The sequence below is a fragment of the Heptranchias perlo genome, chromosome 8 (genome assembly GCF_035084215.1).
Source record: "Heptranchias perlo isolate sHepPer1 chromosome 8, sHepPer1.hap1, whole genome shotgun sequence".
Taxonomy (NCBI): domain Eukaryota; kingdom Metazoa; phylum Chordata; class Chondrichthyes; order Hexanchiformes; family Hexanchidae; genus Heptranchias; species Heptranchias perlo.
This window is the reverse complement of record NC_090332.1, coordinates 62,018,736-62,246,213: the sequence shown is the minus strand read 5'-3', so window position 1 is coordinate 62,246,213 and position 227,478 is coordinate 62,018,736. Positions and strand designations below refer to the sequence as shown.

Here is a 227,478-nt window from a genome sequence, read left to right as displayed (position 1 = left end):
AACAGCATGACATGAAATGGTTTATGTGGCCCAGGAGAGTGAGAAAACCTTTTAAGCAACCTACTGACACATGTTCCATAGAGAAACCAACGAATATTGAAACAATCAGGATAGAGTTGAACACTGGTGCCTATCAGAGGGATTGAAATTAAAATGAGGACATAGAAATTTGGATTTTCAAAATTCAGAGTTAGGTTCCTTTAAGTTGGACAACTGAGGAAAAATATCCACAAGGTGGATATCAGTAAAAGGAGAGCTGGAGAATTTTTTAAGTCCATGATTTCTTGATAATATGGTACACTGTAGTTTTCTGTACAGTGTATTAAAAGAAAGAAAGACTTGCATTTACATAGCACTTTTCATGACCTCAATCTGTATTGAGCACAGTCTGTAACCTCATGGCCCGGCATATTCCTCACTCTACCATTACCAACAAGCCAGGGAATCAACCCTGGTTCAATGAGGAGTGCAGAACAGCATGCCAGGAGCAGCACCAGGCGTACCTAAAAATGAGGTGCCAACCTGGTGAGCTACAACTCAGGACTACATGCATGCTAAACAGCGGAAGCAACATGCTATAGACAGAGCTAAGCGATTCCACAACCAACGGATCAGATCAAAGCTCTGCAGTCCTGCCACATCCAGTCGTGAATGGTGGTGGACAATTAAACAACTAATGGGAGGAGGAGGCTCTGCAAACATCCCCATCCTCAATGATGGCAGAGTCCAGCACGTGAGTGCAAAAGACAAGTCTGAAGCGTTTGCAACCATCTTCAGACAGAAGTGCCGAGTGGATGATCCATCTCGGCCTCCACCGTTATTCCCACCATCACAGAAGCCAGTCTTCAGCCAATTCGATTCACTCCACGTGATATCAAGAAACTGCTGAGTGCACTGGATACAGCAAAGGCTATGGGCCCCAACAACATCCCAGTTGTAGTGCTGAAGACTTGTACTCCAGAACTAGCTGCGCCTCTAGCCAAGCTGTTCCAGTACAGCTACAACACTGGCATCTACCCGACAATGTGGAAAATTGCCCTGGTAAGTCCTGTCCACAAAAAGCAGGACAAATCCAATCCGGCCAATTACCGCCCCATCAGTCTACTCTCAATCATCAGCAAAGTGATGGAAGGTGTCGTCAACAGTGCCATCAAGAGGCACTTACTCACCAATAACCTGCTCACTGATGCTCAGTTTGGGTTCCGCCAGGACCACTCGGCTCCAGACCTCATTACAGCTTTGGTCCAAACATGGACAGAAGAGCTGAATTCCAGAGGTGAGGTGAGAGTGACTGCCCTTGACACTGAGTGTGGCAGCAAGGAGCCCAAGTAAAATTGAAGTCAATGGGAATCAGGGGGAAAACTCTCCATGGCTGGAGTCATACCTAGCACAAAGGAAGATGGTAGTGGTTGTTGGAGGCCAATCATCTCAGCCCCAGGACATTGCTGCAGGAGGCCCAACCATCTTCAGCTGCTTCATCAATGACCTACCCTCCATCACAAGGTCAGAAATGGGGATGTTCGCTGATGATTGCACAGTGTTCAGTTCCATTCGCAACCCGTCAAATAATTAAGCAATCCGAGCCCGCATGCAGCAAGACCTGGACAACATCCAGGCTTGGGCTCATAAGTGGCAAGTAACATTCGCGCCAGATAAGTGCCAGGCAATGACCATCTCCAACAAGAGAGAATCTAACCACCTTCCCTTGACATTCAACGGCATTACCATCACCGAAACCCCCACCATCAACATCCTGGGGGTCACCATTGAGCAGAAACTTAACTGGACCAGCCATATAAATACTGTGGCTACGAGAGCAGGTCAGAGGCTTGCTATTCTGCTGCTAGTGACTCACCTCCTGACTCCCCAAAGCCTTTCCACCATCGACAAGGCACAAGTCAGGAGTGTGATGGAATACTCTCCACTTGCCTGGATGAGTGCAGCTCCAACAACACAAGAAGCTCGACACCATCCAAGATAAAGCAGCCCGCTTGATTGGCACCCCGTCCACCACCCTAAACATTCACTCCCTTCACCACCAGCACACAGTGGCTGCAGTGTGTACCATCCACAGGATGCACTGCAGCAACTCGCCAAGGCTTCTTCGACAGCACCTCCCAAACACGCGACCTGTACCACCTAGAAGGACTAGAGCAGCAGGCACATGGGAACAACACGACCTGCACATTCCCCTCCAAGTCACACACCATCCTGACTTGGAAACATATCGCCGTTCCTTCATCGTCGCTGGGTCAAAATCCTGGAACTCCCTTCCCATCAGCACTATGGGAGAACCGTCACCACACAGACTGCAGCGGTTCAAGAAGGCGGCTCACCGCCACCTTCTCAAGGGCAATTAGGGATGGGCAATAAATGCCGGCCTCGCCAGCGACGCCCACATCCCATGAACGAATTTTAAAAAAGGATGTCCCAAAGCACTTTACAGCCAATGAAGTACTTTTGAAGTGTAGTCACTGTTGTAATGTAGGAAACTCAGCAGCCAATTTGCTCACAGTAATGTCCCACAAACAGGTAAGTGATAATGACCAATCTGTTTTTAATGATGTTGGTTGAGGAATAAATCTTGGCCTGGACACCGGGGATAACTTCCCTGCTCTTCTTCGAAATAGTGCCGTGGGATCTTTTCCGTCCATCTGAGAAGGCAGATGAGGCCTCGGTTTAACGTCTCATCCAAAAGACATCACCTCCAACGCAGTGCTCTCTCAGTACTGCACTGGGGTATCAGCATAGATTTTATGCTCAAGTCTCTGGAGTGGGATTTGAATCCACACCCTCCTGACTCGGAGGTAAGCGCACTACCATTGAGCCACAGCTGACACAATGATTTTTTTTCACCATATCATGATGTGTAATATTAACCAAATGTGCATTTCTATGTGTGTTTATGTAATAAAATGTAACTCAAGGTGATCTTAGACAAGACTGGGAAGAAAGTTACAGGGCAAGGTGAAAATTGACCCAGAGTAGTTTCAAAGGGAGGGAGATGTAAAAATATAGTTTAAACTGAGCAGAGTCAAGTTTCCCATCTCACACAGTATCGAGGTATTTAGCAAAAGGGCGGTGCTGGGGGAGACAAAGTTGCGGTCTCTGTGAACAAAAGCAGCTTCTAAGTCAGGAGATAAAGGATGAGGTACTCATGCTATGTGGTAGGCATCATCTGAAGTTGGTTAACACAGAGTCAGCTTGAATCATAGAAAAGACATAGCACAGAAGGGGGCCCTTCGGCCCATCGTGTCCGCGCCGGCTCGAAGAACAATCAGGTGCCCATTCTAATCCCACCTTCCAGCACCCAGTCCATAGCCCTGCAGCTAACAGCACTTTAGGTGCAGGTCCAGGTACTTTTAAAAAGAGTTGAGGGTCCCTGCCTCTACCACCAATTCGGGCAGAAAATTCCATACACCCACCACCCTCTGGGTAAAAAAGTTTTTCCTCATGTCCTCTCTTATGCTTCCACCAATCAGCTTAAATCTATGTCCTCTTGTTCTTGAACTCTCCGCTAGGGAAAACAGGTACTTCCGTTCTACACAGTGTGCTGCTGAGAGTTTGGTAAGTGTGGGAGTTTAAGGGTTAATCTCTTTAAATCTCGTGCACATTGCTTCAACTGTTTAAGTTCAATTTAAAAGTTTAAATTTTTAAGTTTCTATCAGGCTTCAGCAGAGAGAGCTGCTGTAGTAAGTTAATTGTTTAGCTAGATTAAACTGGTACCTGAAGGTGGGGCAGGCTTGACTCATCTGAGTCACAAACTGTAGAAATACAGGGGACTGTCAGTGCGAACTGCACGGTGTGCGGACAACACAGTGTGAACTGCTGAGAGTTTGGTAAGTGTGGGAGGTGGGGGAAGGAGGTGCTGCTTTGCCTTGCTTTTCCAAACTTTTCCCGCAGAGCGGTAGTGGACCCGAGAGTAGGAGACTGAGATTGGGTATTAAAAGCAGCAGCAGACCTGCAACAAGAGACAACTACTGTGCGACATCACAGGTGAGGCAGGAGAGTCCGAGAAGTGAGCAGAGTATAAAAGGGGAGACCGAGAGTGGGAGGAGAGTCTAAGAGTCTAAGGCAAGTCATGGCAGCACAGCTCGCACCCGTGATATGCTCCTCCTGCACTATGTGGGAAGTCATGGACACTACCAGTGTCCCTGGCGACCATGTGTGCAGGAAGTGTGTCCAGCTGCAGCAACTGGCTAACCGTATTTCGGAGCTGGAGCTGCGGGTGGATTCACTGTGGAGCATCCGCGATGCTGAGACTATCGTGGATAGCACGTTCAGTGAGGTGGTCACACCGCAGGTAAAGAATACGCAGGCAGAAAGGAAATGGGTGACCGCCAGGCAGAGTAAAAGGACTAGGCAGGTAGGGCAGGAGTCCCCTGGGGCCATCTCCCTCTCAAACAGATATTCTGCTTTGGATACTGTTGGGGGAGATGGCTTATCAGGGGAAAGCAGCAAGAGCCAGGTTCGGGGCATCACGGGTGGCTCTGCTGCACAGGAGGGGAGGAAGAAGAGTGGCAGGGCTATAGTGATAGGGGATTCAATTGTAAGGGGAACAGATAGGCGTTTCTGCGGCCGGAAACGTGACTCCAGGATGGTATGTTGCCTCCCTGGTGCTAGGGTCAAGGATGTCACGGAGCGGCTACAGGGCATTCTGGAGGGGGAGGGTGAACAGCCAGTAGTCGTGGTCCATATTGGTACCAACGACATAGGTAAAACAAAGGGATGAGGTCCTGCAAGGTGAATTTAAGGAGTTAGGAGATAAGTTAAAAAGCAGGACTTCAAAGGTAGTGATCTCAGGATTACTACCGGTGCCACGTGCTAGTGAGTATAGGAACAGGAGAATAGACAGGATGAATGCGTGGCTGCAGGGATGGTGTAGGAGAGAGGGATTTAGATTCCTGGGACATTGGGACCGGTTCTGGGGAAGGTGGGACCTGTACAAGCGTGACGGGTTACACCCGAGCAGGACCGGGACAAATGTCCTCGCGGGGGTGTTTGCTAGTGCTGTTGGGGAAGGTTTAAACTAGAGTGGCAGGGGGATGGGAACCTGAGCGGGGAGTCAGAAGGGAATAAAGTTGAGAGCAGCAAGAGAGGGGAAGACCCAGGGGAAATCTACAATACAAATAGTACAAACAGTTGTTCAAGAACAAGTGAAAAGGAAAAGCATAGATCAGCGGAAAGAAAGTGTACTTTAGGCACTTTAGGTACGACAGATAAAATGAAAACTAGAAGGCGTAAGGCGATTAACCCAGCATCAAAGCTGTGGCAGGGGGTTGGGAACCTGAGCAGGGAGACAGAGGAAAGCGGGTCAGGAAGGGACAGAAGGTATGGAGTAAAAGGTAAAGTGTTAAAAAAGGAAAAAGCAGGAACTAAGTGTCACAAAACATATTTGAAAGTTCTTTATCTGAATGCATGTAGCATTCGTAACAAAATGGACGAGTTAACGGCACAAATGACTACGTATGGGTATGATCTTGTGGCCATTACAGAAACATGGCTGCAGGGTGACAACGACTGGGAATTAAATATGCCAGGTTATTTAACAATCAGGAAGGACAGGCAGGAAGGAAGGGGAGGTGGGGTGGCTATGTTAATAAGGGAAGGAATCACTGTAATACAGAGAGAAGATATTGGGACAAAGGATCAGGATAATGAAACAGTTTGGGTAGAGATAAGGAATAATAAGGGGAAAAAACACTCGTGGGCGTAGTATAAAGGCCTCCTAATAGTTGCAACTCTGCTGGAAGAAGTATTAATCAGGAAATAGTCGGGGCATGTAATAAGGTAACAGCTATAATTATGGGGGATTTTAACTATCATATTAACTGGACAAATCAAATTGGGCAGGGTAGCCTTGAGGAAGAGTTTATTGAGTGTATTGGGGATGGATTTCTTGAGCAGTATGTAACTGAACCCACAAGGGGGCAAGCAACCTTGGACCTGGTCCTGTGTAATGAGCCAGGATTAATTAACAATGTCCTAGTTAAGGATCCACTTGCAATGAGTGACCATAACATGGTTACATTCCATATCCAATTAGAGGGTGAGAAGGTTGGTTCTCAAACAAGCGTACTGAGCTTGAATAAAGGACACTATGATGGTATGAGAGCGGAATTGATTAAAGTGGACTGGGAAAATAGATTAAAGGGTAAGACAGTACATGAACAGTGGTGTTCATTCCAGGAGTTATTTTACAACTTTCAAAAAATATATATTCCACTGAGGAAAAAAGGGTGTAAAAGAAATGACAGCCATCCGTGGCTAAGTAAAGAAATTAAGGACAATATCCGACTAAAAACAAGGACATATAAGATAGCCAAACTTAGTGGGAAGATAGAAGATTGGGAAGTCTTCAAAAGACAGCAAAAAGTAACTTAAGGATTGATTAAGAAAGGGAAGATAGATAATGAAAATAAATTAGCAAAAAATATAAAAACAGATAGCAAGAGTTTCTACAGTTATATAAAAAGAAAAAGGGTGGCTAAGGCAAACGTAGGTCCTTTAGAGGATGAGACCGGGAAATTAATGGTGGGAAACATGGAGATGGCAAAAATGCTGAACAAATATTTTGTTTCAGTCTTTACGGTAGAGGACACTAAGAATATCCCAACACTGGACAAACAGGTGGCTCGAGGAGGGGAGGAGCTAAATACGATTAAAATCACTAAGGAATTGGTACTCAGTAAATTAATGGGACTCAAGGCGGATAAATCCCCCGGACCTGATGGCTTACATCCTAGGGTCTTGAGGGAAGTGGCAGTAGGGATTGTGGATGCTTTGGTAATAATTTTCCAAAATTCTCTGGACTCGGCAAAGGTCCCGGCAGATTGGAAAACTGCTAATGTAACACCCTTATTTAAAAAGGGTAATAGGCAGAAGGCTGGAAATTATAGACCAGTTAGCCTAACATCTGTGGTGGGTAAAATTTTGGAGTCTATTATTAAGGAGACAGTAGCGGAACATTTGGATAAACATAATTTAATAGGACAAAGTCAGCATGGCTTTACGAAGGGGAAGTCATGTGTGACAAATTTGCTTGAGTTCTTTGAGGATATAACGTACAGGGTGGACAAAGGGGAACCAGTGGACGTAGTGTATTTGGACTTCCAGAAGGCATTCGACAAGGTGCCACATAAAAGATTATTGCTCAAGATAAAGAATCACTGGATTGGAGGTAATATTCTAGTATGGGTGGAGGATTGGTTATCTAACAGGAAGCAGAGAGTTGGGATAAATGGTACATTCTCGGACTGGCAACCTGTAGCCAGTGGTGTTCCGCAGGGGTCGGTGCTGGGTCCCCAACTCTTTACAATCTATATTAACGATTTGGAGGAGGGGACCGAGTGGAACATATCAAAGTTTGCAGATGATACAAAGATGGGAGGGAAAGTAGAGAGTGAGGAGGACATAAAAAACCTACAAGGGGATATGGACAGGCTGGGTGAGTGGGCAGAGATTTGGCAGATGCGATACAATATTGGAAAATGTGAGGTTATGCACTTTGGCAGGAAAAATCGGAGAGCAAGTTATTATCTGAAAGGCGAGAAACTGGAAAGTACTGCAGTACAAAGGGATCTGGGGGTCCTGGCGCAAGAAAATCAAAAAGTTAGTTTGCAGGTGCAGCAGGTGATCAAGAAGGCCAACGGAATGTTGGCTTTTATTGCTAGGGGGATAGAATATAAAAACAGGGAGGTATTGCTGCAGTTATATAAGGTATTGGTGAGACCGCACCTGGAATACTGCATACAGTTTTGGTGCCCATACTTAAGAAAAGACATACTTGCTCTCGAGGCAGTACAAAGAAGGTTCACTCGGTTAATCCCGGGGATGAGGGGGTGGACATATGAGGAGAGGTTGAGTCGACTGGGACTCTACTCATTGGAGTTCAGAAGAATGAGAGGCGATCTTATTGAAACATATAAGATTGTGAAGGGGCTTGATCGGGTGGATGCAGTAAGGATGTTCCCAAGGATGGGTGAAACTAGAACTAGGGGGCATAATCTTAGAATAAGGGGCTGCTCTTTCAAAACTGAGATGAGGAGAAACTTCTTCACTCAGAGGGTAGTAGGTCTGTGGAATTTGCTGCCCCAGGAAGCTGTGGAAGCTACATCATTAAATAAATTTAAAACAGAAATAGACAGTTTCCTAGAAGTAAAGGGAATTGGGGGTTACGGGGAGCGGGCAGGAAATTGGACATGAATTTAGATTTGAGGTTAGGATCAGATCAGCCATGATCTTATTGAATGGCGGAGCAGGCTCGAGGGGCCGATTGGCCTACTCCTGCTCCTATTTCTTATGTTCTTATGTTCTTACTCTATCTGGGCCCCTCATAATTTTGTACACCTCAATCAAGTCTCCCCTCATCCTCCTCTGCTCCAATGAAAACTACCCCAGCCTATCCAATCTCTCCTTGTAGCTGCAATTTTTGCATCCTCTCTCGAGGAATTACGTCCTTTCTGTAATGTGGTGACCAGAACTGCGCACAATACTCCAGCTGTGGCCTTACCAGCGTTTTATACAGTTCCATCATTACATCCCTGCTTTTGTATTCTATACCTCAGCTAATAACGGAGAGCATTCTGTATGTCTTCTTCACAACCTTATCTACCTTCAGGGACCTGTGCACATGCATTCCAAGGTCTCTCACTTCCTCTACCTCTCTCAATATATTCCCGTTTACTGCGTATTCCCTTTTGCTGTTTGCTCTCCCTCAATGCATTACCTCACACTTCTCTGGGTTGAACTCCATTTGCCACTTTTCCACCCACTCCACCAACCCATTGATATCTTCTTGGAGTCTACAGCTATCCTCTTCACTATCAACTACATGGCCAATTTTGTGTCGTCTGCAAATTTGCCAATCATGCCCTCTACATTCAAGTCTAAATCATTCATATATACCACAAACAGCAAGGGATCCAACACTGAGCCCTGTGGCACACCGCTGGAATTGGATTTCCATTCGCAAAGACATCCATTGACTTTTAACCCTTTGTTTCCTGTTACTGAGCCAATTCGCCACATTTCCCTGTATCCCATGGGCTTTTACCTTTCTGACCAGTCTGCCATGTGCGACCTTGTCTTACTAAAATCCATGTAGACAACATCCACTGCACTACTCTCATCAATCCTCCTTGTCACTTCCTCAAAGAATTCAATCAGATTTGTAAGGCATGACCTTCCCTGAACAAATCCATGCTGACTATCCCTGATTAAACCATGCCTTTCCAAGTGACAGTTTATCCTATCTCTCAGTATTGATTCTAATAGTTTGCCCACCACCCGAGATAAGACTGACCGGCCTATAATTGTTCGGCCTTTCCCTCGTACCCTTTTTAAACAATGGTACTACGTTTGCAGTCTTACAGTTTTCCGCTACCTCCCCTGTATCTAGTGAGGATTGGAAAATGATCCTCAGAGCATCCGTTATTTCCTTCAATAGCCTGGGAAACAATCCATCCGGCCCTGGTGACTTATCAACTTTCAAGGATTCCAGTCCCTCTACTACTTCCTCTCTCGTTATGTTTACCTTATCCAATATTTCACATCTGTCCTCTTTAACTACTACGTCCGGCTCATCCCTTTCCTTTGTGAATATGGAGATAAAATATTCATTTAAAACCTTACCCACATCCTCTGCTTCTACACACAAGTTACCCTCATCATCCCTGATCGGTCCCACCTTTTCCTTAGCTATCCTCTTGTTCTTAATATACTGATAAAACATCTTTGGGTTCTTAAAACTTACTAGCTAATATTTTTTCATGCCTTCTCTTTGCTCTCCTTATTTCCTTTTTTACGTCATCCTAGTACTTTCTACACTCCTTGGTACACTTTCTGCGGTCTGCGGTATTTAGTTTTCTGTGACAGTCATAAGCTTTCTTTTTTTTTGCTTTATCTTCCCCCATGTACTTCTAGACAATCACGGGGCTTTAAATTTGGCAGTGCCACCCTTTTTCTTTGAGGGGACGTGTCTGCATTGAACCCACAGAATTTCACTTTTTAGTGCCTCCCACTGGATTGGAACTGATTTCTCCTTCAGTAGTTGTGTCCAGTCCACTTCTGCCTGTCGAAACTTAACACTATACCAATGCACTAACACACTCAGACCAGTATCACAAAGGGAAAAGTTTTACTTTAATTGACTTGTATACAAGGGAAGTGTGCCCTCAAGCCATGATTGAAGGCATAACTTCATCGAGTCATTGAGACAGCTTAGGTTTATACAGTTAATTGTGTATGCTCACCTGTGTAGAATATGGGCGTACACGTACATTCTTTATTGATTCAGGTAGTTGGTCAATCAAGCAGTGAGCCTGCCCCCTCTGGACGTCCATAGCTCATTCCTATTTTGGCATGTAGCCCTCGTAGGCCTGAGCACACTATCCTCCCCACATTCCGGAGCTGGTTATCAGTGGGGCTGAAGTCAGTCTCAAGGCCACATGGCCTCTCAAGAAACTGTATTCTCATTATATTTTATAGTCAGCAATACCCTTATCTGCTAGGGGGGGCCAGACGGAACGAAGCACCTGTTCAGCCAACTTAATTGTCAACATACCAAGGCTTAAACGTAATTACACAATTGTGTCTTTCTGTGTGTGTGTGCTGTAGCTACCCCATTATGTGAGCCAAAGAGTTAACATGGTCAAATATCCATCATGCATTTCTACATTAATATGGTCAAGTAACTGTTCATGCATTTCTACATTAATATGGTCAAGTAACTCTTTATGCATTTCTACATGCCAAATCACCTCTTAGTTCTGTAAAATTTGCCTTCCCCCAATTTAAAACGTTTAACTCCTGATTTAACTCTGTCCTTTTCCAAGATAATGTGAAATCTATCTGATTTGTGGTCACTATCCCAAATATGGTCACCCATTGTCACTTCACCCACTTGCCCATCTTCATTTCCCAGGACTAAATCTAGAATTGCATCCCCTCTTGTTGGGCTTGTCACGTACTGGCTCAAAAAGTTCGCCTGGACACCAATCAAGAATTTTGCGCCCTCTGTGCCCCTCACTGTTTGAATCCCAGTTGATGTTAGGGTAGTTGAAGTCCCCTACTATTATTGCCCTCTTATTTTTGCACTCAGAAATTCCCCAACATATTTGTTCTTCTATCTCCCTTTCACTATTCGGGGGTCTATAGTACACTCCTAGTAGTGTGATGCCTCTTTTTTTTCTTAGCTCAACCCATATGGCCTCGATTGATGATCCATTTAGCATATCATCCCTTCTCACAACTGTAATTGATTCTTTAACCAATAATGCTACCCCTCCTCTTTTAATCACCCACACTATCCTGCTTGAAAACTCTATATCCAGGGATACTGAGCTGCCAATTATCCCCTTCTTTAAGCCAGGTTTCTGTTATAGCAATGATATCATGCTGCCATGTGTCTATCTGTGCCCTTAGCTCATCTGCTTTGTTTGTAATACTCCTTGCATTGAAATATATACCCTTTAACCCCATCAAATTTCTGTGCTGAACACTATTTAACATTTGCTTTTTCTGCCTTTCTGAGTCGCTAACCACGTCACTAACTGCTTTTCTGCTTCCCGTTTCCTGGTCTGAATTTGTCCTATTTGTACCCCGCCCTTTGGTTCCCATCCCCCCGCCATACTAGTTTAAACCCTCCCCAACAGAACTCGAAAATGCCCCCGTGAGGATGTTGGTCCCAGTTCTGCTTGGGTGCAACCCGTCCAGCTTGCACAGGTCCCGCCGTTCCCAGAATCACTCCCAATGCCTCAGGAATTTAAACCCCTCCCTCCTACACCATCTCTCAAGCCACAAATTCATCTGGTCTATTCTCCTATTTCTGCTCTCGCGAGCACGTGGCACTGGGAATAATCCTGAGATTACTACCTTAGAGGTCCTGCTTTTTAATTTATTTCCTAACTCCCTATATTCTGCTTGCAGGACCACATCCCTTTTATAACCGATGCCGTTGGTACCGATATGGACCATGACCTCTGGCTGTTCATCCTCCCCCTTCAGAATGTCCTGCAGCCACTGTGACATCCTTGAACCAGGGAGGCAACATACCATCCTGGAGTCACATCTGTGGGAGTGGGATAATTTATGACTAGGAGATAAGGCCAGAGATGCATATGTGCAACTGCAACAGCCGAATAGTATAACACTCTGCACCCAATAGTTAGAGCTCTTGGGACAGTTGGAAGTCCACAGCCCACTTAGACCAGAAGAGTAAATGGCTCAGATAGGAATATGATGCTGACAAGATGAGAATGTTAGATAAGGTCATGTGGTTGTTGGAGATTACAATTGGAAGACTGAAATGAAACAATGCAATGTTGACATTCAAAAGGGGACATTTGCCCTTTTGAATCATGAATGATGGGAAACAGTGTATAATGTCGGGCGGAATCCATGGGTAAGATTACTCTCATATGGCTTCGTCCAGGGGATCATGTTAATCATTTTAAGCATACTACTACTATATATGAAGCGGATCCTGAAAAAAGTCAACCATAGACAGCAGACCTTAGAAACCACAGCTTTGCTCAGAGGAAAATAGGATCGGTGTGAGGACTCAAGAGCTAGACTCTCTCAACCTCAAGGTGGGGACTGTAAAGGTATATAGTTTTCACAAATGTATGAGGAATTCAAAGGGTTAGACTTAACGGGGTTATGGATGAGAAACAATAGGAAACAGCCTTAGTGCAGTAATACTCATGGTAAAAAACACACTACTATGCTATCTGAGGCAAAAACAGTGAAACAAAGGATGTGTCCGTATGTCCGAACATGTCATTAAGCAACTACATTCCAGAATCAAGGAAGAATAATTGATGGGCCCCTAAAAGTGCTGATAAGTGGCTTGAATTTGCTGCAGTGAAAGGGGGGGCCAGGGATTAACTCAGTGTATGAGTAGCCAGTCCCTACTCAGACTCAGGGAAGAGGACCAGAAAAGAAAGTACCAGGCGGGTAAACGAGAACAAGAGTACGTGAATAAAGGAACGGGGAATGAGGTCGCGGCTTCTACCCAAAGGACAACGGGGTAATAGAATTCTGAATTGTGCTTTGTAAACTACTGCTTAAATACTGTATTGTATTGATTCATGCTTGTGCTAAATAAAGTCATATGGCTATTAACCATTATGGTATCAGTCTCGAACAATTGAACAGAGAGTCAAATTGACTACACATCATCATCTAGACCGACATTCCAGTGCCGTACCGAGGGAGTGCTACATTGCCAAAGTGTTGCCTTCAAATGAGGCATTAAACCGAGGGCTTGTCTGCCTGTCCTGGTGGTTCAGGTGAATAATAAAGATCCCACGACGCTACTCAAAGAGGACTAGGGAAAGTTAAATCTAAGATAAGATAACAAGCAAACTGGAGTTTAGTCCTCCATCCCTTCCTCTAGGTGGCTAGAAGTATCAAATTTGGTACAATCAGTACCTTAAACATTACAATGTCACCCCACATTGTCTGTACATTGCCATGTGTGAGGAATTGAAAAATTGACCGTAATTTATGAACTTTCCCTTTACTGAGGCACTGACCGTCTGTCTCCCTTTCAAACCTGCCATCATCATCTCCCTCCTCAAAAATCCCATCTGCGACCTATCTGTCCTTTCCAACTAACACCCCATCTTTAACCTTCCGTCGTTGCCTTCCAGCTCCATACACATTTATCCCAAAGCTCTCTAATCGGATCCCCTCAGTCCAGCATTGAAACATTTCTGGTCAATGTCAAGAATGACGTTCTTTGTGACCGTGACCGTGGTGCGTTATCCCTCTCTGACATCTCCACAACGATTGATAGAGTCAAGCACGCCATTCTCCTTTCATCTCCTCTCCTCCATATCATGGAACTGCCCTCATGTGATTCCAATCCTACCTGTCTCAACGCAGCCATCACATCTTCAGCAATGGCATCCCTTCCCTCACAGTCACTTCCAGAGAAGGATCTATCCTTGGCCCCCTCCTCTTCTACTTCTTCATCTACATGCTGTACCCTCAGCAGCATCATCCACCGGCATGGGATCAGCTTTCATATGTGTGCTGATGACACCCAGCTCTACCTCTCCACCATTTCCCTCAAGCTCCCCCACCATAACTCCTTGCCACTGACTCCATTCCCCTCTCTGCCACTCAATCAGACAGTATGAAAGCTCAGCGTCCTGTTTGACCCAAAGTTGAGCCTCAAACCCCACATCCTATCCATCACCAAGATCATTTACCCCTACCTCCAACACTGTCCCCTTCCACCCTGCCACTGCCATTGATATCCTTAGCCACACTTCTGTCATGTTTAGCCTTGATTTCTCCAAAACTCTGCATTCCTCCTCCCTCAGTAAACACCAATTTGTTCAGTTCCGTGTCATCTGTCTCACACTAAATCCTTCTCACTCATCACCCCACTCTTCCCCCCACCCATCCTCACTGACCATCACTGGCTCCCTGACCCCCAACACATTGATCTCTTAGAACACACTCAGACGCGAGCATACAGGATGGACGTGTAATTGGCAAAGAAATTTCTATATAGATAAATGTGAGGTGGTGCATTTTGGTTGGAAGAGTAAGGAGGCCACATACTGCTTGGATAAGAGTCTAAGTGGGTTGTGGACCAAAGGGATCTCGGGGTACAGATACACATAGCGCTAAAAGTAGTGACACAGGTTAAGAATGCCGTAGGAAAGAAAAGCAAGCACTAGGGTTCATTTCTAGAGGGATAGAATTGAAAAGCAGAGAAATTATGTTAACCTTGTATAGAACCTTGGTTAGACCACACTTGGAGGACTGTGCACTGTGATCTCCATATTATAAAAAGGATATAGTGGCACTGGAGAAGGTGCAAAAAAGATTCACAAAGATGATACCAGAACTGAGAGGATATACTTATCAGGAAAGGCTGAACAGGCTGGGGCTCTTTTCTCTAGAAAAGAGAAGGCTGAAGGGTGACCTGATAGAGGTCTTTAAGATAATGAAAGGGTTTGATTGGGTAGACGTAGAGAAAATGTTTCCACTTGTGGGGGAGTCCAAAACTAGAGGTCATAAATATAAAATAGTCACTAATAAATCCAATAGGGAATTCAGGAGAAACTTCTTTAGCAAAGAGTGATAAGAATGTGGAACGTGCTACCACAAGGAGTAGTTGAGGCAAATATCATAGATGCATTTAAAGGGAAGCTAGAGAAACACACAAAGGAGAAAGAAGTAGAGGGATATGCTGATAGGGTTAGATGAAGTAAGGAGGGAGGAGACTCTTGTGGAGCTCGTGCTGTAGACTAGATATAATTCAATGCAGCTGCAGTTTAACATCATTAGATGTTTCTAAGATTACAGCTATTGCAATTTTTTTTGTCTTTGCATGGCGATATTTTCTATAGGTTTGGTTAGGAATGCTATAGAATAATAAATGTTTACAGCACAAAAGAGGCTGATTGGTTCATCATAACATTGTCAGCTCTCTGAACCAGATATCCTGTCCTCCTGCCTTTTTCCATACCCTTTTAAATTTTCCTTTTTCAAATATTTATTCTCTTCTTTTTAAAGGCTATTATGGACTGCATTAGTCAGGCCTGGACTAATACTCCAGAGAATGTGAGCTCAAATCCCACCATGGCAGTTTAAGAATTGAATTTTGTTTTTTAAAAATTGAGACCAAGCAAAAGAAGGAAACATTAGGTCAAGTGACCAAATGCTTGGTCAAGGAGGTAGGTTTAAAGCAGCAGCTTAAAAGAGGAGAGAGAAGTGGAGAGACGAAGAAGTTAGGGAAGGAATTCCAGAGCTTAGGGCCTAGATGGCTGAAGGTATGGCCAGCAATGGTGGGGCGAAGGAAGTGGGGGTAGATTAAGTGGCCAGATTTGGAGTGTTGTAGGGCTGGAGGAGATTACAGAGATAGGGACAGGAGAGGCCATAGAGGGATTTGAACATGAGCAGTGGATTGAGGTGTTGCTGGACCAGGACCATGTGAACTCCTGGGAGAGGCAAAAAAAGTTAAAAATCCAAGGCCAATTAGGGGGGAAAAAAATCTGGAAAATTCCTCTCCGAACCCCTTGGGTGGGCAAAAATTAGTCCAGGAGACCACATTGACCACGTTTACATTGCCTGATATTTCACTTACCTAAGACATGACCTCAGCCCCCGGCCAAGAACTGGTCCAGTTCTGTTTTGAAGTATGCAGGGAGTGAGCTCACGCCGCATGAGCTGATGACTTGTTCCATTGGTCCACTATCCTCTGGGAAAAGAAGAACTGCCTAACATCTAACCCAGCCCTATCCTTGTGTAACTTATACACATGGTCCCTGGTCTACCCCAATCTATCAAATTGAAATAATCTATCAATAGAAACACAATCTATCCCTTTTATTATTTTATACACCCCTCTCAAATCACCCCAAAATCCAAGCATTGCTAAAGTGAATAGACTCAGCCTTTTTAAAGCCTATCTGAGCAACTAAGGTGTTTTAAGCTGGAAATTCTTGTGCCCTCTTCTGAACCTTTTCCATATCACCCATCATATGAGGGGACCAAAAACGGGTGCAGTATTCTAAACGTGGTCTAACCAAGGTCTTATGCAAGGACATGATGTGGAGATGCCAGTGATGGACTGGGGTGGACAAATGTAAGGAGTCTTACAACACCAGGTTATAGTCCAACAGCTTTATTTAAAATCACAAGCTTTCGGAGGCTTCCTCCTTTGTCACTCACCTGACCATGAGCTTCCTCAAAGAATAACAGCAGCATTTGATCAAAAAATTGAAAAATGTTTTGTTGATCAAATCACTGAAGTTAAATTGCACAAATAATTTAAGGATTAATTTGCTAATTATGTTATGTGCTAACACAGCCCATCAAGCAGACTATTATCAAAGTGACAAACAATAATGTCTATGGTGCAGTATAAAATTGGACCTAATTAAGCTTTTATTAAATGAAATATAGACAGGATGTCACTTTGACTCCATTACTGTAGGTACTGTATATACCAGTACAATTGTGCAGATTTAAGGGAATCAAGGGATAAGGGGATAGGGCGGGAAAGTGGAGTTGAGCTGGGAGATCAGCCATGATCTTAATGAATGGCAGAGCAAGCTCGAGGGGCCGTATGGCCTTTTCCAGCTCCTATTTCTTATGTTCTTATGTTCTAATCCCATGCTACTTTTAGAAGTGTTCTCCTGGTGTCCTATTTCTTCCTCAACCAACACCACCAAATACAGATCATTTGGTCATTATCTTCATTGGCTGTGAAGCACTTTGAGACATCCTGAGGTCGTGAAAGGTGCTATAGAATGCAAGTTCTTTCTTTAGTGCCTGGCCGCCCAGTGTCCTTTGCTGCAATGGTGGTTCGGCCACTTATCACTTTATCTTCTTGCTCTGCTACGACTTCACCATCTTGTTCTTTGGCCTGCAGGGTCATTGGAGCACACAGAGACAACAATTTCTGAAAAGTTGCTTTAAGATCCCAGCGACATGTTCGATTCTAGTTGTAACATGGGCCTGGTCGTACCTTCTGTCTGTGACTGAAAGGGTGTCACGGCTGAATCTTGGTCATCCAGGAGCCATCCTTGCATCTTTCCATTCCCTTCTATTAACGATGGTATAGACTTTTGCCTTAAAACAAAAGGATTATGAGAGCTTTCAGGGTGCAGGAGTTACTCCATGTGGGTGGTCACATACCAGATGGGCAATGAGAGAACAAAACATTTTCAATTTCACAAGGGATACAGCATTTCGCACAGGCACCAAGTTGTAACTTTAAAAAAACTGTTCTCAAGATGTGGGTAACGCCGGCAAGGCTGCATTTATTGCCCATTTCTAGTTGCCCTGAGAAGGTGGTAGTGGACCTTCTCCTTCTCCTGCAGCCCTTCTGGTGATGGTGCTCACATGATGGTTTTACTTAGGGAATTTGATCCAGTACTGATGAAGGAATATGTGTCCAAGTCAGGATGGTGTGTGATTTGGAGGGGAAATTTGGAGGTGATGGTGTTCCCATGACCTGACTGCTTTTGTCCTTCTCAGGAGTGGAGATCACAGAGGTGGGAGTTCTTGAAGTAAACTTGGTAAGTTGCTGCAGTGCATTCTGTGGACTGTATCTAGTGTAACCACTAGGCATTCTGCCAACACAATGTACTTGTGGGCTGTATGTTTATGGCATGTGACACTGGTCCTATATTTCCTTGTGACTTCTAGCTATTTTGAGGGAATTGGGAAGAATGTCCGGGAAAACAGGCAGGAACTCAGACACACCATGTCCCGATAACTCTGGAAATTCCCACCAGGCCTTGTAAAGGGCCAATGATGTCAGAGCTGGAACTGGGGGGTGCGGAGGGCAGAGACTCCCGACACAGAGTTCCTGCTTCTCTTGGCTCAAGAGGGACCCAGTATAAGATTGGAAGCTGATACGCTGAGAGAGATGAGAAGTACCAGCCTCCAGAAGGGCGCAAGTGGGTCACACTTGAAGGAGTGGTTTAGATCAGGGGAGTACCCGAGACTCTAGCTGAATTTTTTTATTTTACACATGGGGCCACGGGGGAATTATATGGGGTCTCTGTGCAGGTTTGGTGGGGTGGGGGGGGGGTGGGTGGTGAGGGTACCCCAGGCACCCATCACCCAATGACAGCCGGGTTTTCCAGCAGCATGGGGCAGGTGGGCGCTGGACATGAATCCCTAATAAGGTGCCCTCCCATTGATGGAGGGCACTGGTGGGCGGGATCCTGGTGTCATCACTGGGATAGTGGCCCACGGACTTATGGGGCCGTTGTCTCTGTTTTTCCAAATTCCAACACAGGTATATTTCATATCTGCTTACAGGAAAAAGCCTCACGTAACAGGCTGGAGTAAATGGCAGCCTGAGGGTGATTTGTCAATTTTCACCCACTGGCCCTCTTTGAGGAATGCAAAGACTCTTACAACACCAGGTTATAGTCCAACAAATTTATTTTAAAATCACAAGCTTTCGGAGATTATCCCCATCGTCAGGTGAATGAGTGAAAGGTTCTCAAATCGCATATCTTATATTAGGCTGGGACACCATCACACCAATCAAAAGGTGTTGTTGGTGTTCAGACAGATTAGCCATGGAGAACAGTACGTCCCAGTACACTGAATATACATTGTGTCAAATTACACAGACAGAGAGAAAGAGACCCAAATGGCAGAGGGAGAGAGAGAGAGAGAGAGAATATTAAAAACAGATAACTTTATTTTCCCCTTGCTGGTGGGGTTACGTGTAGCGTGACATGAACCTAAGATTCCGGTTGAGGCCGTCCTCATGGGTGCGGAACTTGGCTATCAATTTCTGCTCGACGATTTTGCGTTGTCGTGTGTCTCGAAGGCCGCCTTGGAGAACGCTTACCCGAAGATCAATGGCTGAATGTCCTTGACTGCTAACGTGTTCCCCGACTGGGAGGGAACCCTCCTTTCTGGCGATTGTTGCGCGGTGTCCGTTCATCCGTTGTCGCAGTGTCTGCATGGTCTCGCCAATGTACCATGCTCCGGGGCATCCTTTCCTGCAACGTATGAGGTAGACAACGTTGGCTGAGTCACAGGAGTATGAACCATGTACCTGGTGGGTGGTGTCCTCTCGTGTGATGGTGGTATCCGTGTCGATGATCTGGCATGTCTTGCAGAGGTTGCCGTGGCAGGGTTGTGTGGTGTCGTGGACGCTGTTCTCCTGAAAGCAGGGTAATTTGCTGCGAACGATGGTCTGTTTGAGGTTGGGTGGCTGTTTGAAGGCGAGTAGTGGAGGCGTGGGGATGGCCTTAGCGAGGTGTTCGTCGTCATCAATGACATGTTGAAGGCTGCGGAGAACATGGCATAGTTTCTCCACTCCGGGGAAGGACTGGATGACGAAGGGTACTCTTGGTTGCGTCCCGTGTTTGTCTTCTGAGGAGGTGCATGCGATTCTTCGCTGTGGCCCGTCAGAACTGTCGATCGACAAGTCGAGCGTCATATCCCGTTCTTACGAGGGCGTCTTTCAGCGTCTGTAGGTGTCCATCGCGTTCCTCCTCGTCTGAGCACATCCTGTGTATTCGTAGGGCCTGTCCATAGGGGATGGCTTCTTTGACGTGGTTGGGGTGGAAGCTGGAAAAGTGGAGCATCGTGAGGTTGTCCGTGGGCTTGCGGTAGAGTGAGGTGCTGAGGCGCCAGTCTTTGATGGAGATTTGTGTCCAAGAAAGAAACCGATTCTGAGGAGTAGTCCATGGTGAGTTTGATGGTGGGATGGAACTTGTTGATGTTATCGTGTAGTCTCTTCAGTGATTCTTCGCCGTGGGTCCATAGAAAGAAAATGTCGTCGATGTATCTGGTGTATAGCGTTGGTTGGAGGTCCTGTGCAGTGAAGGAGTCGTGCTCGAACTTGTGCATGAAAATGTTGGCGTATTGGGGTGCGAATTTGGTCCCCATGGCTGTTCCGTGTGTTTGGGTAAAGAACTGGTTATCGAAGGTGAAGACATTGTGACCCAGGATGAAGCGGATGAGTTGTAGGATGGCATCTGGAGATTGGCTGTTGTTGGTGTTGAGTATTGATGCTGTCGCAGCAATGCCGTCATCGTGGGGGATACTGGTGTAGAGTGCCGAGACGTCCATCGTGGTGAGAAGTGTTCCTGGTTCAACTGGTCCGTGGGTGCTGAGTTTTTGTAGGAAGTCTGTAGTGTCGCGACAGAAGCTGGGGGTTCCCTGAACGATGGGTTTCAGGATGCCCTCGACGTATCCAGAGAGGTTCTCACACAGGGTTCCGTTGCCTGATACGATAGGACGTCCGGGTGTGTTGGCTTTGTGTATCTTTGGGAGACAGTAGAAGTCTCCCACGCGGGGAGTTACTGGGATGAGAGCACGTAGGATGCTTTGAAGGTCTGGATCGAAGGTCTTGATCAGTTTGTTGAGCTGGTGGGTGTGTTCTTTGGTCGGATCTGCGGGTAACCGTCTGTAGTGTTCCTGGTTGTCCAGTTGTCGGTATGCTTCTTTGCAATAGTCCGTTCTGTTCTGTATGACAATGGCTCCTCCTTTGTCCGCTGGTTTGATGATGATGTTGCGGTTGGTCTTGAGAGCGTTGATGGCGTTGCGTTGTGCTCGGGTAACATTCTGGACTGTCTTCTGAGTGCGCCTGATGAATCTGGCAGCTTGAGCATACATGTCAAGCTTAGGGCAGCGACCCTCCGGAGGAGTCCAGTTTGACTCTTTCTTCTTCGGTTGCTGTACCGCGGATCCCTCTGTCTGCTGTTCCGGATCGTTGATTGTCTCATTGGGTTCGCTGCTGAAATCTTGGGATTTGTGGAAGAATTCCCGGAGTCTCATTCTCCTGATGAATTCCTCTGTGTCCGCCGCGAGACCGATGGGGTCCATTTCGGTGGTGGGGCAGAAATTGAGCCCTCGGCTGAGAACTTCGATTTCGTCTGGTTGAAGGGTGTGGTCGGACAAATTGACGATAGACTTCCCTGTGGTTGTAACCGTGGTACCGGGGGAGGCTTGGTTGATGCTGGTGGTGATGCAGAGTTTCTCAAGCTTCCTGCTCTTGGTTTTCATGTAGGCAGTGTAGTTCCGTTGCCCCGTCTGTTTGGTGATGTCTCGTAGCTGGTCTGCTGTGTCCTGAGTACAGGTTGAGAGTATGGACTCTATCTTGGTTTCGAGGTTGCGGCGTCTGCTGTAGAGTTGGTGTACGAGATGGTTGCGGAGTGTGCGAGAGGTACGACGGCAGAGCCTCTCAGCGTAATCCGAGTTGTATGTCGACTTGTGTGGGTTCGTGATCTGCAGTCCTTTCGGGATCTGTCTGAACACCAACGACACCTTTTGATTGGTGTGATGGTGTCCCAGCCTAATATAAGATATGCGATTTGAGAACCTTTCACTCATTCACCTGACGATGGGGATAATCTCCGAAAGCTTGTGATTTTAAAATAAATTTGTTGGACTATAACCTGGTGTTGTAAGATTCCTTACATTTGTCCACCCCAGTCCATCACCGGCATCTCCACATCATGGCTACTATCGACACCACAAACTGCCGGCTCACAGTGGAAAGGATCTCCACGAAGATCGCGCATATCGACACAGACATCGAGTTTTTAACAGAGCTGCAAGAAAGCAGACAAGATCCCGAAAGGACGACAGATCACGAACCCACTCAAGTCCACATACAACTCGGATTACGCTGAGAGACTCTGCCGTCGTACCTCTCGCACACTCCGCAACCATCTCGTACACCAACTCCACAGCAGACGCCGCAACCTCGAAACTAAGATAGAGTCCATACTCTCAACCTGTACTCAGGACACAGCAGACCAGCTACGAGACACCGCCAAACAGACGAGGCAACGGAACTACACTGCCTACATGAAAACCAAGAGCAGGAAGCTTGAGAAACTCGGCATCACCACCAGCATCAACCAAGCCTCCCCCGGTACCACGGTTACAACCTCAGGGAAGTCTATCGTCAATTTGTCCGACCACACCCTTCAACCAGACGAAATCGAAGTTCTCAGCCGAGGGCTCAATTTCTGCTCCACCACCAAAATGGACCCCATCGGTCTCGCGGCGGACACAGAGGAATTCATCAGGAGAATGAGGCTCCGGGAATTCTTCCACAAATCCCAAGATTTCAGCAGCAAACCCAATGAGACAATCAACGATCCGGAACAGCAGACAGAGGGATCCGCGGCACAGCAACCGAAGAAGAGCCAAACTGGACTCCTCCGGAGGGTCGCTGCCCTAAGCTTGACATGTATGCTCAAGCTGTCAGGAGATGCGTCAATGCCAGATTCATCAGCCGCACTCACAAGACAGTCCAGAATGTTACCCGAGCACAACGCAACACCATCAACGCTCTCAAGACCAACCGCAACATCATCATCAAACCAGCGGACAAAGGAGGAGCCATTGTCATACAGAACAGAACGGACTATTGCAAAGAAGCATACCGACAACTGGACAACCAGGAACACTACAGACAGTTACCCGCAGATCCGACCAAAGAACACACCCACCAGCTCAACAAACTGATCAAGTCCTTCGATCCAGACCTTCAAAGCATCCTACGTGCTCTCATCCCACGTACTCCCCGCGTGGGAGACTTCTACTGCCTCCCAAAGATACACAAAGCCAACACACCCGGACGTCCTATCGTATCAGGCAACGGAACCCTGTGTGAGAACCTCTCTGGATACGTCGAGGGCATCCTGAAACCCATCGTACAGGGAACCCCCAGCTTCTGTCGCGACACTACAGACTTCCTACAAAAACTCAGCACCCACGGACCAGTTGAACCAGGAACACTTCTCACCACGATGGACGTCTCGGCACTATACACCAGTATCCTCCACGATGACAGCATCGCTGCAACAGCCTCAGTACTCAACACCAACAACAGCCAATCTCCAGACGCCATCCTACAACTCATCCGCTTCATCTTGGGTCACAATGTCTTCACCTTCGATAACCAGTTCTTTACCCAAACACACGGAACAGCCATGGGGACCAAATTCGCACCCCAATACGCCAACATTTTCATGCACAGGTTCAAGCACGACTTCTTCACTGCACAGGACCTCCAACCAACGCTATACACCAGATACATCGACGACATTTTCTTCCTATGGACCCATGGCGAAGAATCACTGAAGAGACTACACGATAATATCAACAAGTTCCATCCCACCATCAAACTCACCATGGACTACTCCTCAGAATTGGTTTCTTTCTTGGACACACAAATCTCCATCAAAGACGGGCACCTCGGCACCTCACTCTACAGCAAGCCCACGGACAACCTCACGATGCTCCACTTTTCCAGCTTCCACCCCAACCACGTCAAAGAAGCCATCCCCTATGGACAGGCCATACGAATACATAGGATCTGCTCAGACGAGGAGGAACGCGATGGACACCTACAGACGCTGAAAGACGCCCTCGTAAGAACGGGATATGACGCTCGACTTGTCGATCGACAGTTCCGACGGGCCACAGCGAAGAATCGCATCGACCTCCTCAGAAGACAAACACGGGACGCAACCAACAGAGTACCCTTCGTCGTCCAGTACTTCCCCGGAGCGGAGAAACTACGACATGTTCTCCGCAGCCTCTAACATGTCATCGATGACGACGAACACCTCGCTAAGGCCATCCCCACGCCTCCACTACTCGCCTTCAAACAGCCACCCAACCTCAAACAGACCATCGTTCGCAGCAAATTACCCTGCTTTCAGGAGAACAGCGTCCACGACACCACACAACCCTGCCACGGCAACATCTGCAAGACATGCCAGATCATCGACACAGATACCACCATCACACGAGAGGACACCACCCACCAGGTACATGGTTCATACTCCTGTGACTCGGCCAACGTTGTCTACCTCATACGTTGCAGGAAAGGATGCCCCGGAGCATGGTACATTGGCGAGACCATGCAGACACTGCGACAATGGATGAACGGACACCGCGCAACAATTGCCAGACAGGAGGGTTCCCTCCCAGTCGGGGAACACTTTAGCAGTCAAGGACAATCAGCCATTGATCTTCGGGTAAGCGTTCTCCAAGGCGGCCTTCGAGACACACGACAACGCAAAATCGTCGAGCAGAAATTGATTGCCAAGTTCTGCATCCATGAGGACGGCCTCAACCGGGATCTTGGGTTCATGTCACGCTACACGTAACCCCACCAGCAAGGGGAAAATAAAGTTATCTGTTTTTAATATTCTCTCTCTCTCTGCCATTTGGGTCTCTTTCTCTCTGTCTGTGTAATTTGACACAATGTATATTCAGTGTACTGGGACGTACTGTTCTCCGTGGCTAATCTGTCTGAACACCAACGACACCTTTTGATTGGTGTGATGGTGTCCCAGCCTAATATAAGATATGCGATTTGAGAACCTTTCACTCATTCACCTGACGAAGGGGATAATCTCCGAAAGCTTGTGATTTTAAAATAAATTTGTTGGACTATAACCTGGTGTTGTAAGATTCCTTACATTTGTCCACCCCAGTCCATCACCGGCATCTCCACATCATGGCCTCTTTGAGGAGAGAGCCCTCCAGATTCTGGGGCCAGAAGCCATTGAGGGAGAACTCATGGTTTGTACCATTCGACTCACTCGCTCAGTCACTGCACCACAGCAGTACAACACACAATAGGGGAGAAATCAATTCTGGTCTCCGTATTACAAAAAGGAGATAGAAGCACTGGAGAAAACGCAAGAAAGATTTACAAGGACGATACCAGAACTGAGAGGATACAACTGTCAGGAAAGACTGAACAAGCTGGAGCTCTTTTCTCGAGAAAAGAGAAGACTGAGGGGAGACCTAATAGAGGTCTTTAAAATTATGAAGGGGTTCAATAGGGTAAACCGCTGCACTTCTTAAAGCTCTCAATTAAAGCAAGTTGGCGTCCAGAAGACCACAAAAAGTTTGTGGGTGAGTTTGTTACTTAGCAGCGGCGGGCAGCATCCATTTGCTGCTCAGCACAATTTCCGGCCCATTATAATTATCAGGAAAGATTGATCAGGCTGGGGCTCCTTTCTCTGGAAAAGAGAAGGCTGAGGGGTGACCTGATAGAGATCTTCGATAGGATAGACGTAGAGAAGATGTTTCCACTTGTGGGGGTGTTCGAAACTAGGGGCCATAAAGATAAGATAGTCATCAATAAATCCAATAGGGAATCAAGGAGAAACTTCTTTACTCCAAGAGTGGTTAGAATGTGGAACTCACTACCACATGCAGTGGTTGAGGTGAATAACATAGATGCACTTAAAGGGAAGCTAGATAAGTACATGAGGAAGAAAGAAATAGAAGGATATGTTGATAGGGTGAGATGAAGTAAATATCGTAGGACGAGGCTCCTGTGAAGCATAAACACCAGAATAGCCAGAATGGCCTGTTTCTGTGCTGTAAATTCTATATAAAATTCCACTGGAACTTTCACCTGCTGCTTTCACCTGACCCTGACCCTGGGCCCAGGGTTATTTAGATATTTGTGGGGGGGGTGGAGGGATGTACAACCTCAGAGATATTGCTGAAATCAGTGTGGACGAGGTTCAATCGGAAAAGGGACTGAATACTAACAAATCCCCAGGCCAGTATATATCTGAGGCTGCTGATGGGGAATAGGGAGGTAATCCATGGGCATCAGCAGTAACCTTGACAGGGTTATTGGGACTGTTGAGATTGGAAGCAAACAAACATAATACCCACATTTAGAAATAAGGACACATCCGGTGCAGGCAACTGCGGCCTATAATAGAAACCAATCAGAGGAGCAAGCTGGGGAGTACCAGAATTGCACTAATTTAATTAGAAACAGCCAGCAATGATTAAGCAGTAAAAGAGCCTTCTAGGTTCCTTCTATAACTGTTATAAATAATGTCATTAGAGGAACTCCCTGTTTCAGTTCATTGGAACTTTCAGAAAGCTTTTGACAAGCTTCCACATGAGAGATTTCCAACTAAACAAGGGAATCCAGGATAGAAATGGATAAGAAGTACATATTGGAACTAGAGAATATCCATGAGAAAATGGGGGAGGAAAAGAGTGAGAATTCTACTCGACAGCAGCAGAGACTGTCAGACAATTCAGGCGGTACTGCATACCACTGCCTCATCGCCCGGGCCAGGATATCCCTCCCCCTACTGACATCGCTGCTGGCCACTCCTTCCCCACCTTTCACATACAAGAGACAACGGTGTTGGGGTCGGATCTCTGGCAGATTTCACTCCCTTCCGCCTCAGTTACCGCCTCTTCCCAGGGTCACCATATGGAAGGTGGTGGCAGGCCAAAGGAAGCAGTGTTAAAGACCCAGTGGAGGGAGAGAAGCATTGTAACAGGCTCCGTCTCCTTCCAGTTTGCCCCAGACCCCTGCCGACTGAAGATCTTGGTCTTGGCCGTAGTCTTCATTGCAAACCTTCCTTCTGAACTCATTCTTGTTTTCAAATCCCTCCATGGCCTCGCCCCTCCCTATCTTTGATACCTCCTCCATCTCTACAATACTCCAAGTTTTCTGTGCTCCTCCAATTCTGGCCTCTTGCGCATCCCGATTTTCATCACTCCACAATTGGTGGCCGTGCCTTCAGCTGTCTAGGCCCTAAGCTCTGGAATTCCCTTCCCAAACCTCTCTGCCTCTCTATTCTCCTTTAAGACACTCCTTAAAACCTCTCTCTTTGACCAAGCTTTTAGTCACCTGTTCTAACATCTCTTTATGTGGCTCGGTGTCAAATTTTGTCTGATTACACTCCTGTGAAGTGCCTTGGAATGATTTACTACATTAAAGGCACTATATAAATGCAAGTTGCTGTTAATATTGTTGATTTTCAACGTGCTTCTGCCCCTTTGAGGTCCCTCGTTGCCTCCTCTTGTCCCGCAGGGTGTGTTCCCCCCCCACCCCATCCTCCATTCCTTTGCTGGAATTTCCACGGCACGCACTGCCAGGCTCCTCCTTGATGGCGGGCATGCCCATGAGATGAGTTCTGAACCAGGGAAATCAGTGGGGCTGGGTTAGATATGGAAAGGCAGCTGGGAGTCCTGTCCCACCGGAACTCGAATCCCAGAAAGTTAACATGCAGGTACAGGAAGCAATTAGGAAGGCAATTGGTGCGTTAGCCTTTATTGCAAGGGAGTTGGAGTATAAAAGAGTAGGGAGGTCTGGCTGCAATTATATAGGGCTCTGGTGAGACCACACCTGAAGTACTGTGTACAGTTTTGGAATTCTCTACCCCAGAGGGCTGTGGATGCTCAGTCCTTGAGTATATTCAAGGCTAAGATCAATAGATTTTTGGACAACAAGGGAATCAAGGGATGTTGGGATTGGGCGGGAAAGTGGAGTTGAGGTAGAAGATCAGCTTGATCTCATTGAATGGCGGAGCAGGCACAAGGGGCCATATAGCCTACTCCTGCTCCTATTTCTTATGTTCTTAACTCCAGCCTGACAAAGAGAATTTCCCTCCCTCCCCCCTCAATGTCAGATTGGAGGGAGGTGCTGAGTATCAACAAGGGTCAGTTCTTGGCTCCCTGTTGTTTCGTGTCCACATGAAAGACATGGTTGCTCAAACCAATTGTGAAATTGCTAGATTTGCAGACGTCACTAAAATAGGAGGGACCAGGAATGGAATTACCCATTCGTGGAAGGGTCTGAATCAATTGCCTGGACTGACTAATGGCAAATTAAATCCCGATTGCAACACATACAAAGAATTGCATTTTGGGGGAAAGAACGAGCAGCAATGAGGGGAGGGGCATAGTAACGGGAGACTCAGAAAAGGCCCTGGGAGTGATAGCCTTGCACTTCTGATAGTAAGCACCTTTCTTGTGGAACCAATAGCTGAGAGAAGTTACAGGGGTGCTGACGAACGGTGTTTTGGAGCATGGGCAAAGAATAACTTGTATTCACAGCCAAATAGGATGAAATAACTTGATAGTTTTGTTCCTTTGAGACTCTTAACATTTCCCTTTCTATTCCTATTAGTCATACACACTTAAAGCACTTGTATGTTACTGTTCCAGTGTTCCACCTTACCTCAACGATTCAGATGTTTGCATGGGTCATGGAGTTTCTTTCAATAAATCCACGGCACTCTGCAGCAGCTTTCTCCTGCATTCTATTTGCATATCACACTGAACACAATATAATACATTCATATTTATGGAGCATGTTCTCAGGCCTTAAAAGTCTTTACAGGCTTCTGTCTGTAACTAGCATTTTACCACTGCTCAGCATTCTAAATATTTCTGGGAGGCAGTCCAGCTTCAACATAAATACCCCAATTAGTTCACAAAAGGGTGAAGGAAAAAGAGAGTAAACAAGAAAGAAAGGCCAATCTGTGCACAGCAAGGTCCCACAAAGAGCAATGTGATAATGACCAGTTAATCTGTTTTAGTGATGTTGGTTAAGGGATAAATGCTGGCTAGGACACTGGGGAGAACTCCCTTGCTCATCTTCAAAATAGTGCCACGGGATCGTATATTTCTACCTGAGAGGAGAGACAGGGCATGGGTGCAACATCTCATCGAAGAAGTAACAAAGAGTAGAGAAGGGTATTGTAGTAGATGTAATATACTTGGATTTTCAAGAAGCCTTTAATAAGGTACCGCATAGTCGACTCATGACTAAGATCAGAGCATGTGGAGTGGGAACATGTAGCTGAATGGATAGCAAGCTGGCTACAAAACAAAGAGAGTAGGGGTTAAGGATAGTTATTCACACTGACTGAAGGTGGGAAGTGGTGTTCCACAGGGATCGGTGCTGGGACCACTGCTGTCAACCATTTACAAAACGATTTTGACTTGGGAATCGGAAGTACAATTTCAAAATTTGCAGATTACATTAAATTGACGGTATAGTTAATATTGAGGATGACTGCAACAAAACGTTGCAGAATGGACGTGTAAATGGCAAATTAATTTCAATGTAGGTAACTCCCATGCTCTTCTTCAAAATGGTGCCACAGGATCTTTCACGTCCACCTGAGAGGGCAGATGAGGCCTTGGTTTAACGTCTCATCCAAAAGATGGCACCTCTGACAGTGCAGCGCTCCCTCAGGATTGCACTGAAGTGTCAGCCTAGATTTTGTGCTTGAGTCTCTAGAGTGGGACTTGAACCTACAACCTTCCAACTCAGAGGCAGGAGTGCTACCAACTGAGCCATAGCTGACACTTGTGTATGTGGCAAGCCTTTAACAAAGTACCTTACAGGAGACTATTAGAGAAAATTAAGTGGTATTGATTTAGGGGAGAGTAGCAAATTTGGTTTAAAAACTGGTTAGAAGGGAGGAAGCAGAGAGTAGGAGTTAAAAGCAGTTTCTCAGAGCGGTTGGAAATAGGTAGCAGTGTCCCACAGCCTTCTGTTCTGGGACCACTTCTGTTCACTGTGTACATCAATGGATACAGGGCTAGAAGGAGTGGTGTCCAAATTTTCAGATAATGGCCCAAAACTTACTTACCTTGGAGGTTGCTCCGTAATGGCGTCCATCCCAAACACCATTGAATCCATCATTCACGAATGTGCACATGCAGATTAAAATCCGGAAATCGCAAACTTGCTGATTGGTTCAACGGCGTTTTGACAGTCCTGAATTAAAGGGCCAACTACACCACAATCAATACAATCACCAAACAATCATAAACTTACCCATCTGCCCAGCTGGAATGAAGATACTTACACCACGAGAAGGTACGCTTGAAAATAACTTCCTTGCTTTTGTACTCTATGCCTCTATTTATAAAGTCAAGGATCCCGTATGCCTTTTTAACAGCCTTCTCAACTTGTTTTGCCACCTTCAAAGATTTGTGTACGTATAGCCCCAGACTCTCTGTTCCTGCATAGAGTACAAAAACAAGGAAGTTATGCTAAAGTTTTATAAAACACTGGGTAGGCCACAGTTGGAGTATTGTGGCCAATTCTGGGCACCACACTTTAGGAAGGATGTCAAGGCCTTAGAAAGGGTGAAGAGATTTACTAGAATGGTAATAGGGACGAAAGACTTCAGTTACATGGAGAGACTGGAGATACTGGGGATGTTCTCCTTAAAGCAGAGAAGGATAAGGGGAGATTTGATTGAGGAGTAAATAAGGAGAAGCTATTTCCAGTGGCAGAAGGGTTGGTAACCAGAGGACACAGACTTAAAGTAATTGGCCAAAGAACCAGAGGCAATAGGAGGGAAAAAAATTACACGGCGAGTTGTTATGATTCAGTAATAACTTTCAAAAAGGAATTGGATAAATACTTGAAGGGGATAAACATGCAGGGCTATGGGGAAAGAGCAGGGGAGTGGGACCAATTGGATAGCTCTTTCAAAGAGCTGGCACAGGCTCGATGGGGCGAATGGCCTCCTTCTGTGCTGTATCATTTTATGATTCGATAATACTTAGCAATGTCTTGCGTCTTATCCTCCTCAGACCACTCGTTGGTTGTCTTTTCCTCTATTGGTTTGGCCGCGGTGCCTTTGGCCTGGAATAGGCCTATGCCATCCTCCATCTGTAACAGCCCCAGAGCTCTCCAAAGCTTACAAATTGGGATAAAATACTGGCAGCTTCCAATTGCTTCCACTCCGGCTGCAATTTTGATCTGACATCCTTTTGCTCCTAGTTACTGAGGTCCACTCACTTACAGTGATGCTGCTGAGTGCCATCTGGTTCTCAATTTAAAGTTAATTCTAATACAAAGTTATGTGTCAGTCAAATAACCTACCAGTTTTCAACTCATTTAATAAATAGATTAAAACTCAATGCAGTTAGAATCAGGATGTGAAACACTAATTCCATTTAAGGTCAATCAACCAGAAGCTGGGTGGTGGAAGATGCCGATATTTACCTCAGCCAATAAGAGCTTTGTATAGGGTCAGGCTCCAGGGAGGGGCGGTCGGTCGTGGGCTTCACTGGCAGTCTGGTACAATCAGGATCAATGTGATCTTGCACAATTGGCAAATAATGTTGCAAGTAAAATTGAAGGAAGTTTTGGTTGGAGGCTGCAGATCTTGGCATTCAAGGGGCTAGCATGGGAAAAGAGGTTTGGGAAACAAGGAGCACAACCCCCTCCCAGGAAGGCAGGGTCATTGTCAGGCAGTGTTACAGCAAGAGTTTTAGTTTAGATTCATACCAATCCCTTCCAAATTCTTTCAAAGAGTCTGCTGAGATCTAAACACTTCCAACAATGTACAAAATTCCATTACAAAGTTTGATGTCCTTAACCTTTATTCTACTTATTCATCTCAAAAGCTGGATATTTATGGAAAGAAAACATTCTTACATTAGAAGAACGAATGCTTCTTACGCACACAAGCATTTCTGCTCTTAAATACAATCCAAAAGTCAAGATCAGGATTAGCATGAACTTTCAATGCTCCTGTGTGGAAGTGACGTCTTTTCTTTTCATTGGTCCTGTTGAATACTTGAACATACTGGATGAATCTCTTTAAAATGCTACAGCTTGTATTCATTCCACTAAAAAATAGGCAACGTAGAAGTTCAATAGATACACATTAGGGTAGAGTTCTCACTTTGGGCACAATCGGGAAATTGAAATTATGCTGGTCAGATTACAGTCCAAGCTTCCGCTAAAATTTATTTGCATAATCACAAATGTAAAATCTTCAATGAACCAGAGCAATCGGACAGTGTAATAGAACATAATTTTTTTTCCATTAAAAAGTATTCCTTGATGTGGTAACCTGGTGCAGTTTTATTAATACAGCTGAAAATGGGTTTATCACCAAAAATAATCATTTCTAATAAGGGTGTCCAGTCCTTCACCTGATTTAAAATCACTGAAAATGATTTAAATAAACTACTAAACCATTTACTAATTTCATTGGTGTACACTAGTCAGTTTGTTAGTAAATTAAATATTTTTTGATATGAAAAAACTTTAAAAACGTGCCTACTAGTGCCTGTGAGCCAAAGAAAATGAGCACAATTTGAAGATCCTTCCTGAACCAGTGCAATCGGTGGAATCTCACACTTTCGACCTGGGGGCGTGGTCAGTTTTGTGGGCTGGGCCTGATTCGAGCCAATTGAATCTTGAACTTGTGTAAAATATCGTGGAAAACACGAGCGTAAGTGGTTTTGTGCATAATTCGCTTATGTTTAAAATTCCCCGATCTTTTGCACTGGTTCAGCCGATTCCGCCCACATTGCGCTGTTATAACGAGCAGAAACAAGTGGAAACTCGATCCCATTTAGTTCAATATATAAACAAGGGAAGCTCCAACAATCCAAACTATTCATTTCAACCTTGAAATTATATCTAGTATTTTAAAGAGACACTCTGGCCCAAATGAGGGTGACTGTGAGCAGTAGTCTAGATCCCCACTCACTCTATCCCACTGATGAGCAATGACATTCACACTGCAGGGTTAATGGTGTAAAAACTGCAATTTTAAAGTTATCTTCATTGGTTACCAGAAACACTGCGATCAGTATACATTAAAACAATGTTTAAAAAAAAGAACACTACTTGAATTTATAGTCAAAAATAATCCAGTAATACTGCACTTTGTATGCCATGCAGCATTTTGAAACAATAAAGGGAAACACCATGCTGTAAATTTACTACCCCCATGTACTGTGACATATTCTGTGCCTTGAGGGCAGGGAACAAGTTGCACAATTGCCTCACCCCCATTTTACCACTAGACATAAAAAGCACACAAAAGACACATTACTGTATGAACACTGACTGCAGTACCTCATGAAAGACAACAACAACTTCCATTTTTATAGTTCCTTCAACATAGAAAAATGTCCCAAGGAGCTTCAGAGGCATAATCAGAAAAAAATGGATGCCAAGACAAAAGACATATTAGGTGCAGTAACCAAAAGCTTGAAGGAGCTGAGTTTTAAGGAGCCTTGAAGGAGGAGAGGGAGGTGGATAGGCGGAGGGGTTTAGAAAGGGAATTCCAGCACCTACGCCCGAGGCAGCTGAAGGCACGGCTGCTAGTGGAGGTTTGAAGGTACACAAGAGACCAGAATCTGAGGAATTAAGTATTCGGGAATGGGGGTAGTGGGTTGTAGGACTGGAGGTTACAGAGGCACAAAGCCATGAAGGGATTTATACACTAGGATGAGAATTTTAAATTTGAAACACTGGGGACCCCAGGAGTCAATGCAAGGTCAGGGATGATGGAAGAACAGGAGAGGGCAGCACAGTCTTGGATGAGCTGAAGTTTACAGAAGTTGGAGGATGGAAGGGCGGCCAGGAGAACATTGCAATAGTCAAGTCTAAAGATGACAAAGAGATGGATGAGGGTTTCAGCAGATGAGCTGAGGTAGGTGAAGTTGTACGATGTGGAAGTAGGTGGTCTTTGTGATGGAGAAGATATGAGATCAGAAGCTCAGTTCGGGATGGAATAAGACTCCAAGGTTGCCAACAGTCTTGCTCAGCCTAAGACAGTGGCTGGGGAGGGGGATGGAATCAGTAACAAAGATTTTGCAGTGCGGCCAAAGAAAATGGCTTTGGTCTTGCCGATTTTTAACTGGAGGAAATTACAGCTCATCCAAAACTGGATGTCAGACATGCGGTTGAAAGATGTGGAGGAGGTCGAGCTGGGTGATGCCAGTGTACATGTGGAAGCTGACTCCATGTCTGTGGATGATGTCTGCAAGGGCAGCATGTAGATGAAGAACAGGAGGGGGTCAAGGACAGATCCTTGGGGGACTTCGGTGGTAACGGTGTGGGGGATGGGAAGTAATTGGTGGAGATGCTCTGGCTCCAATTGTATATTAAGAGTGGAACCAAGCAAGGGAAATCCCACTGAGCTGGACAATGGAGAGGAGGGTGGTGTAGTGGACTGTGTCAAAGGCTACAGAGAAGTTGAGGACAAGAATAGTGCACCACTGTCAGTCAGAGGATGTCATCTGTGACTGTATAAACAGTATTGTGTAAACACTGAATGTAACACCTTGTAAACCAGGCAGTCACTACCATAATAAAAGCACCAGCACCTTGGAAAGGGTTTGTGAATTATATCTTTTAGTTTTATGTATCTTGCTTTTGAAATAAATTAAAGTGGAGCAAGTACTGCACTTCACCCTTACCTGAGAAGAGTGGCAGCACTAAGTACTAGCAGTAATTAATCATAGTTATGAAATATGTTCACGGGACAATCATAGTTCCGTGAGGTTCCAGCAGTAATCCCAACTCTCAGTTTGGCCAGTAGACAAACAGCAGGAGCTTCTTTAATGCTTTTAAATCCACAGGAGTTATTTGGGTCACTGGTTACATTTGAGGCTGGTGAACAGTTTCTTCCTGATGCAGCCATTGAACCATAACCGATGTTACTACATGAGCTCACACTGATCCAGTTTTAAAAAATAGGTGATCTATTTGTGTAAATGCCTGGAGTTGCAGTGCAGCTGAAATCTGCTCAGACCATTCGAGTGGGCTTCCATCTACACGCCCCTATCTATGATGTATTTCAAATCTAAATCCAGTGCTACCATGGTTACAGACTAGCCACATTCTTTGTGTGTGTCAAAAAGACTGGGTTTGATCAGCTTATTGTTTTGAAATTGTCTACACACCAATCTCTGACTGGGCAGGTCAGATTATAAAACAATACACAACTTCAGTTTTTGCTTAACTCAGTCTTCCAAAGCATTAGACCTAATGTTCAAACCAACTACAGATAAAGTCACTGGATCATCTGGGCTCCACAACACAATGATGCAATCTCCTTTATTGGTGTAGTGTAGTACAACACGCACATGTTCAGAAATGAAATCAGCATTTTCATTAAAATAAAATTGATCTTCACAGTCACAACACATGAGTTTCACTAAAAACATTCTTCAGTATTCCATACACATAATTAAATGTTTCTGCGGTATATACACAGCATGGCTCTATTGCACTCCAGCTCCTAAAATAGAGGCTCTCTCAGGGAAATGGGTATCAGTACTCTTCACTTCCATGTGGATACAGACGCAACCTCTTTCTGCACCTGTAATATACAGAACAAGACCATTTAGAAAAATATACTTTAAAGCAAACAGAGGCCACAAATGTATCCAGAGCACAGGGACGTTTTCAGCTTTCTTTCTCACTATTCCAGTCCCTATTAATAAAGTCATGGCCTAGAGCACAAAACCACACAACATCGGGCACTAAATTGGCAATCTGAGACCAAACAATGGTTGCCATGAGAAATTGTAGTGATTCTCTGAGGTTGGGGTTAAAGGCAGAATGTTAGGGACACATTAAACAAAGCTTTACTATGTAAGTGGCTCATGCCGTACCTGGTGTCAGAGCTTCAGTACTGGCACGGGGCTGAAATGGAAAAATGTTCTATTCGTCAACATCCCCCATCATGATAAGCACCAACATTTCAGGAAATGTCTTTCCTCGCTCCACTTCCACTCATTTTCCAAACCTTATCCACTCCTTTGTTGATGAGTTCGCTCCACATTCATCAACTTCTTTCAGATCACAATCCCTTAATGCAGTCAACCTCCATTGCACTCAGTTCAGTGGCTGAATTACTCCATCTGGACATCTTCCATGACCTTCGATGAGCAATCAGAATCTCACTTTCAATTCTTCAGCTTCTTTGTGTCTCTTGCAAGTCTAGCCAACAGCTACTACCTCTCACATTTGATGACTCCATCCTTGGTCACAAAGAGAAGCAAGGATGAGGGCGGCCATTTGGCCCATTATCGCATCATTCCCATGGACCCCCCCCCCCCAACACAGTATCTAACTGCCTCTTGGATGACTCCAGGTTTTGTCTCCACCGTCCTACCTGGAATCCTTCCAAATATTGATTGCTCTTTGTGTGAAGAATTGCTTCCCAACAGCTTACATTTACCTGCATTCAATTTCATTTGACATAGTTATGTCTATGTAGAAATTTTGACCAGATCCATCCTCAGCTGGTAGGAAGGACTCTACTTTTCTCCTCCCTCCTTCCCTTCCACTCTCCTTCCCCTTCCCCTTCCCCCCCACCCCGGTATCTGTGAATTTGACTCAACAACTTGCATTTATATATTGCCATTAATGTAGTAAAATGTCCCAAGGCACTTCACAGGAGCATTGTCAGACAAAATCTGACAGTGAGCCACATAGAGATATTAGGGTAGGTGACCAAAAGCTTGATTGAAGAGGTAGGTTTTAAGAAGCGACTTAAAGGAAAGAGGTAGAGAGGCAGAAATATTTAGGGAGGGAATTCCAGAGCTTAGGTCCGAGGCGGCAGAAGGGATGGCCACCAATTGTGGAGCAAAGGAAATAAGGGCTGCGCATGAGGCAAGAATTGGAGGAGTGCAGAGCTCTCGGAGGGTTGTAAGGCCGGAGTTGGACACGGAGATAGGGAGCGACAAGGCCATGGAGGAATTTGAACACAAAAATGAGAATTTTAAAATTGAGGCGTTGCCGGATGTAGGGCAATGAGCACAGGGGTGATGAGTGAACGGGACTTAGTGCAAGTTGGATACAGGCAGCAGGGTTTTGGATGAGCTCAAGTTTAGAGGGTGGAAATTGGGAGGCCAGCCAGGAGAGCATTGGAACAGTCGAGTCTGGAAGTAACAATGGCATGGATGGGGGGTTCAGCAGCCGGTGGGCTATGGCAGGTGCACAAAGACAGGCAATATTTCAGTAATAATACAGGCAATATTAATGTGCATTGCTTTTCTGAATCGATCTTGTTGATATAGATTAGAAACGGTCAGGGTCGCAACACCAATCCTTGAAGTACTCCACTCAGCCTGATATCACTCCCCAAATTAATGCCCTCAACGTCATCTTTTAGAGAATTCAGTAACTATCTTCAAATTTACCTTGGATACTCACTGCCTTAAACTTGTGCAGCCTTTGATACAGAACTTTTATCCAGGATTCTGGAAATCTAGGTACACTACATAATAGAACTTTATGACATCCACTTGGGCTGCCATTTCCACAAAAAAGTCAAGAGGGGTTAGTCAGGCAGGATCTCCCCCCTCTTCAAACCACACTGGGTGCCCATCACCAAGTTATTTTCATAGAGGTCTCCCAGGTTTGTTCCAACAATTCCATTATTTTGCCGTTAATTATTCATTCATTCCACTCCTGATAATTGACATTCTTTATGCTGAAAAACCCTGAATTATCCAACAATTTGAATTAAGCAATGTAAATAACAGCAAAGTGGGAATTTTGTGCTGAAAACTTTTGAAATATCAGAATTTGAATTAAGCAGCTTTGAATTAAGAGTAGCTCGTATCAACATTCTGGCTTCTTTATCAAAACTGACATTAAATTCACACCTCTCCATCACTGAAGATGCCTCCAAGAAACTGCATTTCCTCCTTGGTGTCACTTTTCCCCTCATTGACTCGATAAAACCCAAGTCCGCCAAGACATTAATACTGTTCCCACATCCGAGGAGGTTCTTCTATCGTTTTTCTTGCCGCCCAGGGCAGGACGAAAGAAAATGTTTGCCCTTCGTTATGCAATCTCTCTCACCTCTCGCTTCCAACAAATCTTGGTCCAACACAAACTTTCTCTATTTTATTGATCCTACTCTGAACACTGCTCCTCTGAACTTTCCTACAATTTTCCCATGTTAATCACTCTTCCATCTCTCTGCATCCTCACTGGTTTCAAATAAAGATTCATTACAGTCTCCTGCTTGAATTTATTCTTTCCCAGGAACTCAAAATTGTGGAGCTCCTTATCTCCGTCAAGGTTTCCCTTCCTCTTACATTCTTCAGGCTTCTGAACTCTAAGCTAGGCATCACTTGATCACAAACATCCTGATTTACGTCACCTCCTTTCAACCACAGAGGTGTCCTGCACTGTGGGCTTTGGGCGCAGCCTTAGTTTCCCAATTGAAAGCTTGAAAATTATTGCCCTCCCTGGTCTAGGCCAATGTTTAATCAGCAGGTATAAGGTGAGAGAGAGAGACAGACAGAGTAGGGCAATTCTAGCCTGTACGTTTTCTGTGGGGACCACTAGTCTCAACAGAGCACCTTTCCATTAAGGCCCAAGCTACACAGGAAATTTATCTGAGAAGAATCATGCTTAATATTCAGTTTTCATTCTGTAATCTTCTTTTGATTCAGATTAACTTTACAGGTAAAGCACATTATCCAGTGATAACAAAAACACCTGCCAAAATATACTGTGAATCCACCTTGAAGGAACAAAAAAAACAACAGCAGAGTGTGGGACAGAGTGACAGGGAAGGGGTAGTATGTGATGACAGCGACACACTGTGGACAATGAAGACAGGAGTACATGAGCACATGGAATAAGAGAATAATGAGCATCAGTAAAGAGTGACACAATCTGCAACACAAAGACGACAAACAGGTGCAGATAGACAATGTATCCAAGGTCTTATCTCGGGCAATGACACAAGAAATCCACTAGGGAGGAGGGGGGGGAAGGGAGGAGGGGGAAGGGAGAAAGGGAGAAGGGGAGAAGGGGAGAAAGGGAGAAAGGGAGAAGGGGGGGAACAAACCAAAGCTACACACAAGGACAGGGATTAGCTTTGGTTATTTACAACTACGGGTGAATGAATCATGAGTGAAGCCACCCGTGAAAATAAAATCATTTTGCACCAGCAAAATTAGGTGTGCCCATCCCCGCTCTTACCTTACTGAGTTCAGGAAACAGTTCCTGTAGTACTATGTCCAGCAGTACATAAGTCAGCTGAAATAAAAGTAAAATAAGTAAGTGCTCTGTCCAGGTGGAATCTAAATTATTTACCAATTCAGAAATATACAATGATTTTTTAAAACTATTACTGTGCTTCATTGGGAACCAGTTGCAACGGTTAATGAGCTTCACCTCTGGTAACTAGTCTGTGGCTTCAGATTATTTAAGCTTGTCCTGTGTGTGCTCTCCTAGCAATGGCTTTGCTCAGTGAAACTAACCTGAACTGACATTATCAGTTGTTAAATACATCACCATACACAATCTCCTAAACAGCAATCAGAAGTGTGCTCAGTCTGCAATGAATATCATGAAGGGTAAATTTCTTGACCTACTTAGTGAGTTAATGAATCAGCCTCACTCTAAAACCTCACATCTGCAACCCTGAGTGAAATTCCTCTCACCAAGAAAGAGAAATGCCCATTTTTCTCTGTCGTTAACTATCATTCTCCAAAATTGCACATTTCAAAGCTGCCTGCTTCCATGATTTTGTTAACTAAAAGGTTCATTTTCCCAATTTTCCTTAAAATAGGAACTTTTCATGGAATATGACAAAAAAAAGTCAGCTTCCACATGTATGCTGACGACACCCAGCTCTGCCTCTGTACCATCTGCCCTGACCCTTCCACTGCCTGTGTTGTCAGACTGCTTGTGCAACATCCAGTCTTGGATGAACCTCAATTTCCTCCAGTTAAAGGCTGGGAAAATCAAAATTTTGGCTCCCACCACAAACTTCATAACCTTACCACCGATTCTATGCCTCTCCCTGGCCATTATCTCTGCCTGAACTTTGCTGTTGCGACCTTGGTGATCTATTTGACCCCGAGCCAAGTTTCCAACTCCATATCCTCTCCATGACAGGACTGCCTACTTCCACCTCCATAATGTACGTCTCTGCCATACCTCAGCACATCTGTTGCTGAAACCCTCATCCATGCCTTTGTCACCTCCAGAATCTATTATGCCAGCCTCCCACCCTCCACAAACTTCAGCTCATCCAAAACTTTGCTGTTTGTATCCGATACTGCACCGTCTCGCTCAGCCATCACCTGTCCTCACTGACCAATATTGACTTCTGGTCCCCAAGTGCCTATAGGACATAAGAACATAGGAACAGGAGTAGGCCATTCAGCCCCTCGTGCCTGCTCCGCCATTTGATAAGATCATGGCTGATCTGTGATCTAACTCCATATACCTGCCTTTGGCCCATATCCCTTAATACCTTTAGTTGCCAAAAAGCTATCTATCTCACATTTAAATTTAGCAATTGAGCTAGTATCAATTGCCGTTTGCGGAAGAGAGTTCCAAACTTCTACCACCCTTTGTGTGTAGAAATGTTTTCTAATCTCGCTCCTGAAAGGTCTGGCTCTAATTTTTAGAATGTGCCCCCTACTCCTCGAATCCCCAACCAGCAGAAATAGTTTCTCTCTTCCCACTCTATCTGTTCCCCTTAATATCTTATAAACTTCGATCAGATCACCCCTTAACCTTTGAAACTCGAGAGAATACAACCCCAATTTGTATAATCTCTCCTCATAACTTAACCCTTGAAGTCTGGGTATCATTCTGGTAAACCTACGCTGCACTCCCTTCCAAGGCCAATATGTCCTTCCGAAGGTGCGGTGCCCAGAACTGCTCACACTGCTCCAGGTGCGGTCTAACCAGGGTTTTGTATAGCTGCAGCATAACTTCTGCCCCCTTGTACTCTAGTCCTCGAGATATAAAGGCCAGCATTCTATTTGCCTTCTTGATTATTTTCTGCACCTGTTCATGACACTTCAATGATCTATGTACCTGAACCCCTGGGTCCCTTTGGACATCTACCGTTTTTAACATCATTTAGAAAGTACTCTGTTCAATTCTTCTTTGATCCAAAGTGGATGACCTCACATTTGTCTACATTGAATTCCATTTGCCACAGTTTTGTCCATTCACCTAATCTATCAATATCCCTTTGTAATATTATGTTTTCATCTACACTGCTTACAATGCCACCAATCTTTGTGTCATCGGCAAACTTAGATATGAGACTTTCTATGCCTCCAATTAAAAATTCTCATCCTCGTGTTTAAATCCTTTCGTGACGTTGCCCCTTCCATTCTCTTTAACCGCCTCCAGTCCTACAACCCCCTGAACACTCCTCTTCCTCTGACTGTCCATTTGTGCATCTCGCCCCCACTGCCCCACACCCCCCGCCCCCCCCCCTCACCACCATTAGTGGCTGTGCCTTCAGCTGCCTAGGCCTCACGTTCTGAAATTCCCTCCCTAAACTCCGCCACTCCCTTCTTCTCCTTAAAATCCACCAAGCTTGTGGTCACCCAGCCTAATAGCTCCTTCTCAGGCTCGGTATCCATTCTTTCCTTACTCCTCTGCGAAACGTCTTGGGACTTTTTCTCTGTTAAAGGCACTATATAAATACAAGGTGTTGTTGAAGTGGTAAAATTTAGCTTCCAAGTGACACCATGCCTCAATCTGCATTTGGACTAACAAGCCCACGAACAATAAGAGACAATGTTCTCTTCCCATATTGGAAAGAGAACACGTAATAGACAGCAGAGAGACAGGATAAAGAACTAGAGAGAGAGACTGATCTGAAATTTCCAAATGCTGAAGTGGAGATATTGTTACCCATTTGTTTCACACAGTGTCGGTACGTGAAAACTCAAAGGATTTACCAGAGTGGACACAGTTTGATAAGGAGGCCTGGTTTGGCAAACACCAGCCAATACTTGCTTAATCTACATTTTTGGTCTCGACGTCACTTCCAAATACAAAATTCTTTCTTGCCCCACCCACCTCATGCCGGTATTTGAGGCCATGTACATTAACATTTCTTCTACAGTATGTAATATGCTTCTAAGCTACTGGAGCTCAATGAAGATCTAACAAAATAGCACTGTTGAGTCAAAATTTTGACAAAGTAACATGCAGAGCTATTTGTTGGTCCCCTTTTTGTACCAAAGTGGATGGGGTTACAATAGGAGTAAAGCTCCATGATTCACTGTGGGATAGCACTTCAACCCAACAAGTGAGGAACATTACATAATTCACAAATGAAAACCAACTTGCTTATGAACTGGGTTAAAAACATAACTAAAAGCTAGTCGATCATGGTGGCACTGCACACAGGGAGTCAAGGCCAAGTGTAGTCTTCAGATGAAGCCGGGGAATAACCGAATCAATCCCACGTGGGGGATAGTTAGTCATAATTCAGTCCCATTTTTAAAATCATACTACTTGTCCTTATTGCTCATATTATTTAGAGTTAAATGGCAATTTGGGAAGCAGAGACATGTAATTGGTTGCAACATAGGAGTTTCTCTGCAGTACTGGCTGAGGAGCTGGGAGATGATAAGCTGAGGTGCCACAGTGTCAATGGTGCAAAGAATGTAATTAAAGCGTGGCAAGTTTAGTAATGCAATTTCCATTGGAAACGTAGACAGAGGAATGTGAGAAAAGTTGACACAAAGGAATGACAAAAACATAACAGGCAGTACGGTTTTGTAGACAGAAAGTGTTCACACGTGCAAGATTTTTTTTATATAGATGAGAAGTTCTTTGGACTGAATTTACTGGGGAATATTTTATACTTATACAGGTATTTTATTCAGAAGCACTTAGTTGCCATGTACACGAGCACATCAGAGAGAAAAGTTTTACTCTTCACGGAGCTACTGAAAATGTTTAGATTTGGATCTGAATACTAGACTGACTGATAGACAGACAGACATGCACTTATTTGGCGTCTTCATCATAATGTTCTTTACACAATTCACAGTGCAGTCACTGTTTTGCAGTCAAACACTCCAGCATTCCCACAAATAGCAATAAAATAAATGACCAGGTAATCTGATTTGGTGATGTTGGTTGACAGGAGGATTTCAGCCCAAATATCAGGAAAACTCTCTGCACCTCTTCAAATATTGCCATGGGATATGTTACGTGCAAGGGAAAAGTCAGGCAAATCTCGCTTTGAGTGTCTTACTGAAGAACGGCACCTCTGATAACGCAGCTCTCCCTCAAAACGTTATTATTTTTTTTTAAATGTTGCATTCCTGAAAATTCCCAATGTGTGAATGAAGAATGAAACTCATAGAATCAGCTTTGGCCCACAGTTTGATATAAAGTTTCCCTCATCTCACCTGTGAATAGATTCTGCACTCCACAGGCTCCATCCTCTGTTCTATAAAGTTAAAACCACAAAACGAGATCGAGAGAAAAAGCATCGCCATTACATGTGGGGAGGGTGAACTGTGAAACAGCAGTATGCCACTTCTGTTGCAATGTCATGTATTAGTTACAGTGAAAGTTGTGCCATCTCATTAACATTTGGCAAATATAATACGTATGGCGTGCAAATACCACATTAATAAGAGCAGTGCCTGTTTGGCACAGTGGCAGAACAGCATGATGGGAGTGCCAACATGTGACACTATGAAGTCCTGGAGCACAGGCTCGCTCCACTGAGTGTTGATCTCAGCTACTGCAGGGAAGTAGACAAGTAACAGGCAAATCAGTTGGGAAAATCATCACCGGAGCATTTTTACACATGTGCCTTTTGTCCAGCAGTTAGGCAATGACTGGGAGAACAAAAAAGGATAAAAGGTCAAGGATATTAGAGAGCATACATATTTAACGGATGTTTTCCTCTCTAGAATTGCAATAAATGCAAAACCTGGTTTTGGCACATTCTCTGGCTTTCTGTAAATTAGTTGTCATCGAGCAAATATCTGAAGGAGCTGAATTTCTGGGGAGAACTGGAAGTGCAGTGAAAACAACACAGTGAGTCACTGGGACCTGGATTCAGATCCAGTTTATGAAGTGATCTCCAACATCTGTACGGATTCTTCGTAGAACAAGTTTGGACAGATCAGCTCAGTGTCTACTGAAGGCTTGTCCACAGCATGAAACTGCCCCTAATTCAGTACAAACCAGCCTTAAATCTACAGTCTTTCTCAGAAGAACCCTAAGCATAGCAGCTTTGCAAATGGCGACATTGATTCAGCTGGGTGCTATTGTAAAACACTGTCAAAGCAGAGTGGAGGGAACTTTACTGTGGAACTGACCACGCTATACTTGACAAGGGAGGTAATTTGATGCTGACACTGGGTATCCAAAAGGCAAATTCAGCATTGATAATTTCTCACGATTCAGCACAAAAAATACATAAACTGAAGAAACATTTTGCATGTTTAGCTCTAGTGCTCTCCTTATGTTGTTCGACGGCCAATTGGATAATCAGAATCACATGTTCAATGCATGAAGTAACTTGAGACATTACCCTAAAGCAGTGGACAGACCTGTTTGTTCAGCACTGGCTGCTGCAGCCCTTCAAACAGCAGTCTAATCCCCTCGTACTTCGCTTCTTCCCCAATGCACTTCACGATAAAATCTGCCAAGTAAAGAAGTAGGTCATCACTGCTGTGGGAATAGGTTTAAAAAACTAGCAATATTATGATACATTCAACATGTTTACCACCACCAGAATAATATACTGTCTGCATGGGACACATTGCTTTTATTTGCATCAGTCCTGAGATTCAATCAGTCGTTGATATGGTTTTCTGAAAGGTGGTCCTTTAACTAATTCCCTTTTCCTAACTTGAGCCACTTGGGTGTACTGCAGTATTTTGTGAAATGGAGTGGGTTCATGCCCAGCAATCACCACATGCTGGGTTGGTAATCTCAGCTGTGCATAAGGCATAAGGCAGTTTCTGGAGAGGGTCATACCCACTGCAGGCAGCCCCCAGCAGTCAGACATTGTCCGATTTTTGGACGACCGTCAAATCCCACCTTCAGGCGCTGCACGGGACAGACAGCTGACTTGTTTATTATTTTACAAAACAGAACAGGGCATATCACATCTCCTGATTGAAACCACCCAGGCTTCATGTTCACAGCTCAGGACTTCAATTCACTCCTTTGCATGGTTACTGCTTTCTAACATATATGTATCACGAGCAATGGAAATACAAGGAGTTTCACAAATGGGAAGACTGTATAACAAGAATTATCCATGGATTTTCAGAAGTGAAATACACTCTACTCCTGGTAATTCAGTCATTTTTGTGCTAAAAAATTCAACAACTCAAATTACGCAACGAGTTACGTGGCAAAATGGGAATTAAGTGCAAAAAAATGAAGCAGATAATTTGAATTAAGAATAGACTGCAAAATTCAGGATTCAAATCCCAACTGTACCCATTTAATTAGTACGGTTCTCGCCACTTAAAACATCTAACATTTAAAACAGACAGTTGCTTAGATTGGCCAAAAAGCGATAATCATTAGCCATTTGCATTAACGTCAATTTCAAAGTTGCCAGTTACAGGGTCATAAGTGCTCCATTTATTTTGGGCAGAAACTGCTGTTTAAGGGTCGCAATTTAATGAATTGTTATCTTCCTTTTCCACCCTGATCATTAACTATATTTCAATTAAACTCAAAAGGAGGTGGTGTCACTGAGCATCAAATGGTTCCAAACATCTGTAATAGGATCGCGCCAGCGGACCTAGTCACCGGCCATCCCATAACTGCAGCCCTTGTACTGCAGGTCGCAGACAAACTGTGTGTGTACGCACGCACGTGCATGATGGTTAGTCTGAGCAGTCGTTGGCCAATGAACAGATGTGGTTATTACCTTTGAGAAAGCATAAAAGTCTCTGAATATTGTTCCAAATGACTTTTCGAATATTGTAAACGGAATTGATAAAACTAATCTTTGATTCATTCAGATTGGTCACTCAGCAAAAACAGAATTACAGTGCTACCTCATTATACCGACAATCGCGGATAGCGGGTAAATCGTGGGCGCAAGAACACGCCCGCTATAAGAGGTGGGGACTGTACATGTAAAACTTAAAAAATCATTTAACAGTTGCAAAATACTGGCAAATAATGACCTGACAATGCACAACACTGGAGTTTGATGCACACAAATAGTAATAATGATAATATTTAATATCAAAGTTCTGATGAAGGGCAAATGTGCAAAATGTTAACTTTTCTTTTATCAGATGCTGACTGAACTGCTGTGCATTTCCACCATTTTTGTTTGATTTTTCAGCATTTGCTTTTTTTTCCCCAAGACATAATTTTTGTTTAACTTTCCCAATACTGAGAGGGTTTAACTACCTCACATTGGCCTCCGTGCAGAGGTCATCAGGACTAGGTTCCTCGGCAAAATGGCTGCGAGACAGGGAAAGACCTCGCCTCACAAATTCACCATGTCAAAATTTCATAAAAATCAAGTTACGGTCAAATGCCTTAAAGGAAAAAGTTTCCATTGGCAAAGAAAGGACTTGCATTTATATAGTGCCTTTCACAACCTCAGGAAGTCCCGAAGCACTTTACAGCCAATTAAGTACTTTTGCAGTGTAGTCACTGTTGTAATGTAGGAAACACGGCAGCCAATTTGCACACAGCATGCATCCACAAACAGTAATATGATAAGGACCACATAATCTGTTTTTAGTTATGTTATGATGTGGAGATGCCGGTGATGGACTGGGGTGGACAAATGTAAGGAATCTTACAACACCAGGTTATAGTCCAACAGTTTTATTTGAAAATCACAAGCTTTCGGAGGCACACTCACCTGACGAAGGAGGAAGCCTCCGAAAGCTTGTGATTTTCAAATAAAACTGTTGGACTATAACCTGGTGTTGTAAGATTCCTTACATTTAGTTATGTTGGCTGCGGTTAATTGATACATATTAGCCAGGACATAGGGAAGAAACCCCCTGCTCTTGTTTGAAATAGTGCCATTGGATCTTCTACCTCCACCTGAGAGGGCAGACAGGGCCTCGGTTTAACGTCTCATCCGAAAGATGGCAACTCCGACAGTGCAGCACTCCCTCAGTACTGTACTGGAGTGTTGGCCTAAATTATGCACTCAAGTCTCTGGAGCGGAACTTGAACAAAGTATTTATTTGGGTAAGGAGACACAGTGCTGAAGAAGTGAAGATGGAAACACTAGTACGTGAAACGGTTTGTATGTGTGAAGGGCTTACTGATGGCAAGCATTGTATTAAACTGCATTGTTTTCCGATTCAACTTCTATTACAGCAAAGTATGGATTTGGAGGTGTACCGGAAAGGATAGGTTTCATTATGAGGGAATCAATGTCAACACAAAACGTGGGGGGAAAGAAAAAAAAGATACACAATATCCACTGTGACTTTAGAACGATCACCTGCCTTTTAGGAGACACGTCGCTGCTTGATCGATGACAAAGACAGAAAAGTCACAAAAGGAAAAGCGGTAAAGAAAAAAGTGATCAAGAGGAGACTGCACAGAGAGAAAAATGAAAAGAAACTACAGCAACCTGTATTTCGTCTAAACGTCTTTCAAATGAGACGTTAAACCGAGGCCCCATCAACCCTCTCAGGTGGACGCTGAGATCCCGTGGCACTATTTCGAAGAGGCGCAGGGGAGTTCTCCCCAGTGTCCTGGCCAATATTTATCACTCAACCAACTCGACTAAAACAGATTATTTGGTCATTATCTCATTGCTGTTTATGGGACCTTGCTTTGTGCAAATTGGCTGTGCGTTTCCATTACATCAGTGACTAAACTTTTAAAAAGTACCTCGTTGGCTGTAAAGCGCTTTGGGGCATCCTGACTGTGAAAGGCGCTCTATAAATGCAAGTCTTTCTTTCTTATTCATATGGTGCCTTTGACGTAGAAAAACATCGCAAGGCGCTTCACAGAATTGCAATGAGATAAAAATGGACGTCAAGCCAAAAGAGATTTTAGGAGGGATGATTAAAAGCTTGGTCAAAGAGATAGGTATTAAGGAGGATCTTAAAGGTGGAGGGGTGGAGGGCCTTTGGGACGGAATTCCAGAGCATAGGGCTTAGACAGCTGAAGGCATAGCCGCCAACGGCTTTCATATTGTATTTGTTGTTGTGTTTTCATCAAAAACTGGGGCCAAACGCAGGGAAAATACATTGTTTTCTGCAGGAAAAAAATTATAAAGCCAAACATATAAGTAGAAGGGGACTATTAATTTAATAGTTTTTTTTTAAGTATCAATGGAATGAAGGGTAGGAATGCAGATTTTTAAAAGTTTTTTTTCAAAGAAAGAAATCAGTCCTGTGGTGAAAACTGGTCATATTATACATCAGATAATGAAAATCCTGCTTAACGCGAAAAAATGCATTTAAACTATTCGGATTTTTGCTCACTTTGATTAATCCCCTAAAAGTGACAGTTCATGGTTGCCAACATATGACATTAGATTGCTGACCCTCAGGACCAACCACTTCCTTTATATTGTTTTAAAAATTTGCAATGAAAAATGCTTTCTTTAGGGATGCAGAAGTTTTTAAGGAGCAAGAAGTAAGCTCAGCACATGATAAATGTGTGGGAGTAAAACTGATGCACAGAAACTGTCCTGTGTATATGTGTGGCTCCAGTTTAATATTGGTTGTTTTTTCCCCATGACAAGACTTCAGTGGATAAGACAATTGAAAAATCTTTTGAATAACTGCAGGGAAACGGAATTAAAAAGGACGTAGGCAAAACATGAACCCAAATGCTGAAGTTTTCTTGCATTACATTTGATGTTTAAAAATGTAAATTAACCAAGATATTTAGAGGAGTGTGTTTGGTCTGGTACAGCGTGAGGCTCAGAATGTTTCTACAGAGGCGCTTCAACATGTCGAAGTCTGAGAAGGTGGTGAAAGGCTCACATATGCCAAGACATTAAGACAATAGAAAGAAAAAGACTTGCATTTATCGACCTCAGGACGTCCCAAAGTGCTTTACAGCCAATTAAGTACTTTTGAAGTGTAGTCACTGTTGTAATGAAGGAAAGCTGGCAGCCATTTTGCACACAGCAAAGTCCCACAAACAGCAATGTGATAATAACCATAATCTCTATTTTTTTTTAAGAAAAGGTGTTGGTTGAGGGATAAATATTGGCCAGGGGCAGAACTCCCCCTCCCCTGCTAGGATTTCCTGGCCCAAACCCATTCTTTAATCAGTCTCCTGCTGTCCCAGGCTGCTACAAGTACCTTTGCTTTAAATGGTGCCCCACCCCCATCTCCAGGCTTAACGAACCTCCCAAACCCATACCAAAAAAGCTGTCTCAGCTCCCGGCGCACTTTGCTCCATGTAAGCAAAGTCATGCCACAAAGCCGAAATGCATCAATGCATTCCTCTTGCCCTATTGTCAGGGTATGCAACGAGTTCATGAAATGTGTGAATATGCACCCGTCAGCTAAAAAATACTGGACCCACTGATATAAACTCTGTATTAACTCCCATATTTCTCAACAGCAACAGCCTGCCTCACTCTTCTCCCAGTCAGGATAGAATAGCCAGCTCGAGACTGAGAATCCAACAATCAGTGCTAATCTTATTTACATCACTGGGTTCACCTGTTTGAATTTGATGGACTTAGTGGCATAGGAAACATCAGGGGCATGATTTTAAAAGTGAAAACGGGTGGGTTGGGGATGGGCGGGGGGGCATTCAAAATTGCAACCATTTCAGACCCACCCCCAACCTGCCTATTTCTGGTTTTCACCGGGGCGGGCGACCAATCCCCTCCCAGGAGGCGGGTCGGGCCTTAAAACCTATTAAGGAAGCGTCAGCCCTCCATTTTCTCACAGTTTCCAATTTCAATCCCAGGGGGCTGGGATCCCCGGACCTTCTCCTTCACAACACGTGAATGGAGGAGAGACTAACAGGTAGGTGCCTTTCTGGCACAGCTTGTGGGCCCGGAGGAGCAGGAGTGCTTCCCCCAGGTCCAGCAACCCCACCCGACAATCGCGGACCACCAACCCCCCTCCCAAACGATTGCAGACCCCCGCAATAACCCCCGATCCCGACCCTCCCACCCCTCTCCCCATGACTGACTCTCCCCGTAATCCCCAAGCCAACCCATGCCCCCCCCACCCCCAATCCATACAAAGACTTACCTGATGATTTACCTGAACACGTCCTCTCCCTGGCTGGTCTCCCGTCCAACTGAGACCAGCCTGTCAATCGGCTGGTCAGTCGGACAGCAAACCAACAAAAAAAAGACGGCCTTACGTCAAAATTGTAAGGACATCCAGGAAACCTGTACTTCTGGGTTTCCTGTCTGCAATTTGACCCCCCCCCCCCCCACCCCCCCGGACCCTTCCCTGCTCAGAGTCAAAATTATGCCCCAGGTCTCTGTGTCACTCTCTCACTGGTGGGTAAAGGCTTCCTGTGAAACTCAGCCTGCCACATTCAAACAAGTTGCATAGATAAGAAAGTAGCGCTGGCTGATTCAGCTCCAACTCGCAATGTTCCAATCAAGAGGTTGCAATTTGAATGATGTAACTACTTTCTGCCTCCTTTTGCATGAGTTTTTCCACTTCAGGCACAGCTTTGGTTAACTGAAATGCAGAACTCCTGCCACACTTCATACTATGGGCGTTGGACAAATACTTGCTTCAATACTGAATTTTTTTGACTCTTCTCCAACTCTTCAACCCTGGTAGCATCCTGTGGTATGGCCTCTTGTTTCTCACCTTGGTTTCTAAGCAAAAGAATTTCTGGCATTTTTCATCATTAGTTTACTGGTACAGAGCTGCTATAACTTCTTACCTGGAATGTAGTTCATCATTTCATCAAAAGTTTGTTTTGCTCGCTTTTGTTTGTCTTCAATGGAGCAAGGATCAGCATTCTCACAAAAGACTGCATCTGTAACAAGAACAACCACATTTCAAGGATAGGCCTTACTTCCATAAGCAAGACAGTGCCAACAAAAGGCAATAGTTATTAATACAAATGTTTCAAGGCCCATAGCCTACCAGGACTGGCTAGCAGTCAGGTACCACAACAGGTACCACAACATTCAAGAAGCATTTGGATGAGCACTTGAAATGCCATAGCATACAAGGCTACGGACCAAATGCTGGAATATGGGATTAGAGTAGACAGGGCTGATGGCCGGCGCGGACACGATGGGCCGAAGGGCCTCTATCCGTGCTGTATAACTCTATGACCATAAGGAAGTGCAGTTTCATGTAGTCATTGGGTCCACTGCCAGTCCATTCTGGCACTGGATGGATAACATGATCCTTGCCAAGTTCATAAGCAAAGTGGGTCGGACAAAGTCCCACATAAGCTTGGCACAGCTCAAATCTGGGAGGGATGTCACCCGTGCTAATCACCTGTCGTCCTGCATCTCTCAGAACTTGATGGATACCATTTTAGTCCTGAAGTGCTTTCCTACAATTACTCTACTTCTGCCGTGTGCTATTTTTAAACTTGCTAGGAACGAGTGTGCAGGCACACTACTGCTGTATGTAAGATGTGAGGTGAGCAAAAAGATCATGTGCTCAATAAATTTCCAGTGTTGGATTCGCTGCACTGTGCCCTCTCTGCAGAAGTTCAGACAGTCCCTCAAAGTTACATCACGCAGGAAGACATCATAGCTGACACGACCTGGAAAATCCCACAACAGCAGTGCCGTTTTGAAGTGCGGTGAGAACATGGGTGAAAGATAACCGAAAATAAAGACTCTGGTGCCACAGGTACAATTATGCTGACAGGCACCATCAAACCAAGTGGAAGGTAAGCATCAGGAAAGAGCCTGGAGATATTAAAAAGGAATATAAATGGAGGCAGAAGACAGTCAGTTGTGTCGATGTGTGAACATTTACACTTCCTGTGATGAAGTGCAGAGAGGGAGGTGTGTAAGAAAGCACACATGATTGCACACAAATTCTTTGTAACTTCATCTCGGCAACAATTAGTGGGGATCTGGAGCATTGCAATATTGGCATTCTAACCGAGAAACGTCCGTTTACTCTCGCTCTCTGCTTTCTAGCTGAGAAATGTCAGTTTGCAGCTTAATAATTTATGTAGCTAGTACGATCTGACAAAACCCATCTAAATTGTATTCATTAAAAATTCCAATTATTTCGCAAAAAATAGATGTTCATAAGCCTGGGTTAAGAACAAATAATTGATTACGAACAGAGTTTACTTGCAATTCAATCTGAACATCTGTGTTCATGCTAATATAAATGGAATCTAAATAGGTAGACAATAAATAAAAGTCCTTAAATGTACTGGACTTTAAACTGAGCTGAATGCCCCAATACCTCTGCATACTCCCAAGCCAGTTTGAATTACTAAATCATAAATATAAATACAGGATTTCAAGATTAACATGTAAAAAGCTACCAGGAGGTGTAATGACTGCTATCCCATGGATGGAAGGGGGCGGGCCAACTTGCCAGATGGAGACTGAGTTGTGAAGTGTTCCACTTCTACAGAAAATATGTTCATAAGTGAATGGGTTCACACCGCTGCTTTTTAAATAATTTCTGACCCTAAGATCCCTTGTTCTTTTCTCCCTTCGACCAGTGGGCTATCATAGCCCTTCCTCTAACCCAACTCAGTTCTAATGGCCAACAGTGCTCACTCCTACATCAGGAATAGTTCAAAGAACCTGAATGTAATAAACTTAGCGCTCACTGGCCTGCTTCCTTCTTGGTGATTCGTGTAGGTTTTCCTATATACAACTTCAATGGTTCCAGCTGAATCAACAACTGGTTGCTACCAAAATTATTAATACGAGGGAGGTAAACAAAAATTATTAGTAACAATGGAGAAAAAATTACGTTGACAGACAAGTATTTCTCAAACAAAAATATTACTCCCTGGTCAAAGGTTAAATTGATGTTGAATTACGGGCAGTTTTACGCTCTGCACTCATTTCTGCAGGTGACCTAATTGATCGAGTTTGAAGAGTTATGAAAGAGATTCTCTTTGTCTAATCAGGTCCAAACTCAGGAGGTGGAGATAGGATATCTTTCTGCACTTTGTAGCCTGATCTACTTTATGCTCTGTTAACACTGTGGCATTTGTGATGAAGAAAATCTAACCATTAAAACTACCTTCCTTTAGCACTTATATAAAAAAGTTAAGATGTTCAAATCTACAAATAACTATTTTCACTTCAAATTTCACAAAGTTCAAATTGTATGAGGGTAATGTACTATTCAGTTCATTTAGACCTTTAAGTATTGTTAATTGGAAATTACTATACAAATCAACCCACCTACCCCAAATTTAATGCCAGCAATTTGCATTTTATAGTCATGGGAATCTTGATGCCATTCCATGGTTGTACATGTTTCCTTTCTGATGTACTCGATATCTATTGCTTACTTTTTTAAAAAAAGACCAAGTCATGGAGGAGGACAGTAGCCTATCAGAGGGATATTGCAACATGAGCAATTGAAAGAAAAAACGGGGCTGATAGTCAGGTCTGAAGGGACAAGAGGGAAAAGGGCTGCAGCCAGGAAGAAAGAAATGAAAGAAAGGACTTGTATTTACATAGGGACGTCCTGTGGTCACGAAAGATGCTAAGTGCTTTTTAACCAATGAAGTAGTCGTCACTGTTGCAATGTAGGAAATGCAGTAGCCAATTTGTCCACAGCAAGCTCCCACAAACAGCAATGAGATAATGACCAGATAATATGTTATTTTGGTGTTGTTAGTTTAGGGATAAATATTGGCCAGGACAACAGGGTGAACACCCGTGCTCTTCTTCGAATAGTGCCGTGGCAACTTTAATGTCACCCGAGAGCACAGACTGGCACCTCCGACAGTGCATCACTCCCTCAGTACCGCACTGAAGTGTCACCCTAGATTTTATGCTCAAGTCTCTGGATTGGGTCTTGAACCCACAACCTTCCGACTCGGAGGTGAGAGTGCTACCCCTGAGCCACGGCTGACACTTAACTGGAAATGGATTGGTGTGGGAGGGAGTGACCAGAGAAGTTCACATCTTTGGAGAGTGTGGAAGAAGGGCTGAACCTGAATAATCTGGAAGATTGTGTGGGTGCACTCAGATCTGGGAACACTGGGATAGTGATCTCTCTTTCTCCATTGCTGATTTCTCTTCTCCCCTCATTCACAGACTGTGTGCGTCTTCCCTTCCTCCTCCATTTCTCGCCCTTTTTTTTTCCTTCTTTATCCCTTCATCTCTTTCACGCTCCTTCATTTCCCTCTCCCCTTTCATGTCCAATGGGCCGGGAAGCATGTGGGTTGGCAGGCAGACAGGAAAGCACTTAGGCTGCATAACTGAGTGAACAGATGGGGCCGGGAGGGACTCTGGACAGGTGAGCAGGACTTGGGATGAGAGGACGAACAGAGAATCACTTGGGCTGGGTGGGAGGGCCGGCAAGCATGTGGGCCGGGGAAGTACTTGGGCTGGGCAGGCAACCAGGAAAGACTAGGGATGAAGTGGGCTAGCGGATGGGCCGAAAAGCTCTTGGAACAGACAGATACACAAGGGGGAAATGCTTGGGGTGTGCCGGCAGCTTTTAAGCATTCGGGGTGAGTGACCGAGAGTGACTGTGGTCTGGGAAGTGCCTGGGGACAGATGAGCCAGGAGGCATTCGGGCTGGGCAGGCGAACAAACACATGCGCTGAGTAAATGAGCCAGGGACGACTCAGGCTGAGCAGGTGGGTTGAGAAGCACCTTCTCAGTCCAGCCAAGCCTATGAGAGTCCTTTCCTCAAGTGCCATTTTCTCCTCCAGTATTGCTACATTCAGCTCTCCAACTGTTAACTTTTAATAGGAATCTCTGTATTCCAACATGTTGCCTCCATACATAGACCTCTGTCATTTACCCACCTCGCAGCAGAGTTATAAGGGAGACCACTCGATGCTCCTGGAGCAACTGGCCCAGCTTATACTGAAGGTAACAGTCTGAATATGCCTCAAGTGTGTTCTTAAAGAGAATTCGTCCGCCCATGAACAAATGATGAAGCCAGTCTGGTATGTGAAAAACAACACGGCCTGCAAATCAAAAAAAAAAGTTAGCAAAATAAATTCACTTGCTATCCAGAGTGTACAGCTTTGAGAAGGGTGGCTCCTACCCACCCTTGTAATTTAATATTTGTTGTTTTTTGGTGAACTTGGTAGTATTCAAGGAAACTGGCAGTTTGTACAGCACATGGCTCGTATTCTCTGGCTGGCATTCTCCTATGGGAGAACTGGCAACTCCCACACCATCACAGGGCTCTAATGAAGTGTTCCATATACAAGGTTCAAATAAAGTGTTCCATATACAAGGTTCAAATCCACAGGCCCCTTCCAATTCCACTCTTTAAAAAAAAACCTATGACCTGTGTTCAAGATGAGGTCCACATTACAAAATGTCTATCGAACAAAATGTTGGCTGGTGTCCAAAGATGCATTTTCCATCCGTTCTCTCTCATTCCTACCAGCTGCTTCCCATTCCTCTTGTACACTCATGTTTAAATGGCCAGTCACGCTCCTGACTTCAGTCCTGTCTGGGCTGTTCACAGTTTTAAATCAACAACTGAAGTCTGAGCTGAAGATGGGAGGAGAGTTGCAACTTCAATATCGCAGCACTGGAGGAGTGGAGAAATCTTGTAAATTATAGTATAAATATCAATACCAGTGTATCACAAATGGCTTGAAGCACCTCACACGGTGAATTACTTTCGGAGTGCAGCAATTGCAGCCTGGCAAACACAGCAGCCATTCTGCACCAACAACTTCCCACAAACAGCCAGGAGGTAAATGACCACTTATCCGCTTTCTTGGTAGTATTGTTTGAGGCAGGAATGTTAGCAAAGGGACCCGGAAGAACTCCCTGCTCTTTGAATAGTGTGACTGAATAGTTCACCTGGGCTAACAGACAGGGTTTTGCTTTAGCATCTCCTGAAAGATTGCACCTCTAACAATGTAGCACTCCATCAGTATTGCACTGGAGTGTCAGCCTAGATCAAACTCAGCAATAACAACTTGCATTCATAAAGCGCCTTTAATATAGTAAAACATCCGAAGGCTCTTCACAGGAGTGTTACCAAACAAAATTTGACACTGAGCCACGTAAGGAGATATTAGGACAGGTGACCAAAAGCTTGGTCAAAGAGGTAGGTTTTAATGAGTGTCTTAAAGGAGCAGAGAGGCAGGAAATTCCAGAGCTTACGGCTTAGGCAGGTGAAGGCAAGACCGCCAATGGTGGAGCGATTAAAATTGGGGATGCGCAAGAGGCAAGAATTGGAGGAGCACAGAGATCTCGGAGGGTTGTAGGGCTAGAGAAGGTTACAGAGATAGGGAGAGGCGAGGCCATGTCGGGATTTGAAAACAAGGATGAGCATTTTAAAATCGAGGCGTTCCTGGACTGGGAGCCGATGTAGGTCAGCGAGCACAGGGCTGATGGGAAAACAGAACTTAGTGCAAGTTAGGATATGGGCAGTAGAGTTTTGGATGAGCTCAAGTTCATGGAGGGTGGAAGATGGGAGGCCAGCATTGGAATAGTCGAGTCTAGAGGTAACAAAGATGAGGGTTTCAATGGCAGCTGAACTAAGGCAGGGCGGAAACGGACGATGTTATGCAAGTGGAAGTAGGTGGTCTTGGAGATGGAGCATATGCTCTCACTCTTCTGAACCAGAGTTAGAAAACAGAAGCAAATGAGCCAAGCTGATATTAATTATTCATACCATGGCGGCAAATGGGCAAATGCCTATAGTGACTTACTCGGCCAACAGCTATATTGGTAAAAGTAGTTTTGCAGGCATTCCAGGCAGCCGCCTAAAAGAAGCATTAGGCCCCTTCCCTGTGTAAATAAGGGGCCAAACGCCAGTTTTAGGCCCCTTTGCTGAAATGAGTTGGCAATCAATGGAACAGGTGCCGGGCCGACCCACTTAGGATTCTTCAGCAGCCCCCATAGCCACCAATGAAATGCAGGTAGAGTTTTTAAAAATCTATCAGTAATCCTTACTGTGAATTCAGGAAGAGCAGGAACACTCCTCCGATTTCACAGCATTTGTGATCGGCCCCCCACTCGCTGCTTCACCCTGTCCCCCCAACACGGTCAACCTTCAAACGGCCCGATATTTATTTCTTCAAATGGGAGAGCTTCCTGTGGAGGCGTGACAGGCACCAGCAGTTCAACTAAGATATTGAAATGAGGCCCGAGGCTCAATTTCAGGCCCGCTTTGGGCCTCTCAGTTGGGGAACGCTGCCGACTCTGGGCCCAAAAACGGTGACAGTGGCAGAAGTTACAGTCCCAACCTAGTAAAGAGGCTGGTGCTCTTTGGCCACCACCGCAGGGTGTTGAGGTACTGTAACTTTTAGAATGGTGGAGAATATGCAGAGACCAACATCCAATATTGAATCATAAACTCTTGACACAAGTGCATTTCACATTTGATTTGTTCAGTGATTTCAGTTGTCTGTGCTGTTTTCCTACTTTTTGGAGGTCGTGGTAAGATATCGCGGCCTAGCTCATAAGCTTCAAGTTTTAGTTTGCTCCACAGGCCTTCACGTTCAGCATTTCTACGGTGTGCTTGTGAACAAAGAAGATTCTTTTAAAAATGTACTGATTTATATTCTAGACTTTGTCTGTATTGTTTACTTCTGCACAATCAATTCCTTATTTTTGTTGGATTCATTTCCCTGATAGGCTTAAGGGGGCTTAAAAGGTCAAATTACGAGAACAGTTCAGTTTCGATAGGGTAGATATGGAGACAGTTTCTCATCTGATGGGGCAATTCAGAACAAGGGACACAATCTTAAAATTAGAGCTGGATCATTCAGGAGTGAAATCAGGAAGTACTTTTTCCACACAAAGGGCAGTGGAAATATGGAACTCTTTCCCCCAAAAGGCGGTGGATGTTGGAGCAATAGAAATTTTCAAGACCGAGATTGATCAATTTTTGTTAGTTAAGAGACATAGAACAAAGGCAGGTCGGTGGAGTTGAGGTACAGATGATCTGATTGAATGGCGGAACAGGCTCGAGGGGCTGAATGGCCTACTCCTGTTCCTACAATAATCACCAACAGATAGCCTTCAAGTAGCAGTACAACAGGATCCCCAGTGTCAGAATGAAATGGAAGGCCGCATTCAATTTGTAAAATAGCAACAACCGTAAGGACCAGGATTATTCACCATTTATCCCCAAGTTATTACATCAAGGCTTGATGATGTTAAAAAAGCACCTCCCCAACAAGCCAACTGTGATTCCAGAACAGATTTGTTCTCTTCTGACATTTAACTCTGCTGTGTCTGCATCCACTAGAAACATGGAAGTCATAGGAAGCTGGGGCAACTATATTATCACTGTGCAACAAAATATCACGTTAAAGGAGCCACAATTCTGAAGGATGCAGTCTTCCACAGATATACTTGCTAGCTTGAATTCTTTAGCCTAGTCTAAATGTTCACTTACCCACGTACATCAGGTAATCATAAATGCCATCCAATGTCATCATTTCCATGAAGTAGTTCTGGTTGTACTTCTTCTCTGTGCTTTCAGAGCGATTGGCATTATTTTTATACAAGTCATTAAAGAGCTGAAAGAAAGGGAGCCATTAGAATTACTAATAATTCAATGTCTTTCCTTCAACAGCATTTAAACACAGTGCTTCACGTTAGTTCACTTACTATCCAAACAAAATACGTGATTCCAAACAAAAACAAATCCCAACTGACAGACTTCCCATGATATTGCTCTCAGTGAGCCAGAGGACCAAGTGAGACGTCTAAAGCACGACACAAAATAAGTGCAACACTTACTGGAAGTGTGCACTACACACGAGACTTCTAACATATTACGGGTTAATCTCCCCTGATGTTGCACACAGCAAGTTGGAGGAAATTGTATGCTGTGACTAGCACCAGGGATTGAGCATTTCCTCTTTGAAAAACACACATTCGCTGGACGGAAATCTTGTCGCACATGTGCATTGCAGGTCACCGGAGGCCGATGGCAGAGCACAAAAATACAGCCGGTGCAGGTAGCCATAAAGTACGGTGGGGGGCGGGGAAAAGGGCGGGGGCGGGGAAAAGGGCGGGGGCGGGGAAAAGGGCGGGGGCGGGGAAAAGGGCGGGGGCGGGGAAAAGAGCAACGGCGGGGAAAAGAGCAACGCTGGGGGGGGGGGGTGGGGAAAAGAGCAACGCTGGGGGGGGGGTGGGGAACAGAGCAACGCTGGGGGGGGGTGGGGAAATGAGCAACGGTGGGGGGGGTGGGGAAAAGAGCAACGCTGGGGGGGGGTGGGGAAAAGAGCAACGCTGGGGGGGGGTGGGGAAAAGAGCAACGGTGGGGGGGGGTGGGGAAAAGAGCAACGGTGGGGGGGGGGGGGGAAAAGAGCAACGGTGGGGGGGGGGGGGGAAAAGAGCAACGGTGGGGGGGGGGTGGGGAAAAGAGCAATGGTGGGGGGTGGGTGGGGGAGTGGGGAAAAGAGCAACGGTGGGGGGGGGGGTGGGGAAAAGAGCAACGGTGGGGGGGGGGTGGGGAAAAGAGCAACGGTGGGGGGGGGGTGGGGAAAAGAGCAACGGTGGGGGGGGGTGGGGAAAAGAGCAACGGTGGGGGGGGGTGGGGAAAAGAGCAACGGTGGGGGGGGGGTGGGGGAGTGGGGAAAAGAGCAACGGTGGGGGGGGGGGGGGGGGGGGAGTGGGGAAAAGAGCAACGGTGGGGGGGGGGGGGGGGGGAGTGGGGAAAAGAGCAACGGTGGGAGGGGGGGTGGGGAAAAGAGCAACGGTGGGGGGTGGGGGAGTGGGGAAAAGAGCAACGGTGGGGGGGGGGGGGGGGAGTGGGGAAAAGAGCAACGGTGGGGGGGGGGGGAGTGGGGAAAAGAGCAACGGTGGGGGGGGGGGGGGGAGTGGGGAAAAGAACAACGGTGGGGGGGGGGGGGGAGTGGGGAGTGGGGAAAAGAGCAACGGTGGGGGGGGGGGGGGAGTGGGGAAAAGAGCAACGGTGGGAGGGGGGGGGGGGAGTGGAGGAAAGAGCAACGGTGGGGGAGGGAGTGGGGAAAAGAGCAACGGTGGGGGGAGGGGTGGGGAAAAGAGCAACGGTGGGGGGAGGGGTGGGGAAAAGAGCAACGGTGGGGGGAGGGGTGGGGAAAAGAGCAACGGTGGGGGGAGGGGTGGGGAAAAGAACAACGGTGGGGGGAGGGGTGGGGAAAAGAGCAACGGTGGGGGGAGGGGTGGGGAAAAGAGCAACGGTGGGGGGGGGCGGGGAAGAGAGCAACGGTGGGGGGAGGGGTGGGGAAAAGAGCAACGGTGGGGGGGGGGGGGGGAGCGGGGAAAAGAGCAACAGTGGGGGGGGGGGGCGGGGAAGAGAGCAATGGGGGAAGCAGGAAGCAGTAGCAGCAGAGGAAACTCTCCCCGCAGATTGACCTGGATCACACACTTGAGCATCAACGACAATGAGTTGATTTCTCGGTAAGCTCGGCACATGGGCGGCAAGTGACGTCATCAGACGCAGTGCCACCATTCACTTTGTAATGTAAAGGTAACCACCACCCCCACGCCCCCCACCCCCATTTTCTACCCAATAAACCTGAAAACAATCCATGACCCATACACAATGCCCTATCAGTCACCGCAGCTCTCTCCCAGCTTGTTTCGTTTGACAGAGTGATTAGCAACAGTGTGGGTACTTCCAGTTTTCGGTCAACGTCCTCACCACCCGATGATGTCACTCAGCACATGCTAAAATGCTACGGCTCTGCTAGTAATGTCACTTCCAATTATGTCAAATGATGTTAAATAGTCAATGCTGTGGATGTGTCAAATTCAGCCTCAGATAAAGGGTTACAGCATGCGCATAATCTTGCAGTATCCATTCATAGGGCCATGTATTTGAAGGGGCCCGCAAGTCAATTGTTGGGTTGGCCTGGTGCGGAGTGTCTGAAAAATAATGTGGAAGTCTCACTCCTCCAGCAGACAGTGAAGTTTTTACAGATCATGCTCAGTGTGCCATGCAGCCTCCATCGAGTGGGGCCTGGCTTGCCAATTGAAATAATTAATCTTTCACTATTTACCCACAGTAAGGTCCCCAGGTTTCACTCACCCCTTTACCAGCTACTCCTCTCTCGGCATCAATCCCACTCATCATGTTCTTGCTGCTGCTCCCGACTCTGCCCGACTTATCCCACACCGTTCATCTCTCCCCACCCGCATTCCCCAGTCCCCCTCTTATCAGGTCGCATCTAAGTCTATGCTGCTCTAGAGTAAATAGACTCAGCCCGAGCAACTTTTTTTTTTATTCGTTCATGGGATGTGGGTGTCGCTGGCGAGGCCAGCATTTATTGCCCATCCCTAATTGCCCTTGAGGTGGTGGTGAGCCACCTTCTTGAACCGCTGCATTCTGTGTGGTGACGGTTCTCCCACAGTGCTGTTAGGAAGGGAGTTCCAGGATTTTGAACCAGCGACGACGAAGGAATGGCACTGACTCCGGACCCCATGAAATCTCATGGCATCAGGTCAAACATGGGCAAGGAAACCTCCTGCTGATTACTACGTAACGCCCTCCCTCAGCTGATGAATCAGTCCTCCTCCATGTTGAACACCACTTGAAGGAAGCACTGAGGGTCGCAAGGGCACAGAATGTACTCTGGGTGGGGGACTTCAATGTCCATCACCAAGAGTGGTTCGGTAGCACCACCACTGACCGAGCTGGCCGAGTCCTGAAGGACATAGCTGCCAGACTGGGCCTGCGGCAGGTGGTGAGTGAACCAACACGAGGGAAAAACTTACATGACCTCATCCTCACCAATCTACCTGTCGCAAATGCATCTGTCCACGACAGTATTGTTAGGAGTGACCACCACACAGTCCTCGTGGAGACGAAGTCCCGTCTTCGCACTGAGGATACCATCCAATGTGTTGTGTGGCACTACCACAGTGCTAAATGGGATAGATTCAGAACAGATCTAACAGCTCAAAACTGGGCATCCATGAGGTGCTGTGGGCCATCAGCAGTAGCAGAATTGTATTCCAGCACAATCTGTGACCTCATGGCCTGGCATATTCCTCACCCTACCATTACCAACAAACCAGGGGATCAACCCTGGTTCAATGAGGAGTGTAGAAGAGCATGCCAGGAGCAGCACCAGGCATACCTAAAAATGAGGTGCCAACCTGGTGAAGCTACAACTCAGGACTACACGCATGCTAAACAGCGGAAGCAACTTGCAACAGACAAAGCTAAGCAATTCCACAACCAACGGATCAGACTAAAGCTCTGCAGTCCTGCCACATCCAGTCGTGAATGGTGGTGGACAATTGAACAACTAACGGGAGGAGGAGGCTCTGTAAACATCCCCATCCTCAATGATGGCAGAGTCCAGCACGTGAATGCAAAAGAGAAGGCTGAAACGTTTGCAACCATCTTCAGCCAGAAGTGCCGAGTGGATGATCCATCTTGGCCTCCTCCCGAAATCCCCACCATCACAGAAGCCAGTCTTCAGCCTACACGTGATATCAAGAAACGGCTGAGTGCACTGGATACAGCAAAGGCTATGGGCCCCGACAACATCCCAGCTGTAGTGCTGAAGACTTGTGCTCCAGAACTAGCCGCGCCTCTAGCCAAGCTGCTCCAGTACAGCTACAACACTGGCATCTACCCGACAATGTGGAAAATTGCCCAGGTATGTCCTGTCCACAAAAGCAGGATAAACCCAACCTGGCCAATTACCGCCCCATCAGCCTACTCTCAATCATCAGCAAAGTGATGGAAGATGTCGTCAAAAGTGCTATCAAGCAGCACTTACTCACCAATGCCAAAAGAGCTGAATTCCAGAGGTGAGGTGAGAGTGACTGCCCTTGACATCAAGGCAGCATTTGACCAAGTGTGGCACCAAGGAGCCCGAGTAAAATTGAAGTCAATGGGAATCAGGGGGAAAACTCTCCAGTGGCTGGAGTCATACTTAGCACAAAGGAAGATGATAGTGGTTGTTGGAGGCCAATCATCTCAGCCCTAGGAAATTGCTTCAGGAGTTCCTCAGGGCAGTGTCCTAGGCCCAACCATCTTCAGCTGCTTCATCAATGACCTTCCCTCCATCATAAAGTCAGAAATGGGGATGTTCGCTGATGATTGCACAGTGTTCAGTTCCATTCGCAACCCCTCAGATAATGAAGCAGTCCAAGCCCGCATGCAGCACGACCTGGACAACATCCAGGCTTGGGCTGATAAGTGGCAAGTAACATTTGCGCCAGACAAGTGCCAGGCAATGATCATCTCCAACAAGAGAGTCTAACCACCTCCCCTTGACATTCAACGGCATTACTCTTGCCGAATCCCCAACCATCAACATCCTGGGGGTCACCATTGACTAGAAACTTAACTGGAACAGCCATATAAATACAAGAGCAGGTCAGAGGCTGGGTATTCTGCAGCGAGTGACTCGCCTCCTGACTCCCCAAAGCCGTTCCACCATCTACAAGGCACAAGTCAGGAGTGTGATGGAATACTCTCCACTTGCCTGGATGAGTGCAGCTCCAACAACACTCAAGCTCGACACCATCCAGGACAAAGCAGCCCGCTTGATTGGCACCCCATCCACCACCCTAAACATTCACTCCCTTCACCACTGGCGCACTGTGGCTGCAGTGTGTACCATCCACAGGATGCACTGCAGCAACTCACCAAGGCTTCTTCGACAGCACCTCCCAAACCTGCGACCTCTACCACCTAGAAGGACAAGAGCAGCAGGCACATGGGAACAACGCTACCTGCACGTTGACTTCCAAGTCTCACACCATCTCGACTTGGAAATATATTGCCGTTCCTTCATTGTCGCTGGGTCAAAATCCTGGAACTCCCTTCCTAACAGCACTGTGGGAGAACCTTCACCACACGGACTGCAACGGATCAAGAAGGCGGCTCACCACCACCTTCTCAAGGGCAGCTGGTTGTGGAATCGCTTAGCTCTGTCTATAGCATGTTGCTTCCGCTGTTTAGCATGCGTGTAGTCCTGAGTTGTAGCTTCACCATGCCAGTATATTACCCCACGGTGTTTGGGGTAATATACTGGCATGGATAGAGGATTGGCTAACTAACAGAAAACAGAGTCAAGATAAAAGGGTCATTTTCAAAATGGCAATCTGTAACTAGTGGGGTGCCGCAGGGATCAGTGCTGGGGCCTCAACTATTTACAATATATATCAATGACTTGGATGAAGGAACAGAGTGTCTTGTGGCCAAATTTGCTGATGATACAAAGATAGATGGAAAAGCAAGTTGCGAGGAGGACACAAAGGGATATTGACAAGTTAAGCGAATGGGGAAAAATTTGGCAGATGGAATATAATGTGGGAAAATGCTACATCATCCATTTTGGGAGGAAAAATAAAAAAAGCAAAATATTATTTGAATGGAGAAATACTACAAAATGCTGCGGTACAGAGGGATCTGGGTGTCCTTGTGCATGTAACACAAAAAGTCAACACACAGGTTCTGCAGATAATCCGGAAGGCAAATGGAATATTGGCCTTTATTTCTAGGGGGATGGAGTATAAAAGCAGGGAGGTCGTGCTACAATTGTACAGGATGCTGGTGAGACCACAGATGGACTACTGCGCACAGTTCTGGTGCTCTTATTTAAGGAAGGACATACTTGCATTGGAGGCTGTTCATAGAAAGTTCACAAGGTTGATTCCAGGTGTGAAAGGGTTTGTCTTATGAGGAAAGATTGAACAGGTTGGGTCCATACTCATTGGAGTTTTGATGAGAGGAGATCTTATTGAAACGTATAAGATTCTGAGGGGACTCGATAGGGTAGATGCTGAGAGGATGTTACCCCTCATGGGGGAATCTAAAACTAGGGGGCAGAGTCTCAGAATAAGGGGTCGCCAGTTTAAGATGGAAACGAGGAGGAATTTCTTCTCCCAGAAGGTTGTGAATCTTTGGAATTCTTTACCCCAAAAAGCTGTGAAGGCTGAGTCATTGAATACATTCAAGGCTGAGTTAGATAAATTTTTGATCAGCAAGGGAGTCAAAGGTTACGGGGAATTGGTGGGAAAGTGGAGTTGAGGTAAAAATCAGATCAGCCATGATCTCATTAAATGGTGCAGCAGGCCTACTCCTATCTCATAGTCTTATGGTCTATCCACAGTCCTCCGGGGTAGAGAATTCCAAAGATTAACAATACTCAGTGAAGAAATTCCTCATGTCAGTCTTAAATGGCCGACCCTTATCCTGAGACTATGCCCCCTAGTTCTAGACACTCTAGGCAGGGGAAGCAACCTCTGAACTTCTACCCTGTCAAGTCCCCTCAATCTTATGTTTCAATGAGATCACCTCTCATTCTTCTAAACTCCAGAGACTATAGGTCCATTCTACTGAATCGCTCCTCATAGGACAACCCTCTCGTTCCAGGAATCAATGTCAGCGCTGTGCGTTCCCTGAACTTGGTAATGTCAATGCTGTGTTTTCTCTGAACTGGGTAGTGTTAGCACTGTGCCTTGTTTGAACTCTGTAGCCTGCCTGACAATGAATGGATCAAATTATACACTGCAGAGAACTTGAATTACTCTGCAGCAGACTGGATCAAATTACACAGTCCAGACAAAGGGTTGGGTGAGTATTGTCCTTCCACTTCCTGTCAGTGACAATAGCAAATTATGTTAGCTCCACTACAGTGGTGATAATAGACTTGACCGAAATTGTATGTCTTTTAGCTGTCTTTGTTGGGCAGACTTGGATGACCCCCGCCACCAGTGGTGGGCGTACTGTGCAATGAACAGCAGGCTTACCTATTAAATGTTTCAGAGGCACGCTATTACACTTGAAGCATGACATCAATGTCACAAAAACATTACTAAATCATGACAGCAGGAAATGCGTGGCAAATAAGAAGTGCTGCTATATATAAATTTTAGCCTTTGTTACATACATTGTATTAATTCTGAAAATGACTGGACCTGTCATAAAGGGTTCATGATGGCCATTTTGTAGAAGGACAATATGAAAGCACTTACTTTACAAGTTTTACATCCGCAAACTTTATTTATTTATTAATAATTTGCAGGGGAATGGGATTAATTGGATCGCTCTTTCAATGAGCTGGCACAAACACAATGGGCCGAATGGCCTCCTTCTGTGCTGTATCATTCCATTACTCCTAATGATTCTGGCCAGTTTTAAATTGAACTTTTCAAACAGCCGCAGTACCACTAAACCCAGACATATATGTGCAATCAGAGATTAGTGGACCAGTATCACCACCTGCAGAAGTTTATTTGATAGTCAAGCCCCAGCATAAGTATAGGAGTTCAAAACTGTTAAAGTCATTAAAATTACCATTTTTTTCCTACCAAATTAACAAATTTATGGGCACATAAAAATTTGGGAGTCTGCACTATTCACTGATCGTTATATTACACTATCACTGCAGCCCAGTTCATGAATAATTCATTTGTGACTGATCACACCTAGTTGGCCCAATAGGGTCTATTAGGAAGAAAAATAAGGGTGGTAATTTATCATTGATTGGTTCCCCCCACAAAGCACCTGCCAAATACTTTCAACTCACCTTCTTATTGTTTTCTGAAGTAGGGCTGAGAATGGTGAGCTCCGGCCTGCTGGGTTTCGGTTTGGGAGCCTCACAGGAGTTGATGAATGCTGTGAGGAATGACTCCAGATGCTGGCCTTTCTACATACAGCAACAGGGGAATAATACATCTGCATAAATTATACAGCAAGTGTAACATGTAGAAAATAAGAGAAAGGTACAATGAGGACTGTGCAGTAGAACAGAAAAAGCAAAAAAGAATTTAAAGTGGGGACAACATTTTTTTTAAAATCCTGTTATTTGGAATTCTTATTAAGAGCTACATTTTTGAACCTCCCAGACACTGAGCTGGTAAAATTCGTACTCGCTGAAAGGTCACAGGTTCAATACCCAGTCTCTAGGGAGAGTTACCAGATCTCTGCCAGGGTGGCAGTAACCGTTCAACAAATTGACCTCCACTCCCCTGGGGTAAGGAGGGGAAAGTCATACACGCCCCTGCTCCTGATAACTATCCAGTGACTCCTGCTGAAAAGTGCATGCGTTCCAGACCTTGGGTGAGGACTGCACAGTTTATGCCCTACCCCAACAGGTACGATGCCTCCACAGTTAAACAGCCGGCCTGCACGCACATACAAAACATCAAGAACGGCCATGTGGGTAGCAGAATGTAATAGCACCTGTGGAACCACACCTCAGTCGGGAGTCATGCTTTCAGGAGAAGCGGAGAAAAGAACTTGTGATTCACCTACCCTACTGCATGAAAAAATACTGGACAGTAATATATCTCTGTCCCAGATCTAGACAAAACCTAATTATTAAAGTAAATTATGTCATTTTATTTCTAAGTGTTATTTTTTGGTCACGAGATTTGACGACCAATTGAATGAACTGACTTGCAGGGTCCGGCCTGACCATGTGACAAGAGTTTTCCCAGTTAAAACGATAAGACTGCTGACAGGCTCTGGGTATCGTCAGACTCAGTGAACTGATCCAAACCAGATGCTGCTAACATGGTTGGGGAAGTCAGGCTTTAAACAGAAGCATGTATACAAAAAATATATAAAGAATGGGCTGGATTGCCAAAGCACCGGGGGACAGTGCTGAGTTAGCTGCAACCACTTTGCAACATCAAAGGACAGGATTGGGCTCAGCTAAGTGCACAAAGAGACTGCCAGCCAATAACTAACGGACCTTCCTCCCCCAGCACCAGATAAAGATGAAGCTAAAATAAAAACAGAAAATTCTTGAAAGGCTCAGCAAGTCAGGCAGCATCTGTAGAGAGAAACAGAGGCGTGAACATTTCGATATGAACCCTTTGTCAAAAGGTTTGACCCGCTGAGTGTTTCCAGCCCTTGTTTCAGATTTCCACCAATGGCAGGTTTTTGCTTTGTATTTAAACATGAAGTCAAGTTGGGACTCCTCTAGCACTGTGAAGGAATTAGCTGATCCATTAGGTCCATGGAGGTGGACAAAGAGACTAACTTGAGTGACTTTCCTTCCAATTTTTATCAATGAGATTTGTCCCAATATTAGGTCTCTATTTCTCAAGGTCACACATGATGCAGCATTCACTAAAACTGCATAAGGATACATACCAATCACATGGTGGTAGGAGTGGGGGAAAGAGGATGAATAGGGAGGGGGTGGGGAAAATCAACAGACAAATTAGTATGGGTTACTCTCCTGCATTCCCTAGCAGTTCATAATAGGTGGAGACCTGGGAACAGGTTATCTGCTCACCCTCAGCTGATGGTGATGTGCAAGAGAACCAGTGTATAAAAATGATTTGTAAAAGATGTTTGTAACTTACCTCCTTTATCAGCTTTCCAGGGACAGACTTGATAATCTTCCCTACAACAGATGACACAATATTATATTTGATGGGGTCTAATTCACTCAGTTAATAACAACCTCCCCTGTTCAATATATAAGTGGTTTATATTCCAGCTCTATTACAACAATCTCATGTACAATTTAACAGTGCTCATGTTATTTCCATAAAGGAGTTACAGCCTAATTAATTTTTATTCTTTCAGCCTCAGTTATCAGTTCATGTTGTCTTTCCATTCCATCCTGGCTGAAGTTAGGATTTTAGCCGTACAGAGGAAAATACAGTATTCCACAAAATGGTCATACCAGATCTGGCAGTGGACAGCAAAGTCAATCAGATTCCGAGGCCTTCAGACTTGTGGGTACAAAGAAAAAGAAAGACTTGCACATATATTCAGTGCCTTTCATGACCTCAGGACATCCCAAAGCACTTTACAGCCAATTGAGTACTTTTGAAATGTAGTCAGTGTTGTAATGTAGGAAACGCAGGAGCCACTTTTGCACACAGTAAGCTCCCACAAACAGGTCATCTGTTTTTAGTGATGTTGGTTGAGGGATAAATTTTGACCAGGACACAGTGAAGTATTGTTGTGGGGGGGGGGGCGGGATTCTCCTGCTCATCTTCAAAATAGTGCCATGGGATCTTTTACATCCACCCAAGAGGGCAGACAGGACCTCGGTTTAACGTCTCATCTGAAAGACGGCACCTCTGACAGTGCAGCACTCCCTGACTACTGCGCTGGAGCATCAGCTTGGATTATGTACTCAAGTCTCGAGTGCGATTTGAATCTACAGTCTCCTGACTCAGAGGCAAGTGTGTTACCAACAGAGCCACGGCTGACACTCTGTACTGGAAGTACATAACAGGGACTGAAGATGGGGTTGAGTGGGCAGAGAAGTCTCGAGGAGCTCAAGGAAAATTAAGGTGGAGGCTGAAATCACGGAGGATGAGGAGTTGCTCAGTGAAGAGAAGGGAGGAAAGAAGAGAGGAGATGTCAGCGAGGAAATCACCACGGGGCTAGGGGCAGTGAGTGATAGGAAAAACGGATTTCAAAAGGGGTGGGAGGACACACAAACAAGCCCCACTTTAACTCGGGGCAGGTGGGAGGGAAATCCCCATGAATTCCTTGGCGTGAGGCCCGGACCATTTTTACTCCCAAGCCTCATTAGAATGGTTCAGGAATGACGGCAAGGCTGGCGGGCAGGAGCCGGACGATGCCAGGACCTGAAGGAATGGTCCCCAGCATAAAGTAAGTGCTGGAGGAGGCGGTTGCAAGGCCGACAGTGGTTGGGGGATGAAGAGGGGAGCCGTAGCAAGGGAGGCCCAAGGAATCCTCGTAGGGCCCTGAGAGCACTCCTGGCTCCTTCAGGCCCCCAAGGAATTCTTCCAAAGATTAAAAAAATTAAATCTACCTAGGCATCTCCTGGCCACGCTCCAGTCTGGCGGGTTTGCCATTGTGCGAGCCTCCTGCCATTTGAAGTTCAAATCTCATTGCAGTGCAGATGATGTCATCGGGTCGCGACTTTCACACCTTAAACGTCCCTGGTTAAAATGCCGGTGGGTGGGAACGCATCTCAAAACTCCTGATTGCTATTTTAACTATCCGTTGTGGGCTGGGTTAAAATCGGGGCTAGTGTTCGAGCCAAGCAGAATGGCGGCAGTGACGGTGCCAAGAGCTCCAGAGCCAATGTGTGTCGGAGTACTGTCTCTGCACTACACAACTGGATCCTTTTTTTTACATTTCCCACAAATATTATAACACATTCTTGTTCACAGCAATATGGTTTTTGTACCAATGCTGTACACAAACCCAATGTGAAATGATACTTAAATGACCTGTTAGTCACACGTACTCCATTATTTTAAGTGCTGCTGCAGATTTTGACAGATACTGGCTTTTTGTCAAAAAAAAATGATCGCTTTTCTATCTTGAAGAAAAAACTGCAAAATCTTGTGGCCTTCAGCTCGGGAGGCAGATTTTTCTGCCAACTTTAAGCACCGACACCCATTGTAGTGCAATATAAGGATGTTGCTAAACAATCTTTTGTTTCAACCTTGTCAGTGCCCTTTTATTTCCATGACTATATAAAAAAACAGAATATCCTTGATTTCTTTTGAACTTTTAAAACTTTATCAAGACCCACATTGCTCACAGTCATGTCACTCAGAGCAAAAAATTACCTTTTTTTTTTGAAAAAGAAAAATAACTGCAGACAGAGGACATTGTACTCACCCAGATTTACATCCGGAAGAATTTTCTCAAGAAACTGTGATTCACAGCCATCGGGGGAGAGAAAATCTGCCAGAAGTTGGCTGTTGCTTAGCTCTGGGTGTTTCAGCAAATTCTATAATGAAAATTCAAGACAAATAAAATTAACTCCATGGCTTTAATACAGCATTTAGACATTGCTGGCTCGATTTTCTAATTTTTTTTTATTCGTTCATGGGATGCAGGCGTCACTGGCAAGGCCAGCATTTAGTGCCCATCCCTAATTGCCCTCGAGCGGTGGTAAGCCACCTTCTTGAACCGCTGCAGTCCATGTTCTCCCACAGAGCTATTAGGTAGGAAGTTCCAGGATTTTGACCCAGCGACAATGAAGGAACGCCGATATATTTCCAAGTCGGGAATGTGTGAGACTTATAGGGGAACTTGCAGGTGGTGTTGTTCCCATGCACCTGCTGCTCTTGTCCTTCTAGGTGGTAGAGGTGACAGGTTTGAGAGGTGCTGTCGAAGAAGCCTTGGCAAGTTTGTGCAGTGCATCTTATAGATGGTACACACTGCAGCCACGGTGCACTGATGGTGAAGGGAGTGAATGTTTAGGGTGGTGGATGGGGTGCCAATCAAGCCGGCTGCTTTGTCCTGGATGGTGTCAAGCTTCTCGAGTGTTGTTGGAGCTGCACTCATCCAGGCAAGTGGAGCGTATTCCATCACACTCCTGACTTGTGCCTTGTAGATGGTGGAAAGGCTTTGAGGAGTCAGGTGGTGAGTCACTCGCCGCAGAATACCCAGCCTCTGACCCACTCCTGTAACCACAGTATTTATGTGGTTGGTCCAGTTAAGTTTCTGGTCAATGGTGACCCCCAGGATGTTGATGGTGGGGGATTTGGTGATGGTAATGCTGTTGAATGTCAAGGGGAGGTGGCTAGATTCTCTCTCGTTGGAGATGGTCATTGCCTTGCACTTGTCTGGCACGAATGTTACTTGCTACTTATCAGCCCAAGCCTGGATGTTGACACGGGCACGGACTGCATAATTATCTGAGGAGTTGCGAATGGAACTGAGCACTGCAATCATCAGCGAACATCCCCATTTCTGACCTTATGAAGCAGCAGAAGATGGTTGGGCCTAGGACACTGCCCTGAGGAACGTTATTTTAACCTACTTAAAACAAACAAGTTAACGCTGGATTTAGAATGTGCAGGCTAATTCGTTATCGGAATACTGTGGAATGAAACATTCAAGGGTAAGCGGAGGCCATTCATTCACAATCAATTTTTGCATTTCGTTCAAGTTTGTTTCTATATGACCACCTTCAGTGGGATACACCCATTCACAAAATGGCTGCAAGATGGCACGAACAGTTGTTTTAAGCTGAATCATCGCATTTCTAGGGAAAGAGATCCAGAAAGGCCAGGTATACTTTGACAAGGATATCAGTGGCACTTTGATATAAATCAAGCTTATCACAATGCATGTTTATGAACACTGTTGAAAAGCCAACTTTCCAACTATGATGATTCCTCCTTTACTTGACGACTATTTCCTGCAACCAGTAAAGTTTTGAAACTAACATTCAATAAACAGAAATATAGCAAGCAAATATCCTGTAAAGTTCTTCGGTTACTGCCGAAGCAAGAGAATTTAATGAATTTTCCATGTTTAAATTAATGTTAAAGGAGAATGATCCATTTCAAATGATTTAAAAGAATGGTCCCTTGACCAAACAAAAAAGTAGGATCCTAACTCAGATGGCTGTGGGTGGGGTAATATGCAGCTTCAACCTCATGAGTCTGCATAATACCTCACCCACATTGGCTCAGAGAACCAATAAGCAAGTGGCAAAGCAGTTACAAAACGCTGTCCAATTGGAAGGTGACTCCCCGAACTAGGTGACCAGCCAACACTGTCAGCTGGAGACTGCACAGCCCAGTAAACCACAAAAGTGCCAAGTCTAGGGGCTTTAAATATTATAAATGCAGCAAGTTTGGAATAAAGCAGGTCACTGATGGTCCAATAACGAGTCTAGGTTCCAGCCTGGAGACTGAGTGTGGCTGCAAGACAGGAGATTGTGGGAGTTGTGTGGCAACACTGAGCTCACAGAACATGGCCCAGTACTTACACCCGATCACTATGTATGAACAGTTAACAGGAGCCTGTCTGGTGCATGGGATAGTCTGACACTGGACTGCAAAGCACGTGGTGAAGCGCAATCAATTTCTGGAGGAAAGGAGTGCTCACATTCACAATGTTTTATGGGAAGAAAGATTTACCCATAGGTGTAGTATGGGTTAGATTACCCATTTTGGATGGGTGAAGAAGGGAGTTTCAATATCATTTACATATGATACACTTTTAAGAAATGATCTGAATGTTAAACTACTGATGCAATGTCAGCTATTAGGAACCAAACCGGGGCTGGGAAACAAAACCGAACCAATACATTCTCTGCTTAGCCTGACTGTGTTGGACGCTGGCATTCACCAGAATGAGGCTAAAAGGGTTAAATTATGAGGATAGTTTCAAGTTCAAGCCCTAATCTGTGCTGAGTTTGCTGATCTCAACCAGAGTAGCAACAGAAGCACTACAATTGGCTTCAGTGCCCTTGTGACAATTACCATGTAGATTCACCACAAGCAGAGACACTGGAAGAATAGCCACTTGTGCGAAGTGTCAGAGAGAAGCCAACAGTTATGGAACTGTAACCCAAGAGTCAGCTCCTCAAGGTGGGGAACAACAAAAATTGGAGGAAGGGAAAAGCAATTCTCAAATAAACACCATTTTGGAGACTTGAGCATAGGCTTGTAATTTTGGACATTCTCAAGCTCAAATGCTTGCTTTGGAATGAACTCTCAGTAGTGCAGTCAGCCACGTTAACCCAATTTAAGACAATGAAATTGAACTGATTGATTTTAGTCATGCTCAGTACACTGAAAGCACTTTAGAATGCATGGACAAGTTAAACCGGATGTACCTGCAGATATTCCTGAAACTCCTCTCGCTTAGACTTTAGAAACTCGTAGTTCTTGGGTCCGATGAGTCTCTTTGAAGGAAGCTGCGCATCTGGGAAAGATCCTAAAAAAACAAACCAGCAAATGAATTGCTGATGCATATGCATCCTTATAGTTTTCCACCTACTGAGCTAAACCATTAGCAAAACGCAAGAACTTGGGTGTTGTCCATTCGCATCTTAGATACATTTTATAGTGATTAGCTTTGAAGTGTTTTCCATTTCTGAATTAAGCCAATTCATAAGAACAAAGGGCCAAAAAAGGTCATTCAGCCCATCCAAGCTTGCTTTATCATCCAGGTCCTGTTTCTGGACTTCATCCAACCAGTTTTCCTACCCCAAACACAATATTGCTCTACTCCCTACTTAATCAGGATCTGACCAAAATTCAATTTTGAAGGATACAATCGAGTCAGTATATAGTATATTAGAGCAACATTAAGCACAAATAAGTTATTCCTTAAATTTACCTTATGGCTACTTTAGATAGTTCTCATATACTCTGATTGTGAATAATATTGCACAAATTGCTGCTCTGTGCCGATCACAAAAATCTGCCGACATCTACCCTTCCCTTTGTTATATATGAACCAATTATGTTTCCTCCTCCGCCCTCCCCCAATCTTTTACCAATGAGAACATATTTATCTTCCTTAGCCTCTTCATTACTCTACAATCTCAGATCTAGAACTGCACTCTGAATCTTTTCACCGGCTATGTCTTTGAAACATGAAGTTCTACCTGTGGTTTAACTAATGATGGTCAGTATTGCTTCCTTGAACTTGCATTCTTCAGATACAGTTACATAACCCAAATATTTTGTTTGCTTGTGGCAATACTTCCAGTGTTTGCTCAATTACAACTAGACATTTTCCTGACATTCAACAAAAAATATTCCCAATTTCGTTACTTTCCAGTTCCTATCTGTGATTCACCTGCTCAGTTGCTAAGTTTCTACAAAGTCAATCTTTCAATTTTATCCATTTTCTCCAAATTTTGCTTTCACAGATAACTTTCTACCAGCTTCAGTTCAGATATTACATTGGAAATCTTCATCAAGATCAGTTATACTGGAGAGGTGCCAGGAACCATTACTGTTCTCCATCTCAGAATTTCCCAAGTTAAGGTCAGTTCTAACCAAAATCTACCATAAGTAAGTGAAGCTACATAAGCAGTACGGTGCCCTTGTGTGCAGTGCCCTCGTGCGCAGTAGCCCTCACCATGCTGAGGAGCAGTGCAGCGCCCTCGTGCGCAGTAGCCCTCACCATGCTGAGGAGCAGTGCAGCGCCCTCGTGCACAGTAGCCCTCACCATGCTGAGCAGTACAATGCCCTTGTGTGCAGCAGCACTCACCAAGCTGAGGAGCAGTGCAGCGCCCTCACCATGCTGAGGAGCAGTGCAGTGCCCTCATGCGCAGTAGCCCTCACCATGCTGAGCAGTACAATGCCCTTGTGTGCAGTAGCTCTCACCATGCTGAGGAGCAGTGTAGTGCCCTCGTGTGCAGTAGCCCTCACCATGCTGAGCAGTACAATGCCCTTGTGTGCAGCAGCACTCACCATGCTGAGGAGCAGTGCAGCGCCCTCGTGCGCAGTAGCCCTCACCATGCTGAGGAGCAGTGCAGCGCCCTCGTGCGCAGTAGCCCTCACCATGCTGAGCAGTACAATGCCCTTGTGTGCAGCAGCACTCACCATGCTGAGCAGTACAATGCCCTTGTGTGCAGCAGCACTCACCATGCTGAGGAGCAGTGCAGCGCCCTCATGCGCAGTAGCCCTCACCATGCTGAGGAGCAGTGCAGTGCCCTCGTGCGCAGTAGCCCTCACCATGCTGAGCAGTACAATGCCCTTGTGTGCAGCAGCACTCACCATGCTGAGCAGTACAGCGCGCTCGCGTGCAGTAGTCCTCACCATGCTGAGGGGCGGCGCAGTGCCCTTGCGTGCAGTATCCTTCACCATACTGAGGAGCAACGCAGTGCCCTTGTGTAGTAGCCCTCACCATGCTGAGGATCAGTGAGGGGATTCCTATTCCCCTTACAGTAAAAAAGAGGAGGTAGTTGAGATACCGGACGGGCAAAAAATACTAGAAAGGCTGGCTGTACTTAAAGTAGATAAGTCACCCAGTCCGGATGGGATGCATCCTAGGTTGCTGAAGGAAGGGTGGAAATTGCGGAGGTACTGGCCATAATCTTCCAATCATCCTTAGATACGGGGGTGCTGCCAAAGGATTGGAGAATTGCAAATGTTACACCCTTGTTCAAAAAAGGGTGCAAGGATAAACCTGGCAACTACAGGCCAGTCAGTTTAACCTTAGTGGTGGGGAAACTTTTAGAAACGATAATTCCGGACGAAATTAACACTCACTTGGACAAGTGTGGATTAATTAAGGAAAGCCAGCACGGCTTTGTTAAAAGGCAAATCACGTTAACTAACTTGAGGTTACAGTGAGGGTTGATGAGGGCAATGCAGTTGATGTGGTGTATATGAACTTCCAAAAGGTGTTTGATAAAGTGCCACATAATATGCTTGACAGCAAAATTGAAGCCCATGGAATAAATGGGGCTTGTGGCAGCACGTTCATGAAATTGGCTAAGTGACAGAAAACAGTAGTGGTGAACGGTTGTTTTTTGGATTGGAGGAAGGTATATAGTAGTGTTCCCCAAGGGTCTGTACTCGGACCACTGCTTTTCTTAATATATGTTAATGACTTGGACTTGGGTATGCAGGGCACAATTTCAAAATCTGTAGATGACACAAAACTGGTCAGTGTGGTGAACAGTGAGGAGGATAGTGATCGACTTCAAGAGGACATAGACAGGCTGGTGGAATGGGTGGACACTTGGCAGATGAAATTTAACACAGAAAAATGCGACATGATACATTTTGGTAGGAAGAACGAGGAGGGGCAATATAAACGGAAGGGCGCAATTCCAAAGTGGATGCAGGAACAGAGAGAACTGGGGGGATATGTGCACAGGTGGCAGGGCAGATTGAGAAAGCGGTTAAGAAAGCATACGGGATCCTGGGCTTTATAAATAGAGGCATAGAGTACAAAAGCAAGGAGGTTATGATGAACCTTTATAAAACACTGGTTTGGCCGCAACTGGAGTATTGTGTCCAATTCTGGGCACCACACTTTAGGAAGGGTGTGAAGGCCTTAGAAAGGATGCAGAAAGATTTACTGGAATGGTTCCAGGGATGAGGGACTTCAGTTACGTGGATAGACGGAGAAGCTGGGGTTAGAGCAGAGACGGTTGAGAGGAAATTTGTTAGAAGTGTTTAAAATCATGAGGGGTCGAGATAGAGTAAATAGAGAGAAACTGTTCTCATTGGTGGAAGGGTCGAGAACCAGAGGGGACAGATTTAAGGTGATTGGCAAAAGAACCAAAGGCGTCACGAGGAAAAACTTTTTTACGCAGTAAGTGGTTACGATCTGGAATGCACTGCCTGAAAGGGGGTGGAGGCAGATTCAATCGTGGTTTTCAAAAGGGAACTGGATAAGTGCTTGCAGGGAAAAAATTTGCAGGGCTACAGGGAAAGAACAGGGGAAATGGAACTAATTGGATTGCTCTTATAAAGAGCTGGCATGGGGTCGATAGGCCAAATTACCTCCTTCTGTGCTGTAACTATTCTATGATTCCTAGTCCCCTTTCCTCCTCCTCCCATGTATCCATAACTTAACCTTAATGCAGAAATGTGCTGCTGCAGTGAAACATTTTCATAACTGGACTCTCAGCACTCCATACTAGGCCAAGTAGAAAACCTCCAGTTCAGCAGTAGACCACTGAAGCATTAACACTAGTTGGCTGTGGGAAAAAATGTACTGAGAAATGAAACTGCTGTATTAGAGACGAATGAACATGAAAGTCATTGCAGATGTTAAATTTGATCGTGGGTCTTCTGGTCAGAAGTTCCAATGATCCAGCACTGTATCTCGCGATTAATAAATGTATTGTTAACACTATTTCCAAATAAGGTCATTTATCACATCATATTTCAATTTCCAAAAGAAAAATCCAAAGAGGATGAAGAATATTAGCTCTAGCATGGATCCCAGCCTTACGAATAGGAGACTCCTCAAGCACTAAGTTTGAAATTAGCATAGTTGTTTTCCCTCTTATTCTTGAAGGTTTCCCTTTGTACCAAGTTCCACAACAAATGTTTTATTAATTATCCTACAAAACATGTTATGATCATAACATGGTCTTGGCTGTAAATTCAAGACTAGAAGGCAAAGTGTATCGATTTCACAAGAATATCATAGAATCATAGAAAGGTTACAGCACGAAAGGAGGCCATTCGGCCCATCGAGTCCATGCCGGTTTTATGCAAGAGCAATCCAGCTAGTCCCCCCTCCCCCGACCTATCCCCATAGCCCTGCAAATTTTTCCTTTCAAATACTTATCCAGTTCCCTTTTGAAAGCCACGATTGAATCTGCCTCCACCACCCCCTCAGGCAGTGCATTCCAGATCCTAACTACTCACTGCGTTAAAAAAAGTTTTTCCTCATATCACCTTTGGTTCTTTTGTCAATCACCTTAAATCTACGTCCTCTGGTTCTCGAACCTTCCGCCAATGGGAACAGTTTCTCTCCATTTACTCTGTCTAGACCCTTCATGACTTTAAATACCTCTATCAAATCTCCTCTCAACCTTCTCTGTACCAAGGAGAATAACCCCAGCTTCTCCAGTCTATCCATGTAACTAAAGTCCCTCATCCGTGGAATCATTCTAGTAAATCTTTTCTGCACCTCACATCTTTCCTAAAGTGTGGTGCTCAGAACTGACTCCAATTGTGGCCGAACCAGTGTTTTCAAGGTTTATCATGACTTCTTTGCTTTTGTACTCTATGCCTCTATTTATAAAGCCTGGGATCCCCTATGTTTTAACCGCTTTCTCAACCTGCCCTGCCACTTTCAACAATTTGTGCATATATACCCCCAGATCTCTCTGTTCCTGTACCCCCTTTTAAAATTGTGTCCTCTAGTTTATATTGCCTCTCCTCATTCTTCCTACCAAAATATATAACTTTGCATTTTTCTGCGTTAAATTTCATCTGCCACGTGTCCGCCCATTCCACCAACCTGTCTATATCCACTTGAAGTCAATCACTAGCCTCCTCACTGTTCACTACCCATCCAAGTTTTATGTCATCTGTAAATTTGGAAACTGCCCTGTACACTCAAGTCCAAGTCATTAATATATATCAAGAAAAGCAGTGGTCCCAGCATTGACCCCTGGGGAACACCACTGTACACCGCCCTCCAATCTGAAAAACAACTGTTCACCATTACTTTCTGCTTCCTGTTACCGCCCCCTTTGTTCCATGGGCTTCAATCTTGATGACAAGCCTATTATGCTTTATCAAATGCCTTTTGAAAGTCTATATACACTACATCAATTGCATTGCCCTCATCAACCCTCTCTGTTACCTCATCAAAAAACCCAAGTTAGTTAAACACGATTTGCCTTTAACAAATTCGTGTCGGCTTTCCCTGACTGATTAAACTGACTGGCCTGCAGTTGCTGGATTTATCCTTACGCCCTTTTTTGAACAAGGGTGTAACTTTTGCAATTCTCCAGTCCCCTGGCACCACCCCCGTATCTAAGGATATTTGGAAGATTATGGCCGGTACTGCCGCAATTTCCCCCCTTACTTCCCTCAGCACCCGAGGATGCATCCCATTCGGACCAGGTGACTTATCTACTTTAAGTACAGCTAGCCTTTCTAGTACCTCCTTTTTTATCAATTATTAGTCCATCCAGTATCTCAACTACATCTTCCTTTACTGAGACTCTGGCAGCATCATCTTCCTTAGTAAAGACAGTATTCATTTAGTACCACAGCCACGCCCTCTGCCTCCATGCATAGGTCTCCATTTTGGTCCCTGATCGGCCCCACCACTCCTCTTACTACCCGTTTACTGTTTATATGCCTTCCTTATTTCCCCTCTGAACTTTCTATATTCTGCCTGGTTCTCACTTGTGTTATCAGCCTGACATTTGTCATACACCCCTTTTTTCTGCTTCATCCTACTCTCTATCTCTTTTGTCATCCAGTGAGCTCTGGCTTTAATTGCCTAACCTTTTTCCCTCGTGGGACTGTACCCGAATCATCTCCTCCTTAAATGCCACCCATTGTTCAAATACAGTTTTGCCTGCCAATCTTTGATTCCAATTTACCCGGGCCAGATCAGTTCTCATCCCACTGAAATTGGCCCCCCTCCAATTGAGTATTTTTACTTTAGAGTGGTCCATATCCTTTTCCATAGCTATTCTAAACCTTATGATACTATGATCATTGTTCCCTAAATGTTCCCCCACTTGGCCCGCTTCATTCCCCAGAACCAATGCCTCCTTCCTCATTAGGCCGGAAACGTACTGATCAAGAAAGTTATCCTGAACACTTCAAAAATTCCTCCCTCTCTTTTCCCCTTATATTATTACTATCCTAGTCTATACTAGGATAGATGAAATACCCCGTTTTCACTACTCCATGGTTCTTGCACCTCTCTGTAATTTCCCTGCAAATTTGCTCCTCTATATCCTTCCCACTAGTTGGTGGCCTATAGAATACACCCAGTAGTGTAATGGCACCTCTACTGTTTCTTAACTCTAACCAAATAGATTCTGTCCTTGATCCCTCCAGAACATTCTCTCCAGCACTGCAATATTCTCCTTAATCAATACTGCCACCACCTTCTTTCTTTCTTTCCCTGTCTTTCCTGATCACCTTGTATCCAGGAATATTTAGTACTCAATCCTGCCACGCATTCATCTGCTTTATCCTCCTATTTCTATACTCGCTAGCGCATGGCACCGGGAGTAATCCGGAGATTACTACCTTTGAGGTTCTGCTTCTTAATCTCTTTCCTAACTCCTTAAAATCTGCCTGCAGGACCTAATCTCTTTTTATACCTATGCCGGTGGTACCGACCTGGACCACAAAGCTGTTCACCCTCCCCCTCCTGAATGTTCTGCAGCCACTCAGTGGCATCCTTGACCCTGGTATCAGGGGGGCAACATACCATCCTGAAATCACGTCTGCGGCCGTAGAAACGCCCGTCTACTCCCATGACTGTTGAATCCCCTATCACTATCTTGATCTTTCTCCTCCCCCCCCCCCCCCATACAGCTGAGCCACCCATGGTGCTATGGTCTTGGCTCTGGCTGTACTCCCCAGGGGAACCCTCTCCCTCACCAGTATTGACAGAACTGTTAGAGAGTGAGATGCCCTCAGGGGACTCCTGCACTTCCTGTCAGGTCCTCCTTGTCTGTCTGGCGCTCACCCAGTCCCTCTGCCTGCACTTTCTTAAACTGTGGGGTGACCACCTCCTGAAACGTGCTATCCACATAGTTTTCAGTCTCTTGGGTGCACTGTAGTGACGCCAGCTGCTGCTCAAGCTCCAAAACTTGGAGCTCGAGCTCCTCCAGCTGGCGACACTTCCTGCACCTGTGGCCGTCCAGGACACAGGAAGCGTCCTTGAGTTCCCACATGGCACAAAATGTGCATTCCACGGAAGTGAGATGCCCTGCCATGCCTCGGGATTTATTATATTAACTAATCTTAATTGAATATAAACTAAAGAATAAGAATCGCACCATCTCAAAAAGTGGAAATAAATAGGAAACAGATTTCATAATTGGACACAAATTGGTCTGTAGTTCAAAAATACACCAGCAGTGAACCACTGCTGCGGTGCTGTTTTAAATTCATGAGTGGAGCTAATTCTCTAGGCATATTACATTTTCTTCAACACTTTACCGTGAAACTCTGTAAGCTTTGACTCCAGAACGTAGAATTCAAAATATCTTCTGTAAACAGAGCAGTGTTCACTTTCATGTCCCTCTGAAAAGCAGAATAGAATTAACTGAAGAGCTGCATCTAAAATTGAATACATGAAAATGTACAATTAGAACCTGAATAATACCTGCAGTTATAATTAAACATGCTTCAAAGAGCAGCTACTGTTCCATGGTCAGACATGTTTAAGGCCAAGAAAAAAATCAGGAACAACCTGTGCTGTTATAAAGAAGCAGATAGTGTCTAAAAAAAAACTTAATCAATGATGTATAATGAGTGAAAAAAAAATGTTCACTAAATAATTAAAATGAAGTGTCAGTTTGGCTGAGGTAGAAGGTTGAGAGTTCAAGCCCCACACTAGGATCTGAGCACATAATCTGGCTAATACTTCAGTGCACTGCTGAGGGAGAGCTGCATTGTTTGAAACGCATCTTTTGGATGAAATGTTAAACCATCTGTCTGTCTATTCAGGTGGGTGTAAAAGATCCCATGGCACTATTTGAACAGGAGCAGGGGAGTTACTTCAGTGTTGTGGGCAATATTATCCCTCATCCAACAAATTACCTGGTTATCTCATTATCTCATTTGCTGTTTATTCAACTTTGCTGTGTGTAAATTGGCTGCTGCATTTGCCTGCATAACAATAGTGACCACTTCAAATGTAATTTATTGGCTATGAAATGCTTTGGGGCTTCCTGAGGATATATAAAATGAAAGACTCTTATACGATAATAAAGTTAAATCAATTAGTGATAAACTAGCTTCACACAAAGCAATCAATAAAAATGTGTACACCTACAGCAAACAAAGTTTTATTAACTTTAGTTCTGCTGATTTCGTGTGAACAGACTGTATGCTGTCTGTTGATGGAGGACAAATATTGTCCACAGCATCGGGGGCTTCGAATAGTGCCATAGGATCTTTTGAAAAATGGCTTAATGTGGCAATACTACTTCAAAAGTCTAAGAGGAGGGGGGGCGGGGGGGGGGAGGTCAGGAAGAGGGGAACATAGGAACAGGAGTAGGCCATTTAGCCCCTTGAGCTTGTTCCATTTAATTAGATCATGGCTGATCTCAACCTTTGCTCCATATCCCTTGATACCCTTACCTAACAAAAATCTATTGATCTCAGTCTTGAAAGCTTTAATTGACCCAGCATTAACAGCTTTTTAGGGGGAGTGTTCCAGATTTCTACAAGCCTTTGTGTGAAGAAATGCTTCCAGATTTCACTGCTTAATGGCCTGGCTCTAATTTTAAGGTTCTGCCCCCTTTTTCTGGATTTCCCCACCAGAGGAAATAGATTCTATCTACCCCCATTGAGGGGAAGGGGGAAGATATATAAACAAACATATATCATCTGCACAAAATGATGATCAGCTGTATCTCGAATTGTAAAAAAAAATCTAGTTGATCCCCCATTGCTGTTTTATGGTTGAGTATGGTATGGCAGAAAGATGGTTATAATAGCAATAGTGTCCTCAGCAAAGTGATTTTCACTTGGGATTCCTCAGCAGCTCCTCTTTGATCCTATTTAATTCCAATTTTTGTAAAGGTTTTACTATTTAATATTGAATGTCAGTTATTTTCCACCGCAATCACAAGGCTGCCTCAAGTTTGCTCTGCCGCTGGCTTCAAATTACAATGTAACAAAGTTATTCTGGTCATCTTCAAATTGCAATCCATAATAAGTGACAATATGCAACAAGTGATGGCAACTGAGCTGAATCAGATATAGCTCCCACTACCAAAGGATTAAACTGTGCTACGGAAAGCTCGCCACCTCCTTTAAAATAACACAACAGGGGAATTTAACTTGGTTGCATATTCTATGCACTCAATGACCTAGAGTTTGCCTCAGAATGACTAATGTATCACTCAATAATGATTTCATGAAGTATATTTCAGGTACTTCACTGCTGAATTTGACACTGGGGTCAGAATTGGTGAAATGTCCCTAGTAATCACAGCCTCCTCTGCAGCATTAGTGACTGGAGTCTTGGCGGCATTTCCTAGCGCTGAACTGCTTCCTGCAGTCAGAAAGTGGGGGAAATCCCACTGCATTTTGACTTGCAACGGATTAACGGGCAGAAAATGTACAATAAAGCAGTCAGAAATGCAACTGGAGATATCTTAAAGCCCAGATTTTCTAATACTAAACAATAAAACACACCATCATCTGTAAGGTTTGGGTCATTGCAGTTTGCTTCACACAAGTAGTAATTTTGTTTGTAGGCTTAGCAGTGCTATTCAGAGCCTTCAGCTTCTGGTGAGTTACAAGATCTGCCAAGTGTTGTTCGTAACAACTGACTAGCACTCATTTTGGTTTAACATAGTCTATTTTGATGTAGGTCACTCAAAAATAAATACAGCTTGATAATAAAAATGGCTGTGCAATCTGTGACACACAATTTATTCTATTTTAAGATTAAACTCCTGATCAAATGGTGCCATTTCCTTGAAATTAAGAGCAGAATATGAAGGAAATGCTTGTTCTTCATAAGGTTTGTGTGTGACTCAAATCATGAAACTATGCAGGTTTCCTTGAAGCAACCCAGTTCTTTTCCCAACAGCCCTGTAATCAATATGATTCCGGGTGGGTGGGAAATGGAAAGCTGTTTGATGGGTTGCCAGTTTAGACCTCACAAAGTAAATTGGAATTTTGTCTGTCCAAACTCATCCTTTAGTGGCTGCACCAATCATAATTAGCTCATGCCTGCCCCTATCCAGTCTTGTATTTTCCCTCTCAAGGCAAGAACAAAGGAAATCCCATCAGAAACAGCAGCAATGACTCCAATTTAAAAATTCAAGGACTATCCATCCACCTAGCTACTGCTTCATATAAAAAATACAATTTCAAAATGTTTTATAACAAGACACAGGAGAAAGCTGAGGCCCGTTACACCTTTCTGCCCCCTGAAAAACTAGATAGGTAGGTAGCTAGATAGAATAATTGCAAGCTATTTTTCGTGAAATTTCCAGTCCCAACTAGGGTATGATTCTTCTGGAAGATTGCACAATGCAACATTTTTTTTCAACTGTCATCACTTGAGATTAGTTGTTAACATTGGCCTTGGCCAGAAGCATACAGAACTGTTGTCTTGGAAGTGTACCTTCTTGCCTCATGTGGTATGGGAACAGGGCTTTACTTTGTCCATATAGTCATTCCCTAATCACTGCATGTCCAGAACTTAAACTAACCCTGGAGGTTGAATTCCCACTATTTTATATCATGATCTGAAACAATTTATTTTATTGTACGGATAGAAATCACTGTTATATGTCTGAAATCCCTTAGAACTCGGGTTTCCCTAAAGGTTGATCAGCTTTCCCCATTCCATGGGCCACATTGCTGCTTAAATAACATCAGGAGTTTGCAAAATGAAGACGGACTCCTGGGCATTTCAAAGCTGACCTTGGTTATGTGAAGAAAGAAGTGCATTCCTTTCCACACTTGTCGATGCCCCAGCCATGCTGTGCCTCCTCAGTACTGTACTTCTTTTATCTCAGAGACAGGTCCTCTGTCATAATCAGAAGCAGAAATTTGGCCAGTCTTCGCCTCCCTAACTATCAGGCCAATTGTAGCTCCCCAACACCACCCCAGCTGAGGTCAACTAACTCGGTACAGACTGGGGATCAAACTTGGGATCTTCGTGTGAAGGTGATGGTGTGATGTGGCCTTAGTGCTACTGGCCTTAGGGAGGGAGAGGAAGAAAGCGAAAAAAACAACCGAGGTCCCTGTTCCTGATTGGTAAGAGTGCACAAAAACATAAGGCTCAACTGTACTATTTGTACACAGACTAAAACTCACCATGGAGGTGACAGATAAAGAATGGCCGTTTGGGTGAGCTATGGATGTGCTCCCACACTCCTGGAACTGTACCCCAACAAGAATTCGAAAAGGGGGATGAGGTGGGGGAAAGAAGAGTGAAAAAACACACCCATCCTACCTGACCTTTCGTCATTTCGTTCCACCTCAATACAGAAGACTGGGATTCTCTCTTTTTTACTGTCAAAGAAGAAATCCACATATGGAATGCTTATTTTCCATGCAGAGAGGTTACGGTGAGCATTGGGAGTGATTGCTAATTCTTCAAGTAAATCATCCTCAGAAACCATCGTTGCTTCTTCAACCTGCAACAGGCAAGGATTAACATGAAGTGCCAGTTCTTCACTGAGGTGATATAGTTAAACACTAGGATGACCAGTCATTACCAAATATCAATTTCCATGTTATATGTGCAACATTATAGAAAAATAAAACTCATGAAAAGGTTAGGGATACAAAGGGAAGAAAAGCTGTTCAGGTAAAATAACCACATTCATGTATATGAAAATAAAATTCTCCGATAGAAACATATGGAGGCTTCCCCATTGGCCGAGTGAATAAAGTTACGACATGTTGTAGAACAGTTCTTTCCAGACAAGAAGGGAGGAGTAGCAGTGCTACAATTGACTTCAGCACTCCTTGACTTGGGTGGGGGGGCGGTTGGGGGAGGAAAGAGAGAAAGAAAAAAAAAGCCAGAGTTCCTGCTCCTGATCGCTATCCAGGGTACTTCTGCTGGAAAGTGCTCGGTAAGAATATGGTCAGGCTTCATTGTGAAGCCTTCCACTGTTGAATTTCAAGCCAATGCTCTTCCCCCTAAGGACAGCCAGGGAAAGTGGCCAATTGGGGAAGGTACAGAGGGCTGCTAGTGCCCATTCAGGAGTCAGCACCTTCAGGACAGGGAAGACAAATGCAAAAGAAAATAAAGTACAAACACATGGCTGTTTATAAATCCCGATTGCACAATTAGATTACTTTGTTAATCACAAATAGCAATTTCAGGGGGAGCTGCACTTGCCTACAGCATTTTTATGCAAAGAATGCTTGTACTGGAGAGCCTTCGAGAGGAGATATAAACTTGACAGTTTACAGCTATTTTACGGACTCTAGAGAACACCGGGATTTGCACTTATACTCCATTTAAAAATAGTAAACAGTTAAGAATACTGAAACCATTTAACTTGCACATAAATATAATTATGTACTAATATTTCACCTTGCATTGCTATAAACTTCCATATGGAGGCTTCCATTAAAATATGGATTCGAACGGCATGAAAATAAATGGATGGGGAACCTGGGTGAGACTGTCAGACTGAGCTCCAGTGAGCCATCTCTCATGGTACAGATTGTGAATCAGGGAACTAAGGACCACAGGGCTGCTTGTGTCATATAACGGTCTTTACTTTGGTGTTAAAACAGACTCATTTGATAATCACAGAACATGCTGGAAATACTCAGCAAGTCAGGCAGCATCTGTGGAGAAAGAAAGAGTTAATGTTTCAGGTCGGTGACCTTTCGTCAGAACTGGAAGAAGTTGAAGATTAAATAGTTTTTAAGCAAGTACAGAGTCAGGGGAAGGGGGAGGGGGAGGGAAGGGATGATGGTGCAAGGCAAGGAGGGTGGTAATGGGACAAGTAAAGAAACAAAAGATGGATCTCGAGGAACTGTAAATGGCAACAGCAGAACCATTACCAGCACCTGGTGTCTGAAAAAATGGGAGCAGTGGTTATGATCTGAAATTATTGAAATCAATGTTGAGTCCAGAGGCTTGTAAAGTGCCTAATCGAAAGATGAGGTGCTGTTCTTCGAGCTTCTGTTGAGCTTGATTGGAACATTGAGAGAGACCGGGGACAGAGAGGTCAGAGTGGGAGAGGGAGTGGGATGGGAAATTAAAATGGCAAGCAACCGGCAGGTCAGGATCATGCTTGTGGACTGAGCAGAGGTGTTCAGCAAAGCGATCACCCGATCTGCGTTTGATCTCCCCAATGTAGAGGAAACCACATTGTGAGCAGCAGATACAGTATACTAAATTGAAAGAAGTACAAGTAAATTGTTATTTCACCTGGAAGGAGTGTTTGGGGCCCTGGACGGTGGGAAGGGAGGAGATGAAAGGGCAGGTGTTGCATCTCCTGCACTCGCACGGGAAGGTGCCGTGGGGAGGAGAGCGGGTGTTGAGGGTGATGGAAATGTAAATCAGGGTGTTGCAGAGCTCCTCCAGACCCATCTTTTGTTTCTTTACTTGTCCCATTACCACCATTTTCACCCTCCTTGCCTTGCACCATCATCCCTTTTGTCATTTAATCACTCCTGCCCTCCATCCCATCAGAGGCCTTCCCTTTTGTTCTTTCCTCCTCTCCCCTCCACCCTTTCCCTGATCTGTACTTGCTTTAATCTTCAAGTTTAATCTTCAACTTCTTCCAGTCCTGACGAAGGGTCACCAACCTGAAACATTAACTCTGTTTCTTTCTCCACAAATGCTGCCTGACTTGCTGAGTATTTCTAGCATTTTCAGTTTTTACTTCAGATTTCCAGCATCTGTAGTACTTTGCTTTTCATTTGATAATCAAATATTTTTTCCACAATAGTCAGGCAATTAAGATACGAGTTTCTAACACTTAAGCAGATAAGGTGTGAGCAATAGTTTCCTGGCCATCTGATGGTTCACTTGCTTTTGACACCCAACTCCTTCAAGAACAAAGTTCTTTGATGATACAACCATTTAGCATAATGAATTCCACCTACTGTCTTCAGTCCGATTGGCATGGTTTGGAATCTATAAATAAAACTCATTTCTAATCAATTTATTCTTCCATTGAAGGACAATGAGAAAAAAGCTTCTGCTTCCTGGCTAATCTGTAGATCAAAGAGCCTGCCTGCAACTTGTAGCCAGCCGGGCTCCAGTCTTCATTTCAAAGTTTAATCGGTTTTATCTTAACTCTATTTCTAAATCACCTTGCACATCTATTGTTATATAAAAATATGTAATACAGAAGTTTCCTAAATTGTCGCAGCGTTTTAATATTATTGCAATGCTGCTCACTTCCAATGATAGGTCTCGCGCAGTCGATAACGTTGCAGAATTTTAACTTACCAGGCTATTCTCAGCCAATGGTAGAGAAGGCCCAATTAGTGCTGAGTCTCCAAATGTGCCGTTAGTATTGCTGCCTCCTAAGTTGCCCCCATCAATGCGTTAAAGATCACATCATCAGCGTTCCGATGTCATTAACATAAAATCACGTCATACTAAAATCACACAAGATTGGGCTGGTTCGGTGCCTTTTAGCTAGCTCTTTCATTTTTTCTTTTAAAAAAAGTTTAAAATAATTCTGCCTCAGGTAGGCCCTCTGGGGGAGGCTGATCAAAATAACAGTGAGCCCAGGGTTCCAAACATACAACATGTCCAACGAAGAGCAGAGACTCAGGGATAGCGTCACTTGCTCAAAACCAAATGCAAAAATAAAAGTGATTGAAAAAACAAAGCTTCAGTCCTCTGGTGTCAAAGAAATGGTTTTGTCCTCGGAATCCTGACGAACATTTTTATTATGCAGTGACTTTCACTGAAGTAGTTTTGTTCAGGTTTAGCTCATTTATTTGTCATGGCAGACTCATGTAACTCGTGTGCTGCACACCACGAATACAGGATGAAGTTCACACACAAGGAACAACAATTCTGACCTCATTGCTACAAATTTAAGAAAGTTCAGCAGCTGATCGCCAAAAAATACAATCAGTTTAGATCGCTGAAGGAGATAAGACAGAAACAAAGTTTACAGAATATTCCAATGAAGGAAACTTTAGAAGTGAGAAAATTTTGCTTTAAGGACCAGCTCTATTCAACAACAACTTGCATTTATATAGCGCCTTTAACATAGTAAAACATCCCTATATTCACAGGAGCATTATCAAACAAAATTTGACACCAAGCCACATATGGAGATAGTGGGACAGGCTTGGTCAAAGAGGTGGATTTTAAGGAGTGTCTTAAAGAAGGAGAGTGAGTTAGAGGCGCAGAGAGATTTAGGGAAGTAATTCCAGAACTTACAGTCTAGGCAGCTGAAGGCACAGCCGCCAATGGTGGAGCAGTGAAAATCAGGGATGCGCAAGAGGCCAAAACTGGAGGAGCACAGAGATCTGAGGGTTGTAGGGCTGGAGGGGGTTGCAGAGATAGGGAGGGGCGAGGCCACGAAGTGATTTGAAAACTAGGATGAGAATTTAAAATCGAGGCTTCACTGGACCGGAAGCCAATGTAGGTCAGCGAGCACAGGGGTAATGGATAAATGGGACTTGGTGCAAATGAGGATACGGGCAGCAGAGTTTTGGATGAGCTCAAGTTTACAGGTGCAAGGTGGGAGGCCAGCCAGGAGAGCATTGGAATAGTTGAGTCTAGAGGTAAAGGCACGGATAAGGGTTTAAGCAGATGAGCTGAGGCAGGGCAGAGATGGGCGATGTTGCGGAGGTGGAAGTAGGCGGACTTGGTGATTGAGAGGATATGGGGGGCGGAAGCTCAGCTCAGGGTCAAATAGAACGGCAAGGTTGTGAACGATGTGGTTCAGCCTCAGACCGTGGCCAGCGAGAGGGATGTAGTCTTTGGCTAGGGAACGGAGTTTGTGGTTGGGACCAAAGACGATGGCTTTGCCCTTACCAATATTTGATTCGAGGAAATTTCTGCTCATCCACTACTGTATGTCAGACAAGCAGCTCGACAAATCAGAGGCAGTGGAGGGGTTGAGATAGATGGCGGTGAGGTAGAGGTAAGTGAGGTTAGCATACATGTCGAACCTAACATGGTGTTTTCAGATGATGTCGCCGAGGGGCAGCATGTAGATGAAAAATAGGAGGGGGCCAAGGATGGATCCTTGGGGGACTCCAGAGGTAACGTTGTGGGAACGGGAAGAGAAGTCATTGCAGGTGATTCTCCGGCTAGGACTGGATGGATAAGAATGGAACCAGGCGAGGGCGATTCCATCCAGCTGGACAACGGAGGAGAGGCGTTGGAGGAGGATGGTATGGTCAACCGTGTCAAAGGCTGCAGACAGGACGAGAAGGACAAGGAAGGATAGTCAAGAGAACAAAAGTAACCTTTTGTGATGGATCCAACAGTTTAAAAAGACGTTGCCCTCTGGCCACCCAGGCCAGGTTGCCAACTCAACACTTATCGTCAACCAAGAATCTCATAACTTAAATTACTGTGACTACAGATTGGCCCTGGATTTCATCTCTGACCTAAAATCTGAGATGAACACAACACTGTATCTCGGAGCCACCAAGTTCCAGCACAGATACCAATGGGCACTTAATCAAATTCTCATTTTGTAACTGAGCACAGAATTGAAAAGCCTGAAAGAAAGCTACCATCTTGCTAAACCATGCTGATTATATGAGACATGGTTACACAGTGTGAATAGCCCAGTGTTACTCACAGAATCATCTCCTTCTCGTAATCCATAGTTAGGCAACATAGTCCCTTCCATCGTTGTACTTTTAAAGACTCCTTTAATCTTGCTGCCTATTCGACTTATTCCAAAAGACTCTCCACGTTTATTGGAGCCCCTGAACGACAGCAGACAAATGGATCAGTAAATACTTTAAGCACAAAACATTACATCAATTGAGTAAATGTGGAACGTGCAGTGAAATGAATTTTAGCTCATATGGTGGTCTGAGGTAAGAGTAGCTATAATTGGTCTTAGATTTGCCTATTTGCAATGGTTATCAATAGTTGTTTAAAGGCAATAATCAGGGCTACAATTTACCAGCCTGGTCAATTTGGAAACACTTTTTTTGGTGCGTTTTATTACAGATCTAGTACTATAAAAAAATCACCAAGTGAAACTGTGAAAACAGGAAATAAGATATGCTGAATTATCAATCAATCCTACTCATTACAAAAATGACAAGTCAATTCTCATTGGTAAGAGTAGAAACTGAACACTTTTGGAAGCAAATATAGAACCCGAATGTTTTGGAGAGCTTCAGCTGAAATAGTCCAACTCCGCCGATACAACTTTGGCATCCATCAGAACTAGAAGTGGTGTTTGCACCAGTCAACCATGGTTACAGTTATTCTATTGGTGGAAACCTTTGTAGCCACCATTTAAAAAAATACAATGGTGTACATAATCTACATTCCAGAGGTACCATGAAGACCCATGGGGTTATAGCTTTTTTCCCATAAGTGGGCTGACCTGATTACTCATGAGTACACAGGTTATGCTCAATCCCATGAGCAGGTGTAATTCATGTCCTATGATTCTTCCTAATATGTATCCTGTTTATACTACAAATTTACTTAACATTTGTCAGAATTATTTAAAAGGACTGGGGAAAAGGATGGGTTTAATGATGCACTATATTCCCTCTTGGAATTGGTTCCAGTGTAGCTGGAGAGGGGACAAGCTCTAATAATCCCAATGTTACATTGTAAGATTCAAGAATGTTTTTTTTATTTCATTTATTTTCTTCAAATGGATATTTGAAAGAATTGTTGTAATAATTAGAACCAAGAAATCTGAAAATTACATGGAAATGCAATATATGGTCTATTAGGATGAAGTCAAGGTGTATATCAGTGCACACAGAATACATTGTTTAACCCCTTCAAAAAAATGACATGCTAATTTATATTATTCCATAGGTTTACAAGCAAAATACTGGCTTCTATAGGAGACAGTATTCAGATACATGCTATTTGTAATCTGACATCAGAAGAGACACCTATAAATGATGACATCAAATTTGTAACTTTCCATTTATATTACACACCTTCAGAAGATGGCTACGATATATACAGTATCCAGCTACACATCGCAGATCAAAGCCAAATAGTCAAAACCAAATCCCCTGCGAAGAGCTATTCTTCTACCCATCATATTACCCAGCCCTTTTAAAGGCACTTTAATTACCAATAACTGGTTCAATTATTTAAGTAACATTTTGAGGAGGTAACTAACGTGGTAGATAAGGCAGTGTCTATGGATGTTATTTATATGGACGTCCAGAAGGCTTTTGATAAAGTTCCACAGAAGAGACTATTAACAAAAATGAGAGTTCCTAGAATTGGAGGCAACCTATTGGCTTGGTTAGTAAATTGGTTAGGAGGTAGGAAACAGAAAGTAGGGAGAATGGGTATGTACTCAAATTGGCCGGATGTGACTATTGGTGTCACCCAGGGATCTGTATTGGGGCCTCAGCTTTTCACTGTATTTATAAATGATTTGGATGAAGGAATAGAGCGCCGTATATCTAAGTTTGCTGATGACACCAAGTTAGGTGGCACACTAAATAGTGTAGATGGGAGCAGAAAGTTGCAAAGATACACTGATATATTAAGTGAGTGGGCAAAACTTTGGCAGATGGAGTTCAATATGGGAAAGTGTGAGGTCATCCATGTTGGACCTAAGATATATCACAGTATTTTCCAAATGGTAAGAAACGAGGAACTGTGGATGAGCAGAGAGATTTAAGGGTCCAAGTGCAAAAATCACTAAAAGCTAGTGGGCAGGAGCAAAAAATAATTAAAAAGCTAATGGAATGTTGACCCTTATCTCAAGGGGGCTGGAATACAGAGGGGTGGAAGTTATGTTACAGCTGTACATCCTTTGGTTAGACCCTATCTGGAGTACTGCATTCAGGACTGGGCACCGGATCTTAGGAAGGATGTACTGGCCATCAATGGGGTGCAGTACAGATTCACCAGAATGATACCAGGGTTAAAAAACGAGGACAGGTCGCATAGACTAGACTTGTATTCCCTTGAATGTAGATTATGGGGTGATCTAATTGAGGCATTTAAGATGATTAAAAGATTTGATAGGGTAGATAGAGAGAAATTAGTTCCTGTGGTGGGAGAGTCCTGAACAAGGGGGCATAACCTTAAAATTAGAGCTAGGCTGTTCAGGGGTGATGTCAGAAAGCACTTCTTTACACAAGGGGAAATGGAAATCTGGAAATCTCTCCCCCAAAAAGCTGTGGAGGATGGGTCAATTGAAAATTTCAAAACTCAGATTTATAGATTTTTGTTAGGCAAGGGTATTAAGGGTTATGGAACCAAGGAGGGTAAATGGAATTAAAATACAGATCAGCTATGATCTAACTGAATGGTGGAACAGGCTTGTGGGGCTGAATGGCCTACTCCTGTTCCTATGTGCACAGCATACAAGGAAAAGCTTGTCATCTAGCAGGTAATCTTTGTCCTTCTCTACCTAACCTCTATTGTCACTTTTATCACTACTACTAGGGTCAGTGCTACTCTGAACTGTCCTATCATTCGTCCTAAGCTCCAAATACACCATTTCCTTCCAAACATCCTCTGTATTGAAATCAAGAATCGGAGTCTCCTATTCTTTCTTAGGATCTCAAAAGTGTGGAACTGCTTACCTCCCTCAGTTACGCATTTAACAACACCACCATACGTTTCTGGAGGTTATAACACCAACTTGCATATATGTAGCACCTTTAATGTAGTAAAACGTCCCAAGGCACTTCACAAGGAGCGATTATCAAGCAAACTTTGACATCGATAACATACAAAGACAACACTGAGCGCTTTACAGGGCAATGGACGATGAGTCGTCATGAGGTGGGGGAGGAGAGAATATGGAGAGGGCAAATGCGATCAATGAAGAGGTTTTTGAAGGCAGGAAGAGAAGTAGCAAGGCAGCAATGTTAAAGGACAGGGCTCCAAAGGGTTAAGACAAGGTGTCTGAAGGTGCAGCTAATGACGGTGGACTGGAAAGAGCATGAAACGAGAAGTGGGCCAGTACTGGAGTCCATAGGGTCACATGCGATCACGGAAGGTGGAAGCGACGAGGCTGTAGAGGGATTTGAGGGGCGAGGACAAGAATCTCATCAAGTTGATTCTCTCAGACACAGGTTTTAAAAAGGTAAATTTTGGCATCACCTAATCACTGCATCCAAATTTACCTCATCTCAGATTTAATATCCCCCATCTGTCCTAGAAATGCTACGGCCAAGTGCAACATTCCCCCCTCGCCCAACACCCACGTTAGAAATCAGTAAGTTCAGCCTAGACCAGCGATTGACCCTGGAACCTTCCTGAGCTGCAGGACTAGGTGTCACTACACACAGCTGTTCCAAGCCAAACTTTCAATAAAAATGGTAAGTTATGGGAAATTTAAAATGCTATAAAGGGCCCACTGTAAATTTAGTTTCAAAATTAATCTAAAAATGACCACATTTATTTTTCTGTTTGTCCCTTTCTCCTTATGAACAACTTACAAGCCCAAAACCAAACACTGCTCATGAGGTTTAGTAACAGTACACTGGTGCGTAGATGAGCTTCCTCAAAGAATAACAGCAGCATTTGATCAAAAAATTGAAAAATGTTTTGTTGATCAAATCACTGAAGTTAAGTTGCACAAATAATTTAAGGATTAATTTGCTAATTATGTTATGTGCTAACACAGCCCATCAAGCAGACTATTATCAAAGTGACAAAAAATGTCTATGGTGCAGTATAAAATTGGACCTAATTAAACTTTTATTAAATGAAATATAGATAGGATGTCACTTTGACTCCATTACTGTAGGTACTGTATATACCAGTACAATTGTGCAGATTTATTGCAGCAAAGGCTTCTGTTATTACATGCCCACTAAAATCAGATTTATGTTAACACAATCTACTCAAAGGGGAAATTGGAATATATTAACAGGTCATAGGCCTCTGGGAGAAGGGTGGGAACATTCCATTTCAAGGGTGATGTGCGAATATACATCAATAAAACATTTTCACAGAAAAGGAACTGTATTTATTAAGGGATGCGTGCAATAATGGAGAAAATACTGCAGTCATCAACAATCCCATCCATGACGTGGAGCATGGCATATATTTCATGATCCCTAGGGAAAACCGGACTCTTAAAACAATGCAATTTAAAGCATTTCGGATCAGACAAAACAACAGGAAAAATGTCTACTTCATGCCTGTAGAAAAAACAATTGTGCTGAGCGGCGAACGCATGTTGTCCGCCGCTCAGAAGTAACTAACTCACCCAGTAACTTTTCACGGTTTTCTGGGCGCCAACTTAGAATCATAGAAAGGTTACAGCACGGAAGGAGGCCATTTGGCCCATCAAGTCCATGCCGGTTCTTTGCAAGTGCAATCCAGCTATTCCCACTCTCCCGCCCTATCCCCGTAGACCTGCAAATTTTTTTCTTTCAAGTACTTATCCAGTTCCCTTTTGAACTGAATTGAAACTTGCTTTAATTGAGAGCTGCGAGATGTGCAGCAGTCATTCCTGGATTTCTGAGTGGTGAGAGGAGGAAAGGATCGCTGTGTCCCCTCCACCAATCAGCTTGAAGCAAGCCATGCTGTGAGAACCAGGAAGTGAAGCTCATTCACAATCCATGCAGTGTATGAATCAGGAAGTATCAGCTAAGATTAGTAAATGTACTATAAAATCAGAGCGAGAAAGCAAAATATAGGGAAGGTAAGATTAAAAGACTGAGGTAAAAGAGACAGAAAGAAAATGTAAAAAGAAAAATTTAAATTTTCTTTAAAAATTCAAAACCTATTAAAATTGGGAGCAATGAAGCTCCACATTTTTAAGTTAATTTTCAGTGCCAGAGCATTTGTTTGGCAGTCATTAATACTTACGACGCCACTAAAAATTAGTTTAGATCTGATATAACTCAGCGTACCTGTTTTGTGACAAGATTAGTTAAGTTTCCAGCTGGCCAGGAGAGCAAGTTCACGCTGGTCCATTGATTCCTGCCTACAATATCTCTTCAATGCGAAGCTGTCAGATCTGCAGGGAATCAGGAAAAGCAAGTTCCAGATTTCCACGTTTGACCACGCACGTGCGGTCGCTGGAACTTGCTTTTCAATTTGTCCATTAATAACAGTGAGCGCTATTAGGCTCAACGTTATTTTACAAGCAGTTTCCGGCCCATTAACTTTTAGTCAGTTTATAAAAGTATCACCAGTGCATTTAAAAACAAAATCACAAATTGAAAATTATGCGGGGTAGAGTTTCTGCTAGATTGCACTGGTTCTATCAGCATAATTCGCCAGAACCAGCGTAAAAGATCGTGGAAAATCGAGTGAAATCAAGTGCAATTTACATCAAGCACAAATCGAGAATCCGTGATCTTTTGTGCTGATTCAAAAATCATCGTGCCTGAAGCCAGCTCCACCCACAAAATTGGTCATACCCCCAGATCAAAATAACAAGGATGGCGCGTTTCCGCCGATTGCGCCGTTCGAGGGTCTTCAAATTAAGCTAGTTTTCTTAGGCGCACAGACACTGGTTGGCACGTTTTAAGCGTTTTTACATATTAAATAATATATAATTTACTAAGAAACTGACTAGTGTACACCAATGAAAGTAGTAAATGGTTCAGTATAGTTTTTTTTTAAAAAGTCATTTTCAGTGACTTAAAAAGTTTATTCACAGGTGGAGGACTAGACACTTATTAAAAAATACTTTTTTTTATGATAAACCCATTTGCAGCTGTATTAATAAAATTGCATCTGGTTACCACTCTTAAATACATCAATTATTTTTTTTTATTGCAAAGAAGAAAATAAACGATTAGGCTCGATTAAGCCACCAGATTGTGCTGGTTCGAGGAAGATTTTAAGTTTGTGATTATGCAAATTTAGCGGAAACTTGAACTGTAACCTAACCAGTGCAATTTTCTGGAGCAACTTGCACCCAATTACCGATTGCGCCTGAAGCTGAAATTCTACCCCTGTGCACTTACTAAAGATCCAATGGACAAGAATATTTCATGAACAATTACACAGCTGCCATATTCCCCTTGAAATGAATGGTTCAGTATTCATTCTGTTAACCAAATTAACTTCAATATGTTTTCCTGATCGGGAATGGAAAGTAGAACATTTAAGATAAAACTAAACTCTGATTAAGACTGCATTTCAGTTTACTTTAATATCCATTTTTTTTCCTTTATAGGTCATTTGCCAAAACTCATCATCTGCCAACCAGGCTGGATCTAGGCCACTGAACTTCTAGAAAGGCATAATTCAAGAACTGTGATTTGGTTACAGTTGGTGTTTCCTCCCCGGAATGGTGTGGCACTCCATTTAGCTGGCTGCATAACCAGTGAAAAGTTCACCCAAAGGGAGGCTGGCAGTTTCAAGTGATAGGCACCCCACATCTTGAGCCCATAGTCAGGACTCAAATGACACTGCTCCCTGTAGCACCAAATGACCTCATAAGCACCAATTGACTTGGGTGTGAGAACACTTTACACTAGTCAGATTTTAATAGTTAACTGCAATTAGATACCATTTTTGGTTTCAACAGTCACACAGATTACTATTTGCAATTTACTGACCAGAATCCATTCCAAACTATATCAGCAAATAAGTAGAACATTGGCAGGAGGGTTGATAACCAGGGGACATGGATTTAAGATAATTGGCAAAAGAACCAGTGGGGAGATGAGCAAGACATTTTTTTACGCAGCGTGTCGTTACAATCGGGAATGCACTGCCTGAAAGTGCGGTGGAAGCAGATTCAATAGTAACTTTCAAAAGGGAATTGGATATATACTTGAAACAGTAAAATATGCAGGGCTATGGGACTAGTTAGTTGCTCTTTCAAAGAAATGATACAGGCACGATGGGCTGAATGGCCACCTTCTGTGCTGAATGATTCCATACCAATTTCTGGGCATTAGAGTTCTTGCTTGCAACGGGAGTTCCACAGTACACTTGTCACTGCTGCCAGAGCCTAATTAGAACACAGATCTCAGGAATACTTCTCGTAGAAGGCATCAGTCCTCACTGGTCACAATCTAAACTGTGACCCAGTGCAACTGGAGATCTCATTCCTATCCATGGTCTATGTTTCAGCTGATTAGTTTCTGCCATTATACACAACTTAAGATGGGTATGTAAAATAAGTAGAACCTTTAGATTTAATCAAATCATTTATCAAACAGAATGTAAGTAAGCCAGTTATGAAACCTAAATATAAATTAATAAATGAACACAAAATATACAACATGTAGCTATGTGCTTAAATGGTTGGTGTGATATACTCTTGACACAAACATCCATGCATGTTGTAAAGAAGCACATGGTATGAATGGACCCTGACTTACATTATAGCAGCAGGGAGAGAAGGTAAAATGCCACATGGAAGTGTTAGAATTGACTGGACATGAGGAAAAACAGATGCAGATGAAGACCCTTGATTCATGAAGGCAGCTTGCCCTAGAGTTGCAGATTCAGTGCCCCGTTTAAATTCCTGTTCGGGGCTAGCCCACAATTTTTTTTTAAATACATATCCAATAGGCAGCATTAATCAGTAGAAAGAAAAACAGATAAATGTTAGCTTCTGCACTTGCATTCATTAATGGGAGTGTTCTATGGCCAGCCATTTGTTTCTGCATTCATTTGCACACTGCTCCGAAGACAGACAATTCATGCTACAGTGCTTTCTGCCTTTATAACAAACTACTCACATTTCACCACTAACTTTTACTAATAAGCTCATGATTACAATATGATTTTTTCTTTTCCTTTTTATGCCCAAGTCAGTTTGCATATCTCCACTCAAGAATTAATTTTCATTTAAACCTGCCTTATCAAAATAATCAATTTTGAAATGTGATCACGAAGGAAAAAAATACCAATAAAAAAATATATATTTTTTTTAAATCAGTCATTTAAAAAATCTCATTCCTTTATTGACATTTAGCTATCAACATATTCACCCTCAAAGGACAGACCACTTCCTCCATTCAAATACAGTCACATTCAGCCAGAGTTAAACCAGCAACACAGCTGGCTTCTCAATAACATACACTCGCTCAGTTATTGCTAAGGACTCCTGATCGCACCTCCTTGGTCTCTGGCTCAAGTCCTTGGTCTACTGACCAAAGGCTTTCAATACAACTGGGGTACAATCTTCACATAACACTGACTGATGGAGAACTCATAGGTTTGCCTGGTGCTGACCATTAATTCCACCACTTATCAAATTTGATGCACCATATCCCTGAAACCAAAAACTTAATCATCTGTTTTATATATAGTATGTAACCTAATGTCAGTTCAAATTTAATTTAATCCTTATTTAAGTTAACAGTTAACAAATAAAAGTTGGATCACCAGGCTACATATGTTGAGATCCTCACCAGTTGTATTTTAGGGACAAAGTGCCCTTTTACCATCTCACTATGATGAAGTAAATGTGTCCACTTGCCTCATTCACTGAACAAACAGCAGCAATGAAAAGAAAATGTGATCTGTTCATTTGGCCTTCATGCTGTTCAAAAACTTGAGGTAACCAGTTGTTATTTGGGATGGTGAGGAAAGAGACCGATGAGAGCCTTGACAGCAAGTGTTAGTTGGCTAAATTGATTGCAGGAAGCATAGTAGCCAAGCCTGATCCTACCCTCATCTGACAGCACCCCAGTTTATATAAATTAACTGAGCACAGATCAGGAGTCGAGCTTCGACCTTACTGGTCTGTATGAGTCAGCTACTGACTCCCATTGTGGAGCTCACTGCTTACAGTTTGACTTAGATTGTTGGTGGCAAAAATCACAATATTACCATCTCCACCTCTACAAATGCCAAGTAAAAGCTTACAGATCTTTCAAGTAATATCATGAGTTTGCAAATCCTATCAGGAGAAGGGCTACTACGGTTGGGCTAAACTGATGTATTTGGATTCACAATATTACATAATCTGCTCTTCAATACTTCAAAGTTAATGTTGATTAAGTCTAAAGGGACTAGGCTACTTCACAAAAGATTTTTTTCTCCCCCAGTAGTTCTGCTTTACAAATGAACATATTGAGTGAGTGAAATTGTTACTGAACAAGTGGAATCTTAAGATGGGGTGCAAAGTGGAGTACAGCTCCTTCTTTTAGTGTCCTATATTCAAATGCTGACTGGTGAAATCGATGTTCTGTGGACTTCTGCTGTGTGCTGGAATTTGACTGGTTAATGATAAAATGCACACAATGTTTAGTTTCATGCACATTAAGTGAGTTATCATCAAATATTCTTTTACACACCACACACACACAAACTATATACTTAAATTTCTTTAAATTTGCTACTCATCAGTAATATTTTACTGCAGAGAGCAAAACCAAAAAGAAAAACAAACTTGAAACACATTTTCAAAAAGTTGCTGACTGGGTTTAGTTGAAGGGCCTCCTTTATACAAATTAAATCATAAAACACTAAACTGCAGCAAATTCAGCTTGTTATAAAGGCATAAGCTTGTGCAAGCTCTATAAAGCTGCTCTGTAAAAATGTGATGTAATCTGGAGTGAGGATGCAGTGATAAATCGACAGACAGGAGTGACAGGTGTTCTCAACATTCCGCTGGTATACTTACCGAAAATCATCCAAATTCAGGCTACTTCTGCAACAACAGGCACAAAGAATTACACTTCACGCAGCACAAAACATACATGGAGACAAGAACACAATACAAGCACACATCCACACAATGAAAAAGCATACAATTAATGAGTAAACCAAATGGATTTTTAAAAAAAGTTTACACCATTTGTTATATTTTTAGTCCCATTTAGAGGAACATTTGATAAATATGGAGTAATTAAGGCTTTCTGTGGTCAATGTATCCTCTTTGAAATCTGTAAGTGTCTCAACGAATTGGGGTAAATTGATACGTATTTGGATTCACAGTGTTATATAATCTGCTCTTCAATACTTTAAAGCTTATGTTGATTAAGTCTTAAGGGGCTAGGCCACTTCACTAAAGATTTTTTTCTCCCCTAATGGCTCTGGTTTACAGATACAGAGTTACTGAACAAGTGATACTTTAAGATGGGAGTTCAAAGTGGAGTACAAATAATTTACCAATGAATCATGTGTGTGTGATTCCTGAACAAGATTAGTGAGGAAATGTTTGAGCTGTGGTTGCATCCCGAGGACAAGTAATGAAGTCTGTCTGTTAAATGTCTGCTAGGAGCCCTAGTCATTTTTCCTTTTGTTTATCCCTTGCTTGGCACTATTCCCCATCTACTCCTTGGCCTCTCCTCTGCTGCTGGTTAGTAGGAGCTCTGTGAAAGCACCCTGGAGAAACCCTTCAATTTTCACTCCCTTCTCAGAGAAGTGACTGGCTTCCGTGTTATACTTCCAAGGACAAATTTGGGAACTCACCTTTTGGTGGAATCATGAGGTAAATCTACATTCCACTGCTCTGTTGCATAGTTTGTTGGAGAACAATTCTACTCTACCACCTTTAGTCACTTTACTGAAAATTTGCAGCAAAAATTAAGCTTTCAAAACAGACCTGAACTGTGTTTAGAAAGTCATTTTTTAAAAATAAACATTAAAATATGCATTGAAAAATTCTACCTTTATAAAGCAGAATAATCAAAGTTATTTAATCTTTAATCCATTTTCTCTAAATAGCCCTGGGTTTCACCAGAGCTGTATGGATACATATATCACAAAAGTTTATCTACGTATCATTCAAAACAAACAAAATTGGATGAGGAAGAAAATAAAAAGATACAGCTTGTCCTTCTTTCATGGATAGGACTGGCCTGCCTCCAACTGTTTCCTCCTAGAAGTAACCAATTCAAGGTAGGGGCAAGAATTGTGGGGTGGGGAAATGGGTATAAACTATTGAAGACAGATGCACAAGATAGGCAACAGGAGAATAGGTTGACCCTCGAGTTAAATCTCCCAATCCCTCAGTGTGCCTGCAAAGACAATCTGGATCAGTGACTGGGCCTCAGCTATTTATCAGCCTGTTCAAAAAAGGGTGTAAGGATAAACCCAGCAAATATAAGACAGTCAGTTTAACCTCAGTGGTGAGGAAACTTTTAGAAACGATAATCCGGGACAGAATTAACAGTCACTTGGACGAGTGAGGATTGATTAGGGAAAGCCAGCACAGATTTGTTAAAGGCAAATCGTGTTTAACTAACTTGATAGAGTTTTTTGATGAGGTAACAGAGAGGGTAGATGAGGGCAATGCAATTGATGTGGTGTATATGGACTTTCAAAAGGCGTTTGATAAAGTACCGCACGAAAGGCTTATCATCAAGATTGCAGCCCATGGAATAAAGGGGGCAGTAGCAACATGGATACAGAATTGGCTACGGGACAGGAAACAGAGTAGTGGTGAACAGTTGTTTTTTGGACTGGAGGGAGGTGTATAGTGGTGTTCCCCAGGGATCGGTGCTGGGACAACTGCGTTTCTTGATTTTTATTAATGACTTGGACTTGGGTGTACAGGGCACAATTTCCAAATTTGCAGATGACACAAAACTTGGAAGGGTAGTGAACAGTGAGGAAGATAGTGATAGACTTCAAGAGGATATAGACAGGCTGGTGGTATGGGGGGACATGTGGCAGATGAAATTTAACATAGAAAAATGCGAAATGATACATTTTGGTAGGAAGATCGAGGAGAGGCAATATAAACTGGAGGGCACAATTCTAAAAGGGGTACAGGAACGGAGAGATCGGGGGGGGGGGTATATATGCACAAATCGTTGAAGGTGGCAGGGCAGGTTGAGAAAGCAGTTAAAAAAGCATACGGGATCCTGGGCTTTATAAATAGAGGCATAGAGTACAAAAGCAAGGAAGTCATGATGAACCTTTATAAAACACTGGTTCGGCCACAACTGGACTATTGTGTCCAGTTCTGGGCACCCCACTTTAGGAAAGGTGTGAAGGCCTTAGAAAGGGTGCAGAAGAGATTTACTAGAATGACTCCAGGGATGAGGGATTTTAGTTACGTGGATAGACTGGAGAAGCTGGGATTGTTCTCCTTGGAACAGAGACGGTTGCGAGGAGATTTGATAGAGGTATTCAAAATCATGAAGGGCCTAGACAGAGTAGATAGAGAGAAACTGTTCCCATTGGTGGAAGGGTCAAGAACCAGAGGACATAGATTTAAGGTGATTGGCAAAAGAACCAAAAGTGACATGAAGAAAAACTTTTCTTTTTATACAGAGTGGTTAGGATCTGGAATGCACTGCCCGAGGGGGCAATGGAGGCAGATTCAATCGTGGCCTTCAAAAGGGAACTGGATCAGTACTTGAAAGGAAAAAATTTGCAGGGCTACAGGATAGGGCGAGGGAGTGGGACTAGCTGGATTGCTCTTGCATAGAGCCAGCACGGACTCAATGGGCCGAATGGCCTCCTTCCGTACTGTAACCTTTCTATGATTCTATGGATATCTGGTATCTGCTAATATTTAAGGCTTTAATGGAGCTGGTTTTATAAACGTGACAGCAGCACTGACTCTTTTTTTTCAAAAAAATCAATTTACCCTTCAGCTCATTTAATGTCACTAGAAACTAAAATCCTTACACCCCAAATGACAATAATTCTAAACCTTGAAAGGTGTAGAGTGAGTTCAATGGGGTGTAGAGTGTGTCAAGAGGTACAAGAGGTGCCACACAAAAGGCTGTTACACAAGATAAGGGCTCATGGGATTGGGGGTAACATATTAGCATGGATTAACGAACAGAAAACAGAGTGTAGAAATAAATGGTTCATTTTCAGGTTGGCAGGCTGTAACTAGTAGGGTGTTGCAAGGATCAGTGCTTGGGCCTCAGCTATTTACAATCGATATTAATGACTTAGATGAAGGGACCGAGTGCAACGTACCCAAGTTTGATGACAATACAAAGCTGGGTGGGAAAGTAAGCTGTGAGGAGGATACAAAGAGTCTGCAAAGGGGTATAAGACAAGTTAAGCAAGTGGGCAAGGTGGTGACAGCTGGAGTACAATATGAGGAAATAATAGGTTATTCACTTTGGTAGGAAGAGGAGAAAAACAAAATATTTTTTAAATGTTGAGAAACTGTTAAATGTTGGTGTTCAAAGGGATTTGGCTGTCCTTGTACACGAAACACAAAGTTAATATGCAGGTACAGCAAGCAATTAAGAAGGCAAATGGCATGTTGGCCTTTATTGCAAGGGGGTTGGAGTACAAGATTAAGCAAGTCTTGCTGCAATTGTACAGGGCTTGGGTGAGGCCACATCTGTACAGTTTTGGTCTCTTTATCTAAGGAAGAATATATTTGTCTTAGAGGGGGTGCAACGAAGGTTCACTAGATTGATTCGTAGGATGAGAGGGTTGTCCTATGAGGAGTTATTGAGTAGAATGGACCTATACTCTCCGGAGTTTAGAAGAATGAGAGGTGATCTCATTGAAAGATATAAGATTCTGAGATGGCTTGACACAGTAGATGCTGAGAGGCTGTTTCCCCTGGTTAGAGAGTCTAGAACTAGTCTCAGGATAAGGGGTTGGCCATTTAGGACAGGTCAGAGGAATTTCTTCACTCGCAGGGTTGTGAATCTTTGGAATTCTCTACTCCAGAGGGCTGTGGATGCTCAGTCGTTGAGTATATTCAAGATTGAAATCGATAGATTTTTGGACACTAAGGGAATCAAGGGATATGGCGGGAAAGTGGAGTTGAGGGTGAAGATCAGCCATGATCTTATTGAATGGCAGAGCAGGCTCAAGGGGCCGTATGGCCTACTCCTGCTCCTATTTCTTATGTTCTTGTGAACTTATGCATTTAGTAATAAATAATTAGAATTTTTTGATCTTGGTGCAATTTAACTTTACATTCATGGGGATATACTTGATGAAGTTCATTATTCAGAATGTTAATTTATACCATGCTGTCCATTACCCTGCTCTTTTTATGACACACCTGCTTCTTGCTTTAATTAAGGACAGAAAGTGGTGGCTAGGTAGTAAAATCAAAGCACAAATGTGCCCATTATTTAATTTAAAAGTTTTAAAAAAGGAGGATACTCAAAGATTTCACCTGGGATGCAAACGATAAAGAGGGAGTGAGTTTCAGCAGTTCTACCCTGCTCTTAGTAAGCTGCCCAAAATTTGCCTCGCAGAAACGGCAGCTCGCCCTCAACCTCCCCGTTATTTTTAAACATTAAACTCGCCACAGAATGTTAGGCCTCATACTTAAGTGTAAGTACCCTTTTACCGATGTGATAATTATTAATGCAATGCCAATCAATCTCTCAGTCTCAGAAAAGGAACCATTTAAACTGTTGGGTCTCATTCCAGCATGTAGTAAATTCTTCGAGATTTAAAACATTTCAAATTTTATATTTTTAATTTTTTTGTTACATTTCCTTTGTCTCTTTTTCCTTTTTCTCTTAATCCAATCTTTCTTTCCCTCTCTATTTCTCTTTCTTTACCTGATTTGATTCTAATTCATCCCCCTCCTCTGTCATTCCTGTTTCTTTTTCAATCCTTAAATCTCACTGATTAAAGAGACTGTTGATCCCATCGTTCACTAAGATCCCAGATGCCCCGTTATTAGCTCGGATTTCAAGTAAGTTACACCACAAATAATATTCGAGCTGAAAGGTGCAGGAAAAAGTCCAACTAATGGCGCACGGCGCGGGATGCTTCCCTCTAGCAAGATTCGGCCCAATATACACGTACAGTGGAACCTATATTTATGGTCTCAAAAACCAGCTAATACAGGTCAATGGGAGTTATCATGCACAAACCAGTCACCTGTGTACTCCATATTTTACCCACTCTATTAGCTATTCCCTATTATAGCGATTATTTTGTTTCGAATTTCATCTGTATAAAAATGGCTGGGTCAAGATCCAGTGAGGGTCAAAGGCTGCCAGCAACCAAATCAGAGGTAAGATCTGTATATTAATTGCAGAGGGAGAGAGGGAATTAGGTAATCCCTGCCAGAGAGGTGGGGAGCCCAAAACCTGCCACAAAGAACTTGGGTAAAATGACTCCAAAGTTTTCTTCAAGCCTGTGGGAAAGGGATACTGAAAGTTATCATGGGTATAATGGAGGACTGGAGTTAGTGTGTTGAGGTGAGGCCATGGAAATCAAGTGAGGAGCTCAGTGGCACAGAAGTTGGACCGACAACAGCCTTTCACAGCTTGTGCCAAGAGAGAGGCTGCTGTGACCATTAAATTTAACCTTCTCCCACATAGGTATAAGGGCACTAAACGGTACAGCCTCAGCAACATGAGCAGAAAAATGGAGTCCATTTTCTTTTGTGTTGAAGTAAGAGTTTGTCAGCCACCTGTGAACTGCAGCCAATTTGATGAACAACATGGGTAACCATGAGATTCCACTTCACTAAATATATTTTTAAAACCAAACAGAAAATCTGGCACACAGGTCCTTTTCTCTCATTGCTACTATTTAACTATTGAATATAGAAATTCTAATTAAATATTTGGGGTTAAAAACAAATTGGCTCAAGTCAGGAGTATAATGAGATGCATTGCCAAATTCATGTTATATTTGCCTAAATAATTTATATGGTTCATTCCTAATTGCCAAGGTGAGATCCTAAAAATGCCAGGCTTATCAAGTTACAAAAATACATAATTTTTAACATACATTGTAATTCACACTATGTTGCATTGAAAATAGGCTCAAAACCCAGATGGTGAAAAGTGCAGGTTACACACAAAAATTATGGTAAGCGGTGTGTAAATCACTTTTATTTTGTTAATCCAGAATCTCTGGAATATGTACCTCTCTAAATTTGAGTGCTGAATTTCCTTTACATAGGGGAAATGTCACGATGATTTGAATTACTAACGTTGTTAAATGCAGACAGAGTAGTGAATTCAGATCTCAGTAACAGCTTCTACTAACAAAAATAATTGTCTTTTCGACAGAGAAGCTCAAAGACAGCAGAAAGCACTTCAGTAACAGCAAAGTGAAAATGAAGACAGTCATATGCTACAACAAAAGCAAAATACTGCAGATGCTGGTAATCGGAAATAAAAACAGAAAATGCTGGAAATTCTCAGGTCAGGCAGCACCTGTGGAGAGAGAAACAGAGTTAATGTTTCAGGCTGATGAGCTTTCGTTAGAACTGGAAGGAGTTAAGAGATTTAACAGTTCTTCAGAAAGTGCAGAGCCGGAAAGGGGTGGGGGAGGGGAGGAAAGACCAAAGGGGAAGGTCTGAGATCAGGGCCTCCACCCTCTTGCAGACTTTCCCATTTGTTCCTTCCTCCCCTCCCATCAGCAACACCCCCCCCCCAAAAAAAAACACACACACACACACTTTCCCTGGCTCTGTATTTGCTTAAAAACTGTTAAATCTCTAACTTCTTCCAGTTCTGACAAAAGGTCATCAGCCTGAAACATTAACTGTGTTTCTATCTCCACAGATGCTGCCCGACCTGCTGAGTATTTCCAGCATGTTCTGTTTTTATTATAATCATATGCTACTTTGTTTCTAAAAAGCGGGACGTTGTTACGAGTTATGCTCACCATTAACTCACTCGGACTCACCTATTGGATTTGGAGTTGCGTGTAGGTGATTCTGCTCCTTTCAACAGATATCTGAAATACTGTGTAGAAAGAAACTGAGTAAAAACATCGATTGCAATGCAGATCAATTTGTAAGCGACCCACATCTAGAGTTACAGCCACTCTAGTTTAAGTATTGCTACCAAGGCACAAGCTGCTTAGTCTGAGTACAGTCTGATGTACATTTTTTAAAGTAAGGGAAGAAGCAAAATATACAAGTTGAGTACAAGGATTGCTGAAGCTACAATAATTCTCACTTCATTTACAACTGCTGAACACAGGTCAATCATTCTAAATGGCATCAAGAATCTATCTACACACACTTATAGAACAGACTGTCCAAAAACTGGTGTCACAGCCAACGTCAGCTGGACCATCACTCTCACATTTTTAAACATTTACCCCCCCGCCCCTCCAACTGACAAACACCATCCTCTACCAAAGCGATGGTCCAGCAATCTGTCCCCATCTCTACCAATGCCCCCAGTTGGTTGCTATGGGATACACAACAGTTCCCCATGCAGTCTCCCCTTTCCCATTTTCCTTGCCTCTGCTTGGTACCTCTGTCAGACAGCTAATTGAGACCAGCAACTCAGCTTGTCAATAATACCAGATGGGATCAAAAATCTTTTGACGTCTACAGTGCAACACGTTGGGACACCAATCCCTGAACTAGAGGAGGGAATGTTTGTGGTGGAGAGGCAAGAGGGATCTCTTCCTGACATTAGACAAGCTGATCTAGGCTAACCTGGGGTGTACTGCCTGAAAGAGTGGTGGAAGCAGATTCAATAGTAACTTGCAAAAGTGAATTGGATAAATACTCCAGGGGAAAAATTGCAGGGCTATGAAGGGGAGAGGGATTAATTGGATTGCCTCCTTCTATTCTGTATGATTCTAAGACCATCAATGTCCCATTATACATGTGAGTAGAAATATTTTCCTCATCAGCAATTCTGCACAAACCAAAACTTTCACTGTATTTATACACAGGGAGAGCCTCTCCAGCACCTTTAATAAACATCAAATAAACCCATGGGCTGTGCTGCCAACCCATACAAAACAACAGTATAAACCAGTAACTGCTGCTTTGTTTCGCCATTACTTTAGGGTCTGTTACACAGGGTGCAAGTTTGTAACCACTAGATGTCACTGCACAATCAATACCTCTCACTCCGAAAAACAGATTTCTCAATATCATGTTTCACCATTCAGCTGAAGCTCTTTCTGAAGATAAAGGTGCGGACATTTTTTTTGTTCCATCTTAAACATCTGTTTATACTACAAACAGGAACAGATAGGGTGTAATGTTTCCTCAAGAATTTATCCAGATTTCACCTGTGTCATTTCGCCAATTTAAACTGGATTTTGAAAGTGCCAGCAGAAACCTAGCAGATCACCAACCTGCCACTCAGCCAGGGCTGGTGCATGGTGACCAAAGGAAGAGGAGGGGTGAAAATACCTTAACAAGAGAGCAACACCTCTTTAAAGGGAAAGGGTCTTATACCATTCAGGAGGATTCTCATTCAAACCTATTTACTTTAAGTCTCAGTGACAGGGTTAAAATGATGCAAAGCGAACATGGGGAAGTAACATGCAGTTTCCGTACCTCATCGCTGTGGCAAAACATAGGTGTAAACACTGTTTCAAGCAGATTCATGACGTGTTCATAAGCCTCAAACAAACAGCGCATGGTCTGAAGTTTCACCACATCCCTGTAAGATCCCTCTGCAACTGCAAGAGTCAAAATGGAGCTGATGAATTCAATTATCCAACAAGGTTACAGCTTCATGCATTCACAAGTTTCAAATATAGAACAGAGTTGTATGTAGCACAATCTGCATCAAAGGAATAATACACAATTTATTCACAGCTAATGACAGCAAAATGACAAACATTGAATAGTTACTTTGCCTCAGTATTTACAAGGTGGGCATGACATTAGAAGAAGTGATTAAAAAAAATAAAAACATTTTAGAAAGAAAGGGGGGAGATAATTGATAAACTAATAAAACTTAGAGAGCATAAAACCTCTGGTCTGGATGGATTGCAACCGTGAATATTAAAAGAAGTTAGGGTAGCGATAGCAACAGCACTATTACATATATATAAAATTCATTAGAAAAGGGAATAGTGCCTGGAGACCGGCAGACAGCTAATATTATTCCTACGTTTAAAAAGGGAGATAGTACAAGTCCAGGGAACTATAGACCAGTTAGCTTAATGTCAGTGGTAGGAAAGATAATGGAATCTTTACTCAAAGATGTAACAGAAAAACACCTAGAGAATGAAAATAGTCAGCACAAATTCCAGAAGAGAAAGTCATACTTGACCAACCTTAATGAATTCTTTGACAAAGTAACAGAAAGAGTAGACAAGGGTAATGCAGTAGATGTCATATATTTGGATTTTCAAAAGGCTTTCAATAAGGTACCGCATTGTAGACTTATGACTAAGATCAGAGCATGTGGAGTCAGGGGACAGGTAACAGAATGGATAGCAAGTTGGCTACAAAACAGAAAACAGAGTAGGGCTTCTGGGTAGCTACTCAGACTGGCAAAAGGTGGGATGTGGTGTTCCACAGGGATCGGAGCTGGGACCACTGTTGTTCAGAATTTACATTAATGATTTGGGAATCGGAAGCACGATTTCAAAATTTGCAGATGACACCAAATTGGGAGTGTAGTTAATACAAAGGAAGAATGCATCAAAATGCAAGAGGGTATTAATAAACTTACAGAATGGACGTGTAATTGGCAAATGAATTTCAATACAGGTAAGTGAGGTGGTGCATTTTGGTAGAAAGAATAAGGAAGCCACATACTGCTTGGATAATAAGAGTCTAAATGGGATAGAGGAGCAAAGGGATCTAGGGATACAGATACACAAATCACTAAAAGTAGCATCACAGGTTAATAAGGACATTAAAAAGGCAAATCAAGCACTCAGGTTCATTTCTCGAGGGATAGAATTGAAAAGCAGAGAAGTTATGTTAAACTTGTATAGAACCTTGGTTAGACCACACTTGGAGTATAGTTCTGGTCTCCATATTACAAAACAGATATAGAGGCATTGAAGGGGGTGCAAAAAAAGATTCTCAAGGATGATACCAGAACTGGGAGGATATCCTCATCAGGAAAGGCTGAACAGGCTGGGGCTCTTTTCTCTAGAAAAGAGAAGGCTGAGGGATGACCTGATAGAGGTCTTTAAGATAATGAAAGGGTTTGATAGGGTAGACGTAGAGAAAACGTTTCCACTTGTGGGGGAGTCGAAAACTAGAGGTCATAAATATAAAATAGTCGCTAATAAATCCAATAGGGAATTCAGGAGAAACTTCTTTACCAAAAGAGTGGTAAGAACGTGAAATTCACTACCACAAGGAGTAGTTGAGGCATATAGCAAAGATGCATTTAAGGGGAAGCTAGATAAGCACACAAGGGAGAAAAGAATAGAAGGGTATGCTGATAGGGATAGATGAAGTAGGGAGGGAGGAGGCTCCTGTGGAGCATAAACGTCGGCACAGATCAGTTGGGCCGAATGGCCTGCTTCTGTGCTGTACACTCGATGTAACTCGACGTAACAATCAGTGTCAAGATTCTGCAAATTACCATTCAGTCTAAGTACAGAAATTATAGATCACACACCACTTTGGTACTCCCCAGTAATTCTTTAGGCTCCAGAATGGGATATTTGCTCATCCACCCTGCAGCGGGGGCTGCAGGGTGGATGAGCAAACTGACCATGGCACCATGGTACAGGAAGCCATTCAAGCGGGGGGAGTTAGTAGGAATGTAGTGGGAGCCTCCTCCCTCCCTACTTCATCTATCCCTATCAGCATACCCTTCTATTCTTTTCAGTATAGTCAGGGGAATAGACACAGTTCTCTGCAGCCGAGAGAGAGTCCAGAAGGCTGTGTTGCCTGCCCGGTGCCAGAGTTCAGGACATCTGCTCTGGGTTGGAGAGGAACTTGCAGTGGGAGGGGGAGGATCCAGTTGTTGTGGTCCACGTAGGTACCAACAATTCAGGTAGGACGAGGGAAGAGGTTCTCTTTAGGGAGTATGAGCAGCTAGGAGCTAAATTAAAAAGCAGAACCTCAAAAGGTAATAATCTCTGGATTATTACCTGAGCCACGAGCAAATTGGCATAGGGTAAATAAGATTAGAGAGTTAAATTCGTGGCTCAAAGATTGGTGTGGGAGCATTGGGTAGAGATAAGCAATAGTAAAGGCAAGAAGTCACTTGTGGGAGTAGTTCATAGGCCCCCTAACAGTAACCACACTGTAGGACAGAGCATACAGGAAGAAATAATGGGGGCTTGTGAGAAAGGAACAGCGATAATCATGGGTGATTTTAATCTACATATAGATTGGAAGAATCTGATTGGCAAAGGTAGCCTGCAAGATGAGTTCATAGAGTTCTTACGACAGTTTCTTAGAGCTGCATGTTCTACAGCCAACCAGAGAGCAGGCTATTCTAGATCTGGTAATGTGTAATGAGACAGGATTAATTAATTACCTCATTGTAAAGGAGCCTCTAGGTAGCAGTGATCACAATATGATTGAATTTCACATTCAGTTTGAAGGAGAGAAGAGTAAGTCTAAGACTAGTATTTTAAACTTAAATAAGGGCAATTATGAGGGCGTGAAGACAGAGCTGGCTAAAGTGAACTGGGAACTTAGGTTAAGGGATATGTCAGTAGAGATGCAGTGGCAGACATTTAATGAGATATTTCATAACACTCAGCAAAGATACAATCCAGGGAGAAAGAAAGACTCTAGGGGAAGGATGTACCATCCGTGGCTAACTAAGGAAGTCAAAGATAGTATCAAATTGAAACAAAAAGCATACAATTCCGCGAAGATTAGTGGCAGGTCAGGAGATTGGTCAGAATATAAAACACAGCAAAGAATGACTAAAAGAATAATAAGGAGGGAGAAATTAGAGTACGAGAGAAAGCTAGCTAGAAATATAAAAACAGATATAGTAAGAGTTTCTACAGGTATTTAAAAAGGAAAAGAGTAAGTAACCTCTGGTCCTCCAGAGAGTGTGTCTGGGGAATTAATAATGGACAATAAGGAAATGGCGGATGAATTGAACAGGTATTTTGGGTCTGTCTTCACTGTAGAGGATACAAATAACATGCCAGAAATAATTGTGAATCAAGAGGTGAAAGGGAGGGAGGAACTTAAAACATTTACAATCACCAGGGAAAGGGTTCTGAAAAAAATATTAGAACTAAAAGCTGACAAGTGCCCAGATCCTGACGGACTTCATCCTAGGGTCTTAAAAGAAGTGGCTGCAGAGATAGTAGATGCATTGGTATTAATTTTCCAAAATTCCCTAGATTCTGGAAGGGTCCCGTCAGATTGGAAAACAGCGAATGTAACTCCTCTATTCAAGAAAGGAGGGAGACAGAAAGCAGGAAACTACAGGCCAGTTAGCTTAACATGTCATAGGGAAAATGCTAGAATCTATTATTAAGGAGGTTATAGCAGGGCACCTAGAAAATCTCAATGCAATCAGGCAGAGTCAACACGGCTTTGTGAAAGGGAAATTGTGTTTGACTAATTTATTAGCGTTCTTTGAGGAAGTAACAAGCAACGTGGATAAAGGGGATCCTGTGGATGTGGTGTACTTGGATTTCCAGAAGGCTTTTGACAAGGTGCCACATCAAAGGCTCGACACAAAGTAAGAGCTCATGGTGTAGGAGGTAACATATTAGCATGGATAAAGAATTGGTTAGCTAACAGGAAACAGAGAGTAGCCATAAATGGGTCATTTTCAGGTTGGCAAGATGTAACGAGTGGAGTGCCACAGGGATCAGTGCTTGGGCCTCAACTATTTACAATCTACATCAATGACTTGGATGAAGGGACCGAATGTATGGTTGCTTAATTTGCTGATGACACAAAGGTAAGTAGGAAAGTATGTTGTGAAGAGGACATAAGGAATCTGCAAAGGCATATAGATAGATTAAGTGAGTGGGCAAAAATTTGGCAGATGGAGTATAATGTGGGAAAACGTGAACTTGTCCACTTTGGCAGGAGGAATAGAAAAGCAGTATATCATTTAAATGGAGAGAGATTGCAGAACTCTGAGGTACAGAGGGATCTGGGTATCCTAGTACATGAATCACAAAAAGTTAGTACGCAGCTACAACAAGTGATTAGGAAGGCAAATGGAATGTTGTCATTTATTGCAAGGGGAATGGAACATAAAAGTAGAGATGTTTTGTTACAGTTGTACAGGGCATTGGTGAGACCACATCTGGAATACTGAGTGCAGTTTTGGTCTCCTTATTTAAGAAAGGGCATAATTGCTTTTGAGGTGGTTCAGAGAAGGTTCACTCTACTGATTCCTGGGATGAGGGGCTTATCTTATGAGGAAAGGTTGGACAAGTTGGGCCTGTATACACTGGAGTTTAGAAGAATGAGAGGTGGTATTATTGAAACATATAAGATCCCGAGGGGATGTTTCCACTTATGGAAGAGACCAGAACTAGGGGCCAGTTTAAAAATAAGGAGTCTCCCATTAAGACGGAGATGAGGAGAATTTTTTTCTCTCAGAGGGTCATGAGTCTGTGGAACTCCCTTCCCCAGACAATGGTGGAGGCAGGGTCATTGAATATTTTTAAGGCTGAGTTAGATAGATTCCTGATTAACAAGGGAGTCAAAGATTATAGTCGGTAGATGGGAAAGTAGGGTTGAGGTCACAATCAGATCAGCCATGATCTGATCAAATAGCAGAGCAGGCTCGAGGGGCCGAATGGCCTACTCCTGCTCTTAATTTGTATGTTCGTATATTTTTAGCCTCTTTTTACACCTCAAAAATGGTGCAAGTCATTGATTAAGGTACAGATAAGTTTCCTGTTGGTCCAAGGTAAGAATTTTCCATTACTACTTACTAAGTTTTGCCTCTTTCACATCCAGGCCTTTCAAAGCCTCGAAGCGTCCTGATGACTACTGAAAGCTTTAGGCACTTTAATGAGGTCAAGTTTTGAGTTTCAATCCATTGGCATACAACCCACATGAATCTGTTCTGGGTTAACTCATTTGAACAGCAGAGAAAGAGAGCTTCACAGTAGTAGTATAGGGTATTCCCTCAAATTTGTGCAGGTTTAATGTCAAGTGATATGGTCTCTCTACGAGTGCAGATGGGATACCACAATTTCTGTAAGGCATTTGACAAAGTTCCACACAAAAGGCTATTAATTGAAGTCAAAGCTGTGGGGATTCAGGATAAATATTGGGTATGGACAAAAAATAGGCTGAAGGGTGAAAAATATTTGGTACTTGTTAGAGGAGCTATGTCAGCATGGGGTAGGAACGAGGAAGTACTGAGTGGGGTGCCCCAGGGATGGGTTCGGGGATCACTACTCTTACTAATCTACATCAAGGCTTTGAATCAGAAAGCTAATTTGCAGATGATACCAAATTAGAGGGGCATGGAATTGGAGGCGGCAGCTCAGAAATTATACAATGAGTTGGACAAAATATGTAAATGGACATAACAATGGTAGATAAAATTTAACAGAGATTAAGCATAAAGAATTGCACCTAGGGAGGAACAATAGGGAACATACATACTCCATGAATGATGTTGAAATAGCTAAGAAAATTGAAAAAGATCTAGGAACCTTAACAGACCCAATGCTCAACATGTCCAATCAATGCAGAGCAGTAAAGCCAATAGAATGATGAACAATATAGCCAAAAACTGCAGAATATTACTCAGAGGAAGTCATGATTATACTGTACAGGTCTCTGGTTACCAAGACACAAGGGAGACATTCAAACATTGGAGACAGTGCAAAGAAGAGCCACAAGATTGATCTCCAGTCTTAAGAAGTCTGAGTTAGCAGGAAAGAATAGAGATGAATTTTTCAGCCTAGAACGGCAGCACAAGAGGTGAAATTAAGAGGTATATGAGATAGCAAGCAGCACAGAAATGATAAATCCAGAATCTTAATTTAAACTAAATTAGGAGAGTTGGACAGGGAACACACGTTCAAACTAGTTTATGGCAAATTTAGGACAGATATGAGGAAGTTCTTCATGTGGAGACTGCTTAACACATCTAAGGGACTCTCAGGTATAGTCGTGGAGATGAAGACCATGGAGTCATTTAAGAAACAACTAGCTGCTGAAATGAGGGGGCTTTAGGGTCATTATGGATTGATGAACTAAAATGAGCCAAATGGCCTTCCTCACCCAGAATTATCTTGTGATCACCAGAATACTCAATCTCTGTTGAGCTCACCAACTGTTAATACAACTAAACCCATATCAGCCCTTCTGAACACACCTTATAGGAATGTTACACACTACTAAACTGAATTAGAATCAGAACATAAATCTGTACAATTTTTGAGAACAATTTTTTTTGGCATGATTGCTCCTTTATTTTAAACACTGGTTGCAATTTGCATTGACGTCACTTCAAAGCAAATAAGCTTGCGTCTGCATTTTGTGTCAGGGCCAGCTTTTGCAGATCAGAGAATAGAAAAACAAAAGAGGCACGAACACAAATTCTAACTGCAGTGCATTACCATTATGGGTGTAAATCTATGGACAAAAATTCTTCCTGCAAAATGGCAACATAACAAAGTTGGCAGGAGAATAAAACACAGAGTTGGATGTTCCTTTGAAGTAGTGAGAAACAAAGACTGAAGTTTATTCTGAGATTCCTCAAGTTAAAAGCAATTTACTCCTTCACCAAAAAGGCACTTTGAGGTCCTGTTTAAACAACTCTAGAGCAACACCATCACATGAAAGTGAAGAAAAAGGTCTCAAAACAAATGTTATGACTCTCCATTAAGCATCCTAGTCATAATAATCATAGTGGCAAACTTACCCTGTTGTATCTCTTCTACAATAAATGGATCAAATTTGATTTTATCAATACTCTCATCAAGACAATATGTCTCATAAATTTTCTTCACTTCTTCGTGAAGAGTCTGCTTTTCATCATCAGTCAACTCTGGACGCAAGATCCGGTCATTGAATTCCTCTGTTAACAGAAAATTTTGCAACTGTAAAAACATGGGGATTACTTCAAAATTTACATAGAACAGGTGAAATACTGAACGAGTTTGTGATCCTTGGTTAGATTTTGCATGCCCAAAACTAATAAGGGACCTCATTCATGTCTGACGTCCCAACCAGCTATTTTGTACAATATTCATGGCAGCCTTTCCTGTTCCAGTTGTAAACAATGGTATAGAGTGTATCAAAGGAGCTGACTATGGATGAGGAAGGAGGCAGTCAATAGTGAACAATGAGTGCATGTCTGTTCTTCTACGTTTCTAAAGGAAAGGGGGTCAGAGATAATGAGAATCCCTACATGGTCAGTTTTCAGTAAAATATTAAAATGTCTACGTGGCAAAGAAGCAGAATGCAAAATGGTTAGAAAGGGTTAATTAGTTAGGAACTGAGATTGGTACAGGTGGCCTGGCCTCCTGCTGGGCCATATGTTTGCGTCGTCAGCAGGTTTGCATGGTCTTAGCAATGTAGAGTCTTTGATGTGATTCAAGGACTGGTCTGAATGTCTCCATGTTTATGGCAGATCAATATAGGTAACGAGCTTAGCCAAAGTTGAAAGACATTCCAGGTTGGGAGATAAGGAACAGAAGGGACAGGGAAGAACATTCCAAGTTGGAAGGTGAGGAAGTATCCCCTTTGATGTCTAACAGCAGCATGATCAGCACATGGACGATCTATGATTGGCCGGAAATAATGTAACCTCGCATGGCAACCTGTGCCCGGCTTATGATTGGTGTTGACCCTCGTTAAGTATGTTCCAACCCTATTGATTTGTATAAAAACGTGTGGATTTCTGTATGTTTTTGTTCGTGCTCTGCCAGCATAGAGGGACTCTATCAGGAGTCCAAATCAATGCTGCAGACTAAGAACCCTGCTATTAAAGTTGTGATGAACTTTAAAATGTATTCGACTACAGATTTTACTGAACCAGACTGAGGGGAAAGAATCCGGATCGTCAATGCAACATTTAAAAATCAATAATCCACAAGCTCGGACACAGTGTTTACACTATATTAAAGTACATTTATATCAGAGGTTTATCAAAATACCGATACAAGCTGACTGAATTTAAATAATTTAGGCTATTTCAATGGTTAGGATGTGGATGATCCAATATTGCTAACCTTCTACTTTTCCCTTAATATATTTGCATTTAAGTAATGACATATTATGGTTCTTCTTCGATTTATTGTATTATATGTCGTAATGATGCATACAACACAAGCACATTAAACCTAAATAAAAAATGCACCATATCCAAGATTGATGGTCTATTAAACAGACATTAGACACTAATGAACACTATACATACATACATATAAATAAATATATATAATCAGCAAAAAAACAGATCTAATCACCACTGCTCATAGCTGTTGGCTGCTGATGCACCATTATTATTCAAAATCACAGAGTGTAAATAATTGTGATGGATACAAGAGTCCCACTGGTATCCAAACTGTTTGTAACTGTGTTGCAACAGGAATCAGGATCTGCACACAGGAGAGTTTGTAAATAGTAAATCCCACACAAGGCTCAAGACTGAGGGGCGAGACGGATGGAGCTTTAACAGTAGTTGCCCAGCGTAAGCTTTTTCTAAATGCCTCATCCTTACCTACAGTAAAACAGAACTGCAGCACGTGCACTGCACCCTCCTGCTTCAGGAAGTTCATGAACCAGAAGAGAAGATCCTGTTGCTCTCTTATCTCCTTTAGCTCAAGTTTGAGGGCCTAGATTGGTCAGTTAGATAAAAAGCAAGTGTTCAGTATTTTGTCAAGCTGTATTACTAAGCATTTAAACAGAAGTCAATAGTAGCCATGTACAACACATGGGTTTTAAAACATTTGAAATGTATACAGCAATAGTTTGATCTTCAGAGTAATAAAACAAATCTAATATATTACAGTGTATTACGTAGATCGTATCGCTCTAGAAACCAAAGCTCTGCAAAATTCAAGTGGATTATCGACATTATTTGAAATCCAAAAAGAGGCAGGATTCTTGGACCAAACGCATTTTTGTGTCCCTAAAAGTTCTTCTGTTGAGGATGTTGTGCCCTTCAGACACATTCTATGATATACGTTACCCTGCTTCATATATACATTTAGTGTTTGCAGCAATGGTTTTATTTTATCAGCATTATTTTTTTCAAGGCAGCAGACCTTGGCAGACAGCATGGATGGCAAAATCATGTGACAAATAGCTTACCCTTTATACATAATTAAGAAGCTGTGAAGAGATGAAACAGCAAAACTCAAGCAATTTATGTAAATTTGTTCCAATAATTTTCAGTTATAATTTTAACTACACAGTTTTACGTGGTACTATCCTGATCATGTTTGGTCATTCAAAATTCCCATCACAAATTACTCCTTTAACACCTTGGTATGGCTGAATTTTGCTGTACATCATCTTCTGTCAGAACAGGACAGTATCACCACATTTTCCAATGTATTTTATAATTCAATATATGCCCACTACTGGGGGGAAGAGGGAAGAGAGAAGAGAAACTCGGCCCAGATTCTTGCTCCTGATTGCTAATGATTCTTGCCAGAAAGTATGCCCATGGATGTCAGGTGAGGGGAGGATCAAGCTTCGTTGTGATGTTCCTCCTGGTTAAATAATTTGTAAACATTGCCTGACCTCAGATGAAGGTGGCTACATTGGTGAGGTACCAGAGGGCAACTGACATCCCATCAGTGTCTTTAGGAGAGGTGGGGGTGGGAGATAACTAGAAAAGTCTTTTTTTTAAAATAATTTTTCTATATCGTTTCATCTGAATAATACAAATGCTTCAATTGAAATGGCAGTAGGTCCTTAGCCATTCAAGCAGCACATCAGCAAGAACAAGTAAGCCAATAGAAACATAACACACATTACATTTGCACAATATAAATGCAGTACTGGACACAAAACAACTTATTTATCAAAAGAAAGATTTTACATTCCTACCGATTGGGTTTTATTTCTTGCATCAGCATATCTCTGCAGGAAGGGAACCAAGGGAGAGGGGGGCTCAGTTGCTGGTTCTGGCTAATAACAGAAGCACATTTTATCTAATTAATTAAAACCACTGAGATGAATTATGTTAAAGGTAAAAATTATACTTCATCAAAATCAGTCAGAGTAATTCATCATGTTTGTACACAAAGAATCTGGTCTAGATCCTGCCTTTAGCAAGAACTCAATGGTTTTTACATGAATTGGTTTCTAATAGGTCATTTCCCTTTGCTAATCCGACAAATATTACAATAGCTTGTTCAGCTTTTCTCTCTCCCTGGGAACACTATTGTGTCAGATTAGCATTCGAATATAGCTCCAGCTGTTACAGTGGCATTAGACAATGCTGAGTAATTAAAAAAATGTGTCTATGAAGATAGAAGTTCTTAGGAACCTGAGCTTGGGATCAGGGGCTAATCATTTAATACTCATCCACATTATTGAGATGATGCAGTTCTGTTAGCGTCAGTTCCAGACACAAGCAGGCAAAGCCTTCTTATAAATCCAGAACACACAGAGACAATTCATGCTCAGCTGACAGCACACTGCTGTCTGGGTGCAATAACCATAATAGCTGCTCCACCAACACTAGGTATTCCACCTGGCGGCCTGACAGTAGGATTAGCTCATTATACCAGTGGTTGGCTGATCGCAGTTGAAAGTAGTTAGAATCAAATCCTATATAATGATTTTGAGTCAGACTCTCTCTGGGAAAGAAGTTTACAAATTAGCAACACTCACCGGACTATCATCTATGAAAATCAGCAACAAATGGTTCACAGTGTCCTAACAAAAACAGGAAAATGTGAATGGCAATTGAATATCTGTAACAAAGTACCTGACATTATTACACTGGAATACAGTTAACTGGAGAATAACAATTAACTAGAGAATGGACCATCAAAGCTCAAATTAAACATTAACTGTCATTTAGACATTTTTGAAAAGCATTAAGGAATGTAGCACAGGAGATCTTTAGGTTCAAGTCAATGACAATCATCGAGAGCGAGGATCTCCCACAAAGTGACCTCAGAGAATGTGGAAATAGCAAATGTAGATAAAATTGTTCATTTGACTAGTCCAAAAATTAGATAGTAGAAGTGATGAAGTTAAATGGAGAAGTATGATTGTAAAAGAGATATTTAAGTCTAAAGGAGTTTCTGTGGAACTCTAAAATTAAGCTGGTACCAAGGAGTTCTGATGAAAGATTATTGACCTGAAACGTTGACTCTGTTTCTCTCTCCACAGATGCTGCCTGACCTGCTGAGTGTTTCCAGCATTTTCTGTTTTTATTTCTGGTACAAAGTAGATTGGTTAAGTGCTACTGGTCAACAGCAATAAATGGATGTGGAAATTGTTTCTTGAACACTGAAGACAAACAATGAATAGGGGGGGGGGGTGCGGAGAGGGGGGAGATTGGAACTTTGGTGCTAGAGGTGTGTTGAAAATTAGGTGGATAAGAATGACTAACAAGGAAGCACCTGAGATAACATAAAAGAGAAGTAATGAAACAGATTATGAACAGCGAGATGACATGTGAGCACACCGTTCAGGAGTCAGACGGAAAGTTGCTGCGGTTGCAGGTCAAAGATCAACTAACAAAGACTGGATGACGTGATGGAATGGACAGATAACATCAGGGCTGATATAATCCTCCAGCAGAGAAAGTAAAGCACTGGTCATCAACCTCCAGGAAAGAGAAGGCACGAGACAGAGAGAAAGCTTATGTTGTTTGGTAAATAGAGTTATGTCGGGGAGGGATGTGGCATTTCTTATTTCTCGCATTTATTTCCATTTCATTCTCCCAGTGAATAGTTGTCAAGATGGAAGGGGAATGAAATAAGACACTGGAAGTGTCATGTTGGAGAGGTGGAGAAGCTGTACCCCACTTCGCCAATACAGGAAATCACCACTGTGTATTTCTATAATCCCTTTAATGTAGAAAAACACTCGAAAATGGTAACAATGAACATTGGACATAAGTGGAGGGGTTGGGAAGGTGAGCAAAGGCACGGTCAAATAGGAGCTTTGGGAGTCCAAATAGTTGGACTTTGGGAGATCAGTGAGGAGGGTGTTAGAGAAATCAGGTCTGCAGCTATGAAACACGTAGATTAAAGGTTAAGCTGTGATACAGCGACGTAGGGGTGCAGGTCGGCGATGCTAAAGGCAAAAATAAATGGTCAAGATAATGACCAGGATATGAGGTTTGAAACTCAGTTCTAGGTTGAGCAGGCGAGCACAGCTGTGGACCATTTGGTGCTGCTTGAGTGAGCAGTCAGGGAGAAAAAGGCTGGTGGGGGTGGGGGGGGCCCGAGAGGGGGAAGAGGAAAGAAAGGATAGACAGACAAGACATGCATGCATTATATAGTACCTTTCACGACCTCAGGCCATCCCAAAGCGCTTAACAGCCAATTAAGTACTTTTGAATTGTCGTCACTGTTGTAATGTAGAAAACAGGCAGCCAATTTGCACACAGCATGGCTCCACAAACTACAATATGATAATAACCAGATCATCTGTTTTAGTTATTTTGGTTGAGGGATAAATATTGGCCAAGACATGGGGGAGATCTCCCCTGCTCTTCAAATAATTCTGAGAGATCTTTCACATCCACCAGAGGGCAGACGGGGCCTCGGTTTAACGTCTCATCCGAAAGACAGCGCCTCCGATGGTGCAGCACTCCTCAGCCCTGCACTTGGGAGTGTCAGCCGAGATTTCGTGCTCAAGTCTCTGGAGTGGGACTTGAACCCACAACCTTCCAACTCAGAGGCGAGAGTGTTAACAACTGAGTCATGGAGGGAGATGGAGTCAGTGGTAAGGGGACTGAACAGGATGACTTTAGTCTTCCTGATATCCAAATGAAGGAAATTCTGTCTCATCCAAATCATCATCATATAGGCAGTCTGATAGCAACTGGTAGTTGTGAAGTGGAATGAAACTGTGGAGAGGTAGAGGTGGGTGTCATAACCATATATGCTCTGCCTTCAGACCGTGTCACCAAGGGTCAGTGCAGAAATGATGAAAAGGAGAGTGCTGAGGATAGAACCTGAGGATACACTAGAGGTGATCATGTTCTGGCAAGACAAGCCATTGCTGGAGATTTGGTGGCAGCATTAGGACAATTAGCTGTCAATAAGACATGTCCAAATTTTTAATGATGTCTTTGTGGGCTGCCTTGCTTCCCACCATGTGGGCTCGGGGACCATATATAAATTTAAATCAATGTTCCCATTAATTTGCCTGGATCTCTCACTGCTGGTACTTATAAACCTTGGCGTTCTGATTTAGGATTCATTCATCAATGAAGCAACAGTGCTAAGTAACAACAGCCAGTTCCAAACCTCCTAATCCACAAAATTAAAACAGGAAAAACCAGCGAGTAAGAAATACAAGGGCAAAGCAGACCAGGCTAGGCTTCATGGGCCGTATTGCCAGTGTTTTGCAGGCTGCATTCAGTAGATCATATTTCACAAACTCCATTTACATGCATTTTTAAAAAATAAGTTAGGTTTTTTTAAAAAAAGGAAAGATTTTGTTCATTTGGTCAAAGTAATCAAGCAGTTTAGTTTCCAGGCAACAAAGATATTTACCGGATCTGCCAAGAAGTCCAGGGAGGGAAGAAACACCGATCCAGCCAGAATTTCTTGAATCAACAGGGCTAGAGATCTAGATATGAAACAGAAAGGGAATCAGTCACCTGTAGCACATTCTGTATAAGATTTACATGCAGCAGATGGAACGTCTGTCTGAAAAATCATTAGGTCTCAAGTGCATGCACAATCCACCTGTAAACATTTTCATGATGTATAGAAATCTACATAAAACAGGTATATCTAGAGCATTAAGCTTCTAGTCTCTGCCCTCGTTAATTGGACTGCTTGTAAACATTGACTTGATCCAATACATTCCAGTAGATAGATTTAACTTCATTAATGAAAAGGCAACTAGAATTTAGTTTCAAATATCAGATTAAGTTAATAAACCATCGCATTCTCATGACAGCTGGCCCAAAGGTGCAATTATAATGAGATGCCTGACATAATGATCTGGATAAAATCCATTATTACACCACCCCACTCGCATTGCAATATATTTCAAACCATTCCAGCACCTTAATGGCTTTCTTACAACAACAATTTGCATTTATACAGCACCCTTAATGTAGAAAAGCATCCCAGTGCTTCAGAGGCATAATCAAAAAATGGATACCAAGCCAAGGAAGGAGATGGGGAAAGTGACCAAAAGCTTGGCAGAAGAGGTGGGCTTTAAGGAGAATATTGAAGGCGGTGGAGAGGTGAAGGGGGTTCAGGGAAGGAATTCCAGAGTGTGGGACTTAAGCAGCTGAAGGCATGGCCACCAATGGTGGGGTGAAGGGGGGGATGCACAAGAAGCCAGAATCAGGGGAATGGTGTTTGGGGGGGGGGGGGTTTATAGGACTGGAGGTTACAGTGAGGGATTTGAACACAAGGATGAGAATTTTAAATGTGAGATGTTGGGAGACTGGTAGTCAATCAGGCCTTTTCATCTCTTGGAAAACTCCTGAGGCAATGCCCAGAGCTCAGGGCAAATCTGGGTTTAAAAAAATCTGAGTGACAAAATTTTTCACCATTCAATTGGTATGGCCTATTGTTAATGGCAAGACATTTTTTTAAAATTAAATTATTACACTGCAAACAAGTGGCCAAAATATTAAGATATTAGCCGAGCACCAAAAATCATCACCTCAATTTAAGTGTTTAAAAAAAATTTAAAGAGAAAATTGCAGAATATTGAACCATTACAGAAACACAGGGTTGTCGCAATAGATAAAGCAGCCACTAGCAACAGGAGTCTTCAATTCTGTTAGTAGTGTCTTCTGGTAAGAAACTTGCCCATTAAGCATATGCAAAGTATGTAACTGAAAGTGAGATATAAGCACATTACCTGCATTCTGTGGCTTTTGGTGGTAGAATGTATGGGAACAGCAGCTCAGTTAACTTCCTGAGATACAGCAGTTCATCCCTGCGACTCCTCAGAGCCAGATGCAGATCCGGCCCATACTCTTCCAGTGCAGCTTGTTGTAAATATTCACTATTTTTTACTGAAACAGGAAGAAACGCCCAATATTACTCATCTAATCACACCTTTGGGCAATCCGTAATTCCAGTTCTGAAACTTTGTAAATGCAAGTTCTTCCTTTATTGTCGTTTGGATACAGAGAATGTGAAAGTATTCCAAAACTACACTCAGATGTGCAGTTATACAATTATTAAAACAACTATTCTATCTATCTGGATCACGCAGTTTGCGCTTGCACATCCTGGGCATTTATTATGATGGCGTCTGACCACACATACACTGGCTTGTTCTGTGTTGCAGTTAGCCTTACTAACCTTATTTCAAACCGATCCATGAGTCAGGTGGACTTCTCTATCGACCACCTGCCGAGTCCAGTTCCTGCCCCGGCAGGGATGCATCTGTTTCCACTGTCAGCTGTGGGGGAGCTTTTTGATGTGGATGTATTGGTGTGTATGCCCTCGTGACAATGTGAGGTCCATGGCCCGATTGATCATTACTGGTTAGGAAAGGGAGGTTTGGTGGGGTGGGGCAGGGAAAGGAACAAACCTGACTAGGTTCAGTTGAAGTATTGTAGTTGATACTTCTGGTAATTGACCATGGACCGTATGGAGTTTCTGCTGCGGGACCTCAGCCACGGGGCTCCAAATGAGAAGAACAACTTGTATTTATATAGCAACTTTCACGACCTCAGGACATCCCAAAGCGCTTTGCAGCCAATGAAGTACTTTTTGAAGTGTTATCACTGTTGTAATGTAGGAAATGTGGCAGGCAATTTGTGCACAGCAAGATCCCACGAACAGCAATAACCAGATAATCTGCTTTTTTAGTGATGTTGAAGGATAAATATTGGCCAGGACATTGGGAAGAACTCCCCTACTCTTCTTCGAAATAGTGCCCTGGGATCTTTTACGTCCACCTGAGAGCAGACTAAAATCTCATCAGAAAGACGGCACCTCCAACAGTGCAGCACTCTCAGTACTGCACTGGGAGTGTCAGCCTAGATTTTGTGCTCAAGTCTCTGGGGTGGGTCTTGAACCCACAACCTTCTGACTCTGAGGCGAGAGTGAGTCACAGCTGACACCTACTAAATGAGCTATTTGTGCAGAGAGAAAGATATATACAGAGGCATACATGAAAGAATGCACAAATCTTGAAACGTGTGGTCACTATGGAGAGGATACCTATGCTGCTAAGGAGAGGCCAAAGAGGACTATCTTGTACTAATAATTGCCCCTTTGAACCTGAGAAACTTACAATGGTATCCCTGTGTAGCAATATGGAATTGTATACCCCTAGGGTCTATGACAGCCAACAATCCTCCTGGGCACACTATCTGGACAATCTGTAGTATGATCATCTCCAATTCCTCCTTTTTTTAAGGTATTGGTTTAGAACCCGGAGGTTAAACATAGGGTGGAACTGCAAACGACAAAATACCTGGAGTAGAAACTGTTCTCCCCTGAATAGGAGCTGGTCAACCTCCCTGAATCAATAACTTGTCCAACCCCTCCGATTAGTTGTTTGCCTGTCACATTGACAACACTGTTATCATGATGGCAGTGCTGCAGGTGCTCCAATCTGATCACCCCACTGAATCCTGGAGGGGTGCTTGTGAAATGGAGGGGACAAACTTCTCCTATAGTCCCTAGGATCAATGTGCCTGTAGTCATGTTTCCCCATATAGTTGTGAAAACCTGCAGGGGGCCCTGGAGGGGAATCAATATCGTGAGGCCCAAAAAGGGCCAGATCCATAAAAGAATCCACAGGAGCCTTTGAGCATGGATATCACTAGAAAGCAAGGCAACATTTTAGGATATGACGCTTGGGAATTCCGGTTGTTGCCTCAAAAAGACTGTTGCTGAGCTGGGCTTTGCGTAGGCTGTCGGTGGAGTGAATGTGGCTCTGTTCATAGCGAAAACAAAAGCAAAACACTGAATGCTGGAAATCTAAAATAAAAACAGAAAATGCTGGAAACACTCAACTAACAGAGAGAAACAGAGTTAACCTTTTAAGTCGATGATCTTTCATCACTGATTGTTATGATGGTCTGATCAAAGGTCATCAACCTGAAACCTGAAACCGCAGTGTTTTGCTGCCTGATCTGATTAGTGTTCCCAGCATTTTCTATTTTTATTCCTCTTCATAGCTATCCCTGTTATAGCACACACGTACTGCTGGTTGTTCTTTAAACAACTCTAGTAGTTCTTTCACCTGCTCCTTAAAAATAACGTTCCCAGAGTGAAGTTATAGAGTCATAGAGTCATACAGCACGGATAGAGGCCCTTCGGCCCATCGTGTCCGCGCCGGCCATCAAGCCCTGTCTACTCTAATCCCATATTCCAGCATTTGGTCCGTAGCCTTGTATGCTATGGCATTTCAAGTGCTCATCCAAATGCTTCTTGAATGTTGTGAGGGTTCCTGCCTCCACAACCCTTTCAGGCAGTGAGTTCCAGACTCCAACCACCCTCTGGGTGAAAAAGTTCTTTCTCAAATCCCCTCTAAACCTCCCGCCTTTTACCTTGAATCTATGTCCCCTTGTTATAGAACCCTCAACGAAGGGAAAAAGCTCCTTAGTATCCATCCTATCTGTGCCCCTCATAATTTTGTACACCTCAATCATGTCCCCCCTCAGCCTCCTCTGCTCCAAGGAAAACAAACCCAATCTTCCCAGTCTCTCTTCATAGCTGAAGCGCTCCAGCCCTGGTAACATCCTGGTGAATCTCCTCTGCACCCTCTCCAAAGCGATCACATCCTTCCTGTAGTGTGGCGACCAGAACTGCACACAGTACTCCAGCTGTGGCCTAACCAGTGTTTTATACAGCTCCATCATAACCTCCTTGCTCTTATATTCTATGCCTCGGCTAATAAAGGCAAGTATCCCATATGCCTTCTTTACCACCTTATCTACCTGTTCCGCCGCCTTCAGGGATCTGTGAACTTGCACACCAAGATCCCTCTGACCCTCTGTCTTGCCTAGGGTCCTCCCATTCATTGTGTATTCCCTTGCCTTGTTAGGCCCTCCAAAGTGCATCACCTCGCACTTTTCCGGGTTAAATTCCATTTGCCACTGTTCCGCCCATCTGACCAACCCATCTATATCGTCCTGCAGACTGAGGCTATCCTCCTCGCTATTTACCACCCTACCAATTTTTGTATCATCAGCGAACTTACTGATCATACCTTTTACATTCATATCCAAGTCATTAATGTAGACCACAAACAGCAAGGGACCCAGCACCGATCCCTGTGGTACCCCACCGGCCACAGGCTTCCAGTCACAAAAACAACCTTCGACCATCACCCTCTGCCTTCTGCCACTAAGCCAGTTTTGTATCCAAAGTGCCAAGGCACCCTGGATTCCATGGGCTCGTACCTTCTTGACCAGTCTCCTGTGCGGGACTTTATCGAAGGCCTTACTGAAATCCATGTATACCACATCCACTGCGTTACCCTCATCCACACGCCTAGTCACCCCCTCAAAAAATTCAATCAAATTAGTCAGACATGATCTTCCCTTGACAAAGCCATGTTGACTATCCCTGATTAATCCTTGCTTCTCCAAGTGGAGACTAATTTTGTCCTTCAGAATTTTTTCCAATAATTTTCCTACCACTGATGTTAGGCTCACTGGCCTGTAGTTCCCCGGTTTTTCCCTACTCCCCTTCTTGAATAATGGTATTACATTAGCGGTTCTCCAGTCCTCTGGCACATCCCCTGTGGCCAGAGAGGTTCTGAATATATGTGTCAGAACCCCCGCAATCTCCTCCTTTGCCTCACACAGTAGCCTGGGATACATTTCGTCCGGGCCTGGGGATTTATCCATTTTTAGGCCTGCTAAAACCGCCAATACCTCCTCCCGCTCGATGTTAATATGTTCGAGTATATCACAGTCCCCCTGCCGTATTTCTTAGGATTTTCCTTTATTTTGCTCGCCAGTGTTATTTCATGGCCCCTCCTTGATCTCCTAATTTCTTTTTTAAGTATCCCCCTGCACTTTTTGTACTCCTCGAGGGCTTCCTCCGTCTTTAGCCTTTTGTATCTGCCAAAAGCCCTCCTTTTTTTCCTAATCCATTCTCGTATATCCCCTGACATCCAAGGTTCCCTGGAGTTCTTGGAACCACCCTTGACCTTTACGGGAACATGTTGCCATTGTATGGTCTCAATCTCCCTTCTGAAAGACTCCCATTGCTCCGATGCGGATTTTCCTACAAGCAGCTGATCCCAGTCCATTTTGGCCAGATCCTGCCTTATCCTATTAAAATCGGCCTTCCCCCAGTTTAGAACCTTTATTTCCGGCCCCTCCCTATCCTTTTCCATGACCACCTTAAATCTCACCGAATTATGGTCACTGTCACCAAAGTGCTCACCTACTAGCACTTCTTCCACTTGGCCGGCCACATTCCCTAGAATTAGGTCCAGTACCGCCCCCTCTCTTGTAGGACTTTCTACATGCTGGCTCAAAAAGCTCTCCTGGATGCACGTTAAGAATTTTGTACCCTCTAAGCCTTTTACACTCTGAGTATCCCAGTTAATATTGGGGAAGTTGAAATCCCCCACTATTATTACCCAGTTGTAATAACTGCTGCTGTAGCTCCTATGGAAGTAAAGTTAAACTCAGCTGTGCTAGTCCAAAGTGCATGGATCTCCCTGGTGAGTCCTGGACATGGACCAATATTTCCTGCTTTGGCACAGCAGTCAGCATTTGGTCTTCGATGACTGGAGCATTTTCAGAAGTCAATCAGGCTTGGAGCTGTGTAGTGTTCCAGTCAACAAACCCTGTCCAATGAGCTTGGTGGTATACCATCCTAACCTGAATACAGCAAGTTTGATGGCAGGATTTTTAAAAAATCTGTATTTTTGATCATTCTATAGAGTTACTCCTCCCCACATTTCTTTCTATGACCCTAAATTTGAAAGTTAAGTGTTTATTTTTTTGGGCTGCAGCAAGTCCAAATCATACATTACCTTTGGTGGCAGAAAGTATGACTGTTCATCCACTAAGTTCATAACAGTGTATTCATCCTGAATTCTGCACACTCGAGGCAACCCAGCATAACCAAAACCTCACCCATCAGGGTTTGATACAATTAATTTGGTGGTAGTACGATATAAATTGCCTGAGAATTCCCCTCTGCAGTCAGACAGTTTGTTGCAATCATGCAAGGACGTGCAGCTAGCGATGCGTGTACAAACAAGATACCAGAGAAAGCTAGCTGGCAGTGAAAGTGCTTCACCAAGATCTGGCAATTTGGGGCCTTCCTGAAATCTGACTGTTTCTGGATTTAATAAAGAGAAATGGTATAAATGTGTTATTCTGTACCAACTTGTTCCTCATCCCAGGTTTTCACTGGATTCCTTCTAGCGACATCCCTTTGGACCCCGGTTGCAAAGGTCATGGCCAACATGTGCAAATTATCACCATCTAATCCCTAGAATAGACTCTGCGGGTCCACCTGAGACAGAGTAGAACCCCCTACTTAATACCTTGGTCACAGACTTTACAGTTGTACATCAGATTCTCTCACGGGTTAGAAAATCCACCAACACACAGAGACAAAGCCAGATCCTCCTGACCAAAAGCAAATGATAGGCCTCACCCGGCTGCTGAATTTTCCACAAGTGTCTCAAGGGCATTTTGTTTCTACCATTTTTACACAAATTTCAAAGAAAGATACCCCTACTACCAGAGCTACCTTTCAATGCAGCAGATATTTTCACTGGTTTCATGGGGGCTACAAGTAAATCCATGAAGCCAGTGAGTTCAGAATATTTCTCTCAATCTGTAAGATTTCTGTATATGTTGACTTACTATCACATTATTTCTGTTGCCGTACACTAATAAAAATTAGTAAGAGTTCAGTTTGAGCAGCTATCACTCTTTTGAAAATTGATGCAAGGGGGTCCCGAGGAGTATGCCAATATTTGCAGGAGAACTCCACCCCTTCCAAAATGTTTGAAACCACAATACCATACGGGAATAATATAATGAAAAACTAAACAAGGCACAGACAGATCAAGGACCGGCTGGTTCAGCAACACTGAACTGGACTCAACTGACACAAGCTTCCCAAAGTCTGGTACGGTTTCATAATTCTATTTAAATTATGTAATTCTCTGTGGTGGTTAGGTAGGTTTTATAAATTATAAAAGCAAGTCAAACCATGGACTAAATGTTGCTTCGTAGTATGGTATCAATGCAGCATGGTCCAAAATCATGCTTTTGTATTATAGGTATAAACTCCCTCACCATTATCAATTAGTAAATGTATGCAGCTTCCTGACTATGTGCTGCTGGTTCAATAATACTGCCACTTGAACTTCACCAATGAGGACAACATAATAGACAATGAACCTGATCAGTACGTTTCCGCACCAGTCAATCACAGGAATACTGCAATAATTGATAATAAGTTATAAGATTTCGGCCTTGAAACCAGCTCAAAGAGCTTAACTATTTGTAAACTTACAATGGTCAACATTACAGAGAAAAATGCACTATTAACACTGAAGATCAGCAAACTAACAGACTTAAATTTGAAATGTATTTTATATGTACACAAATATTTACGCTGTCTAAGGACATTTTCTACACAGCTTTCAAAGTGATTTCTAAATATTTCACTTCTCTGACTTGCTACTGTGGAGTACTGGACCTTTAAAACCATGAAATGGGAGAACCAGGTGATGTGGTGGGTCAGACTGGCTGTTCGTCTGTTGGACTTTGGGTTCAATTTTAGCCTATTCTGTTGGAATAAAGGTCTGCTCTCCCTGCCCAGTCGTACACTAAGAGAGTTATGGCTGATTTGAATTCAGTCCCACAGCACAAAATTGTCCCTAACTCAGCGTTAAACTGGCAATCTCAGTTAGAAATGCCGCAGGATGACTGGCATAGGAAATGGTGCAGTAAGAGGTTCTGAAGTTGGGGCTGAGCAGAGCGAGCTCTAACTATGCTATACCTCACCTGGTGCTTGATACTGACAATGGATGCCTGAGATGGAAAGTACTCCATTCTTCAGCAAAAACATCCTTCACCTCAAGGTGCACACAAACAAATAAGTAATAAAGCTATATCCATACAATGTACTTATAGGCCCATCACATGACAGATATGGACGAGCAGGATTATCTCTGCAATTATATCCCAAGATTACAACCATTCACTCCTCAGGAATTAAATCATGGTGTGCAAAGCATCACAGATATACTGCATTTGTCCACCTATTACAACTAAAAGTAGTTAACAGTTAAGGGGCATAAACTGATTAAACACCAACAGTAAAAAGTAACAGCTAACAACAACAACTTGCATTTATATAGCTCCTTGGTAAAATGTCCCAAGGCGCTTCACAGGAGCATTATCAAACAAAATTTGACACCAAGCCACATAAGGCGATATTAGGACGGGTGACCAAAAGCTTGATCAAAGAGGTAGGTTTTAAGGAGTGTCTTAAAGGAGGAGAGGTAGAGATGCAGAGAGGCAGAGGGAGGGAATTCCAGAGCTTAGGGCCTAGGCAGCTGAAGGCACAGCAGCCAATGGTGAAGCGATTAAAACCGGGGATGCGCAAGAGTGCAGAGATCTCAGAGGGTTGTAGGGCTGGAGGAGGTTACAGAGATAGGGAGGGGCATAACAACTATTTTATTCATGTGGTACATCTTTTATATTTGCATTCTGGGGCATAAATGCTCCTCTGCTCATCTTAGGGCAGTACACTGATTTACAAACCCTGTATTTTTCTTGCAGAGAAGAATTTTTCGGATATAGATGCACTTTTAATACCTTTTTGCCTTGCTTTTGATATGACTTCAATATGCTTCATTGCCGCTTTTAACAATTTCCGGTTTACAAGGACTGGAATATCAACCTAATAAAAAAGAACAGAAACACAACTGAAAAAGAACAAATTAAATACTTTAACTATTGGGTTTACAAAACTGCAATATTATTATACAACTTATAAAGTTCATTTTCTAGTCAGGACTTTGCTGGAAAAAAAAATACAGATAGACTTCTCACAACTGCTTGGGAGACTTTGTATTCTCGGGTTGAAAAAAGGAAAATTTTTCCGAACTGGTCATGTTTTAACCTAATAATCTTGATTCTATGATTTCTATGACAAGATGATTCCCATAATCTTGGATCATAGAAATTTACTGCGAAGGAGGCCATTCGGCCCATCGTGTGTGCCGGCCGAAAAAGAACCATCCAGCCTAATCCCACTTTCTAGCTCTTGGTCCGTAGCCTTGTAGGTTGCAGCACTTCAAGTGCATATCCAAGTACTTTTTAAAATGTGTTAAGGGTTTTTGCCTCTACCACCCTTTCAGGCAGATGTGTTCTCAAACTAGGAGGCATGGAATAAACAAGTGCAGGCCTGAGTGTCTGACCTGGTAGAGTGAAGATTCAGAGCCCAGACCCACATGTAGTGCAAGAAAGCTTGAAACAGGCTCAAAGAACTGAGTAGCATTAAGTGGCACCGTTTCTAATACCTGTTTAAAATGTTAACGCCTTTTATTCCTCTAGCTTCCATGCCTCGTTTTTCATTGCTGTTGCTTTTTTAAAAAAAAAATATTGTTGCTTAAAACCCTCAGCTTTGCTGCACCTCTCCCAACCTTCAAAACTCCTTAAAACCTTCTTTTTGACCACACATTGGGTCACCCCTCCTCACTCACCCAATCCCCTCCCTCCTTTTGCTTGAGTCAGACCCCAAACTGTGACATGCCTTGGGGTGTTTTGCTATGCTTATGGTGCTCTATAACTGTAAACAATTATTCTTCTTTCTTCCAAATATAATTATGACTTGATGGCTCACAATTCATCCTGAACATAGAAAATGCCAGTGAACACTTACCAGAAATCCACCCCTCCCTTCCAGTCAAAGATACTGAAACATGTGCAACTACACAGATGCATGTTGAAAATCAGCTAGATAAGAATGACTAATGAGGGGCTCCATAAATTGGCGAAAGGGGAGTGTTGGGGCAGAGCAATATGAGAAAGATGACCATGTTAAGATCGCATTAAAGCAGAGAGGGGGTTGTAGATAGTTAGCACTAATGCGAGAAGGGGGCATGCAGCTACAAGCAGAGAAAGCATTAAAGCAGAGGGGGATCTGTAGGTACAGTGAAAGAGCATCAATGCAGAAATGGGGTCTGTAGGTACAGTCAGAGAGCATTAATGTGCAGCCAGGGATCTGCAGGTACAGTGAGAGCATTAATGCAGACAGGGGTCTGCAGGTACAGCGAGAGCATTAATGCAGCGACAGGGGTCAGCAGGTACAGTCAGAGAGTATTAATGTGGAGACAAGCGTCTGCAGGTACAGTGACAGCATTAAGGCAAAGACGGGGGTCTGCAGGTACAGTGAGAGCATTGAGAGAGACAGTGGTCTGCAGGTACAGTGAGAGCATTAATAGAGAGACATGGGGTCTGCAGGTAAAGTGAGAGAGCATTAATATAGAGACTGGAATCTGCAGGTACAGTGAGAGAGAGCATTAATGCAGAGACAGGTGTCTGCAGATACAGAGAGCGCATTAATGCAGAGACAGGGGTCTGCAGAGAGGGCATTAATGCAGAGACTGGGATCTGCAGGTACAGTGAGAGAGAGCATTAACGCAGAGACAGGTGTCTGCAGGTACAGAGCGCGCATTGACAGGGGATTAATGCAAAGACAAGGGCCTGCAGGTACAGTTTGAGAAAGGATTAACGCAGAAACGGGGTCTGCAGAGAGGGCATTAATGCAGAGACAGGAGTCTGCGGGTAGTGAGAGCGCATTAAGAGAGATAGGAGCATTAATACAGTACAGTGAGAGCATTAATGCAGAGGCAGGGGCCTGCAGGTACAGTGAGAGCATTAACACAGAGGCAGGGGCCTGCAGGTACAGTGAGAGCATTAACGCAGATGCAGGGGCCTGCAGGTACAGTGAGAGCATTAACGCAGATGCAGGGGCCTGCAGGTACAGTGAGAGCATTAACGCAGAGGCAGGGGCCTGCAGGTACAGTGAGAGCATTAATGCAGAGGCAGGGGTCTGCAGGCACAGGCAGAGAGTGCATTAATAAATACCGAGATAGGAGTCTGCAGATTCGAGAAGAGAGGATTAATGCAGAGACAGGGTCTACAGATATTCTGTCAGGTTCTGTGTACACTGAGCTGGCTCAGTGCGTTTTGCAGGCCAGAGGAGGAAGTCATCGTTCCAATGGCAGATAACAAGACCAATGAAAAAATAAATATTTGCTGACACCAGCTGTATGAAGATCGGGCCATTTGTGAGTGCTGCTTGCAATCAGCAGCACTTTACTGAGGTGAAACGATTTTCAGTGCTCTACCCAAGTCATATCTGCCACTAACGCCCACAGTGGACTTGTTTAGCGCAACAAAATTTGGTGTGTCAGAAGTCTGCTCATTGAGTGCTCCTGACTGGCCGCTTAGCGTTATACAGAATAGCAAGTTCAAGCCGACCTAGCGGGAGCAACCAATCGTCTAAAGGTTATTTCGAAGGTTCAACCTCAATTCACCCACAATCAAAGATTTGTCAACAGTTTGCAGACCAGCTATTTGATTATTTCCTCAGGTCCTCTACAAGGTTCCCTCTAATTTGTTTCAGTCACGTGGGGAATGAATTTGGGTTTGTGCACCGGTGTGTGTGCGCCACCGTAAAAAAAAAATCACAGCTTTAAGCAGAACATCTTTTTAGAAAACATTATTCAGGGTAAATAAACAGAACAAATGTACAAAATAATGGATAATTGTAACAATTTAATGTTATAATGGCTGATAAATTTATATAGTTATGAAATGAGTATCTTAAGTTATACTAGGATTGAGCAGACCAGTCTCATATTTTATTAAAAATTATCTGATGGGAACGATTCCAATCAGCTTTTTATTGAATCGCTTAATGACTCTGATTCAAACAGAAATAAATGGTGTGCAATCAGAATTTTTAAATTGAGTCAGAAATACAAAACAGCTGTCAAGTCCGTGTGAATTTGGGAATATGGAACAGTTTAATTAAAGCTCTTCCCTCCACCCCCCCCCCCTCCTTTGACTACTCAGCAGAGTTTAACAATTATTGCATTCCAATTGTACATCTTGTTGGTCTCATTAGTTTTGTCTGCCTCATGTATGGGCACCGTCTCTGATTGATTGGGTGGAGATGCCCGGTCTCTGATTGATTGGGTGGAGATGCCCGGTCTCTGATTGATTGGGTGGAGATGCCCGGTCTCTGATTGATTGGGTGGAGATGCCCGGTCTCTGATTGATTGGGTGGAGATGCCCGGTCTCTGATTGATTGGGTGGAGATGCCCGGTCTCTGATTGATTGGGTGGAGATGCCCGGTCTCTGATTGATTGGGTGGAGATGCCCGGTCTCTGATTGATTGGGTGGAGATGCCCGGTCTCTGATTGATTGGGTGGAGATGCCCGGTCTCTGATTGATTGGGTGGAGATGCCCGGTCTCTGATTGATTGGGTGGAGATGCCCGGTCTCTGATTGATTGGGTGGAGATGCCCGGTCTCTGATTGATTGGGTGGAGATGCCCGGTCTCTGATTGATTGGGTGGATTGGCCATTGACAAAGGCATCAGTTTCATTTTACTTCCTGATCTGGTTTACATGCAGTCAATCAGCTGCTCGCTGACCGCATTTCTTAGCAACATGGTGAACAATGCGGCGACTGGGACTGGAGCCGCAGGATTGGACAGTCAGACTTCCAGGCACTCCCTAGAACCAGAGCAGCCTGGCTGGGGCTGGAGCAGTGAGGACCAGGGAGGTAGATTTGGAGAAGAGCATGGGTCCGGGCACTGGTCAGTGTGAGAGGGGGGACTGGTCAGTGTGAGAGGGACCGAAAGCACTGGTTTGGTGCGCGGACGGAATACTTAAGTGCTCAGGTCACAACAGACTTGCGCAGCTTAGAGGGAACAGTGGTCCTCTTCCCCATTTCCAGAAAGGATTGCAATCTGGATTCTTACCATGTACAGTGACATTTATGGAATAAACCTTTAGGAGCGAAGTGTTGATTGATATTTTTTTTTAAAATTCGTTCACGGGATGTGGGCGTCGCTGGCAAGGCCGGCATTTATTGCCCATCCCTAATTGCCCTCGAGAAGGTGGTGGTGAGCCGCCTTCTTGAACCGCTGCAGTCCGTGTGGTGACGGTTCTCCCACAGTGCTGTTAGGAAGGGAGTTCCAGGATTTTGACCCAGCGACAATGAAAGAACGGCGATATATTTCCGAGTCGGGATGGTGTGTGACTTGGAGGGGAACGTGCAGGTGGTGTTGTTCCCATGCGCCTGCTGCCCTTGTCCTTCTAGGTGGTAGAGGTCGCGGGTTTGGGAGGTGCTGTCGAAGAAGCTGGCCCATGGGGAGAACATGAGAAAAGGGGGAAGAGGAAATGTAAGGCACGTTCGGTCACTATGTGACAACTGACTTTTCCCCCCTCCCTTCCCTAGAGGTACTGAGGCTCTTGCTGCCCCAACTGAGGTCAGTGCAGACCAGGAATTTACTCAATTACAATTGAGACACAATTGTAGGCATGGCTGCCATAGAAGTTCTGCCTCAGCTATGCAGGCTGACTGAAACACTGAAAATAATCAGTTTACTCTGGCTAATTCTGGCAGGTTGGAAAACAGGTTTTAGATCTTACAACAGTTTAGAGATTACATGCAGTCACAACTAACATCTTCATTGGTTTAAAATGCTACATTAAAACACATCCCCAGATATGTGATCCAGGTTCAGCATTTTACTTTGGCATTTGATTCCATAAAGCTACCAAGTATACTGTTGGGCAGCAGTGTTAACAGAAAAATAAATCCCATGTATTCTACAGCCACTCTTAACATCGCACCCACCATCGTTGCTGGTCCTTCAGGCTAAAATAAGTTTTTTTTTTAAATACAGTTTTGGTAAATGTAAAATTGGGCAAAGTGCAGTTTATTTTTTATTTCAGTATGATACTTCTGGACAGGACAGCAGGGGTAGGTAATTCAGGAACCAGCCGGGTTTCAAGTCCAATTGTCCATTTACGTAGACAGACAGGAAATGTAAGGCACGTTCGGTCACTATGTGACAACTGGATTTAGAAGATTTAAAATGTGCAAAGAGGTGGCAATAAAATCACCACCTGCTGTGTTTAGCCTATATACATTTGAGCACTAAGTCACATTTTCTGATGTGACACTATAATTGACCCCAGAGTCATCTAGAATTTGCAGAGTTCTCAGTGCTGATAGTAATTTTGAAGTTTTATGAATTGGAGATGAATTTTGACTCCTTTTGTCACTATAAACATTACCTAAACATTTTCCTTGCCTCTCCCTTATTTCTCATTTCTATTATGGTCATTGTGCCCCCAAGAGATCCTTTGTTATACCTTCCTGAGTTCCATAAACACTATCCTACACGCATATATACCATGGTGAAATCAGGACTCAAGGCACTCTCCTCTTCCAGCTGTGGCTCAGTGATAGCATTTTCACAGCTGAGTCAGAAGATTGTGGATTCAAGTCCCACTCCAGGGAATTGAGCACAAAATCTAGCCTGACACTTCAGTGCAGTACTGAGGGAGTGCTGCGCTGTCGGAGGTGCCGTCTTTTGAATGAGACGTTAAACCCTCTCAGGCGGACATAAAAATCCCATGGCACTATTTCTAAGAACAGCAGGGGAGTTCTCCCTTCAACCAACATCACTAGAACAGATTATCTGGTCATTGCTGTTAGTGGGACCTAGCTGTGTGAAAAATTGGCTGCCACATTTCCAATATTACAATCATGACTACACTTCAAAAGTACTTAATTGGCTATAAAGTGCTTTGGGACATCCTGAAGTCATGAAATGCGCTATATAAATGCAAGTTCTCCCTCTCTCTCTAACCATTCTTTCCCAGTACCGCAAAGCCACGGAACTCTTCCTTCCTCAAGCAATGGGCTTTTAAAGCCTATGCTTAGCGTCAACTAATCACTACTTCCTAATTCACCTAATCTTCTCTCCTACTCTTTCAACCTTGGTGCTGTCCTGCACTATGGGCCTCGGCCCTTCTCAGATTTCTCAGTTAATAAAATCATCTCCAGAGTTATGAATTTTGTTTCTTACCTTCTGAGCTCTACGGACTAAAACTGCCGCAAAGAAGTGCAGAGTTACTCTGAGTTCATCAATAAAGGCTTCGTCGTCAGTCAAGTCCCTGCAAAATCAGGAAAAGGGTTCCTTTATCACAAACGTTCAAATGCGTTGAAAGGTTTAAGCTAAGCACTGGATACATAGATGTTCAGACAAACATTACATTAAGTTTAGTGAATACATTGGTAGGAAAGGAGCTGCAGGTCTAAGCGGGAGTCATACTTCTTTCATATATAACGCAAGTGCATAAAAATGGGACAGATTTTTGATAAATCAGAGGGCTTCACTGTAATTTTTGACAAAAAAATTGATGATGTATTCTGACCCATTAAACCAACTGTACAGTGCAGAGCAGCAAACCTCCACAAAGACTAACATGACTCACTCGTGCAAAGACGAACAAACATCTGCACTTTTGTTTCCTCTATAGGGCAAATTTGCTATTCTTGGCTCGCTCATTTGGACAAGAGATAGAAAAGTGGCAGTGAAAGGGCAGAGAATCAATTTCCTGCGTCAAGTGCACATAGTGCCTGGCAGACCAAGCAAAGAACTTTTAAATTCCTAAATGTTACAAAGGGAGGTACCTTCACAGTGTCACTGATGTCTTTCAACTGCTGGTTGGAGGCAATGTGGGAGTTGACATTTAATGTAGATGGCAAACAAAGACAGGGTGGGAGATAGCAAGAATAGTAGATTGTGCTCAGCCCATTGTCTCCATTCATGTCACCAGAGTGGAATGTCATGTCATGCATGGACATCTATATACATGAAACAAATTGAGCGTCTTAAGTGTTGCCTTTGAGCAAACTGTTTTTCATATACCACAGGCCAGTGATCAAGGCACAAGTCAACATTGGTTTCGCTCATATTCCCAATGCAAGTTTTCATCAAGTGTTACTTTGTAAAGATTTTTATAAAACTAATTAAATCACCAAATTATCAGATTTTCTCAATCTAGAAAGACCACCACTTCAGTGTTATTTCTGCATCTCTAAAAGCTGAATTATTGAACACAGTTTGACAGGAATTAACCCTCTTCAATGCCCTTTATCCCTCTTTCATTATATTACAGCAGCAGATAACATCAGATGAATGGTAACCTGGATACAGTAACAAGCTGAGAGGAAAATTGAACTATTTTGATATAAAATGGTACGTGTGACACACAGTTTTAAAAAGCTCCTAACCTCTGGAGAGCAGGTAGCGACAGGTGAGAAGGGATGGTGGAAAATAGCAGCAGCTTGGTCCAAGGTGTTTGGTGACACAAATGAGCATGGACCCCAGCCCATGTCTCAGAGCTTTTCTTCCCCCCCCCCCCCCCCTCAAAAGTACAGTAAGCCTCAGAAGTGCAATATCCAACTAGCCAGAACGAATGTGTCGTCTAAAAATGAATGTCTATTTTCAGAATTGGTTTTAACAATAAGATCTTGCTACTAACAAAAAAGAAATTTATCTTCAATCCCAGACTTTTACCAGCACAGTACAGGAACGAGATCTAAATTGCTCCATCTCCCTCCATAAATTTTGAGTGGCTTGAAACCAAATAGGCATATCCCAACTGGGGGTCACAGCTTGATAGAAGACATTAATAAAAATGTGGAATGGGCATATAATTGGCAAATTAATTTCAATATAGATAAATATGATGTGCTGCATTTTGGTAGGAAAAATAAGGAGGCCATATAGTCCTTGGAAAATAAGAGTATAAATGGGGAGCAAGAGGATTTCGGAGTACTGATGCACAAATCACAAAGTAGCAACGCAGGTTAATAAGGCCATCAGAAAAGCAAACAAAGCACTGGGATAGAATTGAAAAGCAGAGAAGTTATGTTAAACTTGTATAGAACCTTGATTAGACCACTGGTTCAGCCACACTTGGAGTATTGTGTCCAATTCTGGGCACCGCACTTTAGGAAGGATGTGAAGGCCTTAGAGAGAGTGCAGAAAAGATTTACTAGAATGGTTCCAGGCATGAGGGACTTCAGTTATGTGGATACACTGGAGAAGCTGGGGTTGTTCCCCTTAGAGCAGAGAAGATTGAAAGGAGATTTGATAGAAGTATTCAAAATCATGATGGGTTTAAATAAAGTAAATAAAGATAAACTACTCCCATTGGCGGAAGAGTCGAGAACCAAAGGACACAGATTTAAGGCGACTGACAAAAGAACCAAAGGCGACGTGAGGAAAAACGCGAGTAGTTATGATCTGGAATGCATTGCCTGAAAGGGTGGTGGAAGCAGATTCAATCGTGGCTTTCAAAAAGGAATTGGATATTTGAAGGGCTACAGGAAAAGAGACTAACTGGATTGCTCTTACAAAGAGCCGGCACAGGCACAATGGGCCGAATGGCCTCCTTCTGTGCTGTAACAATTGTATGATTCTATGACCACATTTGGAGCCCTGCACAGTTCTGGTCTCCATTTAATAAAATGGATATAGAGGCACTGGGGAAGGTGCAAAAAAGATTTATAAGGATGATACCAGAAGTGAGAGGTTATACCCATCAGGAAAGATTGAACAGGCTGGGGCTCTTTTCTCTAGAAAAAGATGACTGAGGGGTGACCTGATAGAGGGCTTTAAGATTATGAAAGGGTTTGATCTGGTAGACGCAGCGAAGATGTTTGCATTTGTCAGGGAGACCAAAAATATAAGATAGTCACTAATAAATCCAATAGGGAAATCAGGAGAAACTTCTTTCCCCAAAGGGTGGTTGGAATGTGGAGTTCGCTGCCTCAAGGAGTGGTTGAGGCGAATAGCATAAACGCATTTAAGGGGAAGCTAGATAAACACGAGAGAGAAAAAAATAGAAGGTTATGCTGACATAATTAGATGAAGAGGGGTGGGAGGAGGCTCATGTGGAGCATAAACACCGGCACAGACCAGTTGGCCTGTTTCTGTGCTGTACATTCCATGTAATTTGGCATAAGCAGGCTTCCATTTGTGATACAAAGTACTGCTGGTCACAGTGAGCCCGAAGGTACACTGCATTGTACATTAGCATCTGAGGAAAGTTAGGAGTTCAGAAATCCATGGAGCACTAATAATCTGCACTGCATGATTATAGCGTATGTCTGGTTTTTTTTCCAGGAAAGGCTCCAGTCTTCTCCGACCACCCACCACACCGCCCCTCCCCACCTTCCACCACTATGTACAGTTTTGTTATTCAAACATTTCTAGGCCACAGTCTCATGCCAGTATTGCAGTTCCATTTTTTGAAATGACCTCACTGTTGACCTACTGGTTAAAGATATTGCCCACAGCAACACTAAGCCTTACATCCATAGTCGGTACGACGTTCTTATCTCAGCCAGTGCAGACATTGGGGTGCCATATTGCCCTCAGTGCCCCTACGCTAGGGAAATGGGGGAAAAAAGTTAGTTGGGGTGCCCACTCCTGATCAGTATCCAGTAGTCTCTGCCATCAAGCTGAAATACTCAGCTACTACCTGCCCAGTCACAACCTACACAATAGTGATCAGAGTACTCAGCACAGATCTTTTCATGATGATTCAGCCATGATCATATTGAATGGCGGAGCAGGCTCGAAGGGCCGAATGGCTTACTCCTGCTCCTATTTTCTATGTTTCTGTACCACACCACTAGGCATATCTGCGCACTGAGCGATCAGGATCTTTTATAATGGATTGCTCAGAAGGGTTTTTTTTGTATAAACATATATTTCCTTTAGAAGTTCTTGAAATGTTTTGAGTATAACATGCATAAAAAAACCTGATTACAGGCCTAAATAGACTAATGTTAAAAGTATTGCCAATGTAGCACTAGGCCATACACTCCAGAAGATTCCAAATTCAACTCCTGATCTTTGATGAGTCAGCTGATCTTGGCCAGAGCAGCGGGTTCTTGCTCTGGACTGGTCTCCGGTGGCCCCTGCTGGGAAGTGTATGTGTATGGACACCGGCTAAGAAGATTGCTGGGTTTGACAATGAAGCCCTCTGCTGTTGAATAGCCTGCCACTCACCAAAGTTAACTAGAATTCTTTTCAACTTTGATTTTTGTTTTAAAAAGATAGCGGCTGTGAAACTTCCTCACTTGCGTTTAAGAGAAAAACTAAGCTAAAGCTCTCCACTGACGCGCAGCAACATAACAGCTGTTTTTCTGGTGCCCAGATGAAGAACAGTACACTTGGGTAGGGTACCAAAGGCAGTTGATATCCAAGGACACATAGCCCAACCAGGGTCAGCGCCTTCAGGAGAGATGGGGCAAAAAATTGGGGAAGGAAATAGGAAAAAGCCTGATCGCATTGCTCAGTTCTTCTTGACTGCATGATGTCCTCGTTCCAAAAACCCAATATGATGTACTGTAGCTTGATACCTACGTGCTTTTAACTGGTCTACAGTAGTTTAAAGGACCAATCTCCACTCAATTCATATTGGAGATCAGGTCACTTGAAAATTCTGAGTTGGCTTTCACTGGAGACCACCCACCCTAGTTTACTAATGGTATACATAGATTACTCCCCGTCAAACACCTCAATACAGAAAACTAACAGACGCGCTTACATCAATGCTAAGGACTCCTCTGCAATCTAATTTGGATCAATCTGTAGTGAAGGTAACAGTAACAGTGGAGATCATGGAGCCAGTGACTGCACACTCCCCCAGTCAACTATTCCTTTCAAAGCCATTAACCAATTTTCCCATTTCTGCATTACCAGAGATCATTCCACTGCTAATCCTAAGCGGTCACTGAAGTGAACCTTCATCACTGAATCCCTGCACACTTTAGATTCTTAAGAAGAGTTAGTGAGCAATGCCAAAAACTCCTACATTTCCAAAAATGGACTATAAAAAGAGCGAGGGGGGAGACAGAGTAGGATCAGCAATAAAAGGACAGCGCACATGGGATCGGCGATAAAAGGAGGAGCGAGAGAGACCAAGAGTGGAGCACAGGATCAGCGATAAAAGAAAGAGCGAGAGGGGAGAGAGAGCGCAGAGTCCAGGATCGGCGATAAAAGGAGCGAGGGAGGAGAGTGTGGAGCGCGGGGTCAGCGATAAAAGGAGGAGCGAGAGGGGAGAGTGCAGGATCAGCGATAAAAGGAGGAGCGAGAGAGGAGAGAGAGCGGGGCGCTAACGGGGAAGAGAGGTGAAAAAACACCTAAAGTGACGTCAGCATAAGGGAAGGAGCTGATTGTTGAGTAGCTAGTGAGTGTTTTCTTTTTAAGTCTTTATGTTTATTTTTGTTAAGTTTAGTTAATATAATAAACAGAATCACAGCAGGGCACTCAAATCCATTGAATGCACATCCTGTGCCACGTGGGAACTCCAGGACGCTTCTCATGTCCTGGACAACCACATGTGCAGGAAGTGTCATCAGCTGGAGGAGCTCAAGCTCCGGGTTTCGGAGCTTGAGCAACAGCTGGCATCACTACAGTGCACCCGCGAGGTTGAGAGCTATGTGGATTGCACGTTTCAGGAGATGATCACCCAACAGCTTAAGAGAGTGCAGGCAGAGAGGGACTGGGTGACCGCCAGACAGACATGGAGGACCAGGCAGGTAATGCTGGACTCCCGAGGGCATCTCACCCTCTAACCAGTATTCAGTTCTGAATACTGGTGAGGGAGAGGATTCCTCTGATGAGTGCAGCCAGGTCCAAGTCCACAGCACCACGCGTGGCTCAGCTGTACAGGGTGGAGGGGAAAGAAAGGTCAGGAGAGCAATAGTGATAGGGGATTCAATAGTTAGGGGGAACAGACAGGTGTTTCTGCAGCCAGAGATGTGATTCCAGGATGGTATGTTGCCTCCCTGGTGCCAGGGTCAAGGATGTCACTGAGCGGCTGCAGAACATTCTGAAGGGGGAGGGTGAGCAGCCAGAGGTCGTGGTCCATATCGGTACCAAAAACATAGGAAGAGGGATGAGGTCCTGCAGGAAGAGTTTAGGGAGATAGGAAAGAGATTAATAAGTAGGACCTCAAAAGGTAGTAATCTCCGCTAGTGAGTATAGAAATAGGAGGATACAGCAGATAAATGCGTGGCTGGAGAGATGGTGCAGGACAGAGGGCTTTAGATTCCTGGAGCATTGGGACCAGTTCTGGGGGAAGTGGGATCTGTACAGGCCAGACGGGTTGCACCTCAACAGAGCTGGGACCAATGTCATTGCAGGGAGGTTCGCAAATTCTGTGGGGGAGGGTTTAAATTAATTTGGTGGAGGATTGGGCACTGGGATGTAGCATTGGCAAGGAGAAACAAGGTGCACAAAGGATTGGGAGAGGCAGATAGCACTAGAGTAAGAAATAGTACGGTATTAAATGGGATCAGACTAAGAGAGAATACAAGGTCTAAGATAGGTTTACAGTGCATGTGTGTAAATGCACGAAGTGTAGTAAATAAGGTTAGTGAGCTGCAGGTGCAATTAACCACATGGGAATATGATGTTGTGGTGATAACGGAGACCTGGCTCAAAAAAGGGCAGGATTAGCTACTAATTATTACTGGATACAAGGTGTTCAGGAAAGATAGGGAAGAAAGGAGGGGGGAGTGGCAGTATTGATTAAGGAGAATATTGCAGTGCTGGAGAAGGAGGATGTCCTGGAGGGGTCAAGGACAGAATATATTTGGTTAGAGTTAAGAAACAATAGAGATGCCATTACACTACTGGGGTAGGCCAACTAGAGGGAAGGATATAGGAGCAAATTTGCAGGGAAATTGCAGAGATGTGCAAGAACCATAGACTAGTGATAATGGGGGACTTCAACTATCCTAATATAGACGGAGATAAAAGTGTAAGGGGCAAAGAGGGGGAGGAATTTCTGAATTGTGTTCAGAAGAACTTTCTTGATCAGTATGTTTCCTGCCCAACGAGGAAGGAGGCATTGCTGGATCTGGTTCTGGGGAATAAGGTGGGCCAAGTGGAGCACGTGTCAGTGGGAGAACATGCAGGGAACAGCAATCATAGTATCATAAGGTTTAGATTAGCCAAGGAAAAGTACAAGGACCACTCTAAAGTAAAATACTCAATTAGAGGAGGGCCAATTTCCGGGGGATGAGAACGGATCTGGCCCGGATGAATTGGAATCAAAGATTGGCAGGCAAAACTATAATTGAACAATGGTTGGCCTTTAAAGAGGAGATGGTTCTGGTACAGTGTAGATACATTCCCACGAGGGAGAAAGGTAGGGCAACTAAAGCCAGAGCTCCCTGGGTGACAGAAGAGGTAGAGAGTTAGATGAAGCAGAAAAAAGGGGCGTATGACAGATGTCAGGTTGATAACACAAGTGAGAACCAGGTTGAATATAGAAAGTTCAGAGGGAGGCGAAAACAGAAATAAGAGGGGCAAAGAGAGAGTATGACAATAGAGTGGCGGCCAACATAAAAGGGAATCCAAAAGTCTTCTATAGGCATGTAAACAGTAAACGGGTAGTAAGAGGAGGGGTGGGACCGATTAGGGACCAAAAGGGAGATCTACTCCTGGAGGCAGAGGGCATGGCTGAGGTACTAAATGAATATTTTGCATTTGTCTTTACCAAGGAAGAAGATGTTGCCAAAGTCACAGAAAGTGAAGAGATAGTTGAGATACTGGATGGACTAAAAATTGATAAAGAGGTGGTACTAGAAAGGCTGACTGTACTTAAAGTAGATAAGTCACCCGGTCTGGATGGGATGCATCCTAGGTTGCTGAGGGAAGTAAGGGTGAAAATTGCAGAGGAATTGGCCATAATCTTCCAATCATCCTTAGATACGGGGGTGGTGCAAGGGGACTGGAGAATTGTAAATGTTACATCCTTGTTCAAAAAAGGGCGTACGGATAAACCCAGCAACTACTAGGCCAGTCAGTTTAACCTCAGTAGTGGGAAACTTTTAGAAACGATAATCCGGAACAAAATTAACAGTCAATTGGACAAATGTGGATTAATTAAGGAATGCCAGCACAGATTTGTTAAAGGCAAATTGTGTGTAACCAACTTGATTGAGTTTTTTGATGAGGTAACAGAGGGTCGACGAGGGCAATGCAGCTGACGTGGTGTATATGGACTTCCAAAAGGCATTTGATAAAGTGCCGCATAATAGGCTTGTTATCAAAGTTGAAGCTCATCGAATAAAAGGGGCAATGGCAGCATGGATACGAAATTGGCTAAGTAATAGGAAAGAGAGTAGGGATGAACGGTTGTTTTTTGGACTGCAGGGAGGTATACAGTGGTGTTCCCCAGGAGTCGGAATTAGGACCACTACTTTTTTTGATATACATTAATGACTTGCAATTGGGTGTACAGGGCACAATTTCAAAATTTGCAGATGACACAAAACTTGGAAAGATAGTGAACAGTGAAGAGGATAGGAATAGACTTCAAGAGGAAATAGGCAGGCTGGTAGAATGGGCGGACACGCGGCAGATGAAATTCAACACAGAAAAGTGTGACGTGATATATTTTGGCAGGAAGAACGAGGAGAGACAATATAAACTAAATGGTACAATTCTAAAGGGAGTGCAGGAACAGAGAGATCTGGGGGTATATGTGCACAAATCGTTGAAGGTGCAGGGCAGGTTGAGAAAGCGGTTAAGAAAGCATACAGAATCCTGGGCTTTATAAATAGAGGCATAGAGTACAAAAGCAAGGAGGTTATGATGAACCTTTATAGAACACTGGGTCAGCTACAACTGGAGTATTGTGTCCAGTTCTGGGCACCGTACTTTAGGAAGGATGTGAAGGCCATAGAGAGGGCGTAGAAGAGATTTACTAGAATGATTCCAGGGATGAGGGACTTCAATTACTGGCATAGGCTAGAAAAGCTAGGGTTGTTCTCCTTACAGCAGAGAAGGTTGAGAGGAGATTTGATAGAGGTATTCAAAATCATGAAGGGTCTGGACAGAGTAGATAGAGAGAAACTGTTCCCATTGGCAGAGGGGTCAAGAACCAGAGGACATAGATTTAAGGTGATTGGCAAAGGAACCAAAGGCGACATGAGAAAAAACTTCTTTACACATTAAGTGGTTATGATCGGGAATGCACTGCCTGGAGGTAGATTCAACCATGGCTTTGAAAAGGGAATTGGATAAGTACTTGAAGGGAAAAAATTTGCAGGGCTACAGGAATAGTGCAGGGGATTGGAACGAGCTGGACTGCTCTTGCAGAGAGACGGCGTGGACTCGACAGGCTGAATGGCCTCCTTCCTGTGCTGTAACCATTCTATGATTCTACGGTAAATTAATCAGATAAATCAGTGAAATAAAACTGTAACAGGAATTATGAACTTGTATGTACCACTTAGGTAAGTAATTTGACAGATTTTAGAACATAAATAGGGGCAGGAGTAATCCATACAGCCCCTCAAGCCTGCTCCACCATTCAATAAGATCATGACTGATCTTCGACCTCAACTCCACTTTCCACCCGATCCCCATATTCCTTGATTCCCCTAGAGTCCAAAAAACTATATCTCAGCCTTGAACATATTCAATGACTCAGCATCCACAGCTCTCTGGGGTAGAGAATTCCAAAGATTCACAACCCTTTGAGTGAAGAAATTCCTCCTCATCTTAGTCTTAAATGGCCGACCCCTTATCCTGAGACTATGCCCCCTAGTTCTAGACTCTCCGGCCAGGGAAAACAACCTCTCAGCATCTACCCTGTCAAGCCCTCTTAGAATCTTATATGTTTCAATGCAATCACCTTTCATTCTTCTAAACTCCAGACAGTATAGGCCCATTCTACTCAATCTCTCCTCACAGGACAAACCTCTCATCCCAGGAATCAATCTAATGAACCTTCATTGCACGCCTCTAAGGCAAGTATATCCTTCCTTAGATAAGGAGACCAAAACTGTACACAGTACTCCAGGTGAGGTCTCTCCAAAGCCCTGTACAATTGTAGTAATCATTAGGGATTATAAATATGCATAAACAAGTAAATTGATATATTTTACAGCCATGGAAGTTTCTGAACAGTGTATTTTTGAATCATAAAATGATATGTAGGTACCCTAAACTCACCAAATTTGCTTTGGATCAGAATAACCTTTTATCTGAATTAACTGCGTTAAAATACATTTATTGTTTCATTTGAAAATCCAGCGTAATGAAATGAACCCACATCTTACCTATACCAAGGATGTACAAAGTTTTCAATCACCAGCTCCAGTATCTGCAGAAGGCAAAGTTCTACGATTAGTGCAAAACCCAATACTGCAGGATCCGTTGGAGGAGGGGTGGAAAGAGAGAGGAGAGGAAGAGATAACTTCCTCTGTTACTGTGATGTGTAAAACTATAAATGTATTCTTTATAGATAACTTTTTAAAAAAATAAAACATAGGGCACAGAGGAAATTTCCCTGTTTTGAGAACTAGGCACATATTGACCTCAGTGCCTCTGGGCTAGGGAAGTGGGGCAGAAAAAGCTTGTCGGAGTTTCCACTCCTGATCACGCTCCAATAGTCTCTACCATCAGCTAAAACCTGCTCAGTCGCAACCTATACAACAGTGAACAGTTTACTCAGCACAGGTCCTTTCTGTGGTTCTGTACCACATCATAAGATATATCTGTGCACTGAGCGATCAGGATATTTTACAATGGATTGCTCAGAAGGAGGTTTTTTTGTTTAAACATACATTTCCTTCAGAAATTTTTGAAATACTTTGGGTATAACATGCATTAAAAAGCTTGACTGCAGTCCTGAATAGCCTAATGTTAAGTACTGCCAATGTAGCACTGTTTTGAGAACTTGTCAGGGGGATCTTCATTCAAATTTCTAGCTCTCTGAACTGATAATTGAAAATATTGCAACATATAAAATAAATGCCATCGCTGAATTTTTCGGCTGAATGTGGGAGACGTTAATACCAGACGTTAACACTCTTCTGTTTTGGGCATCCAATGTCAGCATTCAGCATTCCCAAATGTGATACAGCTCAGGGCACAGGTAGTCAAGTTTCTTTCACTTGGGCCCAACAAAATGCCGGATTCATCCCCTGACTGCATTACTGTGAATTTTCCCCCTCTCAAACCAACCTTTGAGTGAGGTTGCCAATTTATGCCAAAATGCCGCCAGTTTTGAGCCACATCTATTAGGTAGCAAACTCATTACACTTCGGACCTTTACAATCTGCAGGTATGGGAGACTTGCATCGCATCAGCCAGGCGAATTTCATCTCCCAAATTTTAGCGAGAGCTATAATACTTTAGGTCACAAGGGAACACATAGCAAGAGTCTCCCAACCGGTGACCAAGTGAATGACCTCCGCCCAGACCCCTCCTACTGCTGCTCCAGGGAACCATCGGGAGGCATGCAATTATAGCATAAGCAGGGGAAAGATACAATAGGAGCCCTTACATGAGCACAGATGAGACAGGCATTATGGGAGAAATCAAACTTGCATTGCCCCCTCCCCCATTATCCTGGCATCTATGCACCAAATAGGCAAGTATAATGTGTAGCATGCAAAGACATGCACCTTTATTTTGGCACAGGAACACTTGAGATGCTGCAGGCCATCAGCATCAGCAAAGAATTGGACACCATCACAATCTGTAACCTCAAGGCCCAGCACATTCTTCACTCCTTGATGAAGATGGGAAACCAACTCTGGTCCGTTGCAGAGTGTAGAAGGACATGCCAGGAGCAGCACCAGGCATTCCTTAAAATGAGGGATGAGTCTTGTGAAGGCACTACATGGGGCTATCTGCATGCTAAATACCAGAAGCACGACGTTATAGACAAGAGCTAAGCAGTCCCACAACCAATGGATTGGAGCAAAGCAAGTCACGAATGCTGGTGGACAACCAAACTAACAGGAGGCTCAGTAAACATCCCATCCTTAACGATGGTGGAGCCCAGCACATGAGTGCAAGAGACAAGGCTGAAGTGTTTGCATGTGTCTTCAGCCAAAAGTGCTGAATGGACAATAAATGCAGCCTTGCCAGCATTATCTACATCCCAAAAACAAGTCTGAAAAAAAAGTTGATTTATATATTGGCATTTATTAGTTGCTTTCACATTGATGCCATCATGAATAGCCAGTCTGCTGCATGGGCTCTGTGTGCTTCAAATGGAATCAAATTCACGACACAGGGAATGCTCACATTATGCAGAGTAACAAATATTTGTAAAGGAAACATTAATGCTGAGTCATTAACAAAGGTAACATGATGACTGGGTTTCAGAAAGAATTATCTAAGAAGCCCAAAACATTTCAAATGAACACAAAACATGTGGCTCCTACGTAAGGAGCGATAGGAGAACTTACTTCAGACAGAGATGCGTCCACCTTTGAACTAACTGTTAAACCCAGCCAAGGCTGGTAGTTCTCCAATAGTAGTGTGGCCCTGACAACAAATAATATACATGTTAGACAGGAGCATCTTACCTGCAAACTTTCTTTGCAGCATTTTATTTGAAGGAGGGGGGGGGGGGGTGCAGAAGGTGAGAGGAATGAAAGAGGGGAAAATGACTCCCACTGATAACCCCACTCAAGACCAGGTTTTGGCATATGTAGAATCAAACACGAACCCAGCATAACATGCTCACTGTTTAAACTCTAACAACCGTGCTCCCTTTATCCACATCTCACAGAAAATCATGCAGCACACAACATTCTGAAAGCAGCCACACAAACCCCCATCCCCCAAACTGGAGACCCAATTCATTAAAATGATTCCAGCACTCTCAGCTATGAGTTATTGAACCACATTTTGCTTTATCACCTGACATTATCATCTATGAAAGCAATCTGTCCACCTTATTGCAATTACTCTTTGCAAACCTAGTCTAAGCTGCAAGATACAGGATTTGTAGTAAAACAGAAAACAGGCAGAACAAATATAATGTTCACAATTTTTTAGTTGGGTGCATCTGCTGGATGAGTTTTGCAGTTGACAGTTTCTTGACAAACACCCTGTTATCAACTACTCTGTAGCGTACTGTAATGGTGCATCAATACTTTACATCAGCCTGGCTCAATTCTTTATTGAGAGATGCTGCAATTGACAAACAAATAAACGGGAGAAGCAGTTTAATAGTTCATACCTCGAGGCTTCACTAAAAGGTGGCGACCATGTTCTAAACATAGTGATACCCTACTTACACTGCTGAGGTATAGGATTTACTCAACCAATCCCTGTAATTGTGACTGACATAATTAATTCACTCAAGGAAAAATTTGGAGGGCTATGGAGAAAGAACAGGGGAGAGGGGCTAATTGGATAGCTCTTTCAAAGAACCGGCACAGGCACGATGTGCTGAATGGCCGCCTTCTGTTCTGTACAATTCCATGATGCTATTTTATTCCTAACACAACTATTAAACCTTTTGGGTTTTCTAAAGACAGAAGATAGTTTTGCGTTACTAGTGAAAATACAGAAAGTTTACGCCAAAAGCACCATCACTCCCTTTCCCTTAAATCAATGGTTTGCTACTACATGGACAAATCAATACACAATCACGATGCACAGGTCTAAATTGCACACACTGCCTTGAATGACAAGCTTCAACGATCTCAATGCACTTTGGTTTAGCACTATGTCCACAGTTATGCTTTTCCTCAGGTGAAGTTACATCGAGTCTACAGCACAGAAACAGGCCATTTGGCCCAACTGGTCTATGCTGGTTTGTGCTCCACATGAGCCTCCCCCCTCCCAACTTCATCTAACCCTATCAGCATACCCTTCCATTCCTGTCTCCCTCCTGTGCTTATCTAGCTTCCCTTTAAATGCATGTATACTATTTGCCTCAACTACTCCTGGAGGTAGAGCATTCCACATTCTTACCACTCTTTGAATAAAGAAGTTGGTCCTGAATTCCCTATTGGATTTATTAGTGACTATCTTATATTTATGGCCCTGAGTTTTGGTCTCTCCCACAAGTACAAACATCTTCTCTACATCTACCCTATCGTTATCTTAAAGACCTCAAACAGGTCACCCCTCAGCCTTCTCTTTTCTAGAGAAAAGAGCTCCAGCCTGCCCTGATAAGTATATCCACTCAGTTCTGGGATCATCTTTGTGAATCTTTTTTGCACCTTCTTCAGTGCCTCTATATCCTTTTTATAATATGGAGACCAGAACTGTGCACAGTGCTCCAAGTGTGATCTAACCAAGGTTCTATACAAGTTTAACATAACCTCTCTGCTTTTCAATTCTACCCCTTTAGAAGTGAACCCCAGTGCTTGGTTTGCCTTTTTTTTTTAAAAAGTAGCCTTATTAACCTGCGTCGCTACTTTTAGTGATTTGTGTATCTGTACTCAGAGATTCCTTTGCTCCTCTATCCAATTTAGATTATTGTCCAAGCAGCATGTGGTTACCTCCTCCTTACCAAAATGTAACACCTCACAGTTATCTATATTGAAATTCATCTGCCAATTACACGCCCATTCTGCAAGTTTATTAATCTCCTCCTACATTTTGACACATTCTTTCTTTCTATTAACTACACCCCCCAATTTGGTGTCGTCCGCAAATTTTGAAATTGTACTTCTGATTGCCGAGTCCAAATCGTTAATGTAAATGGTGAACAATAGTGGCCCTAGCACCGATCCCTGTGGAACACCACTTCCCACCTTTTGCCAGTCTGAGTAGCTACCCTTAACCCTTACACTCTCTCTTCTGTTTTGTAGTCAACTTGCCATCCATTCTGTTACCTGTCCCGACTCCACATGCTTTGACCGTGGTCATGAGTCTACAATGCAGTACCTTATCGAAGGCCTTTTAAAAATTCAAATATATTACATATACTACATTACCTTTGTCTATTATTTGTTACTTCTTTCAAGAATTCAATAAGGTTGGTCAAGCACGATCTTCCTTTTTGAAATCCGTCCTGACTATTCTTTATTATATTTTTGTTTTCTAAATGTTTTTCTATTACATCTTTGAGTAAAGATTACATTATCTTTCCTACATCGACATTAAGCTAACTGATCTATAGTTCTCTGGACTTGTTCTATCTCCCTTTTTAAATATAGGAATTACATTTGCTGTCCGCCAGTCCTCTGGCACTATTCCCTTTTCTAATGAATTTTTATATATATGTAATAGTGCCTCTGCTATCTCTTCCCTAACTTCCTTTCATATGCACAGATGCAATCCATCCGAACCAGGGGTTTTATCCTCTCTAAGTTTGATTAATTTAGCAAATATCTACCCCCTTTCTATCTTAAATGTCTTTGTATCTTTTTTGATCTCGTCTTCTAATGTCGTGCCCACCTTGTTAGTCTCCCTGGTAAATACTGAGGCAAAGTAATTATTCAATATTTCTGCCATTTTGCTGTCATTACCTATGAGTTTATCTTGTGCATCCCTTAGTGGCCCAATTCCTAGTCTGATTTTTCTTTTGTTATTTATGTGCCCGTAGAATACTTTACTATTTCTTTTTATATTCCTTGATAATTTAATTTCGTAGTTCCTCTTTGCTTTCCTAATTGTTTTTTTGACTTCTTTCCTAACCTCTTCGTATTCCCTTTTGTCATCCTCTCCTTTATTGTCAATGTTGACAAAGTATTATTCTGTACTGATGAACTTACTTATGTCGATTGCATTTAACTTTCCCACAGACAGCACAGCTATGACCTTGGGGAAACAGTTCTTGCTGCTCCAGCTGCTGTTAATAAGAAAAGCAAATTAGTGGTGCACTTTGAGTTTGATGCAGAATGTCAGAAGCATTACATACATGTGTAGTAAACCCATGTACAGCATCTGTCTTGATTGTTAAATATTTTTAAGGTGCAACCGGCGGCTAAAGAACCCTAACATAAGAAATTTAGCTCAATAACATCTCATATCATAATAATCCATGCTTTAGCTCACAACTTTACATTTCCAGATTGATCTACAAGGAAAAGATTTTTTTTTATTTGAAACCTGAAAAGAAATAATTTCAGAAGAATCAAAATGAGATGGTATTTCAATTTGAGGGGGGAAGAAGGTGGGAAGAGACTGTGTGGTGCAGTGGATCAGATACTGGGCTATCACCTCTAGGACATTGGTCTATATGCAGCCTAGACTGATAGGATCATAGTTTCCCATTTGCAAGATGCATGGGGCACATGGTGAAATGAGTATAGGAGGCCTCAACCCAGTTCAGAGCCAACTGGCAATCTCACTCAGAAAGGCCGATATGAGAAATAGAAAAATATCAGACTGCTGCAGTGGGGAATCTTCTTCTGAGGTTGGAATAAAGCAAAATATTGGAACAGAGGGAGCCATACTCTGCATCTGGTCTTACGATGCTGCCCTGGACTTGAGCATGCTTGATGCTGACAATGGGTGCCTGAAATGGAAAGTGCTCACTGCACAGCACCAACCTCCGTCAAATTAATAGGCACAAAATTCAGGGAGAAAAGAACAAAGACAAGACATTTCTGGCTGGATAGATAGTAACCAATCCACATTAGAAACCTTCCTAATTATTTTTAAAATTATATCCCTTTCTCATTAGTAAGAATTAGCAATCACATGCTGAGTGTTATGCAGTAATACCTTCTCTTACTGGGACTCATACTCAACCAGCTTTACCTCAATATGGTCTTCTCTCTCATTTTCTTTCTCCACCTTCTCCTGAAGGCATTGACTCTTGCTGGGATACTACCCATTTTTTTTCCTGGGTCACTTTTCTCCCTCTCCTAAAAGCACTGACTCTTTGGATGAAACAATACTTTGCCCAAGTGGTGACTGTTCATGTGTGAGCCTTGACTGAGTCTTGGCAAGGGGGTGTATCACAATCAGGCATGATCCAATCCCGACCCGACATCTAGACATATCCAACAGTTGCTGCTGAATAATGATCGGGAGTAAAAATCCCTGGTTCATTTTGACTCCCTAACCCAGACACACTGATGCCAACTGTTGTGCCAACAGCCCAGCTGAGATCAGCTAATTCAGCACGGAGTAGGACACAGATGTGAGACCTTTGTGGTTTGTAGGGCTCGGTGTCTTATTAGATAAACTGTATATTACAATGACACTAACTGGGAAATTATATGATGACTATATTATACATTACAGCAGCACAAACTGAGAAATTATATGGTGACTACATTATATTACACTGACACTATCTGGGAAATGATATGGTGGTTACATTATATATTACACTGACACTGGGAAATGATGCTGACAATATTATATATTACACCAGCTCAAATTGGGAAATGATATTATATATTATGTGGGCATTAACTGTGAAATGATATGGTGATTATATTATATATTAGACTGACACAAACTGGGAAATTAAATGGTGACCATATATATTACACCGACACAAACTGGGATAGGATATGGTGACTATATTATCCCAGTTAGTGTCGGTGTAATATATAATATAGTCACCATATCATATCCCAGTTTGTGTCTGTGTAATATATAATATAGTCACCATATCATATCCCAGTTTGTGTCTGTGTAATATATAATATAGTCACCATATCATATCCCAGTTTGTGTCAGTGTAATATATAATATAGTCACCATATCATATCCCAGTTAGTGTCGGTGTAATATATATGATATAGTGACTATATTATATATTACACCGACACTAACTGGGATATGATATGGTGATTATACTATTTATTACACTGACACTTATTCGGAAATGATAGTGACTATATTATTTCACTGACACAAACTGAGAAATGAAATGGTGACTATATTACCATATCATTTCCCAGTGTCAGTGTAACTATATACTACACTGACCCTGGGAAATGAAATGGTGACTACTGTAAATTACACTGACACTAACTGGGAAATGATGGAGACTATATTATACATTACACTGACACTGAGAAATGAAAGTGACTATATGACACTAACTGGGAAACGATATGGTGATTATATTACATATTACATTGACACTAACTTGGAAGTGATATGGTGACTATCTTTTACATTGCACTGACACTAACTCGGAAATAGTATGGTCACCTTATTACATATTACACTGACACTGGGAAATGCTATGCTGACTATATGATATATTACACTGACACTAACTGGGAAACGATCTGGTAATTATATTATGTATTACACTGACACGGAAACGATTTGCTGACTATTATCTATTACACTGACACTGGGAAATGATAAGGTGACCATATTGTATATTACGGTAACAATGGGAAATGATATGGTGACTATATTATACATCACACAGACACAAACTGAGAAATGATATGGTGATATTATATATTGCACTGACACTAACTGAGAAATGATTTGGTCACTATATTATATTACAGCGACACAAATGATATTTATATTAAATTATATATCATACTGACACTAACTGAGAAATGATATGGTAACTATATGGTGGGTCAAGTGGAGCAAGTATCAGTAGGGAAACATTTAGGGAACAGCGATCATAGTATCATAAGGTTTAGATTAGTTATGGAAAAGGACAAGGGGCAATCTAGAGCAAAAATATTTAAATGGAGAAGGGCCAATTTCAGTGGGTTGAGAATGGATCTGGCCCAGGTAAAACGGAATAAAAGACTGGCAGGCAAAACTGTAATCGAACAACGGGCAGCCTTTAAAAAGGAGATGGATCGGATACAGTCTAGGTACATTCCCATGAGGGGGAAAGGTAGGGCAACCAAAGCCAGAGCTCCCTGGATGACAAAAAGAGATAGAGTAAGATGAAGCAGAAAAAGGGGCGTATGACAGATGTCAGGTTAATGATACAAGTGCGAATCAGGCTGAACATAGAAAGTTCAGAGGGGAAGTGTAAAAGGAAATGTGAGGGGAAAAGAGACAGTATGAGAATAGTCTGGCAACTAATATAAAAGGGAATCCAGATGTCTTCTATAGGCATATAAATAGTAAGCAGGCAGTAAGAGGAAGGGTGGGGCCGAGTAAGGATCAAAAAGGAGACCTACGCTTGGAAGCAGAGGGCATGGCTGAGGTACTAAATCAGTACTTTGCATCTGTTTTTAACCGAGGAAGAAGATGCTGCCAGAGTCTCAATAAAAGGAGGTAGTTGAGATACTGGATGGGCTAAAAATTGATAGAGGAGCTTGTGAAGAAAGGCTGGTTGTACTTAAAGTAGATAAGTCACCAGGTCCAAATGGGATACATCCTAGGTTGCTGAGGGAAGTAAGGGTGGAAATTGCAGAGATACTGGCCATAGTGCAGGAAACAAGAGACCCAGGAGTATATGTGCACAAATCGTTGAAGATGGCAGGGCAGGTTGAGAAAGCGGTTAAAAAAGCATACGGAATCCTGGGCTTTATAAATAGAGGCATAGAGTACAAAAGCAAGGAGGCTACAATGAACCTTTATAAAACACTGGTTCGGCCACAACTGGAGTATTGTGTCCAATTCTGGGCACCGCACTTTAGGAAGGATGTGAAGGCCTCGGAGAGGGTGCAGAAGAGATTTACTAGAATGGTTCCAGGAATGAGGGACTTCAGTTACGTGCATAGACTGGAGAAGCTGGGGTTGTTCTCCTTAGAGCAGAGGAGGTTGAGAGGAGATTTGATAGAGGTGTTCAAAATCATGAAGGGTCTAGACAGAGTAGATAGAGAGAAACCGTTCCCAATGGTAGACACCAACATCGACACAAACTGAGAAATTATATGGTGACTACATTATACATTACACTGACACTAACTGGGAAATGATACGGTGACTATATTATATACTGATAACTGGAATAAGAAATGGTGAATTATATATTTATTGATATTAACTGGGAAATGATTGTGTCGGGAACATTTAAATAATTCACTAAGTGGGAAATGATATTAAAGATACAGATTTACCTTTGGTTTTCGCTCAATAGTGAAGAGAACATTGGGCAGAAGCGAGGCAGGTCCAAGTGAACAGTAGAAAGTGACAACCCCAGCAAGGAATGACCAGAAGATCATAAGAATGTGCAGATACCTTTAGGTAAAACAGAGTGGTATCATAGTATTGGCTTGCTTGCATCTAAATTGCATAGTCAATACATTACGTTTATATTATGATTGCTACTTATTAGTTATTGAATTAAAACTAAAACTCAAAATAGTTTGATTTTATACTTTAGCCTATACAGTTGGAAACTCTGCCCTTAACAAAAACACTCAAACGCACGCACTATTAAACTAAGAGTTAACCCCCCCCCTCCCCCAATCTCTACCACTGATTTAAAGGGTACTGCCCAATTTTTATTTTAAATTCTAGACTCTACATTCTTCAAAAATTACCATATTCGCATCCTGATCTTTAAGTAAAGGCAAATTTGAAATGCAAATATTTGAACCCAGTAGTCTAAATTGAAAACCCAAGCAGCAGTATTAATAAACATTAGATTATACTCTTACACAGATCTTTCTCACTCCAATGTTCTCCTCTAAAGACACTCACTGACACAGAGTATATAGTTCAATAGACACTCACCCAAGGGACCATACTTCGTGTGTGTAGCTAGGCAGCTATTCGACCATGCCAAACTTGATCCTGTCCCTACCCAATCCCCAGTATATTTTTCAACAGGAATTACTGGAAAGTGATGTGTAATGGAAACCCTGCCTGATTTTTCAACCCTTCACTAATCAATTAAAGCACTCAACTGAGATTAGCTAACTTGGCACAGACCAGGAACTGAACCAGTGATCCACCTTGTCTTTACAGCTCAGTCTAGAATATTTCAGTACCTTTTAAATCATTCAAATCAGATTCTTTCTGTACCGTGTGACAAATTTTAACAAAATGTATTTTTAACAGGATAACTTAAGTGAACAGGACACTTGAAGTAAGTACTTAAACCTTATGCTGGGGACTAAAACTGATCCTGTTACCCAGCAATGTTCTGTTTTGGAAGATAATAAGCATGTCTGAAATCTGTCACAGCTCCATGTATAGTTATTTTATGCCTTCCCTTCCTCAGCCACTCTCCTATTCCACAGTTAATTTGTTTAATTCCACCAACTGACCTGGGGCTGTGCATTCACGCTCTCTTCTACTGTTTTCCTGAGAGAGTATTTTAACCCTACACAGTCTATTTTTTTTTATTATTATTCATTCATGGGATGTGGGCATCGCTGGCAGGGCCAGCATTTATTGCCCATCCCTAATTGCCCTTGAAAAGGTAGTGGCGAGCTGCCTTCTTGAACACCCGAGTGTCTTGCTAAGCCACTTCAGAGGGCGATTAAGAATCAACCACATTGCTGTGGGTCTGAAGTCACATATAGGACAGACCTGGTAAGGACGGCAGGTTTTGTTCCCTAAAGGACATCAGTGAATCAGATGGGTTTTTACGACAATCCGGTAGTTTTATGGTCACCATTAGTGATACTAGTTTTTTTTTTAAATTCCAGATTTTTATTTAATTAATTGAATTTAACTTCCCCAGCTGCTGTGGCAGGATTTGAACTCATGACTCCAGAATATTAGTCCAGACCTCTGGATTACTAGTGCAGTAACATAACCACTATGCTACCGTACCGTAATCATAACACCAAAATGGTAGTACTGCAGGTTATCAGAGTTTGTTTCAGCTTTTAAAAATTCACTTTATTTGGGTGGGGCTTTGCATCAGTTGCATTTATACTCCAGCCAATGCCAATCCCTCTTGATTTGACACCTCTACTGATTTTTTTCTGATAGGCTGAAAGTATTCCTTCCTTTAGTCTTCTTGACATTACCTGGAGATGTAGCTTGACTGCTCCAATAACTAAACTATATCAGTGACTTGGAGCCGTAGCGTCATCAGCAATAAGACAGCAAACTGGGCTTAAAGCACAGGCAGACAGCACCTCTGTGATAAAAGCAGCAGGCTGCGTCTAACACTTTTGGCGTGAGGCAATGCCTCATGTATGGAGCTGAATCGCGACTGAAAATCAAGCAGCTAATATCTGCACAATGTTGACAGTCCTGGGTTCGCCCTCCCAAAGTCCCTGGTGGGCGTCAGTCTCCCCCAGGACTTTTAAGGCTGACATAGAACAACATAGAAGTTACATTGCAGAAAGTGGCCTTTCAGCCCAATCCTCCACACAAGCAAACAGTCCTAATCATGTTTACCCACCTTATTCCCATATCCCTTCATTTCCATTTCCTTTATCCACCTATCCAATCCTGAATGTTGACATGGTTTCTGCCTCAATCACTAACCCTAGAAGTGAATTCTATAGTGTCACAGCTCTCATATAATCCTCAAGCAAATCACTGATCAGGATTGTGAACCTTGAACAAAGGTTAGTGAATACTCTGGTCTGGCAGGGCAGAAGAGTACAGTAGCTTCCAGGGCTATACTGAAACAAGATCAGTTCAGGCAGTCTCTGTACCAGCTCATTTAACCAGGGCAAGAGCATCATGCTCACCATTGACCTGGTAGGCTCCCATGTGAACCCACCCTAAAGTTTCAGCAAGCACATAGATAATTTCAATACTGTGGCATACAACATAAAAAGTCTAAAAATGGGGTCATTGTTTAGGGGTTAAATGTAAAGAAAAGTGTCATCTTATACACAAGTCAATTCAGTGGATGGTATTGTAGTTCAGTCTGGGGAGTACACTTATCTGCTCCTAGCCCAGCCCCACTCTCCTGTCACCCCAGTTGGTCCCCAGGGAGCAGGGGATATGATTGGAATGCATGCTGAGATCTGCACGAGGACACCACCGTGCACAAACACAGTTGGGGAATAGAAGACTAGGAACTTCATGATATTAATATTTAAAATGGAAATCAGAACCTTTTCTTCCAGCAAAACATCCTGTAAGTAAGGAAAGCGATACAAAGTTAGATAACGTTTTAAACATATCGCATTATTAAAGGGAGGGGCCGGCAGCTTGGAGTCTGAGTTAGAGCAGCAGACTGGGAGTTGGAAGAAATTATAGAACATAAGAAAATTTGGACCAAGAAAAGGTCACTTAACCCAACAGAATCAATTTTTGTATGGTTCTTGAGATCTTGTTATAAAGTTAGTCAACTATTTTCAGTGCTGTTTGAAAGTTGGGACTACGGTCATGTTGTATTGTTGACCCTCATCTTATACATGGGTATATTTTTTTTGAGGGGGGGGTGGGGTGGAAAGAAACAGCTCATTTTATACTCAAGTATATATGGTATGTGATACCAAAACTGCCTCAAGTTCTCTAATCACCATCCAGATGAGAAGCAGCCAACACAGATTTCAGGTAGGAAGATCGTGTTTTCAAACTTGATAACAGTTCTTTGTGCCAGTGACAGATACGGTGGATGGGGGAAATGCAGTGTATATGGAATTTGAGAAAGCTTGACGAGTACCACACAGGAGACTACTGAAGAAAATTAAGGTAATATGGAATTAGGGGAAGGGTAGCAAATTGACTTAAAAACTGGTTGGAAGGGAGAAGGGAGGAAGGGCAAGTCATATCTAACTAACCTAGTTGAATTTTTTTGAGGCGTGCCTACGGATGTTATTTATATGGACTGCCAGAAGGCATTTGATAAAGTTCCACACAACCGACTGTTAGCAAAAATGAAAGCGCACGGTATTTTAGGCAACCTGTTGACCTGGGTAGGGAATTCGTTAGGAGATAGGAGACAGAGAGCAGGGAGAACGGGTATGTACTCCATTGGCAGGATGTGACTTGTGGTGTCCCACAGAGATCTGTACTGGGGCCTCAGTTTTTCATTATAATTATCAATGACTTAAATGAAGGAATATAGAGCCATATATCCAAGTTTGCTGATGACACTAAGTTAGGTGGCACAGTGAATAGTGTAGATGGGAGAAGAAAGTTGCAAAGGGACATTGACATTGATAGATTAAGTGGGCAAAACTGTGGCAGATGGAGTTGTGTGAGCTCATACGCTTTGGATCCAAGAAACATAGATCAGAATATTTTCTAAATGGTGAGAAGCTAAGAACTGTGGAGGAGCAGAAAGATTATGGGGTCCATGTACAGAAATCACTAAAAGCTAGAGGATAGGTACAAAAACAATTTAAAAGGCTAATGGAATGTTAGGCATTATCTCAAGAAGGCTGGAATACAAAAGGGGTGGAAGTTATGCTACAGTTATATAAAGCTCTGGTTAGACTGCATCTGGAGTACTGTGTTCAGTTCTGTGCACTGCACCTCAGGAAGGATATATTGACCAGAATGATACCGGGACTAAAAGAGTTAAATTATGAAGACAGGTTGCATACCCTTGAGTATAGAAGATTTAGCAGTGATCTAATTGAGGTGTTGAAGATGATTAAAAGGATTTGACAAGGTAGATAGAGAGAAACTATTTCTTCTGGTGGGGGAGTCCAAAACATGGGGGCGTCCAAAACATGGGGGCATAACCTTAAAATTAGAGCTAGGCCGTTCAGGGATGATATCAGAAAGCACTTCTTCACACAAAGGGTAGTGGAAATCTGGAACACTCTCCCCCAAAAAGCCGTTGAGGCTCAGCCAATTGAAAATTTCAAAACTGAGATTAATAGATTTTTGTTAGGTGACAGTATTAAGAGAGAGGGAACCAAGGTGGGTAGATGGAGTTAAGATACATATCAGCCATGATTTAACTGAATGGCAGAACAGGCTCGAGAGGCTGAATGGTCTACTCCTGTTCCTCTGTTCCTAAACAAGACAAGGAGTTCCTCAGTGTGGTTGGATGTAGGTAGTGGTGTCCCACAGGGTTCTGTTCTGCGAGCACTTCTGTTCACTGTGTACACCAATGATTTGTATATACGGTTAGAGAGAGTAGTGCCCAAATTTGCCGACGACACTAAATTAAAAGGCATAGTAAATAATTGTAGGGATTCAAAGCAAGCTACAAGGGATATTGATAAGATGGTGCAATGGGCAAAAAATTGGCAGATGGAATTCAATGTCAGTAAATGTAAGGTGGTGCAGTTTGGTAAAAAGGAATAAAAGTAATAGTTATATTTTAAATGAGTTGGGGGGGGGGTTAGGTGGTGTGAAAGAGCAGAGAGATTTGGAGGTACAGGGTCACAATCACATTAAAAGCTTATGGAATTCTGAGTTTTGTGACAAAAGGTATAGAATAGAAAAGTTGAGGTGTAATGGTGAATCTATATAAAACTTTAGCAGGATCACAGTTGGAGTACCGTGCGCAGTTTTGGGCTCCACGTAATAGCAATAAGGATATTGATGCAGTGCAGAGTATAGCGCAGGTTAACTTGGATGCCGTCTGATGTAAGAAAATACAAAGTAAGAGTTGAAAAATTGAAGCTGTTTTCATCATAAAGATATAGGGGTGATTTGACACAGATGTTTAAAATTATGAAGGGATAGGACAATAGATAAAAAGACCGTTTCCTGTGATTAAGGGGGCGAGAGCAAGGGGACATAGATGCAAGAAATTTAGGATGGAGAGCAAGAGAAACTTTTTTTTTTAAACACAAGTTTGTGAGCTGCAGAATGCACTACTGGAGTTAGTGGTTGAAGCAGAGATAATGTCAACGGTTAAAAATAGATTAAACAGGGGAATAAAAGGAGAGGGGAATAAAAGGAGAGGGGAATAAAAAGAGAGGGGAATAAAAAGAGAGGGGAATAAAAAGAGAGGGGAATAAAAAGAGAGGGGAATAAAAAGAGAGGGGAATAAAAAGAGAGGGGAATAAAAAGAGAGGGGAATAAAAAGAGAGGGGAATAAAAAGAGAGGGGAATAAAAAGAGAGGGGAATAAAAAGAGAGGGGAATAAAAAGAGAGGGGAATAAAAAGAGAGGGGAATAAAAAGAGAGGGGAATAAAAAGAGAGGGGAATAAGGCGGGCTTATGGGATTAGGACTACTGCTCGTGTGGAGGATAAACACCAATATGGACTGGCTGGGTCGAAGGGCCTCTTTCCATGTTGTAATTTCTATGTAATTCTATGAACATCTGCAGCCATTGCTAGACACATTACCTCTGATATTAACACATCGGGTTCTCAACTGCCTTCGGGGATACCTACGTTGTCAATCAAGTTAGCAGGTATTTGGTCTAATCCTCTACTCTATACAACACTCCTGGTTTGGCTGCCTCTTTACTGGTTGTCAACATCTATGTGATCTCTACCTGTTCTTCTCCAGAAGAAACCCAGGCTGACATCAATATTTTGAGACTCTTTTGCAATCAGCAGCTGTTAATGGTGTATTCCATCGAGCCAACATGTTCACAACAGATAAGGATAAGATCCTTAGTGTTCAAGGTTGTAACTGCAATAAAGGTGGTAACTGCAATAAAGGTGGTAACTGCAACATAAACCACAGTAAAACCATTGAGCATTTAGAAACTTCACCCAACCCACAGAATGTGTCACACTCCTGAACACACCTTTATCTGTCACTTAAATTACAAACATCAGCCACGATTTCGGCATTAAATACCACTCACTGTTACGCTCCTAAAATGGTCATCTGGCACCCATTCCACTCTGAGGGGACATAAAACATAACAGGCCCACCAGTTCTGACGCAAGGTCATCAACCTGAAACGTTAACTGTTTCTTTCTCCACAGATGCTGCCTCACTTGCTGAGCTTTTCCAGCATCTTCTGTTTTCATTACCACAGCATTTACCAGATTCAGACCCAAACCCTCGCCTTCGGCCCGCAGGCTCTCTCCCTTTCTCCCCAGGCCCCCCCTCCCCCTCTCCCCAGGCCCCCCCCTCCCCCTCTCCCCAGGCCCTCAACCTCCACCCCTCCGCCCCCCCAGGCCCTCAACCTCCACCCCTCCGCCCCCCCAGGCCCTCAACCTCCACCCCTCCGCCCCCCCAGGCCCTCAACCTCCACCCCTCCGCCCCCCCAGGCCCTCAACCTCCACCCCTCCGCCCCCCCAGGCCCTCAACCTCCACCCCTCGGCTCACCAGGCCCCTTCCCTTTACCCCTCGGCTCCCCAGGCCCTCCCCCTCCACCCCTCGGCTCCCAAAGCCATCCCCTCCACCCCTCGGCTCCCTTCACCTCCACCCCTCGGCTCCCCAGGCCCCCTCCACCTCCACCCCTCGGCTCCCCAGGCCCCCTCCACCTCCACCCCTCGGCTCCCCAGGCCCCCTCCACCTCTCGGCTCCCCAGGCCCCCTCCACCCCTCGGCTCCCCAGGCCCCCTCCACCTCCACCCCTCGGCTCCCCAGGCCCCCTCCACCTCCACCCCTCGGCTCCCCAGGCCCCCTCCACCTCCACCCCTCGGCTCCCCAGGCCCCCTTCACCTCCACCCCTCGGCTCCCCAGGCCCCCTTCACCTCCACCCCTCGGCTCCCCAGGCCCCCTTCACCTCCACCCCTCGGCTCCCCAGGCCCCCTTCACCTCCACCCCTCGGCTCCCCAGGCCCCCTTCACCTCCACCCCTCGGCTCCCCAGGCCCCCTTCACCTCTCGGGCCCCCTCCCCCTTCACCTCTCGGGCCCCAGGCCCCCTCCCCCATCACCTCTCGGGCCCCAGGCCCCCTCCCCCATCACCTCTCGGGCCCCAGGCCCCCTCCCCCTTCACCTCTCGGGCCCCAGGCCCCCTCCCCCTTCACCTCTCGGGCCCCAGGCCCCCTCCCCCTTCACCCTCTCGGGCCCCAGGCCCCCTCCCCCTTCACCTCTCGGGCCCCAGGCCCCCTCCCCCTTCACCCTCTCGGGCCCCAGGCCCCCTCCCCCTTCACCCTCTCGGGCCCCAGGCCCCCTCCCCCTTCACCCTCTCGGGCCCCAGGCCCGGGACATCTATTTACCTGTTTAACAGTAGGGTGCATGAGGTGAGCAGCAGAAATATGAAGCAGAAGACCGGATACTGGCGGCCGATGTCTCGGACCAGGTGAAACCTGAGCCTCAGCCCCAGCTCCCTCACTGATGGCATCTTCGCTTCCTCGAGGACCTGGGCTCGCTCACCCACCCGGACCTCCCGACTCGAGCGGGCGGAGCGGCTCAGCCGCCGCCTCCTCCTTCAGACCCCCACCCGCGCGCTAGGCAAGCCGGCCCACATTACTTCCTGTTTGTCTAACGGTTCACCCGCCTACTTCCTCTTTGCGTCATTTCCGCCCCTTCTCCTACACAAAGATGGCTCTTGTATTTGACGTCACTAAAGTTCTTAGTGAGTGTTTTAGGAATAGTTACTGGCCAGTGGGAAACTAGGTCAGGTTGCAAAGTGCTACAGAACCTGGGGCAAAACATTTTGCAACAATAATTTGCATTTATATAGCACATTTACCGTAAGAAGATGCATCAAGCGCTTCATAATCTGACAAAAATGGACACCGAGCCAAAGGAGGAGATAGTAAAAGAGGTGACCAAAAGATTGAGGAGGAGTGGGCGCTGAAGAGGCAGTTAGGGGTTAGGGAGAGAATTCGACAACGTGGAAGGTAGCTGAAGGCTCCTCCAATGGTGGGGCAAGGGGAAGGCAAATGAACGAGAGGTCAGAGGAACAGAGTTTAGGAGGGGAGTTGTAAGACTCGAGAAGGTTATAGAGGTTAGGTGGGGTGAGGGTATGAAGGAATTTGACACAAAGAGTAAGTGTTTTAAATTTGAGGTATTGAGGGACCAGGGGCTAATGTAGGACAGCGAGGACAAAGATGACGGATGACCAACACTTGGTGCATGATAGGATACAAGCACAGTTTTTTTTGGATGAGCTGAAGTTTATAGAGGGTGGAGGGTGGGAGGCCAGCCAGGAGAGCATTCGAGTCGTAGACTCTAGAGGTGACAAAGGCATAGATGAGGGTTTCAGCAGCAGATGGGAAAAGAACTATCAAAAAACTATTGAAATTTACAGCACAGGAAGAAGCAGATCGTCACTGCAAGTTTGCTAATGAGATGATTTACACCAAATCAGCAAGGCTTGTAGAATTAGCTGAAGAATGGGAAAGATACAAAGATCAACAAAGGGTCACAAAACAGATAGTATGAAAAGAAACTCGAAAGGGATATCAAAACCAATACGAAGAACTTTTATAGTTATATTAGGAAAAAAAGGGTGGTCAGGAGCAGTGTTGGCCCCTTAAAAACTGAAAGTGGGGATATTGTCATTGACAATGGGGAAATGGCAGACATGTTGAATAATTACTTTGCGTCAGTATTTACAGTAGAATAAAGAGGATAGCATGCTGGAAATCCCAAGAAAACTAATATTGAATCGGGGACTGGGACTCGATAAAATTAACATAAGTAAAGCAATAATAATGAAGAAAATAATAGCACTAAAGAGTGACAAATCCCCAGGACCAGATGGTTTCCATCCCAGGGTTTTAAAGGAAGTAGGTGAGCACATTGCAGATGTCCTAACTATAATCTTTCAAAGTTCTCTAGATTCAGGAACTGTCCCTCTGGATTGGAAAATTGCACATGACACTCCGCTTTTTAAGAAGAGAGGGGGAAACCGGGGAATTATAGGCCAGTTAGCCTAACATCTGTTGTGGGGAAAATGCTGGAGTCTATAATTAAGGATAGGGTGACTGAACACCGAGAATTTTCAGTTAATCAGGGAGAGCCAGCATGGATTTGTGAAAGGTAGGTCGTGCCTGACAAACCTGGTTGAATTTTTTGAAGAGGTGACTAAAGTAGTGGTCAGGGGAATGTCAATGGATGTTATTTATATGGACTTCCAGAAGGCATTTGATAAGGTCCCACATAAGAGACTGTTAGCTAAGTTAGAAGCCAATGGAATAGAGGAAAAAGTACGGACTTGGTTAGGAAGTTGGCTGAGCGAAAGGCGACAGAGAGTAGGGATAATGGATAAGTATTCACATTGGCAGGATGTGACAAGTGGAGTCCCGCAGGGATCTGTCTTGGGGCCTCAATTATTCACAATATTTATTAACGACTTAGATGAAGGCATAGAAAGTCTCATATCTAAGTTTGCCGATGACACAAAGATTGGTGGCATTGTAAGCAGTGTAGATGAAAACATAAAATTACAAAGCGATATTGATAGATTAGGTGAATGGGCAAAACTGTGGCAAATGGAATTCAATGTAGACAAATGTGAGGTCATCCACTTTGGATCAAAAAAGGATAGAACAGGGTACTTTCTAAATGGTAAAAAGTTAAAAACAGTGGATGTCCAAAGGGACTTAGGGGTTCAGGTACATAGATCATTGAAGTGTCATGAACAGGTGCAGAAAATAATCAAGAAGGCTAATGGAATGCTGGCCTTTATATCTAGAGGACTGGAGTACAAGGGGGCAGAAGTTATACTGCAGCTATACAAAACCCTGGTTAGACCGCACCTGGAGTACTGTGAGCAGTTCTGGGCACCGCACCTTCGGAAGGATATATTAGCCTTGGAGGGAGTGCAGCGTAGGTTTACTAGAATGATACCCGGTCTTCAAAGGTTAAGTTACGAGGAGAGATTACACAAATTGGGGTTGTATTCTCTAGAGTTTCGAAGGTTAAGGGGTGATCAGATCAAAGTTTATAAGATATTAAGGGGAACAGATAGGGTGGATGGAGAGAAACTATTTCCACTGGTTGGGGATTCTAGCAGTAAAAATTAGAGTCAGACCTTTCAGGAGTGAGATTAGAAAACATTTCTACACACAAAGGGTGGTAGAAGTTTGGAACTCTCTTCCGCAAACGGCAATTGATACTAGCTCAATTGCTAAATTTAAATGTGAGATAGATAGCTTTTTGGCAACCAAAGGTATTAGGGAATATGGGCCAAAGGCAGGTATATGGAGCTAGATCACAGATCAGCCATGATCTTATCAAATGGCGGAGCAGGTACGAGGGGCTGAATGGCCTACTCCTGTTCCTACGTTCCTAAGAAACTGGCAGTTAAGACTTACTTTTGGTAAGTTTTCCTCATGGCCTGGTGAATAAGTACAGGATTGTGGCGTTACTGTCAGCCTCAGTGAACTTGGACTGTCCACTGCCCCTAGAGAGAAATGAACATCAGATAAAAACAGGATCAAGTTCAGCTATGATGCCCACCACAACTGAATAGCCCGTGAACACTCAGCATCTCAGTTCACGCAGATAGTGGCGATGCATCAGTGGACTGACAGTGCCCATGGAACCAGAAAGAATCAATTACTTTAGAAGTGTATAGAAAACCTTTTGGGGCTATCAAGAGTTTGAAGATTTTTTAAATGCAGTGTTGTGTATTTACTGGGCCTTCAAGAGTTAAAAGCTGTTTTGACATGAAGAAAAGGTATAGAAGCAGCACCGAATGCACATGACAAAGATGAGACCAGGGTCGTCACCAGTATACTTGACAAACTGACCATTAATGGACGTCCTTCAACATACTTGCTATCATTGTAGCTTGGTTAAAGGGCATATACTACATGCTCACAACTCACTAGAAAATTAGATCTGTATACTGGCCAGGGAAAGATCTGGTCACAAAGCTACATCAATACATGTTTTGGCCTGAAAGTATGTTTTTCTTAATACATGCAAACCGGGGATCTTAATTCCTATCTAAACCCCAAATTTGTTTATGTAACAATAGTGACTAGATTTACTTCATTGGCTGTGAAGCCCTTTAGGAGTTCCTTGGGACAAGATAGATTGCGTAGAGATTCCGCTCGTTTACGTCAGTAATATCAGCATAATCCAGGCGGAACCAGCGCAAAAGATCGGGGAATTTTAAACGTAAGTGAGTTACGCTCAAACCCACTTACTTTAGGGTTTTCTGCTGGTTTAAGATTCAACCGCCTGGATCAGGCCCCGCCCACGAAACTGGCCATGCCCCTCGGTCAACATTGCAAGTTTTCCACCAATTGCGTTGGTTAGGGAAGGCTCTTCAAATTACACTCGTTTTCTTAGGCGCACAGGCGCCAGCAGGCACGTTTCAAAAGTATTTATATATCAAAATATTTAATTTACGATGAAACTGATTAGTGTACACCAATGAAACTAGTAAATGGCTCAGTATAGTTTTTAAAAAGTTTTCAGTGATTTAAAATCAGGTTACTCACATGTGGAGGACTAGACACTTATTAAAATGCTTATTTTTTGTGATAAACCAATTTTCAGCTGTATTAATTAAACTGCACTAGGTTACCACTCTTAAATACATCAAGGAATATTTTATAATGCAAAGAAAAAATAAACGATTACATTCTAATACGCTGCGCAATTGAGCTGGTTCCTGGAAGATTTGGCATTTGTGACTATGCAAATGTATTTTAGCAGAAACTTGAACTATAACATGACCAGCACAATTTTTCGATTGTACCCAAAGCGGAAACTCTACCCCACTATATATATTTATCTTACTTGTCCTCAGGAGCACCTAAAGTGTTTCACAGCCAAAAAAATATTGGGTGGCAGGCAGTGACTAGTGGGGTACCGCAGGAATCAGCGCTTGGGCCCCAGCTATTCACAATATATATCAATGATTTGGATGAGGGAACGGAATGTAACATTTCCAAGTTTGCAGACGACACAAAGCTGGGGTGGAATGTGAGCTTTGAGGAGGATGCAAAGAGGCTCCAATGTGATTTAGACAAGTTGGGTGAGTGGGCAAGAACATGGCAGATGCAGTAGAACGTGGATAAATGTGAGGTTATCCACTTTGGTTGTAAAATCAGAAAGACAGATTATTATCTGAATGGCAACAGATTGGGGAAAGGGGAGGTGCAACAAGACCTGGGTGTCCTTGTACACCAGTCGCTGAAAGCGAGCATTCAGGTGCAGCAAGCAGTTAGGAAGGCGAATGGTATGTTGGCATTCATTGCAAGAGGATTTGAGTACAGGAGCAGGGATGTCTTACTGCAGTTATACAGGGCCTTGTTGAGATCACATCTGGAGTATTGTGTGCAGTTTTGGTCTCCTTATCTGAGGAAGGATGTCCTTGCCATGGAGGGAGTGCAACAAAGGTTTACCAGACTGATTCTTGGGATGGCAGGGCTGACGTATGAGGAGAGATTGGGTCTCTATTCACTAGAGTATAGAAGAATGAGAGGTGATCTCATCGAAACGTATAAAATTCTAACAGGACTAGACAGACTAAATGCAGGGAGGATGTTTCCGATGGCTGGGGAGTCCAGAACCAGGGGTCACAGTCTCAGGATACGGGGTATGCCATTTAGAACTGAGATGAGGAGAAATTTCTTCACTCAGAGGGTGGTGAACCTGTGGAATTCTCTACCAGTGGAGGCCAAGTCATTAGATGTATTCAAGAAGGAGATAGATATATATCTTAATGCTAAAGGGATCAAGGGATATGGGGAAAAAGCGGGAACAGGGTACTGAGTTAGACGATCAGCCACGATCATTTTGAATGGCGGAGCAGGCCCGAAGGGCCTACTCTTGCTCCTATTTTCTATGTTTTCTATGACTATATATCATATGTAGAATCATACAGCATTCAGTCCATCGTGCCTGTGCCGGCTCTTTGAAAGATCTATCCAATTAGTCCTACTCCCCTGCTCTTTCCCCACGGCCTTGCAAATTTTTCCTCTTCAAGTATATATCCAATTACCTTTTTAAAGTTACTATTGAATCTGCTTCCACCACCCTTTCAGGCAGTGCATTCCAGGCCATAACTCGCCGCACAAAAAAAATCCTCATCTCGCCTCTGGTTCCTTTGCCAATTACCTTGAATCTGTGTCCTCTGGTTAGCTACCCTCTTGTCAAAACCCTTCATGATTTTGAATCCCTCCATCGAATCTCCCCTTTACCTTCTCTGCTCTAAGGAGACCAATGCAGCTTCTCTAATCTCCATATAACTGAAGTCCCTTATTCCTGGTACCATTCTAGTAAATCTCCTCTGTATCCTCTCCAAGCCTTGCCATTCTTCCTAAAGTGTGCTGCCCTAAATTGGACACAATACTCCAGCTGAGGCCTAACCAGTGATTTATAAAGGTTTACCATAACTTCCTTGTCCTGCCACCTTCAAAGATTTGTATGCATGTACCCCCAGGTCTCTCTGTTCCTGTATCCCCATTAAAATTGTACCATTTAGTTTACAGTGCCTCTCCTCATTCATCCTTCCAAAATGTGTCACTTCATAGCATTAAATTTCATCTACCACATGTCTGCCCAGTTCACCAGTCGATGTCAACCTAAATTCTACTAATATCCTTTCCATTGTTTACTACATTTCCGAGTTTTGTGTCATCTGCAAACTTTGAAATTATGCCCTTTATACCCAAGTCCAGATCATTAATATATATCAAAAAGAGCAGTGGTCCGAATACCAATCCCCAGGGGACAGCTAAATCTTTCTTCTTTCTGAATCAATTTGACCATAACCCATAATCTTTTTGCATTTTGACTGGTGAAGGCATATTCCAGCACAAGGAATATCAAATTCACTTGTATATTCATTGTTAGTTTTCAGCATATTTCAATTTAAAAAAAGACAAATAAATAATCTAATTTCCCAATTATGAACTACTTCAGCTTCACTCTGATTTATGACATTATTCAAAAATCAATGAGATTGGTATCTTCTGATACCTTTCACATTTTTAGATTATAACTAATACAGACTATTTTAAAACACGAGTAATTTATGCACTCTACCGACATATGCTACCCAGCAGCACAGGAACAATTTATAGAATACAATTTAAGTCAGCATTACTACTTCAAGGATGAATAAGGAGTTGCAAAAATTAACCTGGATGAGGTGATGATGTATTAGTTCTCTGATGTTATTCTACACATATCCATTTCCCAGTAATATTTTCGAATGTTACCCAATATTTTAGTCTTTAACTCACCGTGGTTCAGTAATATGATCATTACACACGTGGTATCAGAACTACTGTGTATATAAAATTTGGTATTTAAGTACATTGTGCTTTAAGACCTTTTCTGTGATCTGCTCTTCGGAGAAAGGGAATTTAGCAAAAACTCTGGGTAGATGCTGTTTTAGTAAGACACATTACTAAAAATACATTTTCTGAATCATTGTACATTATTCATATGGTGCAAGTTTGAGATATCACTCCACCAGGAGCACATGTCAAGAACAAGAGATTGCTGGCAAGGGTTCATCTTTTTAGATTATAACTAATACAGACTATTTTAAAACATGAGTAATTTATGCACTCCACCAACATATGCTACCCAGTAGCACAAGAACAATTTATAGAATACAATTTAAGTCAGCATAACTACTTCAAGGATGAATGAGGAGTTGCAAAAATAAACCTGGATGAGGTGATGATGCATTAGTTTCGTTATGAAGCGTTTCATCCACTTTCAGACTAAGCCGGTATGCAGCTGCACTTATTTTCCTTTATCAAGTAACAATAGCACCTTTAACGTAGTAAAACTTCCCAAAGCAATTATTTTCTCCCTCCCGCACCAATGTCATGCGTTTCACTTTTTTTTAATTCATTCATGGGATGTGGGCGTCGCTGACAAGGCCAGCATTTATTGCCCATCCCTAATTGCCCTTGAGAAGGTGGTAGTGAGCCGCCTTCTTGAGCCGCTGCAGTCCGTGTGGTGAAGGTTCTCTCTCAGTGCTGTTAGGTAGGGAGTTCCAGAATTTTGACCCAGCAATGATGAAGGAACGGCAATATATTTCCAAGTCAGGATGGTGTGTGACTTGGAGGGGAACGTGCAGGTGGTGTTGTTCCCATGTGCCTGCTGCCCTTGTCCTTCTAGATGGTAGAGGTCGTAGGTTTGGGAGGTGGCGAGTTGCTGCAGTGCATCCTGTGGATGGTACACACTGCAGCCATGGTGCGCCGGTGAAGGGAGTGAACGTTTAGGGTGGTGGATGGGGTACCAATCAAGTGGGCTGCTTTGTCCTGGATGGCGTTGAGCTTCTTAAGTATTGTTGGAGCTGCACTCATCCAGGCAAGTGGAGAGCATTCCATCACACTCCGGACTTGTGCCTCGTAGATGGTGGAAAGGCTTTGGGGAGTCAGGTGAGTCACTCGCCGCAAAATACCCAGCCTCTGACCTGCCCTTGTAGCCACAGTATTTATGGAGCTGGTCCAGTTAAGTTTCTGGTATTATTAATAAAGAATGCCTGGTGAGACTATTGACCCACTTTAGCAACAATAGCTCACCACTTAAAACAGCCAATTGCAGCAAGACCATCCCATAATTTGTCCTAGATTTGTTACTCAATATGAGGGGAAATATTTTTTAATCTTCAGGAGGTGATAGGCACCAAATGTGGTCTTCCCCGTCCTGAACTATACCAGACAAGGAAGTAGTTCATAGGCTCCCTAACAGTAACCACACAGGGTATACAGGAAGAAATAATGGGGGCTTGTGAGAAAAGGACAGCGATAATCATGGGTGATTTTAATCTACATATAGATTGGAAGAACCTGATTGGCAAAGGTAGTCTGGAAGATGAGTTCACAGAGTGCTTTCGGGACAGTTTCTTACAGCAGCACATTCTGGAGCCAGAGAGCAGGCTATTCTAGATCTGGTAATGTGCAATGAGACAGGATTAATTAATTAGGAACATAGGAACAGGAGTAGGCCATTCATCCCCTCGTGCCTGCTCCGCCATTCGATAAGATCATGGCTGATCTGTGATCTCGCTCCATATACCTGCCTTTGGCCCATATCCCTTAATGCCTTTGGTTGCCAAAAAGCTATCTATCTCACATTTAAATTTAGCAATTGAGCTAGTATCAATTGCCGTTTGCGGAAGAGTTCCAAACCTCTACCACCCTTTGTGTGTAGAAATGTTTTCTAATCTCGTTCCTGAAAGGTCTGGCTCTAATTTTTAGAATGTGCTCCCTACTCCTAGGATCCCCAACCAGCAGAAATAGTTTCTCTCTATCCACCCTATCTGTTCCTCTTAATATCTTATAAACTTCGATCAGATCACCCCTTAACCTTCGAAACTCGAGAGAATACAACCCCAATTTGTGTAATCTCTCCTCGTAACTTAACCTTTGAAGACCGGGTATCATTCGAGTAAACCTACACTGCACTCCCTCCAAGGCTAATATGTCCTTCCGAAGGTGCGGTGCCCAGAACTGCTCACCGTACTCCAGGTGCAGTCTAACCAGGGTTTTGTATAGCTGCAGCATAACTTCTGCCCCCTTGTACTCCAGTCCTCGAGATATAAAGGCCAGCATTCCATTAGCCTTCTTGATTATTTTCTGCACCTGTTCATGACACTTCAATGATCTATGTACCTGAACCCCGAAGTCCCTTTGGACATTCACTATTTTTAACTTTTTACCATTTAGAAAGAAGCCTGTTCTATACCTTTTTTGATCCAAAGTGGATGACCTCACATTTGTCTACATTGAATTCCATTTGCCACAGTTTTGCCCATTCACCTAATCTATCAATATCGCTTTGTAATTTTATGTTTTCATCTACACTGCTTACAATGCCACCAATCTTTGTGTCATCAGCAAACTTAGATATGAGACTTTCTATGCCTTCATCTAAGTTGTTAATAAATATTGTGAATAATTGAGGCCCCAAGACAGATCCCTGCGGGACTCCACTTGTCACATCCTGCCAATGTGAGTACCTACCCATTATCCCTACTCTCTGTCGCCTTTCGCTCAGCCAACTTCCTAACCAAGTCCGTACTTTTCCCTCTATTCCACTGGCTTCTAACTTAGCTAACAATCTCATGTGGGACCTTATCAAATGCCTTCTGGAAGTCCATATAAATAACATCCATTGACATTCCCCTGTCTACGACTTTAGTCATCGCTTCAAAAAATTCAATCAGGTTTGTCAGGCACGACCTACCTTTCACAAATCCTTGCTGGCTCTCCCTGATTAACTGAAAATTCTCGAGGTGTTCAGTCACCCTATCCTTAATTATAGACTCCTGCAATTTCCCCACAACAGATGTTAGGCTAATTGGTCTATAATTCCCCAGTTTCCCTCTCTCTTCTTTCTTAAAAAGCAGAGTGACATGTGCAATTTTCCAATCCAGAGGGACAGTTCCTGAATCTGGAGAACTTTGAAAGATTATAGTTAGGGCATCTGCAATGTGCTCACCTACTTCCTTTAAAACCCTGGGATGGAAACCATCTGGTCCTGGGGATTTGTCACTCTTTAGTGCTATTATTTTCTTCATTATTATTGCTTTACTTATGTTAATTTTATCGAGTCCCTGTCCCCGATTCAATATTAGTTTTCTTGGGATTTCCGGCATGCTATCCTCTTTATTCTACTGTAAATACTGACGCAAAGTAATTATTCAACATGTCCGCCATTTCCCCATTGTCAACGACAATATCCCCACTTTCAGTTTTTAAGGGGCCAACACTGCTCCTGACCACCCTCTTTCCTAATATAACTATAAAAGTTCTTCGTATTGGTTTTGATATCCCTTGCAAGTTTCTTTTCATACTCTCTTTTTGCAGCTCACTATCTGTTTTGTGACCCTTTGTTGATCTTTGTATCTTTCCCATTCGCCAGGATCTGCGCTATTTTTTGCCTTTTTGTATACCCTTTCCTTATGTCTTATACTGTCCCTTACCTCTTTAGTTGTCCATGGCTGTTTTTTTTGGCAAGTGGAGTTCTTGCCCCTCACGGGTATAAACCAGTTCTGTATCTCATCAAAAGTTTCTTTAAACATTTCCCACTGATCATCAGTCGTTTTACCCATTAACAGATTTGCCCAGTTCACTGTGGACAGTCTCTGTCTCATCCCATTGAAGTCGGCCTTGCCCAAGTCTAGAATCTTAGCAGCTGACTCACTTTTTTCCCTTTCAAACACTACATTGAACTCAATCATGTTATGATTGCTATTGGATAGATGTTCACGCACAGTTAAGCTGTTAACTAAATCTGGTTCATTACTCATGACCAAATCTAGTATGGCTTGCCCCCTTGTTGCCTCTAGGACATACTGCTGTAGAAAACTATCCCAGACACACTCAAGAAATTCACTACCTTTCTGACAGTTGCTAGTCTGCTTTCCCCAATCTATGTGAAGGTTAAAGTCCCCCATTAAGACCACTATGCCTTTTTTACACGCTTGTCTAATCTCTGCATTTATACAATCTAGCACTTCAGAGCTGCTGCCAGGGCTCCTATATACAACTCCCACTATAGTCTTAGATCCTTTCCTATTTCTCAATTCAACCCATAAGGTCTCTGTTGGCTGCTTACCTCTCGTTATATCCTCCTTTATCATTGAATTGATTTCATTTCTAATCACTAGGGCTACTCCTCCCCCTCTTCCATTTTTCCTATCTCTCCTGTCGACCTTATAACTCGGTATATTTAGTTCCCAATCCTGACCATCCTGCAGCCATGTCTCAGTAATAGCTATCATGTCATACCCTCCAATTTGAATTTGAACCTGTAGTTCATTTAATTTATTCCTTATACTCTGTGCATTTGTATATAGAACTTTTAATCAGGCCACACACCCTAGCCTGACCTTCAGCTTTGATGCTGGGTTAATCGCCTTACACCTTCTAGTTTTCACTTTTTCTGTAGTGTCTAAAGTACACTTTCTTTCCGCTGCTCTACGCTTTTCCCTTTCACTTGTTCTTGAACAACTTTGTACTATTTGTATTGTAAATTTCCCCTGGGTCTTCCCCTCTCTTGCTGCTCTCAACTTTACTCCCTTCTGACTCCCCGCTAAGGTTCCTATCCCCCTGCCACTCTAGTTTAAACCTTCCCCAACAGCAATAGCAAACACCCCCGCGAGGACATTGGTCCCGGTCCTGCTCGGGTGTAACCCGTCTCTCTTGTACAGGTCCCACCTTCCCCAGAACCGGTCCCAATGTCCCAGGAATCTAAATCCCTCCCTCCTACACCATCCCTGCAGCCACGCATTCATCCTGTCTATTCTCCTGTTCCTATACTCACTAACACATGGCACTGGTAGTAATCCTGAGATCACTACCTTTGAGGTCCTGCTTTTTAATTTATCTCCTAACTCCTTGAATTCACCTTGCAGGACCTCATACCTTTTTTTAAACCTATGTCGTTGGTACCGATATGGACCACGACTACTGGCTGTTCACCCTCCCCCTCCAGAATGCCCTGCAGCCGTTCCGTGACATCCTTGACCCTAGCACCAGGGAGGCAACATACCATCCTGGAGTCACATTTACGGCCGCAGAAACGCCTATCTGTTCCCCTTACAATTGAATCCCCTATCACTATAGCCCTGCCACTCTTCTTCCTCCCCTCCTGTGCAGCAGAGCCACCCGTGGTGCCACGAACTTGGCTCTTGCTGCTTTCCCCTGATAAGCCATCTCCCCCAACAGTATCCAAAGCAGAATATCTGTTTGAGAGGGAGATGGCCCCAGGGGACTCCTGCTCTACCTGCCTCGTCCTTTTACTCTGCCTGGCGGTCACCCATTTCCTTTCTGCCTGCGTAATCTTTACCTGCGGTGTGACCACCTCACTGAATGTGCTATCCACGATAGTCTCAGCATCGCGGATGCTGCACAGTGAATCCACCCGCAGCTCCAGCTCCGAAATGCGGTTTGCCAGTAGCTGCAGCTGGACACACTTCCTGCACACATGGTCACCAGGGACACTGGTAGTGTCCATGACTTCCCACATAGTGCAGGAGGAGCAGATCACGGGTGCGAGCTCTGCTGCTATGACTTGCCTGAGATTTACCCTGCGTTCACCTCTCAGACTCTCCTCCCGCTCTCGGTCTCTCCTTTATACTGTCCTCACCTCTCTGGCTCTCCTGCCTCACCTGCGACGTCGCACAGTAGTTGTCTCTTGTTGCAGGTCTGCTGCTGCTTTTATTCCCCACTCAATTACCTCATTGTAAAGGAGCCTCTAGGTAGCAGTGATCACAATATGATTGAATTTCACATTCAGTTTGAAGGAGAGAAGAGTAAATCTAAGACTAATGTTTTAAACTTAAAGAAGGGCAATTATGAGGGCATGAAGTCAGAGCTGGCTAAAGTGAACTGGGAACTTAGGTTAAGGGATATGTCAGTAGAGATGCAGTGGCAGACATTTAATGAGATATTTCATAACACTCAGCAAAGATACATTCCAGTGAGAAAGAAAGACTCTAGGGGAAGGACGTAACATCTGTGGCTAACTAAGGAAAATAAAGATAGTATCAAATTGAAAGAGAAAGTATACAATTCTGCGAAGATTAGTGGCAGGTCAGAAGATTGGACAGAATATAAAAAAACAGTAAAGAATGACAAAGAATAATAAGGAGGGAGAAATTAGAGTATGAGAGAAAGCTAGCTAGAAATATAAAAAGATAGTAAGAGTTTCTACAGGTATCTAAAAAGGAAAAGAGTAAGTAAAGTGAGTGTTGGTCCTCCAGCGAGCGAGTCTGGGGAATTAATAATGGACAATAAGGAAATGGCGGATGAGTTGAACAGATATTTTGGGTCTGTCTTCACTGTAGAGGATACAAATAACATGCCAGAAATAATTGTGAATCAAGAGGTGAAGGGGGGGGAGGAACTTAAAACATTTACAATCACCAGGGAAACAGTTTTGAAAAAAATTAGAACTAAAAGCTGACAAGTCCCCAGGTTCTGAGACTTCATCCTAGGGTCTTAAAAGAAGTGGCTGCAGAGATAGTAGATGCATTGGTATTAATTTTCCAAAATTCCCTGGATTCTGGAAGGGTCCCCATCAGATTGGAAAATAGTGAATGTAACTCCTTTATTCAACAAAGGAGGGAGACAGAAAGCAGGAAACTACAGGCCAGTTAGCTTAACATCTGTCATGGGGAAAATGCTAGAATCTATTATTAGGGAGGTGGTAGCAGGGCACTTAGAAAATCTCAATGCAATCAGGCAGAGTCAACACGGCTTTGTGAAAGGGAAATCGTGTTTGACTAATTTATTAGAGTTCTTTGAGGAAGTAACAAGCAACGTGGATAAAGGGGATCCTGTGGATGTGATGTACTTGGATTTCCAGAAGGCTTTTGACAAGGTGCCACATCAAAGGCTACTGCACAAAGTAAGAGCTCATGGTGTAGGGGGTAACATGTTAGCTAACCAATCCTTTATCCATGCTAACAGGAAACAGAGAGTAGGCATAAATGGGTTATTTTCAGGCTGGCAAGATGTAACAAGTGGAGTGCCACAAGGATCAGTGCTTGGGCCTCAACTAGTGACAATCTATATCAATGACTTGGATCAAAGTGACCGAATGTATGGTTGCTAAATTTGCTGATGACACAAAGGTACGTAGGAAAGTAAGTTGTGAAGAGGACATAAGGAGTCTGCAAAGGGATATAGATAGGTTAAGTGAGTGGGCAAAAATTTGGCAGATGGTGTATAATGTGGGAAAATGTGAACTTGTCCACTTTGGCAGGAGGAAAAGAAACAGTATATTATTTAAATGGAGAGAGATTGCAGAACTCTGAGGCGCAGAGGGATCTGGGAGTCCTAGTAGATGATTCACAAAAAGTTAGTATGCAGGTACAGCAAGTGATTAGGAAGGCAAATGGAATGTTGTCATTTATTGCAAGGGGAATGGAATATAAAAGTAGAGATGTTTTGCTACAGTTGTACAGGGCATTGGTGAGACCACATCCAGAATACTGTGTGCAGTTTTGGTCTCCTTATTTAAGAAAGGACATAATTGCTTTGGAGGCGGCTCAGAGAAGGTTCACTCGACTGATTCCTGGGATGAGAGGATTATCTTATGAGGAAAGGTTGGACAAGTTGGGCCTGTATACACTGGAGTTTAGAAGAATGATCTTATTGAAACATATAAGAACCTGAGGGGATTAGAAGGAGTAGATGCTAAGAGGATGTTTCCACTTGTGGGAGAGACTAGAACTAGGGGCACAGTTTAAAAATAAGGGGTCTCCCATTTAAGACGGAGATGAGGAGAAATGTTTTCTCAGAGCATCACAAGTCTGTGTAACTCCCTTCCCCAGAGAGCGGTGGAGGGAGGATCATTGAATATTTTTAAGGCTGAGTTAGATAGATTCCTGATTAACAAGGGAGTCAAAGGTTATAGTTGATAGACAGGAAAGTAGGGTTGAGGTTGCAATCAGATCAGCCATGATCTTATCAAATGGCAGAGCAGGCTCGAAGGGCTGAATGGCCTACTGCTGCTCTCAATTCGTATGTTTGTATGACTACATATCTTCAGTTCCCTTTTTCTTGCTGTTGAAACCCACAGTAAGTCTATTCTCATGAGAATCCTTCTGACAAAACAATTTTTGCCTTCTCATTTCAACAATGTTGAATCAACAGTGCAGAACTTTACTACCAACTGTACCAAATTAATGCATGTAACTCCATAAACCTGCTGAGTTTACTCATTTGGATGCACTTTCTTGGGAGCACTATGTGACTGTCAAAACAACATTTGGAGCTGGTTCTCAGCCAATGGAAGCCCGTTTTCAGAGTAATAGCTCCAATCTCCAAATTGGACAGGAGGGGTCAGAAAGAAAAAGGTAAAACATTTCAGAGTTCACTTTTTAAAAAAGAAAAAATGTACAGATTAGGCAGGGAAAAATTGCAGAATTGGGAGGGATGGAAGACAATGTGTCCTTTGAGCTGCTTTTTGCTATGATATACCATCGTAGAATCATAGAAGGTTACAGCACGGAAGGAGGCCATACGGCCCATCAAGTCCGTGCCAGCTCTATGGAAGAACAATCCAGCTAGTCCCACTACCCCGCCCTATCCCCGTAGCCCTGCACATTTTTTCCTTTCAAGTACTTATCCAGTTCCCTTTTGAAGGCCATGATTGAATCTGCCTCCACCACCCCCTCAGGCAGTGCATTCCAGATCCCAACCACTCGCTGTGTAAAAAAGTTTTTTCTCATGTCACCTTTGGTTCTTTTGCCAATCACCTTAAATCTATGCCCTCTGGTTCTTGAACCTTCTGCCAATGGGAACAGTTTCTATCTGTGTCTAGACCCATCATGATTTTGAACACCTCTATCAAATTTCCTTGCAACCATCTCTGTTCTAAAGAGAACAACCCCTGTCTCTCCAGTCTATCCACGTAATTTAAGTCCCTCATCCCTCGAATCATTCTAGTAAATCTTCTCTGCACCCTCTCTCAGGCCTTCACATCCTTCCTAAAAAGTGTGGTTCCCAGAACTGGACACAATAGTCCAGTTGTGGCCGAACCAATGTTTTAGAAAGGTTCATCATGACTTCCTTGCTTTTGTACTCTATGCCTCTATTTAAAAAGCCCAGGACCCCATATGCTTTTTTAACTGCTTTCTCAACCTGCCCTGCTGCCTTCAACAATTTATGCACATGCACCCCTAGATCCCTCTGTTCCTCCACTTTTTTTTTTAGAATTGTGCCCTCTAGTTTATTTTGCCTCTCCTAATTTTTCCTACCAAAATGCATCACCTCACATTTTTCCGCGTTAAACTTCATCTGCCACATGTCCGCCCATACCACCGGCCTGTCTATATCCTCTAAGTCTATCACTATCCACACTCATCCAAGTGACTGTTAATTCTGTCCCGGATTATTGTTTCCAAAAGTTTCACCACCGAGGTTAAACTGACTGGTCTATAGTTGCTGGGTTTATCTTTACACCCTTTTTTGAACAAGGGTGTAACATTTGCAATTCTCCAGTCCTCTGGCACCACCCCCATATCTAAGGATGTCTGGAAGATTATGGCCAGTACCTCCGCAATTTCCCCCTTTACTTCCCTCAGGATCCTAGGATGCATCCCATCCAGACCAGGTGACTTATCTACTTTAAGCACAGATAGCCTTTCTAGTACCTCTTCTTTCTCAATTTTTAGCCCATTCAGTATCTTAACTAAATCTTCCTTTACCGGGACTCTACCGAGGAAGATAATGCTGACAAAGACTGATACAAAGTACTCATTTAATACCTCAGCTATGCCCACTGCCTCCATGAGCAGATCTCCTTTATGGTCCCTAATTGGCCCCACCCCTCCTCTTACTACCCGTTTATTGTTAACATGTCTGTAGAAGACTTTTGGATTCGTAGGGTACAAGCTGAAAACTTGCAAAACGGCCAACCCAGACACAGACTTTTCCCTAGATACATCAACAGTCAGAGCTCAACATGATTTACAAGTTTGCTTTCAGGAGGAAGAATCAGGAAGAAAAGTTGGAATTATTTACTGTATGAGAAAAGTCCTCACTCTTTGAAATAAGTTCAAACTCCAGAAACAAATAAATATGTCTATATTATTGGATGGAGAGAGGGGGTTTGAGTGGAGAAATCATCATCTAGGTCACACATAGGGTGATCTTGCACTATTAACTCATGGTCTCATTCTACATCGGACCATCAGCTTTTTGCCCAGAGATGGCAGCAGTTAGGCTAACAAGCCTGCAGGAGCGCTAAAACAGGTACTTGCAGTAAACACAGCTCCCGAGGTATGCCACATCAGAAAGAACGAGGGGAATATGAAGAGTTTGAACGATAAGCATTAGCAAAACTCAGCTCTGGAATTCCCTCCCCAAACCTCTCTGCCTCAACATCCTTACAATAAAGTATACCAAAAGTGGTGAAAGCTCACCAATGCTAAGCCATGTACACAAAAAGTCTCAAACTCAATTTCCCCATCTGTAGTAAATTAGGTAATCTCAGCTGCAGCAGCAATAACTTGCATTTATATAGCACCTTTAAAGCAGTAAAAAAGTCCAAAAGCACTTCACAGGAGCCTAGACAAAAATTGACACCGACCCCAAGAGAGACACATTAGGACAAGTGACGACGCTTGGTCAGTAGTAGGTTTTAAGCAGTGTCTTAAAAGGAGGAGAGATGGAGGGGCAAAGAGGTTTGGGGAAGAAATTCCAGAGCTTAGGCCCTAGACAGTTGAAGGCACGGCCACTAATAGTGGGGGATGGACAACAGACCAGAGTTGGAGGAGCGTAGTTATCGAAGGGTTGTCGGGCTGGAGGAGGTTAGAGAGATAGGGAGGGGACAAAACCATGGATGGATTTGAACATAAGGATAAGAATTTTAAAATTAAAGGTGTTGATAGCAATAGCAGCAGTTCAACTGGCCTCAGCCTCCCTTCATTGGGGGTGTGTGTGGGGGAGTGGGCACAAGAGGAAAAGAATTTGAACTACCAGGAATGGCTGTCCTTTCATTGGCTGGGGAGGTGGAAGGGAAAAATGACCTGACTCCAGGTGGCCTGCTGCTCTGCTAAATCATTCTCAGTTGCTAAGCAGCTGTCCCCAGTGGAGGTGAGTGTGTGCCACGGTCTAAGGGCCAAACCTGGGTTGGCTGCAATAGCCCTTCAGTACAGACTCTCATTGTCTCGGCTGACACGAAGAATTGAAGGATGGCCACCTGGCTGACTTGGTGGAGGCCATAAGATGTTCACAGAGCCATCCCAACAAGACAATGCCTTCAGGAGGGGTGAATAATCAGTGGACGTAGGGGGAACTGCAGTTATGACCGACAAATTCAGGTCAGCTTGGGGCATACTACCAAAGTACTTATCATTCTGAGCTGTTAACAATGTGAGAGCAGGATAAACATCCAGGTGACAGATGTTCCTAAGGTCGATCTCTGGTCTGTGCCTACATTTGGCACCAGCATCCCTGAAGCTGGAAGGAAAACCAGCTTGGGTTCCTGTTCCGGATCAATTTTTCCAGGGATGCCTGCTGGAAAGTACATACGTGGCCTTCAGGATCAGGTTCAGCTATGTTCCACCTCTGATCGAAAACCTTTCTGGCAGTGTCTGGTTTACATCATAAGAATGCCCACTTCAGCAAACTACTGGAGAGCTGCTAGCATCTTCAAAACCATATCCCAGCGTGAGTCACCTGCCTTCGGGAGAGGAGGGGTGAGAACTAGGGAAAAAAATTGAATCTGAATTTTTATTCAAGTAGGATTTGACCCTAACTATATTTAACAAATGCAGTGAATATCAATTGCTCTATAAGCAAGTTTTAATTCAGGTTGACTCAATTTGCTAAAAATATATAAACAGATGTTTGCCATTTACCAGGGTTTCTCATGTTCCAGTAACAAAATTTACTCGGTGGGATAGCATCCACTGAAACCACTTTTTTGGGCACAGTGCCAGAGAGCATCCTGCACTAATAAAGAACACCTTATGTGGAAGGGAGAAGAGTAATGGCATAATATATCCTGAAACTGCATATATTCTGGCACTGAATGTTGCAGTGAGTTAAACATCAGCTATTGACCTCAAACCATAGTTCAAATCCAGCCCACATTGATGGGTTCAAAAGTCTTGTATGCTGGCTGGAAGGATCCTAACATTCCTGCTCGGTGAGCACTAAATTCACAAAACAGTATAAGCCAGTAAAACTGAATACATTGGTATTATGTTCAATTCTTCACACAAGCTTAATAAATGCAGAGTATACCAAAACTAAATCCTTAACCCAAACCAATTTAACAAACTAAACTGTACACCTTTAATGGGTAGGACTATTATCATTAAAACTTAGAATTTTCAATTTGTGTCTCCTAAAATTATACCATATTGATTGTATTAAGTCAAAGTCAAATGGAATTCTCAGCTCCTTTCAGTTGTATGGAAGAATTTACATGGTTGAAATTTTCTTTAGTTATAAAACAGTATTTACTTCCTCCACTGTGTCCTGTATTTACAACTTATTGAAATCAAACAGTAAGAGGGCCTGAATGCTCCTTTTATAAAACTTAATGACTACCCAAATCATACAACTTTTCATGTAGAGGAAACAAGAGATTAAAAATCTAATTTACACATTTATCTGTGGGGCTGATTAAAAATCAGTGGAACAAGTTTATGCCACTCGAAAGAATTTTACAAAAATCAGTGTGAAGTACAGTACATTCGTCAAATGCCTGCAAAACCACTTCAAAGTTAGTGAGAACACCACTGGCTCCTACATTTAGGCAAGGTACTGGAGACCACCTGGTACCCATGGAACTGTATCTCGAAGTAGTACTTGTCTTTCAAACATGGGAGTGGAGAATAAGCAGCAAAAGAAAACTGCCGAGAAAAACAAAGAAAATCCAGTGTGTTTTCCCCCCCTTCTCATGATAATTTTCTCCCACTCCTCCTGAAGGCATCAGCTCTTTGCTGGGGTAAAGTTCCACAAATGCCAGGTGCCCTCCTCTATCTCAGGCAAGTAACCATTATTGATGTGGGGCAAGCTTTGGCAACGACTGCAACGGGTAATTGGACCAGAGGGAGATACAGCTCAATCCTGTACTCACACAGCATCTACCCGTGCAATTCTGACAAGGGTCACTGGGCAGGAGCAAGAACCTTACCCCACTTGCCCTGGCCTACCCCCTGTAAACTGAAGCTAATTGTAGCAACCCTACCATTGCCTCAGTCAAGAACAAATATATTGGGATGTTTCTGACAATAAGGCTCAGCTACTCAGTCACCAGAGCACCTTATTTTTAAAAATCCGTTACGCACCCAATATCTCATGGGGAAATTACATTAAACTTAGGCACTCTCAAAAGATTAAAGTCGGTCAACCAAAAAAGTCTTAGATATGTTCCTGCGTTTGTTCTCCCCATGACTTCTGAAGCACCAACTCATGCTGGAGTACAGTTCAATAAGCACCTGTTGCCTTCCAGTACTTTTCTCAAGTGGTCATGCTTCATGCACGAGTATTCAAAAGAGAGCATCTCCATTGAGCCCAATCTATATACAAACTTTCCATGGTCACTGCATAGCAAAGAACACTAGGATTTCCTAGCGAGAGGCACTGAAGCCAGTTGGTGTTAATCATCTGAGCAAAGATTCACCAACCCAGCGCAAGCTAGAGGGAACCAGAACCTTCCACATCCATTTGGTCAGTTTCAAAGTGGGCAGTTTATTTGCCAAATATACAGTTAGCGAGTCCTTGTTATTTAGTATCCAGAGTCCTACTAAAAAGGTGATCCATCAATCAATGTATCTATCAAAATTTATGAACTACAGAAAGCCAGCCAATACATAAACAATTAAACATACAGAACATTTAATATATCACATATTACATATTAAGACATCCAAAGTTAAGTTATTGTTGTGACATGCTAAAACTGGGGGAAGCAGCTCATCTAGATGGCTTTATGGATAATCCATAAAGACCATGTTCAATTCCTCTTCTGCATTAAGTTAGCTGGGGCAGTGCTCCAATCCCTTTGGATAAAGGGGGAGAAAAAATGAAAGGTCAAGCCCCCGCTCTTAGTCAGGATGGAAATTCACAAGTTTGGAAAGGTGAGTGCAGGATGAGCAGGTCACAAAGCTTGCCGAAGCTGTGTTCAGCCTCTCACGAGGAATTAACACTTGGGAGTCACTGCCAGCCATGGAACATTACAGTGCATATCACCAGCTTCAAGAAAAAAAGGGGTGGTGGCAGTGTCCTCACTGCAGGCCTTTGAGTCTCTCAAATAATCTCAATTTATAAAAAAAACTCTGGTAGCCCAGTTAGCTTACCCAGTGAGTAGATGAGTCACATGGGCCAGGAAAGTTCCAGATTCAATCCCAGTCTGTGGTGAGCTAGCTGATCTCTAAGGCAGTGGAAGGAGTGCCTAAAGTTCACCACAGCATCTCCAGATCAGGAAGGGGTAGAAGAAAAAAGTTTTCTCCACTGAAAGTGTGCACAGAATATTGGGTGAAAACAGCATCAAACATGACTACCATGCCCCTACATTTGTATAGCCTAACAAACTGTCAAGGATCACATGAATAATGGTCACTTGGGTGAGAATCTAGAGTTACTGGCACCTTCAGAAGAGGAAGAGAAAATTGACAAGAAAAAGGTATGCAAAGAATATGGGACCTTTTCTCGTGTTTGAAAATAACTTTCTAAAGCAGAAGGACAATGTCTGAGAGCATCCACATCATTCTACGTTGTCTTTTCTCTAGTTCATGTCAGAGGGCCTCTGCTTTGCTGAAGCACTTACAAACCAGAAGCATGATTACTTTGGTTTAAAGACACTGTACATCCTTTGAGCACTGGAACTATGCCTCCATGAACAACCAAAAAAAATCTCCATTTGGAAAGACATGGTTAAAAATCAAAATCTTTATTACAAAAATAAGTTACACTCACCTCCAGCTTACAGTATAAAACAATGTTTATCTGCAGGAATGAAACAATGATGATCAATGCCAATGAAATCTTGCTGTATTTAGCAGTAAGGTCCTTAAAGGACAAGTAACATCTCCAGTTTCCATGGGTGGACGAAAGCAATGATTGATCAGGTAGTTTTAAATTGAAATCAAACTATACAGAAAACCAAGCAACTTTTTCTCAAGTTTTATTGATTCACATCCAGATTTTAACCTCTCATCTATTTGCGAAGCATGGGGTATACTTAAAAACTACAATATCCCTTAACAGGCGATAGAGATTTAAATTTAAAAAAGAAACTCTTTCACATATCTTAGCCTTCTAGTCCACAATTTTTACCTAGATTTTTGTTGTTCAATTTTCTTGGCCCCTATCCATTCTCTTGGTCTTAGTCCTTTTAAAGTTTCCAGGAACCCTGGTTAGATATTCAAGACAAGAAAGCATGTTCACACAGTCATGCAGGTACTGACACACCCTTGCATCCCTTACAGGTGCACTGTAAAAACAATGGCACTTGTATGAAACCTACAATGCCCGTTGTTTATATACCCATACTGTGACAGTGTAACATGATTACAGCAACAGCTTAACTTACAAGGATTGTAGTATTCAATCCTGAAACAGAATGGAATACTGTCAGTGTACTGCTCTGGATAAAAGGCAACAGTACAAATGACACTGCAAACTGCCTGATCTTTAGGACTGATGTCAAATACAGCCAACTTTCACATTAAAATCTGATGCCTTGACATCTAGAAAGTTACTTCTGCAATCAAGGATTTAAAAAAAAATATCTGCACCAAATTTCTCCCTCCCTCTCCCCGAAGGTGTCGATCCCTTGCTGGGGTGCAGCTACACACCCTCTAGCACCTCAACCAGATGGTAACTACTCACACATGAACCACCGCGATGAACGCTGGCATGCTATTTAACTGTGGGGAACCATGTGAACTACCAGCGGAGAACTCCAGAGAGTGTTAAGAGGATCTATGGCTGATTTATCCACCCCTAAACCCAGGGGCATAACAAGGGCAATTATACCCCCAACTGACATTGGTTAATTCAGCACAGAACAGGGATTAAGCTGGAACCTTCTGCATATGGCTCAGCTATTTGGTGGATAAACTCAGCTGTTAAGATAGCCTACAGTAAGGAATATTAAAGTAGTATCAACTGTCAAACAAGTATTGTTCAATTCAGAACTAAAACCATGGCACCATAATGCTAGGGTATTCCTTAGGTGTTCAGAACCATATCCATTATTTTAACCCTGACTTTAATCATAGTGCACCCACCCCTTAACATTTGCATGGTATTAGCCCAATTTAAAACACCCTATGGTACAATCTTCTACAAGTTATATTAAAAGCAAATGGCTTATGGACAATTATTTACAAAGTGTGGGGTTATGGGAATTATGAATTCTCACTAACAAATTTATCCAAGAAGCTTGCTACCTACTCAAGTTTAAAAAAATTAAGCCTATTCTAAAGCATTATACTGCAATACCCTTAAGTGTCTCAAGTTATTTAACCCTTTCAATACATCAAAAGCAAATATCCCAAATTAACCCTAATTAACCTTGCAGCACTAATAAAACGTTCTAATTTACATAGCAGTTTTCAACTTCAGCTGTAGTTTTGCACCTTGTCACTGAAGATAAACAGCAAGGTTTTATCTGTTTGCAGTTGGTACTCACATGGGGCTGCAGTATACAACTTTAGGAACCAGGGAATATGAATTGGAAAATCTCTAGGTAAAAAGCAGATTAGACATTTCTGAAAGACATTTACAAAAGCAGAAACTTGCCACTGAGTCAGCAGGGCAACTTTCGAACAAAGTGTGCTTAGTTCAGAGTTTACATCAAATCCAAACAAACTGGATTAGAGAACGTGATCTGTATCAACTTCATTAGAACACAAAGATATGTGCAATTTTATACATTGGTAGGACTAACCTATACAAAACCATTAAAAGGGATATTGTATTTTATTTCAGAATGTATGGTTTGCTTTCAAATTGCATTTTCGATTTCCAACATCTCAGTACTTACAAAAGTAACATCTCCTTCAACTATCATACAACCTAAGGCTAACTATAGTATCTGAAAAAGCAGACAGCAATTTCAGTTTAATAGAGACAAAAGCAAGACTTGTTTCTGGTCATTTGTAAGATAGGTCCACACTATAACTTTATATACCCAACTTTAGCCAGAACTAATTTGAGGAGGGTACTGAATGAAAAAAAAAATCCAGACCAGCAAAATACAACAGGTTTCCTTTGCGGGCAAATACAGCATAACAAGCCTTGCTCTTGTCTACAGTTCTCTATTTACAGTACACATAGGGTAGTTTAATCCTCGGCTACTGAGGTAGTTAACCAACCCTTTTTAAAAGACGGGTTCAGAAAAGAACCATTTTTCTGGAATGCTCGACTACCTGAAATTTTGGCGATTACACTTCCATCTGCAAGCAGTTCTCTTCTTCAGGAGTAATGACTTGCAGAACTGCTGTGTGAGGTAGTGATGAGCAACAACGAGAATACTACAATCAGCTGGACTTGAATGTGATGGTTCGGACACGGTTGTAAGTCTTCCGAGCAAGTCTGGCATTGTATGAATCTTGTGACCATTATGAAATTTTTGACAAAACTTAATGGTCATCACCCACCACTACCTCGGTACATTACAAAAAGGTACATTTGCTATACAAAATTTAAAAATTATAGTCCATATATGTTGAAATCTGAAGCAATCTTCATTTCCTTGGCTGTTCCCGGTCTCCATTTGGCGTCATGGTCTGGAATCTTATCTCCATTAGCAGCTTCCAGTGTAACCTCCACATAGCAAGTCAGTCGTCATCAAAACAGGTCAGGACCGGCCTCGACCTCGTTTTCCTGCTAGCCAGGCAACAAAAGGAAGCCATTAAATTAGGATCTAAAACTAAACCAGTTTCAGAAAGAAGGTTGACAAAAAGTTACTGCTTTTAAAAACACATTGTTCCCATTAATTCAAAATTTAATGCTTCAATATTCTTGTATTTCAGGATTGAAATTTAAGATGACAAATCAAGCAGTCATTGCACTCTCAAGTGAGCTCAACTTAAAAAAACTAAGGAGTGTATCATTTAACTTAATTTGGTTTCAAAACAAGTTCTTAAAAAAAAAACCAACGCAAATCTGCTAACCTCTTCAAAATATCAAACCATTCACTTTTTTGTAGAATTCACTTACAGCAATGTAAATATACACCAAGCAGAAGATCCACTGCAGTGTAATTTATTCAATTTAATTTTGTTAAGTTAAAAGTAATGAAAACAATTTGAAGCTTAAAAAGGAGTTTTATTTGAATAGATTCCAAAGTGCATAAATTTTGTCCAAAATGCATCTGTATTTCAGAACCTCAATCTCTGCACTGATGTAAGAAATGACACACTCCTATTTTTAATAAGAGCTAAGAATTTAGGGATAAAAAAAATAAGCTATTCCTATTCTGGCAACACATTTAAGCAGCTGGGTTAAACAAGTTTCAATTATTCCATTATGCAAGTATTGTAAGCATTTTTAAGAAGTTAAGCAAAGACCAGACATACTGAGCGTTTAGTGCTGAAAATTAAGAATGAATAGTTTGTTTTTTGTGATTTGAGTTTTAGGAATATATTTAAAGCAGTTTCTTCATAAATACATCCTCATGAAGAAACATTTAATTTCACTGGAAAAATAAATATGTCACTGAAATGGTACTATTTCTAGTTACAGAAAGTAAAACCACAAAGAACATGTTCATTTAACTCATACTATTTGGTGTCATCCCCAGAGTACCTCCTTGGCACAAAAGAGCAGTGCATATTGGATTCAGGTTGAATGACCCATCACAACAGCAATGCAACAAGTGAGTCAGAGGTAACTAAAAATCAAATGTTCACTCATTGATTTACACGTCATTATTATCCTGAACTACATTGCAAGTATAAAACCCTGTAGAATAAAGACACTGCCGTTGCAAAATATCACTCAAGTTTCTTAAACTCGTGTTTTCTCAATTTTAAATACCATTCATAAATATATAAGCAATCCATATAATTAACTGAACTGTGCAGACAGTAACGCATTCCTAGTTTTTCCTTCTATAATCAACCACTCTGACCAAGGTTTTCCATTATAAATTCTTTAGAGAATTTGGATCAGTTTTTGAAAGATCGTAAAAAATTTGTCAAAAGGAAAATTTATACAACAAAATGGAATTTAGTTAAATTCATGTGGTTTGATAGAATTTTGAAATTTTATTGAAATAGACATTAACAGTAGATAGAGAATACAAGAATGAACTTGACAAAGTGTCACTTCTGGAATAGCCAAACCAAAGAACTGGTAGTAATTTGAAATATCAGTCAACAACAAACAAATTTATTTAGGTCAACTTGCCTACTCCTAGGAATGCAAGTTAGTAACATACAGCTTCTTCAGTTACTTCAAATACAAGAAATTCAGGAAAAAAAGCAACAAGTTAATTTTGTAAATTACGCATTTAACTTTAAAAGCCACGGAAACAAAACTACCAGTAATGTACATACACTGAAGCCAAATATTAGACTATGTTTAGTAGTGAGCCAGATTTCCAAAAACTTTTTTTTTGGCAAAATCATGATGAATTATGTCCAACCTCTGCTAAACTAGATGGAATGCCTTTATCCAAACAGCCAAATTTCAAAAACAAAAAAAGCCTTTCCCACAGTCAAGTGGGAATCATTGCAGACTACGCAGTAAAGTCCAAGTGAATTTTTTTGTAAAAATATATATACATCTGCAAATAGGGGGATTCTTGCCAGATGTCACCAATTAGCGAGCGGCAGCCAATCAGATTTAAGGCCAATCTGTATTTTGAAGTCAGTTCGGATAACCTATCAGTCATATTTTACTGAACCCCTAATGGTCTATTTCCACTGTTGCCCATAAGTATCCTGATAAAACTCCTGGTTGTTCTCAGATTTGTAACCATAGTTACCAGAATAATCACCACCTTGGAGCGGTTGCTGAGCAATAGGTTGGGAGCCCCAGTTCTGATTATTGGTCTGGCGCCGCTTCGAATCTGGCTGGTTGTACCCATCAGCTTTTCGTTTGCCTCCTACATTTCCACCGCGGCCACCCCTCACACCACGTACCCCGCGGCCTCTTTGCTGCGCCTGGGGACCCCCTCTTGCACCACGAGCACCTCTCCCTGCCATTTGACCACGCGGTGTGAATCCAGATCTTCCACGTGGTTGGGGAACTCCACGACCTCTGGCAAGAGGGGCACCTCTTCCACTTCTGCCACCTCTTCCTCTAGCAGTTGTCTGATAATCGTCATAGCCATAGTATGGATCTTCATATCCTCCACGGTAATCATGGTAATCATAGCCATAATAATCATAATAATCTTCATAATTATAGTAATCTAGAGGATAGCTGTAACCTCCTCTGGCTCCACGACCTCTGCCTCGTGCTGGAGGGGGCATGCGGGGAGGAGGGTAGTAGTAATAATCCTCATACCTGGAGTTAAAAAGATGATTATATTTTGATTTGTTGAAAATACATAAGCTCATCAGTTCAGTTACATTGTTAAGCAGACTTTTTTTTTTAAAACCACCAGAGGTTGATGTTCTATTTTTTTTTAAATCAATCAGTCACTGGCCATGCAAATTGGTAGCAACTGTAATTTGAGTCAGCAATACCAGATGTGAGTGACACATTCACTTGTTTGCTCTCTGTCCTTGAGGAATTGTCTGTTCCCTGTTCCCCCCCCACCACTTACTTTGATAAGGAATGCATAAGAGGAAATATGTCAACTTTTCTATTTGACTCACTTTTAATAAGGCCAAAGTGTATCTGCAGCAGCTTTTGAAATCGAAGAATTAAGAAAATGACAATACACACTATTAAGAGAATCAAACTATACAGAGCACTCTACTTCAGAAGACCAGAGTGAAAATGTGAAACTTGCAGAGAGGACAGAGTGAGATACATGAATTCTAATTAGAGAAACTGCTTACTATCGCATGCAATTACATGCTTCAGTCAGAAATGTATTTAAGCTACAGCTGGGGAAATTGTCTGGCGCAGAGGGTTAAAGGCACTGGGCTTAAATCTAGTCCATACTGATGGAATGAAGGGACTCAATTCATCCTCCAATATTTAAAGCATAAATCTGAATTTTTTGAAGTAGTGGATAAGGGAGTGTCAATGGACATCATCTGAATGGACTTCCAGAAGGTATCTGATAAGGTTCCACACAAGAGACGGTTAGGAAAAATGGACCCACAATGCCTCCATTGACATGAGTAGGGAATTGGTTAGGACGTAGGAGACAGAGTAGGGATAAAGGGAACATTCTCTGATTGTCGGGATGTGACAAGTGGTGTTCCCCGTGGATCTGTAATGGGGATCACAGATTGGACTTGGATGAAGGAATAGAGTTGTATATTCAAGGTTGCAGATGACATTAAATTGTGTAGTTGGGAGTAGAAGGTTACAAAGGGACAAGACAGACCAAGTGAGTGAACAAAACTGTGGCAGATGGAGTTCAATTAAATAAAATATAGAGAGACGAGGAGCTGTGGAGGAACAGAGGTGCCCATGTACAAAAATCTCCAAAAGCTAGTGCATAGGTACAAAAAGTAATCAAAAACATGATGTAATGTTGGTCTTTATCTCAAGGGGGATGGAATACAGAAGTGAGAATGCGATGCTATATTTCTACAGAGCATTACTCAGACTCCACTTGGAGTACTGCATTCAGTTTCGGGCACTGCACCTCAGTTAAGATATATAGGCATTGGGAGGAGGTACAGCACAGATTCACCAGAATACCAGATATTTTCTGCCTCTCCGAGGAGATTACATTGCTGTGGGGGGAGGAGGGAGGAAGTGTTGAGTCATGGAGTGGGGCAGGTTTGATGGACTAGCTGTTCATTTCCTGCCCATCAATTTTGTATGTTCGTATGGGTATTAAGGGATATGGAGGAAAGGTGGGTAAATTGAGTTGAGGTACAGATCAGCCATGATCTAATTGAATGGCACAACAGGCTTAAGGGGCTGAATGGCATACGCCGGGTGCTATATCCTTAATTTGAAGCTAACTGGCAATTTCATTCAGAGGCCATTGGATCTGGTGCTGGAAGTGGAGGGTCTGCTCTTCTGTAGTTACAGTTGAGGCAGCATAGTGGAAGCATAATTCAGCACCCGACTGCTAATATCAGAGTGCTTGATGCTGATTCAGGCACTCAGTGCGGTAACAGGAAATGTTTTTAAAAAAAGCTTAAGACTTAACCTCAACCAAGGATAAAAATGAAGGGATTAAAAAGAAAGCTGCTTCAAAGTACACCTATGATACATAATTAACTTTACAGTTAGTGCAAAAGTGAAAGTCTACTCTGTATTTCAAAGGACAGAACAGCAGCTGAAATGCAGCAGATTCAATCATGTAAAAAGGAGTAGCATGCCTGCAACATAACTAAGGTGGAATAGTTAACAATGGAAATGGCCAAATAGAAGTATAGCCATACACTCCCACCCACCTGGAGTTTGACCCAGATTGCATGCACCACTGAAAGCACAATTGTTAATTGAACCACTTCTTTGAAGGGCTATTTGTTACATCTTACCTACCAAATTTCAAATATGATTTAAATTACAAACAGCTGAAATGGCAGATATACTCACAGCTGAGATCTAGCAGCTTGCCTCTGAGCCTGTCGTTCCTTTTTCTTCTTGTCTGGAGGCTTAGCGAGAACAATTTCAATATTTTCACCTTCTAGATCTTTCCCATTCATTTCATCCATAGCCTGCCAAAAAAACGAGCAGAAAAAGTATGATTGCTGTGTAAAAAAGTCTTCAGGTTAAAAGATAAGTTTATGAATACAAGTCAGAATGCAGGGGAATAGAAGGCAGGTATAACCTGCCCCCCATGATGTGTTGCCTCCCTGGTGCCAGGGTAAAGGACATCCTTGAGTGGGTACAGAACATTTTGAGGGGGGAAATGGGAAAAAGCAAGTAGTCGTGGTCAACGTGGGAACCAATGACATAGGAAGGAAAAGGGTCAAGGTCCTGCAGTCAGAATTTCAGGAGCTAGGGAGGAAGTTAAAAAGCAGGCCCTAAAAAGGTAGTAATCTCGATTACTCCCAGTGTCACATGCTAGAGAGTATAGGAATAGTAGGATAAGATTGGTAAATGTGCAGCTGGAGAAATGATGCAGCGGGGAGGACTTCAGATTCCTGATTGGGACCAGTTCTGGGGCAGGACGGATCTGTTCATGTTGGACGGGTTGCACCTCAACAGAGCTGGGATCAATGTCCTCACAGGGAGATTAACTAATGCTGTGGGGGAGGGTTTAAACTAACTTGGCAGGGGGGTAGGCACCAGAGTGAAACATGAGAGAGGAGAAGCAAGGTGCACAGAGGATTGGCAAGGACAAATAGCACTAGAGTGAAGAATAGTTCAGAAATATCACGGATCAGACAGGAGGCAAATGCAAGGCAATCTAAGATGAGTTTGGAATGCATGTGTGTAAGTGCATGCAGCATGATAAATAAGGTTAGTGAGCTGCAGGCTCAAGTCACCAAATGGGACTATGATATAGTGGCAATAACAGAGACCTGGCTCAAAGAAGGGGAGGATTGGGTACTTAATATTCCTGGCTCCAGGGTATTCGGAAAAGACAGGGTGGGGGGGGTTGGTGGCAGTATTAATCAAAGGAACTATTATGGCACTGGAAAAGGATGATGTAGTTGAGGGGTCAAAGACAGAATCTATACAGTTAGATTAAGGAATAGAGGAGCTATGCTATAGGCCACCAAATTGCAGGCGATAGAACATCAGAACATAAGAAATAGGAGTAGGAGTAGGTCATACGGCCCCTCGAGCCTGCTCCACCATTAAAGCAGATCATGGCTGATCTTCGACCTCAACGTCACTTTCCCGCCCGATCCCCTTATCCCTTGATTCTCCTAGTGTCCAAAAATCTATCCATCTCAGCCTTGAATATATTCAATGACTCAGCATCCACAGCCTTCTGGGGTAGAGAATTCCAAAGATTCACAACCCTCAGAGTGAAGAAATTCCTCCTCATCTCAGTCTTGAATGGCCGACCCCTTATCCTGTGATTATCCCCCCCTAGTTCTAGACACTCTAGGCAGGGGAAACAATCTCTCAGCATCCACCTTGTCAAGCCCCCTAATAATCTTATATGTTTCAATGAGATCACCTCTTATTCTTTTAAACTCCAGAGAATATAGGCCCATTCTACTCAATCTCTCCTCATTGGACAACCCTCTCATCCCAGGAATTAATCTAGTGAACCTTCATTGTGCCGCCTCCAAGGCAAGTATATCCTTCCTTAGATAAGGAGACCAAAACTGTATGCAGTACTCCAGGTGAGGTCTCACAAAAACCCTCTATAATTGTGGTAAGACTTCCTTACTCTTATACTCCAGCCCCCTTGTAATAAAGGGCAACATTCTATTTGCTTTCCTAAATAGAGGAGCAAATTTGCAGGCAAATTAGAGAAAGATGCAAGAACTACAGAGTAGTGATAACGGGGGACTTCAATTATCCCAAATAGACTGAGACAGTAAAGGGCAAAGAGGGAGAGGAATTCCTGAAATGTGTTTAAGAGAACTTTTGGGAATAGTGTGTTTCCAGCACAAGCAGGAAGGAAACAGTGCTGAATCTAGCACTGGCAAATGAAGTGGGGCAGGTGGAGCATGTTTCAGTGGGGGACTATTTGGGATACAGTGATCATAATATCATTAGTTTTAGAAGAGTTATGGAAAAGGTCATGGAAAATCAAAGGTGAAAATACTTAACAGGAAGAGAGCTAATTTCAGTGAATTAAAAAGGGATCGTGCCCAGGTGGATTGGAATCAAAAATTGGTAGGCAAAACAGTAATTAAACTACTCCTTCACGGAGTTGGTTCGGGTAGACATATTCCTGAGGGGGAAAGAAAGGGCATCCAAAGCTAGAGCTTCCTGGATGACTAAAGATATAAAGATTAAAATGAAACAGAAAAGGAGGCTTATGACAAATGTAAGGCTGATAATGCAGCAGCCTGGTTCTCTAAATACAAGATGTACAGAGGAAATCTAAAAAAGGGAATAAGAGGGGCAAAGAGAGAGTATGAGAACAAGATTAACACTAACATAAAAGGGAACCCAAAAGTCATTTATAAACATATAAATATATAAAAGGGTAGTCAAAAGAAGGATGGGAACAACTAGGGACAAAAAAGATCATCTTGTGGAGGCAGAGGTACTGAATGAATACTTCACATCCGTCTTCACTAGAGAAGAGGATGCTGCCATTGTAGCAGCAAAGGAGGAAGTAGTAGCAATACTGGACAGTGTAAAAATAGATAAAAGGAGGTACTTAAAAGATTGGCAATTCTCAAAATAGAAAAGTCACCTAGTCCAGATGGGATGCATCCTAGGTTACTGAGGGAAGCACGGGTGGAAATTGCAGAAGCTCTGGTCACAATCTTCCAATCCTTCTTAGATATGGAATGGTGACGGAGGACTGCAAATGTTACATCCCTGTTCAAAAAAGCTGAGGGATGAACCCGGCAATTACAGGCCAGTCAGCCCAAGTTGGTGATGGGGAAACTTTGACACACAATAATCCGGGACAAAAATGAACTGGCACTTGGAAAAGTATGACCTAATAAATGAAAGTCAGCACGGATTTGTTAAAGGAAAGTCGTGTTTGACTAACTTGATTGAGTTCTTTGATGAAGTAACAGAGAGGGTTGATGAGGGTAATGCGCTTGATGTGTGTATGCACTTTCAAAAGGCAAAAGTACCACATAACAGACTTGATAGGAAATTAAAGCTCATGAGATTAAAAGTGGCAGTGTGGATACAAAATTGGCTAAGGAACAAAAAGCAGAGAGTAGTGGTGAACAGTTGTTTTTCAGACTGGAGGGAAGTATACAGTGGTCAGTATTAGGACCACTGCTCTTATTCATACATATTAATGACCTGGGCTTGGGTACAGAGGGTATAATTTCAAAGAGTGCAGATGACACGAAACTCAAATGTAATAAACAATGTGGAGGATAGTAACAGACTTCAGGAGGACATACAGAATGGTGAAATGGGCAGACACATGGCAGATGACATTTAATGCAGAGAAGTGTGATGTGATGAATTTTGGTAGGAAGAATGGGGAGAGGCAATATAAACTAAATGGTACAATTTTAAAGGGGATGCAGGAACAGAGAGACCTGGGGGTGCATATATACAAATCTTTGAAGGTGGCAGGTCAACTTGAGAAGGCTGTTAAAAAAAGCATATAGGATCCTGGGCTTTATTAATAGAGGCAGATGGTACAAAAAACAAGGAAGATACGCTAAACCTTTTATAAAACACTGGTTAGGCCCCAGCTGGAGTACTGTGTTCAATTCTGGGCACCACACTTTAGGAAGGATGTCAAGGCCTTGGAGAAGATGCAGAAGAGATTTACTAGAATGGTACCAGGGATAAGGGACTTCAGTTATGTGGACAACTTGGAGAAGCTGGGGTTGGTCTCCTTAGACCAGAGAATGTTAAGGGGAGATTTGACAGGTGTTCAAAAACATGAAGGGTTTTGATAAGAGTTAATAAGGAGAAACTGTTTCTAGCGGCAGACGGGTCAGTAACCAGAGGACACAGATTCAAGGTGATTGGCAAAAAAAGCCAGAGGCGACAATAGGAAACTTTTTTAAAAAAACGCAGCGAGTTGTAATGATCTGGAATGCACTACTTGAAAGGGCGGTGGAAGCATATTCAATGATAACTTGCAAAAGGGAACTGGATAAATAATTGAAGGGAAAAAATTTACAGGGCTATGGGGAAAGAGCTGGCACAGGCACGTTGTGCTGAATGGCCTCCTCGTGTGCTGTACCTACTATGATACTATTTCCTATCTTAGGGTTAGTATAAATGGCACCTGAGAAGATTGTTAGTTGCATTGAATTTCAACCGAAGCCTTTTGGTGAACAAGTTGGGCCTGTATACACTGGAGTTTAGAAGAATGAGGGGTGATCCTGAGGGGACTAGAAAGGGTAGGTGCTATGGGGATGTTTCCCTTTGTGGGAGATTAGAACTAGGGGCCACAGTTCAAAAATAAGGGGTCTCCCATTTAAGACGGAGATGAGGAGAAATTTTTTCCAGAGGGTCACTAGTTTGTGAAACTCCCTTCCCCAGAGAGTGGTGGAGGCAGGGTCATTGAATATTTTTTAAGGCTGAGTAGATAGATTCCTGATTAACAAGGGAGTCAAAAGTTATAGTAGAGACTGAAAAGTAGGGTTGAGGGCACAATCAGCCATGACCTTATCAAATGGCAGAGCAGGCTCAAGGGACCGAATGGCCTACTCCTGCTCTTAATTTGTATATTCGTATGTAAATGAGTTATAATCAAATAGGCAAATGATGGAACATCCACTAACTAAAATCTGCTGATGCTAAACTGGTTCAGTTGTCAAAAGAGCACTTGTTGGTATGCAAGTCTTAAAATTTTCCTACAAATGGGTGACAATTAGGTCAGCAGGAGTACCCAAAGGTAGGTGCATGATTGATTTAACCAAATTGCTTATATTTGCAATTTATAATTATACACATACAAATGCATTCATTGAACATTATAAAGCATGTGTAAAAGTGCCGCTGGTAGCCACTTCAAACTAACCAATAAATCTGAGTACCGAAAATACCCACAAGGACAGGGCAGCTAGGTGCTTCCCTATAAGAAGAAAAATCAAAACGTGGACAGCCGTGTTGACAGATCGTTCATAACCGATTGTCTCTCTTCACAGCTAGCAAACAGCACGCGTCTCAGAGAAAGTTAGTTATGAAAACTGATTATACTTATCTTTACTAAATACCTATTATATGAATGAAGAGGGCAGTGACCTCAGTAAAATAATTGTCCATCATTTTTTAAAAAATCAGCCGAAAGATGGTGATAAAGAATTTACATCATGGATCACAACAGAGTCCCTTCTAACAGCAGACCTGTTATTCACTTGAAGTTGCATTTGTAATATTATGCCTCATTTCTAAACCTCAAAACAGAGTGATTCAGCAGCCTTTACCTTCACTGCACCGTCTCTTTCATCAAAGTGAATGAAAGCATAATCTTTCAGCTTCTTCACCCGTTCAAGCTTGCCAAATTGGCTGAAGGTCTTTTCTAGTAATTCTTCCGTTACTGTACTGGCCAGGTTACGAACAAACAGCACCTTTACCTGCAACAGTGAGCAAATATATTAAAATACACTATGTCCAAATAATGGCTATGTTTTCTAAATATCACCATCAGTATTTAAGTCTAATAGAAATTACTGCCCATGGCTTGGTGGGTAAGTGCACAGCTCAGTGTGGAAGTGAGTCATGGGGCAAGCAAAGTTCTAGGTTCAATGCTGTGGCAGCATTGGGGGTGCTACCATTTTTTTTAAAAAATGATTCATTCATGGGATATGGCTGTTGCTGGCAAGGCCAACATTTATTGCCCATCCCTAGTTGCCTTTGTGGTGGCGGGTCACCTTCTTGAACCGTGGAAGGCCAGCCATATGCTAAAAAGGGAGAAAATAGAATGAGAGTAAACTAGCAAAAAATTTAAAAACAGATTGTAAGAGCTTCCTACAAGTATGTAAAAAGGAAGAGTAACAAAAGTAAATGTTGGTTCCTTGAAGGCTGAGGCAGGAGAAATTATAATGGGGAATAAGGAAATGGCAGAGACATTAAACAAATATTTTATATCTGTCTTCACAGTAAAAGACAAAAAGCATACCAGAAGTAGTGGGGAACCAAGGGTCTAATGGGAATGAGGAACTTAAAGCAGTTAATATCGATAGAGAAAAAATACTAGAGAAACTAATGGGATTAAAAGCCGACAAATCCGCAGAACCCGATGGCCTACATCCTAGGGTTCTAAAAGAGGTGGTTGCAGAGATAGTGATACATTGTTTGGGATCTTCCAAAATTCCCTAGATTCGAGAACGGTCCCAGTGGACTGGAAGATAGCAAATGTAACCTGCTATTCAAGAAAGGAGAGAAGAGAGAAAACATGGAAATACAAGCCAGTTAGCCTGACATTAGTCATCGAGAAAATGCTGGAATCCATTATTAAGGAAGTGGTAACAGGGCATCAAGAATATCATAATATGATTAGGCAGAGTCAACATGGTTTTATGAAAGGGAAATAGTGTTTGACAAATCTATTCGTTTTTTTTGAGGACGTTAACTAGCAGGGTAGATAAACGGGAACCAGTGGATATAGCATATTTGGATTTCCAAAAGGCATTCGATAAGGTGCCACATAAAAGGGCTCATGGGGTTGGGGGTAATATATTAGCATAGATTGAGGATTGGTTAACAGACAGAAAACAGAGCAGGAATAAAAGGGTCATTTTCAGATTGGCAGGCTGTAACTAGTAGGGTGCCACAAGGATCAGTGCTTGGATCTCAGCTGTACAATCTATATTAATGACTTAGATGAAGGGACCAAGTGTAATGTAACAAAGTTTGCTGACGATACAAAGCTAGGTGGGAAAGTAGGCTGTGAGGAGGACACAAAGAGAATGGGCAAGAAGGTGGGAAATGGAGTGTAATGTGGGGAAATGTGAGGTTATTCACTTTGGTAGGAAGAATAGAAAATCATTTTTTTTTTAAAAAGTGAAAAACTATTAAATGTTTGTGTTCAGAGAGATTTGGGTGTCCTCGAACAAGAAACACAGTTAACATGCAGGTACAGCAAGCAATTAGGAAGGCAAATTGCATGTTGCCCTTTATTGTAAGGGAGTTGGAGTACAAGAGTAACGAAGTCTTGCTACAATTGTATAGGGCTTTGGTGAAACCATAACTGGAGTACTGTGCAGAGTTTTGGTCTCCTTATCTAAAGAAGGATATACTTGCCTTAGGAGGGGCAGGCTCACTAGATTAATTCCTGGGATGAGAGGGTTGTCCTATGATGAAAGATTGAGTAGAATGTGCCAATTTTCTCTGGAGTTTAGAATAATGAGAGGTGATCTCATTGAAACATACAAGATTCTGAGGAGGCTTGACAGAGTAGATGCTGAGAGGTTGTTTCCCTGGCTGGAGAGTCTAGAACTAGGGGGGCATATTCTCAGGATAAGGGGTTGGCCATTTAAGACTGAGATAAGGAGGAATTTCTTCACTCAGAGGGTTGTGAATCTTTGGAATTCTCTACCTCAAAAGGGCTGTGGATGCCGAGTTGTGAGTATATTCAAAGCTGAGGTAGGTAAGATTTTTTGGACTCTAGGAGAATCAAGGGATATGGGGATCGGGCGGGAAAGTGGAGTCGAGGTTGAAGATCAGCAATGATCTTACAGAGTGGCGGAGCAAGCTTGAGGGGGCGTATGGCCTACTCCTACTTCTTACATTCTTATGGTGAACAGTGCTGTTACGCAGGAAATTCCAGGATTTTGACCCAGCAGCAACGAAGGAACGGCGACATACGTCCCAAGTCAGGATGATGTGTGACTTGGAGGGGGAACTTGGGGATGATAGTGTTCCTATGCACTAGTTGCCCGTGTCCTTCTAGGTGGTGGAGCTCGCAGGTCCCAAACAAGTTGGCAAGTTGCTGCAATGCATCCTTTAGATAGTGCACATGGTGCAGCCACAGAATGCCGGGAGGAAGTGCCAATCAAGCGGACTGCTTTGCCCTGGTTGGTGTTGAGCTTGAGTGCTGTTACAGCTGTATCCATCCAGGCAAGTGGAGAGTATTCTCCAGTTGTAGGCAGTGGAGGCTTTGGGGAATCATGGGGTGAGGCACTTGCCACATAAACCCAGCCTCTGTCCTGCTCTAGTAGCCACAACATTTATGTGGTGGGTCCAGTTGAGTTTCGGGTCAATGGTCAGCCCCCCAAGATGTTGATGGTAGTGAATATGACTATGGTAATGCCTTTGAATGGACAGCACCCCAGGCCAGGGAATGGAAAACATAGCCAGGGCTCCCGGATCACTACTATTAGAAGTGCTGGCAGCACTCATTGAATTGTAGCCAGGGTGAACAAGCTCATGAATTCCAAACTTCACACTGACAACAAATTCCAATAAACCTGTTACATCACACTTAAAATAATGCTCAAGGATTATTACCTTTGACATGACCTCTGGATCTGGATCCTCTATAGGATCTGCCCATTCCACTGTTACAACATTGCCCCAGACCTTCACTTTTCCACTCATAAGCCTGCGTCTGGCCTGGGCAGCAGATTTATGATCTTCAAACTCCAAGAAACAGAAACCTCTATTCTTCTTCTTGTCATCTGGTTGGTGGTACAGTATCACATCTGTGAGTCCCTCTGCCAAAATAAGTGTAAAAGTTATACACTTAAAAGCTCCCCACTGGGTTGTTTTACATTTATCCAGTTTCTGGTTAAGTAGTTTCCTATGTCTTTCTGTAAAGTATGTGCACGTCCTATGAAAAAGAAGTTTAGGCAATGTGGAAGAAAGGTTTTTCAGACTTAAAAGATCTTACCCAGAAACATGGACAACAGTCACAAATTCCCCCCCCCCACCCAACCCCCTGTATAAAAGTACTTTCCCCACCAATTTGACACTGGAGCAGGGAGGGGGAGACAGAGTGGACTGCTGAATCTTACGTTTCTCTGCAAGAGAGGCATTTTCATTCCAGCTACTACTTTCCCTGTTGCATTTGTTGGCAAGACCAGCTTTCATTTGGCTGCACATCTGTCAGGGGCCATAGTAGATTGTCTACAGAAGGAGGCCATTTTCTCAAGGACAAATGCAGTGAGCAGGAGTGCCCAAGTTGCTGAGCTGAACTAGCACCACAGACAGAGTATTGCAGCAATATCACCAATGCAAGTTAAAAGTAATAGAGTGTCGACCGTGGATCCTCCTGGGCCTTTGGCACGCTCCACCTGGGTGCATTTTTGCTCCAGTTTGAGAACCAGTGGTAAAGATAAAAGCAACTGAGAATGGGTTTCTCCCAAAAAAAATCTATGGTACACTACGGTCAACAGGTCTTAACCGGAGAAAGAAAGCATCAGGAAACATGGCAGCTATCTTCGCAATGCCTCAAGGTTCTGGTATCTACTTCTCCAGGAGCCAGAAAAGCAAGGATGCAAGTGGAGAGGTAGGGTGATAATCCATGCAGACTAAAATGCAGGCACCAGAGTTCTGGATGCACTGCAATTTACGTAGGCAGGAGAGAGGCCAGCTAGGAAATGGCATCAACCAGGGCAGCAGTTCTACTATTGGCATCCCTGTGCTTGGAGGAAAGCAAGAGAAAACAATGGCTAGAGCTCGCATATGAAGAGGACAGAAAAAAGACGACCCACTACACGAAACCCACCCCATTCACATTTGGAGCAGCCACCCAACCACCCTCACCAAGAGTAAAAAATGGAGACTAGTTGAGGGGGGGTTGCTCTTGGGAAATACCTCATCGATCCCCTAAGACAAATCGAATAAACTCTAGGAGACTGCAATAACTCATGAATACCATAACTCCAGACAACCCTCTAACCTGGTAATATTCTTTTACCTGAGGAACTTGTCCAACTCCCATTCCAAGGGCTATAGGGAATCTATGCTCACTGCACTCTTCAGTAACCTGTTCTACTTCCTAACATCTAACCCAACTCCTTGCCTTTATTTTATGCAGACACCCTAGCTCTCTTATCCCTGTTCATCACAAATAACCAATCCAAATGTAGAATCGAATCCCATCTTTTAAAAACCCTAATCAAAAAAACTTATCTAAATTTGAGTTTCTCCAACAAAAGCAGTCTCAACTCCTCAAACCTATCCCGATAAACATCATCGTTCCCTATACCTTCGCCAGGGCTTGGATATCCCTAGCCACGTGTGGGAACCAAAACTGAGCACAATACTCCCAGGTATGGCCAATTCAAAGCCACGTACAGCCTCATAGGATTTGGTGTTATTTTGTACTGATTTAGTAAACATTCAGCTAGACTTTCCAGCTGACAGTCACTATCTATTGCTTGCACATCAAGAGTCATGGCACCGAAGGGAAGTCATATCCCAGCACACAATGGGAGAATAAGTTTGGGGGGTGGGGGGAGGAGAATATTAAAATATTAAGAGAATCAGCAAGAGTCCCTCACAGTTAGTGATGGAGTGAAACATCCCAAATAACTAGTGGCAAGCGTGCATAATTATGGGACTGTATAAAAAGGTGACTCAAAATTAGTGATTAATCACAAGCCCAAATCAAGCTGCATCAGGAATTTGCATCTTCCTTGACAAAGCAGTGCAACATCAGCTATGCTGTTAAGGAAAACAGGCAAGCCCAAACCTACAGTTCAGCTTTTGTTGGGAAATTCATAAATCACACTGTAGCTTCAGTTACAACCCCACATATAGGTATTTATCAAAGTTCAACAGAACAATATTTTGTCACAGCATAACCAGACTTACAGCTTCTGCAGTCAGCAAACAAATTGAAGACTTCGGAAAACAAGCTGTAACTTGTAAGAGTAGAACCAGCGGTCAAATTTATCCCACTGGCCTGAGGTTTGGGCTATTTCTCTGCTATATCATGCTGTGAAGTACATCAGTGACAACTGTGCCATTACCATGCCTATTCATGTGGCTATCAAATAGGCTGTGTGCATCAATTGGAATAACGGGATGAGGGAAGTGATGCAACTTTACCTGTAACTTTACCAAATTCTTCCATAATCTGTTCCTTTGTCTTGCTTTTTGGAATGGATCCAACGAAAAGTCTGTTGTTCGCCACAGAAATACAAACACCAATGTGTTTACCAGGCCGAATTTCATGGTTATCACACTGACAAAATTGATAACAGAGTTAGTTTATGAATCCTAATTAAGGGAATAGACTATACTGTGTATGAGCATCACAGAATCTCACCAATTTGACAGCTTCCTGCGCTGCTTCTTTGGAGCAAAAGGTGACGAAAGCATACCCTCGATTTAAACCAGTCAGAGGATCCATCATCAGGCGTAAATCCCAAATTGGCCCAGCCTTTTCAAACAGGGGGACAAGTTCATCTTCAAAGAGATCCCTTGGTATTTTACCTACAAATATCTGACAAAATTGGACTGATTTTAAAAAATTGTTCAAAAAGAGAATGTCAGTAACAGCCTTGGCTTTCATGGTTAAGGAATTCTGATATAAAATGCTTCTTTACATTAACTAGCTACGACATGTTCTATTGTAGGTTAAAATTTTAAACGTCTGACTAAGCAGACATCAACTTTCAAAAGCTGGCACAATCAATTCTCATGTTTAATAATACCCCCTGTATGCATTTAATAGAGCGCAACAGCTCTTGACTAAATGCTCTTGACTAGCCATCCTAATGCAATAAACCTACCCCAGGCATGCTGCTATTCTTTTAACTAATATCAGCATTATTTTCTTCAGGTTCCAAATCCATGCCACATTCATCAGTCCATAACCACTGCTACTCACCTCAGTACCAATGTTAGGTTGAGGACCCGAATGTACCATATCTGGAGGAGGACCACCATACTTCCTTTGTCCTGTAGTGACATCAAGTGTATAGCCTGTTCTTTCTAAGAGGGCCTATGAAAATAGAAACAAACTTAACCATCTCAAACAAGCAATTGCAATACATTACAAAAGGCATGATAATTTTAGGAAATGCAGCTCTGCCTACCCCTATTGAGAAAAAAAATTAATGTTCCAATCTTAAACTGAGACACAAAGAAAGGCTTGCAGGTTCAATTCCTAAAGTACTAAGTAAGCTCTCAGTTGGTGTGGATGGATGCTGCAATTGATTTTGATGCCATGCATAGAATGTTCAGCTAGGGTTCTTGCTAACCAACATCCAGCCACCCATATCCACATGTGGGGATTTTGGACAGGAAATCCCCGCAGTCAAACAGCTTGCTTACAACTCACCATCTAAGCTGATGTATGACCGGTCATTTGGATGAAGTACCAGCAAGCAATCAATGCCCACAGAACTATTTCCCATCTGATGTCAATGTCTTAGAAGGTAGGGAAAAATTGACAAGAACATTTAAAAGAAAAAAAAACACTCTTCCTGGATCTCACCAGTTAATTTGGAAAATATGTTAAGATGCTTTTTGTATTTCCATCCCAACCCATTTGGAGATTAGGAACCTCAGATTAAAATTAGAGTTACACCACTCGGTGTGTAACATGCCAATGTACAGAAACATGTCACTAATGCAAAGCAATCTCACTGAACTTCAATACATCAGATAGTATGATCCTGAGCCACGAAGATCCTTGCTTCATTTCCTAGTCTAACCCACAGCACTCCTAGGCCAAGAAAGAGAAAATCCTTTCCCAATTGCTAGCCAGCGATCTCTACTGCAAACTGTAGATGGACTTCAGATGATGAAAGGATCAGGCCAACTAAGGTTCAAAAGGTGAACTTTGGATACTGGAGGAGTCAGTGCCTATGAATCCATGTAGCAACAAGAGTCAGCTTTTTCCAAGAGTGCAGGGAAAAGAAGTTTGCAATTGTTTTTTTCAGTTGAAGGAAACAGCACTCTTTCTATAAAAAGGTAGGAAATATTTGCTATAAAAACACCAGAAAACAAGCAATTGAGTTAAAAAAAAAAGCCAGGTCTATTATGTAAGCACTATACCTTAATTTTTGTCTCATCTGGACCTTTATTAGCCTCTGTCACCTTCGACCCTTGCTTTTCCCTCTGTCTGTAAGTCTTCATTACGCCACATAAAAAGGCACTTTTATTCTACACAGAAAGAAATATCAATAGATTAAATCGATGCCTTTACCATGACTGAACAGGACTACTTTCTCCCTGCTCCCACTCCTGATGTACACGATTTACCTTTTAATAAAACCATTGAAGGAACTGACTAAGTTTCAATGGATTGGAAAGTCCCTTCTCTCTAGTGACCAAGGATTCTACAACCAATGGAATTTGAAACTCAACCACTGCCGAATATGTCACAGCACAAAATTATCAATAGCCAGCACCAATTGATCACAAAGATGGCTTGCACGAGAAATACAAAATGTCACATTGGTGTAGTAGCTCATGCTGCAAGGCTAGTGATAAAGTACATTCAACTGATGCTTGATCTTGACATTAAACAAAAGTTTTGAATTATACCCAACGGCTACACCACACATTAATCAGCAATGAAATATTAAATATACGTGGTGTAACAAAAAATTGCCACACATTCATCTTTTTAACATTAATAAGTAAATTTAGCCAAAGAAATACTGTGGCATTTGCTGGCTCCCAAAGTCATACCACTATCGTCAGTATCCCACAGCTACGATAGTCTTAAATAAATAGAAAGATGAATGTAATTGTGAATTTTTAAACAGGATAAATAAAAAGGGATCAAGTGGTACACACCTGAAAAACTACAGCAACTCTATCTTATTTTGGGATTTGATTGCTCATAGGAGGTTAGATAATCAAAATTGCATCATTCTGGCATGGGTGGAGGATTGGTTATCTAACAGGAAGCAGAGAGTTGGAATAAATGGTACATTCTCGGACTGGCAACCAGTAGCCAGTGGTATTCCGCAGGGGTCGGTGCTGGGTCCCCAACTCTTTACAATCTATATTAACGATTTGGAGGAGGGGACCGAGTGTAACATATCAAAGTTTGCAGATGATACAAAGATGGGAGGGAAAGTAGAGAGTGAGGAGGACATAAAAAACCTACAGGGGGATATAGACAGGCTGGGTGAGTGGACGGAGATTTGGCAGATGCAATACAATATTGGAAAATGTGAGGTTATGCACTTTGGCAGGAAAAATCAGAGAGCAAGTTATTATCTGAATGGCGAGAAACTGGAAAGTACTGCAGTACAAAGGGACCTGGGGGGTCCTAGTGCAAGAAAATCAAAAAGTTAGTATGCAGGTGCAGCAGGTGATCAAGAAGGCCAACGGAATGTTGGCTTTTATTGCTCGGGGGATAGAATATAAAAACAGGGAGGTATTGCTGCAGTTATATAAGGTACTGGTGAGACCGCACCTGGAATACTGCATACAGTTTTGGTGTCCATACTTAAGAAAAGACATACTTGCTCTCGAGGCAGTACAAAGAAGGTTCACTCGGCTAATCCCGGGGATGAGGGGGCGGACATATGAGGAGAGGTTGAGTAGATTGGGACTCTACTCATTGGAGTTCAGAAGAATGAGAGGCGATCTTATTGAAACATATAAGATTGTGAAGGGGCTTGATCGGGTGGATGCGGTAAGGATGTTCCCAAGGATGGGTGAAACTAGAACCAGGGGGCATAATCTTAGAATAAGGGGCTGCTCTTTCAAAACTGAGATGAGGAGAAACTTCTTCACTCAGAGGGTAGTAGGTCTGTGGAATTTGCTGCCCCAGGAAGCTGTGGAAGCTACATCATTAAATAAATTTAAAACAGAAATCGACAGTTTCCTAGAAGTAAAGGGAATTCGGGGTTACGGGGAGCGGGCAGGAAATTGGACATGAATTTAGATTTGAGGTTAGGATCAGATCAGCCATGATCTTATTGAATGGCGGAGCAGGCACGAGGGGCCGATTGGCCTACTCCAGCTCCTATTTCTTACGTTCTTATGTTAATGCTATATAATTTAGATTTCACTTCTCCCCACATAATCTGCATACAATTATTTGCTTAGATAACTACAAATAAACAGAAGAATCCTTACCTGAACATGGGAAAGATCACTTTCCTTAAACTGTTGTAGTACTGATAATGCACCATCTTCATTGAACTCTCTCAAGGCATCAATTGCTCTCTCATCTAAATCACTATGAGAAACCAAACCTACAGAAAAATCCAAGGCAGCACGTTATTAAATGCCAGACATTTGACAGTACAACTGAATATATGCAGCAATAAGATTAAATAGGACAATCAGTTTTAAGCTTTTGTTAAAATTAAATATACTAGTTCGAAATGTTACTTGTTTCCAGAATCTCCATATTCAACAATCTTTCTAAAACTGATGTAGTATTTGCTTGCAGTTTAATCTTTAATGAAAGCTCGCTAACAAACGTAACATTGTGTGCTTGCAGTTGTACAGTCTTACTCTCCCCAGCCACTATTAGTGCCACAGCTGCACTGTGAAAACAGACCTGACTCTCCTGAAACAAATGGCACGGTAAGCCCCCAAAAATCAATATTCACTCTACAAAGTACCAGTCAACACATAACTGGGGTCCTACTGCCATCCATGCCATTAGGATTTGTCTGCTTGAACTTGATAGACATAGGTATAGATTTCAGTTCTGCTCCATCAATGGCCAAATGTCAGGATTAAAAACCTGCACTATCAGTCCTTAGTGCAGTGAGTTTTGATGTACTCAATTCAATTCCAAGAAGGCCAACGACCACAGTAGGTGCATCAAGCGTCTTGCCCTAGTGTGAGCCCAGAGTGTCTGAATCACAACCCAATCTGGATATCTACACACATGCACTTTTCACCAGTCACTATTTTGTCCTCAGGTTTTTGGGAAAGGAAATAAAATGGGAGCAATGAAGGGAGATAAATATCTGTGCTCCCATTCCAGATCACTGTCCCATAACCCCTCTGGAAATCAACCACGTGCAGAATGAGAACTGGCCCAGGCTAAGCTGCGACTTTTTCACTCTGCAATCCCATATGGCATTTTGTTTTAGGATCACTCAAATGTTCCAATGTACTGCACAACAACAACTTGCATTTATATAGCACCTTTATCATAGCAAAACGTCTCAAGGCACTTCACAGAGTGTTATCAAACAAAATATAACACCAGGCCACATAAGGATATTAGGACAGATGTTCAAAAGCTTGGTCAGAGGTAGGTTTTGGGGAGCATCTCAGAAGATAGAGAAATGGAGGGGATTAGGGAGGGAATTCCAGAGCTCAGGGTCTAGGCAACTGAAGGCACGGCCGCCAAAAGTGGAGCGACGAAAATCGGGAATGCGCAAGATACCGGAATTGGAGAAGTAAGAAGATCGCGGAGGGTTGTAGGGCTGGAGATGGTTACAGAGATAGGGAGGGGCGAGGCCATAAAAAAGGGGGGGGGGGGGGGGGAAAAAGAGATTTGAAAACAAGTATGAGAATTTTAAAATCGGACTGGGAGCCAGGGTAGGTCAGCGAGCACAGGGGTGATGGGTGAACGGGACTTGGTGCGAGTTAGGATTGGGACAGCAGTTTTGGATGAGCTCAAGTTCATGGAGGGTGCAAGGTAGGAGGCCAGCCAGGAGAGCATCGGAAGAGTCGAATTTAGAGGTAACAAAGGCATGGGTGAGGGTTTCAGCAGCGTATGAGCTGAGGCAGGGGCGGAGACAGGCAATGTTACGGAGATGGAAGTTGGCTAGAGAATAATGCACTCAGTTTCCCCTCACGGGGAGCTCCTACTTTCAATTGTCAGCCTGGGCCGTTTCTCACAGGAAGGGGGGGGGGGGGGGGGAAATGTTTTCCCTATCAGTACTGGAATACCCCACCTTCAAAGAGCATTCCTTTGCTTTCTATTAAAAGAGAAAAGCACTGAATGCGTGCACTGGCACGTTCCAAAAGGAAACGCAAGTAAGACATAGAGCAAAAGGCCTCCCAATAGTCACAGGTGAAGGGAAAGTAATGCCAAAACATATTTTAGTTTACCCATGAATTTTTGTCAACTCACATGTTCTCTTCGCCCCCGCCCCATGCCAGTGACAAAAAGCAGTGTGGGACAGTTTGGAAATTTCCAGAGAATTGGGCACAAAATCTAGGCTGTACTTCAGTGTGCAAGAGTTCTGTAATGTCAGATACCATCTTTCAGGTGACATTGCACCAAGGTCTCGCCTGCCCTCAGGTGGGCATAAAAGATGCCAGGGCACTATTTGAGGAATAGGCAAATTCTCCTGTCCAACATTAACCTCTCAACTATAAACAAATTATCTGGTCATTTATCTCATTGCTGTTTGCGGGATTTTGCTGTGTGCAAATCTGCCTACACCGCAACTGTGACTACAGTACAAAAGTACTTCATTCAAGACATTTGTCTTGAATACAAATTTTCTGTACATAAATAGGTGCACATCACTTACATCATGAGGGATGAGTCAACCCAAACTACCCTTCGCAGCCCATGCAAAAGCAACAATAATGTAAAGGGATATTTTTGACTTATCCCTGCATCAGATTTTTCACTGCATTGAAATTGTACAACGAATATTGAATGAAAACAGGAAAGGCATCAGTTTGCAAATGTGAAGTATAACAAATAAACTTAAAGTTCAAAGGCACAACGGGTGAAAGTTTGTTCAGTGTGCATAAAATTGATAATATACAAATGTAGTTTTGAGAGCATAAATGTAGTTTACCTGCTAAATAAATTTCATCTAGTTTGTCTGCAACGTTTTGTGGTAAACCAGCGGTTAATAAAGTCTGATAGTGTTCAGATCGAACAACGGCAGTGGAAGTATCCATCGGTTCTTCTGTACCATTTCCATTCATATGTTCGGTAGCCATTTCTTTAGCGGACATCTGTACACGTGTACACAGAAATAGAAGTAAAATCGTATGTGGTAATGTCTTCATCTGGGAATGGATAGGTTTAAACTGACAGCATTACAATCATTAAAACACAAGGGGCGGAAAGGAACCAGACATGAACAGACTGGCTGGGGGATCAAATCGCCAGTGATCTCAGCTTTAGTCATCATCACCCCCACCCCATCAGTGACGGCTTTGGAAACAGCAACTAAATAAGTTAAAAGATCAATAACAGGCGATTAAACAGAGTCTTCCCGCCCTTTTCAAACACTCCTCCGGGCGGTACGTGACAGCGCCTACCTGCGAACTGGCCGGGAGCTGTGCTCAACTACACGTGTCTGCGAAGGAGCAGGACAGCCGGGCCCTGCCCGGGCACGGCACCGGGGGGGGGGGGCCTGCTTAAATCGCCAATCAGCTGGGCCGGACTCACCAGCACACCCAACAAACTCCCTCTCCCACCACAAATCCCGGGACCCCAGGGCGAATCAACAGCCGGTGCGTCACGGTGAGGCCAGCGGTAATACGGGATGGGGTCAACTCACGCCAGCTTCCTCCTCCTCCTCTCCCGTCACCCCGGATGCTCTCCACGAATCGAGCCGGGAGCGGCTCTCGCTCTCCACCCCCTCCCTCCACCCACCGGCCATGTGACTCAGACAATAGCCGCACTCAGGCTGCTCTGCTGCCGCCTCATCACATTTACTAACCCGCTCGGACCCCCTTCCCTCCGCCTGAAGCGACCAGGGCTTCCTTAGACAGAACGACAGCGGCTTCTCTCCCTCTCCCCTCCGAAACCCACTCCACCCTCTAAACGGGGCCGTCTCAGGCCCTGCGGCCTAGTGCCGCGCTCTGACACAGCTCGATTTTCGCAGTCGGGTACGGTACAGCCCCCTCCTCCCCATCACCCCGAGTTACAAGCACGTAAAATACCGACACACAGGCCGTTCCAGCCCAGCAAGCCAGGTAGACGCGAAGCCAGCTAACGCTCACCTGGCTCCCGGTCTCGGCAGCGCTGCGGACTCGGCTCGCTCGCTTGTCTCCCCCTCCGCTGTCTCGTACTGAGCTTTACAAAATGGCGGCTCAGCTCGGCGCGCGCCACTCTCAAAGCCCCCAAGCTCCTCTCACGCGCTTACCGACTCGCATGGCGGGGTCTCCCGACCTGCCCCGCAAGGACACTGTCAATGGCGGGCGTGGCCTCCCGCCCGAGCCCGTCCCTCCCGCTTTTCCATTGGGTAGGAGCGGCTGGAAGGCTCCATCCATTCCCCCACCCCCGTTGAAGTCGAGTGACAGGTGCTTCCTTCCTATCCACTGAATGGGTTTCTGAGGACAGCTGGAGAATCACAGGGTGGAACAATCCAACTGAGTGCAAAAGAAATGGACATGAATGGCTGTGCATTGATGATTTGAGGGACTGGCAGTCTGTGCGGTTAAATTACCTCAGTGAAAGTATTTTATTGCTTGGGGTTTAACCTACCTTGTGAGCTGGACTATGAGATTATTGGCAAGAGAACCAGAGAGGAGATGAGGAGACATTTTTTTTCGCATCGAGTTGTTATGATCTGGAATGCACGTTGTCCACGATTGTGAAAAAAGTCACACGTGTATGCCCACTTGGCCGAGGGACTCAAGGAATGCCGGCATCAGTTCAACTATATGCTGCATGAGATTGTGTAGAGGAGGGGAGGAACTTGGATGGGGATAGGAGCGGGAGGAGCGACAGTGCATTTTCATCTTATGCAATCTCCAAATACAGAAAAGTAGTTGGAAAGCACTGTCCAAAAATTGTGCATATGTAAAGATTCTAATAGCAGTATGTAAAGTTTCTTAATGCATAGGCATAAGGTATTTTCTACAATAGCCCACAGCTACACTTCACCTTCATATATTAGTTTCTATCAGTTTTGTGTCTCCATGCTACAAGTTTAGGGTCTTGCCTTGATATTCTCTCAGATACAATGGTGCTGGTCATTCTTCTAAGCATCTTATGTTTAGGGGTGTGTCCGTGCAAGTCAATATCTAACTATACGATAACGTAATGTAGGGATGTAATAGTAGTATCACCTTGAGCTCTGAACTGGGGATTCGTGCCTTTTGCACGTGCCCCTGCGAGCACCTGTGTAATCTTTTCAAAGGTGAACTGAGGAAAAATGTGATAAGGTGAGGGCAAATGGAAATTGTTAAGCTACTTTATTTCAGAGGAAGTGAACACATAAAGTGACAGTCATGATTGGACTCACTTAGTTCAATCAGTACAACATGTTGTCACGTAATAATACAAAATAATGAATGTGCTATGCTTCCCCAATTAATAGGTTATCTTGCTTGACTTAAACAAAATAACCTCAAACTACTCTCCTGCATTCTAGCCTTCTGAGTCTGGTGAAAGTTTGCCCTCTCAACCTTCTGAAAAATCTGACTGACTGCCTGTGTTTCTGTCTTTTTTTATTTCCTCTGTTCACAAGCCAATGGGAGGGCCTATGCCAGGCAACACCTGCTGAGCGCTTGGGACTAGTGACTTTCTAACAAAAGAGTATGAGGTGTTTATCGATGACCAAGACTGGCTAACAAATTGCTTATTGTTTAGTCTTTGGGGAAACAACTTCAGGTCTAGCTCATTATTATTTAAACCACCTTTCATCTCAGTGCCCTTTTTTAAACTCACGTGAATACACTTTGCTTTAAAACATAACCTTTAAATATAAATCTTCTTTATGGAATATCGTCAAAAACATCCTGAAATGTGACATTCCGGTTATAGTTTATATGCCCTTTTCAAGAATAGGTCTTGAAATTGGCAGGGGGTTGGGCACCAGGATGTAGCATTCGAAAGGAGAAATAATGTGCACAAAGAATTGGGAGAGACAGATAGCACTAGAGTAAGAAACAGTACAGTATAAGGTGGGATCAGACTAAGAGAGAATACGAGAAGGTCCAAGATAGGTTTACAGTGCATATGTGTAAATGCACAAAGCATGGTAAATAAGGTTGGTGAGCTGCAGGTGCAAATAGCCACATGGGAATATGATGTCGTGGTGATAATGGAGACCTGGCTCAAAAAAGGGCAGGATGGGTACTAAATATTCCTGGATACAAGGTGTTCAGGAAAGATAGGGAAGGAAAAAAAGGAGGGGGCGGGGAGGGTGGAAGTATGGATTAAGGAGAATATTGTAGTGCTGGAGAAAGAGGATGTCCTGGAGGGGTCAAAGACAGAATCTATTTGGTTAGAGTTAAGAAACAGAGGTGCCATTACACTACTGGGTGTATTCTATAGGCCACTAACTAGTGGGAAGGATATAGAGGAGCACATTTGCAGGGAAAATACAGGGAGGTGCAAGAACTATAAAGTAATGATAATGGGGGACTTCAACTATCTTAATATAGACTGGGATAGTAATAGTGTAAAGGGCAAAGAGGGGGAGGAATTTCTGAAGTGTGTTCAGGAGAATTTTCTTCATCAGTATGTTTCTGGCCCAACAAGGAAGGAGGCATTGCTGGATCTGGTTCTGGGGAATCAAGTGGAGCAAGTATCAGTGGGGAAACATTTAGGGAACAGTGATTATAGTATCATAAGGTTTAGATTAGTTATGGAAAAGGACAAGGAGCAATCTAGAGTAAAAATACTTAATTAGAGGAGGGCCAGTGGGTTGAGTACAGATCTGGCCCAGGTCAATTGGAATCAAAGATTGGCAGGCAAAACTGTAATCGAACAATGGACGGCCTTTAAAGAGGAGATGGTTCGGGTAGTCTAGGTACATTCCCACGAGGGGAAAGGTAGGGCAACTAAAGCCAAAGCTCCCTTGATGATGAAAGAGATAGAGTAAGATGAAGCAGGAAAAGGGGGCTTATGACAGACGTCAGGTTGATAATACAAGTGAGAACCCAGCTGAATATAGAAAGTACAGAGGAGAAGTGAAAAAGGAAATAAGAGGGGCAAAGAGAGAGTATGAGAGTGGCAGCTAACATAAAAGGGAGTCCAAAAGTCTTCTATAGGCATGTAAACAGTAACCGGAGGGGTGGCGCCCATTAGGGACCAAAAAGGAGATCAACACATGGAGGCAGAGGGCATGGCTGAGGTACTAAATGAGTACTTTGCATCTGTCTTTACCAAGGAAGAAGATGCTGCCAAAGTCACAGTTAAAGGAAGATATAGTTGAGATACTGGATGGGGTGAAAATTGATAAAGAGGAGGTACTAGAAAGGCTGGCTATGCTTAAAGTAGATAAGTCACCGGGTCTGGATTGGATGCATCCTAGGTTGCTGAGGGCAGTAAGGGTGGAAATTGCAGAGGTACTGGCCATAATCTTCCAATCATCCTTAGATACGGGGGTGGTGCTAGAGGACTGAAGAATTGCAAATGTTACACTCTTGTTCAAAAAGGGTGTAAGGATAAACCCAGCAACTATCAGCCAGTCAGTTTAACCTCAGTGGTGGGGAAGCTTTTAGAAACGATAATCCAGGACAAAATTAATAGTCGCTTGGACAAGTGTGGATTAATAAAGGAAAGCCAGCATGGATTTGTTAAAGGCAAATCGTGTTTAACTAACTTGATTGAGTTTTTTGATGCGGTAACACAGAGGGTTGATGTTGTGTAAATGGACTTTCAAAAGGCGTTCGATAAAGTGCCATATAATAGGCTTGTCAACCAAATTGAAGCCCATGGAATAAAAGGGGCAGTGGCAGCATGGATACAAAATTGGCTAAGTGACAGGAAACAGAGAGTAATGGTGAACGGTTTTTTTTTGGACTGAAGGACGGTATACAGTGGTGTTCCCCAGGGGTCGGTACTAGGACTGCTACTTTTTTTGATATATCTTAATGACTTGGACTTGGGTTTACAGGGAACAATTTCAAAATTTGCAGATGACACAAAACTTGGAAGAGTAGTAAACATTGAGGAGAATAATAATAGACTTCAAGAGGACATAGACAGACTGGTGGAATGGGCGGACACGTAGCAGATGAAATTTAACACAGAGAAGTGCGAAGTGATACATTTTGGCAGGAAGAACGAGGAGAGGCAATATAAACTAAATGGCACAATTCTAAAGGGGGTGCAGGAACACAGAGATCTGGGGGTATATGTGCACAAATCTTTGAAGGTGGCAGGACAGGTTGAGAAAGTGGTTAAAAAAGCATACGGGATCCTGGGCTTTATAAATACAGGCATAGAGTATAAAAGCAAGGAAGTTATGTTGAACCTTTATAAAACTCTGGTTTGGCCACCGCACTTTAGAAATGATGTGAAGGCCTTAGAAAGAGTGCAGAAAAGATTTATTAGAATGGTTCCAGGGATGAGGGACTTCAGTTACGTGGAAAGACTGGAGAAGCTGGGGTTGTTCTCAGAGCAGAGAAGATTGAGGGGAGATTTGATCGAAGTGTTCAAAATCATGACAGGTTTAGATAAAGTAATTAAGAGAAACTGTTCCCATTGGCGTGAGGGTTGAGAATCAAAGGACACAGATTTGAGGTGATTGGCAAAACAACCAAAGGTGACATGAAGAAAACCTTTTTTTACACAGTGAGTAGTTATGATCTGGAATGCGCTGCCTGAAAGGGTGATGGATGCAGATTCAATGATGGCCTTCAAAAAGGAATTGAATAAATATTTGAAGAGAAAAAATTTGCAGGGCTACGGGGAAAGAGAGGAGGAATGGGACTAACTTGTTTGCTCTTACAAAGAGCCGGCACATGCTCGATGGGCCGAATGGCCTCCTGCTGTGCTGTAACGAGTCTATGATTCTACATATGTACATTTAAAACTCTTGCATCTAGTGCATGCCTGTCATGTCACACTTTTCAAAGGCCTCATGCCTAAAAGTGTCATGCTTCAGGTCGTCAAACCTCAGGACATCACACATCTGCGGGGCAAAAATTTGTGAATGGTTTGAAAGAAGTACTCGTCTGTTAAATCACCAATCAAATATTCGATTGACTAACTTGAACAAATCAAATGCCGTTCAGTTCAGTTGGTAAGTGACAATAATGAACGAAAAATAAGTATCGAATTGTTCTCGAAAATGACCAATCTCAAACTATCAAGTAGGACGAAGCAATCAATAAAATCACTCCAAAGATTTTATGATGTTTGTTTGAGCCACCAGCTTGAATGTTTCTCCCAGCTGAAAATTTCCTGATAAAAATCACATAAGAAGCCCATCAAAGAATTAAACAATTCTTAATAAATTGCTTACTTTTGCTCATTTGTTTCAGATTTCTAGCATCTGCAGATTTTTTTTGTTTTGTCACCTGTAAATTCCTGGCAAATATTATCTCAGAGAGACCTACTCCTTTGTTACCTGATGCTGAATTTGGAATACGTGGCTGGAACTTGAATTATTGAACTGAGGCCAGGCGCTGACCCCACTGAAGCTCTCAGGGTCAGAGGGAGGTCCCTTCATCTATGTGCAAATGGCGGGCAACCCCAGAAAGGATATCCATGCCTGGGCCCACAAATGGCCCTTACACGTGCCATTTGGTAGGCACTAACTCCTTGTCACATCCAGTGTACTGGCCACTAAGGATTAATTGGGTCTTTGATAGGCTGGGGACGTGGAAACTCTGGTCTTAGGAGTCTCCACCCACACCAACACCAAGCAACCACTCCCCACACCCCTCCCAGCCCTGCTCCCTCCTACGCCTCTGGTTTTGTTTGAGCAGAGGCTACAGCCCTTATAAGGCCCTGCAGAATCCCTGAAGTCAGGCTGGGACATGGCCTGTCTGGACAGTGGCCTAATTTGCAGCCTTGCTGCCGCACTCCCACCGGAGTTGTGTCAGGGGTGTGTGGGGAGGGCCATAGATTTTTGGCTCCTATGTCAGTTCTCACCACTCAGGCTGACTGACCTGCTGTTTTCAGCATTTTCTGCTTTTGTTTCAGATTTCTAGCATCTGCAGTTTTTTTTGTTTGAATTATTGGCTTGGGCTTTGTTGATCATTTTTCTGCAAATGCCTTAATTCCTCCTGATTGCTGCAGTCCATGTAAATCATGGAAAGCCCCTCTTCTCTTTTTCCTTCAGTATGCAATTTATATTTCTATGTTTAAGATTCCTTATCTTCTGAGTCTAATGAACACCACCATACATGGGTTAGGGACAAAACACACAGCAGATAGGAGGAAGGCTAAAAAGAAAGAAAGAAAGACTTGCATTTATATAGCACCTTTCATGACCTCAGGAATCCCAAAGCGCTTTACAGCCAATGAAGTACTTTTGAAGTATAGTCACTGTTGTGATGTAGGAGAAAGACGGGAAGGAAAGAATAAAGAAAAGAGGAAAGGTATTAAGGGAAATAATTGTGTTAGGGTTGTAGAGTTTATTTGTGAATGTGTAAGCCCTTAGAAATAAACTTGTGAAACTAGGGACAAAAATTAAAATGAGGGACATGACATTGTAGACTTGACAGAAGCTTGGCTTCAGCAGGGATGAGACATAGGAACAGGAGTAGGCCATTCAGCCTCTCGAGCCTGTTCTGCCATTCAATGAGATCATGGCTGATCTGTGTCCTAACTCCATTTACCCACCTTGGCTCCATACCCCTTAGTACCCTTGGCTAGGAAAAATTTATTGATCTCAGATTTAAATTAATTTAGCTAGCATCTACTGCTTTTTGTGGGAGAGAGTTCCACACTTCTACCACCCATTGCATGAAGAAGTGTTTCCCAACTTCTCTTCTGAATGGCCTGGCTATGATTATAAAGTTGTGTCCCCCTAGTCCTAGACTCCCCCACCGGTGGGAAAACGTTTCTCTCTGTCTACCCTATCAATTCCTTTCAAAATCCTAAAAACCTCATCAAACCACCCCTTAACCTTATATAGTCCATGGAATACAAGCCTAGTTTATGTAATCTCGCTTCATAATTTAGACTGGGAACTAAGTATTCACAGCAATATAGAGAAATGGGAAAAGAGAAGGAGGAAGAGTGATCTTATTCGTTAAAGACAATATTGCAGCAATAGAAAGGTAATTTTTTGATGGTGATGTTCAGAGTCAATCCAAGTTGAGTTAAGAAATAATAAGGAATCTGTTACCACATTGGTCGTACATTATAGACCACTGCACAATGGGAAAGAAATTGTGGTGAAATTTGTAGGCAATTAAGAGAGGGTTGCAGCAGTAACAGAGTTGTCATTATGGGGAACTTTAACTATTCTAAAGCAGACATGGCCAAGACAAAATTTTTGGTCAAAATGGGAACGGGGTTTTCAGAATACAGCTAGGACTATATCCTGAATCAGTACGTTGTATGCCAGTGAGGAATGATGCATTGGTGGGCCTAGTTGCAGACAAAGCCAGGACTAATAAGTGACACGAAGGCTGTGAAATAGTGACCATGAGCTAATTAGGTTCACATTGAAAATAAAAAAAATGGAGGTCAAAGATAAAGGTGCTGAACTGGAAATTAGTCAATTTCAGGGGCATGAGAAGGGACCCAACAAAAATCAATTGGTTGGAAAAAAATGTCAGATCTAACATCAGACTGGCAGTGTGAGATATTTACATATGAATGGATACTATTCAACTCAGAGAAAAAAGGGTACATTAAAGGTAAAGATTCCATGGATAAATAGGTCAGAACAAAAATTAGGTTTTAAAAAGAGGCATCGGATAAATACAGCAGAATTAATACAGAAGAAAACTACTATAAGAAGAAAACATTACATCATAGTAGGAACAGCACTGGAGGAGGCCATTTGGCCCATCAAGCTAGAGTGGGTTTGTGTACACATTTTGGCTGCCTCTCCAGACCCAAGCCAATTACTTCTAACTCCTTTTTCTCGCCCCTCTTGGACCCTTTACTGTCTTCTTGTCTTCCGGTTGCCCATTATGCCACCTATATTTTCTCCTCTCTTTGGTACTTTCCTTCCTTCAATCCCTACCCCAACCCATCACTACTCCTCTGCCTTTCCTGTCTCCTACTGTGATCCCTGGCTTGAACCCCTATTGGATGGGCTCACAGCTACCCTCTGCACCTTTCTTGACATTCTCCGAAGGGCCCATCGAGGCACCTAAAATCCCAACTGTCCCATCGTTCTCTCTCACCGATCCTTCCACCCATTGTCCTCCACACCCGCTGGAGAACAATCTGGCCAACCTCCTTCCCATCCCACATTTCCCACCCACCTTTGCCTGTTTGGACTCTGTCAGTGGACGAACAATCATTGCTCCTCTTTGCATTTCCCTCCAGAATGTCCATTCACTCGCAAACTCTAGCCAACCTCCTTCCCGTCCATGACCTTTTCGTGGATGATTGCATTGATATCCTGGTTTTGGCTCATGGGTGGCAAAACCTTGCCCCTTGCTGAGGCCTCCATGCCTGGCTGTACTCTCCACTACCTACCCTGCCCAATCCACCGCTGTGGCAATGTGGCCATTATCACATCATACCTTGGTCTCTCCCCCTACTCCTCTGGTACTTTGTCCTCCTTCAAGCACCTCATCTCTTCTTTAAAATAATAATTGTCTAGCATCTCCCCAAGCCCCACTCCAAGTTTCTCACTGCGATATCCTCTCTCCTTTCCTCCCTCAGCTTCTGTACTGAGCAACTCCTCATCCTCAGTGATTTCAATCTTAGTCTCAGTTCTGTTGCCTTCACTCCTCTGAATTCACTGACCCCCTGTCCTCCTTATTCCTCTCCTTACATATAAACTCTCCTACTATACCCATAGCCACCCACTTGGCCTTGCCATCTCACGTGGCCTCTCTACTCCCATGGTCTCTATCACAGACAAGACCATCTCCAACCATTTCCTTGTATCCCACCCCACCCCATCCACATCCCCCTATCCCCTTCCAATTCCCACTTCCTTCTGTGACCAACACACAATGCAGAGCACGGTAAGGTAAATTTTAATTTAACCCTCAAAACAGCTTAAGATAGATTGCATTTAAAAATGAAAGAAGAATTAGATCATAGCTAATTTCACCCCAATGATCCAATGTAACAAAACAGAATGCTTTAAAAAAGCCCGAAAAACAGAAGCCAAACCTATCCAACTTGCTGACAGGGCATCTTAAATAATTAATTGAGATTTCAACCAAAACAACTTGTTTTTTATATAGCATCTTTAACATAGGAAAACTTCCCACAGTGCTTCACAAACAGCTATAAGGAGAATAGACATCGCTGAGCATTCAAGCTTTCACAGCTCTCGCTTCTAGTTGCAAGATGTGTTGGGGTGCAGCTCACCCTCTCAACAACAACAACAACTTGCATTTATATAGCGCCTTTAACGTGGTAAAACCTCCCAATCTGAAATTAACACCTGCAGCAGAGGTTTCCCAGGACTCTGGAAACTCAGCAGTCAAATAAAGGCAAGATTGAACAGCACTTCATGGAGATGGTTAAATGTCAGGTGTCCAGATATCAATAAAGGCTAAGTGCTCACAGCAGCTCTCTCATTTCCCTCTGATAAACGGTTCCGTCTGCTCCTCTACTCCATTTAGACTATTATTATCCAAGCAGTATGCGGCCCCCTTATTCTTCCAATTGGTCCCATCGATTCAAGTCTTCACATTTATCACCAAGCAACTGAAAAGGCGAGTTGCCACCTGGCATGCAAGAATGGGCAAAACAGGGAACTGGTGCAAATTAATAAATTTTATATGAGGTAATAACAAAAGGAAACTTAATAACATACCATTTAAACAAACACCCATGTGCATACCCTTGGTGAATTAAAATTTTATTTTTCTTAGTCTGTGTACCGCTCCTACATAGTGCAAACCTCATGGCTTCAGCAGAGGTAGAGGCAGGCTGCTCGGATCCCTGCCCTGACTGCTGAGATGCTCTTGGCTGATGACCTCTGGTTGGAGCCTGTGAGGGCCCCGCCAAAGACTGCTCTATCTCTGCAGGGGCAGACTTGGCCATCGGGAGATGAGGCAGCATGTCAGTTACTGGCTGAAGGGTGAGCAACGGGTGAGAGGTGAGAACGCTTTGAGTGGCGTCCCCACTTCCATGTCCCCTTTTACCATCATCCATCTTCTGGCACATCACTCCTACCTCTTTGCTGGGGAGCAGCTTGGTGCAGATCAGGGAAGACTTGTAAGATCACAGATAAGGTATCTGTCATCCTGTTTAAGGCGGCAGACATGCTGGCATCCAAAGTCTGCACGACCATGGTCATGGCTGCGTGAACTGGTTTGATAGCTGTGCTTGAAGTTCCACGGAGGTGGCCACTCTCTCCATGGCAGACATTCTTGCAAAGGCCTGCGACATCAATCCACTAATGTTGGAGCTGGACTCCTCCTCCTCTCTGCTATTGGAGAGTAGTGCGCCCTCGACACCAACTCTCCATAGCTGCCCCTGTCACCAGTGTGTGCTCGTGCTTACTTGTGAACTGTGACTCACCAGGTGAAAACCCAACTAGCTGTCTAACAGGACCCACTGAAGTGCGAGTATTTGCACCAGTGCCTGGTAGTACGTCCTGTGACGGAATCTGGTCCTCTGAGCAATCGTCCTCAGGAAAGTCGATGGACTGTTGCTCTGCGAGTGAAGGCCCTGGAAGAGAGAAGATATGAGTTAGTATTGGCAATGTAACAATGTTACCACTCAGCATAATTATGCTTATCATGTTTCTCTCATATTTCACTCGTTGCTGAAATCAATTCAACATGACCGAGTCTTGTATGAGATGTTGGTCAGAGATACTTAATTCTGTCACCAGGCAGCTGCGATGTCTCAGTCCCTCCATCTCCGGTAGTCAGGGATGCAGCGATGTCACTGATCTCCATTGCCTCTTCCTCTGTATTTGTCAGCTGCACAATTTGTGGCGGGCCTCCTCCAGTTCTCTCCCACTCCCTCGTGTTTTGTGCTCTCTTCTGCAACGGACGAAACAACAGACCTATGAGTGACTGTAAGGCATGTGTTAACCCAATGGATGCAGTGCATTCAGTGAGGGTGACTATCAGGCAGATGCATCACATTGCATAAGGATTGGGGTGAGTAGCACTGGCGGATGAATCAATGGGGAGGTGAGGAAATGCATATAAAGTGAACGATGGGTGCCCTTGAAACTTAAGTGGGTGTGAGGAGTGAGGTGATGGAGTAGGCTTGACAAGACGGAGTGAGAGGATGGGTGTTGTACACCACAGGATGTAGGTGAATCTGCAGCTGTACTCACCTTTCTTGACCTGATTAGATCATTAAAGCTCTTCCTGCATTGGATCCAGGAACGGGGCACAATGCTCCTGCTGCTGACCGCCTCAGCCACCTCCAACCACGCCTTCTTCATGGCAGCAGTAGGTTTCTTCCTCCCATTGCTGGAGAAGATTATCTCCTTCCTGCTTCTCACTGAACCCAGCAATACATCAAATGATGCATCGTTAAACTGGGGCGCAGCCCTTGACCCTTGATAAATGCATATTCACACTTCGCTGTCTCTTTGTACAAACTCCTAACTCCTCCAAATTCTATCCTTGAATTGGCCCATTAACTAGTCGAGTTGAGATTGCGTCCTGCGGGTGCGCATCACGCCCGCTGTCGCGCATTGGAGACCCAAAACTCAAAGTAAAATTATAATTAGGCAGCCATGTTGAAATCGGACATTCCGATGTGCCAAAACTTCTTCTTGGTTTCATGCCCGCTATCAAGCCCCCCCCCCCGCCCCCAATGAGAACCCGCTTCTGCGTTATTATTAAGTAGTTATCATTAAGTAGTCTAAATCCTGTACCTTGATGTCTCACTCAGCACAAACTAACCCCCCCACCCCCCAAACAACTCCCAGGAGAGACAGCAGACCACACAGGAACGCAACCACAGGCAAGGGCCATTACCCCAACCAACACGACCACTAGTGAACAGAAACCCCTTATTCTCCAACCTAATTGAATTCCAGAGATCAAGTCCAAACATATACTAGAAAAGGAAAAATTTGCAGAGGTTTAAGGAACAAGCATGGGAGTGGGATTAATTGGATTGCTCTTTCAAAGAGCAGTCACAGGCACAATGGCCTCCTTCTGTGCTGTATAATTCTATGGTAAACAGGAAGCAAGAGATTAAGAGGAATGACCAATGTCATGATGCATGGTCAAGAAGATGGGTCTTAGGGACAAAGGAACAGGAGAAGGCCACTCAGCCCCTCGAGCCTGTTCCGCCATTCAATTAGATCATGGCTGATCTGTTTCTTAATTCGATTTACCCGCCTTGGTTCCATATCCCTAATACCCTTACCTAACAAAAATCTATCAATCTCAGCTTTGAAAATTTCAATTCACCTAGCCTCAATAGCTTACTGGGGGGGATAGTTCCAAATTTCCACTACCCTTTGTGTAAAGAAGTGCTTTCTAACATCGCCCCTGAACAGCCTAATTTTAAGGTTATTCCCCCTTGTTTTGGACTGCTCCACCAGAGGAAATTGTTACCCTCTATCTACCCTATCATATCCTTTAAACACCTCAATTAGATCACCCCTTAATCTTCTATACTCAAGGGAATACAAGCCTAGTCTATGCAACCTGTCCTCATTATTTAACCCTTTTAGCCCTGGTGAATCTGCGCTGCACCCTCTCCAAGGCCAATATATCCTTCCTGAGGTGCGGTGCCCAGAACTGAACGCAGTACTTTAGATGGGGTCTAACCAGAGCTCTATACAACTGTAACAAAACTTCCACTCCTTTGTATTCCAGCCCCCTTGAGATGAAGGTGAACATTCTATTAGCCTTTTTAATTATATTTTGTACCTATCCAATGGTTTTTAGTGATTTCTGTACATAGACCCCTAAATATCTGTGTTCCTACACAGTTCCTAGCTTCTCACCATTTAGGAAATAATCTGAACTATCTTTCTTAGGTTCAAAGTGGA

General features: G+C 43.2%; 2 protein-coding genes across 14 annotated transcripts; both read right to left on the bottom strand.

Annotated features, from left to right (window-relative positions):
• Positions 1-35,111: 35,111 nt before the first annotated feature.
• snx14 (sorting nexin 14) lies at positions 35,112-166,331 on the bottom strand. 8 transcript variants are annotated; one of them, XR_010963692.1, is made up of 30 exons: positions 166,070-166,326; positions 158,234-158,354; positions 153,992-154,068; positions 150,722-150,800; positions 148,580-148,623; positions 138,504-138,591; positions 132,201-132,285; positions 124,289-124,445; positions 122,956-123,031; positions 120,107-120,151; positions 119,318-119,398; positions 117,981-118,095; positions 116,178-116,333; positions 108,935-109,059; positions 107,311-107,369; positions 100,394-100,420; positions 90,464-90,593; positions 85,165-85,348; positions 81,180-81,263; positions 73,388-73,488; positions 70,429-70,540; positions 68,175-68,215; positions 66,386-66,505; positions 58,297-58,420; positions 54,725-54,889; positions 50,675-50,770; positions 44,392-44,483; positions 39,032-39,088; positions 35,698-36,066; positions 35,316-35,402 (listed from the first exon to the last, which is right to left on the bottom strand). XR_010963692.1 is itself a non-coding variant. In XM_067989179.1 (29 exons), the coding sequence occupies exons 1-29, from the start codon at positions 166,192-166,194 to the stop codon at positions 35,364-35,366; spliced, it is 2,802 nt and encodes a 933-aa protein (XP_067845280.1). In that variant the 5' UTR covers positions 166,195-166,326; the 3' UTR covers positions 35,112-35,363. The 8 variants fall into 8 exon arrangements, 7 of the variants coding, with proteins under 7 accessions (XP_067845280.1, XP_067845279.1, XP_067845278.1 ...); XM_067989179.1 differs by lacking the exon at positions 35,698-36,066 and having other exon boundaries at positions 35,112-35,402; positions 100,394-100,417; XM_067989178.1 differs by lacking the exon at positions 35,698-36,066 and having other exon boundaries at positions 35,112-35,402; positions 153,992-154,065.
• Positions 166,332-188,134: 21,803 nt separating this feature from the next.
• On the bottom strand, positions 188,135-214,818 carry LOC137324639 (heterogeneous nuclear ribonucleoprotein Q). Of its 6 annotated transcripts, none has more exons than XM_067989172.1 (12): positions 214,673-214,818; positions 213,514-213,676; positions 210,866-210,984; positions 208,823-208,930; positions 207,651-207,764; positions 207,087-207,263; positions 206,867-207,002; positions 204,320-204,525; positions 201,295-201,444; positions 195,893-196,014; positions 193,200-193,723; positions 188,135-191,095 (listed from the first exon to the last, which is right to left on the bottom strand). In XM_067989172.1, exons 2-12 carry the CDS (start codon positions 213,674-213,676, stop codon positions 191,067-191,069), a joined length of 1,848 nt encoding a protein of 615 aa, XP_067845273.1. In that variant the 5' UTR covers positions 214,673-214,818; the 3' UTR covers positions 188,135-191,066. The 6 variants fall into 6 exon arrangements, with proteins under 6 accessions (XP_067845273.1, XP_067845274.1, XP_067845275.1 ...); XM_067989173.1 differs by having other exon boundaries at positions 193,215-193,723; XM_067989174.1 differs by having other exon boundaries at positions 188,135-191,092; positions 193,215-193,723.
• Positions 214,819-227,478: the final 12,660 nt, after the last annotated feature.

Coding starts and splice junctions, on each gene's coding strand:
- snx14 (XM_067989177.1), bottom strand. CDS start 166,194: ATGCCATCAGTGAGGGAGCTGGGGCTGAGGCTCAGGTTTCACCTGGTC. Junction 138,592..148,579: donor TTTGTACATCCTTGGTATAG/GTAAGATGTGGG, acceptor CTGATTTTGCAG/GGACTTGACTGACGACGAAG. Junction 90,594..100,393: donor CTGAATTTGGATGATTTTCG/GTAAGTATACCA, acceptor GCTGTCGTTCAG/GGGCTCCAATAAACGTGGAG.
- LOC137324639 (XM_067989171.1), bottom strand. CDS start 213,676: ATGTCCGCTAAAGAAATGGCTACCGAACATATGAATGGAAATGGTACA. Junction 210,985..213,513: donor AGATGAAATTTATTTAGCAG/GTAAACTACATT, acceptor ATTTTTCTGTAG/GTTTGGTTTCTCATAGTGAT. Junction 207,003..207,086: donor CGCAGGAAGCTGTCAAATTG/GTGAGATTCTGT, acceptor CAATTTTGTCAG/TGTGATAACCATGAAATTCG.